Source organism: Lepidochelys kempii, chromosome 5, assembly GCF_965140265.1.
Source record: "Lepidochelys kempii isolate rLepKem1 chromosome 5, rLepKem1.hap2, whole genome shotgun sequence".
Lineage (NCBI taxonomy): Eukaryota > Metazoa > Chordata > Testudines > Cheloniidae > Lepidochelys > Lepidochelys kempii.
In genome coordinates this window covers 90,397,512-90,685,869 of record NC_133260.1, presented here as the reverse complement: position 1 = coordinate 90,685,869, position 288,358 = coordinate 90,397,512, and the positions used below count along the sequence as shown (strand labels likewise).

At 40.8% G+C, this 288,358-nt stretch overlaps 1 protein-coding gene across 9 annotated transcripts; it reads left to right on the top strand.

Moving 5' to 3' along the window:
* Positions 1-149,542: 149,542 nt before the first annotated feature.
* On the top strand, positions 149,543-273,083 carry DAPK1 (death associated protein kinase 1). Of its 9 annotated transcripts, none has more exons than XM_073344991.1 (26): positions 149,543-149,799; positions 150,624-150,794; positions 203,760-203,981; positions 217,847-217,985; positions 219,517-219,646; positions 219,948-219,996; positions 220,094-220,120; positions 220,620-220,772; positions 220,922-220,967; positions 225,124-225,213; positions 226,938-227,030; positions 230,933-231,052; positions 236,097-236,195; positions 236,951-237,049; positions 238,980-239,078; positions 240,800-240,997; positions 242,045-242,242; positions 245,798-245,896; positions 251,888-251,965; positions 255,228-255,450; positions 258,617-258,805; positions 260,881-261,078; positions 263,512-263,650; positions 264,876-264,996; positions 268,130-268,318; positions 270,130-273,083. In XM_073344991.1, exons 2-26 carry the CDS (start codon positions 150,733-150,735, stop codon positions 271,360-271,362), a joined length of 4,293 nt encoding a protein of 1,430 aa, XP_073201092.1. In that variant the 5' UTR covers positions 149,543-149,799; positions 150,624-150,732; the 3' UTR covers positions 271,363-273,083. The 9 variants fall into 9 exon arrangements, 8 of the variants coding, with proteins under 8 accessions (XP_073201092.1, XP_073201093.1, XP_073201094.1 ...); XM_073344992.1 differs by lacking the exon at positions 149,543-149,799 and adding an exon at positions 149,808-150,016; XM_073344993.1 differs by lacking the exon at positions 149,543-149,799 and adding an exon at positions 150,038-150,152.
* Positions 273,084-288,358: the final 15,275 nt, after the last annotated feature.

Genomic DNA, 288,358 nt, shown 5'->3' with positions numbered 1-288,358 from the left:
GTGAAGATGCTCCTGCACTAACAGGAGAGCTTCTCCCATCAGGGGAGTTGATCCCCTCCCCGAGAAGTGATAGCTCTCCCATTGACATAGTGCTGTCTATATGAGTGGTTAGGTTGGTATAACTAAGTTGCTCAGGTCGGGTGACCAGATGTCCTGATTTTATAGGGACAGTCCTGATTTTTGGGTCTTTTTCTTATATGGGCTCCTATTATCCCCCCACCCCCGTCCCGATTTTTCACACTTGCTGTCGGGTCACCCTATGCTCGGGGTGTGGATATTTCACACCCCATGAGCCACGTAGTTATATCGATTTAGATCTGTAGTGCAGACCTGGCTTAAGAGTGTGTCTATCCTAGAAATATGTGTGCCCATATTCCAGCAATGACCAACAACAACACAGCTGCATTGGTCCTAAGCCACTAGTATAGACAGGGACCAGATGTTTATTAACCACTCTCCTGAAAACCTGCTCTAAGCGAACTGTAAAAACACTTATACTCTTGCTACCACAGGTGCTGTTGTACCATTGCTACCAATTTCTGGAATACAGGTATTTTTTTGGTTTTCTTATGGAGATAAGGCCTATATATAAAACTCATCTGAATCTAGCCCAAGTTTCAGCCTGATTTCTGGTTGCAACTGGGCAAAACTGCTGAGTTTCCTATGATTTCCTCCTGAAACCATAACTTCCTCTGGTTCACACAAAACTTACCCCATGTTTGCCTCAAATTCACCACAAGTTTACAGAAGGATTCATGACTCTCAGCTGAGTTTTGGGTTCATAATTAAAATAAAACCCTGCAAGTTTAATGTGGTTTTGGATTTTCTAAAAAAAGCTTCCCATGTCTCTCTACAGTTTGCTTAGCATATTGGTTCAAAACTTCACTATACACCTTTTTTCCCAGTGAAGCTGATCCTGTTCTTGTGTCTTGATGTGGAATTGCATTCTACTGAATGGTAATTCTTGGTAGGGGTGAGTGAGTTGATGCAGAAGAAAATAGGAACCAAAGCAAATCCAACCCCAAGTCAAACTGACTTAAAAAAAAAATTGAGGTTGGACACAGTTCAATTAACTTATTTTTTTATTTCTATTTTCTCTGTACTACAGTAGTTGGGTTTGGACAGAAGTCAAAATATCTAAATACCACAAGGAAGGCCAAAGAGATTTGGATAACTTCAGATGAAGTTATTAGCAGATTATCTGCATCCAATTTACAGTTCACAAAACCCATCCTTGATTCCTAGCAGAATTCTTGCATAGGCTTAAGACCTTCAAGTGAATGCTGCTGGATAATATAAATCAGAGACCAAAGGAGTAGCAATTAGCACTTTTTAAATGTGACTTACCATTTAGTTCCTGTGCCCCTGTGTTATGCCAACATGCATGTTATAAAAAGTTTTGTGACAAAAAATGCCCATATACATGGAGTCACAATGTCGGCAAAGATAACAGCACCTGGCATTGATACTGTTTTTTCTGATGACTCAAATGTTGGCAAAAAGCCTAATGGGCCTGATTCTCATTTACACTAAAGAGGCCTCTGTACACTGCTAATCATGTAAAGGAGCCTAAAAGTATAAATTAGTCAGATCCTAATACATCTAAGGCCTAACTTTGGAGCTTTGACTCATATGGTAGCTTTATGTTGGCAAATTGTCTGGGGCCATGCAATGCAAATATCAGGTCACTTTGGGATTTCTCAATATGAAGAGTCAATACAATAATACAGACAATCAATTCTTCTGGGAAAATAAAACTAACTGGGTCCATAGCCTGGGTTTTACTCATATCTGATGTCCATAAGTGAAACTATGAGTGATAACAGAAATACAGGCTAGAGTCTTAAGTAGACATAACTGCTTGTCTCAGAAGCACTCTATCCCAGGTTAGCTAGTCCCTGGGGACAGACTAAGCCTAGTGCCCTGGGACCAGAGTAGATGAGCCTAATCCAGCCACTTAAAGAGGGCTGGGCTACACCTGGGCCTATAAAGGGCTGCTAATGGGCCGTTGGGAGAGGGAGTGAGATAGGCTGTGACCTGGGGATGGAAAGTTTATAATGGAGTAGAGCTAGCCCCTGAGGTCGATCACTGGAACAAGGGGCTTAGGGAAGCAGTTCTGAAGCTGTTGCTCCAAGAAGGGAATAGAAATGACTGAGACTGGAAAGCTTTTAGGAGCTGGACTCTAGAGAGCCCTGGGAGGGGTGGTTCTGAAGCCTGGGGCCAAGGATTGAGTTTAAAGACTGTTTTCTGTTTATTAGATAGTCTCTATTAATGAAATAAACCTCTGTTCAAAAGATTGGGCATGGCAGCATGTGCTTTGGAGCTGGGGAGAAGCTTTGATGGGTAACACTCTCAGAAGACACTTTGACCGTTGGCTAATATAAACACAGATGTAAGCAAATGGGCTAGGAGGCTATTATGAGAGACTAAAAAAAATGCTTTTGTATGTTTATCACAGAAGAGAAGTTTTCCTGCTCTCTTGCAGATATTGATGATTGTGATGTGGTGTGGGTTATGCAGAGGTTGAATGGTCACAAACTCTATCATAGAATCATAGAATATCAGGGTTGGAAGGGACCCCAGAAGGTCATCTAGTCCAACCCCCTGCTCGAAGCAGGACCAATTCCCAGTTAAATCATCCCAGCCAGGGCTTTGTCAAGCCTGACCTTAAAAACCTCTAAGGAAGGAGATTCTACCACCTCCCTAGGTAACGCATTCCAGTGTTTCACCACCCTCATAGTGAAAAAGTTTTTCCTAATATCCAATCTAAACCTCCCCCACTGCAACTTGAGACCATTACTCCTCGTTCTGTCATCTGCTACCATTGAGAACAGTTTAGAGCCATCCTCTTTGGAACCCCCTTTCAGGTAGTTGAAAGCAGCTATCAAATCCCCCCTCATTCTTCTCTTCTGCAGGCTAAACAATCCCAGCTCCCTCAGCCTCTCCTCATAAGTCATGTGTTCCAGACCCCTAATCATTTTTGTTGCCCTTCGCTGGACTCTCTCCAATTTATCCACATCCTTCTTGAAGTGTGGGGCCCAAAACTGGACACAGTACTCCAGATGAGGCCTCACCAATGTCGAATAGAGGGGAACGATCACGTCCCTCGATCTGCTCGCTATGCCCCTACTTATACATCCCAAAATGCCATTGGCCTTCTTGGCAACAAGGGCACACTGCTGACTGATATCCAGCTTCTCGTCCACTGTCACCCCTAGGTCCTTTTCCGCAGAACTGCTGCCTAGCCATTCGGCCCCTAGTCTGTAGCGGTGCATTGGATTCTTCCGTCCTAAGTGCAGGACCCTGCACTTATCCTTATTGAACCTCATCAGATTTCTTTTGGCCCAATCCTCCAATTTGTCTAGGTCCTTCTGTATCCTATCCCTCCCCTCCAGCATATCTACCACTCCTCCCAGTTTAGTATCATCCGCAAATTTGCTGAGACTGCAATCTACACCATCCTCCAGATCATTTATGAAGATATTGAACAAAACCGGCCCCAGGACCGACCCCTGGGGCACTCCACTTGACACCGGCTGCCAACTAGACATGGAGCCATTGATCACTACCCATTGAGCCCGACAATCTAGCCAGCTTTCTACCCACCTTATAGTGCATTCATCCAGCCCATACTTCTTTAACTGGCTGACAAGAATACTGTGGGAGACCGTGTCAAAAGCTTTGCTAAAGTCAAGAAACAATACATCCACTGCTTTCCCTTCATCCACAGAACCAGTAATCTCATCATAAAAGGCGATTAGATTAGTCAGGCATGACCTTCCCTTGGTGAATCCATGCTGGCTGTTCCTGATCACTTTCCTCTCATGCAAGTCATGAGAGTGTTAGTGACTGTCTCTGTTTTTTTAGGCCATAGCAGGCCTGAATTTTAAAATGAAGGGAAGTGAAATATTCACCTATACCCCTTGCTTTCCCATATATTTAAGAAGACTTTATACAATGGGAAAAACAGGTCTCCTGTGAATTTGCAAATAAATGATTACTTTTGTCATTAACATTCCAAAAGGCTGATAGATAGAACATGTGAGCACGTCAGCCTCAGCCAACTTGCTATGGTTCAGCTGGAAGGTACTTTCTTATGTTGAAAGACAGAATGTAAAAGGGCACTGCTTTAAAAACAAAGTATCACTCTCTGAGTATATCCTAGTTTGGAAAATGCCCATGATTTAAACTATGTGGTATCCCAGATTTCTTTAAAGCCTTGGTCTTTACACTTCAGTTATAGAATCCTGTAGTAAGCATTTGTCTGTTTAATACACCATCTGAGCCACAACCTCTGACATCTTTAACTAATAATAGCAAAGATCTGGGAATGGATCATGCTGGAGTATTAGCAGCCACAAGAGAGCTGAGTTGGAATGCCTGCAAAGGCCACAAATTGGTACACAGAACTTGTGTTTTTCATTATGGTCTCAGCAGGTCTCTAGCATTCCAGTGGAGATTCAGACCTATATTAAATTAAACACAAAAAACAACAACATTTAAATAACTTTAAGGGTCAGAGTGAAACCAACAAAAGCTGGGAAATATAAAGTTAAAGCTGATACACACTGTTCTTCAGTCATACTATTGGAAAAGATACCAAATTAGGATGAAGTGCAAGTTAAAGATGGACTGCTAGCCTCAGTTCTGAAGTCTGACACTGCTGCTTTATGTCAAACCCTTGACTTCACTACAGGGTAGTGTGCTTGTTTGTCCGTTGTTTTTATTGGGTATTTTAGATAACTATTGAGTATGATTTTAAAAGTTATTTTTACTTATTTTTATTTTAACTTCAGTGCCATAACTAGGAAGGCTTCTCCATGGAAAAAAACATGGTGCTTCTGCCAGGGTTAGTTCACCTTCCCAGTTGAAGGGAATGAATCCAGGGAGGTCATATGGGAGCATGTGATGTAGACCCAGGCCTGCTGGGAGACCTGAGTTCAGGTAAAGACTCAAAAGGGTTTATGGGTTGTGGTTTTTCCAGAGATATTCTCTTCAGCGCCCAGACAGAGGGCCTGAGGGATGCAAGCCAGCAGGGCTAGCTAGGAAGGCAGGAGCGTAGGGACCGAGCCTGTTGGAGGAAAGCCTCGACAGAGCTGGAACTAAGAACTCTGCACCAAGGGTTTTGAGCTGGGTGGAAGTTTGAGTAGTTTTGAACTTTACATTAATGTACTAGGTCCCTAAAAGGGGAGAGTTAGTGAAAAACTACCTCCGTTGTGAAGTTTTATTAACTAAGAAAGAAGGAAAAAATGAGGTAGCTGTTTGGAGCCTGATTGAATAATCCTGCTATGTGCCCACTAATTTCTTCCCCCTGCAAGGCTGAGTCTTACCCATTCTACTTCTCTGACCTTCTAAGGTCTTCTCTGGCTCATAATAACAGAACTCCGCATTGAGAAATTCTATTTCAAGACAAAGTGTGAAATGAGTTATAGGAGAAATTCAGGACGGCAGAATGTATAGCAATTATCCGTTTTGTAATTGTCACTCAGGAAGTCAGTGCTGATACTGCCAATGCAGCTGTATATAACCCTCCTAGTGACATTTTTTTAGTACTGGCACTTATCTGGTATATTAATATTTCGATCGAAAGAATATAAACTGAATTTCAAAACAAAGAAGTCATTGCTGAAGTCACACTGCTAGAAAACTCAGCTGTCTTCTGACTCCAGAAACCATGCGATTCTTGAAAGGGAAGAGTAAGAGTTGGAAACCTCATTTGATCCATGTCTCATTTCTATGATTTACACTAGACTTACTCCTGATGCTGAAGGTTTCTGGAAAGATTATTTCCATGACCAGCATTCAAAACATCACATTAAAATAATTATCTCCATATTTCATGTGCAGGCTAAGTATGAGTCAGGGAACTGAATGTCCTCTAAGATAAGAGAGTGGAAAAGGAAACTCAGAGTGGATGGACTGATACATCTGATGCTATTATAGACAAGCAATGCACCTTTACCATCTCTGAGTGCTGTAGAACATGCAGTTATAATTTGGGCCTTGTCTCATCAGCCCACAATGTGGCAGGAATATTCAGTCAAAATCAATGCATGAAAGAATATTTAAAATGATGAAAGATCTATACTAATAGTGAGGGAAAAAATTGCAATGTAATTGGAACTAAAATGTTAGCTTAATGCAGCATGCACAGAAACTATAATTGCCTAACTAAGAAGCTATGTACTACCACACTGGCAGAACACTTCTAGGCTGCTACTGGAATTGGATCATATTAAAGAAGTTCTGTATTAAAATCACAAATGACTTTGATTCCCCATAGTTTAAATTCCAGGGTATTACTAATTAAGAGGTCTCTTGGTTTTTGGTACTGTTTCTCTCCCTCTCTGTGTGAAACTTGCAAGCTACTAATTGTGTTAGTACATGCTAAGACAGAGTCTGTTCTCAAAGCAATTCTTTGTAACAACAACTACTCACACAGAGAGAGACTCAAAGCAATACTCTGTAACAACAGAAACAGCACCCAGAGACTCCCTGCCCTTTTGTTGTATTCATCTCGCTTTGTTAACAATTGTGATTAAAATAGAGATAGAGGATGTATGTGGATGGATGCTTGGTGTGGATAACAACTGAATGATCAGGGAGGTGCCAGCCTAAGAATCCAGTGTCCATCGGCTGAAGAAGGCGTCAAGTGGAAATGACCAGAGGACGCCCAGAGGGCAGACTAGAATCCACCCAACAGCCTCAAGGATGAGAGAACCAAAGAACAAGATAACATCTGGCAGCATGGAGCCGTCAGGAATGTGCTATCTACTGATTGATTCAGCAATAGCATGATGAAAAGGAGTACTTGTGGCACCTTAGAGACTAACCAATTTATTTGAGCATGAGCTTTCGTGAGCTACAGCTCACTTCATCGGATGCATACCGTGGAAACTGCAGCAGACATTATATACACACACAGAGATCATGAAACAATACCTCCTCCCATCCCACTGTCCTGCTGGTAATAGCTTATCTAAAGTGATCATCAAGTTGGGCCATTTCCAGCAGCATGATGAAGCAATTCCCATAGATTGGCATAGGAAGAAATTCCTATAAAAATGGATTCTAGAAAGTGAGAACTTTGGGGTCTGATTCTGCAAACCAACTTCCAGGAGCATCAGATGAGCATCTGACAAAGCCCTGCTCTCTCCTCGTGTCCAGGCCACCTGGCCAGTGGCTTGGCATGAGCAACTCTAAGGCTGGTAACTATGATAACAACCTTGCAGAACTTGTGTGTGTATGAATGAATGTGTGAATAAATATGAAATTGAATGGAATGTTATAGCTATAACTAACTGCTTACTATGATTCTTTCTGTATTCACAATAAATGTGGCATTTTGCCTTTTCCCCTTTAATAAGATCCTGCTGGTTTTTATTTTATTGGTATAACACTGGCATTAAGGGTTAAAGGACCTGCTTAATGTAGCCATTACCAAGTGCCTTACATTTCTAAACAGAAAGCTTGAAAACTTCTCAGTGTATTTCTCTCTATATATGTCAGAGGATGAGAGTGATGAAGGAGGCAGTGCAGAAGGATACATTCACTCAGAGCAAAGATGCTAATTTCACACTTTTTTTGAAACATATGTGTGCCAGATATTCACTGCTGTATGTGAGCCACTGCAGAACATAGCAAATGCCTACGGCTTCACTTGGGGCGCTTCAGAATGGTAATCTAGCATAGGCTAAAACTTGTGTGAGCTGACTTGGACTTGTGGGGCTTGGGTTAAGGGACTGTTTAATTATGGTGCAGACATTCAGGCTTAGGCTGCAGCCCAAGCTCTGGAATCCTCCCACCTCTCAGGGTCGGAGAGCCCAGGCTGCAGCCCGAGCCTGATCATCTATATTGCAATTAAATAGCCCCTTAGCCAGAGCCCCGCAAGCGCAGGTCAGCTGGCATGGGCCAGACTCAGGTTTTTAATTGCAAGTGTAAATATAACCTCAGAGTCAAATACTGCGCCCACTGAAGTCAATGGGAGTTTTGCCATGAACTTCACTGGGATCAGGATTTGGCTCTTTTTGAGTATTAATGTATATAATTGTACATTTCAGCAGGCATTCATACACTTGACCTAAATCAAAATATCTTACTTTCCACAAAAGAACACAGCTTTTCACAATGGCTGAATGGTGAATTTTCACAACTTTAGCCTAAGTGAACATGTTTTGGCAGTGACAGTTTGCCATTTTGTGACTCCATCTTAGCTAACAGAAGGGGACTGATGGATAATTATATGTGACAGAGGTGCGGAACTCAAAGTCGACATTACATTGTTTGGTCATGTCCAACAATTCAGTTACATCATATACATCATATAATAAATCATATACATAGTAAATTATGTAAAAAAGTAATCTATGTTAAAATAAACTGCAAACACTGCCTTTTTTCACAAAATATTAACTACTAGAAAGTGGAAGAGTCAGTGAGTCCCAGCAATAGAAGACTTGGAAATAGAACTGCTTGAAATAAGTCCCTATGAAAACTTTGTTTATAAAGTTAATCAGAAAATGCAGGGTTACAATTCTCTATTTAGTAATTGTACCTCTTTAAAAGTAAATGCAGATAAACACATGAGTAATGCAGTATCAGAAAGGCAGAGAGTACAGAGCACTGGGGATGTAGAGTAGGTTTTTCGGTGGGGAGGGGTTTATATCTCACTCCTGTCTTCTTCCTCTTCCTCCTCCTCCTCCTCTTGTATTTTGTGATTTATGTTGGAACATACCTGGCATCCAGGCTTACTATGGTAGAGTTTTGTATTTGCTTTCTCCTTTTGAAACATTGTCCATGCTGTAGTAAGACACTGAATTGTGTTTCATCAAGACTGTCTGTTTTATTATTTTCATTTGTGGAGCGTAATGTGGATGTGGGTATCTGTATAAGGAAGTACAGAGGGGAGTTGATGCCCTTTTATCAGTCTGAGAATCTTAATGAGCGCTGGTGAGGTAATACTTGGTCCAGATCTCAGTGGTAATTTTGGATAATTTATTTGGGTATCAAAGAATCATCTAAAAATTATTCAGTTCATTAATTCTCTCAAATGATAGTAAAGAACCTGAACTGCTCACTGAAAAAGACTTTGGCATTATGCTTTACCATGCTGAGCTTCTCCAGAAGTGCATAGGGGAAGCAATCCCTGCATTCATTTCTGATCGGACCTTCTACTGGCTCTCTGCATGCTGTTTCCCACTTCCCTGTGTCAGGGTCTGTCACAATCTTGCCCACAATGCTTAATGGCAAATAACACACACAGCAATCACCAGTCCTGGATGTGTTACCAGATTGTGTTGCCCAGTGGATGGAATGCTAGACTGAGACCCAGGTTCTGTTCCTGTTTTTTCCATTGGCCTGCCGGGTGACCTGGGCAAGTCACTTCCCCTTTCTGTGCCTCAGTTTCCCCATCCATAAAATGGGGATAATGATACTTCTCACTTGTAAAGTTCTTAGAGAGAGTGTGCTTTTCACCAGTAGATATCTATATATTTTCATTACCACCAAATGAAAGTCTCTTGATCTCATGAGAATTTGACATTTTGATTATTTTTTCCAGATTAATATTGATTGTCTGATATAATAAACAATGTTTAGCAATGTGCTTATTAATGCTAACATTACCGAACACACATGCCATAGTCCACGTGGAAAGTTATACATCTGTGTTTTGGGTATATGTACGTCATGTTTGTGTGGTACATATATTATGACAAATACATGTCACAATATCTATAACAGAGACTAGATAACTAATGAAATATTTTTCACATCTAGACAACTAGTTCAGATTGTAATATTCTATATTTATTTTACATGTGGTCAGGTGTATATGTGAGACACATACGTATTATAGTATTGTATAGTGTATTCTGGAATTCTGACACAAAATGGGCTTCTTAGCAGGTTGTTACACCAGTCTTCTGGCTCATAGATATGGCCTAATAATGCTATGAGCTTTAAGAACAAACTGAAAAGCCTGGGGATACACTCAGTAATTTTCAAAAAAATCTGCTTGGTAGAGCTGGGAGGAAGGAGTATGGTTGCAGGAAATTCTTGTTAATTTGTCCAATTTATGGCATTTGGAGTCCAACCCCAAAACTGTGTGATTTCTACTACTATGAATTTCAGCCCAAACTCAAACATTTAGAAATGTATCTATCACTGATCCTCACTGCTGCCATTAACTTTTACATGAAATCCACCTTCATGACTGACTTCACAAAAACCACGGCTCAGCTGATGACAGAATGCAGGAGCTGGGTTTTCTGTTCTGGGAGAATAAAACAAGCAGTAAAAACAATATAGATACTTTCAGACAGAAAATTCCAAGTGCCTACCTGAGCAAAAACAGAAGGCAATCCAGCCCACTGGGCCTATGGAAATGCTTTAGCATTAATAATACCTGGCTTTTATAGAGTGCATTTCATTAGCAGATTTCAAATAATTTCATAAGGGAGGTCAGTATCATTAGAGATCAAGGGATTTTAGGAGGAATAGAACTTAACATGGGTCTTCTGCACTGTGGTGCACCCACATATATATGTGGAAAGTCTGTGATTAATATCTATTTTCCATCTGAGTCACATTGTAATTGGTCTACTGGTAGTTTCCCATTTATATCTGATGAGCCAACAGGACTTGGGGCTCAATCCTGCAAGGGGATGAGTAACCTTGCCTTGATCTAGCAACTTGCAGACATTGTTCAGATGAAGCCTGGTGAGCATCTGATGCAGGTTATCTTGCACACTTTTAAATTAAAAAAAAAATTGACATCACATAAACTTGAGCACACGTGGCTTCTTTTTTAAGTGTTGCAGGCTTGGTGCTTTTTTTGTTTTAATTACATGAATGTATATAAAGAGTGGTCCAAAAATACAGGGCTTCTCCAAGTTTCAGAGTAGAAGCCGTGTTAGTCTGTATTCACAAAAAGAAAAGGAGTACTTGTGGCACCTTAGAGACTAACCAATTTATTTGAGCATGAGCTTTCGTGAGCTACACCTCACTTCATCGGATGCATCCGATGAAGTGAGGTGTAGCTCACGAAAGCTCATGCTCAAATAAATTGGTTAGTCTCTAAAGTGCCACAAGTACTCCTTTTCTTTAGGGCTTCTCCAAGGGTTTCTGACCCAGTTGCTAAGACTGAGAGAGAGGATATAGCTTTTTATAGCTCGATCATCCACAGCTGGATCTAACTAGTGAAACTAGGAAAGGAGCAGCCTTCACCAGTGACTCCCCTCTCCTCCCAGATAGAGAAGTTATTTGGAGGACCAACAAGAGGAAGGTGGAGGGGAAGTGCATACAGCATGTCTTCTCACAGTCACTTAGCCAGCTTCCAGAGCCTCTTTTCCATCTTTTCCTCACTCTATCAAGTCTCTTGGGCTGCTATCCAGTATGTGTCTGCCTGCCACTTAACAAACTCAAGCTGCGGTTTTCAGGCTGATAAATAATTATGCTAATTAACAGGTTGGGGGAAAATGTGATGTTATTTCTGTGGAATGTTCTGAGACGCTGGAAACACTTAACTGCAAAAACTACATGTGGTGAAATAACCAATAATTTGCTTAAGAAACCTACATCTGGTTTGCCTGCTAGAAACAGGGGTTAATAGTCTGTCAGGGGCAGGCAGTGGCAGTGAGTAGCCCTAGGATAAACAAAAAAGCCTTAACAGCAGGAAATGGGCTTGTTCTCGTAGCATAAGCATTTACATTGGCTGCTAACCAGAAAGAGATGCAAAAGGAGTTGTTTAGTTTGCATTTTAAAAAAAATGATGGAAACAAACAGACTTTTGCATTATGTATATTTGTGTGTGTGGCGGCCGGGGGCGGGGAATAAAACCCATCAAGTGTAACTAAAAATGGTAATAAAATCCATGCTGCATACTCTGGGAAGAATAAGCAGACACAACATGAGATTACAGTGATAAAAAGGAGAAAGGATTACTTAACCATATTCATGTATTATTGCAATAACTGTGAGACAATTATATGCATGACTTGTCCACTCATTACCCATGCAGAAGACATGCAGGCACGGCCAAAGGCAGACAGTAGAGGAACCTTGAGTAATGGGTTAGGATAGACATACAGTCTCTCCGCTAAGTATATAAAGCTAGATTCTGATCTCCACTACGCTGGTGAAAATCAGAATGACTCCTCAGAAGTTGACAGAATTACTCCAAATTTATACTGGTGTAACCAAAAGCGGGAGGGGGGGGGGCTGGGGTTGGAAGGCTTTCATCCTAGTACATTATTACTGAAAAAGCTATTGGAGAAAAAGGCACACGCCACATTTAAGATGGATGCAATGTAAATAATGTATTCATCTGATGAGAGTCAGATGAAGTGCTCTGTGTGTGGCAAGAAGAATCCTGTATTTATAGCAGTTAAAGAAACACCCAAGACGCTCTGGATACACTAAAGAACATGAATGATACATTGTTAGTTTCTAATTTTCATTTTAAATAAACTGAAGATGATCTACTGATGGTATTATTTTGAACTAGAGTGATGCTAGCCTTACAAAACTTGCTGCAAAATCTGGTTCATATTTTTCATATGAGGCAACAAGACACCTCAGCAAATGGTGGGACCACTAGCTTTCTATTCCACACTAGAATATTTGACATTGCACTTCTAAACAGACTACACTTTCTCTCATACTCACTGTCACAAATGTATATTATTTCCTGTCAAATAAAGAGTTGCGGTCTTTCTCCAGCTCAGAAATACAGTAAGTGCATATTATTACCATAATATGTTAGCTATTCTCTCTGTCCTTCCAATATGTAAGTGCATATTATAGCCTTATAAACTACCCTTTCACAGCCTTGTGTTTTAGTGTCATGTCTCAGTTTATGATTCAGTATATTCAATATATACTGAGCACAGCACCCTTGTGGCCTTGTTGCTTTCTGAGATTTTTCATGGTGCAGAGAGCACCGGGGGATGCCTTTAAGCAATGAAATTTCTTGGGGAGCAGGTGCTGGTATCTAAGACAGGGAGCAGCAGCAAAATATGCTAGATATTCACTTATCAGCAAATTGGGGATGGTAGTATTTAAGGAAGAGGAGAGTCAATAACAGGTGCTCAAATAGTGATGACTGCCATTATACCTACACTATTGAATTTGTTCAGGTCCAGGCTGCACTCCCACCCGCTGTGAACCCACAACACACTTATACATGGTGAAGTTCTGTTATCATCCATCCTCCCTTGCCTTGTGAGGTACTAGCAAAAAGGGCAAGTGCCTTCAGAACACATGAAATGCCAAGTGGATTCCATCTCTACCTTCTGTGGGCCTGTTATTCTTCACCTTGTGAATATGACGCTGTGTAATCACACATGCTGGACTTTATTAATATATTCATGTTTTCTTTGATATTAGATGGTTCTCATGTGAGCAGGATGACACTAGAAGGACTACAAGGTTCCAGGTAGGACCAGAAATGTAAATCCTGAAATATAATGAGGAAGCCCACATCTCTATGTTTAAATGTTCTCTTTTTTCTTGGTTCAGCTGTGTGAACAGAAGAGTTTATCCTGTTTCCAATTAGATAGAGTGGATAGGTTTTTTATCATGAGATTTCAGGGGACAGATGCTCAGTTGGTATACATTTTTGTTCTGTATTTCCTACAGCCCCTACATAGTGGGTTCATGGTCCACAACTGGACTCCTAAGTGCTACAACAATACTAATTGTTAATAACAATAGCTCCAGTGAAGTCAAGGGTGCTATGAAATCTACACCTGCTGAAGTACTGCACTCAGACTTCATTTCCAGCCAGTAACTGTAACAAGGAAAATAGAAGACAGCAATAATTAACTACAATTACACAAAAGTTAACTGAAGTCTTGGAACCTCAATAACGATTTGTTTTGGATTTAGTTTGAGTTGTAGATGAAGGCTCAAGTCAGACTTTCTTTTATCTGTACATGTATGCACATTTCTAGTCAAGGTATATTGTACCATTTCCTTCTCTAAAAATAATTCCTGACTCTAGACAGGGTACATAAGAACGTAAGAACATAAGAATGGCCATACTGGGTCAGACCAAAGGTCCATCAAGCCCAGTATCCTGTCCTCTGACAGTGGCCAATGGCAGATGCCCCAAAGGGAATGAACAGACAGGTTATGATCAAGTGATCCATGCCCTGTCACCCAATCCCAGCTTACGGCAAACAGAGGCTAGGGACACCATTCCTGCCCATCCTGGCTAATAGCCATTGATGGACCTATCTTCCATGAATCTATCTAGCTCCCATTTGAACCCCATTATAGTATTGGCCTTCACAACACCTTCTGGCAAGGAGTTCCAGAGGTTGACAGTGCATTGCGTGAAAAAATACTTTCTTGTGTTTGTTTTAAACCTGCTGCCTATTAATTTCATTTGGTGGCCCCTTGTTCTTGTATTATGAGAATGAGTAAATAACACTTCCTGATTTACTTTCTCTATACCACTCATGATTTTATAGACCTCTATCGTATCCCCCCTTAGACACCTCTTTTCCAAACTGAAAAGTCCCAGTCTTATTAATATCTCCTCATATGGAAGCCATTCTATACCCCTAATCATTTTTGTTGCCCTTTTCTGAACCTTTTCCAATTCCAATATATCTTTTTTGAGATGGGGCGATCACATCTGCACACAGTATTCAAGGTGTGGGAGTACCATGGATTTATACAGAGGCAATATGATATTTTCTGTCTTATCTATCCCTTTCTTGATGGTTCCCAACATTCTGTTCACATTTTTGACTGCCACTGCACATTGAGTGGATGATTTCAGAGAACTATCGACAATGACTCCAAGATCTCTTTCTTGAGTGGTAACAGCTAATTTAGACCCCATCATTGTATATGTAAGTTAGGATTATGTTTTCCAATGTGCATTACTTTGCATTTATCCAGGGCTGGCCCACAACATTTTGGCACCTGGGGCAGGGAGCTCAAATGACGCCTCCATGCTCCCTCGCTTGGGCCAAAACTTTGAAAGGTCTCAGTTCTGCTCTGCTACCTACCCCAGTAAAGGAGAACTGACAACTTAAAATGCCTTGTTCAAAAATGTTAAGTGACACTTAATTTTCAAATGCCTGAACAGCAAATGTAACTTTTTTTGTCTGCATAGTAAACACTGGCATTTTTATCTGTTTGAATAATCAAAGTGGTGCTTTCCATGCCGCCTTGGTTGCAAAGATTTGAACTGCTTCCTGCTGAAGGTCCACAGTCTGGGCCAGCTCATCCTCTATTGAGATGGTTGCAAGGCTGACCAGCCTCTCCTGTGTCATTGTGGAGCATAGATGTGTTTTTATTAACTTCAGCTTGGAGAAGCTGCGTTCTCCACTGGCAACTGTTACAGGAAGTGTTAGAAGTATGCGCAGAGCAACAAAAGCATTTGGAAAGAGGGTGATCATCTTATTTGTGCACATATATTCTAGAACAGCCTTTGGAGTTGATCCTGCTGAAATGTATCTTGAAAGGGCTTTCAGTTCATCACCTAAATCCCTTGCATCAATATCGCTCATGTCATCATGTGTCAACACTGTCTCTAGTGCCCTGCATTGCTGATGTAGGTCTTCTTCAGGTATAGTGAGGAGTTTTGGAATATCAAACAACATCCCAAATATACTGGTGTGTTCCTTGAGCTGCGTGTAACGTTCTTCAACTGACTGTATTGCACAATCTAGCACCTGGTTAAAGAATTCAACTTTGAATTGTTGTTTGGAGTCTCTTATGGGATTATCCCATGCCTCGTAATCAAAATGTCTTCTTCTTCGGTGACTCTTGTAGTCTTGAATGGGTGGGAAAATAGCTTTAGTGTGAAGTTCCTCTGCCAACTTCTGTGCACTGTTCAGAACGTTTTGAAATCCCTCATCTGACCGGTAAGACTGTAGGTATGACTTTGCTTTGTCCAGTTGTTCCATTGCTCCAGATACATCAAGGTCAACACCTTGGAGTCTCTTACTTACAACATTTATTTCAAACAGTATGTCATGCCACAACACTAAGCCACACAGAAATGTGAAGTTATGTATGTTTCTGGTGATTCCATTTCCCTCTGCCACTGTTCTCCCACAAACAGTTCCTGTCATGGCATTATCCTCCATAATGGCAACAATGGCATCATCTGTCTTCCCAATTTGGTGTTTGATAGGCTTTATTGCCTCCACTCGACTTTCCCATCATGTGGCACTCAGTGGTTTCAGTGTCAGAGAGGATGTTCCCAGATGTTGTTTCAAAATTTGCCATCGATGAGTTGATGCCCAGAGAAAAATACATAGATGCTTTGAATTACATTAAAAAATTCAGCAGCCTCACTAGAACTTAATGCTGCATCACTGACCACCAAGTTCAATGAATGAGAACTGCATGGGACAAATAAAGCTCGAGGGTTCAACTCTTGGATCTGTGTCTGTTCTTTCCTCTCATGTTTGCATCATTATCATAGCCCTGACCTCTCGCGTCAGCTATTGCAATTCCCATATCTTCCAGCTTTTTAGGAAGCACATTTGTCATACCAGCTCCTGTAGTATCATCAATATCAATACATTCTAGAAAATGCTCTCTGACAGTCACCATTGCAGGGACATTTTCACTAGGTTCTGTTGTTGTTACAAAACGCACCATTAAAGTCATTTGTTCCGTATGGCTGATGTCAAGTGTGCTGTCCAGAATAACAGAGTAATATCTTGCTGACTTCAGATCTGCCACAATCTTCTGTTTGACTTTTGTTGCCAATAACTGTATGATCTCATTTTGAATTGTTTTTCCAAGGTAGTGGTGTGTGTACATTTCTTGGGTGGTGACTATTCTTGAGTAAGCATCAAACTCAGCCATCAGCTCTACAATTTTAAGGAAGTTTCCATTGTTTGGCACATACAGCTGATCTGAAGTGCCACGCAGTGCTAGGTTTTGGGTAGCAAGGATTCTCACAATGGCAATGAGCCTTTTCAGAACATTTTGCCAGTAAAGAGACTCTGATGCAATCTTTTCTTGATGCTGATCATCTATGGCGGCCTTTAACCTGAGTCTGATCTCAAGCTTTTTCCACCTATGGAATGCTCTTTGGTGATTTGCTGCCTCCTCATGGCATGCCAGATTTCTAGCCAGATTTTTCCAGTCCTTTGTTCCTGTAGAACCCAGTGTGGCTGGAGCATTAGACTGGAAGAGTTTGCAACAAAAACAGTATGCAGCTTTCTGGGTTTTTGAGTACATAAGCCATGGCCTCTCCACTTTGTCACCACTGGTGATTTCACGCCAGTAATGTTTTGGATGGAAACTTCTATTTTCATCGTCTTTGGGGAACATGAACTTTTTCACTTACTGTGGCCCATACAGAAAGTCCCTCAGGCTACTGCTCAAGTGGGTCCACAGTCCTGGATCATCTAGACTTAAGGAACTAAACTCAGCAGCAGCTCTTTCTTGCGCCTCCACCACACTCTTCTCTGATCTACACTTTTCTTCAGAAATGTGCATGGTTACATCCAATTGAGATGGAGATATGGATGCTGCAGTAGCTGCCAGGTCACCTGCACTCTGACTAACTGGAAGTTCAGGCATCTCCTCACCATTCACATCCTCACTGGGGCCAGAAGGCTCACTGTGAACTACGTATCTCAGGAGAGCTTCTTCCTGCTTAGATAGAAAAGCTTCCGTTGCTTTCTTTCTTTTTCTGAATGCTGCCCCAGAGGGGCATTTTCTTCTTTCACTCAGGACTGCTGTTCTGTGCCAGCTATAGTGGCTCTCAACACTCAATTGAAGGGGACAAAGAAGCAGGCTGGTAGCAGGGCCTGAGTGAGGGAAGATATCAGCGTCTTAAGGGTCTAACTGGCTCCTACTACTTCAGTTGACTGCCTGTTCTCCTCAAGTGGGTTCAGGGAAGCAGCAGGAAACAGAAAGCTCCCTGAGAAGTTGGTGTCAATCAGTCCAAGCTCCTGGGGGTGCTAGAGAGGTACATAAGAGGCTCCTCCTGCTCTCTCTCCCTGCAGCTCCTGCTGCTTTCTGTTATCCCCTCTCACCTTTTCGCCTGCCTGCCTGTTATGTCTCTTGTGCCCTCCTTCCTCCAGCCCAGCACTCCACCATCTCTGTGCATCTAGAGCAGAGAGAATACATATGCACCAGCAGCAGACACAATTTTCTACACTCTGGGTCCTAGTAGCGCCCCCCCACAGTCTGGCACCTGAGATGGCCGCTTCAGTTCACCTCATGGTAAGGCTAGCCCTGCATTTATCAACATTAAATTTCATCTGCCATTTTGTTGCCCAGTCACCCAGTTTTCTGAGATCCTTTTGTAGCTCTTCGCTGTCTGCCTGGGACTTAACTATCTTGAGTAGTTTTGTATCATCTGCAAATTTTGCCACTTCACTCTTTACCCTTTTTTCCAGAATAAAACAAGGTAACATAGTCTTCAATATGACAGCACAGATCAGGATGAAAAGATATTTAAAAACTGTAGGGCTAGCTGAATGTTGTTTATTGAACACATTATTCAAGGAATGCTGCTGAACAATTCATTCACCAAATAGCTGTATATCTGTCCCCATCTATAGTACATTTATTTTCATAATGCTTCCATCAACATAGCAAATCACATTTCAGCCCCACACAAGGTTCACATAAGTATTCAAACTTTGGGTGATCTGAAGGAAATCTACAAACCTGTTGAGAATCTCCCATCATTTATCTTGACCCTATAAAATGGAAAACAGGATCAAATCCTGTGTTTCTTATTTAGGCTAAACTCCGATTGAAGTCATTAGGGGTTATGACTTAAGAAGGACTCCTGGATCAGGCCTAGAGAATGAACTGTAAAAGTATTTCATAGTCTTTTATTTCTTTATCCTGAATTAAATAGAAATATATTTTTACTTAGCCTTGTATGCAAAATATACCACAGATGTGTTGAGGTTAATAAATATGCTGGTATTTGTTCAGCCAAAGGAAAGTTCTACAAGAATCTACCTGGACTGTAACAGATATTTATATCTGACTCCAAACACAGATTGTCTCTATCTAGGATGGCTCACCCAGAATTTTGAAGACATTTAAAGATTCCCCAAATGAATGGAGAAGCTTACCCCCTGGTGATTTCTAGACTTCTTAACAGTTTCATTCCCCTTGTTATTAAATAAACAGAAACCGTACTTTAGTTAAGCCTTCAATAGATTACTCTAAGTAGGTTTTATCTTTTATGATAACCATTATACTAAAAGATTGTGCTTATAAAATATTCTTTACATTTCCCCCATAGGCATTCTGTTTCCCTCAGCATGAGAACTTCCATTTAGACAGGAAAAACAACAGGAAAAACATCACAATGGGAACAGCCAGAGGCAGCTATTTTCATATAAGAACAGCTATATCGTCTATGGAGACAATGTGGAAAACAAGGTCAAAATGGGATTGACTACATAGGGGTTTATATGAAGTTTGTCTTCATAGTCCCTGACTTTACAGTTGGATTCATGCACTTCCCCACTGACATCTGCCTGGGCACAAGAGCTTGCCCATGTGGATCTGACAGCAGGATCAGGGCTTCAAAGTCCAGTGAAGCCAGTGGGAGGCTTTCCTTTGATTTCAGTGAGGTTTGGATCAGGCCCTAAGAGAACAAGCAAAGACAAGAACATACATTTTTTTAAAATATTCACTTTTCTAAGTTTTGGGGTATCTTGAACTGAGTCTATCAAGCTGCATATGGGCAGCAAGAACTGCTTAGAAGGTTTGCTTTTGTTCATATTTCCTTAAGCTTTCATCAGTGGTTTCTATTAAATCAGATCCTTTTTAGACATGTACCCAGTTCCCTTAGGGCAACCATTCCTAGCAGAGGTGGGAGTCTCTGAGGAACAATGACAGACATTCCTTCTCTCCCTGCAAATGAATTATAGTCACACAACACCTTTTATTGTTCAATTTTTTTTTCTATGCATTTTATAAATGGGTTGTTGGGAACATGACTGATAAGAAGGAAGAACAACGGGATATAGACAATTTCGAAGAATAACTTAAGAAGATAGGAGTAGTCAGACTGGATCAGATTCAGACCCAGAATCCAGTAGCCTGACTCTGACAGTGGCCAGATGCTTCAGAGAAAGTTTTAGGAGCCCTGCAGTAAGAAGATCTGAGATTATCTGACCTTACATAGCTCACCCTGATCTCTAATAGTAGGAGATTGACTGAAGCCCTGAAAAATGAGTTTTAATACCCCTTCCAATATTTTTATTATCATTAACCATTGAAAACTCTGGATACTATTATCCATCTAACTGCCCAATCCCTTTTTAAATCTTGCTAAATTCTTGGCCGCAGCGTCTTCTTGTGGCACCTTTCAATATCATTGAATGTCCCTTTGTTCTTAAACTGGTCAATTACACCAATAGCAGTCCATGTGTACCTATGTGAGGACATACACATGGGGATGCATGAGGGGGGAGTGATTGGGTATATAAACATGTGAGTACACGAATGCACCTACATGTGGCTCAGTGAGTGCTAGTGTGTGCAGGTGAGTACTAGGTGTGCAGGAAAGTATTTGTGTATGAGTGCACCTGTGAAGATATGTGCAAAAGTATCTCCTAGTTCGGGTATGAGTGCCTATGTGTGTGTGAAAATGAGGGCATGTAAGTGTGTGGAAGCAAGCACATGTATGAATGAACACATACTTCCAGGAGTACTTAGAGTACCTGAATTGGTCTATTTGTTAGTGAGTGCCTGTCTGAGCAAACGTGTTTGTGTTTGTTTAACAAGAGACACCATTGTTACCTTAAAAGTTATGCTGTGTATGCCTGAGTATTTTACATTTTGTAGACAGAACTTTATACTGGCATTTTAATTATTATTATGATTATATAATATTTGCATTTCAGTAGATCTCAGAGTTCCCATTCAGGATAAGAGCCTGAATGTGCTATACCCTATGCACATCAGACACTACATTTCTTCCCGTGCTGTTCAATTTCAATATTACTGTGGACAGGTAGTTTAATCTAGTGCTTTCTTTTTTCTCATTTTCAAGCCAAAATTTAAAACATACATTATTAACATTAATGTGAGTTGCACCCATGCATTGTTGGGTATAAAAGACTCTGTTAACTGTATTTGCAGTTTAAACATTTTACAAAATGCACATTGTGCGATTGCATATTTAAATGTCTAATGTTTTAACTACTTCGTTTTCAAAGGGCTAATTTCATTAATATCAGGTCATGTAATACAACACATTCCAAACTGGGTATTAATATGAATTTCTTCAGACATGCAAATTGTGGGAACAGTTCTAAAAACACTTGGTCTAGCACATTTATCTCAGTAAGTCTGTTTATAAAGGTTAAATGGTGGCATTCTGTTATATTTTTGTGCATGTTTCCATTAATGCAGTTCCGGTGAAAGGGACCAGACAGCTAATCTTGCAAAGTGAAGCTTTTTATTCACCGATCCAACAGATTCAGCACAGACATAATAATAATAATCGTAATAATAGCTTGGCTTCATCATGCGTCCCTGACAATGTGACTCAACACTGTTCAGAAGGGGGCACCTCTGTGGTAGAGCGGGGTTTAATATCCTGCCCATTCAGTCCCTAGTCTTTTTGCACTGCAACTACCAACAACAATGCCAATTAGCAAAAGCATGATGGGAACAATTTTGTTCTGTTCTTGGAAGTGGACTGAGTCACAAACCTCTTTCACACAGACCACTAATGAGCCATCATATCATTTCTCAAGCTGGAAAATATATGCTGGCATGCTCTCTGCTGCCTGTGTTCCACACAATTTCCTGAACCTCAGAAAGTTTCTCCCTTTCTCTACCTTTCCAACTTAGGTTCAGCCTTTTATGGGAGCATTACCTATTTTGCTCTGGTGGTGGCTGGCTCTTTAAATCTGGAACAGAAAACTGGCACCAACCCAAAGGGGAACATTGGCATTTGACTACTGCAGGCTGTACTTCCCTCCTTTCTGGGTGGTAAATGATTTTAGCTCCAGTTATGTTTGCTCCTGTTTTTCATCTCATTCCTTATCAGGGGTACAACTTCACAATCTTCAAGTCTTACCTAGCAACCTTCGCCATTCCTTGAAAGATACTGGGTCTTGCATAACTTTCCTGTCTTTACTGCAATGTAAGTCCTGTCAATGCCCAGTAAAGTTTTCAACCAAACAGGGAGAGTGTTTTCTCCCCCTGGAATTCCTAAATTTGTAAAAAATGCTGAATTTTGGGGTGCAATTCTCATACAGCCCTAATCTCTTTCTTAGCCCCTTGAAGCCCAGAATTGGAGCAGCTGTTGAAAAGTGCTTTTTTCTGATTCAATTAAGTGTTGTCAAATACCAACTCCTATCATCAAGATGTCAATTAAATGTAATTTCTTTCTGCATGCATGCACAGAGGGAGCTTAAGCTCTCTCTCATTTCGTTTCTTCATCCTTAAAAGAAACAAACAAACAAAAAATACTGTACAGTATTTTTTAATTTGATAGTATCTTTATAGGATTTTAATATCCTCCAATTTGCCAGCTATAAGCTAGTCCAGGAGCAACTGGAGATAGTGTTATGAGCTGCTCAGGGCCTGTGAAGCTCAACCTACAGTAGGAAATGTTTTGAAATATTTCCCATCATTGCTAACACTGGTCCAGTTCCCCTGGCATGAGCAAAAGTGGGAGCCTTAATGTAAACAGCCTTATGCAGTGGGTAAATTATACCTGCTCTGAGCAAGGTTTAGTTGAAATATAGTTTAAAACAGTGATGGCAGTTGGTAGCCAGTCTTTATACTAAGGCTCTCAATTCTGCAAACCCCAGTGGAGCCTAACCAGTGCAAGCAACAGAAGAAAATTCCAAGTGTAGAATTCAGTCCAAAAAGTATTTGTTGTTGTTTAAATGAGAGACCAGGCAGGCATGGGTAACGGAGTTTTTTTCAGGGTCTTTTTAGTGAACAAGTTTCGAGCCTGTTCCTGCCTTCTCTGAAGTCAATGAGAGTTTCGCCACTAATTTCAGTGGGATCAGGACTGAGCCTATAGAGCAGAAGTTAGAGGATTTAGCCAAGTCTTTTTCTGTATCATTTGCAATTTATTTACTTACATTTCCTGACAGTATTGAACTATAGACACTTTATATAGCATACAAAATAAGTTAACACAAACATACCTTCTCAGGTTGACCCTCCTGTTATGACATTATCACAAGCCTGCTAAATCATTTGGTAACCGCTCTATTCCAGCTCATGAACAGACCATCCTTCCTGAAAAAAAGGTGAGTATTACAGCATCCTCAAAAGGACGTAGATGTAGAAAGGTGATATGTGCAGAAAGACCTCTATAAAGACCTGGATTTAAAAATATTGCAATCAGTGTGAAGCTTGGAGTTATCTTGTGGATGGTTTTCCTCTTGACTACAGGTATTAAGCTTCCGTAGAACACGGTCACCCTGTATTCATGTGAAGTCTATACCAAACTTATCCAGCTAGTTAGGAATGCTAGCGGAGGGGTAGCAACTGTGGCTGGAACATATATGTAGATGTGAGGAGATACACAGGTTTCAGCTGCTTACCTGAATAGATAAAAAGTTTAGCAACATTTGAGGGTTATATATAACTATTTAGAGGATTTGGTCATATAGTGACCCTTTGTACTAGGATCAGGGTATCTGGCAGCTATTTTTCCTGCCCACCTGCAGTAGCTATAGTGCTGCTGTATTTACAAGGTACACCAAAATCAGTGGAAAGTGCCATTCTGAGCAACTCAGAGCACAGCGTCACCAGGACAGCTCTCTGTTATGTTCATGGCATACAAAACGAGACGCTAGATAAAAATATAAATTACTTTCTGGAAGGTTGCAGCCTAACGCTATTTTATAAAATCCAGAACCTTAACACACAAGAACTAAAAACAGAGCAAGTGGAACAGGAAGAAGGTACAGAGGCATCACATCACTCTAGGCTGGCTCTCTGTGGGCTGATTGCTGAAAGACCCACATTGCATGTTTCCCTGTAGAGCCCTCTAGGCTGCAAGCAGGACCAGGAAAACCTCTGCAGATGTAAAGTGATAGCTTAAAATTTTAACATAGTTTTCAATACACCACAATCTCCCTCCACTTCTTGATACTATCCAGTAGTCCTGACTCTCAAAATCCTTGTCTTCTGATGATGGCTTTCTCATCAAGATGGAGTAAGTAAAAAGGATTCAGATAACAGGTAACAAAGAGCAATTTTCAGTGTGAGGATGAAGATGCATCAGAATGCATAACACTTCCTTAAAACTACAATGTTTTCTTTAGAACATAATCTCTTACTGCCCAAAGGGCGTTCAGAGAAATTTGCTTCCTTCATACTAAAACTGAAATTTGTGAATTAATTTTAATTCCATAATAGAACTCTGTGGTTGCTGTCAGACTTGAAGGAGAGGATTATAGAAGCAAAAATATGTCATTCTGTAAACCAAACCTCTCCATCAGTACTATTCTGACACTAAATCTTTGTTTATTCAATGAATTAGATGTAATGTGTTTGTCTAACTAGCTCTTTCTGCCTAGAGCTTCAGAATTAAACCTCATTTAATTCTCTTTTAAACTTATTTGGCTCACTACCTTCATTCACAATAGCTTTACTAAAGGCTTGGTTTCACACTACAAACTATTCCTTTTTTCTGTCTTTAAATATTCTTTCATGAGCCACTGCTATACACATTAGACAGAGCAAATAAGCATAGGAAAACAGGGTGGAAGACAGCTGCATGAAAATGTATTGAGAAAGCTGCTGAATTTTAAGGGCCTCTCTGTAGTAGGCAAAAAGGTGTTGGAACAAATGCTTGGATACGTATACGTTGAGTTTGCAATGCTTGTACAATGCACACCATAGTCATCCCATTTATTTTGCAAATATTAGTGTTATCAGTTGCTCGAAATGTTTAGGATGAATCTTCAGCTCAGGTACAACTGAACTTATATAATCTACAACGATTTCTCCATGGTGTGGATGGAAAGCAACAAGTATCTCAGTTGCACTGGTTGACACAGTGTCCTGAATCAGGCAAACATATCTCCTTTTTGCACAACTCTACCATGTGCCTCGGAAACAGGCTGTGGTTCTACCTTCTCAGTGCCCTTCACCTCAGAATTTCAGCTTCTTTTCATGTGTCTACACCTTAGGGCCTCAAGCCACATATCACAAATCCAACCATTGCACAGTGGTTTGGCATCTGTCCAAGGCTTTCAGCCTTCTGTCCCTCTCTGTGCTTATCCTGCTGGCTCTTGTTGCATCATCACAGCTAGGCAGAGTAGTGATTATGTGCTTATACATAGAGTTCAATGTTTTTTCATCAAAAATTAAACTTTTTATGGAAAAAATATTAACAGATCAATATTTTCAATTTTTGCTAAATTTTCTGCAATTTTTAATACATTTTTATCAAAATCTGCCTCCCAAACCAATTTTGAAAATATTAGGGACATTTTTTACTTACCAAAAATCACTTTTTTTTTTGGCAAACATGATTTATGGTCAACAATATTCTTCAACATGCCTGTAAAAAACCTCTCAGAAAATGTCATGAATGAATGGAAAATGGGTCCATTTGGAGCTCTATGAAATGAAAACAACTTAAATAATTCAACATTTTGAAATATTTTGTTTCCCCTATTCCAGCCAGCTCTACTTCAACCCTTCGCTGAAGTCTTCCACATACCTCTAATTTTGCATCAGATTCACATGTGGAGAGACTTTTCCTTCATCACTGAAGTCCTATTCTACCCCACTCAGGGCTTATGCTGTCAGCCCACACCACTACCACCAAAGCAGCATCTCAGTCACTGTGCTGAGAATGCCTAGGACCTGCCTGAGCAGCTGTAGTGGGAACAAAAGTTATAGGGGTTGAGAGCTAGGCTGGTCTCCCCCAATGGCCTCCCAGACAAACACGTGGCCCCAACAGCCCAACCCTCCCTCTGGGCACACCACATGCACCAGGAACTCCCTCCATCTACTGCAGAGGAAGACAGTAGGGTTGCCAACCCTCCAGGATTGGTCTGGAGTCTCCAGGAATTAAAGATTATTATGTCATGCAAAGACATCTCCAGGAATAGATCCAGCCAACATTGGCAACCCTAGAAGAGAGAAAGCTGGGTCAGGCTTTTGCCCTGACTAACCCAGCAGACCAAGCAACTGGCCCCATGAGCCTATTTTCTTCCTTCTGAGCTAAAAGCCTTCTCCTGATGCCTGCTAATGTGTTGCTGAGTCCTTCACTAAGATAGTAGATATCTATGCTGCAGTGTGGAAGGTTCAGGATTTCACCTGAACCGCTGATGCTGTGTGATGGAGCAGTTGTTCATGGCAGAATTTGTTTTTACCTTTTTCCTTAACCCTCAAAAAAACCTCTAGGCAATTACATTTTTTAAAAGAGCCTACTTTAAAAGAATGGTTTCAGAGTGTTACTGTATCAGCAAAAAGAACAAGGAGTACGAAAGCTTATGCCCAAATAAATGTGTTAGTCTCTAAAGTGCCACAAGTACTCCTCGTTCTTTTTATATTAAAAGAATGTAATTTAGATTGCAAAGTCAAGCACTCAAAAATTAGAAAACGTTGGATTTAAAGATGCCGGTGCAGCCTGCTTTCATCCCCCCTGCACCTATACATTATGGTACAGTCTTTAACTGCATGATCACATACCATGTTTTCCACACGACCACTGCCTCATTCAGTGCACTAGTTGGATGCACTAGGGTCGCATGACCAACTGGACATTTCCTAACTTTCAGGTACTTGACTTTGTAAACTAAGTAATGTTCTTTTAATGTACATTTTAAAAAAAATCTATACAAGAGATCTCTTTAATAGTCAGTAGCCAGTTGTAGTACATTAGTGATGATTCCTTATACAGAGGTTGCGCTACTGATTTATTTAATGCTGGTCTAATACTACGGGTATGTCTACACTGCACTCACAGTGCAACTGGAGCTCATGTAGCTCTATCTGAGCTAGCTTTATTCTAGTTAGCAGGAGTACCAACAGCAGTGACTGCATGGGTTTAGACACAGGCTGTACAAGCCCACCTGGGACCTTCGGTACCTACTTGAACGACTAGCCTGTGCTGAAGTCCATGCTCCCACATCTTCGCTGCTATTGGTACTTGCGCTAGCTCAGTGGTGGGCAACTTGCGGCCGCTGGGCCGCGTGCGGCCCATCAGGGTAATCCACTGGTGGACCACAAGAGTATGTTTACATCACACACACGGCTGCCCACAGCTCCGGGTCGCTGCAGTTCGCAGTTTCTGGCCAATGGGAGCTGAAGGTGGCCATGGCTGTGGACGGGAACTGCAGAGTAGACATAATTTTAGGGCTTGTCTACACAGAGGGGTAATGCACACTACAGGGGTATGATTTGTAAAGCTCATTAATGTGTTGCACATTAATTGGTCCATATGGACCCTGCTGGTGTGCACTAAAGGCTCCCTAGAGCACTTTAACGTAATGCTGTGTACTACCTTAAAACGTACTAGGGAATCGTTAGTGAGCACCAGCAGGACCAATTAATGTACAGCACAGTGCTCTTTTGAAACCATACCCCAGTAGTGCGCATTACCTCACTGTGTAGACAAGCCTTTATATTAGAAACATGGTTGCTTATTAGTTGTAATTATGGCAGTAGCAATCATCCATGCTCCATTTTCTTTTTGAGTTCCCCTTCCTTTCTCCCTGTTTGATTCCTTCATGCTGATCTCCTTGCTGATTCCAAATCTTATGAAATACCACAGAATCCATCTGTTCTGATTGTCTCCCCAGTAATCACTCCCCACTTCACATGCACAAGCCTGGAAGTCAGAGCATTTGAACTCAGAACAGTAGGGGAACTAAAGTCACTACATCCAAAGAACTAAATAGTAGAGATTGTTTGGATTTGGCTTATTTACAAACAAATCTTCCAGGATTCAAGGTTTAAAGAGCTTGCTCCATCATCCAATTGGAGTCCTTTGATTGAGTTTAATAGGAGTTGGAGTGGGCCCTAAATAAAAATGACCCTATATTTCAGTCTCTTGAATAGCTGTAATAACATTATAGCAAGATGTACTGTTTTGACCTATGCATGAAGAATTCTGTAGTATTAGATACATTAGGCAGATAAGAATCATTTTCCCATCCCTATTGCCAATTAACAGAATTTATATGACATTTAAAGTATTTCTGTTAATAATTATTATCTGTTATTAATCTTGCACACTCTGGAAAGTTATGCACATTTCATGCCAGGATGTTTTTTGGAGGGAGACCGTTTTTCTATTATTTATGTATAATGTAAGTTGAGAAGAAATAGAACATAATGAATCTGGACTATGGGTCTTCTTAATGCCTGATAAAGCAGAGTTAGAAAATCTTTCGATCTAAGACCAGCAGTTACATTTTTCCCTGGGTCAGAAGTAAAGTAACTGATGCTAAAACTCAAAGGCAGGGAGATATTTACAGCAGATACATAGAGTACTCTCAGATTAGCCTTTTATGCACAAACACACTTACACTTTTATATTTCTGATCACAGAGACAACCTCACATCACTAGTTATAATCTGCACTATTGTCTGCAAAAAATCAGGAAATTGTTCATCAAAAGAAATCATCAAATTGCCACAAATATTCATACTGTGTTTTCTAAAGCCAATGTAGCACAAACATTCTGTTTCAGAGAAACTGGGATATTAATTTTTAAATATGCCAAAATAAGAACTGTAAAGAAAACAAATTCTGCCTTCTATCCTCAATGACTTCAATGGCTGTAATTGAGGAAAGAATTTTGCCAATGAAATCCAATTGTGTCTCCAGGGTTCTGTTGCACCCTGTGAAGCCAAGGGCAAATTTGCCTGATTTTTAAAAGTACTGAGCATCAACAATTCAATTGGAAATCAGTGGGTGCTGTGAGTGTTCAACATTTCTAGAGTGAGAGGAAGGATTGTCCAACAAATAGGGCACTAGCCTCGGACTTGGGAGACCCAGCTTCAGTTCCCTGCTCATCCACAGACTTCCTATGTGTCCTTGGGCAAATTGTTTTGTCTCTCTGTGCCCAGTCCTACAACTGGGATAAGAGCTTGCAAAGCTATTGTGAGAATTAATGCATTAAAGGTTATGTGGTGTTCAGATACTATGGTAATAGGGGGAATGTATGTATGTAAGAGAGAGAAAAATTGGGCCCACCGTGACTAAACCTTAAAGCACTGTATTACAACAACCATAACTTCATTCTGTCTTGTAGGTAATTACCACTACAGCCCTCAAGACTAGTCACTATCAAGTGATGTCATATAAAGGCATCTACCAAGTTTCTCCCTTTCCCGGAGGAATTGCTATAGAAACGTTTCCCCTGTTGTTGTTTCGGAGGTCTATAGTTTGCTCGTTATGCAGTTCTGCAGGATATGCAGCAGGACTCCAGCCGTCACTGCCTGCAGTGGTCATTGTTTTAGTCAATGGGAGGGGCAAAGCGAGGGAAACCCAGATATTTGTCTAAACCTTGACAGTGAGTTACGATGATGTGTGGATTTTAAATCGGTGTAATGATTCACGCTGTTCAGAGCGTTAACTCAGGAGATGCTGCTCTTATTCAAAACGTTACTAAAAAAAAAAAAAAAAAAGCTGTAGCTTGCCCAGTGGTATTTGCCAACACACTTTATTCTTTTAAACACGTTCTAGGTTAAAGTTGACTCCCTAGCAGGTAGTTACGATATGCACTAATGAAAACAGATAAAGCTTTGCTGCTACAGAGCAGGGAGAAAAGGAGGTCACAATTTCCTGCTGTTGAACTCTAGAAAGGAAATTATTATCACATTCCCCGACCACTCAGAGCACTCCCCGTCTTCTGTTACATCACTGCTTCATCATCACAACATCTCCTCTTACTGTCTGCCAGAACATACTGTATAAATTAGAAATCCACCACAAAAAAGGACATACCTGTGGTCGCATAAACACTTTCACTCATAGCTGTGCTCTCATTATCTGGCCATCTGAGACAGCTAACAGTGAGACAGGAGAGACATTACTGAATCCTGTCTGCCTATTATGTTGATGGTCCACTCTAGCAGGGAATGCATTCCAGATGTTGGAGTGCTGTAAATATGCCTCCAGCCTGTAGCCTGACCCTCTAGCAATTACACTGGACAATGCTGGCATGGAGTGGGGGGAAATTACACTAATGCAGCCTTGTGACTTTCACTGATTTCAGCAGAAAAAGAACCTGGCTCTCCTGGGATGACTGATTTTGGAAATGCCCTATTTCTGTTAGAGAAAAAATATTTCATATAATAAAAATAAATAACCAGAAACCTACACCAAGATTAAAATAGCATCCTTAAATCCATGACATGAAATCCATCATAAATCAGTGGCATGTAGAATGAGCCTGTTGTTCGATTACCTGTGAAGGAAAATAAATGTGTTTGGGTCCCTTTTTGGTTGCTTGCTTCTTTATGATTTAATGTTATAAAGAACATCTGAAAGCAGCAAAAGGCTGTTTGTTTAAACCAGGCATATTTCAGGTCAGCTTCAGGCCTGGTCTACAATAAAAAGTTATATCAACATAGCTATATCCATTAAGAGTGTGAATAAACCACACCCCTGACCGACGTAGCTATGCCAACATAACCCCCAGTGCAGACACAGCTAGGTCAATGGAAGAGAGCTTCCATCAGCATAGCTAACTTCATTCAGGGATGTGGTGTTCCTACACTGACAGAAGAATCCCTTCTTTGGGGTAGGTTGCAGCTACACTATGGGGCTTTGCGGGTATAGTCTCTGTCATGTAGACATACCCTAAGTCCATTAGGAACAAGTTTAAGCTAAACCAGAATAAAACACTGTTAAACTTAAATAAGAGTGTCCACACTGCCTTCAAACCTATTTCAGTAAGCCAGTGCAGATCTGTGTATCGATAACCCCCATTTAAAACTTTTTGGATTTTGTTTGTTTTTGTTAATACCTGTTTAGCACAAACTCCTAGCAAACAAGACTTGAGAGAAAGGTTTTCTTTGTGAAAGATTCCACCCTTTCAGCTGAATGGTCAGACTTTGGTCACACACAAACGTTGTGGTTTTCTTATTTCAGTTTAAGGGCTTGTCTTCACCTACAGGGCAGCAGCAGTGCAGCTGCGGCCCATAGCGCTTCAGTGAAGGCATTCCTATGCTGATGGGAGAGTTTCTCCCATCAGCCCAGTTAAGCCACCTCCTCAAGAGGCAGAAGCTTCTCCAGCCGACATAGCACTGTCCACATGGGGAGTTAGGTGGGTATAACTACATCACTGAGGGGTGTGGATTTTTCATATCCCTAAGTGACATAGTCAGGGACATAACCAGAACAAGGTGATTGGGGCAGCCACCGAGGGCACAAAGCCATGAAGGCAGAAAAATGGGGTGGAAAAATGATGAAAAAAATGCCAGGGGTGCAAATATAAATATGCTTGCTTGCCCCAAACACTAAAATGTATAGTTACGTCTGTGAACAAAAAGTTATACTGATATAGGTCTGTAATGTAGACCTGGCCTAAGAGTTGCCTTATATCAGTTTAACTGAAGGATTTCCATACATGAAGGTTGCATCTATTCAACTACATCAATTTCTATACACATTTAGTTAAATTTGTGCAATTTTCTCACATAGGCAAGGCCTCAGAAAGCATCCACCTCTGTTACCTTGCTCTTTAAATTGTCCTCCAGTAAAAACAGGAAGACAAGACTTGCCTTTACCCATATTTTTAAATAAAAATCCTTTTCCCTTAAAAACTAAAACAAAAGACCAAAGACATCTTCCAGGCCTTAAAAAGAATACAACTTGCTTTATCCCCATCCGCACTGACAGGTTACTCTTAATTCATCCTCATTGTGTCTCTGTAATTGCAGACCTATGAGCGTAGGCTATGATACATCACACATGCTGCAATACCCAGGTTATACAAAAGGGTATGTGTTAAGGATGGCGTATGAGCCAGAGATGCCTAGACTCTGAATTTCCTGAGGTTTATGGGTTTAATCAGACCCTTAATATTACTTTTGCAGCTTTTGTATAATAGTTTAATTTCCTTTTTCTTTATAAAAAAAAAACTTTTTAAAAAAAATATTTCCTGGCTTTTTAAAATGAACAGAAACTTAGATTCTGAGATGTACCAGAATAGAAAATGAGATGTGAAAAGTGAGATGCCTCCAAGCATTTCTGTAAGGATGGAGAGAATTAAAGTATTTATTGTAATGAGTTTTGTTGAGTTGTCCAGATCCACACAATGGAAACTCAAGAAGATCTGACAACCATTGGGTGACAATGGAGTGCACTGCTCCCTTTCCAACAAACTATAAAATCAGATATGGAGTAACATTTTCAAAAGTGCCTATGTGACTTAGATGCTTAAGTTCCATTGACCTTCTGCGGGACTTAAGCACCTGAGTCACTTGGATGCTTTTGAAAATGTTACCCCCATAATATCAGTTTAAAATTGGATATACTCTCTCTCTCAGGGAACTCTACCCTGCCTTTGCAGGAGATGGATTTGATGATCTCGTGGTTCTTTTTAATCTACTTTGTCTCTCTGGTCTTTATGGGCTCCCTGTAATGAGATGGAGAAGAAATGAGATGAGGACGTAGCAGCACTGCAATATTTTAACAAACACACTTAACATGGAACTCTTGCTGCAGTAACTAAGTAATGGAGATTTTAGAGTAGTCATGGCAATTTTTAAACAGCTAGGAAACTTGTTTTGGTTTTGGTTTACTTTTATTGATATATGAGTACAAAATCTTCAGTTTTCCTTGTTAACATTCAGAATGCTGGCGCTTTTTTTTTTTAAATTGCAAGCCAGTGCTGTGATTCAGCAAGGTGCTTGATCACACACCCACCTTAAATGCATCTCAGTGACACCACTCTCAGGCTTAAAATCAGACCAATGCTCCCTGAACTAGAGCCCAAATGAATGTGAAGGAAGACGTGTGTGTGTGTGTGCATGCATGTATACTCTCAAAGGAGTCAAACTCCTCATTAGAAATTAGATTAATAAGACCTACATTTTAAAAAGTATTTAGGTGTCTAAAGATACGGATAGGTGTTGAGTGAGATTTTCAAAAATGCCTAAATTCCTAGCTCACCACTAGACGCCTAGCTGCATCTTTAAACACTGAAATACATTTAAAAATCTGGCCCTTAGCCTCTCTTGTGGTTAGCAAGCCACTCACAAACCAGTCCTGTTTTTCTCTGACTTTGTTACTTGTTAGTATGCACTAAATAATGTGAAGGAATCATTTTCATGCTGTGGGCTATTTGCAAAATGTTTGTTTCATCTGTTCACTGTTGTTCATGTGTGTGGTTAGTCACCTTAGTTACATGGCATTGTTTCTGTTTCCTGATTGGATGACTGAAACCTTTTAAACAGGGGAGCTATAAACAGAAAACAGCAAACAACAAGTAACAGAATCAGAGAAGATTAGAATTGGAAGAGACCTCAGGAGGTCATCTAGTCCAACCCCCTGCTCAAAGCAGGGCCAATCCCCAAGCCTCTCTCAGAAGTCGTATGCCCCAGCCACCTAATCATTTTCATTGCCCTCCGCTGGACTCTCTCCAATTTGTCCACATTCTTTCCATAGTGGAGGGCCCAAAATTGGACACAATAGTCCAGATGTGTCCTCACCAGTGCTGAATAGAGGGGAATAATCACTTCCCTCGATCTGCTGGCAATGCTCCTACTAATGCAGCCCAATATGCCGTTAGCCTTCTTGGCAACAAGGGCACACTGTTGACTCATATCCAGCTTCTCGTCCACTGTAATCCTCAGGTCCTTTTCTACAGAACTGCTGCTTAGCCAGTCAGTTCACAGCCTGTAGCAGTTCACAGGATTCCTCCATCCTAAGTGCAGGACTCTGCACTTGTCCTTGCTGAACCTTATCAGATTTTTTTTGGCCCAATCCTCCAATTTGTCTAGGTCATTCTGCACTCTAACACTACCCTCCAGCGTATCTCCCTCTCTCTCCAGTTTAGTGTCATCCATGAACTTGCTGGGGGTACAATCCATCCCATCATCCAGATCATTAATGAAGATGTTGAACAAAACTGGCCCCAGGACAGACCCCGGGGCACTCCGCTTGATCCGGCTGCCAACTAGACATCGAGCCGTTGGTCACTACCCATTGAGCCCAACGATCTGGCCAGCTTTCTATCTGCCTTATAGTCCATTCACCCAATCCATACTTTTTTAACTTGCTGGCAAGAATACTGTGGGAGACCATATCAAAAGCTTTGCTAAAGTCAAGGTATATCACATCCACTGTTTTCCACATATCCACAGAGCCAGTTATTTCATCATAGAAGGCAATCGGGTTGGTCAGGCATGACTTGCCCTTGGTGAATCCATGTTAACTGTTCCTGATCACCTTCCTCTCCTCCAAGTGATTCAGAATGGATTCCTTGAGGACCTGCTCCATGATTTTTCAGGGAACTGAGGTGAAGGTGACTGGTCTGTAGTTCCCTGGATTCTCCCTCTTCCCTTTTTTCAAGATGGGCACTATATTTGCCTTTTTCCAGTTGTCCCAGACCCAGTGCAGCAGTCTGGGTGCTGACCTTGTCTGTGAAGACTGAGGCAAAAAAAGTATGAATTTTAGGACAAATAATTATTCCTGTTAAAGTTCATTAAACTTCTGGAATTCACAAACACTTTCACAAATACCCAGCAGTTGTCCAAATCGACTAATGAACACTGAGCCCCTACAAATCATAATGAACCAATCTCATTTTATTCACAAAGGTACTTCCAAGTTTTTGCTGTTGTTTTGTTATTTGTACATTTATACTATAGCTGGTCAAAGAGCTCTATTTACTAACATGGAAGCCTAAGACTAGGTGCCTTAACATGTATTAAGGAATCTAAAATGACTATTTATATTTCTATGTGCCTATTTGGGGATCTAATTACAGATTTAGGTGCTGATCCATAGTAGAACTTTGAAAATATGGCTCTGTGTGTGTGTTTGTGTGTGTGTGTGTGTACATGCAGAATCCAAATGCTAAAGATTTATTTATTCTTTATTACCTGGCTCCCAATCTTCACGTCTGTTGACTTTCATAATAAAAAGTGACCAAGCTAATAAAAAACGAACATCCTGGTAGAAACCATGCCTAAACCACTATTGATCCTTTGTGGCAAGAAAGGTAAATATTTGACCCACAAAACACCTGTCAGACAGTGACAATTATTGTACATATATGTGATTTCAGTAAAATCTGAGTGAGCCTGTAAGTAACTCATTGAAATACAGAGCAACAGACTCTTTCTTCCCAAAAGGATGTCAAAAACAGCATTCAAACAAATTCCAAAGCAGCAAGACTTGGCATACATGTGAGGTTTTCATCAGTACAGTAGCATTTTATTTTACAGAATACAAATTGTACATAAGAGCTTAAAATGCATTGTCTCAGTCTACCTAATTGGGATGATTAGAGTATATATTTTTGGCTGTTCTGTGGTTTTCAGAAGACTAGATCTCTTTTTATAAAATGTTCCAGGCTTAATGCACCATTAGGATAATGCATTGTGTCCAGATTCCCCTGCCTCCTACAACATGATGTATCACTGCAAAACAACACAACCTCTCATCCCTTTGGCAGTTCAAGTGGACTGCACCTGGAAAAAGAAGCAGTGGGATGCTCTTGTGACACTAGGTCTCTTTTAAACCCTGGAAAGGATTTCAGGTCCTTCTGTTTTGTTTACTCTTCCTGGCTACCCACAGTTCTCTCTTTATCTCCTCCTGCAGGGATGCCTGGGGAGCCCAGTGGGGTCTCTCCTGGGAAGGAATTCCTATATTTGAGCGAATGGGTTTCACAAGATGAAGCAAACATAGATTATTCTTTACACATGCATTTACAATTGCACAGGGGAAATAACACTTTCATTGTGACTGGCCATAAAATCACCTACAGCAAAAGATAAGGACATCAATGTGGAGATATAGGCTGTCAAGGTTCCTCCCCCACTCTGAACTCTAGGGTACAGATGTGGGGACCTGCATGAAAACCTCCTAAGCTTACTTTTACCAGCTTAGGTTAAAACTTCCCCAAGATACAAATTAATTTTATCCTTTGCCCTTGGAATATCCACTGCCACCACCAAACTCTAACTGGGTTTACTGGGAAAGGTAGTTTGGACACGTCTTTCCCCCCAAAATCCTCCCAACCCTTGCACCCCACTTTCTGGGAAAGGTTTGGTAAAAATCCTCACCAATTTGCATAGGTGACCACAGATCCAAACCCTTGGATCTGAGAACAATGAAAAAGCATTCACTTTTCTTACAAGAAGACTTTTAATAGAAGTAAAGAATTCACCTCTGTAAAATCAGGATGGTAGATACCTTACAGGGTAATTAGATTCAAAACATAGAGAATCCCTCTAGGCAAAACCTTAAGTTACAAAAAAGACACACAGACAGAAATAGCCATTCTATTCAGCACATTTCTTTTCTCAGCCATTTAAAGAAATCATAATCTAACACATACCTAGCTAGATTACTTACTAAAATTCTAAGACTCCATTCCTGTTCTATCCCTGACAAAAGCTGCATACAGACAGACACAGACCCTTTGTTTCTCTCCCTCCTCCCAGCTTTTGAAAGTATCTTGTCTCCTCATTGGTCATTTTGATCAGGTGCCGGCGAGGTTACCTTTAGCTTCTTAACCTTTTACAGGTGAGAGGATTTTTCCTCTGGCCAGGAGGAATTTTAAAGGGGTTTACCCTTCCTTTTATATTTATGACATAGGCAAATCCCTTAGAGGAACTGGAAGTTCAGGGGAATTTCACCTCTTCATGCCCTTGTTTCATGTTTAATTTTTTTATCCTAAATTACTAGGCAAAGTGGCTCAGCAGATTGTCAGCTCAGGAACTCGGTGCGGACTGGATTCTTGCTGACCACAGTGAGGAAACCTCACCTCAATCCTAGCTCAACAGCTGAAGGTTTGGCAAGTGCCGTCTCAGCCCATTTGCCAAGAAACTGTGGTCCTCATCAAATAAAGCACCACCACTTTGGCAGCACATGCACATCCCTGCTTACTCAAGAGGTACAGGTGAAGAGACCAGCGACTCGGATATATTTTAAAACCAACTGAGAATGGCCAGGCAAGAAGTAGAGAGGTGGAGGAGTATGGATCTCCTTTCATTGCAGCTGCTCCTGCTGTGGCTTGTGGACTAAAACAGGACTTCAGGCTCTCATTCTCTCCAGCTCTAATGTTACCACTAGATAAGTGTGGGAAACATTTTAATGGCACTATAGTGCTTTTGAAGTTACAGCAGAAAGAAAAAAAAAATCAAAATCCTCCTAATATGTGCGTCAGCAAAACTCAGCATCTCTTTGTACTGTTAAAAGCTATCACTCTACTGGCTCTTTCCCCCCCATAACGCAACCACTTTTTGTCCCACCACAGCCCAGCTCAGGGCAGGTGATTCCAGAGGTGCCAGGTCCAGGAAGGGAGTGGGTGCCATGAGGGGGAGGGCCCTTTCTGAACACTGTGGCAAGAGCCAATGGCCTGGAGCAGAGAGCTATGCCAGCCCCATGAGATAGGAGCAGCTGTGGGGTGAGTATAGGGTCTAGGGCACTTTAAATGGCACTCTTCACCCCCGTCTGGTAACATTATACAGCCACTTTGCACAGGTGTAAATGATATCACAAAAAGCAAGGCAGTGGAGAATCAGGCCCACAGTGTATGTGTAAAAAGAGTAGGCAGTATGGTTTGCTTTCCCATGCATTTCCTTTACCTGTTTCAGTTCCAGTGTTATGGTCTCTAAGTACAGCTTTGGCTGCATTCCATCAGTGCTGCCACTGAGTTCCTTCCTGAGTACCTTCACAGAGGTATTTGTTCAGAAACACCAATTTATTTCCCTTAAATTTCATCTAAACTGACATGGGAGAAGAGAAGAGGAGTAAGGGGGCAGGGGGCGCTTCATAAAAAGTTCTTCACTTTCCAAATTCTCCAAGAGGTGGGTTTTTTTTTTTAATTAAAATGTGGTGTTACTGGGGGAGGTGGAAGTCAATAAGAAAGTCTTTCCCCAGGCCACCAATGATTGTCTCTTTCTTTTCCCTTTTCTTGGGCAGGTCTACACTACGGGGCTAAGTCTACTTAAGTTATGCAATTCCAACTACGTGAATAACATAGCTGGAGTCAACATAGCTTCTGTCAACCTATTGTTGTGTCTACACCGTGCTGGGTCGACAGGAGAAACTTATGTTTCTCATTCCAGTGAAGTACCAAAGTCGATGGGAGAGCAATCGGCAGTCGATTTACCAGGTCTTCACTAGACCCACTAAATCGACTCCCAATGGATCAATCACTGCCCTGGTAAGTGGAGACAAGCCCCTTGTCTGTGTAAATGGAGATTCTGAAGGAGCTTCAGTTGGGTAGTGGGTGAGGTGAAGAGAAGTCAGCAGTTTTCCCCCCAAAGCAGGGCTTTGGGGGTGGGGTAACTGGGGCAACTATATAAGGTCAGAGCAACCTAGAGGAGTGGTTTCAGAGGAAACTTGGCATGAGGTAGTATGATTTTGTGAAATTACTCACAAATTAGACACAGCATGGAATGGAGGAAAGCAAGCCAGCTAGCTCCTTTCAGACCTGAGCAATGGGAGCAGTGGGCTCCTAGGGGTTTTCTTCCCCTTTCTCTAACCATTTGGGACAAGAGCTCTTGGAAATGGTCAATAAAAAGCCTCAGCTCCCCTTCCAAAAACAGATTCAATCAGGGCACGAGCAGGAGAGGCAGGCTAAGATCAAGCTCACTAGCGCCTGCCTTCCATTACCTTCCAGTGATAGCCTATAGATTCATTCTGTTTATGTGAACAAAGAGAAGGTTCAGAAGTTATTTGATTACAGTCAAAAAGTGCCTACATGGGAACGGAAATTTGATAACAAATGCCTCTTTAAGCTGGCAGATAAAGGCATAACAAAACCTAATGGCTGGAAGTTGAAACTAGATAAATCCAGACTAGAAATAAGGTGCAGATTTTTAACAGTGAGGTTAATTAACCACTGGAACAATTTACCAAGAGTTGTGGTGGATTCTCCATCACTGGATACTTTTAAATCAAGATTGAATATTTTTCCAAAGGATATGCTCTAGCGGAAACAGGAATTAATTCAGGGAAGTTCTATGGCCTGTGTTATATGGAAGGTCAAATAAGATGATCACAATGATCTCTTCTGGCCTTATAGCCAATGAATCTATTTGAAGTCCCAACTCCTGAAGGAAGGAAGGGGCAAAGTGAGCAAATATACACTTCTTCTCACTCTGCCATTTTTATACTACCAATAAGACAAGCCCAGAAGGGTAGCCCTAGAAGAAGACTTAGAAATCACTTGAATATTTATAATGCCCTTGCACTATGATCATCTGAACATCTTTCCTTCCTGTTTCACATACATTCATATTGTACCCATCTATGAAATACAATCCTTATTTGCACATTGCTTTATCTCCACTCTGCCGAGAGAACACATGCAATGTCAATGTCTTCAAACCCATTTCCCAATGTGCACAGTAAAAATATCCCCCCAAAATGTTCTAAGTCACTTTCATCAATACAAACACTGATATTCATTATATTAAGCATCAGAGCTTCTAACTGATGACAGCCAAGAAACCATAAGCTGCTTTGAGGCTTGTCTTCCGATCAGTTCATGCAGCTGGATGGTGTTGGGTTGAAACTATTAGGTTGCTGTAGTTTATTTGGTTTCAGTTTGCCATAATTGCTGCCATTTTCACGAATGATTTGGGCTATGTTTGAAACTGATGTACAATATGAAGTGTGCTGCATGTGTTGCTTCTCGGTATGTGTCAAGAAATTAGAGAGGGAGAGTGTATGTATATTTGCATGTGTATATATAAACATCTGCCATGAAACTGTCTTCTACTTACTCGGGGCTCGGAGCGTTTACTCTACCAAAAGCAACTGGATGTCTTAAATACTTCCTCAGTGATAATCATTCAGGTTGCTGCTACTGGGCAAATTAATTTTTGTCAGATAAGGGCAAGGAACTCGGCAGGAAAAATATAGATGAATGGCATAGAGAATATTTCATAGTTTCTTATGCTCCAATAGGTCCGTTAGTCTATAAGGTGCCACAGGACTCTTTGCTGCTTTTACAGATCCAGAATAACACGGCTATCCCTCTGATGCTTAACAAATAATACTTACAGGCTGTTGGCCATGAGGTGCTTGAAGCAGGCAGCCACATGGAAAATCAAGGCTGTTGGGGCTCATCATTTATAGGCCCCAAGCTCTGATCCCTCTGAGGTATTATCATCTTATCCAAGGACAGTGGAATCAGGAGTGTGAGGGCAAGTGGGATGGGGTGGAGGGGTAGTGCCCTTGCAATGGATATACTGGGGAGGGCAGACTTACGTTTCTGCCTCCCTCTCCAATATTTTCCACTCTAACCACTCTCACAGAGGTGAGACTGGGACCCAGCTATATTCCTACCCGTCACGTGCACGGGGTGGGGATGGGGGCATAGGGCAGAGACAAGAGCAGGATCCGAAGGAGGGGCTAGAGCAACCCACCACGGTGCTTGACATCAGCTCAGCAGCCTTCCAGCCACCATGAGTCCCAATGGAGACACTCAGTCCAGGGGAGGGGCCAAAGCATGTGTGCTGGCCATCGGGGCAATGGGGGATGGAACAGGGCACCAGTACCTGGGGGCTGAGATGTGTTGGCACACAGGACACCAGCCACTGGGGGGGTGGGAGAGAGGGCACAGGGCACCAGCTGCCCAGAAACTGCCATAGGAACAGCAGGAGATCTACCAGAACACACCTTCCCAGCCTGAAGCCAGCTGCCCCTCAAGTCTCAATAGTTCTCCTTGCTCTCTCTCCTATCCCTCCACTCCCCCATTCACAGTGAGAGTCATTCCCCCCTTCCCCCAGCCCTGACATCTTATCTCAGCTACAGCATCAGAAGTGCTTAGACCTACACACATTGATACTTAACTGATTTGACAGAAACCCTGGGACTGGAAAAGAAACAAGAGATGATCATACAGTGAAAGGAAGGGTGCTCTTGTGGTGAAGGCACTTGCCTGGGACTCAGGACAGCTGAGTTAAATTCCTTTCCTCTGCCACAGACTTCTTGTGTAGCCTCAGGCAAGTCACTTAATCTCTCTGTGCTTCAGTTCTCCAACTGTAAAGGAGGGATAATAATGGTTCCTTTCTCCCCTTTGTGCCTGTCTTGCCTATTTCTATTGTAAGCCCTTTAGGGCAGGGACTGTCTCATGCTATGTGTAAATACAGTGCCTAGCATGATGGGGCCTTGGTCTTGGTTGGGACTTTGGGAGCAAGTGTAATATAAATAATAATAATGATAATGAGTACCATGTGTATGGGGTATGTTTTGATCCATAAAAGTATAGGATAAAAGGAATGGAATAATAATAAATGATTGCAGATTCTTAAATTTTTCTTTAATAATATGTTTAGGGTGTCTTTCTCTGGGTCTGCATTCCTTACATTGGCTTAAGGGAGATGAGAATTGGGCCCTTCAAATCTTCAGGGATGTTACTGAGTTCAGGGAGGGAGAGTAGGATGGTTGTGGTTCCTTTTTAAAATTCATCATTAGCATGTGGAAGGAGTGGTGGGAAATGGGAGTATCCCTCTATTTCCTGTTTCCATATCCCATCCTGTTTCATATCCCGTATTCTTGTTTGTGTATTCCAGCCAGCAGCTGTTACACTACTGGCAGACACAGTGTCATGTCATTCCAGCTGGGATAAATGTAAACGCAAGAAGGTGATGAGGGGAGAGAAAGGAGCTTGAAATGTATATTAAATATGATGTCTAGGGACTTCTTTAGCCAGATGGGTACAGAGTAACATTGTTCCACACACACACCTGAAGGTTCTGTCCAGTATAGTAAAGGGATATAGATTACAGTTAATGTTATGCTGTCCTGTTCCAAGTTGTATTAATATTTTATGGCATTGGTGGAAAGTAACTTAACAAGCAAAAGGTATAACACTTAAAGAAGATGTCTAAATGTCACTGCCAATATACTCAGTGTTAAACAACAGGGGCCCAAACATCCCCTCTTTCTTATTGAAGCCAATGTAAATTGTATATGCACAACTGAGGGGTGAACTTAGCTCTGAAGACAGAGATTTGGTGAGTGTTATGTCTTCCATGCTCCAATGGCAACCTCATACTTTTAGTCTACATGACTTTGGATTTTACAAAATGATAAAGAACCAAACAAGAATGAACAATTAAGGAGCACAGTGTGTGTTTCCTCTATAGCAAACTTGCCTCAGCTCTGCCTCACAAAATGGCAGCTGCTTCTGCAGATAGTAGATTCCTAGAAATATAAAGGTAGAGCACACAGAATATAGGATCATAATGGTTATCTATAGCCGTGGTTCTCAACCAGGGGTACATGTACCCCTGGGGGTATCATAGAATCATAGAATCATAGAATCATAGAATATCAGGGTTGGAAGGGACCCCAGAAGGTCATCTAGTCCAACCCCCTGCTCGAAGCAGGACCAATTCCCAGTTAAATCATCCCAGCCAGGGCTTTGTCAAGCCTGACCTTAAAAACCTCTAAGGAAGGAGATTCTACCACCTCCCTAGGTAACGCATTCCAGTGTTTCACCACCCTCTTAGTGAAAAAGTTTTTCCTAATATCCAATCTAAACCTCCCCCACTGCAACTTGAGACCATTACTCCTCGTTCTGTCATCTGCTACCATTGAGAACAGTCTAGAGCCATCCTCTTTGGAACCCCCTTTCAGGTAGTTGAAAGCAGCTATCAAATCCCCCCTCATTCTTCTCTTCTGCAGGCTAAACAATCCCAGCTCCCTCAGCCTCTCCTCATAACTCATGTGTTCCAGTCCCCTAATCATTTTTGTTGCCCTTCGCTGGACTCTCTCCAATTTATCCACATCCTTCTTGAAGTGTGGGGCCCAAAACTGGACACAATACTCCAGATGAGGCCTCACCAATGTCGAATAGAGGGGAACGATCACGTCCCTCGATCTGCTCGCTATGCCCCTACTTATACATCCCAAAATGCCATTGGCCTTCTTGGCAACAAGGGCACACTGCTGACTCATATCCAGCTTCTCGTCCACTGTCACCCCTAGGTCCTTTTCTGCAGAAGTACACAGAGGTCTTCCAGGGGGGACATCAATCCATCCAGCTATTTGCCTAGTTTTACAATAGGCTACATAAAAAGCACGAGCAAAGTCAGTACAAACTAAAATTTCATATAGACAAAATGAGAAAGTCAGCAATTGTTCAGTAATAGTGTGTCTGTGACACTTTCGTATTCTTATGTCTGATTTTGTAAGCAAGTCGTTTTTAAGTGAGGTGAAACTTGGTGGTACACAGGACAAATCCAACTCCTGAAAGGGGTACAGGAGTCTGGAAAGGTTGAGAACTACGTACTGATCTATAGCTACATACACAGTCATGAGCATTGCAGAAGGATTAGTGGGTAAGCAAGATCAAACTGAACAAAGTACTGTACACACCACCCTAATCTACAGTTGGAGCATTGCTTGGCTGTGTATTATTGTATACAACAATTGTAAGCATATGCACAGAATTCCTACTCCTCTGATCATTGTTTTTTATTATTTAGTTTTTATATTGTGGTAACTAATAATGCAATCAGAGTAATACTCCCATTGTGGGAGACTTGATATGAAAACCGAAACAGACATGATTTCTACCCAAAGAGCTTACAATATAAGACACATGCAACATTTGAAGAGTGGAGTGGTGTTGTTTCAAGAGGGGTCTAGATACTCGCACCTCTATTTTCCATTCCCCCCCTCCCCTGCCATAGAAAAGCCATTTTGTGATTCCAAGAAGGGCTGGGCACAATTTTTTCCAGAGCCTGTTAACACTGACCCTTAGTCAACCAGAAGGATTGCTTGCAAGGAACACAGTACACTGACTACCCCTGCCTAGAATGAGCCTGGTGAGCCAAGAGCGGAGCTTTGATCCCAAAATAACATTATACTGTGCTTCAATTGGGGCTGGTCCTTGTGAGGAAATTTTGCAGCAGCTGGGCCTTTGTGCTACTCCTGCTGCAAGGCATTACCTTGTTCAGACCAGAGTGGCAGGAGACCTGAGGCAAGTCACTTCACTTCCCCTGGTCTATCTCCCTATTGTAAAATGGGGATAATGATACTTATCTTCATCTGCAAAGTGCTTTGAGATCTATGGATGAAGTATGGTATAGGAACTGCATATTATTATATATATTAATTAATTAATCAAAAATTCAGGGCCTGGAGCATAAGCAGTTCAATTTTCCAAGGAGACAGCAAATGCCATGTTGTCCATGGGAGAAGGCTAAATAAACTCTAAGGTGTGCTGAGATATGAAACACACACACACAGACACCAAGCCCCTTTGATCAACTCTAAATGCTACAGTCACCTTCCTGGACCATGGCTCCTGGAATCCCTTCACTAAGTCTCCATCTTCCATTGCACCAGATACACATTTCTTCTTCTTCTCACCTTCAATGCCCTCTGTTCACAGCCCTGTCTCTCCATGATTGCCTGCTCTTATACCACACTCTGTCTCCTTTTCTCCACCACTGACTACTATCTTAAACACCCAAGTGTCTGTTTCTCCCACAAAGGTCTCTACACTTTCTTCCATGCTTCCCCTTATGCATAGAATACTTGGAAATTATCCATAAGGCAGTTACCCTCTCCTTGTTCAAATCCTTCAAGACCCAATGCTGCTGTGATGCCTACAAGATCAGGCAATCAGTGATGCCTTATGGCAGTTGGGGATAGCTGAGCTTAATTTTCTTATTTTTAAAATCCCTACTGATGATTAGGAATTATCAGGTTTTGCAATAGCTATTTAACAATGTAAGTTTATTTTTGTTACCCCCTTTTGTTACCTTCTTCCCATTGTTTATTGCCATCCTGGATCAGCTCAGTGTCCTGTCAATATCAGACAAAGAGAGTCTGTAGTAGAGCTGGGAATAGAAATGGAGTCTCCTGACCACCAGTCATGTGATTTAGCCACAAGAACAACTTTTCTCCATGAGTTACGCTCACTTGTCATGTCTTTGGTTAGACTGTAAACTCTTCAGGGCAGGGACTGTGGGCAAGTCTACACTACAAAATTAAGTTGACCTAAGTTGCATAATTAAACTGCTTTTACATGTCCACACTATGCTCCTTGTGTCAGCGGTGTGCATCCTCACCAGGAGTGCTTGCACCAATTTAACTCCCAGTGTGGGGCATATGTAAGCAACACAGTGTCTACACAGACACTGCGTGGACCTTGCCAGCAAGTTAAAGAAGTATGGATTGGACGAATGGACCATAAGGTGGAAAGAAAGCTAGCTAAATTGTTGGGCTCAGTAGGTAGTCTCAAAGTCTAGTTGGCAGCCGGTATCAAGCAGAGTGCCCCAGGGATTGGTCCTGGGGCCGGTTTTGTTCAACAGCTTCATCAATGATCTGGATGATGGAATGGATTGCACCCTCAGCAAACTCAGAGATGACACTAAGCTGCGGGGAGAGGTAGATATGCTGGAGGGTAGGGATAGGGTCCAGAGTAACCTAGACAAATTGGAGGATTGGGCCAAAAGAAATCTGATGAAGTTCAACAAAGACAAGTGCAGAGTCCTGCACTTAGGACAGAAGAATGCCATGCACTGCTACAGGCTGGGGATTGACTGGCTAAGCGGCAGTTCTTATGAAAAGAACCTGGGGATTACAGTGGATGAGAAGTTGAATATGAGTCAACAGTGTGCCCTTGTTGCCACGAAGGCTAACAGCATATTGGGCTGCATTAGTAGGAGCATTGCCAGCAGATCAAGGGAAGTGATTATTCCCCTCTATTCGGCATTGGTGAGGCCACATCTGGAGTATTGCGTCCAGTTTTGGGCCCCCCCACTATAGAAAGAATGTGGACAAACTGGAGAGAGTCCAGCGGAGGGCAACTGAAATTATTAGGGGGCTGGGGCACATGACTTATGAGGAGAGGCTGAGGAAACTGGGCTTATTTAGTCTGCAGAAGAGTGAGGGGGGATTTGATAGCAGCCTTCAAATACCTGAAAGGGGGTTCCAAAAAGGATAGATCTAGGCTGTTCTCAGTGGTAGCAGATGACAGAACAAGGAGCAATGGTCTCAAATTGCAGTGGGGTAGGTCTAGGTTAGATATAAGGAAAAACTATTTCACTAGGAGGGTGGTGAAGCACTGGAATGGGTTACCTAGGGAGGTGGTGGAATCTCCATCCTTAGAGGTTTTTAATACCTGGCTTGACAAAGCTCTGGCTGGGATGATTTAGTTGGGGATCAGTCCTGAAAGAAAGGGCTGAGAAGGTGCAAGGGCCAAAGGGGAAGTGGCCCAGGGAGTGTGAGCAATAGAGGGGAGAGAAGGAGGGCAGGACATGGCTGCTGCCAGAGGGTCCCTGGGCTGGGACCCAGAGTAGTTGGCGGGCCTGGATCCCTTCCACCCCCACTTACAGTGTACCTGGCCGTGGAGGAGCATGGCCAGATACAGACTGTGACTTCCCCCTGAGGCAAGGGGCTAGACTTTGGAGCTGAAGTTGGCCACGAGGCAGGGGCAGACAGAGGACTATGGATACCTCCTGAAAGGGGAGAAAACCGAGTGGAGCACAGTCGGAGGGCTGTGTCCAGAAAAGGACACTTCAAGCCAGGGAGCAATGTGGGTCCCAAATAGACAAACAACAGAGCAGACAGTGGCGGGACACCACCCACAGAGGGCACTCCACAGCTAGGACAGAGCTAGTTCCCGGAGCAACCAGAGGGAGGTGCCATGGTGGTGAGTCAGCAACCCGTTACAGCATGTCATGCCCTCTTTCGTTACCATTCATAGAACTGATAGCTACAGCATCTAGTGATGCACCAGTGGAAACCCTTACTGTAGTTTAGTCGATTCACACAGTCTTTTTTATCCCTTATTAATAAAAGACATATTTGAAAGTGAAATATATCATACACAGTGAAAGGAAGGGATTCAATGCCTTGCTGCTAACAGCCTTTGTGGCGCTGAATGAAATAGCAGGTTGCAACAGTCTTCTGTTTTTCAGACCAGTATTCAGACCCTGAATTTTTGACCCATTAGTCCTCCACTCATGCTAACACATTTTTGGAAATGCTACACAGACACTGCAAACAGTGTATTTGCTGACGCCAGCTGTAATCAGAAGCATTTCACAGGGACGATTGCTGGCAACAGCAGTGCTGACTGTTGGAAAAAACAGTGAATGAAAAGGAGTTACAGTAACAAAAGCCAAACTAAAACAAAGCAAAATCTCTCACATTCACAATAGTTTTATCGCTTATATAGACAATTCTACTATCTACACCCCTCCTATTCCTGGTCATCTTGTTGATCCTATTTCTGGTCCCTCATAGCTCTATGAAACCTCACTGCTCGGGGCCAGATTCTCAACTGGAGGGTAGGCCGCACAATAATGGATGTACAGACAAACAGAACCTGAACTGAAATTAAAGAAGATGGGGGAATGCTGCCAGTTTAGGATTCAAAAAACATTCTCCAAGCCATGGAGAAAGAGAGCCTGCCCCAGCTGGCAGGCTGTGGAGCTGTACTCTTGAGGTTTCTAGTGGCTGTTATTCTAATAATACCTAGATTTTATAGAGAACTTTTTATTTTCAGTATGTCTGAAAGTGCAGCAATTTATCCCCATTTTGCAGCTGGAAAACGGAGGTACAGAGATTAAGTGATTTGCCCAAGGCCATCCAACAGGCCAGAGGCAATGCTAGGAAGAGAACCCAGGTCTCCTAAGTCTCTATTTGGTGCTCTATACTCTCGGCCAGGGGTAGGCAACCTATGGCACGCGTGCCAAAGGCGGCACCCTAGCTGATTTTCAGTGGCACTCACGCTGCCCGGGTCCTGGCCAACTGTCCAGGGGGCTCTGCATTTTAATTTAATTTTAAATGAAGCTTCTTAAACATTTTAAAAACCTTATTTACTTTACATACAACAATAGTTTAGTTAGATATTAAAGACTTATAGAAAGAGACCTTCTAAAAATGTTAAAATGTATTACTGGCATGCAAAACCTTAAGTTAGAGTGAATAAATGAAGACTCGGCACGCCACTTCTGAAAGGTTGCCGACGCCTGCTCTAGGCCAAACTATATGCTGTCCGCCATCATCACCAAATAGCGTGAACAGCTTCTTACTCAATCTACAGCACAGCAGATGGTTTATGATAGCCATAACAGGAGCATGCCTAGCACACCAGCTAGACTGTAAGGAGCACAGTTCTCCTGTTTTCTTGCAAAAATTCAAAGCTTTTCTTTTACTAAGGGAGCAAAAAGATCTATCTCCCTTCACAGATAGTGATTGCACAAAGAAAATGAAGAAAAATACGACTAAACCTGGGAGGACTGATTCCTTCAAACCACAAATGCTGGACTAATTCAGAAAGCACCAGGACCATTTTGTTCTATGAGTACAGAGAACGAGGAAGGCAACTCCTGAAATGAAATTATTTCACCTTTCTATGTCAAATTTGATGTTTTTCAAAAATCCCTATCATCTGTGGAAGAACAGGTGAAATCAATATCAAGAAAATTGACCGTTTCTGATTTTTAAATGACTGGGGCTAAACTTGTGGAGAATAAGATTCAAACTCTGAAAGACTGCAGGACAAACCTTTAACCTTGTACAGTTCCTTGTCCAGAATACACCAACTTGAGTATCACTGCCAAAAAAGGATGTGTTTTTATTGCAAATGGAGACAAGGCGCAGATAGTTTTTACTTTGATGTAGCCAGTTGAGGGCAATGCTACACTCACTGCCTGGGGATTACCTCAACCAGCTACACTGAGGTAAAAATTACCTGTGATAAAAACTATATTGAGGTTAGAGACTAGCTGTGTCTTGTCTCCCCTAGCATTTTACAGTGAGTTAGGTATCTCACTGTAAAAACACACCTTTCTGGGCAGTGAAGACTCATAGCCTAAGACTTCTTTACACTCACACATTGATAAAAGAGTATATGTAGGCCATAAATAAAGGTAAAGCAGTCTGAAGCTGCACCTTAGCAATTAGGAGGGAGCCTAGGTTTACCTCAACATGTTAAAATTATAACTGTCTTGTCTCTGCTATGAATTGACTTTGCATTTGTTATTATGTGTTAGCTAGTGCATTGTAAAAACACCCTTTTTAGTGCATTGAAGACACAGTTGGAGTGTGAGGAAGCCTAAATTAGTATAATGGTATTTAACTTACACCATCTTACACATCATCTACCAATTTGACCCAAAGAGTACATAGACACTCCAAAAGAAAAAGATCACAAATTTACCTGTGGTAACATGAAAGCAATCTGTAAAAATTTCTAATGAATTCCCATATAGCAGCATAAAAAGTAGTTCCTTACAAATGTTGTAGCGATAAGCACCAGAAACTATATGATTATATTCAACCAATGGTTAAAAATGAATATATTAAAATACGTTGATCTAAGATTCCACTAACAGCTCACCTTCCAACTCAAGTAGGGACAAATCACTTGCATTTACATCAGATTTCATGTTCTGTCTGCAATAAAGTCCACCAGTCAGACTGGATTGTAAAACAAATATGTATTTTTATTTTGAACAACCTGACATGAGTATGGCTAAGGGAGTCTGAATTCTGCATGAATCCACTGAAGACTGAGAACTAATGATAAATCCTCCTTCTTCAATGTCAGGTGGATTGAGTAATGTCTGGAAAAACTAAAATTTTAAAAACATCTGGACATGTCAGGACAGTTTACATTTCCAGTCTGTGGCAAAAATGAAATTAACAATGAGATTGATTTGAAATATAGTTTCATATCCCGATGGAGATGTTAATTAAATCACCATCACCCTTTCCTTTTTTAAAAAATAAGTTCTCTCCACTGTTGCAAATGGAAAGATTTGTTTAGTAAAACAATACCTTGTGAGAGGAGATACAGAATGAATATGCACCAACTTAGTCACCTGTTTTTCTGGTGGAATGTAACTTCTGATTTTAAGATCACAAAGTCAGAATGCCTTCCTTCTTGTTTTGCATTAGCCATACACCTGTGGGAGCAGCAGTACTCAACGTTACGTGGCTTAGTAGATGCTGAACAGCTAATATGATTTTCTTTCCAGTGAGAACCCATCTTTGGAACACATCTAAGATATCTTTGATCAAAGCACAGCCCATATGGGATTAGAAACAGTAGAAAAAATAAAAATAAATGCTGAGCTTCGTTGACACATGAGTACAAATGGCAATGGGAAAAGCACCAATTACAGGCCTCTAGGAGCATAATCATTACGTACCTTGATTTCAGATTTCTTTGTTTGGCCATAATCTGATTCCAGCAGCTGTAAAGGACTAACGTAGTCTCTTCCATCATAATAGCAAAACACAAGTATTGGCATATGTATGGTGGCCTCAGAGTCTACCAAAATATATACATTTTGGAACAGAAGTACTGTTAGACTGGTCTCATTATAAGCAGAACAAGTAGAATTATTAATATAAATGACTAATAAGAATATTGATTGTTGTGAATAGTATTTGTTGCACACTTAACCTTTTATTCCATTTGTGAATCCTGTGTTAACAGCCTGACTTTAATTGGTCTTTTTGCATAATTATTCAAAGAACTGTTTATGTACAATACTTATAACCGTGGCTATTTATAATTATTAGCTGTTCATGCATAGCTCAAATTGACTATTTTAATCATATCCCTAACCAGGGTCTGTGTTTCATTGCACTCGGCCCAGTACACAGTTGGAGGCAGTCCCTGTCCCAAAGAGCTTACAATGTAAATAAACATGGCAGGCAAACAATAATAGACAGATAACATAAAATCAAACTGTTAAAAGGTAAAATACTTGGTAGTTACTGAGTAGCTATGTGGTTGCTGAGTTTTGTTTAGTAATTTCCCCAAACCATTCCTCTACTCCCTGCTGTACAGGTGCCTGGCCAACCTGCCCCATCATTGCTGTCTAAAAGAGACCTCCTTTCAGCGTTAGAAGTTTTTAAAGTTTATTGTTGTTTCTGCTCCCTGGTTGGATGTGTGAAACATTTTTAAACAAGAGAATAGCAAATATGCTTTAGACACATTAATACCTTTGCTCATGTGTGAGTATAGGCATTGACCGAAAACCAGCCATCTCCAAATACGAGAATGTACAAAAATACATTAAAATGAACGTTTATAAATAGAGAATAAGCAAAGAGCATAAACATGGTTGAAGTATGTAGCTGTTCAGAAATCAAACAAAGGTTTGCGTTTTGCAGTTTTTGCACAAAATTAATTTAAAGTATGTTCTTTAGTTTCTGGTCCATTGTCTATTTTGGTCCCAACTAAGCTATTTGCTGTAAGAAATCAAACCCAAAGAAATCTATTTTCAACCCAAGAGAGAAATAAGTATTAAAGTTTAACTACATGTGACTTTGACTAATTCACAAAGAGCCCAGTTTTAGACTTCTATGCCCTGCAGTGGTAATCTTACACAAGTGGTACTTGACCATATCTGTTGGACCAAACCTGATAAAAGTCAGGTGTAATTCCATTGATTTCAATGGAAACAAAAATGAGTTAGGACCCATTCCAGGAAAGCACTTTCTGCACAGCTCTCTCATCTGCAGATTTTTAAAAAATATTGCAGATTTTTAAAAACACAAGCTCAAACAGGAGGTTCAATGCTACCATTTCATTCACATATCGTCCTCTTTTCAGTTATGTTTTAAATTAAGATTCCCAAATAAGGAATAATTGTTAAAAATCTATAAGTATTTATCAAGGTTTATTCACCATGATATTGTTAAAATGAACAGAAAAAATACATATATTTTATATACTAACTAGTAAATAATTCTATTTTTTCTAATAAAGGTTTTTAAACTATTTACAGTAACACTCTTTTTAAATTTAACATTTTAGAGATTTCATAAGACAAATCTCTGTCCAATACTAATTATTAAAAAAATAGAGACCTATCTTCATCTGGTATATCCTGACATGCTCCATTGACTTCAAAGGAGTTATGCTGATTTACACCAGCTGAGGGTTATTGGAGATATAATAAATATTTAACTGTTTAAGATAAGATTAGATATTTTTTATAAAAATATAATTTTAGTAACAACACACTTACATGTACTTTAATAACTGCTTGTAACAATCAAATATTTGATTACCATACTGTAGCTGCCTTGTTTAATTTAATTTAAATATACATTTCGGAACCTTAATCACAAGTAATCTCTTCCCTAGTAACATATGGTATCTGGCTGTTCCAAAAGGAAAAGTTTATATGTCTCCCTGTATAGCAATATTCGAAGGCCTCCAGATAAGGCAAAGGTATTGGACTACTTTAGTTATGATGTCTTTCCCTGAAACCAACCATGAAGCAATGTTACAAATTATTAAAATGCCAGATTAGCCAGTGTTGTGACCTTCTCAGAGTACAGAGTAACAGCCGTGTTAGTCTGTATTCGCAAAAAGAAAAGGAGTACTTGTGGCACCTTAGAGACTAACCAAGAAAGCTCATGCTCAAATAAATTGGTTAGTCTCTAAGGTGCCACAAGTACTCCTTTTCTTCTCAGAGTACTGCATTTGTGGATGCTACTTCCTGAAATACCATTCAAGTGAGATACCCATAACAAGTTAGCAGTTAATTGACCATTCCTTTATTCTGTTTAAGTTATCAGCTCCTTAGAGCATTGATTGTCTTTTTATTTAATGTATTTACAGCACCTAAAACAATGGTGTCCTGACGGGGCCTTTAAGTGCTATCACAACATAAATTATTATCATTGATTACGATGATAGGATATCCCAAACTATATTTCAATAACTGATTTACTAGTAATAATAAAATAATAAAATTCAGTGCTTATTTACTATCATCTTTTTAAAACACTCACACTTTTTCACTTCATTATTTTGAAATGTAAATGACACATGTATTTATGTGTAAAAGAAATAAACACATTTCATGTGCTAAAAGTTCAATGAGATTCTTCAGCAATCCTACAGATCAACAGTAAAACATTCCTTAGGACAATTGCTAAAACCATCAATTATTTTAAATGGAAAATAAAGTTGTTCCATATTGTCCCTCTGACATACAGTAAAGAGATGATTAACATTATGTGGTCAAAGAGGCAAAAGGTGAGATGTGAGATGCCTGGGAGCCCAAGAGATCATACAGCAATGTTGGGAATCTAAAAAATGTCCTCAGAGATATGATGTGAGCTGCATATGTACAAAACCAAACAGTTAAAATGTAATGACAATGCTTAACAACAGTGTGCAATCCGCAAAAGCTAGAAAAGCTGGACATAGATTGTTATTTAATGAATGCTGTGAATTTATAAGGGAATGGGTGGCTTGGACGATTAGTAAGGAGATATGGATCTTTTCACCTCTAGGTTACTGGTTCGGTTCCATCAATTCCAGGCAAGTTTGGTAGTGACTGAAAGCTGTTACCTGTTGTCAGCCAGTCAGTGCACTATTTGAAAATAATCAACGGTCTCAATGGCTAGAGAGAGAGAGAGAGAGAGAGAGAGGACAGGCATCCATCCCATAAAACCCTCCACCACTAGTGGCACTTATTAGCACCTTTTTTGGCAGACTCTGTGGAGAAGCCAAAGACTGAAAGGGCCATGAAATATTTATGTCACCTAGATGTGGCCACATCTGAACTGGCACATTGGTAGGTCTGCCCAGGGAAGCTTGCACTGCTGCCTAGGCTGTCTCTGTGGTTAAAGAGAGAGCTTCAAGCCTCAAGGACATCAATTTGGCACCTTTCATGAGCATTTCATTCAAGAAAGAAAAATACAACTTTTAAAAAATGTTTTTACCTGTGTGACCAGTAACAGTTTTGATTATTTAAATACACAGGTTATTTTAAAGTGCCTTTACTTTTAATAATGTATATTGTATCTTTGGGTTCTGTATTTCACACTCTTTAGACAAAGAAATAGAACAATTTCACTTTTGTTTTTCATCAGTTTTGTTTTGTAATTTTCATGCAAAACTACAATATTGTCGATTTGGTTTTCCAACACTGCAGGGGAGTATTTAAATTTAAAGAAACTGTGGTCAGCTAAAAGTGTTAATGAAAACATATGGTCATTTTATCATATTTTTCTTTTCTTTTGCAGAGGTGTGTATTCTATTTCAAAAAGAACAACTTTGTACTGGGCAAAACAACTAGTTGATGATGTCTCTTTAAGACATCCTGCTTTGCAGGGTTCACTATACTTGAGACAAAGAACATACATATCCTTGACACAAGAATCATTTATAGTCTAGTGTTTTTTCCTGCCTCCTAAAACATGGGCTACAGGACACGTATCTTGTTACTCAGTGTTACATGAGGGTAAACTGTGTATTTCCTCTCCAAGCACATGGAAGCTGGCCAGCCCAGCAGAGTTCCACTGAAATCAACTGGGGAAATGCCAAACAAACCAATTAGGACAGGAAATAATAACGAGGAAGCCCATGTCCATCATTATTAATTTTGTTTTCAGAGGAGGAAATGTTGTGAGTTGTACAAAGAGAAACAAGGCACCACAGGCAGTTGGCAAGGCCCAATCCTCATCCGACTCCTGCAGAGAGGAGAGCAGCAGAACAGGGTAGCAGAGGACATACAATGTGGGGAAGTACAGCCTGCGTCTCACATGAAGTAGGTGTAGTGAGTGAACGTTAGTAGTGTTATTATTTCATATGTCTAGTACCATAGCACCCGTTGCAGTAGGTGTTATACAGGCACGGAGGTATCTGTCTCCGAGACCTTACAATCTAACATGACAAGCAACATACCATGAGGGAGAGAAAGAGGGAGAGACAGGGTTTATATACATACATATTATGTGCTTTCTATTATATTTTTGTCATTTTGCAATTAAAGAAATAAATACAAAGCGAGACATTGTAACTTGCACTCTGTGCACAGACAAAGAAGTAAGGCACCCCTTTGCTCCTTGTATGAGCTGCCGGTGTCCTGGGTAGTTAAATGAGGGTTGGGTAGGGAGCAGACTCCACAGGGCTGCTTCTTGCACAGATAGTCAGAAAGTGGGTGGGGAGATGGGAATCCAGCACTCCACGGCTCCCTCTGCCCTCCCCCAGTGTTCTGGGATGATCCAGCTCAGTCAGTGCAGCGGGGAAAGGAATTTGCACTAGGTACCAGGCTGACACATTTACTAGCAAGGGGGGAAATATGGACCATATGGTGATTCCTTGAGTCACAGTCTGGTACCTCATCTGCTTCTGTGTCAGGGCAAGTACACTCTGCCCCCTCCTCAGGGCTTGCGGGGCTGCCCAGGACAGGGCAGTTTGCCTCAGGCCCCCTGTTTGAGAGGGCCCCCAACCTGAGGGGCACTACAACCCAGACCAAGCTGAGTGGTATTACAAGCTTGTGCACTGGGTCTCCATGCCCAGAGAGGGGAGTCGGATCCAGGAGTCACTGCTATTGTGTGAGTGTGGGTCGGGCTTGCTCTCCAACATCTCCCCCCCTCCCCCCCCGAAGGTCCTTCCCTCCATGTTTTGCATCCTTAATTATTTTGGATGACTAGGGGGAACTCAGTTTCAGAGTTTGCCCCTGGCCCCCCAAATCCTCTGTGCGGCCCTGAGGGCTTGTGGCACTATTGTGCCCACAATGAGAATGATTTTCCTCTGCTTTACTGTAACTGTGTTTCTAGGGGGAGGGGTGTCTTTCTTTTTTACTAGAAGCAACATTTCCTGCTTTAAAAATTCATGAAATGATCTTGTTACCTTGGCAGCCGCATTTTAAGGAAACCCCATACTTTAGTTCTCTCAAGCTGCCCTGTCATTACCTTGAAATGTCCAATAATCCCTGCTTAAAGATCTCCTTTCCTTTCTCCCCTGAGCCCTGACCTAAAGTGAAGTCAACACAAAATAAACTTTAGGGTACTTTTTAAAAAAGGTGTTCATTACATATGCTGGGGATCAGCTTCACTAGGCTTTTTTACTTCCCTTACTTCTCTCTCTTCCTTTTCAAGAGACATTTTTAAAACAGTAAATGGCAGGATTCCAGGTGTTATATTACTGTCAAAAATTAATTTAATAAACAAAAAGAGAAAAAGTCTGTGAGCTGAAAAGAGTAGAAATGGGAAGCATGTTGGTAAGCAGCTTTCCTTCCGCATTTGAGAGCTTAGACTTTTGGAAGAGTAACTGGTTCCATTTACCTTGAAAATGGAGGCCTCAACAAGACCCAGAACTGCCATGCTTCTGTGTTGCAATGGGGTATGTTTGTAAAAGGCCTGTAAGGCCTTGTACACTGAACGCCTTACCATTTGCTATGGGAGAAGAGATGGACACTTCACCCAGTTCAACTTCAGATCACCAGTTTTAGGGAAGGTCTATAATACAGTATAAAAGCTGGTGCCTTTTAGACTCAAAATGTCATTGTTTTACCATAGTAGGACTAAGGTTGAGGAAGAAGGTTAGAAAGTGCCTGCTCACTTAAGAAGACCCTAGGAAGAAAGTGGATGTGTTTACAAGAGGGAGGGCTGTGCTGCTCTGTAATGGAGTGGATGTTTTCAACAAAGATACTTGTTTGTTTGTTTAGACTCACCCACACATCCACTGAAAAAGGAGAATCTAGATCTTCCCCTAGGCACTCCATGACCAATCTTATATTGACAGAAATTAAACCACTCCTGTAGCCTCACTTCCATTTCAACCAATAATAACATAGCGGCAAAATTAATAATAATAATAATTATAATTATTATTATTATTATTATTAAGATCTCCTTCTAGAACCTTCCACTTCCTCACAGTTAAGCTAAACAAATGGGCCTTCCAGCATGCCCTTAATATCAATAAATTAGGGTTTTTGCAAGCAAAGGGTGGGAATCCGTTCCGAAGCTGAGGAGAGCCTTACAGAGAGTTCCCTTCCAGCTGCCCCCTCTCTCTTATCCAGATGAGGCTCCAGTTCAGGAATAGCCTCTCATCTCTGCTCCGTCATTATGACACAGAGATGTAGTCTTTTTTCAGAGAAATAGGTCACAGGTCTACTTTGGGGCTTTACAGTTCAAAACCAACCACTCAGGTTCTTCCCAGTAATTAATAAGTAGCCAGAGCAGATCCAAAAGTACTGATTTTATCAGTTCCTGGCAAGATGTGCCCTTTAGAAAAGCAAGCTGCAACATTCTGCACCAGCATCAGTTTCCAGATAAATCCAAGATGTAGCCCCACAAAGTATGTACTGCAGTAGTCTAATCTGCTGCTGATAGTTGCAATGTCTGCAACAGAAAGGATTAGTTGCAACCCCCTTAGCCATAAGTAGATGAAAAACAGCTGTCCTGGCCATAACTACTACCTGATTTTCTGGGAGTCCAGCCAGATGCCTCTTTTGTCAACATACAGCAGGTAAACCCCCTCAATCAGAGTTTACATGAGTAAGGAATGCAGACTCAGGTCCTGGGAGTTTGAATTTATTAGTATTTTTATTTACTGATAGCATTATGGTAGCATCTATGGACTGGAGATCAGGGTCCCAGTGTGCTAAGTGATGTGCAAACAGACTAAAAGACAGTCCTTGCCCTGAAGAGTTTGGGTGTTTGTTTTTCGTTATTATGGAAATGAAGCAACCCTGCATGTCTGAGATTAGTTTGTATAACAGGTTTTTTGTATTTCTTCTTGATTTGCCACAAGCCTCTTCCCTGTGATAATATTTCAGTTTTCAGTTTTCTTTCAAGATATTACAATTCAAAACCTTTTAAATGTGTTTTGATTTTTGTGACCATTTAGTGTTTTCATGTTCAAATTAAATCCACATTATTAATAAAATCCCTTCACATCAATTACATTTCTTTAGGTCAAGGCATACAACACAACGATTTAACTCTTCAATAATATACTCATTTATTTAAGCAATGCCGTAGTGTATTCACATTCAACTGTAATGTGCAATAGCCCAACTTTCTAAGGACTATTTAGTCAAATAACAATAAGTCCAACATGTAAGTAGTTTGCCCCCTATATGGTGAAAGCCTGGCACCATTGAAAACAAATAGATTCTTATAGCTGCAGTCATCACCATAGTGTCTGACTGCCTTCCAAGGTTAATAACCCAAATTGCAGTAGGCCAATGGTAGAAGGTCCAGATTTTCAAAAATGTGTACCCCAGGTTAAGCTTTGAGTATTAACGTCATTCAGATAGGCAAGATGCTCATCACTTTTGAAAAGCAGACCACTTATTTAAGTGCCTAAATACAAACTAGGAACATAAATTTAGGTATTCTTTTTCTAAATCTTGGCATAATTGTCCAACTTTTTTCCTTACTTCTCTGAGGTAATCGTCACTTTAATTTTAAATTTCCTTCCTTCCTCCTCTCTCTCTCTCCTCTTTTGTTTCTACCTCTTTGACTTCCTCTTCCTCCTCTTCCCTCCATCTTCACTGTTTTGAGTTGTGTCTGTGAGAATACTAGGTTGAAGTCATGAATTTCAAGCCTAGTTCCAAAGGCTGTGAGTGGTGTGACCATTCTAGTGTGCTCTGTAAGGAGTCCCAGAATCCTGACCCTGTAGTCAAGAAAGCCCTGTCTCTCACTGTTCCTGTATGAACTTCACCTCTGAGATTGACAACTTCATCATTCCTGAGGAAAGCAGCTGTCATAGGAGGTCACTGTCACAATAAGAGACACTCTCTGTGGTATCTTGGACCAAGTCCATTGAGGGCCTTGAAGATAAACCTTGAGACCTTGATTTTGACTTAGTATTTCATGGGGAGTTGGTGTAGTGAGTTGCACTCCAGGTTGATGTGCTTTTGACAAGTGGTGTTGCTGAGGAGGAGAGCAGTAGCATCCTTGACTAATAGAAGCATTTTGCATGCCAAACTGCTCATTTCTAGGGATAATGCATTGCACTAGGCCAGCCTGCAGACATGCGTCATGGTGGCCAGGTCTGTGTTGGATAAGATGGGGCATAGTCTTTTGATAAGTCATAAATGGAGGAAAGTTTGGAGAGATTTTTTCCCTCTGCTTATTGTAATCTGTGAGTCCAGCAGCAGTGAGGAGACTGCAGATCATTCTGACAATCTGGGGGTAAAAGGAGGGCCAGGTGATAGTCATTGCTAGGTCTTCCAGATGGTTCCCTCTTTCCACCAGTTTCTTGACCAGGTTCAGCCATCTGCCTTTCACCCAGGTGCTGCTGATTTTGACTGGGATAGTTGGGAAATGGTGCATTTGCTATGACCCTGATCAGCAGGTCTTGTCAAGACATTTTCTATATGTAATTTGAATAGGGAACACTGTTATTTTAGCTGTTCCTCTGAATCTTAAGGTATAGTTTGGGCTCCATTCTCCCCTATGGGTCAAATCCTGGTTACCACAGAAGCCATTTCTGACAGACATTTATTGTACACAGCTCCAATTTCACAAAGCAGTGACTACCAGAAGGGATTTTTCCCCTGTGAATTCTTTGTGATTCCTCCCTCCAAGAAGCAACAGGCCTGATTCTCCATAGTCACGCTGGCGTAACAGGGGGGAAATCAAGCCCAGTGTGGAGTAAATGCAGTTTTCTGCTTGACATTTATTTCTGTGGTGTCCACTCTACATAAACATAACACTGAACACTGCAAGGTATAAAGGGGAGGGACTCACAGGACCCAAAACTAGATCTCATAAATCTGTATGAGTCTCCATTGAAACAGAGGTCTAGGACTCTTCTGTAATCTGCTGTGTTCCCACAAAACTCCCTGCTACTGATCAACCAGTGGCCCTTTATAAATTCACAAAGTAGGAGGACAGGTAGATATGTACACAAAGAAGCAAGGTAGGTCTTATACAATTACTAATACCACCCATATCTAGGGAATAGCAAAATGGATGGAAATAACTCCAAAGAGAAAATCCAATCCAATTTTGTTTTCCAAACTGTAGTGGCATGTACAGTATCCTCAGGAGTAAGTAAGAGGGAAACTAAAACAGGAGTTAAGGGCACTGACTACCAGCTGGAGGAGAGAAACATACATTAGGCAGTTCAAAATAGCCATGCCAGCGCTGTTCTGCTTGGGGGAAGAGTTCCTGTAAGAGGGCAGGGAGAGTTAGTTAGGGAGCAGGCAGTCACAGGCACCTACCTGGGGAAGGGACAGCTGCTCTGTGTTTCATATTGGACTTTTATTCACACTGTATCCCTAAAAGCTTTACAGATTATGGGCTGGATTCACCACAGGGATGAAGTCGCACTTAAAACGGAGGGCTGAGGAGATGGGGACTAGTGGTTCTAAGCCACCTTCCTGCTGCCCCAAACCTAAAATGACAGGGGGCTGAATCTACCCACAGCATAAATTAGAGCAGCATGGGGGCTGTCATGGCTCTGCTGGCCCAGAATCAGCAGCGTGTTGTATATGCCATGCTAGCCCTGACACACCCCATTTTCAGATGAGAGTTAAAAGAGAGGCGAGCGAGTGACAAAGGCCGTTCCAGATGGCAGGATCTGCGGGGGATAAGGTTTCCTTGCACCAACAGTGGGCAGGCTGAGGAGGGACAGAGAGGTGAGCAGTGATCGATAAGCTGGGATTGGAGTAGAGAGAGAAAAGTACAAGGTTTGATTCCCATACTGTGCTCTGCTACACATTCCAGACTTCTCTGCAAAGGTTACTATCAGCACAATGTACTTTAATTCAATCAGCAACTAGTTTATTCTGACAACTGTTTGCTCTCACTGCACATGAAAAATTATATGAATTCTACACTCAGGGTTTCCTCCTGTTAGTTTTCTGACTGATGCAGCCAGTGTCTCCTGCTTGTCTTTAGTATAAGTGGGTAGGAATAGCACTGAGGTACAATATAGCTGTTAAAAAGTTTTCTGGTTACATGGTGGTTTATTTTCCTGTAGTACTGCCAAGCAAGTGTCAAAAAAGGTGGATAAAAAACTGTGTTCTTGGAATAAATGGCACATTCCTCCCTGCCTTATTACAAATACTGTTGAAGGGCATGATAAAGCTCAGCTGCCCTGCCCTGCCATCTTTCTTCAGCAAAGGCAGACTTGAAAACAAAACCTGGAGTAATTTCAGCACTTTCACTGAGTGCAAGTAGAAAAGGAGTACTTGTGGCACCTTAGAGACTAACCAATTTATTTGAGCATGAGCTTTCATGAGCTACAGCTCACTTCATCGGATGCATACTGTGGAAAGTATAGAAGATGTTTTTATACACACAAAGCATGAAAAAATGGGTGTTTACCACTACAAAAGGTTTTCTCTCCCCCAACCCCACTCTCCTGCTGAGTGCAAGTGTAACCTAAACATGGGCAGGAGGCAAAACACAAAGACATCCCTATTGGTGTTCGTGGGAAACAGCCTTTGCATATCTATTTGGTCCTCCTCCTAAGACCTGTACTTAGTTACCAAACATTGCATTCCGCAGCATGCTAGAAGTCAGACTGCCTGCGTAGTCACTGTATCATGCACTCATATTGCTGTGTCTGTGGAAAAGTTACTTTCGTCTCAGTCGCTATTGCTGGGCAACAGGTTTGAAAGATGGGCTGGATCATCAGCTGGTGTAAATCAGTGTAACTTCACTGAGGTCAATGGCACGATGGGGCTTTATACCCACAGAGGATCTGGACTACAATAACAACATGAGTGGGATGTCAATGCTTGCTCTCTCACACACACACGCACGCACACACACACACACAAAATCCATGCAGAGGGAAAGGATAGGCCAGGAGAGCAGGGTCAGGCCACTGGGTACATGTGATACCCCCATAGTGCTGTGCTGTGGAATAAAAGCAAAAACACAACCCAGCCTGTGGCAGTGCTATATTTTTGCTGGACCTGTCTGCCATATGAATCTCTCTTTAAGAAGACCTCCAATGCATCTGCTGGCTGCGGGAGCCCTGGCACTGTACCTCCATTACACCCACACTGCCACGAATTGGGGGATGGAGGGGTTACCACTGGCACAGAGCTGGTGTGTAGGCCTGTTCCATCATGCAGATGATCATGGCCTCCCACTGATACCTTGTAATTCACAGGGGCGGTGGGTCAGCCTTGCAGCCTGTTCCAAGGTTACAGAGGGAGTAACACCATTCATATCTTCACCTCTGATGGAACAACTAGGCAGAAATCTCCAGGAAGGAAAACCTCCCCTGTGTTCCCCACCCACAGGTTTTCCCAGTACCAGAGGAACTTAGGTCTGAGTAAGGACCGCAGGATTTAGCTCTATGTTAATATGCTTGGCTCTGTGGAAGGTACGATACCATGAAAGCCAAGTCATGCTGAGAATATAATAGAGTAAGGTTTGGTTCTTATATTTCATGCCATTTTCAAAACAAACAAACTGCAATTTTGACCTTGTCACAGAGCAAAAACTACTCAGGCTTTCAGGGGATATATTTTTAAGGGGGCCAAAAAATTGGCTCTTGCGTATGTGCAGTTGCTCCCGTTTATTTCACATCTCGATGTGCCCACAGACATCAGCGGATTGCATACATAAATACTGGGTACACAATTGCCCATCTATGCATGTCTGTGTGGATTTTGCACTTGCAAATGGCTACTGGTGTAAAAGTAGCTTTTGAAATTCTGCCCTCCACCCATCCCAATGTCTAGTGTTACGAGACTGTCTTCCTCCCCTCAAACAACAAACAAAAATCAGGCCAGGTCATCTCTATCTGCATAAAACCACTTAAAAGGTTGCAGTAGTTCATTATAAAGGTAATAGAGTAGTCCCTTTGGGGAGCCCAGGGATGGTTGGTTAAAGAGAAATGACCTTCCTTAAGCAATACATTTATCTCAGGTTTGTTGGGTTTTCTTTTGTATACTTGTATGCGCTAAGTATATGTCCTCACTCCAGGTTATATTAATCATCCTCCAGTTTAATATGCCAAAGACGAATGATCATCTTTATCAAGCTGTTCTTACGAGTAAACTCTTCATGCATGTTAACTCTTCCCTTTGAAGCTGGTCAGTCAGCATGAGTACAGTACAAATAATACCTAGGTTTTGGATCTAGCAATGTGCCTCTGTAAGCAAAGTGTACTCCAGTGTAATGTTGTTTTTACCATTTCAGATCTGTAGGCTTATTAGCAAAAATATTTGACGCTTTTCAGTGAATGACTCATTACAATAGATTACCACACAAAGCGAGAGATTCTGTGCCTTAGATCCCTGTTCAGCAAAGTGCTTAAGCTGATACTTCACATTGACTTCAAGTGCCTAACCACTTTGCTGAATAGAGATGGGCTTATGCATATGCTCCATTGCTAGTTTGTTAAATATAATGTAGGAAACCAGACAGGAGGTGTTCTGGGGAGGTTCTATACAGAAACTGTACAATGTCTACAGTGAGACAGAGAAAGAGAGAAGCTTTAGGGACGATGATCATTGGAGTTACGTACACCACCAGGCCACACTATGTTCAAGCCAGCCACACTTGCAGACTCATCATGACTGAGTTCTTCTTTACTGTTGAGTTCTCAATATACTTATTACAGCTGACATTACCATTTTGAATTTTGTAACAAAATTAAAAACAAAGTTGTTTCCTTTTTGCAGAGTTCAAAATGGACCCATTTTCATCGATCTTCAGCAACATTTTTATTGAAAATATTATCAAACTGTTATTAAAGTGGTTCTCCAACTTGTCATTTACCAAAAGGGGTTTTAGTAACTGGAATATTTCTATAATCATTTCACTAACATTTGTGATTTTAAATGTTGTTTAAAATGTTATGAGAAAACAAAAAAAATGAGGCAATAGTTTTTTTAAATTGTTTGTTCAAAAAAAGATGTTTTTTAAAAAAATGAAAATGTTATGTTTGAAAAATGTTGATCAATTCTAATACTTTATCCATCCCATAATGGTAGTGGGGAGTTAGCCTTGTATGAGAAGGAGCCATTTGGTGGCACTGTTCAGTGGAATGATGTATTTGTGGGGTTTTATAGTATTTGTCTCTTTTTTGCATTGGCTTATCTTATCCTCTTTTTTCCACCATTTCCCATTTCGAGTTTTCCTACCCTTGTTAGTATAAATGGAGAAGTTCAGCATGGGCTGCATATCTTCTGTGTTCTTGCTATCCAATTGTGGATGTTTTATTGTCTTGGATTGTGAGCATTCCTCTCATAGCACAAGTAAGTTGTCCTGAGGGAACTGAAGCTTTCACTCTGGGTGTGAAGTCTGTTTCCCCAAGTGGAGACATCATGCATACTCTAGCATGGCACTGGATTCATGCTCCTGGAGAGCCTCCTCAAATAGACCCAGGTCTCTGCTGCCTAGAAAAATTGCACCTTTGCTCAGAGGAAGTGGCAGGAGTTTCTGTGAGAGAGGCATGACATTGATAAACTGCCTTTTGTAACTAAATAAAATTAAGTTCTTGCTTTTGTTTGTTGAGAAAAGTTCACATGACTAAACTGCTATGAGGTATTTGGTTGATTGGCCAATGGACTGTATACAGAACAAATGAGTGATAAATCTGATACTATAGGAGATTCTATATTAGTGTATGAATAAGGGAGGAGGAGGATGGAGTTCTGTAATGATTCTAAAGAACCAGATTTTAAGAGCAATGACCCATCATGGGACCAGACATAAAATACTTATAGAATAAGATTGAGGCCCAGATCCTCAGCTAATATAAATTAACATAGCCCCATTGACCTCAAGTGATGCGAGTTTATGAGGCTGAGGATCTGGCAGGAGTGATATTTTTAAAATCAACTCCAATCAGTTATATATCTGCTTACATCTTACAAACAGTGTATGTGAAAATTAATTAGGCAGGGAAGTTGAGTAGTTTTCATTTGCTGGAAAATGCCAATTCATGGAGTTTTCAGGGCCAAACACAGGCTTTTCATGACCTTGTCCTAAGTCTGTTGTGCAGGGCTCTGGGCAGATTTCCAAACCACATACATCTGGAGGGCAAAGAGAAGGTTTCTCAGATGGCTCAGATTGGGGCAACTGCAAGTAGAAACTATAAAGATATTCTACTGGCAACTGTAGCTAAACTATTGAATGGCATCTATTCTGTTTAACCTATATATATAAACCAGCACGCAAACACAGAGAAACCAAATGTAAATGTTAAGTGGTGCATTTCAAAGATTTCCTACTCCAGTTCCCTGCATAGTCAAGTGTAACCAGACACTGACTATTGCATTTGTTAAACAAAATGGACCACAAGTGATAAATGGGGAGAGAGCTATAATTTTATTGAATTGCACTCAACAATACTCAGAGTATGTAACAGTAATTCTATACCTTTTAATTCCGATAGCCATGTTTTATTCATTAGGGGCACTGAGCACAGACGCAAATGGAAGGCTCTGTTATGTCAAATTATTCCTGACTTTGGTGATATAATGAACTATAACTATTACACTAACATTACAACCACTTGCATGTGAATTCTGCTGCTTCATCTCCTAATTCCAGGGGTGAGGGGGAGCTTAGACCAGTGTACACATTCTTGTAAACTGCACACCCAAAACAAATTACACAGTAAAGATTGCAGAGGGGCATAATTTGTTTCACAAATAAACAAACAAACAACATGTGGTTCTTTCTGTGGCTACTGCAGTTATAATGAAAGTCTAAAAACAACAGTAATGCTTTTGACCATAAAATTAGAAGGGAAGAAAATGGATTTAGATAACTGCAAGAGCCGTAATTGCCTGTTTGTAAACTTACAGACAAGACTTTTATTCAAATATAGCTTTGACTCAAATACCATGGCACATGCAAAGCCCACATTCCCTCCCCCACCCATCTCCTTCCATTTGTGCGTAAGCAACATCCCATCAGACAATCCATACTTGCCAAGAGGGATTAAACAAATGGTGAATTTTTGCAAAGTCATCGTTGCACCGTGGAGCTGAAAAAGAACTAATACTTTATTAAGGATGCAGCTCAATTAAAGTATGGGGTTTTCATTCCTAAATTATTCTTATTACCATATCCAGATTCCAACTAACAAGTCATTTGGGAGCTTTCCTCAAGGTGTGCTCCTTACCAGACAATGCTGGGTATGTTTTAGACCAAAAATAACTGATGCTGGAGAAATAAAGGATCTGATTCATGTGTCTAATAAGATTGTGTTTTAAATTTAACTGGTTTAACAAAGCTGATCAAAGTATTTAGAAATAGTTTACTACGTTTCAAACAGTGGCAAGAGCAATCACCATAGCAGAGCCCTGTAATTTAACTGAAGCAGGAGAAAACTCTCTATATTGATCTTATCTGCTAGGGAATGTGTTGTCAGTGTCTCAGTGCTTTTAAAGGTATCTTGATCTCTGTCTGAGCCAGAAGACAAACATCCTGTCAGTTCTATCGGTATATTTTTCAAATGGTCTGTAATGTCCTGGTTTGAAACACAGGGGTAATTTTTGTTTTATACCTCATGTTCTGGGGGAATGAGGTTGCTGTTAGAGGGACTTTTTTCTAGCACAGCCTATAGGCAGTATAGTTGGACTGATGTATCTCCATTTGTGTCCACACACTAGTTTAAAAATAGACCTCTCTGACAGAAATGAGAGTTTGTTCCAAAGCAATGCGAACAGATCTAATGATAGAAAACTGTGTCAACTGGCAGATGCTATAGGCCTAAACAACCTTCAGTATTTTCTGTTCCCTGCAGATGAGCTGAAGAGAGCCTTAATTTCCTCCCATAATTCAAAGAAAAAATTGGGCCAAACCCTGCTGTCAGTGAAATCAATGGTAATACTCCCATAAATTACAGTGGAACCAGGAGTTGGCTTTAATGTTTAAGACCTTTGGCTAGGTGGCACTTTTATTCATTTACTTACTTACGAGTACTTACATCTTGGTGCCTAGATAGTAGTAACGTGATGAGAATTTTTTACCCCTAAAGATTTGTATTTATATTTTCATAGTCAGACTACAAATTTACAGAAAAAGCAGCATGGATACAGTCTAAAGAAGTTTCACTCAATACGAGCAAACAATTGGTAGAAAACGTTAACAGGAAACATTTCAAGGTTTAGATTGGTTCAAGATGTTTGTCATTATTTCGACAAAAATAGAAAGTATTGAAAGAGAAATAAGAGAAAGTAGGGGCAACCAGCAGGTTAACAATATTCAATGAGCACCTTATCTATCTATATGGAAGGAAAACTGAGGAGAAGGAAGAAGATAATGAGTCACAGAAAGGAAAGCAAAGAAAAGAGGGGGAGACAGAGCTGAGGAAGGAATACCACAAGAGAACCTATCCGCTTGTGCAGAGCACTTATAATAATATGCAATCATAAAGAGTCTTGAAACATCCCCCAGGGCTGTGAGGGTGGCTTTTTCCATTAGGAAGGTAGATACTAACTCTAATTTCTTCTTTGAGACTGGGGAACGATGTGGATCTTTCCAATGTCTCATAAAACTCTTGCATATAAGGTGAGAGTTGGTACAGTAGGACAGACATCAAAGCTAAGCTGGCAGAGGGGGGTAAGTTTAGTGCTTCTGACATGTGATTGCAAATGATTGCTCATGTAGAAGCACTCATCTTCCAGGACCATAGGATCTGTGATAGTGAGGCATGTGAAAGGCTGCATCTCCAGCAGTTAGCAGATTCTGTGAAGTTTGCAACCTGTAATCTGGGTCACATTCAGTAGAATCTGTTCAATGTTTTGTTTTTGAGTTAGGTTTGTATGAAGGCTAAATGCATTTTACATTGCATCAGATTCATTTCCAAGTTTCATCCCCTAGAAAGATTATGAGCTATTCCCTCATTTTGTCCTGGATTAGGGGGAAGGATAAACGTCACCAGTTCATACACATTTGGCCACCTGTAACATGGGCCAGCAGAGTGTGGAAGTCCACCACATGCTTATGGCAATTGAAAAAGGATCAATCTGATGACTGCTCAAGGTTTTTACCTTTCTAATAGCTGATAATAATAATAATAATAATAATAATGGTCAAACTTCCAAAGATCAGAAATTTAGTTAGATCGGCTAAGCACCCAAATCTCTGCATGTTTATTCAGAATATATTAACTAATTGAACCTGTAGGGTCTGCAAAACTGAAATGGAAATCTCATAAGGCTCTTTCACAATATTCTGAATGTTTCCTGCTTTGCAATTTAACCACATTACTTGACCCTCAAAAACAGTTCATGTCATAAATATAAAGGGAAGGGTAAACCCCTTTGAAATCCCTCCTGGCCAGGGGAAAGCTCCTCTCACCTGTAAAGGGTTAAGAAGCTAAAGGTAACCTCGCTGGCACCTGACCAAAATGACCAATGAGGAGACAAGATACTTTCAAAAGCTGGGAGGAGGGAGAGAAACAAAGGGTCTGTGTGTCTGTCTATATGCTTGTTTCTGCCGGGGATAGACCAGGAATGGAGTCTTAGAACTTTTAGTAAGTAATCTAGCTAGGTATGTGTTAGATTATGATTTCTTTAAATGGCTGAGAAAAGAATTGTGCTGAATAGAATAACTATTTCTGTCTGTGTATCTTTTTTGTAACTTAAGGTTTTGCCTAGAGGGGTTCTCTATGTTTTTGAATCTAATTACCCTGTAAGATATCTACCATCCTGATTTTACAGGGGGGATTTCAAAGGGGTTTACCCTTCCCTTTATATTTATGACAGTTCATTTTGGGTCTGCTTTGAGTTTCGGCAAAGTCTGGGTCACACATCCCTAATTCTAAAGCACTAAGGGCTATCCCACTATTCAAAGGACTCATCTGACTGAACATTGTTCCTAAGAAGAGATGACTCTGAGCTGCAAAATCCTGATCCAGATCCAGCTTCAAAGTTCCCCAAAGTTTGGAAGTGTTCGGATGAAGCACTTTGGTTCAGGTTTTTAGGCAGAAAGGGGCAGCTATGAAATATAAATCTGGATCCAAGCTTCTTTTCTTACTTGCACAGACACCTCGGTCATTTGTAGTCGCCCCCTTCCCCACCTACACACATGTGTAAGGGAAATCACCATGGCACAGTTGTGCAAAGGATCCCTGCAGCACACTCACAGTCCAATTCCAGCATTTTCAATACAATCTGAAACTTCTGAACTGACCATTGAAGTTTTGGATCCTTATTTCCCCCAAAGAGGGGGCACTTTAACAGGGAGGATGAGGCATGAAAATAGTTAGCCACAAGGACAGGGTTTTGCTCTTTAAAAAACAAACAATTAGACCTCCCTGAATGTATGTTTCATTGCCCAATCAGTGACAACCTCTGGCATAGTGATGGAAAGGTGATGGATGGGGTGGGACTGAACCATGAGAGAGAAGCTGAGGGTACCTGCCTAAACACTACAGCCAGCAGTCATTACAGGCAAGGTCCCCTCAGAGGGATGTACAAATTATTTCAAATAAAGAAAAATAAACACCAGAAGAATCAGCTGCACTGAGCAGCTTGTGTAAAATATGAATGTGGGCAAGTTTTGTGAGTCCAGGGGGAATCCAGCTTTGTGAGCTTACCACACAAAAATGCAAGCCCTAGCTCGGAGCTCCTATAAAAGTACTGAAACGAAAGAGCAAAGACCTTTCTGAACATACCAAGAGAATGTATAAATGATTGCAGCTCACAGCTTGTCAGGCAACCCTCCCATACCAGTGCAATTTATTAATGGTTACCTAGGTTGTGATGCCCTCTTTATGTGTCTAGCACAGGCAGAAGAGAAGACAGGATAACTAAAATATGTTCCCTATCAAATGCTGAGGTGAGACTGGTACAAGGAAAATAAATCTCTCCTGATGTTTTGTTTGGCAGAGATTATTTCAGCAGACTCAGTTACAATCTCATACATTTGCAAAGCTCAGACTCCAGCTCCATATATTATTAAAACTTAATGGCTAATCACTTTCCACATTGCAGTTTTCCACACTGCAGCATTGCCAGAGCTGGGAGAACATAAGCAAAACCATCTGGTCAGCAAGATCTTTTCTATTTTTTAAAAAAAGAGTCCAGAATATTTCTCTGAATACACCAGACTTATTGGCCTGAATTGAGCTAACATCAATGGGAAGAAAACAAGGCTCTTCTGGATGATATCATGGGGAATCCAAACTCAAGACAAAAGAGTTTTAAATGTTTGGGTTTTGCTATGAGAACAAGAAATTGAGTACCCAAAACAAGAACATTGCCTCTCCTACATGGTTTCTCCCCAGCTTCCCTGCAGTACTTCCCTTCAGCTGCAGATTCTACCCAAGAGCTTCCAACTGCCATGACAGGCCTGACTTGGGATCCACATTGAAGATAATTTTTAAATGCTATGAAATTTGGACATATTGTATCCTCACACAGCAAAACCAATGGAAAAAGAGGACGGTCTGAGCCTTTAACTTCACTGACTTGTCCCCTAATTCTCCCCTGAGAGGAAGTAGCTTTGTGTGGAATGCAGGAAGCCTGGACCTATAAAATCCTTATATCCATGAGGAATGCTGCTTCCAACTCTGTGGATTCTGGAGACTCCACGGGGAGCCTTACTCCTTCATGGTGAGCTATAAGCCTTCCTCCAACCAGTAGCACAATTCCTGGAAGAACTGTTATAAAGTGTCACCATGGCCAGGGTTAACAAGGTTACCCAGAGTATATGGGAATGGAGCCAAGCTCCAACCTTCCTACTTCCTATTTAATAGGAGTTCCCTCCCTTTGCCCCTATGCTCAGTTTGTTGTAATGCAGTTGAATAAAGCATCAAGTTCCCCGGCCTGCAGGCTTAAGAGTAAAATGTTGGTTTTGCTGCACTGAGCAGTCCCTTACAAAAAGGTTACATTTCCTCATTGCCAGGAAAGGGGCTCCGTGAGATTCAGTGCTGTCTGGAGTAGTACTATCTCTCTGTAACAGGGTGGCATTGACCCAAGCTGTTCGCAAATGGCAGAATCCTGAGGAGAAATGCTGCTGGATTCCTATTGACTCATTGCAGCAGGTGAGGCTCCTTAACTTTAGCCTAGGCGTGATGGCAGAATGGCTGTTGGAGTACGGTGGGGTTTAGGTAAAAAAATGTGTGTTCGTACTCGCACTTGGATAGCCCTGGGCTTTGGAGGGCTCCTACTAGATCAAGCAACTGCTCTTCAGCTCCTTCCCTTCCTCCCTAACGTCAAAATTTCCTGACTCACAGATTGCAGACAAACTGTGAGGTGGGGCCTCCATGGAATCAAAGGCAGGGGAAAGTATGTTGCAGAACTACTGCTTCCCACTACCATTCCTGCACAGATCTACCTGACCTAGCTCTCCTCTACTCACTTTGCTGAAGATCACCACCACTGTTATATATTATGTATTGGCACTTTAACCTTTTGACAGCACTAAAATAAAACCCTTGAGAGATCAAGTATCCCACAGAAAGGGTGCTCTTGCTCTTACTTGCTCTTATGTGGCAAGTGACATGACCTTTCACTTCTGGCATCTTGCATCACAATTTTGTCCAGGTAACAAATAAGAATGAGTTTAGTGATCTCAGTCTAGCTCCACCTTGTGGGTATCTTTCCATGTCAAAAAAGCAGTGACAGTCTTGCCCAACTCAGTACGCTTGTCATTTGCTTCAGAAGAAGCCAAATACATAGATAATAGGCATGTTAACAATGCAGGCCAGAGGCGTAGATTTTGGAGGTAGGGTATGCACCCTAGGCAATGCCATTGTTTCTCTGATGCACCTTAATTTGAAAAAAGAAGTAAAAGCCAAGAGTGACCAATCACCTCTATAAAAATAGTATATGAAAAGTTATTAGACCTCATGAAAATACCTGCCCTATATTTCTTCTATATTTTAGTGCAATAACAGAGTTTCCACATAAATCCAGCAATAACATTATTTCTATGTATCCATATTCAAAAAAGCAGAAAAACTTTTCCTAAAGAGTACAGTAATATTAAATATAAAACCAGACAGCTTCTTAGCAGGTGCACAGGAATTGGTTTATACTTGTACAGCTCTCCTGAATGTAAACAAAAATACAAAAGTATTTATAAAGCGCTATGAATCATTTTCATTTTCTAATGTGTCTCCTCTACTCCTCTTATCTCAGAAAAAATAGTTCTCGTTGGAAAGACAAAAGGTGATCTCTTCTTTCTCATCTACCTCTTTATTAGGAAATTTCATATAAATTATCTTGCAATTACATTTGCACCAACTCATATTGTTTCAATTGAGCATTACATGAATATTTGCAAAGGGTTATAAGCCCTGCAGATGTGCTCTGGTCTCTGGTGTGGCATATGGGGTTTTTACAAATTTAAAATAAAAACAGTTTCATGGTTTTAAAATTACAAGAGAGCAAAAGAAAGTAAATGTGAAGCTTTTCATTCTCATACTTATTTTTTTGCAAGTATTTTAAACAGCTCTCGTATTTTACAGTGAAATTGTTCAGGACAAAATATGGCTGAACATGTTGGGTTATTTCCATATTTAATTGAATAACCAGGTTGGAGGAATGTGAAGTTTTCTGTGTCTTAAAATTAAACTGGGTCAAGTCCAAGTTTTTTGTGTGTGTTGGTTTTGGGGAGTTTTTTGCACAGAAGAAGCAAACTGAAAAAGCTTGGCCACTAATCTGTCTTTTCAGGTAGTTGTTGATTGTTGTAAGTACCTAAGTTTCAGAACTGCAAATGTAGGAAACAAGTTACATGAGTTTAATAACAAGCCCTGTGGTTATATGGCACTTTAATAGTGGGATAGCCTATGCCACTATGAATTAGAAGTGTGAATAAAATCACAAGGGCAAAATGTTTCCCTCTAAGCCACACAGCTCATTCTGATTGATATTTTGCTCTTTTTAGAGTCCCACTGATATGTGCCTATGTCTGCTGTGCAGGTCTGAAAGCAGAATTGTGTCCTAAATGTTTACATTCGTTCCAGGAGTTACCGCTGGGGTGGTGTAAGGAAGGGCCACCCCCACAGTGTTTCCGACTGGGGCCCGAAAATTCCTAGCAAGGACTCTGATAAACTATCTTATTAAAAGTGGCTAGATGGCAGGGTGGGCCAGGAGATAGGGCATAAGACTGATAATGAGAAAGCATGGATTCTTCCATTCCCAGCTCTCTCACTGACCTCTGTGTGACTTAGGGTAGGTTATTTCACGTCTTTGTGTCTCAATTTCCTCCCTCTTTTTGAATAGTAAAGATAATGGGCCTGATCCTCAAAGATACTTAGGCACCTAACTCATATTGATTTCAGCGCAAGTTAGAAGCCCAAATACCACTGAGGATCTGGGCCAATGACTTTTATCTTTCTTTGTAAAACACAGCTAAATCACACTATATCGGATCTTAGTATTTTAGCCATGCTGTGTGCCTATGGAATTTGAGATAATATTACACTCAGACTGTATGAATGAAATCGTGGCCCCATTGAAACCAATGGCAAAACTCCCAATAATTTCAATGAGGCCAGGATTTCACCATCTATCTAGGTATTTATATGTAGAGCTGGGCAAAATCGGGAGGGAGTTGAATAGCAAATTCACTGAAAAGTGAAGTTTTGGGATGATCTAAACTATTCATGAATACCGGTTGAATTTGACAAACAGATTTGGCTGAAAAGAAAGCATTTTGGTTTCAAAAAAGTTAACTTCATTTGAACCAATTAAAAACGAAATGTTTTGACTTTCCATTTGAACTGCTTTATTTGGAAATTTAGCTATATTTAGTTTTTAAAAAATAAAAAAAGGTGAAAAACACCCAAAGTAACTCCCCTATGCCAAAAAAATATTTCCTTTCTCCCCACGTCCACCCCATTTTGGATGGGTTTTGGTCTGAAACAAATCCTTCTTTTTTCATTATTTTGCATTTTGGCAAGAAAAAACGAAAAATTCAGTTTCGATTGAAACAAAAATAATTTTTTGTGGTTCAGCCATCCAAACAAAAAATATCAATTATTCACTCATCTCTACTTCAATGGCTCTCAATACTGAAGTATCTGAGTGCTTAAACTTCTGTGTACACAGTGATTTTCATATGACAGTATCTGGCTAATTGAGTGAAATCTGTGCTGTCTGTGGAAGGGGACATGCCTCTGAAACGTCCATCTTTTCATGTCAGGTCCCTCATTTTAGTCCCAAAGTTCCTGAATTTCCATAAAAAATTTGTTTCCCTTCACTTTTACTGCTGAAAATAACTAACATCACAACTAAAGAATCATGAAACTGAGGTTATAGAAAGTGTAATTACACTGAAGGGAGGAATCCCACAGCATCTTAACTCCCCTGTGGGAATATTTCTTGTCCCTTATTTTGAGTCTTTGTCACAAATTGCAACATCATTTGGGCATTGGCAGTTTGAACTGCATAGCCAGGGGTTGCCTTTTTTTTAAGTTGAATAATAATTTTTATTGCTATTGTGTCGTCAGCTCTATGACTGCTTTGATTTAACACATTTCTGTCCTCCATTAAACTGCAGCTCTGTCATTTACGATCTCCAATCAAAGGAAATAATATACTTTGTAGAAAACAAAAATAGGTCACATTTTATATTAAAGTTCCCGTTATGAATGGTTTATTATCAATGGTTTAATAAATGATTAATCATGTTACAGACGTGAATAATATGTGTTCCTGAGGGTTATAAAAACATCAGTAGAAAGTAATATATATGCTTTTTATCATGGCTTTTAACTCACTTATTGACCTGTTGAAGTGACTCTATGACAATGTAAAACAATCAATTAACTATTTATTGAAATACCTATCAATCATCTATTGACCCTTTACCAACTATTTAAATACTGTAGTACATTCACCTAAAGTATGACCCCAAAAGAGCTAAGTTGCCTCACTCAGAAAAGCAGTTATTGTTCACTCACAATAACTGCTTCTATTCAAAATCCACAGAGCTGCTTTCCATGCAATGATGGGCTGATTCCAGGTTAATGAAGTATGCACTAGCAGCTTGTACTGTCGGCTATCCCCCCACATTCCCCATCTGTCTATGCAGGAAGGCATCAAGGTACATCACTGAAATAACCACAGACAGTTGCAGCTGCTGTGTTAGATACATCAGCTAACATAACAGCTCCTCTCAGTGGATGTATTCTCGCCATCCCAACCGGTACTATTAGTTTGGGTGCACAGGCACTTGAGATTTGCTATCACATTGTGGAGAAACATGCATTTAACCTTGTTTGCAGAAATCCATAGACTGCACTGAAACACAACAACTTTGCACACCCTGCTGTGCCCTGCACTAAGACTTGCTGGACCAAGCCCTGCATGCACTACTAATAGCCAGGCCCAGCATGAGATAAGGCTGAAATCAGCAGAAGCCCTAATTCTGAATTTCACTGCTTGTGTTAGTCTAAATTAAGCCTTAATATTACTTAAATGTATTTTCCCCTTGTGAGCTAATTGTTTAAAACTCAAGACTTCTGCAACTGGAAAAGAGAAAAAAAATCCCTGCCTTCTTATCTGTCATTAGTAACAAGAATAGACTTCCTTTCAAAACAGATTTCTTCACACTACAAAGCCCTGTGCATTTCACCTGATTAATCATATCGGAAATCAGCATGTGAAGTCTCCCAAAGTATAATCCCTGCTGCAGAACTGGAGCTCCCTGCTGGTTCTGTCTCCTTATTGATAGTCATGCTGACCAGAACTTTTTCATTTGGAGGAAATAATGAACCGCAAGAAAAAAGTAAAAGGAGCTGATCCTAGTTAGTCGTCTGGTTGCCATCTGAGGTCTAAAATATGTCTGGAAGGGGAAGAAAACTTAAAAAATAAAAAGGTAAAGGATGAAGATGTGGAGAAAGAGTTTAAAAGGTTTATTCTATTTTATTACACCTTGTAAGAATCTTTCCTACAGGATGATTTCGATGAAATTCACAGGGAAAGAGGCACCCTATTAAGAAGAGCAAGAAAATTCAACCAAACAACTATATCTAGATATATTTCTTTTGCGTCTTCTGTGCAAAGTAAAATATAAAATTCTACAATAAATAAAAATATATATAATAAATGGAAGAAAGGGGAAGTTGATAGCAATTAATACAAATTAGAAGGTAGGAAATGTAGAAAATTGATAAGGGAAACAAAAGGATGCAAGAAGAACTCTATGGCCAACAGAGTTAAGAACAATAAGAAGAGGGGGTTTTCAACTATATTCAGAACAAAAGAAATCCTAACAATGGTGTTGGTCCACTACTAGATAGAAATAAATAAATATTATAAATTATTATAATAAATAAATATTTCTGTTCTATATTTAGGGGGAAAGGCAGCTAATGTATTCATATCAAATGATGATAATGAAATACTTCCCTTTCCAACAGGGATTCAGGAGCATACTCAGCTACTAAAGATAGACATTTTTAAGTCAGCAGGTCCAGATAACTTGCAGCAGAAAGTTTTAAAAGAGCTGGCAGAGAAGCTCTCTAGACAGTTAATGATGATTTTTAATAAGTCTTGAAACACAGGGGAAGTTTCAGAAGACTGGAAGAAAGCTAATGTTGTGACAATATTTTTAAAAGGGTAAATGGCATGACCTGGGTAATTATAGTCTTGTCAGATTGACATCAATCCTGGGCAAAATATTGGAACAGGCTAATATGGGACTCAATTAATAAAAAATTAAAGAAGGGTAAATATAATTAATGCCCATTGCCATGAGTTTATGAAAAATAGATCTTGTCAAACTAACTTTTTTTTTATAAGATTACAAGTTTGGTTGATAAAAGTAATATGGTTGATGCAATAGACTTTTGGAAGGTATTTGACTTTGCACTCTACAACATTTGAATTAAGAAATTATAGTGATACAAAACCAACATGGAACACATTAAATGGATTAAGAACTGGCTACCAAATAAGGTCTCAAAATGTAAATGGGGAATAGTCATTGAGATCTCATGTTTCCAGCGGGGTCCTGCAGGGATCAGGTCTTGGCCCTATGCTGTTTAACGGTTGTATCAATGACCCAGAAGAAAGCATGAAATAATTACTAATCAAATTTGCTGATGACACAAAGTCTGGGGGAGTGGTCAATAATGAAGAGGGAAGTCAGTGATACAGAGCCATCTGGCTTGCTTGGTAAACTGGAGGCAAGCAAACAATATGTGCTTCAATATGACCAAATGTAAAGAACAAAGAAGGTAGGTTATGCTTACAGGAGGGAAGCAGTGGCTCTGAAAAAAGATTTGGGAGTTGTGGTGCATAATCAGCTTAACGTGAGTTCTCAGTGAGGCAAGAGGCCTAGTACTATTTAGTACTATCCTGAGGCCTGGTCTACACTGTGGGGGATTGATCTAAGTTACGCAACTTCAGCTACGTGAATAACGTAGCTGAAGTTGATGTACTTAAATCTACTCACCGTGGTGTCTTCACTGCGGTGAGTTGACTGCTGATGCTCCCCTGTCGACTCTGCCTGCGCCTCTCGCTCCAGTGGAGTACAGAAGTTGATGGGAGAGTACTCGGGGGTCAATTTATCATGTCTAGACTAGACACAATAAATCGACCCCCACTGGATCCATCACTGCCCACCGATCCAGCTGGTAGTATAGACATACCCTTAGATGCATAAACAGAGGAATATCAAGTAGGTGTATAGAGCTTACATTACCTCAGTATTTGGGACTGGTGCAACCAATATTGCAATACTATGTCCAGTTCTGGTGTCCATAGTTTAAGAAGGCTGAAATTAGGGTTCAGAGAAGAGCCACAAGAATGTTTAAAGCATTAGAAAACATACCTTACAGTGAAAGACTCAAGGAGCTCAAGCTATTTAGCTTATCAAAGAAGGTTAAGATCACAGTCTATAATACCTTCATATGGAACAGAAAGCTGATAATAGAGGGCTATCATCAGTCTAGCAGACAAAAATATAACAAGATGTAGTCGCTGGAAGTTGAAGCTATGCAAATTCAGAACTGAAATAAGACTCAAATTTTTAAGAGTGAAGTAATTAACCATTGGAACCATTTACCAAGGATGGAGTCTCTAGCACTAGAGATTGTTAAATCAAGAGAGGATGGATGGTTTTCTAAAAGATATGCTGTAGTTCAAACAGGCATTCATTCAGGGAAATCCTGTGGCCTATGTTATACAGGAGGTCAGACTAGATTGTTACAATGGTCCCTTCTGGTCTAATAATTTATGAATCTGCAGTGTCCATACCCAGTGCCCAGACCTTCTTTCTCTGCACACTCTAAAGCCCCATTGAACTCAACAGGCGTTTTGGGTACATAAGGAATGTAGGCTCACGTTCCTATTTTTTAAGAATATTCAAAACATAGGTCAACATTTGCAGCGTCTGTTTGGCATAGCTCCATCAGTGCAGTTGTTTTTTGTACCATTTTGCATCAGATGAAGTTCTGGCCTCTGTTTTCCAGCGTAGCAGTCTTTCCATATGCCAGAATATTATTCACTAATTGGTGGGAGCTCAGCAAAGACCAAAACAAAAGGTCAGGATGAAAGGGTTGACTTAGAAGGGAAGTATAAAAGAGTTAAATATGAATCGCTTGGCTAAGAGATGACAGGGAGATAGCAATCTATAAACATTTGATGAGTGTAAACACCAGTAATGCAGAGGAATTAGTTTGTGTGATGCATGGCAGAGTAATGAGATGAAATTTACAAAAGTGAAAAATTAGGCTAAATATCAGAAAAAACTTCCAGACAGTGAAATGCATTAGAAATACTCTTATCAAGTGAAGTGGTGGAAGTACTTCAGATTTCAACCACTAGAAAATATATCATAAGAACAATACAACACTGGAAACGAGATAAACAGGATACTCAAATAGATCTTTTCTATCTCTAATTTATATGATCCTATGAATAATTTGCCTGATCGTAAATGGGAATTCTATGTACAGAGGGAATAGGAACACAAAGATAGGACCATCTTCTTTACAGGAAACATATGTTTGTTATAATTACAAACATGTACTTTCCTGGGGAGAATGGGATACTGTACAGAATATAACCTAGGACTGAACAAGACAACATGAACTGGAAAAGCCTATACTAAGCAAAATTTAGAAATTAAGCTGTAGTTATCAGCTAAAGAGAACATGAAGAGCCAGTAGAGAGGTCAAATACATAACGTGTGCCATGCACATCCAAGATAAGGAAGTAAAATAATAAGTGAGGAGATAAGAAGAGTATGTAAATATCACATGATAATCAGTTTTGCTGACTCCAGCCTTCTAGATAGACATTATGCAACCTGCAAGTCAGGGTACAGTAGAAAAGAAGAGAGAGATTTAATTAATGATTACAGATCTCAGAGAAAAGAGATAATCCGCTGTCAGGAGCACCAAACCCTCCACCTGCCCTAAGAGCAGCCCCTGGCCTGTGTCCCTGCCCCCTGGGGCACACCATCCAGGGCAGGTGGAAGGTCTGGGGCTCACCACAGCAGCCTGTGCCCCCGGAAGGCTCTTACCAGCGCCCGGCTCTGGCTTCCAGCCTGGCTAGGAAGCAGGGCCTCAGAGGGGAAGAGGAGGAGCAGGGAGTGGGGCCAATGGCGAGCAGGGCTAAGGCCCACTTCACCCCTCCCCCCCCCCACTGGAAAGAGGCTGGTGCCACTAGCAGGGCCTGGCCCCCGCAATACTCCACCCCGGGTTCCAGGGCCCCAGGCCTCCAGAGTGTGGGTGACCCAAATGTTCTTTGGATAAATCTTAATCCACTTCTGACCAGAGGCTAGGTCAGATTAACTACAGAGTTCATGGTGTGAATTTTTCAGATAGCTAAATTTTAAGTGCCCCAAATCTCCATAGCTCTGCATGCCTGGCCCTGCCCCCACACACCCTTTCCACATCCCACACATTCCATACTCATGGGCTTGTGAGGAGGACCTCAGGAGGCAGCCTTACGGTGCCAACACCAAAAGAATTCTCCTCTGGCTGGATACAAGGTTCTTTGGGTCCTTTTATATTGTTCACAGTAAAGGGGCAAGAGCAGGGGTGACAATCTCACCCATAAAGGCAAGGTCGAGGTTGTCTCCACAAAGGAGAGGGGAAGGGCTGGAGTTCTCATTGCTCTGTGAAATCTAGCCCTAAAAATGTTAATTCCTCCATAGTGTCACGTTTCCTAGGCCCATTGAAGTTTATGGGAGTTTTTCCATTCAATAGATCCAGATTTTCACCCTGCAGTTTTAAAATGCTCTGCTTTAATTTTCACTAGTAGAAAATGACTAGCAAAGAACAACCAGCTCCCTGCCACAGATACTTAAAGGGTAAAAGGAAGCAAAACTCAAGCAGTACAGAGCTGCCTGCAGTTAAACCAGCACAAAACGCTACAAGCTGAAGCTGCTTTGTATCATCTAGTTCTGGTTTAAGTCAGCGAATATATACTCTGCTTTGAGGACTTTTTGTTTGTTTTTTTCTCTCTGTCTCTTACTTTGAACTTTGAATTTAGCTTTGCTGAGTATCTTCTAGAGGACACAGATATACTTTTTAAATAACTTCCAAATCTTGGTACTCTGAATTTTGAGAATATTGGCCAAATTCTCTGCTCATGTAACTAATTGAAACCCCATTGCAATTAATGCAGCTGCATCCATTTATGGCAGCAAAGAATTGGGGTCAATGTCTTCTGAATAGGTATTGCAGCATACTTATAAACTAGCACTGTCCAATCATGCAAATATTTGCAAAAATCATTTTAAGGGTGGGAGGTTCAGAAGCAGATCTAACTTTGCTCCCATTGAAGTCAATAGCCATTCTTCTATTTTACAGATCTCAAAGATCCACTTCCTTATAATTTTTTTAAATATATCTATTTATAAATTAGTAGGTAATGTAAAGAAAGAGAATGTATTCTGCGCAAAGAATGGTGTTGGCACTGCTGACAAATGCTGTGAGCAGGTCAAATCAGGTCCAAATATCCTCCCACAAAACACACAGTGGTCCCATTTCTCCACTTCAGACTGTGTAGCCATCTACATCTGTGCAAAATGGGTGTAAAATTGTACCATTCATAGAGGTTAAGGCCAGAAGGTACCATTATGATCATCTGACTGGATCTCCTGCATAATAAAGGAAAAAGAACCTCACCCAATAATTCCTGCATCTATCATTTTGATTTTGACAAAAGGCAGGAAGAATCTGTGCCCAGCAGATTAGACTGATTCCTGATACCCACCCAGGACAGGAACACCTAGTTTTTAATGGTAAATATGCAAGGATAATGTAAAATAGGTGATAAATAAGCAAGGATAATGTGACCATAATATAAATGTTTGTGGCATGACCTTGAAACTGCGCTACTTAATGTCAAACAAAAATGTACAAGTTCGTGAAGGCTACCTGAAAGAAACTGATGACAGACTATATATAGCTAGCATATTCCGTAACAATGAAGGGTGACCTACTTACAGGGAAATCCAAGATGTTTAAAAAACTATGCTGAATGTGCAGAACAAATAGTATTCCAAAATAATATCCAGAGTAATACAGATCCCCCACAAAATGGTCAGAATTGGCTAACAAATTAATGGTTTTATATAAAGCTTGCAAAGAAACAGGAAGCAATATACACTGGGACTAAAACAGAAAAGCTAAAACAGAATGACAAACAAGGACTTTGTGAAAGCTGAAGGGTGGAAAAAATGTCCATGACTATCAGAGCCAAAAATCAATGATGAAGGAAATTAGAATACTGGGACGGAATGAAGTGAAATGTCAGAGAAAACAGAACATCCAAAGCATTGTATAGAGAGTACCTCAAGATACTTACAAGGCAAAATAGCGTTAGTCCTCGTCATAAAAGGTATTATGTCCAGAATCCCAGATAAATTCAAGATCAAGCTGCAGGAGCAGACATCCTTATAAGAATACTTTTACCATAATACAGAATATTGTGGAGTAGATCATCAACTGATGTGAATTTTCATAGCTTCAAATGGAGTTATGACAATTTACCCAGCTGACAGTCTGACCCTACGCATTTCGTGAAAGTTTGCTCCCCACTCCAAAAAAATAATTTTCCACAGATTTAATGTTATTCGGTGAAGCAGAAGCATCTCTCATAAATGTTAAACAGCTGTTTACCATAGATTTTTAATAGAGAGCAAGTCAGAAACTGGCAGAGCAAAATAAATACCAGTGTAGAACTTATGACATTAATTCTGGACAGCTGAAGAGTTATACATACCATAGTTCTCCACATCTCTTTAGACTAGCATTCACAGAAGGACAAAAGAAAGAGACATGTCAGCTGTTCAACATCAGGTGAAAAACTTGTATTTACAAAGTAACAAATGTTACCCAAAGGGATAGTTAAAAGCACAAGGGAGGAGTTTACCCTCCAATGGTCCTCCAAAGCAAAATATACTGGAAATCTTTACTGCCTTGTCTCACACAGACACACACAAATGATTCTTTTAGCTGATTTGTTCCTGGAGCACACATTAATTTAAAAGGGCCTCATTGTTTTACTTCATTTTGGAACACAGAAGATGTATCTCTTAAACAGATCTGTTCTTCTTTTATTCAAACCTTGATGGAATTTTGGCACTGAAAAGCTACTGATCAGACTGTTACGGAGAGACATTAGCCTCTCCATAGTTAAGGCAGTGATTCTAACTATTCTTTATAAGCTCCATTTTTGACAAATATAATTCTGGTCTCAGCCAATAAGTCTGAAATTTCTCATGTGTGCTCACTATGCCAGAGAAGAACCCTTTGTGTGTGTATAGAAAGTTTAGGGGAAATTGGATTCTTTGGGAGAGGCACAGTTCTGTTATTTCACTGTGCTGCTCTGTGTTCTTTAACTTTGTGAGCTGCTGTGGAAAGGCAGGAGAGGATCAAGTCACAACCATAGAGTCAGCCTCACTGGTCACCACCATAATCTTTGTTGAAATTCTGAGGAAGTGGTCACAAGTAAGGATAGGAAACGCCCTGTATTTCTCACTCCCATTGACAAGAGGGTGCGTGACAGGAGTTTGGGGTTGCGGAGATTGAAGAGAAGAGAAAATACAATAATCCCAGTCATCTCCACCAAAAAAACAGTCGCCATTTGGGACAACCAGAGTCCTAATATTAAGCTGGACTTAATTGCCTCCATCACTTATTCTCAGGTTTCCTCTTGAGGCTTTTATGAACTTTTAGTTACTTTTTTTTTCAACGTGTCAGGCATACCCAAAAAGACTCCATCACAGAGATTTTTCTTTCTGTCTCAGGTAAGCACTTGAATATATTCTCCTAAATTAATGGAACATATCCTTGCAAGTAATCTAGCAGCCTTTTATCAATCAGCTCTTTGCCATAAGCAATCCTATCATAAACTTTCTCTAGGTTGTAATCCCATGTAAATTCCAACCAACAAGAGTACAGGAAAAGAGAGAGGGCTGGCCCAGAGTTCAGTGAGGCACCTTAAGAAAAGAAAGTTCTTCTTTCAGCTTCAATTCCTGACTGTGACTCTAGCTTGCCTCTGGCTCTGGTAATTGGCAATTGACTCTGGTGCTGACCATTGGCTTCATTCCCCAACCTGGATGTCTTCTCTGCCCTCTAGACCTGACTCCGGCTCTGACTACTAGCCAAGACTGTCTACATCCCACTCCACAACAGATACCAGGTGTGAATTACTACAGCCCAAGGCTAAGGTAGAGTAATACTGATTCTCCTGCAGACAGTATGAAGGCTAGTTATGTTCGCTCACATCACTGATGGAGTGAATCCTAACCCTGAATCCCAGGGATCTCCACAACTCAAGTTTCTTCTCCCTAAAGCTCCAGCCTAGTGCCTAATTAATCTTCCTGATGGTTTTGAGCCTGGAAATGTGGTAATATAGTCAAGCCTACGAGACTATTCATATTGATTTTCAAGGAAATCTGTTTTGATGACCATCTGTGGCATAGGACCATGCTGAAAATATTATCCACATCAGTCAGACTACAAAGTTGTCATTAAAACTAGAAATAGCATATTCAAAGCAGTCCAATTTGCTGATGATACAGAATTGTGTTGTGTGCGGTAGGGAAGCTAACACAGGCAGCAGCAATTAAAAACAAAGGGATTTAGGTTTTTTTTGTAAATGGGGCTTGGCATATAGCACATCATAGTTCCATGCTGACAAATGGGAAACAGTTTGCATTGAGCTCACAGATAGAACAGACCTGTCTGCCTCCTACCAACACCTTCCTCAAGACTCTCTAGCCAGCCAAGATTACCCATTTCTACTGACAAGCCCATCTGAATATAAGTAACTCTGGAATGCTCTGTGAGAAGGTTGGCAATGGCACACATACAGCTCTACACATCTGGCACATATGTGAGTTGTTGATTTTTTGGCAACTATCTACAGAAAGATTTGCGGAAGGGATGGATTCCCATACAGTTCCCTAGTGCTACCTATCCTCCACAAAAGAATGACTTGGAGACACACTGCTCAAGCCCACATGCCTTCAATTCTGAGCCATTATCAGGTTTGTTACCCTTTTCCCCAAGAAGATGACAGATTCTTTTGGCTAGAAATGGATGAGCAATATACACTAAATAGACTTGTACAAAATGTTTTGTGCCAGATCTTCTGAGCCCTAAATATTGTCATAAACAGAAAAGCAACTTTAACAATAGCACTTTCTTGTGCATGAACTCTGTGTATCCTTGTCATATCTGCTGTTCTGTTCATATACACATACATTTTTACTCCGTCACTGTTGCAACCCCATTACAATGATGGGAGAGTGAGTTGGATTCCATTCTGTATCACCTATCAACAACAGAATTCTCCTCTAATTTCCAATTCCTGAATTTTTATGACTGGCAATGATGCTAGAAGCAGAAAGAATATAGCATGATTTCTGGCCCTGGAGCTGAGTTTTCAGGACTGCCAGTTACAAAAAAATACCTTTTGACTCATATACTGAGCAGATTCAGTACCCAATCATTGCTAGAGAATTATAATATTGACCCCAACAATGTATCTAAGATTCTTAGGGTAAGTCTACACAGCAGTTAGACACCTGTGGCTGGCCCATGCCAGCTGACTTGGGCTTATGGGGGTCGGGCTGTGGGGATGTTTGATTGCTGTGTGGACTTCCAGGCTGGGCCTGGAGCCCAGACCCTAGAACTCTGCAAGGTGGAAAAGTTCCAGATCTCAGACTCCAGCCTGAGCTCAGAAGTCCACACAGCAATGAAACAGTCCCGCAGCCTGGTCCCCGTGAGCTCAAGTTGGCTGGCACAGTACAGCCACGGGTGTCTAGTTGCTGTGTAGACATCCACTTTCAAAAATGCTCTGATTGACTACAACAACAACAATCTTCTCTATACCACCAATACAGAAATAAACCTGAGCTTCAAAGTTCTGATCCAGGTTCACTGGGCATGTTCATATTCAGGGTTCTGGGTTGAGCCCATCTGTACTTGGATACAATATTGTCTGACTCACAGAGAGACAAACAAACTAAAATAGATGACAAGATGACAAGGAGAAAGAAAGTAGCAATAGAGTTTGGCAGAAGAAAAACTCATCTACTTAGTTCCCCACTGTGATAAATCTTGTCTCTGGCTCAGTTACACACACAGTAGCCCACAGGATTTAGCATGGGATGATTAAAAACCAGTTTTCCATACTTTATATAAAAACTTCTAAACTCCCCCTTCACAGCAGATGAAAACATTTGCTTGATTAATCTCAATATTAAGGTGTATATTTTCCAGAGGGCCTGACCCAAGCCTTCTTTGTGTGTACACAAAATTGCATGTATACATTCATGTATCCACTCTTGGTAGATGTAAACTTTTATGTGCACACTCCAACCATTCTAAAATCCGCACACACATTATCAACAGGATGCACAGAATTGACTCCTGCCAGGCATCATGCAATTGCAAGTGCATGCACAGGTCTTAGCACATGTATAGAGGCAGACTTTGTGGGCTTATTCCTACATGTAACCTTACAAAAAAGAAAACTGGTTTCACACTTGATGAAAGAAGGGGTTTCTTTTTATAAAAATCATAAAAGCCTGGGACAGATTCTGAGATCAGACTGACAAGACTTCGGGACCAGTCCTTAGCCCTAAGTTCATTTGTGGTGTGGAGCCCCTGGGAGATATGCAGCCCAGCCAAATTCTACAGCCACAAAAATCTACCCATAGCCTACTTATAAACCTTCCACCAGTATGGATAATGTAATATATACATATATCGCCTGATCCTGCCCAGGGTGTAGTACTTGACTCCAGCTCACCTGGATATTGGGGGATGATGTTGCATGTACAATGGATCTATCACCCAAAGGTGAAATCTGGGTCCCCTTGCACCAAAGATCCCTCTCCACCATGGCAACTAGGGAAAGGACACAACTTCTCTAGTGAGCTTCCTCCTACCCCACCATACACACACATACACACCACTAAAATACACTTTTTTTCTAACCTCACAGATTGCCTTGCATTTAACCCCAGTTACTCTCTGACCCCTTTCCTTACCAGACTGAGTATTCCTTAGGTTTGGTGGGCAGCTTAAGAGTCAGTTTATGCAGCATTAAGTGAGGATATGAGCTGTGACATAATCTGATTAAAATAGGACCGTATAGATCATTGTTGCAATCACTGTTATATATTTGCAACAAATATTGTACAAAGGTTGTTAAGTGAGGTGTCTGTGGAAAGGTTATGATTTGCTGGTTATGATTATGCTATCTGTATGTGTCTATCTTTTTTGTATGTGAGGTTATGAGTATTGGCTCTATAGTTGGATTTCAAATGTTTGCTCCCGGGGTACCACCCACAAAGTAATTAGCCAGCACATCTTGGAGGGACTATTAAAATTGAGTGGCCCATCAAAAGAACATTTAACTGACAATGGACCATGGGAGATGCCATCTACACTTAATGGAATGTCCTGCTCTGACTAGGCGTAATGCATGGGCATGGGACTTGCCCATGTGACTCCAAACTCCATCTTGTTGCTCTAATTTTCCACAGTAAGAACAATGGGATGCCCTCCACATGGCAAAAACTATAAAACGACCTCCATTTTGTCTTCAATCCTGCTTCTTACCTCTGGAGGAACTTTGCTACAAACTGAAGCTCTGAACAATGGACTGAATGACCCATCCAAGCTGTGGATGTACTCCAGAGACTTGACTTAAGCCAGCAGTTTATTCCATCACTGCTTCAAGCTTAAACCAAGAACTTTGGCATTCCTATATCTAATTGATTCCTTTAACCAATTTTAACTCCCAACTTTCTTTCTTTCTTTCTTTCTTTCTTTCTTTCTTTCTTTCTTTCTTTCTTTCTTTCTTTCTTTCTTTTTATGAATAAACCTTTACATTTTAGATATTAAAGGATTGGCACCAGCATGATTTTTGGGTAAGATCTAAGTTATATATTGACCTGGGTGTGCGGCTGGTCCTTTGGCATCAGAAGAAACTATTATTTGATGAGATTGGTTGTAAAGAACCACTCATCTTTGAATACAGTGTTTTTGGTGGTGATCTAAGAATTGGAATGCCTGAGGAAACTCCCTTTATGTTTTCTTGATAGCCAATGTGGTGAAACAGGAGTTTAATTTTGTGGCTGGTTTGGTATATCTTATAAAAGAATAACCACCAGTTTTGGGTGGTGTTTGCCCTATTTCTCAGCAGTTCATCCTGAATTTGGCATTCTCAGTTATGACCCACTAAGACATGGTTACAGGTTTGGTGGGACAGTTTAAGAGTCAGTTTATGCAGCATTAAGTGAGGATATGAGCCCCTTATGCCTGAGTAAATAGGACTCAGTATGTGTCCCTTAAATAGTCTGGGTTATTCAACTAACAAGTAGCTCACATCCTGAAGGCACTGACATTCTTACACACACACACACACACACACACACACACACACACACACAGAGAGAGAGTTAAGAGCCTTGGTGTAGGCATACAGTATTTTCAAGACTCCAGGATGTCTTCTCTTTGCTTAGAGTTTGGTTTAGTCCGGTAAGATTTCACTTTTGGATTTTTGCGTGTGTGGGATAAAGAGATAAATGCTTCACCAGACATCATTTCTGTCATCAATCCACTGTTAGTCAGAGGCTGAAACCCAAACATCATCTGAACTGAAAGCATGTGATTGCATGTCCATTTGGTTACACGTTCTTAACTTTTGCTATCCAGAGTATAGCAACTGAAGTAATAATTGATTGTGAAGTGCAACTGCTGCAATAATTACAAGAGGTATTCTTTTAGCTCATCTTTTAGGCCTTTGGCTGTTGGACAAGAAATTCACAAACATGAATATCTGTAACTCTTCTATCTGCACTGACAAATTTGTAATAATATTTGTCACGAATACAGTGCTTTTTGTTTTGTTAGTCTCACTAAAAATCATTTACATAGTACCATCAATTTACATGGTGCTTCACAAACATGGAATAAGACACGTTCCCTGCCCTTGAAATCTTAGATTTGAAGTTGCACAAGAAAAACACACACAAAACAAGACAGTGGCCATTAATGGCTGCATTTGCAGAGTGCTCCACAAATGTTAACTAAATAGTCCTTTTAACACCTCTCTAAAATAGCTGCCCAAGGCTACAGAGGGAATTCATTTCTGAAGGTGGATTAGAAATCAAAAGTTCTTGTATTCCAGGCTTGTGTTCAGACCCATAGGCCACACCTTTCCCTACAGCTAAATGATGCTGTATTTTAGGCCAGGAATATTAAGGGTTATTTCTCAAAGTGGGTTTGAGATGGACAAAAAAACAAACTTCAATCAGATTAATTAAGAATAACATTTGAGTCTTTATTTTATATGCATATTTGGAACAGACAGCTTTACCCAACATGGAAGCTAGAAGCACTGTTTTATGTATTAGCTTAGTTGCCATTTCAGTACATCAGTCAATAACCACCTATGCTTCAATAACTATGGCCTTGATTATTCATTTTCCCTTTGTCATAAAATAAAACCCTCTGTCTCACTTGAGGACATTCTCTCCTATGCATGGACCTACCAAATTCATCCTTAAACTTTCCTTCAGATTTTGTTTAAGATGCTATTTGTCTTACACTCTACCAGCTAGTATTACAAAATAAACTTTAAGCCAAAGGACAATACTCAAGTTTTCAGTGGTTTTAGTGCTTTACTGGTAACCTTGATGATTTAAGATTTGACTGATTTTGATTTAGAACATATATTCTGCAGGGCTATGAAATGCTAGCCAAATCTAAGCAGTATGAATGGTATTTAATTGGCAAAGAATTCACTACTGACAAACGCACAACACACTGGGTATATTGTAATTGTACCAGCTGGGAGACCAAACAGCGCAAGGAAATAAGCACAAACAGGTGTTAATGTTAGTCCCTTAAGGGTCATTAATGAAGTATAGCAACTGACAAACACTGAAAGAACCCACACACAAATCCTGGCAATGAGGTGGTGAGAGTCCAGTGACCAGAAGAACATATTTATTTACACTACACAAAACTCTATGCTACACAAAACTCTACACAACCCTGCTGCTGATTGCATCTTCCTCTGCATTCATTCTTCTCTCTTCACTATAACGAGCCCTTCACCCTAACTGCCCTTCAGAGCACTTCTCCTGCTCTTGTCTTAGTCTCTTTTCCTATGCCACTCTTCATGCACTGAACTCCCTACCAGTATGCCAGGCATACATTCTCAAAACCCAATTCTTCTACAAAGCCTATCAGTTTTAACCAAGAATTGTTTCCCCATATATTCTTCTAAAAAGAAATCCTGCATCAATGTGGGATGAGTCTATAGTCAGGTTACCCAGTGCATTATGGGTGAGAATGATATCTGTTTGTTTAGCCTCTAAGCTCCTTGGGGCAGGATCCACTTCTCCCTATGCCAACAGTAAATGACATTGACCTGGACAAGTGTATGATCAGAAGATCTCTTAAATCAGTGTATCCCTCATCCTCCACTAGCAGGTGCCTATGGAGCTCCCTTTGAAACTCAAACCTGCTTCCCCTGTCCCAGAAGGAAACTTTGCAGAAAGGCTGGTGATAGCAGTACCACCTGCCTTTTCATGTGGTTAACCCTCCATCCCCCACCTCCACGCCCAGAGCACAGAGGGTCCAGGCAGACACAGAGAGGTGCAGTATACACTGCCCTGCAGTATCAAAGCTGAATCTAGCCTGACACGTAACAAGTCAAGTTCTCTTTATCTGATGAGTGCTGAACATAATCTAGATTGCTTGTTTCTTGACAGAAGGTCACTGAACATGTAGACTCCGTTACAATAGAAATGTGTTGATATTTAATCAGCTAATGTACTCCAAGAGAAAATAACAAATTGTGACAAATCGCTAAACTACAGTATTTACTTGACTGATTTCTGCCCCTGTCCTTCCCAGGAAGGTTTGTCTTGGCGGGCAGTCTAAAACTCTCTGGGATCCTGTTTTCAAAAGAAAAGTACCTATCACACTCATGTGCCACAGTGACAGGGACCTCAGAGAAACCTGAGAGAGAAAGAGAGACCCTGGGGTCCTTTTCCCCCAGAAAGGGGATGCTGAGTTCTAAGTCATGCACCCCAGGGATGCAGACTCTCTCTAATTTAGGCCATTGTATGAATAACAGAAATGGCACAAATATAAATGTAGCAGTTCACTAATCACAAAATCTAATTGCTGAATGGGTTCAAAGATACTCTGAGAATTAGGGATTGGAAGGTAAGAGCATTTTTAAAAGGCCAGAATAAGGTCCTTTTCCAGTGCTGCGTGCCTTAGTTAAAATCCTGCACTTAATGTAATCCATGACATTTGGCCTAAGGGTGACCCTAATAATAATAATAATGAATCATTAATAATTAATTACCATTTCCATAGAACACTCCATCCTGTTCATCACTTTTTACTTTGCACATTTACACACAGCACTCCTCATCTCCACTGTGCAGGGCTCACCCCAGAATGTTTCAGAGCTTCACAGCAATGCCAAATTCCATTTGTAAAAGGCAAGCAGGAAAAGAAAAAAAGTTGGATATATTTGGCTATTTGACTTATTCTCTGAAGTTAATAGAGTGGTGCCAGCAGAGAAGTTGGTCCCATGTGTCTGTGTCTTGGTCAGTGCCAAGCTCCCTCTTGGCACTTAAACAACAGCCATATACTTTTTTGCACTTGGAATCGTATAAGTAATTAACTTACAGCAAAATCTTTGCAGTTCACTTTTAAGTACCTCAAGTAAACCAGAACTGAAAGAAAAATATACAAGCAATCAAAGAAAAATCACAGGCAGGAACTGTATCTTAACCCCGAGCAGGAAGCTCTGAGGCCTGGTTGATTTATGCTACTGGGTGCATGTGATTTTTCTCCTGTTTGTATTTTTTCTTCATATGAGGCCTATGACCTATTCCATCCAAACACCTATGTTAAAAAGACACGGTTAAGATTGCAAAGTCCAGCACTCAAAGGCAAGGAAATGCAAGAATTAAGGCTTCCTGTGCACGTTCAGTTCAGCCCATTTGTGCATAGGCATTATGACACCATCTTTCATTACACAATCACAGACTATTTTTGCCACAAACTGAGAAAACAGAAATTCAGTCATGTGGAACCATATTGACCCCCCCAACCTGGCTCATCACCAGGGTTCAGACTTTCAGATCCACAGCACGGACCTCTGCCACTTGAACTAAATGAATAACTGGTAGCAGTAGTAGGTTGTGAACTTCTATATGGACCAGCCACTAGAGGGGGGTGAAAGACACACTTTGCCAATAGGGTTCACAGCTATTTGCTGACCGCAGAGGAATGTAGAGACTCAAGACTTCTAAGTTCAACTCCAGTTTCTGGAGAGGCATGTACTGTAATGGTTATAGTTCATTCTGCCCCTGTGCCCACAGCCTGTCTTTGTCCCCGCTCTGTTCTATCCACACACCACTCCCTTTCCTCATATCTATCTTCAACCTCCTAGCTCTGCATTCTCCCCCTCTGCTCCTATCCTACCTAGTCCTCTGCTTCTGTCCCCCTCCTGCTTTGCTTTTCCCTGCTCTCTGGCTCCTGCAACACCCTCTCCCACCCCCTCCATGGCTCATGCCTTTGCTCCTCCTCTCTGGTGTTTGTCCCCTTCACCCCTCTGCATTCCATAGAATCATAGAATCATAGAATATCAGGGTTGGAAGGGACCCCAGAAGGTCATCTAGTCCAACCCGCTGCTCGAAGCAGGACCAATTCCCAGTTAAATCATCCCAGCCAGGGCTTTGTCAAGCCTGACCTTAAAAACCTCTAAGGAAGGAGATTCTACCACCTCCCTAGGTAACGCATTCCAGTGTTTCACCACCCTCATAGTGAAAAAGTTTTTCCTAATATCCAATCTAAACCTCCCCCACTGCAACTTGAGACCATTACTCCTCGTTTTGTCATCTGCTACCATTGAGAACAGTTTAGAGCCATCCTCTTTGGAACCCCCTTTCAGGTAGTTGAAAACAGCTATCAAATCCCCCCTCATTCTTCTCTTCTGCAGACTAAACAATCCCAGCTCCCTCAGCCTCTCCTCATAAGTCATGTGTTCCAGACCCCTAATCATTTTTGTTGCCCTTCGCTGGACTCTCTCCAATTTATCCACATCCTTCTTGTAGTGTGGGGCCCAAAACTGGACACAGTACTCCAGATGAGGCCTCACCAATGTCGAATAGAGGGGAACGATCACGTCCCTCGATCTGCTCGCTATGCCCCTACTTATACATCCCAAAATGCCATTGGCCTTCTTGGCAACAAGGGCACACTGCTGACTGATATCCAGCTTCTCGTCCACTGTCACCCCTAGGTCCTTTTCCGCAGAACTGCTGCCTAGCCATTCGGCCCCTAGTCTGTAGCGGTGCATTGGATTCTTCCGTCCTAAGTGCAGGACCCTGCACTTATCCTTATTGAACCTCATCAGATTTCTTTTGGCCCAATCCTCCAATTTGTCTAGGTCCTTCTGTATCCTATCCCTCCCCTCCAGTGTATCTACCACTCCTCCCAGTTTAGTATCATCCGCAAATTTGCTGAGACTGCAATCTACACCATCCTCCAGATCATTTATGAAGATATTGAACAAAACCGGCCCCAGGACCGACCCCTGGGGCACTCCACTTGACACCGGCTGCCAACTAGACATGGAGCCATTGATCACTACCCGTTGAGCCCGACAATCTAGCCAGCTTTCTACCCACCTTATAGTGCATTCATCCAGCCCATACTTCTTTAACTGGCTGACAAGAATACTGTGGGAGACCGTGTCAAAAGCTTTGCTAAAGTCAAGAAACAATACATCCACTGCTTTCCCTTCATCCACAGAACCAGTAATCTCATCATAAAAGGCGATTAGATTAGTCAGGCATGACCTTCCCTTGGTGAATCCATGCTGGCTGTTCCTGATCACTTTCCTCTCATGCAAGTGCTTCAGGATTGATTCTTTGAGGACCTGCTCCATGATTTTTCCAGGGACTGAGGTGAGGCTGACTGGCCTGTAGTTCCCAGGATCCTCCTTCTTCCCTTTTTTAAAGATTGGCACTACATTAGCCTTTTTCCAGTCATCCGGGACTTCCCCGGTTCGCCACGAGTTTTCAAAGATAATGGCCAATGGCTCTGCAATCACAGCTGCCAATTCCTTCAGCACTCTCGGATGCAACTCGTCCGGCCCCATGGACTTGTGCACGTCCAGCTTTTCTAAATAGTCCCTAACCACCTCTATCTCCACAGAGGGCTGGCCATCTCTTCCCAATTTTGTGATGCCCAGCGCAGCAGTCTGGGAGCTGACCTTGTTAGTGAAGACAGAAGCAAAAAAAGCATTGAGTACATTAGCTTTTTCCACATCCTCTGTCACTAGGTTGCCTCCCTCATTCAGTAAGGGGCCCACACTTTCCTTGGCTTTCTTCTTGTTGCCAACATACCTGAAGAAACCCTTCTTGTTACTCTTGACATCTCTTGCTAGCTGCAGCTCCAGGTGCGATTTGGCCCTCCTGATATCATTCCTACATGCCCGAGCAATATTTTTATACTCTTCCCTGGACATATGTCCCACCTTCCACTTCTTGTAAGCTTCTTTTTTATGTTTAATATCCGCTAGGATTTCACCATTAAGCCAAGCTGGTCGCCTGCCATATTTACTATTCTTTCGACTCATTCCAGTCACACTGCTCCTCCTCCTCCAGGCTGCCTGCCCTCTAGCAGAAGGAGCACTGAGAGACAGTCTCCCAGCTCTCAGTTCTGGTGCTTTGCACAACAGTGGCCCAAGACCAACAGGAGCAATTGCAAAGAAAATTCTGCTTAGCCTCTGCCTTCCAGGGATGGAGCATTCTCAATTGCTGTGGGGGATTGGTGCATGTGTAGTCCAGTCAACACAGAAAAGCCATTAGGACTAGACAATGCTCAGTACAGACAGGCTCTTCGAAGAATTTAGCTGCCAAACTCTAAGTCAATATTCAAATTGAGATATCTCAGAGTCTTATAACTTAGCTAAATTTTGGGAAATTTTCATGGGGTCAGGAAAACCACATCCCTGACACCAGGGCAATTGTCTTGCCAGATTATAAACCCTTGAGTCCAAGCATGCAGACATTATATCTTCTCATCAAAATGGTAGTAAGAATGTTTGTAACATGGTTAAAAAAACCTTATTTTCCCTAAATTCATTCTCAGAAATGGCACAACCAGCTCCACCACTTTGTACATTCACTTCCGTTTATATTTTATAGTGTTATATTTCAGTTTGTTAACCATTATAAACCTAAGAGTGTTAGAAGAGCAATGGTTGGAATACTAAGATTCAGGAGTCTCATGAAATTACATATAGGATTGATCATACCAGCTGAAACCTCTATTCCATCCTGTCTGGAATCCTGCCTTACATGTTCATGATCGAGATTTGATCACTGTATTTTAGAATGCTCCAGTAACCCATGTTTGGGGAGATGAAAATTTTTTCTTCATCTTGGCATGTCACTCAAAGAACCAGAGTTGACTAATCAGAGAGAGTTCAGAGAAGAGCAACTGAAGCCAGAAGGGACTGACTTATTAGGAAAGTTTAAAAAAGCTTGACTTTTGCAACCGTAGCTGGCTAAGTAATGTTCAAGGGTATGATAACAGTCAACAAATCTATGACTGAAGAGGAACTAATCAGGCTCTATAAAGAGTCCTTGAAGTGAGCGTAAATGTAACTTGTAAAATGGGCTCAGTGTAAATGAGAATCCATCCCTTTAAAACTGGACTACACATTTAAAACTGGGCAAAATTGAGAAGCTGTTTTTCACAGGGTAATTATGAAAGGGAGTTTTTTTCCTTCTCTGATCCACACCACAAACGTCACCATTGCATTTGGCAATCCCTTGTTGGCAGCATCAGCAGGAAGGTCAAGGATTTCTGGGCACAGAAACTGAACTACTTTTTTGTCCCTAAAGCGTTAGGCTTGAAGCACTGCATAAGACAAGACAGCGTGGGGCTGGGGAAGCTTGACCTGCTATTGCCCGTGCTGTTCGTGCTCAGTGGCCAAAGAGAGGCCATCAGTCTCCAGGAAAACACTAAAATTTATGTAAAAACAGCAACACCAAAACAACCAGTTCAGTTGACAAACCTATCTTGATACACAGAAAACCAAGCACAGATACATAAACACACAACCACAAATGAGCCCTTATTGTTCAGAGGCACTGAGTGGTTACAAAAGAAGCTTGTGTTAAATGGTTTTGGTTTTGTTTTTTTTAAAGTGGTGTCCTTAGTCACAATGCCACCTGGACAATAGTTCAGCTAAGTTAAACAGACTGAAGAAACATCTGCATCCTACTGTGACACACCCAGAATATGCTAGTAGCACCACTCTGTGGATCTATGGAGCGTGATTGCTTTGCAATATTAGCCCGCTCGGCAGCAAAGAGAACTCAGTAAAGGGCTGCTTGCCCAAGTCCAGATCAACGGTGCTGAAGTTAAAGGAAGGATGTGAATAAGCAACCATACTTCACATTATTAAATCAGAGGAAATGGGTTGCATCCAATTCTCAGTTATGCTAGTGTAAATCCAGAGACACCTGAAGTTAATGGAGTACCCCAGATTTACACCAGTATAACTGAAACTATAATTTGGGTCACTCCGTTCACATGTGTGGGCTATTTGCCACTTAGTGCATGTACATAATTCACACAAAGGTCTGAAGAAAAACACGGAATTTCAAATGCTTGTTTCAAACCTTTATTGAACTTCTTGTGTCTGCAAAACAGGACTAGAAAGAACAGGCTTTCTACCAAGATTTTCTGTGTCTGGTTAGGCCAGAAATCAGGGCTTAAAGTTGGATATGAAACTGTGGGAAGTGAGCAGCTTTAAAGTCTTCCCTGCTGATTGACTGTTGCTCAGGTAGGACGCTTCTTCCTGGCAGCCAGCTGACTGGACTGAGTTTTGATTGGGGGCTTCAGTACTTAGCCTGCAGGAACTCTGTGTGATGTGAACAGCAAGTCCTGCTTCCCACTCTCCTACTACCTTAAGTCCAAGTGGCAATTCCACATGAAAGGAGTGTGGTGTTGTGTACTGCCATACTTTGCGGATACCCACAGAAGGACTAGGCCACCTTGACTGTGTATCTTAACAATAAGGAATGTCAGTAGCATAAGTTTGTATCCCTGCAGGGAAAAAAACTGAATAAAATGTGTGTCATTTGTTTATAAAAAAGGCTAGTTCCAAATCTGGGGCTCAGTTGTGCCTCTTAGGCCCACAGCTGCACATGGGGCAGTGTAAAGCAATATGTCTTTAGGGGGAAACACTGTGAGATATCTTGCCTCAGGCGGTCCCAGGCACACAGGAGCAGCATACCTGCTGCTACACCTCTTTGGGTGGTGTTGCTATGTCCCCACTACAAGGCCAGTCAACATAGGGGAGTGATGGAGCAATGGCCCCATCCGCTTCCCCTTTTACAGATACTGTGCATCCCTTGTTGGGATGGAGCTAACAGAGAGCATTCTGTTCAATCCCCTGAATAGGCTGCTCTTCCTGGTCCTTATGTGTATTGTGAAAAGGTAGGGAAGGTGCCCTATGCTATTCCCTCTCAGTCCTCACTGGCAGACAAAGACTAGGTAGAATCTAGCCCTGAATCGGGGGAGTTACCGTGTGAGTGTGACACTCTCTTCCTCCTTCCAAGAAAGAGATGACTTCAGAGCTCTCCTCCCGCCACCTCGTCCTGACACAATCTGCAGGAAGAGAGAGAATTATTGTGCAGCTGGTTATCAGAGGGCAGAGAGCAGCTTGGACCAACATCCTCCCCAGTGTTGTCACAGAAAGGCCAGCTAATACCTGCATTTGAGAAGACACCAATAGGGAATAGAGGGCAGGTAATACTCACAAAGTGAGAGAAGAGGAACATTAGGAAGAGGAAATAGAGAATGTACAAGGAGAGCAACAATGGTGTTCGGGGGCACTTGCCATAGCCAGATGTCCCTGAAAACCAGAAACATCTCCATTTTCAAAACTTCCCCAGCATCCAGTCTTTTAGACAAAGATCATTGTTCTGATTTTTAGTAATATACAGCAGGCTCTTTTGTAAACCCACACTGGCCAGCTGAGCAGGTAAAACTGACAATAGGCTGGTTGAGCACAAAGACCACAACTCATTGGACAAGGCAGAGAACATGCAAAGAAAGGGAGCTAAGAGGGAGACAGCACTTGGGCATGGGGAGAAGAAAGGAGAGGGAACAACATGGGGAGGGAGAGCTGAGAACAGACAAAAGGAGCTGAGACCAATAAAACCAGAGGAGAGATTAGGGGAGAGAGATACAGAGAAAAGAAAAACAGAAACAAATAGCAATTTAGTTTGGGAAACAGACATATTGAGATGACAGATGGTCTTAAGATTAAGGCACAGCGTGGGAATCAAGAGACCTATGTTCAATTCCCATATCTTCCACAGACTTCCTGTGTGACCTTGGGCAAGTCACTTTATCTCTCTATGCCTCAAGGGGGATATTTCCTTTCTCCCATCCTGTGTCTGTCTTGCCTATTTTGACTGTAAGTTCTTTGGGGCAGGGTTTATCTCTTACTATGCGTAATACAATGCCTAGCACATTGGGCCTTTAGGTCCTAGTATGAGACAACTAATACTAATAGAACCTCTTCCTAAAAATTGTTGAGGCCCCTTAATTTGAAACCTCATCTGAGAGGAAATTTATACACATCCACTGAGACAAAAATGGAGCTATTGCCGTGGAAATACCATGAGAACATTCGATAATATTTTGGCTCTTTAGCTTTCACTTCCAAGAAGATCAGAGGTGTGAGAAAATGGCAGGGGAAGTGAGGAGGTAACCAAAAAAAGCTGGTTCTCGATTCATTCAAATTCTGGGTGAAGGTTCAGGTCGTTTCCTATTTTATCCCAACTAGTTCATCATCCCTTGATAGCATAACAAAATGTACATGATTCAGCCTGTCCTATAAGCCCATCTTCTGAGCAAAGCAATATGCAAGGTTTGATAGCCAAAAAAATCCCTGCTTTGGACGTGAATCAGCTTCTTTGTTGTGGAAGAACTATACATTGTTTCAGAGTAGCAGCCGTGTTAGTCTGTATCTGCAAAAAGAAAAGGAGTACTTGTGGCACCTTAGAGACTAACAAATTTACTTGAGCATAAGCTTTCGTGAGCTACAGCTCACTTCATCGGATGCATCTCCCCACTGTATTTTCCACTGCATGCATCCTATGAAGTGAGCTGTAGCTCATGAAAGCTTATGCTCAAATAAATTTGTTAGTCTCTAAGGTGCCACAAGTACTCCTTTTCTTTTTATATATAGCTTGGAGAGCTTTCACCAAGGTTCCTATTTGATCTAATTCTTACACAAATAATATATTCAGTATGAGTGGGCAAATTTTGCCAACCTTCTTTTTGCACACAACCAAAAAGGAAAACAAAAGCAATGGAAAATAAACCTCTTTGGAAAGATATGAAATACAGTATAATTACAAAAGAACTCAAAAATACCACCTTTTTTCCATCAGGAAGGTTGGGATGTTTAATGAATGTATTGATCAATTTAAGTTCTAATAATGTACCTGAAACAAATTATTAATAAAACAAAGAAACTGGTTACAAATGTTGCTTAAGTTTCACAATTCCTCGCTGCCCAGGGCCTGATCCAAAGCGCAGTGAAATCAATAGATGTCACTGACTTGAGTGAGCTCTGGACCAGGTCCAGGTTTATGACTAGCACTTGCCCCACTGCCTATTTATTTAGTTTTGCATTCAGCTAAATTGTAAAGCTTATCCTGATGCTGTTGGGTTGTGGAATGAAAGGAAAACCACAGAGTGTCATGTCCTAACTAGATTAGATTGGACCTCTCTTGGCTTGGACAGGATGCATTACTGATCAGAGGAACTTTATATCCTTGACTGAGATGCATGTGAAACTAGAATCTATAATTTGGTTGTGGTTGAGGGGAAGATAATGTTAGAACATAATAGAACAAAGATCACCGTGCAGGCAGTTATCACAGTGACGGGGCTAGGTCAATTAAATACATATTAGTGGCACCTGGTACAATTTGATTTACATTTCAGCAAGATAATGGCCTTTCAATCATACTTACTTTAGTAATAAAAATGCCTATCACAAATCTTTGAGGCTCTAAAAGTGTTTCTGGCATCAGGGCCATCCCTAGCTATTCTAGGGCCCTACGCAGCCCCCCCCCCCCCCCCGTGGGGGGGAGTGTGGGGCCCTACACAGAGTGTGGGACCCTAGGCGTCCACGGAGGGTGGGGAGGAGCTGGCTTGGGGGGTAGGGAGGAACTGCCCCCTAGCACTCACCAGCGGCGCAGCGGGGGCCAAGTCGCTGCACATCCCGCAGCCAGTGAGTGCAGGCCCAGCCCTGCTGCAGTCCTCAGAGGAGTGGGGGTGGGGCTGGGGCAGAGCAGGGGCGGAAAGAGGCAGGGCTGGGGCGGAGCAGGGGCAGGGGGCATGGGGAAGAGGCGGATCAGGGGTTGGAGCAGCATGCAGCTGCGCAGGGCACCAGGAAATGTGGTGCCCCAAATTTCCTGGTGCCCTACGCAGCTGCATACTTTGCATATGGGTAGGGAGGGCTCTGTCTGGCATTGTGTGGAACCCATGATTGCTACAACAGGAGGCTCTATGGGCTAATGGTTTAGAGCAGAGGATTTCTGGGCTCAAATCCCAGCTGTGTCACTGGTTCACTGTGTTACCTTGTGTAAATCAAAATGTCCTTATCAAAGTTTTAGATTTTATGCTGCCGTGGCAGGAGTTGTCCTTATCCATTTGTCTTATACAATGCCGAACATCTTGGTGCAAAATATTAATTAATTAAGCAATAACAAATATAAAACTGAATATAAAGCAGGACCTTTCTAAAAATCAGGTGCTGCATTTGAGTTGGTTAAATATAATAATAATAATAATAATAAATTAATAAACATTTTGCATTTGTGATTATATAACTCCTTTCATACCAAAGGATCCCAAACTATGGGCCTAATCCTGCAGCACTTATTCCTTGTGTAGTCTTTATCCATGTAAGTGGTCTCAGTGACTTCAACGGGGCTAGTCTTATGGTAGATCGAGATCTACCTGGTAAGTGAAGACTATAGATTTTGTACCCTCATACCCACGGCTTTACCACTGAAACACACCTGCCTCTGGGGTAAAAGCAATAGTTAAATGGACTACTGGTACAAAGCACACTGACAGTCCAGAGAGGCGAAAATGTGGCAAGACATTGGAACGACCATTTCCAAAAAATGTCATACAATCATTAGTGTCCATATTAAGCAGACAGGAGCTCATATATTAAGGTTTTATCCAATAAAAGCCCACACATTAAACTATGGAGTACTCAAAATATCTATCTAAATTATATGAATGAAGGATTAAACTGACTCTCCCGGGGTTTGAATCTGCAGTTCTAGGGAGTCCAGATATTGCAAATCAGATGCTTAGACAGCTAAGTGATGCCCTATGAAATACTGTAAAATACAGAAAAACTTCAGAAAGTGCTAGAGTGCACTAGTTGTACATAGGATCATATATACTATGCAACTAGGTTTGCAGTATTACTGCCAGCAACTCGATTACATTTAACTGGGGATAGAGAAGTATAACACTGCCATCTGGAGGTCCTTAGATGCGTGGCATTAAGTATTCCATGCGGTTTTGTAGCCATGGGGGTCCCACGATATTAGAGGGAGAAGGCGAGTGAGGTGATGTCAGGTATTCAGTCCAGATTCTACAGCCTTATCCTGATTGTATTATCATAATGCTTGCATCCAGTACAGGTATCTTAGTAAAATAACAAACTAAGACCTAATTCTTCTTATTGAAATAGAATACTGAAGAATATTTATATGGTTAAGATTATGGTTTATTGTATAGAATCATAGGTCTTTTCTATACATACCTTCTATTAGGCCATCTAGTCTCCCTCTGCTAATGCAGGATTGTGCCCTACTGTACATGCTTTTACTATTTTGTCCAGACTGGTTTTAAATGTCACAAGTGATGGGGCTTCTAACACTGCCCTTGGGATGCTATTTCACAGCCTGATAGACCTCACTGTCAGAAATGTTTTTCTGTTAATCAGCTACAATATTCCCTTGTTTAATTACACCCTCTTAGTGCTAGTTAAAACTCTTAGTATGACTGAAAATAATTAGCACATAAGTACAGTCATACTGGATCAAACCATGGTCCATCTTGCTCAGTATCCTGTCTTGGACAGTGGTCCATACCAGAATTTCTGGGGGAGTGTTCAGAACAGGGCAATCAAGGAGTGATCCACCCCTGTCGTCCACTTCAAGCTTCTGGTAGTCAGAGTTTTAGGGTCTCCCCATGAATGGGGCTGCATTCCTGACCATCTTGGCATGTAGTCATTGATGGACCTATCTTCCATGAACTTATCCAGTTCTTTTTTGAACCCAGTTATACTTTTCGTCATCACAGCATCCCATGGCAACAAGTTCCACAGATTAGATGTGAATTGTGTGAAAAAGTACTACCTCTTGTTTATGTTAAACCTTCTATCTATTAATTTCATTGGCTGACCCCTGGTGTTTATATTGTGTGAAAGAGTAAACAACACTTCTCTATTCACTTTCTCTACACCACTCATGATTTTATAGACCTCAACCATATTCCCCTCTTAGTCGTCTCTTTTCCAGTCTGAACAGTCTCAGTCTTTTTAATCTCTCCTCATACGGAAACTGTTCCATACTTCTATTCATTTTTGTTGCCCTTCTCTGTACCTTTTTCATTTCTAATATATCCTTTTTGAGATGGGACAACCAGAATTGCATGCAGTATTCAAGGTGTGGGCATGCCATGGCTTTATGTAGTATCATTATGATATTTACTGTCTTATTATCTATAACTTTCCTAATGGTTCCTAACATTCTGTTAGCTTTTTTGACTGCAGCTGCACATTGAGGGGATGTTTTCAGAGAACTATTCGCAATGACTCCAAGATCTCTTTCTTGAGTGGCAACAGCTACTTTAGACCCCGTCATTTTGTATGTATAGTTGGGATTATGTTTTCCAATGTGCATAACTTTGCATTTATCAACATTGAATTTCATCTGTCATTTTCTTGCCCAGTCATCCAGGTAGTTAGAAGCCTTTTTTAACTCTTTGCAGTCTGCTTTGCACTTAAGTATCTTGAGTAGTTTTGTATCATCTGCAAACTTTGCCACCTCACTGTTTACCCCCATTTCCAGATCATTTATGAATTCAAAAGCCACTTGGTGATAAACCACCTAATGTACAAACATAATCATATACACCTATATTCTATACCCAATAGCAACACAGTTATAAGTACTGGCCAAAATACTCACAACAGGGTCAGGCCCGGGAGGTACCTTCCCATCACAGTGTGACTCCAGAGGGTTAAGGAAAAGGTCTAAGAAAGAACCCTGAGAAAACTTTGTTTTTTTTATACATTATAACAAGGAAGTGATGCCACTGCTGGTTATTGGACCTTGGCTCTAAAGCTAGGTGAGGAATTTTAGAGCTGAATCCTGACCCCTGGCTCGATTAAGACAAGATTCATGCCTGGGCCTCTTCCTTCTCAAGGTTTCCTTCTTATCTCATTTTGCTATATTTCTTTCTAATGACTGAACTATGCATTTCTTTATAATAAACTAAACAAACCAATTATTTACTGCACCTGGTGCCCAATTAACCATGTTTTCTTTATATCTATTATCTAAGCCCAAACCTTAAATGAGAAAACACTGGTATTTCCAGGGTCACTACAAGTTTAACACAAACAATTCCTCTTTCTCTTGATCTCATTCTTTTTGGTCACATGCTTTGGACCTTTCACTCATGTTAAGATCCAAATTCAATTTAAAACCATAGTTCATCCAGGTCTAACTGTATATACCTATAACATATACCTGCAGTGCCCTTGGCCGGTCATGAAAACAAGATGGTCATCTCATGAGATTACCCTGGAGATGCCATAGCTTCTCTGCTGAGCGCATATCCTGGCCATTTCTCAGAATTTTCCTGTACCTGAACTTACATCATCCTGCGTAGGCCTTGCTCCGTTGTTCACATCAGCTTATGTCCTAATATGGGATTCCTCTACTTATAACAATCATACAGAACTGCACCACTCATTGTTCACAAAGGCAATGAGAACAGTATTATCTTTCGGTAAAGCTCCAGGGATACATGGCTTTTTCAAAATTTGTACTGCCTGTCAAACAGCATCATTTTAGGCTTACTGTAATTGCATTTTATAATTATTTTACTCTCCTTAGCTGTAGCTGTAGGTTTGCGACTCAGACAGAAGTAGATATATTTCATCATTTGTTGATCTTTTGGTGCCAAATTCTGCTGCCTGTTACACCCATGTGAATGCTCCTTTGATTTCAATGGTTATTCTTGAGATATACTGGAGTAACAGAGCACAAACTGACCCAGACATTTGTTTTCATCTGCATATAAATGATCATACAAAGAAGAAACCTCATTTATATGCAGTGTAAATGTATATGGATTTCTAAGGAAATCCAACATTTCTATGGACTGCTGGTCCAACAAGCCCAGTGCAAGAAATTGCTCTATATAGGGATTTCATGGACCAGATGAATCAGAAAGATCGTCAGAGGGATGAATGGAGTCTAGTTAACTTTTTGAAATACATAAAAATGTCATTTATTTCTTATCTACTTTTAAATAGATATGAGCCCAAAATGCAAAATGCTGACCTGGTTCCTAACTTCTCCAAACTTCTCACATGCTAAGATCTGAGTTTTGTTTTGGGCCCATCTGTATTTTTAACGTTTTAATTTAAAAAGTTTTAAGGATAATTATGAAGTTAACTGTTTTAATTTTCAGAAAACTTCACAAATACCAAATTGGCTAATAGCTGATTTACATACATGTACTAAATAGTGAATTTCTATCATTTTCACTGGAGCTATTGGATAAAATTCAAAAAGGGATGAAAAAACAAACAAGAAACTAATGACTCTCGACAATAGATCTGTGTGAATAATGCAAAGTAATTAATCATTCACATTTTCATGTTAATTTGCATTGACTTTGCTCTCCTGCATTCGCTTTCCTCAAATCTAGTAAACAAAACTGCAGACAGAAACGATCATGGAGACAGTGAATTTTAGGTGAATATTTTAGAGAAGAATTTTAAATCCAGAAACACAATTATTCACACCTGACCTTGCCCATGATTCTACACCATTCAAGTCAATGGAGATTTTGTCATTGGATTCAATGGGAGCAAGAGCAGGCCCTTAAAGAATCAAAGAATCATGCTCATCTAATCTGGAAACAAAAACATGGCCTGTGTTTCAGAGTAACAGCCGTGTTAGTCTGTATTCGCAAAAAGAAAAGGAGTACTTGTGGCACCTTAGAGACTAACCAATTTATTTGAGCATAAGCTTTCATGAGCTACAGCTTATGGCCTGTGTGTCAATCAAAAGTAACCAACACACACAGTATTCCACATATTGAATAGTCACAACACACTGATTATGAACAATGTGATTCTCAAAAATGATCCTGAAAATAAATTTCCACAAGAAATAAATGAGAGAAGATCATGAGCCATTGACAGACAATTTGTGAACAGTAAAAGAGGTGAAATTCATCAGATAAATTATTCATTATACAGTATTCACCCCTCTCTACTCAGCATCCTACTCCCTGTTCTGCCTCTCTGCTGCTTCTGCATCTAACCGCAGTTCAGGCTAAGAGTGTGTAACTGGCACTAGAAACTATCTCCAGCTCGCTCTACTTGCTGCACTCTCAACATACCACCCAGTGTAACCATATCCCTGCAACTGTAGTGCTTACTTGGTGGCTGGGAAAGGAAGTGATTGTGAGAACATGGAGACTGGGGGAAGTCCTGGTGACAAGTGAGAACCAGATGGGGCCCTGAATATCTTACTTCACATAGAGCTTTGCAAAACCTCGAGCAAGATACAGTTGTCTTGCTTGCTCACGTAGGGTGACCAGATGTCCTGATTTTATAGGGACCGTCACAATTTTTGGGTCTTTTTCTTATATAGGCTCCTACTACCTCCCACCCCCTGTCCCAATGTTTCACATTTGCTGTTTGGTCATCCTATGCTCATGGTACCAGTTCAGCAAAGAATTTAAGCACATCCCAAACTTAAAGCACATGAGTTGTCCCATTGACTTCAAAGGGATACTCATGTGCTCAGAGTTATGCATATGCTTATGTACCTTGCTGAATTGGAACCTATTACTTTGAGGAATCCAGTACCAAGAAATCAAAGACCTTGGAAAGTCCTACACATGAGGAAAAATCCTGCACCCTGCTTTGCAGGTGCAAGAGCCCCTGCAGTGGAGGGAGTTCATAAAGTTTCCCTCTATGCCAATATACATGGGGGGGAGGGGGGCAGGGTGTCACAGTATGGGTAGACCAGGGTCAGATAATAGATAAAACTCCTGTCATGCTTCCCCAACACAAGAATGGTGTCTGAGGGCCAAGTGGCACCGTTGAGTAGTTTTGCTGTCATTCTATGGCCTGTGGGTGAAGATTCCTTCCTCTCCTGGCCCCCATGAAGCTATCAAGCTATCAAGCTTCAGCCTAATATTGAAGATGCATGTTGCTAGAGAGGTTGTGGCTTATAGCAAACCTGTTATGTGCAGTAGGAGAGATATCATTGTATACTCTAATTGAGGTAGCGTTAGAGCACTGTGTGCTGAACAAAAGCCTGCTTATAAGGCCTCCAGTAACACCAGGTGGATTTAAGCATACTGTAGGTTGATTTTGTGTCAAAGGACCTAAATCTTTTGAAAAGGATAGAAGTAGCAGCCATGAGGCAGGCCTAATGATCTTCTAAGACATGTCACACTTTCACAGAGCGATTTCTTGAACTATTCTCCTGTTTCCAAGCAACCTAGCTAGGGAGGAAGATAAATTAAACATTGTGTTAACAGATTGACATATCACTTCAACCCCTATTTTTAACAAATGTAAATCTAAATTACTGCACCCAACAGCTTCATTCAAATGCAGTGGTCTTGGCTAGCATAATATCTCTAGTGAATGTCTTCTCACTTTTCTATCAAACATTGCAGTCCCACCCAAAGCCATGTAATACTATTATTATTTACACAATGCTGTGGGCATGCATGGTACTTTACACACAGATAAAAGTGACAGTTCCTTCCACAATGAGCTGACAATTTGAAGTGTAAATATAAAAATTACTGTCCAAGTGCAGAGGGTAGAGGGAAACAGTGCATCCCAGCTTGAAGGGCATAGAAGTGCAGAGATCCAACTCCATGGCATTGTTCCTCCCTTCCCCGACAAACTCTGCAGATGGTCTCCACAGATTCTGTTCAGATTCTGTGCATGGCAAAGTGGCAGGCCTGGGCAGAGCCCGGGGCACAGGTGCCAGCTTCCTCTAGGCCCCAGGAGGTGACCTTACAGTGACTAATGCATTTATATCAGTCTAGAACAATTTCAGTCTATACAATTTCTTAAACCTATCAGTGTCTTTAAAGGCCTACTGAGCATACTTCAATTTTTTACTGAGTTCACATCAGTTTTCTTTCAGTGATGGGATTTCAAAACTGATCTGCAAGTGCACTTAACCACCTAAATGTTCCACATCAGTGAGTCTTGCTTGCTGCTTCTGTAAAGCTTCCCTATAATATTTTGCTGCTCTTTTTCAGTTGAGTAAGAAGACACTGGATTAGATGCTGCACTGCCCGGCACCTGGTGCAGTCATTTACACCACTACAAAATGAAGTCAGAATGCTCATTATGTAGCTGTGGGAAAGAAAGAAAGAAAGAAAGAAAGAAAGAAAGAAAGAAAGAAAGAAAGAAAGAAAGAAAGAAAGAAAGAAAGAAAGAAAGAAAGAAAGAAAGAAAGAAAATGTTTGAATGCATAAAGAACATGATGAAGAATAACAGGGGGAATATTATACTGCCTTTATCAATGGGGTAGCCTTATTGGGCATACTGTGTGAAATGCTAGTCACACCATCACAAAAAGGATATTGCAGAGTTAGAGGGGGTTCAGAGAAGAGCAACAGGAATAATGAAGGGCTGGAAAAACTCATGCAAAGAGAGATTGAAAAGATTGGGATTGTGAACCTTAGAAAAGAGACAAAGAGGAGACATAATAAAAGTCTATAAAATAATGAAAGGTCTAGAGAAGAAGGTATGCTTCAGGTCTTAAGCCAGTCTCCATTAGAGACAAGGATGAGATCCTATGTGCAGGGAAGATGATTCCATATCTGCCTGCTGTAGGGTTCTTACACCTTTCTCTGAAGCCTCTGGTACTGGCCACTGTCAGAGGCAAGATAGTAGATTAGATAGATCTTAGGTCTGATCCAGTCTGGCGGGTCTTATGTTTCTAGGGGTGTAAAATGTTACTAACTCAGTATGGTAACAATTCATACTCACTTTGCACTGGTGTAAATGACTACACAAGCTGCCAGGCAATGGAGAATTAGACCAACAGCTTTTTCTTACTTGCTGTTCTCTGTCTTGTGAGGATCATCTTCCTGAAGCAGTGGGAGGTCAGGCCTGATCCTGTACCATTAAAGCAATGGGATTTCACTGGGCATAGGATCAAGCCCTGAATGCAGAAGGAAGTCTGTCTTTTTTTTTTTTTTTTTTGAATGTATTTATTGTTGCTCCCAACTCCTGGTGCAGAACTTCTTGCACCTGGGGAATATCAGCTCCCTTTAATAATTAAAAATTAGATGGTGTGGAAAATCACTCAATGCACAGTAATGTCATGGGGTTCCTGAAGGAGCAGAGAAGCATGGACCCTCTTGTACTGTTAGAAAATGTCACCCCGCTGGAAGTTTAGAGATGATTTTGTTGAATAGTTGATCAAAAAAGGTCAGCAAATAAATTATATTGCACACCAGTGAGGTGTGTCTTCTCTCCGCAGCCATTTCCATGTAGACTATTGGTACTAAAAACGATGTGCCTGCTCCTGCTCCCTCAGAAAGCAGTGGCAAAACTCCTGTGGACTTCAAAAGAAGCAAGAATAGGCCCTAGGTGAGTTAATTAGCATTTGATAAAATTCACTCTCTGCTCCAGTCTGATTTGCATAACTTCCAACAGCAGCTAAGGAAGGGGAAAATAATTACTGAATGCAAATGAGTTTATAAGGATGCTGTTTGGGAGGGGAAGATACTAATGAAGCTAAGCCAATAAGTCTATACTTATCAGTTTATAATAAGGTCACAGTAGGGTATTGTTTTATTTGTTTGTGCCAGGAAAATCTCTGAGGATACTAAGGATTTGAGCTTCCAGATATTTACCAAAATTGAACGCAGTGGGTGACATATTACAGTTGTCATCCATAAAAGCTTATCAATTTTTTCCATATAATTTATGGCATTATTTAGCAGACATTATATGCAGTATTCCCTATAAATACCCTGTAGTAGACAATCCCACAAATACCAAGTTAACCATATTTCCCTAAGGGCTGGGTTGTGACCTGCCCTTATACAGCTGCAAAAGATTGTCGGAGGGTGTACAGCCTATCCTCCTCCCCCTTGTGTGGCCTATAGAAGAACAGGTCACAATCGCAGACCCTGCACTCTAGAGCTCGTGTCCCAAATGCTTTCCTCAGGGAACAACTCTATATACATCAAAACAGCTTCCATAAAATAGAAGGCAACAGATGAAAAGATGAAAGGGCCAGATCCTCAGATGGTGTAAATCAGCATAGCTCCATTGACTCCATCTATGTTCATTAGGTTCATAATGTTCGTTAACTGAGGACCTGCCCCAAATGTTTTTATAGGTCTTATTCTTGTAACCTTGCAAATAGCCCCTTGATAGTGTTAGATCTGTGACAGGATATTGACCTTTTTTATGTTTCCCCTTATCTTGTGGAGATTGCTTGAATTTGAACACTTCTAAGGAATATAATGAATGGGATGGAGTCTAATGTGACCCTCCTCAAAAGAAATATGCTATTCATTATTCAAAGAGAGAACCACAAAGACAACCATTAGCCTGGAGAATTTAAACCACTTAAAATAAGGGTCAATTGGGTGGCTATGGAAACTGTAATTATTTTACCCTCTGATAAAAAAAAGGTGCACCAAACTGCACAGTGCAGCCAGCTGAGTGGATACAAGCCACAGGTCATCACAGTCTTCTAATGAAATCAGAAGTGTACTGAATAAATTTGTGCGTAGATACTCTGTGGTAGTCTTTTAAAAGTGCAGCTTGACTAACAAGAGTGCTCTCTTACAGGATTCACTGTAATAATAAAATAATAGTGGCAATATTATTTGGCACTATTTTGTAGTAGCCTTCATGTAAGGATCAGAAAGTCTTTACACAGGAGTTTTTCAGAAATCAGAGAGATTGTTCGCTCAAGTGGTAGAGATCTATGCTATAGAGTAAAAGTTCAAATCCCGCTGCTGGTAAACAATGGACTTTTTTAGAGTTATACATAATAGAATTTGTTATGGATGCCCTGAAAGATGTGTTTTAATTTAAATATAGGAAGGAGGAGGAGGAGGTCAGGCTAGATAATCACAATGTTCTTTTCTGGCCTGAAGATTTGTAGATCTATGGATTCCTTTCAATTTTCTTTTCTCCAGTAAAGCATCTTTAAAGGAAGGATAATAATTATATGTGCTTTCCAAACAGTTATTAGAGCATAGGGCAAGGCAAACCCCAACTTCTTCTCATGATGGCCCTAACTACTGTATTCTCTTGCAATTTTCCCTAAACTCATCCCAAAATCTCATATTAATCCTGCAGAAAGATTGGGTACCTATATTTGAAAAAAAAATGTCCCAAGGTTAGATCTACTTAAATCTGTAGTTAGGCACCTAAATAAGTGGCCTAATTTTCGGAGACGCTGAGCATCGATAGCTCGCTTTAATGTCAATGATAAGCACAGATGCCAGCCCTCTTAGAGATCAAGCCACTCATTTAGGTGTCTAAATATGACCTCTGAAAATGTTGGCCCATATGTCTGACTAAGTGGACAGGCTGATGATGAAGAAAGGGTGACAGATGCTGTGGTAGTCATTGTAACAAGGATGCTAGTGTCCAGTGCTACATGATCACTGTATTACTTCCAACTGTTCCTCAGGTAAAATTTAGCTTTCCTCAAAGGTGTAGCTTAGGCAACCACCACCAGTCTGGGTGCTCCTCCCAGAATCTTGCATTTTATCTAAGAGATGGATATCATAAGATGATATAAATCTTGGCTTTTATTATCAGTATCTTGTCACTGTTTTACAGTCTGCTACTGCTAGGCATCACCTAGCAACATACTATAGTCCTGTGCTCTGCTGCTTTCCCTTTGCACTTCACATTTTCAGTTTTCAGATACTGTTTGAGGGGTCACGAATAAAACTATCTGAAGTGCCATGGAGCTCGGTGCCATTTTTGAATTTTACAGGCAGCGGAAGTTCACACTACTGGTTGTTTCAGATCCTGCAGACAGTGTCAGCTGTGGAATTCTGCAGTAAATCTAATACGAGGCCCGTACAAAATATAAGAATTGTGCTACTGGCACAGTTTCTTTCTCACAAAAGACAAAGCGTCAACTGCACAGGAAAGAAAGGACTCTTTACTGGTACTGTACTCACAATATTCTTATTTGAGCAACCTAGAGATTGTGTGGTTATTAATACTTAGGACCACTGATAAGCTTATAAATACTTTAGCCCTTATTGTCAGTTGAGCACATGCAAATTTAGCATTTTCATCTCATTCCTTTCCTTTTTTTAATCTACACACGGCATGCTAAAACCATGTTTAATTTGATAGCAATATACCTCGACTGCATCTTTTTCCATGTTACCATTTTTATTTACATAGAAAGACAATAGCTTTCCCAAATGATGCAATCTATAGGAAGTGTATATAAACTAATCAGAGATGACAGTGTAGCACACCAGAGTACACGAGTCAAAGGGAATACATGAGAACTGGAGTAAACAGTCATACCTTGGAGAAGTGTACAAGATATGGAGGTCATTGCAGATGTAAACAAAAATTAAAAGCAGGTTTTCCTCAGGGAAGAAGTAATCCCAAATTCATGTCTGCAGTTTAAGTAAGGCCTTGTTCAATACAGTTGTAATACCACAGAAACTTATGAAGGTCTGAACAGCTTCCATATCCAGCCCACTTTCTCATTGCAATATCATGCACCTGCCCTAATGTGGTTCTTTACCCTTTCTCTTTATTAACTATTGAAAAGAACCTAGGAAACTGGTACCAATATGCATTAAAAGCTAAATCCAGCTATCTGTACTGATGCAAGTAATCCCATTGATTTGAATGAGGCTACTTGTATGAGTCAGATAGGATTTTTGTCCCTGCCTGTACCCAAGAATATTTACTGGAAAGTGCTTTCCTCCTACAACATTACTTCCTGATGCATTTATGTGGTGTGGAAAAGCCTCTGCATTTTTTTAAATAACAGACAAAATAGATAGAATCATACTCAGGAAGGTTTAACTGGAGAGTGTTCTTTGAATGCACATAACAGCTTGAAGCACTGTACTGAGTAATGGGTTAGAGATACTTGTGCTGGTGGAAATGCACCCGGCAATACTAAAAATAAATATCAGGCACTTAAACTGGGAAGCAAGTTGTCATAAATATAAAGGGAAGGCTAACCACCTTTAAATCCCTCCTGGCCAGAGGAAAAACCCTTTCACCTGTAAAGGGTTAAGAAGCTAAAGATAAAAGGCACCTGACAAAAATGACCAATGAGGAGACAAGATATTTTCAAAGCTGGGGGGGGGGGGGGAACAAAGGGTTCTCTCTGTCTGTGTGTTGCTTTTTCCGGGACCAGAGCAGGAATGCAGGTCAGAACTCCTGTAAAAAGTCAGTAAGCAATCTAGTTAGAGATGCGTTAGATTCTGTTTTGTTTAAATGGTTGATAAAATAAGTTGTGCTGAATGGAATGTATATTCCTGGTTTTGTGTCTTTTTGTAACTTAAGGTTTTGCCTAGAGGGATTCTCTATATTTTGAATCTGATTACTCTGTAAGGTATTTACCATCCTGATTTTACAGAGGTGATTCTTTTACTTTTTCTTCAATTAAAATTCTTCTTTTAAGAACCTGATTGCTTTTTCCTTGTTCTTAAGATCCAAGGGTTTGGGTCTGTGTTCACCTATGCAAATTGGTGAGGATTTTTATCAAGCCTTCTCCAGGAAAGGGGGTGTAGGGCTTGGGGGGATTTTGGGGGGAAAAATGTTTCCAAGTGGGCTCTTTCCCTGTTATATTTGTTAGACACTTGGTGGTGACAGCAATAAAGTCCAGGGACAAAAGGTAAAATAGTTTGTACCTGGGGGAAGTTTTAACCTAAGCTGGTAAAAATAAGCTTAGGGGGTTTTTCATGCAGGTCCCCTCATCTGTACCCTAGAGTTCAGAGTGGGGAAGGAACCTTGACACAAGTCCTGTTAGGATGGAAAGGAGGTTATTTAGGCATGAAAGGTGGTAGAATACCATAAGACTTATTCCCCACTTCCTTGTTGCTAAAACCCAACCTGTCACAGCAGCATGACTGATCATACCCAATCCCTGGAAACTTGCCAGATCACAAGTGATGATCTGCTTAGATGTAAATAGACACTAGTTGCAATACTTAGATCCAGGACACTGATTATCCCCTACTCCTTTCCAAAAGCGTCTTGGGATCATTAACTTCTATCTGGAAAGCTACCAGAAATGGCAAAAGGGACTCTGCTTAATGTTTCATGAAAAAAATGACACCTTTACCCCTGCAGTGATTCCTATAGCATATGAGATACAGTAATGCCTATGGAAAGCATTCTCAAGCAACACTGCCCAAGTACAAGCAGAAGAAGGTACAGAAATTCCATTTGTCAAGATAAATCAGCAGATGGCTATTAAACGTGCCTTGCTAAGCAATTTCTGTAACCCTCATATAAATGGCTTTTATGCAAGGTTTGTATTTCAAGGTTACCAGAAGCTTTTCAGGCGAGACATTTCTTTCCTTATTGTAATTGCTGGACCATATTGGCTCGACAGTAAGCAATGCACAGAGAAATCCACTTACGATGGGATCATCAGAGGGTAAAATATTCACATGTTCTTAGAAAGCATCTGAGCTTTGGACATATCTGTGCAATATCTGTGCATTTACATCAGGCTATAGTGGGGATTTCCAGTCTCCTTGACTTGCTTCTCAAAAATTCAGATTTAGATTTAGATTTTTTTTCCTGAAAAGAAGCAGGCTCTCTCCAAGAAGCAAACAAGCATCATGTTTCAGAAAGAAACCAGTAAAAAAAAAATGTTTTTTAGTATTGTAGCCTAGAAATAAGAGACCTTCAAAAGAAGTTAACATGTCTGAGAGTATACTCTGGACCATGTGAACTTGTCAGATGCCAAGATCTAGAAAAGCAAATGACTCAGCTTAGTGATCATTCCTACAATGGTGTCTCCATGGGCGATCCTGAGCAATTAATTGCCAATTAAATGTTAAAGGAATAGTTTTAAAAAACGCTTTTTGATTCCTTTGCCTCAGTATCATTCTCTCTATGCCACTCTGAATAACAAATCAAATGCAGTAAGCCATAGCTGACTTGCTAAATAAGCCCAAGGGAAGGGTGCAGGATGGTAGATCCACAGCTGATTTTGTCTGTTTGTTTGTTTTTATAACAGCTGGGAATCCCAAGATCCTGCAGCACAGTAGAAAAGGGACAGCAGTTATCAAATGAGCTGAATATCATCAGCTGGAAGTGTCTATGGGGAATTGTACCTTCAAGAGGCTCTGGCTGAAGCAATGCTGATCAGTTAGAACTTAGACATGCGAATGAACCAGACCTCTGTCAGGCTTCTTGGCTTGGAGTGATCACTGAACACCACACGGTATCAGCTTTGGTGTTCAGTGATCACTCAATGCTTAAAGTGCTCTCCAGTGTAAGAACTCTGCTTTATCTGGTGTCTGGTTCCAACTGGCTGTGCACAACAGCAAGAGCTTCGCAGCGCCTCACCCAGACTCTGTCTCGGAAGCTTAAAGGCACATCACCTAGTACCACACCAAGAGTAAAAAGGAACTAAGAAATAGCTTGAGTGTAAGAATGGAGCAGATATTCAAAGTGACTGATTTATGGAGGAGAGCAGGCCTGCCAAGAAATATCTACCCATAGGACCCTAACGGATTAAAAAATTATTAACATAACATCAGCAACGATTACAAATAACCATAACAGTATGTTCTCTTGACATTTCAGGGGTCCATTCTCATTATGGTTCTGCCTTTTGGATGCACAATGGGGATTTAGTGTAAGATGAACCAAACGATAACACCACTTGGCACATGCACAGCAGTTCACATCTTCTGAGTGCTGTACAAATATTCATTAATTAACTCTTACCTCACTCTTTTGAGGTAAGTAATTGAGTTTTACTATTTCCATTTAAAGAACGGGTTGCCTAGGATAAAACTCTCTGCTAAAAAGCAGAGTGATTAGGGTCTGATTTTCAGAATGGCACATATGCATTTGTACACATAGTTTGCTCAGGCAATTGCTATGATTGCATGTAGAAACACAAAAACTGCACACGCTAATTGGCCATTGTGCTGAAAACTGCAATAACTGTGTATGCAAATCATCCTCGTAAATATGCAACTGTTGAAAATACAGCACTCTGTGACTTGCTGTAGGTCACAGTTATTCAATGGCAGAGTCAGGATTAGAACTAAGGCATTCCTGACTCTCAGTGCTATGCACATTCCTCTACATTCCTTTGTGCATTCCACAACCTTTCTGATACATTATACATTTTGACCTATATTTTGTGAACTGAAGAAAACCCCAGTATTTTTGTAGCAGAATGCACCAATGTATTCACACCCTACACAGTATTGTAATAACCTTTGTACAACATATGCCTTGTAAGCTATCATTTGAAAACTAATAACTTGCTGATCAATAATATTATGGTGAAATGTTTGTAGCAAAATTATATGTAAAGTTATGAACATAAGCTGAAATCATGATTGATGTGTGTTTATCAGACAAGTCTGCGGATGGGTTCTCAAAAAGAAAGGACAAGTTGATGCCTCTACTGAGGTGTCATCAAACCTGATGGGCCATGACCTATCAAGTGGCCATTCTTTGACAAGGAAAGAGGGCAGAACAAACAGATCTTCATCTTAACAAACAACAGCATGAAACCTTTCTCCTACCAGACTCCATGTCTCCTTGCTCTCAGTTGGAAAGAACTTTATCTAGGGATACTCTCAGGAAAATGAATTTCAAAGGATGACTGAACGATAAAAGTGAGGGGCAAAAATGCCCCAAGTTCTGTCGCCCTATCCATCTCTCTCTTTTCCACCTAAGAAGACAAAAGAAATGGTCAGATCCTGATCTGAAACCTGGTCAGCAATGTTACTGGAAACCTGTGGTAAGAACTTTACCTTATACCAAGTCTAGTTTGTTAAGTTTAGAAAGCTTTTTATTTTTATTTTTCTTGTGACCATTTCTGATTTTAATGCCTCATTACTTGTACTCAGTTAAAATTTCTTTAATTAAAACTAATCCAGTGTTGTGAATTGTTTGGGTGACTCCATTTAAGGTAGCAGACGGTTGTATGTTGATCCCTGTGGAGGGGCAACAGACCTAATATATCTGGACTGCCCAGGAGAGGGCTGGACAATGCAGAACACATGTGTGTGGGGGGGGTGGAAATCTGGGATTAGGATTGTGTCACCTTGCAAGTAGTAATGCTGGAAGCCAGTGTGTGGCTGGTGTTTGCTGACAGGCTGCTGGGGTTAGAGCTGCTGGAACAGAGCTGTAGCTATACACACCCAGGGTGTGACCGGCATGCTGTTTGTCAGTGGCCCAGGTGGGAGCTAAAGCAGCAAAGCATTGTGAGGCAGCCCCTCATTGGTCTGGATGCCACCCTGGAATATCATAATTTTCTAATGCAGAAAATGCCACAAATGAGTAGTTTAACATATCAATAAGGAAAAAAAATTCTGATGCAGATAAGTTAAAAATACCCTTTACTTTCAGATGTATTCCTGACTTTCCATTTCTAGCAGCAGTATACAAGTATGCTTTGAACCTTCTCTGTCCTCTAGTCTGACAAGCCAACATAATTTTAAATAAACAAAAGATCCTTTTATATTATGTTTCAGGAAATTTGCAGTAAGGTGCCCGAAGGCTTTTGGCAAGCCAGACTGGAATATTTCGTGTGTGTGTATGTATGAAATATTTTCAATATATATATATCAGAGTAACATGTAAAACAGCTTCAGTGCCTTTTGCCAGCTGCAAAAAATGGTTTGAGCAAAGCCTTAATGTTTAGCTGGCACAAATGACTGGTAGTACATAGAATCATAGAATCTCAGGGTTGGAAGGGACCTCAGGAGGTCATCTAGTCCAACCCTCTGCTCAAAGCAGGACCGATCCCCAATTAAATCATCCCAGCCAGGGCTTTGTCAAGCCTGACAGGTGTGGTTCTCCCTGGAAGCTTCCCTCACATTTGTATTTTTAAAATAAAACAGCTGTTCTACTGCATGTTCCTTACTTGCAAAACAAATTCACTGGAAGAGGGTAGGAGACCACAGAGCTAAAAAGGCTGCGAAATATAAATGCTTACGTTGGCTACGCATGAATGACAGTTTTCACTATATTACTGCTGCCTGACATATGAGGTGCAGGAGACAAAATGTTCTACAGTGGCTTCACCATGTGTCTGCTACCTACCAGTCATTTTAAAAGAGCCACCATAATCCACAGTGGTACAGCAACAGCAGCTGAACAGACCAACAGCAACCGGGTCAAAGCTTGACATAATTTATTTTCTGGTTTGCTCCAAAGTACCAAAACAAAGGTTACTCTATGCAGATCATGCCCACCATGAAGTGAAGAGACCTCCGGGATCAAAGTGAGTGGTGATGTAATTGTAGACAGTGATATAAACTACAACAGGCATGTAAGCCATCCAAGAAATGTACGTATGTTGGTTAAAGTCAGTCACTCTCTACTTGTGTTCCATGCCCACCAGCAATCTGTAGAGCCCTTCTTGGTGCTCCAAGCAGAGAAGGATCTGGTAAAATGGCCCTTGAGGGGATTTCTCTCCCAGTGGCCTCAATCGGGATGACAGCCCAGTTGTATAAAGTGACTTGAAGTCACGGCCTTGCCCTGAAGAGATTACACTGAGAAAGAAGTCTACAAAATGCAAAACATAGAAAGCTAAAGATGCACATTGCAAAATACACCAATTTGACATTCATTGGATATGAAAAATGAGTGTTACTTGGATGTTAAAGGTGTGAAAAGGTATGTTCAGCAGAAAAAGCAATGCCTTGGGGGTGTCAGATAGAGCAGGAAACTAAAGATGAAGGTAAATTAGCTTTTTTCTAGTCCTGGAATTTTTGCTATGTAAGAAGAAAATATGTTTGATCTTAAGCCTCTTGTTATAGCCACTCTGATGTAAACACCAGCCACCTCTGTGTCCTTGTCTCTACTTAGTAAACAATGAATTGCAACATGAATAGTGGCTTGTGGTTATAATGATATGCAAAATAAAACTTCTTAAAGAAAGTGAGTCAACAACATGTAAGCAAGTCGGCTTCAACTCCATAAATAGTAAGAAAAAGTAATCAAAACAACTATCTAGCCAAGAAATAGAGTAACAGGTACACTATACATACACCAATTTGTGATTTGGCCAAGCCATTATGGTACAAATGAAAGCAAGAATTTAAAAGTGTGCTGTGCCCACCAAGAACAGCCTCAGTTACTGTTGCTATTGATCCTGCTGAACTATTATGGGAGGTACTTCCCTTCAGGCCTGCATATCAAGAAGTTGTTGGGGACTGTTTCACTTCTTGAGATAAGGCCCAGCCTGGGGCCTTTGCCTTTGCCACCTCTGCTTCTGCCTTTTTGTCTTCCACTTGTGAGATGATGTATTTCCATAAGGGCCTACGGTATTGGTGTCAGAATTACTACAAATGTGTGAAATGCAAAGTGAGGGTTGGTAATGTGTTTCTCCTTCTCTATTACAGTTTTGATTTCTACTTTATGAAACAGACCCAAATAATTGGTACATCAGCATTCCTCTTTCGATTGGTAATGATCTGTGCCTACGTACAATAATATCAAGAGGAAAAGATGGGACTAGAACTCTGCAAGCCTTTCATGATGAAATTCTAGCCTAGCTGAAGGAGATCCAATTCATGGTTTCATTACAAGCTAAGAACTCAGCACAGCTTGTCAAAAGGGTCACTGAGTCTTCCCCAAACTTTTGGCAGAACCCGGGTCCAAGTTTGAGGCTGGGGTCAGTCCATCTTTCATCAGAATGTTTCCAGAAGAGAGGAGGTTCAAGAGAAATTTGGAACCATGGTACATCATGTTCACTTCCCCACCCCTTCACTTTATTTACCTTGATGTTAGAGATGTTTTGGTACAATTGAACCTCCCTGCCCCATCCCCATCAGAGTTGGCCTAGTGGACTGAAAACTCCCACAAACCCTCCAATATTTTTGGCGACTACCAGCTACCAACTCTTCCCCAGTTCTTTGGGAATTGAAAGCTGGTTTGTTCTCCCATCTTTGGGAGGACTGGCATGGTAAGTCCACACTCTTGCTCCCAGTCCCAGTACAAGACTGGCCCTGAACTAGGCTATTACCACGATCTGCTGATAAATATTGTGCATTCTGGAGAATATCTATTAAAGAATCAAATTATAGCAATGGAAGCAAATGAAGCCTTTAGGGTCTGGCTGCTACTAAAGGGCAGGGAATAGGAGGAAGAGAGTTTCTGTAAATGGATGAATGAGCTCTCCTTGCCAGACCTCTAAAGTCACTGAATCCTCAGAAACAGAGGGGAGGGCATTGCAAACCACCAATCTCTGCTACTCCAAACACTGCGAGAGTGTGTGTCTGTTGGCTTATGGGCTTGAGTAGAAACAATGCAAAACTACACCAATTTTTGGAAACAAACGGTATTTTCCCTATATACTACTTGTATGTAATTTTTTCAATCTGTATTTTTGCTCAGTATAAGTAAATGCCAGTTTGCAGATAAAATAAGCTTTACAGGCATTTTCTGGGTATGGAATTAATAGTACCACTGCAGATCCAGATATACCAAGGCCCTAAAAACATGGAAGGTGGTGTCCGTGCTAATTCTAATGCCAATTTCTTAATTGTCCCACAGGCCTTTTTTCCCAAAATGTTTGCCCCATTACTGAAAAGCTCCAACATCTCATATTATGAAGACAAGGACAGAGAGAGAAAACTCATTCAGTTAACATAAATTCACCCTAGGTAGAGCAGGCCATGAAATAACAATGGGTAAAATAAGGACTGTTATAAGGGAAAGAGGACAAGTGCCATGAATGTTCAATGTGTCAAGTGAAATAAAATCTAATGTTTATCAAAATGCAATGCTGAACAAGTGGTGTCTAACACAGCTGTTGGCATTTCTTTTTTCTTTTTAAACTTCCAAAGAAAAGACTTGGCTGCTGAATTGAATAACTTTTGTGAGAGGAAGAAACGGTAATCCCATCTCTGTGCACATTAATTTTGCACCTTAAAATTAATTGTTTTCCTTGGATTTTTGTACTGGAAATAGTTTTCAAGGGGAAGAAATTAAAATGTCATACATATTTTAAAAATGAAAAGCTGCAATAAGAGGGAACTACAAATAGCTCTAAATGAGCCCCAGTGCACTGATACATATTTAACAAACAAATGTCCTTCAGTTTAATTACGAAGAGTGTATTTTCCCTTACAGTACTTGCAGCATATTTGGTTATGGATCAGACCAGTACTAATATTATACTGATAAAGCATTCTCGCATCTTCAGTTATTCTAGTGTAATGATGCATCTCAAACACCTAACGTACTATCAAACAGTATTGCCAAATATCAGACAATGATATTTTGAACCTATTTAAAACATCCCTATCATTTGTTTTTGAAAAGCTATAACCTTTGTGGCACTCAGTAGAGAATTTAGGAGTCTATAGTCTCCTGTATGGATTACACATAGATTAAAGTTGTGCTTGAATAGTACTTCAGATACAGTACTATACTCTGTTACTATTGACATAATCAAAATGCCTAAATCAAAGCACTCAATTCATTTTAATGGAATATTGGCAGCTAGTTTACAGTCTGTAATACGAGTGCAGAAACAATGCCGGGGAAGTTCCTGCCTGTAGCATTCATTCTTATTCAAATGTTCCTCTTCAAAAGGATGAATAATTAACTCAGAAGAGGGAAGATCAATTATCTAAATGGGAATAAATTCTGAGTCCTAATCTTTAAAAAAACAGCTTTTACATGAAGTGAGCTGTAGCTCATGAAAGCTTATGCTCTAATAAATTGGTTAGTCTCTAAGGTGCCACAAGTACTCCTTAGCTTTTACACAGTTCATTTGGTGGTGATGCTCCGAACCGTGGGCCTATGAGGACGGTTTAGGGAATGAATATCACAAACACCATTTCTCAGATATAAATTGATGATCCCACAATGCACAATTGCAGGGTTGTGTATGGAAGTGTAATAGCACATCTAGTAAATTATGGTAACAGCCAAACTAAATTACATGGGGACAGATAATTTCCACCTGCAAAGAGATCAATGAATGGGGGCCAAAATACCAGGAAAATTGGCATGATTTTCCTCTGCTATGCATCCACTTAAGGAGAAGGGGACTGTGATGGGTGGTACAAATACTTTGATGCCCAAAAGAGGACTGTGACAGAACGCTAGCAGCAGCCCCCTGATCACTGGCGGGTAGTACAGCATAAAGAAGACTGCAAGCTCAGCTCTGAGCCATTAAATATGATCTCTTGGGGGATTATGAGCACATAGGTGGTAATTACTTGGCTAATGAGGTAACTGAGAGAATATAAGTTGAAGGAACAGGAAGCAAGAGGGTAGCTCCAAACATGAGCTGTGCTGAGGAGAGGGGTTGTATAGCAAGAGGCCAGCATTATGTTCCATGTGTAAAAGAGTGAAGGGATATAAAGTATGTGTGTCGGAAGAAAAACAGTGTGGGAGTGTTTATGACCATATGGTGACAAAAACAGGTGAGACAGTGTGGCATGCTAGGTAGCTGAGGGAGCACCCTGTGACAGGGCCCTTAAGGCTCAGAGTTCCCCCACATCTCTATTCCTTTATGTAAGTGGCCATTACCTGCCAAATGAGTGGGATGCTAGGACCTAAAGGAGTCATTCCTTCCAGTGGCCATGGGGATGGAAACGGGGCAGCTGGGCCTAGTCACTAGGAGTGGATATAAAGAGGCAAACTGAGCAGAAAGTTCCTGCAGCTCTGAAGATAGAGAGCTTTCCTCTGCCTAAGGAGAGGTCTAACACACAGGTTTTGTTTTACCTTGAGCTGAGTGGTGACTTGTCTTTTGGGGTAAGTGTTCCTGAGGGACTGAGTTTACTGGGCTCAAGCTCTGACAATAAACTGACCTCTCTTGCCAAAAGAGGCATCCCCTCCCATGTAGTCTGTCTCCTGCAGTTCTGAAACTCGGTCTAATCTCCTTGAGAGTTTGTAGGGGGTAAGGACTCCAAACCCATGGATGGCTTTGAGTGTTCTTTCCTCTGCTCCCATCCTCCGATTCATGGAGGTAAGAGCAGACTGCATTAACTCCTCTAGGAGCCCTGCTGCCACCATGGTAGTATCTGAGCACCTCAGAACTGTTAATGAGAGTTTATGTTTTTTAAAAAAAAGCCTCCATACCCCTTTGAGGATCAAGAGGGTTTTTTTTACAGGTGAGGACCTGTGGCACAGACACCCTTAGGTTGGTATCTATGAAGGGATGTCCATGTTGCAACACTGAGTGTTATGGCCCCTTACTTTTGAGTGCCTAGAAAATCACAGGAACAATGGTGCAATCCACAAAGCTGGGGTAGGTTCCCTATATGATGAAAGGGAAGAGAGGCACCTAAGAATGAGGTCCACAGAACCTGCCATACTAGGTGGGTAGCCATCCAAGTTAGTCACTGAGAGATCCAAGGACAGGGTGTATGCACTAAGCTCTGTCCATCTCTGAGATGAGCACCTAAGTCAGAGCTGCAGGGAGGTGCCTACCTCCATGAGTGATCCATAAATGGGAACTCATTTCCCAGAGTTGGGTAGCTTAGGTGCTTCTTGAGGCAATGAGTTAAAATGCTACTTTATTCCGCACAAAATAGCTGATGGAGGAGGAGGCAGCTGTGGCATTCTGGGGCGCAGACCAGACCACCCCTGCCCTGCAACCTGCAGTGCTCCACAATGCATTGCTTCTGTGGCTCCCAACCTGGGCTCAAACAACATGCAGGTCACACCTTGAGTGTCTGTGTATAGCCATAGCCCTGGTCCACAACTCTGACCCCAGCAGCCTCTTAGCAAACACCAGCTGCACTCTGGCTTCCAGCAGTCTCTGTTACTCCTTGCAGGGTGATCCCCAACACACTCCCAGTCCTGAATTTCCCCCCGCAGAATGTGTTCTGCTCTGTCCAGCCCTCTCCTGGACAGTCCAGATATAGTAGGTCAGTTTCCCCACTAAGGGGTGAATATACAATAATCTGCTACCTTAAACGGTGTAACCCAAACAATTCACAACACTGGATTACTTTTAATTGAGAAATAAAACAAGTTTATTTAACTACAAATAGATTTTATGTGAGTACAGGTATAAGTCACTAAAGTCAGAAATCTTTATAAGAAAACTAAAGATGAAAATGCTTTCTAAACTTAAAAAACTAGACTTGATTTAAGGTGAAATTCTTACCACAGGTTCCCAGTAACAATGCTGGCCAAGTTTCAGGTCAGCATCTGCCCCCCAAGTCCACTGGTTGTGTTCTTTTGTCATCCTAAGTGGAAAACAGAGAGATGGATAAGGAGAGAGAGAACTTGGTGTGTTTGCCCCCTCGCTCTATAGTTCAGTCACCCTTTAGAATGAATTTTCCCGAGGTTTATCCCTAGTTAAAGTTCATTCCAACAGTAAAGAAGCCAGATTGGTGTTTGGTGAAGGAGGTTGCATGCTGTATCTTCTCACCTCTGTTTTCTGAAATGCACGTCTTCCTTGTCTCCTGTCTTCCCCCTCTCTCAGTCTGAGGACCCTGTTTACAACTTGCATGTAAATTGAGGTAAATACATTCCTTTTTTTAGGACAAACCTGCTTAACATTTCCCTAGGCAAGTCTCTGATTTTGAACATATGCAAATATCCTACAGGGGGATTTGATTACATTGCACCATATTGCTATGTACACTTCACCATGCTATAATGGACCAGCAAATTATTAGTTTTCAGATGATACTTCACAAGGCATATTTTGTACAAATATTACAATGGTTTGTGAAGTGTGAAGATGGGTGCATTTGGTCACACCCACCTTGTGACTTTTAGGTCACTTGTTAGAGCATTTGCCTGGGATCTGGGAGACCCAAGTTTAATTCCCCTGTCTCTGCTAATGGGAAGAAAGGAGAGTGCGTTACCCACTGAGCTATGGGATATTCTCATGCGGGGCTCCCTCAGTCTCTCCTGTTGAAGCTGTTCCATTGTGGATAAATAATGAAAGATTGAAGTACGGATCTGGATGCGGATCTACCACCTCCCAGTAGGATAGTCCATAGTGGAACAATCACTGGGTGCAAGAGAGAGCCTGTGCAGTCCAGAGGTTAGGGCACTCATAGTGGCGGGGGCGGGGAGGACCCTGTGTCCAGTCCCCTGCTCCAATCACTCATTATTTATATATAGTGCAAAGATTGAAGGAGCCTCCCGCCCCCTCAGAATGCCCCATAGCTTAATGGGTAAAGCTCTCTCAGAGAGGGCGCGGACCCCTATTCAAATTGTTTCTCCCCTTCTAGCACAGGGTTGAACCTGGGGTCTCCCACAACCCAGCTAAATACTCTAACCACTGGGCTAAAAGTTATAAGGTGGGCACTTCTTCCTCAAGCTGGGTTATGAATGGGCCCCAGTCTGGTAAGCCTGCTCGGAGGCTGCCTACTTTATTGGGCCCTGCATGCAAGACAGGTGGCCAAGCACCTGCCCTCCCCCAGTTCATGAATCCCTCTGGGATTTATATGGGAAATAGGTGTCCAGATGCCTGGGGGAGGCGCCAGTGTGCATGTCTGAAAACTTAGTCACTGAGTGAGTTTAGGCACCTATGGGGTTCAGTCGGAGTTTTGTGGATCACAGAGGAGCCAAAACTGGGACTTAGGTGCTTAAGTACCTTTTGTGGATCTCACCCTTAGTGACTTACCCAAAGTTATGTAAAAATTCTATGCAAGAGGGGACTTAACCTCAGATTTCCTTGGTGCTATGTCTGCACCCTAACCGCTGAACAGTGTTCCCTTTCATGTTATCTGCTGGATTGCTCCTCTATAGTGCTCCATATCAGCTATGGAAAGGGATCTAGCATAACTCTGAACTGTAGCAACTCTCTTCTTAATGGGAACACAAGAGCTGAACTAGTTTCAGTGCCACAGAAAGTAGCTGGTACCTGGGCTGGGTATCGGAAGAGTAGACCCTACACTGCCACTCCCCCTTCCCCACCCCTAAAAAGACCTTCTGAGGCACCAGGAGAGGGGTACCCAAAGCATTGGACTTGGGGAATAGACAATACTCCAGGGATGGCCCTTCCTGTTACTGTGCCAGCAAGGGAAAAATCTGAGGCTGGAAGATCTTCTATATACATAGCCTTTGAGTCAAGGTTTTCTACCAATGAAAGAATGGTCCAAGTTCAGCTGTCATCTACATTACAGATATTGTAAAGGAGGGGAAACATTGCATTAACCAACTGAGTTTGTAACACTTTGTGGTATTATATGAGGCAAGAGATACCATCCGTATCCTAAAACTGATGAAAACAGATGCAGTTTGCACCACTTCCTGCTCGAGCTAAAATCTTTGCTGCAAAGGTGACAAATGGATTCATGATGTTTTTCTCTGTTCACCACAAAAATATGACATCTTGTCTTAATATTGGTTACTTGTTCTATATCATGTTAAGAAAAATCACTCGCTTTTCAGTACAAAGTACTCAAGAATCTTGTATCTAGAGGTATTTGAACTCATAGGGAGGCACACAGATAATTGGATGTTAGTTTGGGGTGGGAGGGGCGAGGGTGTTTTTTTACTGGCTGCCCAGTCCATTACTTATAGGCAATGGAAAAAATTATTCTCCTTCCACACTGGAATGAGCTCAAGAGGCCTGGCATCTTGCATCATTCTACAAATCTTCAGTTATATTCACATAATATGGCATGTGTCTGAATGTGTACCGTTCCTTTTGTGGATTACTTGGGGGAAGGGGGAGACGAAATCATACCAACTTTGATCTTTGTTACAGAGAGATACAATGGTGACATTTGTTCTTCTCCTTTCGCACTTATTTTTCTTTTAGTTCCCCCTCCTATCTTCCCACCACCCCCGCCCATTTCCTTCTTGTCTAAATATTCTGTAACACTGAGTGGATTTGAAGTATTGATGTTCTATCTGTCTGTTTAAAAACAAATACGGTATTGCATATCAAATTTGTTTATGAAAACAAACCCTTTCACAGTGTATGTTGCACTTTACCATTGTGAGTCACCGTACCCATCTACAGCAATAAAAGTACAATAAACAGGAGGAGTCAAATATTCATCAGTTACAGAAGGTCCCAGATAAAACCCCTCTCCCAGCCTGGCAATGAGATCATCTCCATTATTTCAGCTGAGGTGAGACCCTCCCTTCATGTACATACTGGTGGATTTAGCCAGCTGCATTAAATCAATACCTCTCTCCAGACCTCATAGAGATTAGATGGGTCCTGGTCCTCTTTGGGAGACCGAACAGATAGGCTACATCATCTCCTCCTTCCCATGCCTTCTAGGGGCAGCCTTAACCACAGGTAGGCTTTAGTAGCATTGTTCCAATAGAAATGTCCGCTAATAGTTGAACTGCTGCAGAAACACAGGGCCTCTGTATAGATGGCCTATGCCTCCCTTGTGTAGCTAGGTATCAACCATATTTTGTTTGATTCCTGCCTCCTGTTCTTCCTGCCCCTCTATGTACTGATCAGGCAAAAGTTCTGCTGGGGCTCACCTCTGAGACTTCATCTCCCTTTACCTGGGGTTGCCATAGAAGGTGATCTACCCCCAATAAACTAATAAACCAAAGATGAAATCCTGAAGTCCATCTTCAAACAAAACTCCCAGTGATTTCAATGAGAACTTTAGTGAAGTAAAGACTGGATTTGGACCACATAGTTTAATCTGAGAAACTAAACGGGATTTGGATAAAGTTTTCAAATGTTGTAAGAGGTCTAGTAAAGACAAAACTCCTTTTATCAAAATGTGGCAACTGTATGGCAAAAATATAACATTTAGTAAAGAACAAACCTGTATGGATAAGGCTTTGAATGTCCAAATATTAATGTCTTCATTGCCTCTGTATAACAAATGAGTACTGTATTTCTTCCATATCTAATTTAGAATGGCCCCAATTCAGCAAAGAAATCAAGCATGTGCTTAACAATCTTAGGTCCCTTTGACTCCAAGTTAAGCATGTGTTTAAGTGCTTTTCTGAATCAGTGCCTCAGTGCTGAGTACTGAAGTATTTGTTAGAATACTGGAAATGCTTTACAACTAAAGGAGAACTAAACAATGTATAACAGCCTAATATTAATATACATATACAGAGCACCTTTCATCCACAGATCTCAAAGTGCTTCATCTATTAATCCTTCCCCTGTCACCTCTGGACCGAAGTATTGTTGTAACCATTTCAATTCAAAAGCCTTGATTTTAAGTAACTTCTAGAATTTATTTTGAACTCAAATTTCAATAGGATTCCCCTAAACTTGCTTTGGATAGTTCAGATATTCACTCTGGAATTATAGCAAACAGGAAATAGACAAAACAAATTCATTCTCTTGAAAAAGAGTGTAATGGTTAAAATGAAGCCTGCGGCGTCTCAGTCAAAGTTAACTAACAAAGATACTGTGTCTTAGAACACTGTAGCCATGAATAAGAAAATACACAAATTCTACTGTCAGGGAGTTGTCGTTTTTTTAATTTAACCTTTGATTTTCAGTGACTCTAGTGCTAGTAGGCCAATACAAACTCCACTTTCTCTCTCAAACATGCACAATCAGCTGGGGCAGAAGTTTAAATTTCTAAACTTCCAAATACATCATCATTCAAGATCATGTAGCACCCGTCTTGGGCTACATGTAAGTGTGTTTTGTTTATTCAAATTTCTTTGAATTGTATCTGCCAAACATTGAATGGGTGCCCTTATTTCATTACCTAACATTCGGATGATCATTTTCCTAACTTAGAACAGTATTTTCTGAAAATTTTTAAATTTGTTAAAAAAGACATAAGAATCTGGAAGATTATTCTACAAACCTGGACAATACTTCCCAGGCTCTCCCCTCCTGCAAAAGACCCATCATTTCATGATTTTCCCAAGACAACTATGACTCCTTTTTGACCTAACTACTACTTCGGGGCTGGGCTTCATCTGAAATATGGGAGCGCATGTTGGCAGTACAGTGGAAACACAAGGAGCAAACTTTACACAGTAGACCTCATTAACTCACTTTTTACTTAACAGTGTAGATCTACTGACAGAGTTTTGCCTTAAGTGATCGACTGTGTAGGAATTTGCAAAAAAACCAAACAGTCTACTTTCATCTATGCACCAAGCTGCCAAAAAAGAACCCATGCAGAGAGAATTTTTCTGAACAAATTTTTTTCATAAAAGTGCTGGTGTGTGTCAGAGGATCTTGGAAGATAAGTGAGCAGTTTATTTCTACCTGTCTACTTAAAAGAAACACATTTAGCATGGCATTTACATTTTTTCAAACTTATACAATTACAGTAGTGTTTTCTTAACAAAGGAAGTACAGATTTACTATCAGGTTTTATGATGTGAGCTCAGTCAATGAACAAAATTATGGAAATTCATCCGTGAAATGTGCTGCAATTGTAATGTAAAAAATGTCTAGGGAACAAAATGTGTTTTAATACTTGAGCTTTCTCCTACTGGAAACCAGAGTTCAAATCTTGCCTTATGCCACAAGTGAAAATGAGTTTGATGATCAGATCATAGTCCTCATTTAAATACATCAAACTCCTGTACACATCGTGAATTGCAGTCTGTGGGCTGGTCTACACTAATGCTTAAGTCAATCTAAGTTACGCTAGTTCAGTTACTTAGATCGACTTGCAGCGGTGTCTACACTGCACTATGTCAACAGGAGATGCTCTACCGTCAACATAGCTTCTGCCTCTCAGGGAGGTGGAGTACAGACGTCAATGGGACACCATTCCCCACATCGACTGAGCGTATCTTCACCAGAGCCACTAAATCAACACTGCTGTATTGATCACAGCAGTGCCAATTTAGCCAGTAGTGTAGATATGGCCTATGTTTAGGAGTGACCTGAGCTTGGAATAGAAAGGGTGTCTTTAAGGGAGAGGAAGGAGGTACAGTGGGGATGGAGGGAAGAGAGGAATGGATGGGAACTTACAAAATAATAGTTCACTTTCTGCCTAGTCCTAACACATGTTGTGTCCATTACCCTCATGAAGATCAACATTCATAGCACTTTTCTTTTTAATCCTTCAATCAACACATAAATCTGAACTATCTGTTCAAATGGAAAACACTGCAAAGTGTTTCAGACTATAGACACTACAGTGAATTTCCTTTCTAATTCTGCCTGGTAACACTTAGCTACTGCAAACATGTGATGTGATCTTTCTGCATCTGGACCTCTAAAACAGTCTTGTTAGGGATTTGCCTGAGAGCATCAGTGTTGTGCCTTCAGTCATGGAATATCCTAGAATTAGGATACATGTTCCAGCAGTGCAGAAGCCTCTCTGTGCAGCAAACTAATCAGCTCACCACCTCACACTTTCACAGTATAAATATTCACAGCCATGGAAAAGAGAACATAAGAAATACATCTGATAGTGCCTAGGATTCCCTCTTTTCTTTATTCCATGTTTTCCTTAATGTGAATCCAGTCATCTGGATTGAAAACACACTTTTTGCTCTTACTGTATGGAAAACATAGAACCAGGAAGCTCTGTAAGGCTATGGGAGGAAGTAATCAGGAAAGTGGCATTTGATAGGAAGATCTGGGGGAAGGAGGGAAAGAAAAACGTACCATGTGGAATATAAAATAATCATATAAAATTTCTAAAAAATTGTTAGCAGATGGCATTCCCACCCTACTGCTACCAACAAGACCGATTCTTATACTCTTACTCTTGTTGAATAGCACCTCATATACAAGCAACCCCATTGACTTCAATTACACATTTTGCAGATTAAGGTGCCACTCAGTGTAAATAAGTGAACTGGAACTTGGTCAAAAGTCTATCAACATACAGTTCATTTTACCCACCTCCCTGGAGTTTCCTTTATTGCTAAATAAATAGCAGGAAAATATGAATCTCAGCTACAGCTTTCTCTGGATCTTAGTAATTCCTAAGTGTGATGGGGTATATCCCCACATAGGTAATGAAAGAGTTAACAGGAGCTGGAGAACTCCGTTAAGGTAGCTGAAGGTGGACCAGGCCCCACTAAAGATTAGTCCCAGCTGGGGGAAGAGCTGGGTGGTTAGTATAAAAAGAGGAAGCCCAGCATAGAAGGGGGGTTGCTGCAGGGAGAGAGGAAAAGATTATTGCAATTTCTCTGTTGATAGAGTGGAGAGAGCAGCAGGGGCAAGGAGGAAGCCCAGCTCTAAAGCTGATCCTGGGATTCTTTCCTGAAAAGCTGGCAAGTGGCCTGGAGAGACATGGAGCAGCCACTGGGGTGGAGCAAGCTCTGAGGGTAAGCCCTGATAAAAGGGCAGGATCTGAACTTCTGTGGGTGTTCAGTGGAGGAACAGGGCAGGGAAAACTGAACAGGAATGAAAGGTCCTGCCCAAGAAGGGCAGAAGCGGGTTTACCTTTGTGTTTTTGGCTGGAGATTTACTGAAGGATTTTATGGAAGAGCCCTGTGACTCCTCACCCCCAACACAAGGGTGACCTTAGACTCTGAGTCTGTAGGCAGAAGGCTTTAAAAGCCTCCAGCAGGAAAAAGTCCAGGAAGTTAGCAGCAAGAAGCCTGACAGAACTGGCATCGTCTGCTGGTCATAGAGTCCCTGAACTGGAACCCAGTGTAGTGGGAGGGCTTGGGTTCCCCTACCAGTTATTAGGAAAGGTGGTATGAGGCCCCTGAGAAGGAAATAAGGATGACTGAAAGCTCTGAGTGAAGAGGCATAGGGATGGTGGGGCCAGAGCAGGGTCTGAGGACCAGATGTAAGGACACTGGACTACTGTTTGTTGGACTTTGTTACGCCAGAAGGGGTGAAACTAAAATGTGACCTGGCTGAAGTGACAACTCACAGAAGAAAGTCACTCAGGCACGGTATTGCTCCATCATCAGAGGGTACTAGAGAACCATAGCCTGCTATGCCATGCCCAGCAACCCAGGGAGTCCGTAATGAGTCCACTTGGCTACATAGGGTTTTTCTCTGAAAGCCCTCTCTGTCTTTGTCTCCTGTATGCCTCAGACTGTTTTACACACCTGATTTAAAGCATAAATACCTTTCATAGAAATGGAAGAGTTCACACGATTGACATCAAGATGACTCTGCTGAGGAGTCATACATTTTTATGCAAGGCCCTAGAAACAATAACCTGTCAACCATACCCCTTTCTTTAAAGAGGAAAAAACCTACCACACATCTAATGACCCGTCCCCAAGCCACGTGGGCCAACTGCAAAGGGTATACCGGACAGACTGATCACATGGTGTCAGCAAGAGTTGATGGAAAGCTCAAGAATTTATAGGAAGCCTTATTCACCAGTTTCTAAGAACCCACATGTTAGCAGAATTTCAATAACAAGACAACATGGTGGCACTGAAAATAACACCCACAGTGTGAAAAATCCTTCTGCTCTTGCAATGAACAAAGCCTCTTGGCTATTTATAATCCTTGTTATGTAAGAACTTTGGGACACCCAAAGTATGACAGTCTATAAACTCAAAGTCTATTTTGCTCTCATCATTTCCTGTTTTTATCAAAAACCTCTTTATATATATTGTTAGAGATTTACTGGAGGATTTATATATATATATATATATATATATATATATATATATATATATATATATAAAGAGAGAAAGAACACGCAAGAATTTTAGCAGTAGGGAGGGAAAGAGTTTTTCTGTTTTGAGGGAGGATGTTTGGTTAGGTCCAGATTCTGCCCTGCCCAGGCCACCCCTCCTATGGAGTAATACCTTACTCCGCCAACAGTGCCATTTTCTTCTGTTGGAAAATGCCACTAATATAAATTTGGCAGAGATGAACAATAAAGCGGTCATTTCAGCCACCACCACTGTCACAATATAGGAACTTAAAAACTCTACATCGCGACAGGCAACATTCAGCAAGTTGTCCATCACCAATGCTCTAGCTCAAAGGTTCTCAGACTGATCTGTGAACAACTGGCTGGGAGTATGTTGCTGGCTTTTGTCCTTGTTTCCAACCAGTAAGTTGCATTAATAGATAGCTAAAAAATATATTTAATTCTTTCCTATTTAAATTTCCAGGTAAATAATCACTGTAGTTTCCACAGATGTTATGCAATTGTGAAGACAGGGGAGGTGGTCTGCAGGATCATGAAGTATATTATCTCTAGTAAGATACGATCTATAACATGAAATAGCTTGAGAGCTCCTGCTCTACTTTCTTCCCCTGCTACTTCACCTGCTGTCAGTCATCTGTATACGAACTTGGACTGCAAGAACAATATAGACAGAGGGCACATCTTGTGTAGATGGCAGGTGGTGAAGATAGAAAATGATCATGGTGTCCAGCAGCTGAACAGAATTTTGCTTCAAAGAGTTCTGACACACTGGGATCCACCACTCTGAAGATGTGCCAATGCAATAGGTTCCTATTTCTACAGGAGATAGGGTCAGCGTTGAAGAATGACCATGATATAAATAAAATTGCCACACTTTTTATGTTCAGTGGTCCCATGACAAAGACAGAGTATGTTCTAGTGATGATCCAGTCAACAGCTGCTTGGGATAGCCCTGTGGTTGTAATGGATACCAAGCCAATACTCAAGAATGATTGTCAGCATGGAATTTCATGTCACACGGTACATTTTCAGTTTGAAACTCTTCTTTAGCTGATAAGAAATACTTCTGAATTTATTGTCTTACTGAACTTTACCTGAAAAACATATATAATACCTTAGTCAGATACAGAGAAGCAGCATCCAATAATACTCTGATATAAAGAGGAAACGAATAAACCTCTCAAATAAATAAAGCAGACATTTTCCATTACCACCTAGTTTCTCATAAGGTTATTTTTATTTTATGAGCCCCCTCCATTGCACGCAATTATCTGTTACACACCCCCAGCCAATACATAGCTGCTATCGGGCTCCCCATCCCATGCTAACTACATATATAGGAGGCAGCATACTAATTAGGAGAGATTCAGAAACAGCCACTCTGTGACACACATTCCCATCAGAAAATAGCTTATAATATGTTACATAGTCATGAACGTTAATATCAGCATTCCCTTAAGATGATTGTCTCTTGAGATTTCCCTTATCTAGAGCTATGTTGAAGCTCTGGTGCATAAGAGGTCTTCTAACATGCTTGTTCTTGGTACCTGTTATAGATATTTGGGTCTAGTATAGGGCACACTGCAATGTTTTTGGTTACGTAGGGATATTGGACCAACATCCAGTTTGTCAACATACTTTACAACCATATTGGAGACAGCAAATTTTTGCAAGACACAGCCATTGTCAGCAATCCATGCCCTACACAGTTGATTTGCCTTCTTCGGTACATTATTTTTTTTCTTACCATCTTTCCTGATGTCACATACTTTTTCCATATTGAAACATTGCATAGCTTTCCAAAACTGTCCACTTAGCAAATGATGCACATGAATGGAGAACTTGATATCTTCAACATCATCATCTTCATGTTGTTGGTTTATATAACAGTCAACATGGATTCACCAAGGGCAAATTATTCCTGACCAACCTGATTGCCTTCTATGATGAAATAACTGGCTCTGTGAATATGGGGAAAGTGGTGGATGTGATGTACCTTGACTTTAGCAAAGCTTTTGATATGGTCTCCAACAGTATTCTTGCCAGCAAGTTAAAGAAGTATGGATTGGATGAATGGACTATAAGGTGGATAGAAAGCTGGCTTGATCATCAGGCTCAACGAGTAGTGATTGATGGCTTGATGTCTAGTTGGCAGCCGGTATCAAGCAGAGTGTCCCAGGGGTTGGTCCTGGGGCAGATTTTGTTCAACATTTTCACTAATGATCTGGATGATGGGATGGATTACACCCTCTGCAAGTTTGCAGATGACACTAAGCTAGGGGGAAAGGTAGATACACTGGGTGGGTAGGGATAGGGTCCAGAGTGACCTACACAAATTGGAGGATTAGGCCAAAAGAAATCTGATAATGTTCAACAAGGACAAATGCAGAGTCCTGCGCTTAGGACTGAAGAATCCCATGTACTGCTACAGGCTGGGGACCAACTGGCTAAGCAGCAGTCCTGCAGAAAAGGACCTGGGGATTACAGTGGATGATAAGCTGGATATGAGTCGAGTGTGCCCTTGTTGCCAAGAAGGCTAACGGCATATTGGGCTGCATTAGTAGGAGCAGATCGAGGGACGTGAATATTCCCCTCTATTCAGCACTGGTGAGGCCACATCTGGAGTATTGGGTCCAGTTCCTCCCCGCCCCCTGTGCTACAGAAAGGATGTGGACAAACTGGAGAGAGTCCAGTGGAGGGCAATGAAAATGATTAGGGGGCTGGAGCACATGATTTATGCAGAGAGGCTGAGGGAACTGGGCTTATTTAATCTGCGGAAGAGAAGAGTGAGGGGGGATTTGATGGCAGCCTTCAAATACCTGAAGGGGGGGTTCCAAAGAGTATGCAACTAAGCAGTTCTCAGTGGTGGCAGATGACAGAACAAGGAGCAATCGTCTCAAGTTGCAAGTGGGAAAGGTCTAGGTTGGATATTAGGAAAAATAATTTCACTAGGAGGGTGGTGAAGCACTGGAATGGGTTACCTAGGAAGGTGATGGAATCTCCATCCTTAGAGGTTTTTAAGGCCAGGCTTGACAAAGCCCTGGCTGGGATGATTCAGTTGGGGTTGGTCCTGCTTTGAGCAGGGGGCTGGACTAGATGGTCTCCTGAGGTCTCTTCCAACCCTAATCTTCTATGATTCTATGACTTTGTTATCTGTTGACAATGGTGTTCTTGTGTCCGCAATAGGGACATCTTTGGTTCAAAATGAAACAGCTGTTACAATATGCCCTCAAGGACACAGGTCTCACAAAAGATAAATAGTTTGTCAGAGCTGTAAACTGATTACATCTTCAGAATAACTGTTAAATGCCCAGCGAAAAGGGAAGGTCAGGTGGTTGCTGCTGCCAAGGAGAATGAGATCACTCTAATGGGCACTGTGAATAGAGGAAACAGAAGATCAGGAATTCATCACTGTCTTCTGGAAATAATGACTGGAATAGCAGAAGAGAAATAGCAAAATGCACTTAACACTCTCTCATGCAGAGGAATCAGACTGAGCAGCAGTCTCAGACCGTGACTCTGATGCCTGCTGAAAAAATGATTAGCCTTCTGTCAATTTGACCACTCAGAATCCCAAGCCATTGCAGCCATTATGGGCTAGATTCTGATAGCCTTGATTTTGCTGGTTTCAGTAGAGTTATGCTAATTGATCCAAACTGAGGATCTGGCCCAATGAAGGCAAACACTGGCATGGCGTCCAGATGCAGTGCTGCCTTCTCCACTGCAGATGGCACTACAGCTAACCAAGCCACGTAAGGCCGGAAGGCACCTGTATGGACTGAACTAGCAGAGGGGAAAGAGACTGGGAACAGGAGGGGATAGAAGACAGTACACATTGAATGGGAATGGGGGGAGGGGGAGAGAAAGAGAAGAATGTAGAAGGGAGAGGGAAGAAACAGAAGAGGAAAAGAATAAAGCCGAGTTGGAAGTACCACTCCTAAAACAGAGGAAATAGTTTGATCTGTGTGCCATTCAATCCTTTGCCTCTCTGACACTACTACACAGGAATGTGTCAACTTTTGAGGGTGGTTTTTATTCTAAATCGGGCACGGTGCTAATGTTTACCTGCTCAATGGGAATTAAGCAGCCTCAAAGATCTGTCAGGCTACTACACCCTCGCGCACACATTGAGTGTATATATGCCATGATACCAGAATATATAGGGGATTCATTCTCAGAGCTCCAATGGGATCTATTTACATTTCTTTTCAGAATGTTGTACTTTTTATCTGCTTTTTTTCACCTAAAACCTTCATTTGTCTGATCTTAATCTCTATACTCAGTTCTGACTATTCATGCTTTAGCTCTATATTCTGCTTTACCAAATTTAAATGATTGTCAAGAAGCTACATCTTGTATCAAGGTTGCAAATGTTCAGGTTACCAGCTATCCCAAAATACTCCTCTTATGGGGGTTGGCTGTAAATATGTGAGGATATTTGTCAGCTAGCTACAGTACCTCTTGTCTAGTCAGATTATAAACTGTGAAGTTAGCACCAACCTTGTATCTTTTCTGAATAGCAAGAGTATCTGCATTGTCATATTAGATTAGATTCAATAACTTAAGTAAAAAATGCTCCATTGGCTTATAAAATTATATTAGATGTTAAATATAAAATTCAGGATAGTCATTCATCCACATTATTTTATAAAAACAAAAAAAGTGTTCGACAGTCATTCATAGGACCTTCAGAGGCTTCATGGATGCTCTTTCCTTCCAGGCTGGTATAATCTAGCTACAGTGGCTGTCAAGCTTTACTACTTATTTCCTTTTTTTGTTTTTGTTTTGTTTTAGCGAATGGGGGAGTCCATGCCAATGACAAGAGAGAAAATAAGATTAGCAGAAATTTGACTAGCTAATCTTGTTCAGTCTAGTCACAGTGATGACTCATTCTTGTACTCCCTTGTTTATCTTTTTCAGACCTTCTGTTGAGCACCTGACAGTGTACTAGATTATCTTTCTTTTAGGAAAACCATTACTGAGAACCGTTTCCCTGATACAGAAGTTCCAGAGGCCAAACGGAGCAATAACTCTAAACTGCAAATATAACTACTTAATTTCTTGGACATTGTGGGTGATTTATTTTATTTTTTTATTCTGCATTGACTTTTTTTAGTTTTTGTTTAGGGCCAAATTCTGTCATCCTCACTCACAATGGGCTACACTGTGTTTTTTTCTTATTCATCTGATCTGGGTTGTAATAACCGCTTCCCAATCCCTTTGTTCAGCTATCTGGATCTTGGGTCTGCTATGGAGTCCAGATTCTGACCTCCAGATACTTCGGTTGCAAACAGTGGGGTGGGCAGGAAGCAGAGATGGGCAGGGAATGGATGGAGCCTTGGTTTCTTCCCTCTACTTATGGGCTAAAGTAGCTGGCGCCATACAAAGGCAAAAGTAAATTGCACTCAGTCAAGGACTCTAGTAATTTACTTTCTCCTGAGCACAAATACCAATCTAACAATAAATTAATCTGTCAGCTTCTTAACTGTAAATAATATTGCAGCAATGTTATGCCATACACTATGATGCCGGTGTTAATTAGTTTGCAGAATGTTTCTTTCAGTCAAATAAAGAGGATTTTTTTTTACAGAAAATATTAAAAATGCAGAGCCACATTCTCTTCTCATTTTTACCTGTGTAAAACTGGAGTAACTCCATTAAATTAAGTGGAGTTACTCTATTTACACTAGTATAGCTGAGAGCAGATTTTGGCCTGAACTGGGTGCCTCAAAGGAATGACAGGTATGTAAGGCTGATAAAGTTTAATAGATCAACAAATGGATTGTAAATACCTAAAAGGCCTTTGAGCCTGCTTCTTCAAGTGCTAATACAGTAGTTTAAAAGCAACCCTTATTTTAAAAACCTATAGACCTTAATACAGAATGATTATCTTTCCCTGGAATGTTTAAAACAACCTACAGAATGTTATAGTGGGCATATAATTCTCTATACAACCTATAGGTTTTTAAAATTATTTTTATGGTTTCCTCACTATTAAATTCTAAAACGATTTTTCATAAGAGAAAACTGTGAAAGTGATGGGTTGCTTTGCCCCCTTTACTGTGACCTACATGGACACAGTACAGGGAAAGATTTGCACTGGATGATAGGATATTAAATTACTATTTCACCTTTCCTTTTTGCTATGTACAACGGAATTGTAGGTCACCCTTTTGTACCTTGAATAGCCTTTGATATGATTTGTTTATACTGTCATACAGCAAAAATCCAATCACAGTAAACATAGCATATTTTACATAAAGTATCCTTTCTTGTATATATATTTGCATTGGAAGTTAAGAAAATGCAACTGGGCTAGCAGCAACCCTGGGGAATACTCCAAAATTTTCTCACAGCCATATAGAATGGGTATTTTCAGTAAATACCCATCTTTTAGAATGGGATTTTTATAGACCATCAAGTGCTACATTAATCACTAGTATAACATCATTGTTTTCAGTAGAGTTATACCAAGGAGGAATGTGGGCCCTAGTGACTGCTTCAAAAAAATTCTAAGAAAAAATAATCAATGTGAAATTATTGGCCAACCAAACAGAAAGCCATTTTCCTTTCAAGCTCCATTAGCAATGCAAGGAGGGTGAAGGGAGAACAGAGTGATATCCTGGCCCCACTAAATGACAAAGCTCTAACTTCAGGAGGGCCAGGATTTCATCCTGAGTGTCTGCCCTACAGAAATTAGAAAACTTTTCGGGGGGGGAGGAATTAGAAATAAAAAAGTATCTAAGACACTTCAGGTTGCCTTAATAGAGAATTGTATCGCTCCTACAAAACCCATTAGATGATTGAAGAACCTCCAGAAAATATACGCTCTTTAGATAATTTCTGCAAAACCCTATGATACTCATATGGAATCCTATTGGTTTCATGCCTATTAAATCCTGTAGGACTTTTCCATAAGGGAAGAGTTTGACAAGAGCTTTATTTTAGTGACATTTTGACATCCAAAAAAGTAAGGGACATATACTAAAGAGTGCAAAAGAATGAGGGCAAAAAAGCATTTGCAAAGGTACACCTACCTTTGCATGTGCATTCACGACAGCTGCCCACAGAAATTGCTAATCAGGTGCCATTTACATGGGCAATAACCCAATTTTCACACAGTCCCAGTAATTGTACATAGATTTTAGCCTTCATTTTGAAAAAAAATTGGCCCTTCTGTAAATTATTTATTTACAATCTAAGGATTTTGTCCAGAAGACCATTACCTGCAACAGCCCTTGAGGGACCATTCTGCCAACTCACGGATGCTGTAGCTCAGAGTATTCCAGGTATGGCTCCCTCTGACACAGTCCTTCTCATCCCCAGAGCACCCACTACATGCAAAGTTAGGCCTCAAGATTGTTTATCAGCCATACTAATATGGAGTGGGTGGCATAGAGCTGTCTGCACCAGTCTTATGCCACCCAGAGATTCCCCTGGGCAAGGGAATGCCCTAGCTAGCTGTTGAACCCAGCAAGGGAGTTTTCCATCTCTTTTACACCCACAGAATAGCGCAAAGAGAACAGAGTGGGGTTGAGAATCTGTCACTCCAATTCCACATGCATGAAAACTAATGGCAGCTCAGTGGAAAAAATGTAATTATCATCTCTTCTTCAGCCATAGGATGACTCATTAGGCTTCCAAGATGCCCTCTCTCCAGAGTGGTGTGTAACTGTAAGTGATCCCTTACAGTTGTGTGGCCGTGGCTGAAGTAGAGATGCTTTTGGAATTCCCTCTTCCTGGATCATCATCCCTACCATTCCTTTAAGCAAGACTACAGGTCTCTCCTGGCTGTCACTGTTTATTTGTCATTTTAGTTTGTTAGTTTGTGTTTTTATGGCTATGTGAATTGTAGATATGAGGGCAGGAAGGGTGTTTTGTTTAATTCTCTGCTCCTTGCTCTGGGCGTTTTGGCTTTCTTTTCTAAATATATAAGTTGTTTATCAATGATATTGAAGTTCCCAGAAGCTTTTGGGCATGGAGCACACAAGTTCACACCAGCGAGAACAAGGATTCTCTCTAGCAAGATCTGTGTCTGGAACATGACAATATGTAACCTCCCATTTGTTAAAAATGATATATGTAAATGTAACCCAGGCAAAACAAAACAAAATTAGTCCCAAGAAATCTTGAAGTATAGTTAAGTAGGGAAAAAATGCCCAATTCATTGTGCCTGTGTGGAGTTGAAATATTAATGCTAATGCAAATATGTGATTGTAAAATGTAATAGTCTTTCTCCTCTACCTTTCTGCCTATAGTAGGTTCTCATGTGGTGCCCACCACCGTGGTATCTCAGAACCTCCCAACATTATAAAGTGTACACATATCTTTCTCTCTTTACCTCTTCCCTGCAGTAATCAGGGACTGACATTTATTTTGTGTGTGTTACTGTACCGTTGGTGTGGGAAAGTTGGTCAAAACCATGAGGTTTGCATTTTGCTCTGAAAGTACTGAAGTTTCAGCTGTTGTTATGGGAGTTAGTTCCAGATTTGAGGGCTAGTTGCTGATAAAGTTTTGCTTCCTGCATGCATGAAGTTTAATTAGACAGGAACCAACCCCACTCACTTTACTTATTTTTTACTGATTTTTAAAGACCTAGGGTAAAATCCTGGCTCTATTAAAGTCAATAGCAAAACACTCACAGGTTCCAATGGGGCCACGATTGCACCCTAAATGTTTTAAAAGCATGGTCCTTATGGCACATGTTGATGGCTAGTTAGCTGCCTAAACAATCATTTGCACAAAATCAAAAGAAGATGCTATCACCAATCCTTCCATCAGCCACATGCTCGGGCAGCTGGAAAAAATCTGTGCCAGCCACCATAAACTGATCTCTCCCCTTACACACCTAGGCCGCAGTGTACTGCAGTTAACAGCACTCAGGTGGAACAGTACCCGCACATGGAGCACTGCGGATGTCTCCATGGGCCTTCATGAAGGCAGATTACAGAATCAGGACGTTCCGTACCTAGTTTGGATAATTGTACTGAACATAGAGTATAGCATATTAATTATGACTATTTCACCTTTCCTATTAACGGTCAGTCTTCTTCATTTATGTCTTTAAGCACATAAAAATGTTTTGGATTATCTTTATATTTTTTAAAACATCTACACTTTCCCCTAGTCATGTCTTATGATCCCTTATCCGCCTCAGTGACCCTATTTTAATTTTAAATTGCTCTCTCCAAGCCTCTTCTCTCCTCCCACTAAATGGAATTTGTCATTTAATTACCCTGATGTGACCCTAAAGAAATTATAACTTGAAGAAATTCTGGGACTAAATGAGTTTGGGAGTATGTGAATATGTTAGTGCTATTGGGAATAGCATGTGCATCGTATTTAGCTTTGTGTTCATTACCCACATGGGGGAAGGTTAAACAGCAAAATAATAATTAATTATTTGGAAGGTGGAAGAAATAACACTAGAACATATGGTCTAAAACAATTGACTAACGGAGTGTGTATCACGTAAACTGTATTTATTTATGTACTTTAATGTGGTTCTGCCTTTGTTTCTGGCTCTCTGAGGAAAGGCATTTTCTTCTCCTACTGGCTCTTGGGGCTGCCTCTTCCCCTCTCTGGTTCTCTGGAACAGGTCCTCACTGAAGCTATGGCAATTAACAACAGCTGAAGATCTGCCCTTGTGTGTTTCTTTCTCTCTCGTTTTGCACCATTTTCCATATGAGGGACCTCAAGATGTATGGAATGTGTGCATTATTTCAGTATTTGCCACTCACCTGTTATTGTTTTGTTTAAATCTCACCTTTTTCTGGCTGCTTTCTACTCCTAGAGGCAACCATTGATTTTTTTTTCTAATTTTTCACCACATATTAAATCCTGAAATCTTTACCATCCCTCACCACCCATCACACAAATCAGCAAGACGTGGTAACTTCATGATTTGAGCAATGAAAATATTACCACACTGAAAACTTCTATAAGGAAGAGTCTTGGGAGAAGAAGGGAAGTACAGAAAGGGTGAAATTTGGAAAAATCAAAGGGCTGGAGCTAAGAACTGATTGATCTGGTCTGTAATCCATTCAACTGGTAACTCTATACTTACAGTTCACAACTTTGGGTTATAGAGGACTTTTTATGTAATAAGCCTTCATTCCTTCTGTAACTGAAATACCATTGAAACTAGTGAGCGAGCGAGGTGCACAACAAAGGCAAGATCTGGTCCTAATTTTTGTATGTATAGATGGCCACTGACAGAATCGGACTCATGATGCAAAAGGCTAGTTGTTTAGAATAGGCCACACATTTATTTGGCCTCTGGATTTCTATTTGACCTTCTGTCAAAAAGCCTCATTTCCCTGTGGGAGGGGATGATTATTGTTTCTTCATTCGATTTTACTGCAGATCTTAAATCCTTCCTCCTCTTCCTCCTCCTTGTGAAGAAAATGTAGGTGACTGCTCCCTCCCCTATACCCTCCCCATTATCCCCACAGCTCTACCCACTATAGTGATAATGAAATGTTGCAAGCACAACAAGTCTCTTAATGGTATATACATACTGCTTTGTTCTCTTTGAAGAACAGAAGTGTTAGACATTTGTTCATTATTTCATATTAACTGGCACATAGATATATATTGGCCAAATTCTGCTCTCCATTACATCAGTGTAAATCTGGAGTAACTCTATAGTAATGTAACTCCAATTAGAATGTGTTGTCTTATAGTACATACACTGAGGATATCAGAAGCATTTTCTTGCTGTTTCATCACACCAAATAAAAAGAGCTTTTATTTTTTTAGATATGTACTTTAGCACCAATTTCTTATTTTTGATAATGTGGGTCAGTAAACATTTCAAGTAAATATTTAAATAAATAAAGTATAAGCTAAATGAGGAAAGGCTGTTTTTTATATAACCATCTCTCTGCTTTTATGATACTTTTATATTGAACCTTATTTTTCAAAAAATCTGTTCTTTGTTGCCATAGCAATAGATTCCCAGGGTGAAATTATATCATACTGGCTTTCTTTCAGGTTTCTGCAATGTGCAATCACCACCCACTCCTCCTTCATACTGTCAATAACCCACCACCTCCCTCCCCATAGCTTCTTATACCTTAGCATCCTTAAATTGTTTTGGGAGAGGTAAGATGTAGAATGCTGGTGGGGGGGGGAGGAAGGAAGGAAAAAGTAAATTCTTGAATTGTTTAGAGATAGACTGGTACACTGTGCAAAACGTCTCCTGTCCAATTGGCCTCAAATAATATCCATGAATGTACCTCCATCCAGAGTCCTATAATTGTATCTCTTCTGAGTATACACTAACTGCCAATGTCAGTTGTGCCAGAATGTGTAGTGATTTGGTGATGGGGGAGGGAGCAAACATCTATATTAGATTGACACTGCCAAAGCAATTTCAGATTTAAAGTTGAACCTTGGTCCCCTGAGGTGAAATGCTATTACATGAACACAGTGTGCCACCTCACCCTTGCACCACAGCAACTTGATATATGTTGTAATTTTGAAATCTACAGGCTGAGCAGAACATCTCCCACACATGGCATGTCAGAACAGAATATAGTTTAATTCAAAATAATTGCATTAGCAAAAAAATTACAGGCCTCTATTTTATTTTGAAATGATATATAAAGCTACCATAGCAGCATGAATTATGAGCCTCTATAGCTAGCTGTAGTGATATTTCTTTAGGGCTCTGTTCTGACAGCTTTTCTCACATTGAGTAGTACCTTACTCCATGCTTGATCCCATTGATTCTAAGGGGACTAGTTTTGGAGTAAGGTGCTACTCAGTGTGAGTGAGGGGGAGCAGAATGGGGCCTTGAGTGATCATATGAATTCTGGTGAGAGTCACAGCAAACTGAGCACATTTCTCTCCTCTGAGAATCAAACCAAGTGCTTAAGTTAAACTGTTGATTTGTGTTTTATTTATATAGATATATAAAACATAAAGGGTCAGATCCTCAGCCATTTCAATGCAGGCACACTGATTTACATGAGCTGAAGATCTGGTTCAAAATATATTTCAAATGTGTATTATTGAAAGTTTCCGTTTCTTATATTTTCATTAATTGGCCAAAGCATTATGTACTATTTAATTAATAAGTTGTTTATATAATATATATTCTTTGGTAGATCATTATTGTTGCTTTTTTACATGCCCTGACCAACTTTGAATAGATCTTGTACTACCTCTAAACCTTTTATTTATATTATGCTTTTGTTTTGTGTAAAAGAAATTGCTCATCTAATGAAAAATAAATGTCTGTACTTGAATAAACTATTTCATTGCATGCTTGTCCTGGCAATACAATATTATCTATTAGCTCTTTTTGCAACCACACAAAATCCTAAAGTCAAGAGATATAAGAGCCATAGCACAGACCTGCTTTTCATTGCTTGTCAGTTTAAATTAGCTATTAAACAGAGTTCCAGGTACAAGACAATCAATGTTAATGTACTGTATGTATTTTTAAATTTAGGAATATTTAAAGCTAACAAGCTTTTTGATCTTTCCAATGTCCATTTAGATTCCATTACATTCATAAAACATTACATTATTTACATGAATATTGTTTAGATAGTATCATGGATATAATTATCAGAAAATGTGTTTATACATTTATGTTGAGAATAGCAAAAAGGCACTCATTTTCTATTTTAATACGCTGAAGGGAAACAAAAAATATTGAGAATTAGTGTATCCAGACCCTCCAAGCCTATTCTTTCAGCTAGAATACAATTATGTTAAGAAAAAGATCAACAAAGATCAACTTGCTACCCTCAGTGCAACTAGTCAGTCCAAATGTTAATAGGTGGCCATAACTGTGCCTACTCCCCAGGAACTGAAGTCTGTAAGAGCTACTGGGTGCTCAGCAGTTTTGAAAATCATCCCACTTATTTAAGAATCTAAGTAAGAATTTAGGGGCTGAATCCTGCAAGGTGCTGAGCACTCTGGTCCCACTCCAGCAAAGCACATAAGCACGTGCTTAAATTAATTATGAGGCTAGTGCTTTACTAAGATGGGTTCAGAGGGCTCAGTCCATTGCAGGATCAAGCCCTAGAAGCCTAACTTAAGGAATGTCAAGGCTAGGTCAGGGTGACCTGTGGGCATGGGGTGAGCTGCTCAGTATCAGGGCTGAAGAGTCAAAGATCACTTCAGGGCCAGGCCAAGTCAAAACCAAAAGTCAGAGTCCTTTGCCATATTGAGTGTGAGGTGACAATGAGGATTAGGTCAGGCCAGGGTCTTGAACTAGGGTCAGCAACAGTCCTAAGACAAAGACACAAATGAAGATAAAGGTCGAGAGCTGGGCTGAGGTTGAGAGCCAGGCAAGTCACAGTGAGGGCAGCAAGGCAGGGTCTAGGGAAAAAGCACACCAACAAGCCATGTTGCTCAGACAATGCCCAGAGATGGCCGCCTGGTTTATAGGAAGAGTGTCAGCCAATGAAGGACTCAGGGCTGTCACTTATGTCCCTCAGGTTGGGACTTCCTGCAGGGCTTAGCCTCTCCATACTTCTTGGTGGCAACCCTGCCTGGGGCACCACTGGCAATGAGGAAGTAGTGCTTATCTCAGACCCACACTCCCCAGCTCTTAGACGGATCTATTTTTTTAAATCTTGGTCAAAATTTTGTGTAGGTATTTTCCATTCCAGTGAGCAACTTTAGACAACCACTGACTAAGAGAACTTGTTTTTCTTGTGACAATAAATGACAGGGGAATGCCACTTGTCTCACATGTTATATCTGCAGCTGACAAACCTCTAGGGTGTTTGGAGAAGGAAAGCCCTTACAAGGCTCAGGATTTAAAATCCTACACAGTCAGCTGGATGCATACGTACACAGCAGCTATTATGTTGTACAGCACATAGGTACACAACAGCTATTCTGTTTCAGAAATTTCACAGGAACAAAACAACTATTTAAATCTCGGAAACATAATAATAGATCATCTATTAGTCCTTGTAGATGAATCTATAAGGTACCTGCTCAGCCTCACATATGACCCCACCCAATGATAAATCAAGTGAAGATATGTTTGGAAATGGATATATTGGCCCAGATTCTCTGCTGTACCATTTCCTTTTGGCACAGCAGGGAGGAGCCATCAGGGAACCTCTTGTGGCTCCCTGATTCTGATGGCAATCTAAGCCCACCCTAGGTTGGCCTGCCTCCCAAGATCTGTGAAAGTGAAGGATTGTTTTCCAGGATAGGTTGTAGATCGTTGATAATGTGCTTAAGAAGTTTTAGCTGGAGGTTGTACGTGATGGCCAGTGGTGTTCTGTTATTTTCCTTTTTTGGCCTGTTCTGTAGTAGGTGATTTCTGGGTACCCGTCTTGCTCTGCCAATCTGTTTCCTCACTTCCCCAGGTGGGCATTGTAGTTTTAAGAATGCTTGATAAAGATCTTGTAGGTGTTTGTCTCTGTCTGAGGAATTGGAAGCAAATTCGGTTGTATCTTAGGGTTTGGCTGTAGACAATGGATCGTGTGATGTGTCCTGGATGGAAGTTGGAGGCATGTAGGTAAGTATAGTGGTCAGTAGGTTTCCAGTATAGGGTGGTGTTTATGTGACCATCACTTATTTGCACAGTAGTGTCCAGGAAGTGGATCTCTTGTGGTGACTGGTCCAGGCTGAGGTTGCTGGTGGGGTGGAAATTGTTGAAATCCAGGTGGAATTCTTCAAGAGCCTCCTTCCCTTGGGTCCATATGATGAAGATGCCATCAATGTAGCGCAAGTAGAGGAAGCGTGCTAGGGGACAAGAGGGGAAGCGTTGTTCTAAGTCAGCCATAAAAATGTTGGCATACTGTGGGGCTATGCGGGTACCCATAGCAGTACCACTGATTTGAAGATATAAGTTGTCCCCAAATGTGACTACATCCACCCTGATCGAATTGGCCCTGTCAACACTGGTTCTCCACTTGTGAGGTAACTCCCTTCTCTTCATATGTCAGTATATAATGCAAAAAGAAAAGGAGTACTTGTGGCACCTTAGAGACTAACCAATTTATTTGAACATGAGCTTTTGTGAGCTAGCTAGCATGTTCAAATAAATTGGTTAGTCTCTAAGGTGCCACAAGTACTCCTTTTCTTTTTGCAACTACAGACTAACACGGCTGTTACTCTGAAACCTGTCAGTATATAATGCCTGCATCTGTAATTTTCACTCCATGCATCTGAAGAAGTATTTTTTTACCCACGAAAGCTTATGCCCAAATAGATCTGTTAGTCTTTAAGGTGCCACCTTGTTGTTTTTGTGGATACAGACTAACACAGCTACCCCGATATTTGGGATGAAGGGCACTATTATAAAGGTATTATTGTTTGTATCAATTCATTTATTGTTCTATGCTACTCTTTTCTAGGCCTGGGTAGCTGTAGAAATTAAACTTTTGTTGCCAAATTACCATAAAAGACTGGGCCAACAGCAGAACTCTTTGGTCAAATCAATCTTACTGCCTGGACCTTCTGACTTATCTGGTTTTTTTAAGTAATTCTGAAGCTTCCACCTGTAAACAAAGCTGATCCCTCCAAACACCATAATAATTCCTCATCTGGCAATCCATTAAAAATACTTAGCAGGACACAATCAACTTAAAAACCACACTTCTCTCTCCAAATCTTTTACCTACCATTGTTACAATAAACAGCTAAGGTTACCATAACTGAGAGATTATGGTGGGGGACAGGGTGTTTTCTTTTTTTGTTTGTTTGCTTTGAGTATTTGACTACATTTTGCATATAGTCAATGTCACTGATTCCTAAGGCCCTGATTCAGCAAAGTACTTAAGCACACTGAATAGCAAAGGAACTACTCATGTACTTAAATGTTTTGCTGAATCAGGGCCTTATTCCATTTCTGTTTTTGGTGTACGCCTTTCACATAGCAAAAACGAGAAAAAATAAAAAGAAAATGAGATTATAAATCACATTGACAGGAGTATTATGCGACAAGTGTAATACCCCAAACTACTTTTAAATGTTTGTCATTTAACTGACTAAATTTCAAGTTGATGTTGTCTCTTTATATCAAATACATTCCAAACAAGTAAAAATGGGGTTTTATAATTAAAAAAAAAAGGCCAACATTAACATTTGCAATAATTCACACAAAATACCTTTTTTACTTTTTGTATGTATCTTTCTATTAGCTCAGGACCACATTTGTCTGCTGTGGAAAAAAATGAAGGAGCAGAAACATGTTTAATTATTTTTTCAAATAATTTAAAAGTACATTCCAGTTCTAGAGATATTGCTGGTTCTAATGGTATTCTCCATTTTAAGGGTCGAGAATATCTCTAAAACTGTAATGAACTTTTTAAAAGTTTATTGACTGTCTGTACTAAACCATGGGATACATGGGGGAGGGGAGGGGAGGGAAAGGTGCAGCAAACCATAGAAATCATGAGTTTGAACATTCATTACAGAGAGATGAAAGCCATAGATGATGTGCTGGAGATTAAGTGCAGCACTGTGTTCCTTCACAGTTGGTTACAAATATATTAGGAATCCTCAGTATACATTTCTGAGCTCTTTTCTGTCTGAAAAGTCCACACCCTTCCACTCTTTGGCAAGGGCCCTGTAAGATTTGAAACTGAGGGATCCATTCAATTATATTATCTCCATCTGGCAAATGAGGTCGGTTGTGGCACAGAGAGTTTAAATACTTGCCCAAAGTCACATAGTAACTCAGTGGTAAAGTCAAAATCCAGGTCTCCTACTCTCAGCACCCATTTATAGTACAAGTAGGCCAGGTTGCCTCAGGTGCTAAATTAAGTATGTGTACAGGCACATGACTGCGTTGAACTTCTCTTCACCTTTGATGAGCACTTCATTTTCTAAAAGTTCTGATAGTTCAGAGGGAAGTTATAAACTGTTTTGTTACTCAGGGTCATATGTTCCCTGGGGGTTGTACACCAGGGGTTGTGCAGGAAATGGTAGCAACTTGTACTGAAGAATTTGACTCAAAAATTTCAGCCGTAGGTAAACTTCTTGCCCGGCATGATGCCATGCCAATTTACTACTGAAAAACAGACACCAAATTTTCGAAAAAAGAAAACTTGGCAATGGTGAGTGCAAATAAGGGGACAATTGAGGAAAATCAAATATAATATGTGATGCCCTGAAAACCCAATTAAATCTATTTCAGGGAAAAAATGCTAGTTACTACTGCATGATGGTCACATACTTTCAGACATCCAGACCTCACGGAGCCAAAATAATACTTACCCATCTTTGAAATTAGTGGATGCAGTAGAGGCATCGTAGGGTGCATACTGTGTGTTCCACTTTGTGCCAGATGCTGTATGATTTTTACCACTGATGCATTGGCTCTCAGCATACATTTAAAGCTGGATTGTGTATTTTGGATGCAGCCCTGCAGAAAGGGTGCTGTAGAGTCACACCACTAGTGCAGGTACAATTTACAAAGAGAGATTGTGCCTCAGGAACTGTAATCTCTTCTGTGGCTGCTCTTTCTGTGTATGGGGTGTGTGCGCTAATGTACAACACAGATTGCCCTTAGTTGGGTGTACCAGCCCCATTCTGTGGGGTGGCGTGGGAGAGAGTCCTGCAGGGCTTTGCCTCATCACCATCTCCTTTGGGGTGAGAGACAACAGATGGTGAGCAATCCTTGTGGATGGGCTGCTGTTTTGACTAGCCATTGTATGGCCCATGCAAAAGGGGGGGGGGGGGAACTAGGAGAAGAAGACTCCTTAGGTGCCCAATCTCTCACTGTGCCCACGCAAGGGCTGCTCATAACCTGGCTCTTAGGAAGGTCAACAACTTGCCTGCCATCACGGTCACTCCACAATGGGCAGTCCCATACCACCCCGTGGGTCGGGCCACAGGGTGAAATGCTTTGAGGACTAAGGGGGGTAAGGGGTTTCTGGGGTTGTGAGGAAGGCAGGTGGATCCGCGAGAGGCTTTCTCTTCCAGGGGGCCAGCGAAGGCAGGAGCCAGGGAGAACTTCTCTTTGGGGTTTCTGCACCTGCCCCCAGAAGCTGATCCCGACGGGCAGCCCCGCCCCTGAATTAGAGGGGAGGGTTAACAGCCACCCCCGAGCACCGGGAGCCGGTTCTCGCTTCAACCGCCCCGAGATTTCACAGTCCTCTCCGGGGGTCCTTGCCGCTCCACAGTCCCACCCGTACCACATCCCAGCGGGCTCCGCCGCAAGGAACCTGCTCGACCGTGCTGGTGCCTCCCCCGCGCCCGGCTCCCGCCCAGGGCTAAGCCTCCGGGAGTCAGGGCCCCAGAGCCGGCGCCTCCCGCACCTTGGCCGGGCACCTGTGAGCGAGCGGCGGTCCCACCCCACGGCCGGGGCAGGCCGCGGCCAGAAGGGGAGGAGAAGGCGGCGGAAGGGGGGCGGCGGCGGGCGGTTTCTCATTGGCCGCGCTGCGGAGCCCCGCTCCCCAGCCCTGCGCGGCTCCCTTGCGCGCTGCTCCAGCGAACGCCGGGCCGCGGGGAGGTTGGCGCCGCGTCCCAGTTCCTGCCTGCCGCGGCCGAGCCCCCGGCAGCTGCAGTGAGTGGCGCCGGAGGGAGGGGAGCGGGCGGGCGGGTTCTCCCGGCGCTGCGGCCGCGTCCCCGTCCCCTCGCCCTGCCGCAGCACGATTGGGGTGGGAGGGGGGCTCCCCCCCCCCCGCCTCGGGCAGCTCTGCCGGCAGGGGAAAGGCCGAGGCTCCTGCCACTAGACGCAAGAGGCGTCGTCCCCCGTCTCCCCCCCCGCGCCCGGGAATCAGGTGCGTTGGAGGCTCGCGGGGATGCCCGGAGTCCCTGCCGCCTGGGCGGGTTCGCCCCTCGCCTTTGCTAGCTTGGCGTGTGTGGAGGCGCGGTAGCCCCGGCGGCTCCGCCTGGCAGCACGTCTTCGTTGGCCGGGTAACGGGGAGGAGGAGGGGGGTCACTGAGGAATGTGGCGTCCGTGCGGCGGGGAAGTGCCTGCCCGGGAGCGGCTGGGTGCCGCGGCGGGAGAAGGCGCAGGGGAGGAAGCCGCGGGGAGAAGCGGAGGCTCTGAGCCGAGAAGGCTGCCGGCCGCATTCCTGCTCCTGCCCATGTGTCCGCCGCAGAGCCGGGGCTTGGGAGGCGCGGTTCGCAGGTTTCCTTCTTCGGCTCCGCACTGGGGGAGTGCGGGAGTGGACGCGGGGCTCGGGCCCTTCTGCTCTGCGCGGAGCAGAGCGAGGGATTCAGGGCCACACGCGCTTTGTGATTAATCCCTTAAATCCCCGTGGGGATTTCTGTGTAACCTTAGCTGGGAGATTGGCTACTGTCAGTCTGCGTGTGTGATGTGCACCACCCCACGCAGCCCTCTTACAAACCCAGGCTCTCCCCTACCTCTTCCCCTCTCTCCAGGGCGCACAGTAGTGCATGAAGTGTCATTGGGTCCTACAGAGATGTGGTGATGAGCTGGAAGGGAAAAGTGCTGAAGTCGGCTGGGTTTTTCTGAAGGGTGACAGCTATCATGACTGTCTTCAGGCAGGAGAACCTGGATGATTACTATGAGACTGGAGAAGAACTCGGCAGGTACAGTAGGTCCTGAAAGATTGTACAGTGTGTTTGTGAATAGCTATCAAGCTGGCCAATAACCATCATAAATTGTGAAAGGAATCTAGTGATTAATATCCCTATTAATAGTATTATAATATTGGGGGGGGGACTTTTGTGTGATGCTTGGGCAAAGCTTTTTAGCTATGTCTCTTAGGCTGTGAAAAACATTGTGCCTTCTGCAGTGTAGTTAGGTCAGCCTATGGCACTTCAGTAGAAAATATTTTTTTAAGTTTTGTGAGAATCCTGTATAGACTTGACTAGATGAACAGAAGAATGTTTCCATTTACCTAGCTCGGGCTCTCGGAGAGGTGGTTTACCCACAATGACACAAAAAACCCTTCTATCAATGTGGGAAGTGTCTACACTATGGCGCTACAGTGGCACAGCTGCAGAGCCATAGGTGTGCCACTGTAGTGGCTGTAAGGTAGACATACCCTGAGTGTGAATACAGAAGAATGAGGTGATCATACAACACAGGTTAAGGGACTCCTAATGGTACTGGTAGTACTTCCATGTCATACAGAAATTCATTACTATGGACTGAAGCAAAATGTATTGACCTAGATCTAGAGAATGCATGCAGATTTAATTTCTTGTTCCTATACATAGTCATGTTGTCCCATCTTATTTTCTTTAAGATACCAGTGTGTTCTAGAAGGTATAATTCAAATAAGGATGTGACTTTAAACAATATATGTTGCTGTCTTAAATAATTCAAACTAATAGGAATTTAGAATTTGATAATTGCTAATTAATACCTTCTAACGTCATACTTATATGTCTAACAGTCTGCATGTATATGTGTCCGAGATTTTAAATAGGGATCTGAAATAATTTTGTGTTGTGCTTTGACGTATGTTATTCAAACAGGTAACTTAAATTGCAATATATTGTTTGTATACAGAGAGAAATCCACTTTACATTTTAGAAGCTCTGTATATCTGTCATATGATCTTTAATTATTTTACTAAAACCAAAATGGTACTCCCCATATAAAGATATGGGAGAATCCATCTAATTTTTTTAACTGTTCTCTGTTTAATGAAGATTCAAGGCATATGTGTTGAATTATTCTGTTCCAAGTGGGAAAAAAAAGTCAGATCAAGAGACTTATAGTAGTTAAGAGCTGTAGGTTTTACACTGTCTATATAAAGCCTATTTGTTGAATGCTATTAAATGCACAACTTCTGCCACAGCTTTTGGTAGTAAGCCCAAACTGTTGGCTAGTGTTTGTAGTGTTCTTTGGCTTTTAAGAGCCTTCAGCTTAATGTTAAATGAAGTCAATTGTGTGTGGGATCTGTTTGTGTTTTGTCTTTTGTGAACTGCAGGATTTTTTTTTTTTAAGTTTGTTGTTACTGGCCCAGTGAATCTGGAGTAAATATTGTATAATTTTAGTATCAAAATATTTGCAATTTAAATGTAAATTTTGCAAGGGGCATAACTTAACCTGGTTATGTCAATGTGAATACATATGTACTCTGTATGCACAAACAAAAATGTTCACAGGTAGTGCTAACAAATTTTGAAAAGTATATTGAATCTCTTGCTTCAGGGTTTACGCCATCTCTAACTATTAGGGACCAGGATGAAACCTAATCTGTGAGGGAAATGATCCCACAGCTGCTTACTGGGGGATACCCCTTCCTCAGAAGCATCTAATGCTGGCTACTAGATTAGACCTTGAGTCTGATCCAGGCTGGCAATTCTCGTGTTCCTAACATTAGCCTTTTTCTTATTGATAATATGGCACTTCAGTAGAAAATATTTTTTTAAGTTTTGTGAGAATCTCGCTTTCCTTTTTTTTAAATAAGCTTTCAGCCCTCATGGTTGCAAATAAAAGCTTGCAAATGTGAAACCTAAAGGCTCAAAAACCAGAAGGCAAATAGGAAGGACCCCATTTTTATTATTTTTAAACCAATATGTTTGGGGCGTGACTCATAGTTTTTTAACACTGGGGGTTGGCAGTGCTGGAGGCTGTAGTCTTGCAAAGCCACGCTGTTTCTCCCCTTACTTAGAGATAGTGTGTGTGTGGCAGTCACAAATAAGGTAGGTGAATGAATGCACTGATTTTAATAGTTCAGTGGAATATGGTGTGCTTATTTATAGGCATCATAAAGTACCTCGAACACCTTTTGAGAAGGCACTGTACAGGTGCCCTCAGGCTCATTGAATGAGTTTCAAATTAAGGACTCTTTCAGTGTTCTATTTTTAGTTGTAAAATACTTTGATTCTTCCTTTTTATCATATAGTTATTGTCAGAAGTATTACAAAATAAAAATTTGTTACTATTTTAATGAGGAAGATCCATTAAAAATGTATTGCTAAATGCACTGCAGAAGTTAAACCTCCTTTATTAGTTTCAATTTAAAACCATCTTGGCTTGTCATAAAATCCAGAGATGTTTTAAGCTAATGTAAGGAATAGCAATATGCCCTGGCTGAAGAAACACTTCTTAGTTTGTTTACTACTGACCACAGTGCCTTTACCCAAGAATAGTAAACTTTGCTTCATCATCCTACTGGTGTATTTTTATTCTGGGGGGTGGGAAATGCAAATAAAGGACCACAGAAGTATTGATACTATGGGATCCCCTGTAATTGTCTCAGCTGTACATGATTTATTCCTGTGCGTGTTGGCTAATCTGTCATTATCCTAAGCATGTGTGTATGTGTAGAACAATCTTGGGAGACGTCCAGATCAAATATTATTTTTATCAGAAATGTCTATTCAAAAAACTGCTCTCAATTGTTGCAAATGTTTCATTACATATACAAACGTTTTTTCTCTAATACAAATTTAAGCTTGCTTATGACATCTGTATAAGGAATAAACAACATAGTAATCAATCGTCTAACCATGAAATTTCATAATGCTGATGCAGATTCAGTTCTAGCCAGGATGCCGATTATTGTGAAAGAGCAACAAATTTACTGAAGCTTTTCTGTTCATTTAAATTCTGCCTGCAGTTGCAAGCTGTGTGACCGTGCATTTTAAATACTCTTCTGTAGTGTCTCTACTTTTATTCAGTTCCAATGCTTTTGTTGGTGTATGAGTTTGCCGAATTATTGCGTGCTTACTATGAGATTTTTTTTTTAGTACTGCTGATCAAACTTTAATATTCCAACTTAATGGACTTATCAAAATGTGTTTGCCTCCATAAAGATAGGCTTGTCTTTGCTGATGGAAGTTGTTTCAATACCGGAGGTATTGCTTAATTAATTATAGTGACAACTTACCAAAGCAAGAGTACAGTTATAGCTACATCCCTGTTTACCTAAGTTGGGTGTGATTTGGTCCATTGTCCTATAATGACTTTTTCTGCAGCTTGTTTTTATTATTTTTGTGAAATCCCCAAAAAAGCTACACTGTCTGCACGACAGCTTATGTTGGCATAATTTATGTCACTCAGGGGTGAATAAACCACGTGCGCCCCCACCCGAGCGACATAAATTACACCAACATAAGCACCAGTGTGGACAGCGCTATGTCAGTGGAAGAGCTTCTCCTCAAATATTTACTGCCTCTCTCAGAGGTGGTTTTATTACGTTAGTGGGAGAGCTCTCTCCCGTCATTATAGAGCATCTTCACCACATGCACTCTTCAGCGCTGTATGTGTAGACAAGCCCTTAGATTGTTACAATGTCACTTCTTTTTCTAGATTAGAGAGAGAAAATGCATTGGTATTGCAATATGTTAAAAAAAACTGACAAAATAACTTAAATAAAATTTATTTCATAAGACTTCATAGTTGTCAGACATGAATTTATGAATACTCCTTGTGCATGAAGGCTTTTTTATCCCAATCATTTTTAAAATAAAACAAATATTTTTTAAAAGTAGTAGGAATAAAGTTATAAAGTGACAGGTGCCTAATAAGCATCTACTAGGAAATGGGCCCACCCGTGAGGTAAATAAAAATATACTTTTAAATAAGGTAACTGCCTTGTGTTACACTTAGGGGAAAAAAGACTGGAGAAAAACAGTGTAACTGCCTTGTGTTACACTGTTTTTCTCTGGTCTTTTTTCCCCTATGTGTATCATTCTAATAATTAATATACAAACCAAAAATTCTTGTCTCGTCAGAAAAAAGAAATACTTTAGATTTAAAACTCCCAAGAAGGTATGGGTGTGATTCAGATATGTGCTGAGTGTCTGCCCGTCTCATTGATGTCAGTTAGAGTTGTCTGTGCTTGGTGTAGCTGAAAATCAGGCTATATGTGCTCATTGGTTCGTGAAATGAGGAGGAATCGCCACTGACAGTTGCTATTTTTAATTTACCCAAGGCGGCTGATAAACTTCACTATAGTCACTGATGAATTCTCTATATCCTTATCTTCAGTCTGCTACATGATGAAAGAGAGAACAAGTAGTTGTCTGTTTATCATGGTGTTTTGTTTGCACATCTGGACCTTGTCTAAACTAGAACTTACTTCAGTATAACCATACCCCCTGTGTGAATAATCCACACCCCTGAGCGATGTAAATTATACCAAGCTAAGCGATGGTGTAGACAGTACTCTCCCACCAACATAGCTACCGCCTCTCGTGTAGTAATTAAGCCGATGGCTTAGAGCGTTTTAGCCAGAAGTGCGACAATGGCGCAGCTGCATCAGTGCAGTGTGCCACTGTAGCACTATTAGTGTAGAAGTAGCCTAAGAAGACGCGATTTTATCTCTTTGTATTCAGTAGTGTGAGTAAATAGTCTGGAGACAGTGTGAAAACAAATTTTTGCTGTGATGTTAGTCTGCCTGTTGCAAGTAGGCAAATATCTCCTTAAGTGATACATGCTTTGTGCAAATCTTTAAAAGTATTCCACTCTTAAAAATGCAGAGAATGTCCATCTCCTGAGTATCAGCTTATAGTAACTATATTGCATTCTCTTATTAGGAACATGGTGAAAGGATATTTGAACAGATTAAGCTTTGCTAGCAAATAGAGTTTGACCTTCAGTGTTGGTTTTGAGAATTGGAAACTTAAACTCTTAACAGGTTGATGTACTGAAACCATGCGATGTCACTTCTTTTCCCTCTAGAAATTTGTAACATCTGATACTCCTTTGAGATATTTGCTTCTTCCATGTCAGGCTTATCTTAATTGCATAGTAATGGTACTAGCTCAAAATTGTTGTGCCAGAGGGATTTTTTTTTAATATGTAGTTATAATGTAATTGTGATCTAGATTAAAAAGCAGTTTGAAAAAACACTGTTAATTTAGACATAAAAAGGACAAATGTGAGAGATGATGTGTCAGAAATGTGAGAGATAACATTACATATAAAGTCTTAAATTTTTAGCTATGAGAAATTACCCTTCGGAGTTCTCCTGCGGTGTAATCTCTTTGTAGCCTCTCTCTGGTTACGTATTAAAAGTGACACAGAAGTATGTACCAACCTTAAAAATTTCTGTGTAGCCAAAATGGTTAAATTCAGAAGTCACAGAATATGTCTATATGTGCAAGTAATAGGGAAAAATGTCTTGTAAGCATATTAGTAGTACTTACATAACCTAAGCATCAGTAGCATGCTCTGTTTCTGTAGGATAATTCTTGTAGTAATACAACTCTGTCTGCTAGTACTGTTGTATTGCCATAAATTGAATGATATCTGGGAATGCTAAGAAGTCTATAAATACTTTAGCAATGAAGTAGGTGTTAATTATAGTAAGAGGTTTTAGCTTTTCTTTAGTGAGTTTGGAGGTTCTAAACTCAAGTTACAACCTAGAACTTTTCAGATGTTTTGTATACAAATACTGTTCACATAATCAGTCTTCTGAGGTGTCATCACTCAGAAGAAATGTTAAACTGCTCTATGTTGTGCCCATCTTTTGTGGCTGAGCAAGTGAAACACTCGCTCCTCCTGCCATCGATTGGACCCTGTAGTTTTGTGAGTGGGAGTGGGGAGGAAATCTCTGTATAATCTTGAAAGCATGGTGGCAAGGCAAAAGGGAATGGAAAAGAGTCCTTTGTGTGTTTCCTTCCCCATCCCTCTGAGCTGTGTCTTGAAATGCGGTCTTCAAAAGTGAATAATAAACTGTGTAGTGGATGTGAGCTGTTGATGTCTGAATGGGACTGTCAAAGTGGTACCACTGGTTGATAATCTGTTGCCTTATAAAATGTGTTGATGTGTAGCTATGTGAAAGGCACAAGAGGTACAGATCGTTTTCAGAAATAAACTAAACAGCACCACCAAGCAATTATTTCTCAAGGAAAAAAAATCTGCTTTATTGGTTTATGATGCAGTGTAATTAAAACTATAGCAGCCTACTGCTTATTCTACCCCTTAATTTTAAATGTGTGAACTTTTTTAAATTTAAACTTTTCAGGAAGTGGATAACAATGTCTTTTGAATTATTTTTCTTGGTTTGGCTCCATGAAGTACAATCAGTGCAGGAACTGGTGTGTTAGTAATGCACTGGCACTTTCATTAATTTGTATTTTTAAGGATCCATATCTCTTCTTGCAGATGCTCAAGGATGTAATTTCTTTTGCTTATACAGCACATACTGAACAGATTTTTTTTCTGGCTTGGTTAGGCATCCAAGCAAACTTGCAAAAACTGTGTACGCTATCAGGGCGGGATGTGAATTCAGGCAGTTCTTCTCTTATGGGGGAAGGAGAAACTGGAAATAGTTACACGGAAACTCTCTCAAATTGCAATCAGGATTAGATTATGGGTTTGCCATATGGTGCAATACGTTAGCTTTTTACTTAACCAACGCCTGTTTATAAGTGAGGGAGGGCTAAGAAGAGGGCGGCAGAAGAAATATAAATATTAGTCTTAAGGCCAGTCGTGTTCTTTGCTTATCTTCACTGTGCATGTAGATCCATTGATTTCCCTCGGGCTATTTATGTGAATAAGGCGAACAGAATTTAGTCCTTGCAGTGCAGGTTTTGTTGCTTGCTAGAACCTGCAGCCTCGCCCTGCATCCCACCACCAATAGGAACTCCATGGGAGGGAGGAGGATGCTGTTCTTCAGCAGAGAGCGCCTACAGTCCCATCGCAGCCAGATGGACTGGCTTTGTTTATGTTTTGTTGGCTGGTTGAATTAACTTGTTACCTGTGTATGGTTGTGTTTTTGTTTTTGTGTGGTTTTTTTCCCCCTTCTTCCCCCCCCTCTGTTGGTCAAAATTATGTGGTTGAACCTAATTAATTGTTAGGGTGCCTAGAGTTCTTGTGTGGATGTTTATTGTTTAAATCTAAATAAATATTTTCTCAAGTGTGCTAAACATGGTTCAAACATGTAGGAAGGTGCAGTCCTTACCCTGAAGATCTTACAGTCTAAAGGCTAGGACCTGAAACACTTAAGCCTGTGGGTAATATGACTTGTGTAGAGGCACTGAACTCAATGAAAAACGGTTTGCATGAGAAAGGTCTTAGAAGGAAAATGTTTGCTTCAGGCAATAGTATTCAATTTGCAAGAGCAACAAGAATTGATAATTTAGCCTTTAACTAAAAAATATACTGTAAATGACAGGATAAAACCCAGTTCTTAAATTCAGCACTGTCCTTGCTTTCATTTAATCAGTGCATAAGGTCTGGTTGTATACCTTCCCTGCTTAAACAAATAAGGTTTGTGACACAGGGATAGTTTCTTTTAAGGAACTTAATTTTGCCATTACCTCAATAGGATAATATCCCATTCTGTTTTGACGTCAGTTACAGCCATGTTATTTCACCCAATTTAGTGAAGTTATTGTGTCTGACTTTATACTGACTTCTTCTTTGGAGAGGAGTTCTTGGTTTTTGTTTTTTTTCCCCTAATTGCTATGGTGATGGATTCTAATACCAGATCTTAAGAGTGAAACAATTTTTTTGTTTAATAACTATTTTAATGCTTGTCAAAAGAACTGAATTGGAGCATCATGACACCTGCTGGAGGCCCAGGGATGTGTGGCTGCTAAATCACAACTGCACCATATCCCCGCCTCACTTTTTTTTTTTTTTTCACAAGCACACAAAGAGTGGACATGCTGGAATGGGGGTTAATACTGCTTCTTGGAGCCTTAACTCCCATAGTATGGCAGTATATTTCTGGACATGTCTTGCATTTCATTTCTTTCTGGGAGTTAGGCCATCCATACAGATTTGTAATGGGGATGGAATGGAGCTTCCTGCAGGCTCCCAGGAACGAGAGAGCATACCAAGGGAAGACAACTCTCTCTCTTGCTGCTTTCTGGGTTTTTCTCTGCTGTTCTTCCGTGTTTCTCTCCATTCATCACAGCAGATGGATGTACAGGGAGCTGGATCATTATATTTCTGTATGCATGTAGTGCACTAGTTGTTGTTGTGATAAGAGTAGCCAAACCATTCCAAAACAGCATGTATAAAGATGCTTTTCTTCCTCCTCATTCCTGTCCCTTTAGAAGTATAGTATTCACATCGTTTTCCGTGCCAAGGATGAGTAAGTTGGTGTTACCTCATGGCCAAAGCTACCATGTCTGCCTGCTGTCCTAAGTAAATTGTGTGAATGTTTTGGTGGTTGTGGCCAATTAGAGACCATATAAAAGAAATGCTCTGAAATGACAGATAAAATCTGAGTGTGGGGTTAGCTCTGGGTACTCAGAGCCATGACTGAACAGTCTGAGTATGTTTTCCGGGTCAAAGCAGCTGGAGAATAGCTAGACGAGGATTCCTTCATATGGGGATTGGGGAGTAATTAAGGATAAACAAACAAAAAAATCCCAAACTGGTCATATTCATCTGTCAGTGAGCATTCTGTAGATAAACACCTGATGAGTAGAACAGCCAGACAATTAGTTGGCTGTAATTAACAATAATTCCCTGTAATAAGTTATGCAGGGAAGTTGCTAATATAGCAGGCATTCAGTGTGGGATTTGTGACAAATTGACTATGCTTTGTTTGCAATTTTATTTTATATTCCATGAAGGTGATTTGTTTAAACCAAGAACAAAATATCTCTGAGAGCAAAACATTTCCTGTTTCTTGCAGTGGGTTTTTTTTTATGGGCCATTGTATTGTAAAATGTGTTGGTTGGTCAATTTGTTCTTGCATTTAGCATCTTAACTCAGTGTTTGGAAAAAATACACTTACCCACTGATTATTTAGCAAGAGAGAAGTTTTCCATGGAGGAAAAAATGGGCCCAAGCCATCATTTTCTGCTCAGTATAAAAAACTTTTACTATGGATCATAGTTTTCACTGCTGTCCCACAGGGTTGTGAATATTAGCTATGTCTTGGTAGTTCTGCAAGTAGTGCAAAACTACCTCATCCGTTTCGCTCTGCTGCTGTTTGGGAAAGCAATGAGCAGTAAGCACACAAACCCCTGCACACCTATCTTTCACGTCCACCTCTGGCTGGTGGGTCTAGTCCTCCTGGCTAATAAGTGACTGGTAAATTATTCAAGCTCTGTCATAAATATTCATTCATTTTCCAGAGTTACTGAAGACTGACATAAAAATTTCTTAGAGAGTAATCTTAGAGACTCATCTAACCAAATTATTGCAGCTTTCAATGGTGTCTCTTGACAGCATTAATGTGCAACAGAAATAAAATTAAAACCTGGTATAAACTGCACATGTGTTCTTGCTGTCTATCCCCATGAAATGTGGAAACCCCAAAAGTGCTGTATAATCCCATCACGTATATTTATTACCATCCAACCAACCGCTAGATCCCAAGCTATCTATCTTTTTTAAAGGTTGGGGGGGGTGTGATTTGGAGGGGGTGGAATAAGAGAAAAGCTGCTCATTGTCCTGAAGTAGTGGGCAGTGCGAGAGTTATATAATAAGTGACCTGGTGCCCTAAATAGAATCCGCCTCCACAGGTCATGGATCAAACAGTCATTCCAAAACCGATCCACTTCTGGACCCATTGTTATAAAAGTGACTTTTTGAGGGAGATTCTTCAAGTACTCTTTCTTTATGAAGTTAAAGACAACAATACTTACTGTGCCATTGCTTCCCTTTTCCAAAAACAAAACATCTTAAAAAGGGTGTAACAGATCTTCACCACAAGTTCCTGGTTGTGCCACTGTCTTCTGTTTTGAGTCAGATATGCTTCATATGCATTTCCCCCCATGTCATTCCCCCCCCCACCACCATTTTTGTTAACATGAAGGGTAATTTCTTTAAAATATGATATATAATACAGAATACACACTTACTAGACGGATGTGAACAAAGCACTCATTGAATAACAGTGCAAAGATTAAGGTTCAAATATGCCACCTTATCTTTCTCTTTGCATGGTACATTGCTTTCTTTTATTATGTGATGCTGTACTATAGCCTTGATCCTGTGCACGCGTGCACACACACACTTCATTTTACTACTTCGAGTAGTAGTAATAATAGTACCTAGCTGTTACATAGAGCTTTTAGTTTTGGGACTATTCATGGTAGTAAAATGGAGCATGTGTGTAAGTGTTTGCAGATTTGGGGCCCATTTCCCTAATGTACATTTTTTTTCTACACCCGCAACTTTGTAAGAATGACAAATATTACATACTTACATTAAATTCATTATCAGAATGTTATCTAGAAGACAGAACTTATCATACAAGGTTATAATACAGCATGTATTGCTTTTTAAATTTTTTGTCACATATTTACTAAGGACCAGATTGAAAGCTCTTTGAAATTAATGGAACAGCTAAGCAGGATGTTTTCTCTTTTTTTACACCAAGATGGTACATCTCTTAAAGACAACATATGGTACCTCAATATGTTAGAAACGTTCTTCGGGGAATAACTATGTATGTTAACAGTGGAGGTAGTCTGATATTTCATGTTATTTTTTGTTGTATGTGTATACCTTATTTCTGTTTCAAGTGAGCTATGCCGGAACTGTATTAATAAAGTTTAAACATTACTCTTACCAATTATTGGATATATTTACTTTACAGTATTTATTTTTAACTGAACAAGTTAAACCTCTTAAATTGCTTTTTTCAATATACTGACATGTAGCTTTTGGTCAGTTTTAATTGAATTGCATTATAATAACCTTATTGCAAAATAGTGGGAGTGAAAGTGGACCTGATGATAGTTATGTAAATTACTGAAACAGTTCACTTATGCAACAGTGTATCTTTAAACTGGATATGAAAGCTGTACATGAAGAAAGAATTGAAAACCACCGGGCTAAGTTATTTTCCCTCATGAGTTGCTACATAGCAATCGTGTACCCTATTCATCTGCCATGTTCAAGCAAGGAAGTTCTTTAGCTAGTGAAGAGCATAAACTAGAGATCCTTGCTAGAACGTTGCATCCATATTAACCTACCTTGTTTACTTTGGAGGGGGGGATGGCGCTGCCGTGTTTTGTTTTGGCTGAATAGAATATAGTTGCATTATTACACCCATGATACTAAAATCCTCAACATGGTTTGTTTCATAGATCTTAACAAGGACTAAACATCAAGCTAAGTTTGAAAAAATCAATCTGGTAGTTATAAAGTTATCAAGAGTAATAAAATGGCACGTTTATACCAAAAATGTCATTGCTAACTTAAACAAAGAGAAATTTTTCTACTGGGATGTTCACTGGCAAATATTTAAAGTCTTTTTAAGATTTAAAAAAAAGTCAAATAGCCTTCACTACTCATTAGTGACTGGCTAATTTTGATTGGAAGTTTAACCATTTTTAAATGATCCTCTCTCTTGGAGTGGGGTAAGAAACATAACCCTCGCATTATTAGTATTTGTGTTACTTTAGTGCCATGAGACCCTAGTCATAGACCAGGACTCCATTGTGCAAGGCACTGTACAAAAGCAGAACAAAAAGATGCTATTTGCCTGAAGGAGCTCACAGTATAAGTATAAAACAAGAGACAACAGACAGATGGAGAATTACAAGAAAACAATATTGGCCGACATGTAAGGCAATGGTATCAGCACGCTAATGGCTACTTGGGTTTTGCTCAAACATTTAAAAACAAAACAAAAATCTTATTAGGCGCAGAGCTAAAGAATGAAAAACTTGAGTTTGAAAAATGAGGTTAAAGTGTACCACCTCCTACATGGGGATTGGGGATTGACACACCTATTGGGAAGTTGTGTATGACTGCTAGATTGGGCATGTGAGTTTGTGAACATTTGGACCTCAGTGTTTTCAGAAAGAGGAGTGACCTGACAATGTTGTTGTAATAGAAATATCGTTGAATAGTTATTTAATTATAAGGGGTCATACATTTCTTTTAATTGCTTATGCAGCTAATAGAAGTAGTCAGTCTGGTTCAGTTTGTTTATTGTGGCCCAGAACCGTGTGTGTGTATAGACTTGTTCCACAGATGTGTCCTGTCTGCTCTGTCTTCTCCCTGACTCCATATACCATGTGTTTGACACATTCACTTATAAAATAGGGTTCTGATACATTCCTCTTCCTTTCTCTTTCCCTTCCCCCTGCTGTTAAAATTTCATAAGGCTTTGTTTTACATTAGTTGGATGCTTATTAAGTTCTATGGCACAGTGACTTTTGACACGCATGTATGAAGCAATAAAAGCAGTTAATAATTCAGGTTAGTTTTGAACACTATTTCACTTCGGAGGGTGGTGAAGCACTGGAATGGGTTACCTAGGGACGTGGTGGAATCTCCATCCTTAAAGGTTTTTAAGGCCTGGCTTGACAAACCCCTGGCTGGGATGATTTAGTTGGTGTGAGTCCTGCTTTGAACAGGGGTTGGACTAGATGACTTCCTGAGGTCTCTTCCAACCCTAATCTTCTATGATTCTATGAAAGGACAAGGAATAGGAAACCAGTGGCCCTATTCTCTTGCATATTGGTAGGTTTGAAAGAATAAATAATGCATCACAAATGAAGGGCTGTTAACTGCAGTTTTTTCTTGACCTCAGTGGGAAAGATTTGCTGGTCAATAATTGCGAAAATATTTAATCACACATTAATCACACTGTCTTAGATGAAAGTAGAAGAATGATTGCACAGCTAAATAAATCCCTTTTTAGTAACAATAGGGAAATTTAACAAAATTGGTTAATCCTTCCGGCAACAATATATTGTAAGTTCTTATATTTTGACTTTCCTAAGAAGTCATATTTATATGCTTTTAAAGAGACATGCCCCCACTTGAAAAATGTCTGAAAATGTTGTGCCTGTTGTTGCAGGTAACCACTAGATTATGAGAGTGGAGAGATGAGAGGGAGAAAAAACTGCTTCTGTTTACTCTGTGCATTTGACAGTCCTTTGTGTGTAGCTAGTTCCGCTATGATGCTGATGGTCACTTGCACTTCCCCTGTCATGTTGTGGTATGGTAACCGTACTCATGCCTAGAGTTCCCTGACCTCTGCAAGAGAGCATTATACTCATAGCTGCAGCAGCAGTTTTGAAACTGCAGGCAAGGCAGGCAGGTGTGTGGGGAGGAAGGAAAGGGTGGGCACCAGCATGTTTGGTGTTTCTCTTGGGGCCCACCAACTCTACCCTGATAGAAAGACATTTATAAGCCTCAGAAGGGGAACAGAAAACCTTATTTAAAAAAAATAAGATAGGCACACAAAGGATGCTCTATCAGACTAATTATTGTTTAATTTAATTCGTTTCAAAAAATCAAGTTGACCGTATCCCTTTGTTTTTGTCTTTCTGCTCTAACTGTGTATTACAGGAAAAAAAGCAAGTAGAAAATCTTCCATCAGAACTATATCCTTTCAGTGGGTCTCTGTTAAAAGGAGCTCTCTTTTGCATTATGTATATTTTTCTTTGGTTAACGGAATATACTGTATATTTATCAGAACTATTTATTATCTCTAATGCACTAAGCAATGCAATATACAGTAAAATTAAAACAGTGGCAGTGAATGTGAGAGCTCCATTCTTTCTGTAAAAATGTCTTATGCTTCAGTAAAATTTGTTCAGTTCATACATAAATCTTTCTTTTAAGCAATGTTAATTTTATATGGATGCCAGTTTCCTTGTGACACAAACATTCCTTTTTATTCAGAATGGTCTAGCAACAGTATAATTTTTCCTGATGGCAGAGGATTTTGGGTCTGAGAGTGAAAATAAATCCCCTCTGTTCCCCTTTCCCTCTATCCTGGTGCACACATCTTATTCCTGGGCCTTCATCTGTCTTCAGCTAATTTTAAAGAGCAAGATTTGTCCTAATTGTTTAGTAGAATGTGATCATGAAAAGATCCTTTATATTGTTAGCTAAGCTTCTGGTCATCATTTCTTTAACAAGTCATGTGATCTATTGAAAGATAGTATAGTCTATTGAAAGACTACATTTGATAGACAGTAGCTGCACATAGATCTCCTAAAGGTCCAGGAGCTGTTAGACCCCTCTCATTCTCTTGCACTTGCTGGGAATGTCATTGTCAACACTTACCTCTCTGGCCAGCATGTCTTTACACCACAGAACACTTTTTTTTTAAAAACCTTTGATCAGCAACTCAGTAAATGATTAACATCTACTTCAGTTTCCTTTGTGGTCACAATAAAATTCCTGGAGGAGTTTCAATTCAATATCCCTTAAAATACTTTAGTGTAAGGAGAGGAAAGATGGTGTCTGCTGTGAAATGCTCCACTGGACTTAAAATAAAAACAAGCAAACAGAAACCTAGTACAAGGCTCAAGTGTAATAGTAAATTGTTTCAAAAGGAGGGAGGTAAATGAAAAGCTGCATCTCTTGGTACTATGGACCCCTGCATCTTGTCTGACTATTCGATCTTGTCTGTAATACTGAACCTATAGGCACCCTGTACATATTAATGACCTGAAAGATTAAGGTGTGCTGATTTTTCAGCTCACATAAAACTAAGAGAATCAAACAAAAGAAAGAGGAGAGTGAGCCCAGAGTGAAGGGGAGATAATGGTAAGCATCGCTTGAAAAGTATTGGCCATGTTTAGAAAACCCTCCAATATGTGGGGAAGGGAAGAATTAATGGTCAATAATAAATATATAAGCAGGGTATTATTCTGTGTAAATGGAGAGGCTGGGGTGCATTTCTCCCTTTAAAGACTCTAGGTACACTGGCTGGTGTAGGATTTACGGATAAGGATTTTTTTCATACCTATCTTTAAAAATATATGTGAAGTCAAAGACTTATTTGGAGAAGATTCCACACATATTACAGCTTCCATTCTTTGTTGCAATGAATGAGGGGCCGAGCTATGGAAATTGCTGAGGATCTAATTACATTTTGAGCTGCATATTAGTAGCATCCATGTAAGTCAAATCAAGAATTATTTTTTCTGCTGTGGGAGGCAGATTGAAATAATCTGCTGTGTAAAGTTGTGTGTTTGGATACCTGTGCCAGGCACAAGCCTCAGTGAGTGAGGGTTTGGTTTTCAGTTGGTTTACAAAAGAGATTGGATTTGCATAGTGCCATTCATTACTGTAAGTGGCATTCTTCAAGTGTGACGCTTTTAAGGATTATTAAAATTGTGGAGATTAAATTGTAGCAAGAAAGATCATTAACTGTTACTAGCTGGTGGCAGACTTGTTAAATAAATAAATGGGAAGCCAATGATTTTTCCTGGAGTATTGATTAAATATCGACAGTGACAAGACTCTTTTTACCACCAAGCAGCCCCTGCTGAGTTTAAAGCTGTATTGTGGTGGCACCTGTTAGTACTGCTGTAGCTTTGGGGATTGGGCCCTGTTTGTCCTCCCCATTTTTTGTGGGGGTGGGGAAGAGAGAAGGGATGTTCTGACTGTCGTTTCAAATCTCGTCCCACAGAAAATTAATGCAAACTGCTAAACTAAATTATTATTTTCATATTAATGAACTATTTATATTACTACTTATGTTGGGTGGCAGTTATTTAATAGTTAGCTATAACTTCATTTAAATGGAGTTGATACTGCCATTTGGGGTCGAGTGTTTATTATCGATATTTCTGCATTTTAAACAAAATACATGCTATGCCTGTGCAGCAAGTAAATTTTTCTTCATGTGTTTCCTCCCTCCCAGGCACCTACATTTCATAGTGTGAATTAACAGGCACAACAGAAGGAAGTTGAGGCTAACTCTACACATCCTGATTCTTGGACTGTCCTTGCTTACGTTATGTGTGTATTGTAAAGCCCACCTCCCTTCTGACTTTTGGAAATGAATTCAATGGAATCTGTGAGTGCTCAGGCCATTAATGCTAGATTTACATAGTGTGTTTCTTGTTTAATTTTTGGGGAAAGGTTGAGACCTCCATCCCTGTCAGATTAAATAATGCAGAGTCCTCCTCCTCTTGTCGGATTTCCTTTTGGGAGCAACTCCTCAGCAGATCACTGAAATAAATGGTCAGTTATTCAGGCAGTTCAACTCCATAAACTCTTCTTTACTGAATTTTTAATTAATTTTTTAAGAGCTGTAGCAAAAAGAATGGGTGTGAAGGGAGCATTGGATAGGATTAAAGGCCTTGGCTGCTGCACAGCTCAGCCACCAAGGTATATTTTTTTTTTCCTTTTTACATCAAGGAAGAATAAAGGTAATTGGAGGGGGGTGGAGGATTAAACCAGTGTTAGTCTCTCCTTTCTCTTTTCAAAACACACACTACTCTGGCAGAGCCAAAATGTAGTGTTCAACAGAGGTTGCAGAGGTTAGACACAAATACCCCAAGAGCAGAGCATAAGGGACGCTGTCTATGTGAAATGTAGTTAATGGCCTTACAGACAAACGTACCTTTTCATCCGTCATACTCCTCCTTGAGACCCACTGTACTGAGATGCTTACAAGTAACTTAGCCAGCCATTAATGGCCAAGTAAAGGTGCAGCTGGGTGGTGAGTGTATATGTGCATGCGTACACATTTATATAAATACTGCAAAAAATGCAGCTAACGAGATGGCACAGGTGGGGAGGGAGCATGAGAAGGGAAAAGAACTAAAGCGGACCTTTATAAGATTCATGTTAATTGTCTGGATTACTCTGCTTGTTTATATCCTTCTCCCCCAACCATAGTTGGTTTATGTTTTATAGAGCACATTTTGGATTCTACTATAATAAGTCAGTTTCGTAGGATAAGTTAAATGTAGCTTCTGCCTCTGGGCCAACTACCAATTTTTATATAGTTAACAAGGACTAACTATAACCATATAGCACACTTTCAAACACAGCTGCCCTCAGTCTCTACGAGGTGTAAATTACATTTCACAGTGTGTGTTTCCACTTTCTCTAACACAAGGCATTGTTAGTATTGCACTGAATCCCACCTCACGCGTAGCATTTCTTATAACAGAAATGTAGCATCTCACAAGCAGCAAGGACTAAATCTTGCTTTTTTTTCGGGAGATTTGATCATAATCGTAATTCAGACTTGCTGAAATTTTCTGAATTTTCATACTTTTTAAAATAAGAATTTAATTTAACCATTTAGTGGGGGAGGAAGAAGCCATTTTCTAACCATCATGATGGAAGTAAAAGGAAGGGAGCTGTGAGTGACTGGTGCTGCCTGAAGTGGTGCTACTGGCCTTATCTAGAAGGGCTGCAGATCTTCTGTGTTCCATGTTTGCACAAGGAGCACTTATAGTCAGTGTAAATGCCAAACTCAATTTCTAAGCAAATTTGACATCTTTTGCTGATACACTTTACTGTATTAGATTTCCTGTTATCCTCCCCTGACACTGACCAACCCTGATTTGTTTCCCATGAATATAAGAAGCTGTCATAGTACACCCCAAAAACTGAACCAGTGATCAAATGATGTATGGCCTGGAGACTCCTAATGTGGGTGGACAGAGGGCTCTTGTCATCTTCCATTTTGAGACAACTATGATGACCTCTTAGGCTTCCTTGATATACACAGCACTCCTCTCCAATCCAGCCAAAGTGATCTTTCTTGACTGTTTCAGACCACATTACTCCACTGATTTCCCTTTTCCCAATGTATCAAGTTTAAACTGCTCGTATGTGCCTTGAAAAGTCGTGCACAATTCCTACATCTTTGATGTCTTTTCTCTGCACATTTGTCCTCTCCTTTTGTACTTTACCAGCTATATTAGTCTCAACATACCATTCATTTCGTACTCTCCATTACTTTCTTCTTTCCTTATCCATTTAGCCTCTTGTGTGAAAGTGCACCACCCTCCTCATTCACAACTTTCCTAAAGCCCCATTTGGTCTATGAGACTCACAAATTATAAAAGGTGGAGATGTACGGGAGGGGAGTGTCAAATATTTTTTAACCTTCCTCGCCGTCTTGTGATATGTCTTGTCTTTGTCCAGCACCTAGATTATAAGATCTCTTCGGGCAGGAACTGTCATGATATGTGCATTTTGTAGAGTGCCAAGCTCATTTTGGTGTTTAACAAATAGTTAGTAGTAGACTGTTCAATATTTTTAGTTTTAGGAAGCTGATGATGCCAGAGCTGTTTTCTCTGGAAGCTGATAGACTGCTGTTACCTCGCTACACAAGGTGATCACATTGCGACTATAAACTTTGGACCATTAGTGTAAAAGGACACATTACAGTGAATTACTGTATCAATATTTAAATTACTGTTTTCTAGTGATTTTAATTGTCTTAGATATGTAAATGAAACTGTGAAGGGCAAATTCACTTATCTTTACATAATTGTTAGTCATTTGGTTTTTTTTTTTACACTATTATGAAGGAACATTGTTGCATTTAACAGGTGAAATGAGATGCTGTTAAGACAATTACAGTGGATCTTTAATGGAGAAAAGAATAATAAGTAAAAGTAATACATATCTTTTTACTTCTGAGATGCCTCTAAAGATCAGTTCACTGTTCTCTTAGAGGTTTCACAATAATTGCATTGTTAAGAGGTTTTCTCTTAGGACTACAGGGCATGAAAGGATCTTTGCATATTTTTTGGGGGGAGGGAGGATATTTAATGGGGATTTTTGACCTGGGGCTGGAGGGGGGAGAGTCTAACTTCACAGAGATGAGAATGCAATCTGGCATCCTGTATCTCGATTTAATAAAGCAACAATTTTAATACAGTCTTTTTTACAAGATCCAGAAGGCTGGTTTCTAATGCAACCCCACCAGTAATATAAACCTTCCCAGCAGAAATACTTCTGTCGTAAAGTAGCACACCCTGTCCACATGCTACCCTTTTTTTAAAAATGCATGGGAACAACTAAATATAACAATTACAGGTAGTTATGTAATTAAAGACTATATAAAAATGCACAAGAGCAGAATTAGGATTACATGGGCAACCTTAATATTTGGTATTTCCTGTCTTTTGAGTGCTTGACTCTACATTCTTTTCAGTTTTCCTTCTTACACAGAATGCAGGAAGGAAGTAATCCTGACATGGATGAGACAAGAGAAAAAGTCTCTGAACTATTTTGCTTTTTATGACTCCATTAACTCAACCACAGAAGGATTATTTTTCATTTTAGATAATCTGTTTACTGCCATGGTCTCAAGTATAAAAATCAAATTCTAGGGCTTCATGTACAGTTCCCAAAATGACGATATGCATCCACTAGAGCTAATTCAGTTTAAATTAATGTCACTTTTGTATCTTAAAACATAAAAATAATCTGATTTTTCTGTACTTAGAAGTGCCTGGGCGTGGCACAAATAGAATAGAATTGTTGAGCAAGATATATTGTGTTCATGGTGAAAGACCTCTTCTTGGATACACCACAGATGTTATCTTCCTCTTTCATGTCCAGCTGGAGTGGCTTATGCTCAGAAAATTATTACACTGAATAATTGTACTAGATGCTGACAAGCAAAAACTAGTGATTTCCTTAAAGTAGCTTCCTGTTTGTTTTCCCCAAATAGTTTTTTAGTGATTAGCATGTGCTTGATTGGTCCTCAGAAAAATAAGAGATTTTTTTTCTAGCATTGATTGAATGCTAGAAAACGTGAGCAGCATTTTGATTCCCGATTAACTATTTTTTTCTTGTTGTCAAGTAGCTTGTACTCAAACAGCCACTTATTTATTCATGCCCTCTATCTCTGCCCTGTAGGAAAGTATTACTAACTTTAAAATGGATAAATACATACTGAAAATTTGACAAGTAGTGAAAGCATATCTGCATTGAGGTCTTCCTGCTTATGATCACTGTCTTCAGAATTCCATCCACCTTATACAGCTGTAGATGGCTATGCTGATCACATCCAGTTTGAGTATTGTGCATTTTGCCTGTTCTTTGTTGTATGTAATTGAATATTTACACTGGCTAATTGAGGCATGGAGGTGCTCAACAGTGTATAGTATATCAGGATCCCTGTCAAAGCATAGAAGATATTAGGAATGATGGGTAGCATTTCTTTCTTTACTATACAGACTTACTGCTGTAACATGATTCTTCTTCAGCAATTGCAGGTCTAAATTATACATCTTTAAGCAAACTTCCATATTAGCGTTAACTTGATGCATATGAAAGAAATAGTACTTGAGAAGGATTGTACAATGAGAAGCCACACATTAAAAACACATTGTATATAGAATAATGTTCCATTCTTTTTGCTACCACTATGTTTAATCATCTTTCTGTGTGTGCTTTCTCTTGATTCTGTTTTGCCCTTACTTAATATTCATGTACAGTCTGTGTGCCCCCCGCCTCCGCCAAGGTGCTGGATTCCACATGTAGGTTTTGAGCCCTTACCACTCTTCTTGGTTCAGGGGAATTCTGATTTTGAGTTCTAGTTTGGGCCGTTAAGCCTGGCTAAACTACTGAAATTTGGTACTTTACTTCCACAGGTCATATGGAGAAAAAAGGAGCTTAGATTCTATACTGGTAAACTCGATAGGTAGATCTGAAAAGGAAATACACTTAGAGAAAAGAGCCATGTTGTTTGGGGTTTTTTAAAGAGTCCTGTAGTATCTGCATGGATGCTTAAGATCTGGGTTTTTTTTAATAACTGCCTTTAGAGAAGCCTGTGTCTTTTTATTATGTTAATTGTAACTCTTATCCATTTTACTAAGGGTTTATCTACATTTGAAATGCTATAGCTGCAGCTGCGCGGATGTAGTGCTTCAATGTAGGCACTGCCTATGCCGACAGGAGGGGATTCTCCCATCGGCACAGATGCTTCACCTTCCCTAGAGGCAGTAGCTAGGTCAACAGAAGAATTCTTCCATTGACCTATGGGTGTCTACACCAGGGGCTAGGCTGGCTTAACCTATGGGGTTTTTCATACTCCTGAGCAATGTATCTGGGTCTACCTAACTTTTTAGTGTTGATAAGGCCTTAGTTGATCATAAGAGTTAATCTTTCAAGCATAATACACAATGAAGCAGTCTACTATAAGTTCAACTGACTCGCCCCTATCAGATTTCTGTACTGCCCTGAGAAGTCTTACATAGTTGTCATTTCACGTCACAATGAATCCATTTAATTTCAACTGTAGGTGTCCTTATAAGCACCTACGCTTTCTCTTTAGCACCATTGTGAAGTGCTGAAATAAACAGGATGGTTCAGTTGTACAGCTTTTTTTTTTTAACTTAAAACTGAACTGTATCAACTAACTACTACTTCCCCTTTCTTGCTTCTCCCTTTTGTGGTATTCTAGATATGGTTCTGTGGTGAGTTAGCAAGAAGAGTCTTGAATTAATAAAGGTGAACAGTCATAGCGTCAGACAGTCACTGAGCTATAAGCTAAATTATCAGTATTTCGACGTTAAAATTTGCTGTCAGTCAGGCACACTTTGCACTTCTGTTGTATGTGCTGTGGAGGGATACTAAAAGTTTGAAAAAGTGCCTGCTTTAGAACAACAAATCCTGTATAGTGACAAAAGATTATAGAAGTATCTATGATGGAGGGGTAACTGAAAACTCCAGAGCTGCTCTTGTAACAACCTAATATCCATAGTTGCTACCTAGTAGAGTTGTGAACCTGTATTTCTATCAGTATTTCTGCACAGAGCCCCATTGAAGTCAATGCAGAGTAATAGCAAAATTGGGGCTTTAGACTCTAAATGATTTGGGGCAGGGATTGTCATTAACGTCGTATAGATTCCAGTGCAATGGGGTCCCCAATCCTGATCTGGGCCTTCTGGTGCCATTGCCATACAACTAATAATAGTGACTGATAAGTCTACTTTGGAGACAGTCAATTCTCTCTCTTTGGGATATACATAGCACCTAATTCAAATTTTTATCTAAACAGCTTTTAAGGTAGTTTGTACATGGGCTCCCTGCTTGGAGTGCTGTTCAGTACCCAGTCTAGCTCCTCCTAGAACAGGAACATTCTAAATGGGTTATTGGACTGGTAGTTTGTGGTCTTTTGCCCAGCAAATGTTCTTCAGGGATTTTATCTTTTCCTGCCACCAAACACCAAAGCAGGCCATTTATACCTTTTGGAGGTAATTTCTGGTCTGGAGTGGGTAGACAGACACAAAAAAGGCTATGGGGGAATTTTGGGATGGCATTGAGTGATCTGTGAACTTTCAAATGGCCTGTAGCTGCGTCCAGACAGGAAGCAATAACTCGTGTCAGCAGCACTCGATCTTAAATCTATGTCCTCTGACTAGTCAGGTAGCTCAAGGTTAAAGCACCACTACGCTCAAGCTAGAGATATTGGTGTGTGAATGAGAGTCAGGTTGGGAGAAATGTTTTAGTTATGACTGTGCAGTGAAGACTTACCCTAAAGCAGTGTCTACTAGAGGAAGGAGCAAAGGGTTGAATGTAGGGAGGTGTGGAGAGTTGTTTTGTCTGTTTCCCCATGTAAAATGGGGATAAGAACTCTCCCCTCACAGTAGAGTTAATCTCATTAGTGTTTGAAGTTATGGTGATGAGCACCCTACGTAAGGAAATGTATAATTTCATGGTCAGTGGAGAGTTTTGATGATGTACACTAACAGCAGGGGCACACTCAGGTGAGGGTAAAAAAACTATTGAACTGTGGTTTTCTATACTATCGATCTTTTCTTAGGTAGTTATAGTCCCCATTACTGTAGTATGTGAACACTTCAAAATCTTAAATATATTTTGCTTTTCAACACCCCTGTGAGAGGTAGGGAAGTACCATTATCCCCATTTTTCAGATAGTCTCTCTCTGTTTCAGTTACCTAAATGACTTGCCCAGCATCACACAGGAAGTTTGTGATGGAGCAGGGAATTGAACCTGTCTCCCCCAAGCTACCACTTTAAACACTAAATCTTGAGGATTTCCTGAGGACCATCTGTTCTCTATGCTGAATGAGATAGTGTGTGATCAATACAATTAACGAATATCAAAATGCATACATACAAGGGGGATGAATTAAGGTTGCATGGACAACCTAAATTCTGGCAGAATTTTGCAGTTTTGACTGCACTTCTGACAACTGAATATCCATTGTTGGCTTTTTAGGGGTGAAAGGGACCCCAGGATATAAGTGCCCACAAGCAGAAAATATGTTAAAAGACATGCAAGAGGACATGAAGGTTGTTTTATGAGAGGTCTCTGCAAAGGAAAACAGATCTAGTAAAGCTCAGTTGAAAGGTTCAGGATTCAGACAGCCTCAACATCCAATGGGAAGGGAGATTGGGATTATTAAAGACACAATTCTGGGATAAAAAAATCAAGCTCTGCAAAAAGAAGCTAATGTATTTCTTGTCTTCAGCAATTAATCTTGACTTTTTTCAGGATTCACTAATGTTTTTCTTGCTATTTTTCGATTCAGCTAATGAGCTCCAAAAACCAGACCAATTGTTCCTTCACTTTAATCCCAAGGTAACCTTTCTTGGCAGTATGTCCAGTCACATCATTCTTGTTCTGTGCAGGCTGCTCCTTCATAATAATTCACTTTAGCCATGCCACACATGGTTATTCATCCAAGCCATACTCCCAGTATGACATCTCTGGCAATTCTGTGAAAGCAGCAGTACCACACTTTTTTAAATACTTAAAAAGGAATAAATACTATTTCTTTAATCAGGAAAAATAGCTTGCTCTGGCAGTGTAGGTTGGAATATGTGGCTTTTGCAGATACTAGTGTTTGTTACTGATAAAGTATTAGTACTAAACTCCAGGGTAAGCTAGATATTACTGTTGTCTGATGATAAGGATTAGTGAGCTTTCTGCTTCCTTATTCATTGCCTTCAATGAGAATCTTTGCCTCAGTAAAGACCACAGCATCAGGTGACTGAGTTCTGGTTGTAGAACTGTAGCTCCTTTATAACAGCACTCTGGTGTCTGTGGGTGACAGGCAGGTTTCATTGCCCTTAGTAGAGGAGAGAGAAGCTATTTCAAAAAATAAAATTGTAGATTGGCTTAGTAGTATCAAAGCTCGAACTAGTGCTATTGTGGGCTTCTGTGAAAATAGTTGGGTAGAATAAGGGATTTATGTGGATGAAAGAGGGAGCAGGTCCAGTCAGTTTGTAAAGCATGCCAGAAATCCATGTCATTCTTTCCTTTCTCAGACAGTCAAACCTGCTCTGTTAGTTTTGGTGTGGCAGGAAAGAAGTCCATGACCTCTGTCTCTCTTCACATGTGCACTTCCAAAATGCTATAGATGTAAACCAGTGTTGAGTTTCACTGATCCATACTAAATTGAAAACCTGTGTTTCAGGATAGGTTATGCCCCAGGTCAGTTGGGGGCAAATGCTAGCTACTCTTACCAGCATTCTTAAAATAATAAAATCCAAAATTGTGTTAACATTTTTCTGGAGAACTGAAATGGAATTTAATTTAGAGAAACCTGGAGAGCCATATGTAGTTTCTTAAACACAGAATTCCTGGAAACTCCTTGGCAAATATATGAACTTGACAGTTGTATTTTGTCACTGTTTTAAATGGATGCAATTTCTTATTGCACTTAAAGAGGGCTGAACTTGGCACAGAGGCAGATGGATAACATAAAAGTTACAGAAGTGCTTGCCAAAATCCTGCTGCACAAAGAACAGAAAGCAGGAGGAGGATGTGAAAAGGAGAACAGAGAGTTTCTATCAACGTTAGCTATGCAGCAACCCCAATTGATTGATCCTTTTGTCAATGCCGCAGATTGATGGTGTATCATGTGGTCACCCTTCTGCCACTCAGCAGTTAGGTTAAATTATTTTTTTTTAAACGCATTTCAAGTCCTCTTCAACTATCTATATACAGGGCACACAACAGCATCTACAACAGTTGAATTGTGTATGTTTAACTCTTTGAGTAAGTATAGCTTTTGTCCTTTTTAATCGTAAAAACTAAATATTAATTTAGACTTTAACTACCCTTTTCCAGAACAAATGTTTTGTTTCAGTTCATGCTTTTAACCTGCACGTGCTAGGAACCAACCAGCTCATAACACAGCTCATAGTCACACGGGTAATTTTTCTGTTTAAGTGTGCTAGTCGCCTAACTTCTTTCTACACTTTTGGGGCTTTCTTGTTAAATAAAATATACTGTATAGGTATCTATGCCAATGCTCTGATTATCCAGGATCAAAATGTATGTTACTCAGTAATTAGGAACTTTGACCATGCTGTTCCTTTAAGTGAATTTGGTGCATGTTAAGGGAAGAAAACGCTGGCATCAGGAAGTTGAAATGCTGTTTAATTCCAGAATTGATACATCACTGCCAAAGTTTTTTCCTTACACAGAACCTTGATGATGTGCCTGACCCTTTCACTGAAGGGAAAATCTTGGAAAGTGAGAGAATAATTTAGTTCCAGTCCAGGCGTTAATATCTATGGCGCTGCATATAATGGGAAAAGAGGATTTGGAGACAGGTGTCAAAGGTTCAGAAGAGATCCAATTGAGAATGTACGTTCATGATTCAGATCCTGTGTTAGTAATGTACTTAAGAACATCCCTAACTTGAAGACTTTAATGGGATAACTTAAGTGCTTAAAGTTGAACATGTGTTCATCAGTCAGGGAGGAGTAAAAAGGAACAGAGCAGAGCTGGTAGAGGGAAGAATGAATATGTAGTGGTGTGGATTCTGGAATTTCTCTAAGGAGATTCTGTGGCCTAGATGCAAGGTTCAAAGAAGCAGATGTGAAGGTAAGCCAAAGGATTCTTGAGAAAAGGGTGAAGTTGAAGACCACGGAGCCCTCAGAGAGGGCAGCGATTAGTGAGAGAAGTGGTCAAAAGTGAATAGTCATTGATTTCAGTAGATCAGAAATTACTAAAATAATTCAAGATAAGACCTTTTGCCTTTATTGAAGACTACAGAAAGAAGAGGGCAGTGGAGGGAGAGAATGAGCATGATACAGTAGAACAGAGGTCGGCAACCTTTTAGAAGTGGTGTGCGGAGTCTCCATTTATTCACTTTAATTTAAGGTTTCGCATGCCAATAATACATTTTAACATTTTTTAGACAGTCTCTCTCTATAAGTCTATACGTTATATAACTAAACTCTTGTTGTATGTAAACAAGGTTTTCAAAATGTTTAAGAAGCTTCATTTAAAATTAAATTAAAATGCTGATCTTACGCCGCCGGCCCACTCAGCCCATTGCCAGCCTGAGCAGGGCCTGCGGCCGGGACCCTTGCTGGCAAGGGGCCAGCAGCCAGAACCCCAGACCGGCAGTGGGCTGAGTAGGACCAGCGGCTGGGACCCCAGAAGGGCAGTGGGCTGAACGGCTCAGCCCGCTGCCACTCAGCCCGCTGTCGGTCTGGGGTTCCGTCCGCCGGCTCCTGCCAGCCAGGGTCACAGCTGCCAGCCCTGCTCAACCCGCTGCCGGTCTGGAGTCCCGCCCTGTCCACACAGAGTAGGGTACCTATCTTCTCCCTGGTTCTAGCCATTCTCTTCTTCTCTCTGCACTGAAATGAGGATGGGAGTTGTGTTGAGAACAGGGCTGGGGTGAAGGAGCAGCCTGGGGGTTGGGATGCAGGGTCTGGCCAGGAGCTAGAATGAGGGAGGGGGCTCAGGGTTGGAGCAGGAGGTTTGGGTGTGGAGCACTTACCTGGGAAGCTCCTATTTGGTACAAGGGGTGCAGGTGGGAATGGGGTGTGTGTGTGTGTGTGTGTGTGTGTGTGCAGGAGCTCCCATCTGGTGTGAGGGGTGGGGATGTGTGGGGGGGTGCAAGAGTCAGGGCATTGGGTGGGGGGGCTGGGTATGTATGGGGGGTGCAGGAGTCAGGGCAGGGGGCTAGGGGTGTGTGAGGAGGATGCAGGAGTCAGGGCACGGGGTCGGGGGGGGGCTGGGTATGTGGGGGGTACTGGGATCAGGGCTGGAGTTAGGGGGGGGGTTCTGGGGTGTGGGGCGAGGTGCAGGGGTGAGGGCAGAGGGCTGGGGGTGTGGGCTGGGGTTATGGGGGTGCTCCCAGGCCCCTGCCCTGAGCGGCTCATGGCAGGGGGCTGGAGGGGATGTGCCCTGATTCCACCCACTTCCCCAAGGTCCCTGGAGCAGAGAGTGCGCTGTGGCTCCGCTTTTACCTCTCCCCCTCCATAGCAAGGGCTATCAGATGATTGGCCCCAGGGAGGGAGAGAAGGAGGGGCAGAAACCCAGCATGCTGGGAGAAGAGGCAGGGGAGGGGGAAGCTTGCCTGCCCTGCAAAGAGAGAGCAGGGGACGGAAAAGAGCGGGCCAGGCTGGGCAGGATTTTTAGTGGCACGCTGCTGTCTGCCTGGGTCCGGCAGACATCAGCGTGCCATTAAAAATTGTCTCGCGTGCCATAGGTTGCTGACCCCTGCAGTAGAACTTCAGTGTTACGAACACCTCGGGAATGGAGGTTGTTTGTAACTCTGAAATGTTCGTAACTCTGAACAAAACGTTATGGTTGTTCTTAAAGTTTACAACTGAACATTGACTTAATACAGCTTCAAAACTTTACTGTACAGAAAAAAATGCTTTTAACCATCTTAATTTAAAAGAAACAAGCACAGAAACAGTTTCCTTACGTTGTCGAATCTTTTTTTAAACTTTCCCTAAATTTTTTTGGTTATTTTCATTTAACATAGTATTGTATTGTATTTCCTTTTCTTTTTGTCTCTGCTGCTGCCTGACTGCATACAGTACGGAATGATCTGTTTATCCATAGGAATGCCACAGGCAAAGAGAAAAGGGTTATAAGTAACAAAAACCTAAACGTGTGTCTTACCAAACCATTATCTGTTCCTTGTCTGTTTAGGTGGGATCCATTTATACAGTAATCACTTCTGAGTCTGAGGTTCAGCCTGCATCTCTGCAGACAGTGCTTCTGTCTGTCTGAGATTATGAGCAAAGTTCCTTTGTCTGCTCTGGGACCCTCAACCTGGTCTTAACTGGTTAAGATTGGAAACAGTCTTCCAGCAGTGGATTCCTTGTGTTGTCTATTTTAGCACCAGGCAGCTAAGGTTGTCTACAGTCATCAACTTGGTTCCTGAAACCCAAAGATAATAAAGTATCAGAAGGGTAGCCATGTTAGTCTGGATCTGTAAAAGCGGCAAAGAGTCCTGTGGCACCTTATAGACTAACAGACGTATTGAAGCATAAGCATGCATCCGACGAAGTGGGTATTCACCCACGAAAGCTTATGCTCCAATACGTCTGTTAGTCTATAAGGTTTCACAGGAGTGTCACTTTTAAAGATAACTAAGACTGACTTAACCCTTAATAAGGACAAAATCCATCAAATTCACAGAGAGAGATCCTAAAATATATGTAAATTTATAAAATTAATACAGAAGTTTCCCATGTTCTTCACACTTACTATCTAAATGAACATGCATTTAAGACAACAGCTATTAATATGACACTTTTAGGGGGCTGAAGACTCTTGTCTTGACTTAAAACCAGTCCAAAATCTGCTTCATTCCAGTTGGCTTTTTTAGTTTCTCCTTTTTCTTTTCTTAGTTGTTCATTGGTATTCTAGTAGCCCAACAGGCCCTAAGCAAGACTGGGGTCCCAATTACCCACACAGGAGGAGATGGTACCTGCCCAGAACAGCTTACGGTCTAAATAGACCAACCAGGAAATTGGTGGGAGGGGAAACGGAGACAGAGATGTGAAGTGACTGACCTGAGGTCATACAGCAAATTAGTGTCAGAGCTGAATGGTCTCACTTTCCTATCTTGTATTTAGCTGGTTCCTGATAGTTCTCTCCTCCCACCCTGTCCTCTCAGTTGTGGAAAAGCATCTCCTGTGCCTCATTTGCAGAGTGTGGGACAGAAAGAGGAGAAAAAACAAGAGGTGCGGGAAGTGTAAAAGAGTTTGAGGCATAACAAATTTCTGTTGGTCTTGTTGGCCTCTGCCATCCCCTTGAGCAAGGAGGTGGGATAACCCATCAGTCTGATGCAGCTGAATTATTTTTCTTGAATCAGTTCTTTAGCAATAAATCATTTTACAGAATGTAGTACTGTTATTAATATGATCACTTGTACTGCTGTGTTTTGCCACAGGTGACTGGTGTCTATAATTCCCAGCATATTTCAAATGTGCCATGGAGCAAACACATTAAATCAGTGTCTAAAAAAGAAAAATATTCCCCAGAGAATTAGCTGAAGGAGTTTAGTATGAATGTCTTCATCTTTTAAAGTAATTAGATCAGTATTACATGCTATAATTGTATATAACTTATGTAAGATTCTAAAGTTTTGTGCCGCTTTCTGAATGTGAGGTAATCCATGATTTTTTATTTATTTTTATTTTTTAAACCATGCAGCTGTTTTTTCTGTTAAATTTTGTCTGAAATACATAGGTACCTTAAACAAATTTAGCTTGGCAGATCACAGGAGAGGTTGATGTTTAGGTAATGGGTCCCTTAAATTAAATATAAGTATATGAAGTGGTTGCCTCGCTTATAGAAGAAAAATTGGGTAAAATGTAGATAAGACTAACTGTAGAACTAGAGAACAAAATATATAAATGCACAGGTTCCAATTTTAGTCCTGAGGAAATCTTATTCACAGAGGATGAGCAAAGCTACTCAAGTTGTGGGTAGAGAAGTCCAGCAAGAACACATCACATCCATACTCCACCATCTGTCTGGTTTACAGATCTGATCCCGGAACTGTCTGTTTCAAGGTCGTTAGCATTAAATTGGGACCGACAATCTCAGTAACTGTCTCTGCACCCTACCACATCAGTACCTTTCAGGGATACACTGGCTTGTGTAGTCCAGTTTTGAAATCATGTGGACAAGACATACTCTCTGAGGGACCTAGGTTTCAGGATTTACTACTGTTGGATATCAGGTTGAGCCTGAACCAAGCTAACTTGGGAGCTGAATGTGATTTCTTTTTGTGCAAATCTTTGCCTCACAACTGAGGCATGGTGCTTCCTTTGCCTCATTGTTGTAGAGAGCCTACATTAGCTTTGATCCCTCTGAACTAAACCTCTATAGTAGGGAGGAGTGGACAGGTTTATTTCTTTACAAAACTGTTTTTTCCCTTTAGTTATGTGATGGGTACCTGGATACCATGCCGATGAGCTCATGAGAAATGCTTACCTATTTGCACTTGTACTCAGTAGTCTGCACTGGGTTTCAAGTTTCCAAATGCAATTCAAGGTGTCTATATTGATCAGTAAAGACTGATTTGTATGTTTTGGGTCTTGTCTACTTTAGAAATTAACTCTCTGTCCTCATTTCTTATCCTGAAAATTGAGGTCAGCTGCAGTGCTTGACGTAACAAAGTGTCTGGATTCAAATGTCTGAGGGCTGGCTATAAGATGTTCTAGGATGAGGGGCCTAGGGCTCTAGAACTTGCTTCCACTGTTGATCCAAAAGGCCGAATGCATTGATTTCATGCCATTCTGCAAGGTGCTTAAAAAAACAAAACAAAAACACCTTTGCCAAAGGAGGTGGCTTTGGGAGCGGGGTGTATATGGAACTCCATATACACCACTTGAGCTGGAATCATTCAGTTGGTATTGTTATTTTGTACTGGTTTAGATTTGTGTAGGTGCATCCATTTAAAATCCTCGAGGTGCATTTCATAATCTAAACTTGTTAATTTAATATTGAAATGATGAGTGGCCTTGTAAGCCTTACATGTGGATCACTGAGATGCTATCTGAAATATTCATGTTAAACAACAACAATCCTTGCTGAACTAAGAACTTGTGTCTACTATACTTGCTGTGTGCAAATTGCCTTACTAGGTTATAATCCAGTATTTTTTTTTCTGCATTATCCTCAGACTAACCCCTGGCCCTCCAAATATTTGAATAAAATAAACTTATGTTTAGTGTTGTCTATTCAGTCCATTTACTTTTTCATTAAATTGTTTACATTAAGCCAAAAGCATGAAAAGCATATTAAATATTTGCTTGTATAATCTCTTAAATTTTTTCCTTTACTCTGGGAAATACAACTTTTCTTGATTACTTTTTCTTATATAGAAGATAAATGTTGTTAAACAATTGTTCAAATATTTAAAATGCACAAAAATAACATCCACTCAAAGTTGTGAAGTAAATTTTTAGTAGGGTTGCCAGGTGTCTGGTTTTTGACTGGAATGCCGGGTCAAAAAGGGGCCCTGGCAGCTCTGGTCAGCACTGCTGACAGGACCGTTAAAATCTGGTGAGTGGCACAGGGGGCCTAAGGCATGCTTTCTGCCTGCTGTGGCTACACACGGCTCAGAGGCAGCGGCATGTCCCCCCTCTGGCTCCTACTTGTAGGGGCAGCCAGGGGGCTCTGCATGCTGTCCCCGCCGCAAGTTCCTGTTGGCTGGGAACCGTGGCCAATGGGAACTGAAGGGGCAGCTCCTGTAGAAGGGGCACTGCGCAGAGCTGTCTGGCCACACCTCCGTGAAGGAGCCGGAAGGGGGACATGCCGCTGCTTCCGGGAGTTGCCTGAGGTAAGCGCTACCTGGCGCCTGCACCCCTGACACCCTCCCGCACCCCTGCCCCATGCCTGATCCCCCTTTTCACCCTCCAAACCCCTTGGTCCCAGCCCGGAGCACCCTCCTGCATCCCAAATTCCTCATCCCCTGCCCCAGCCCGGAGCCCCCTCCTGCATGCTGAACCCCTCATTTCTGGCTCCACCCCAGAACCCACACCCACAGCCTGTACCCCCCCACATACCTCAACCTCCTGCTTCAGCTCGGAGCCCCCTCCTGCACCCCAAAACCCTCAGCTCCACTCCCCAGCCTGGAGCCCGGTCCTTTACCCCAAACGCCTCATCCCTGGCCCAACCCCAGAGCCCTCACCCCCTCTCACATCCCAATCCACTGCTTCAGCCTGGAGCCGCCTCCCACACCATGAACTTCTCACTTCTGGCTCCACCCCGGAGCCCGCACCCCCAGTTGGAGCCCACACCCATACCCCCTGAGCCAGCCCGGTGAAAATAAGCAAGTGAGTGAGGGGGCGAGCGAGCAACGGGGGGTGGAGGGAGGGATGGAGTAAGCAGGGCGGGGCCTCAGAGAAGAGTTGTGGCAGGGGCAGGGCCTTGGAGGACGGGTGGGGCAGGAAGGGGGAAAGGGTGTTTGGTTTTGTGTGAGTAGAAAGTTGGCTACTCTATTTTTAGTCACATTTACCAGAAAATCAAATAGGTGAACAACATAAGGAAGTTATAAATAGTCTCCATCTTAAACAAAATCCTGCTAAGAACTATTTTACCCAACTTTTTCCTCTTTCAGATTTGTTTTCATGACAACTTTCCTGTTTTTGTACAGTGAATTTTCTGTAGATCAGCTTAAAGCACCATACACTGAGGCCGAATAACGTTTCAGCATTAAATAGACATACTTGTAACTTTACCAGGAGAGATCTTGTCTTATCCATGCTGAACACATTAGTATGCTGAACTCTGCAGTATTCAGTCTTGAGCTGTGATCTGGAACAAAGCTTTCCTCAAAGGGAAACATTACAGGCTACCGCCTTAGATAAAACAAAGAGGGCTGCACTCTTAATTTTGTTACATAGCAGCCATGGTTGGCAAGTGCTGTGTGTTAACCTTCAGGCAAAGAACACCAGCGAGGTGCAATTGTTACAGGTTTTTCCACTTGAGTTTTGTTTCTTTATATGCTGCACTTTTTATGCGAAATAAGCTTTTAAAAGAAAAGGTAATCTGGTTCTTGTTTATAAAAACTACAATATACCATATATATATAGCATATATATATAGAGAGAGAGAGCTTGTGGGTGTGAGCATGTGTGTAGTATACATATTTTGCCTATAAATAGGAGTAAGAAAGGGGTTTGCTCAGATCTGTTAATTTCTTAAACTCATTATTCTCACATTCCATAAAATAAGGCATGTTCACCTAAAACTTCAGTTTCTTAGGAATTTAATGTTTTTGAATAAGAACATTTTCTTTAGTCATCGCATATATGCAATTGAAATTTGCAGTCACATTATTGGTGCCAAGAATCAGTTATTTTCCTTTTGCATAATGGGCAACACTAGTTAATGAATGTTGTTCAGACTGGCAAAAGTATGTGTAGGTGTGTGCGTGCATGCATTCTTCAACAACATTAAACTTGTAGGAACTATACTGGGGAACCTTTATGTATAGTCCTGTGGGTAGAATAAGTAAACGCACTTGAAAGTGATCAGGCTCTTTTCTTTGCGTTGTAAAGACCGAGAAATAATTCCAGTTTTCCTTTAATATGTGGCCACAGTATACTAAACATAAAGTGCAGGTTTAGCTTTATTTTTGGATCCCATTACTAATTCACTGAGCTGGCCAGTCCCCTGAACTGAATCTACTCGTGTATATTATTCCATTGGAGTGAGTTCAATGTTTTTTTGTTGTTGTTGTTCAATGAAATATGATCTTGATTTGAATCTGTAAATGCATAACACTTTGATACATTGGAATTTGGCAGCACCAGTCACCTCCTTGGTACCAATTCTAAACGTTAATGTGCCAGGAAAGTTGGCTTTGTTATGCAGCCAGCATACTTGATAAAATACATTTGTGATACTCTCCTCAAGGCATCCAGAAACATAAGCCACTGTTTCTCCCTTGCTGAGACAGTGGAGTGCTTTGCTGGGGCTTAAACTGTGTGTCCGCTTCCTGCCACACCAGTCTGTCTGCCTCCCCTACAAACTCCTTGAGACTCTGCCAGTCTGAACCTAGCCTTGCAGGTAACAGTGAACCCCGGTTTGCAAGTTCCCCAGAAACATTACTCTGCAGTATCCAGTCCCTCTCACTGTACACTCCCAGAAATTGTTTGATGCCTCCAAAGAGAAAGTACATGCACCAGACTGTTAAGTCAGTTGAGGACTCCCATTTTAATTCAGTGTAATAGCACTGAAATGGCTTCTGGTAAAACTAAGAATAAGTTTATTAACAAAGAACAGAGATATAAATGGTTACAAACAAAATAAAAACATACTTTCTAGTGTCTAAAACTTAATTCTAACACATTATGTCTTTGCCTAAACAGCTTTCTCAGAGTATCTTCAGCCCTTCCTGTTAGGAGGATCCAGTGTTCACAGAATCAGAGGATGCTGTGCCCTTTGTTTCTTAAGTAATGGATAACTAAAATATCTTTTTGGTCCCCTTATATTTCCCATTGTCTTTGTCTCGAGCCAGGAAGACTTCCTGGGGATGGAAACTCTGTCCCCCAGTGTAATCACGAAGTTGCTACTTATTAGCTTGATTGCTTTATTTACATTGTGGGTAAATGTACTTTCATTGTCTTCTGCCTATAATCAAGCCAGTCATACAGGTAAACCACGTTTCTTTGTCTAGTGCTGACTTGATTTATACACTGCCTCCAAAACACATTAATAACATATTTCCAGCACACATACATAACTCTTTATATAGAGCTCGTACATACATCATGCAATAATGTTCGTGACCAGCATGTCACCAGTTTTTATATTGTACTTTACATGACACACTTTTATAGTACAATAATATTGTATACAGTCAGTTGATTCAGTTGCTTGTTCTTTGGGATTCGGACCCTGATGGTCACAACATTAAAAACAAAAAACATTACTTATAGATTTACATATAAGAAAGGAAAGAATAGAAAATATTCGGTGGGGGAGAGTGACTGGAAAGCATCTATTACATTCCTGTTTCTCTTTCCTTCAGAATCCCATGTGTCTGTTCCTCTTGAAATGTTTTCATATACAGTAAAACCCAATTTAAAGACTTTTTTGGAAGGCTCCACATAATACCACTTCTATCTTAATTACTAGCCCCTGAAAACTGTTATATATTCTCTTCCTGTCTCGCTCTAACAAAGAATTTTATATGCTATCTATCCTCACCTAGGCTTCTCTGGGTTTTTGAGGAAAATATGAAAATAAGAGATTTGGGGAAAAAAAACACTTTTTGAGCAAGCTTAATAAACATCTACTGAGATTCTGTAGTAGCCGAATTAAATCACAGAAAGTAGCACCACAGGCCTTCTGCCCAGCTTGATATGCACAAGGAGTACTGCTCTAAAGTTACTCCTGGGAAAGTTTTGTATGAGGGATTATAAGTATTTAATTGAAACACACAATATAATGCTCTTATAACTATTTAAACAAAGAAACCCTGACCTCATTAGGTATAGGAGAAAATCACAGTCTAAGAAAAATCTCACAATTTTGAGTCTCGGCAACTTCTATTGCATTCTGCAATCTTGACTTCAAATGGAATTGCATCTGCTTATACCAGCAGGCAGTTTAGCCTGTAGATGCTCTTACAGTATTCTCAGTCACTCTGCCTGTTGTCTTCTCTTCTCTTCTTTCTTATATGTAAATATATATTAGGAATAGTTTTTGTTCTTAATGTATTCTATCAAATATATTGGTTGTGTAACAAAATCAAATTAACTGGCTGTGAACTTCGCTGGAACATGAGCATGTGGAATTGAGAGTCTTGGAAACTAGGACTGATTTTGTTTTCATATTAAAACATTTAAGTACTTTCAGTAGGAGCAAGATGGAGAATTCTAGATAACTTTGGTTTAAAATGAGAAGGAGGTGAAGGATGAACATCTCTCAAAGAGAATCTGGGAAATAGAACAAAACCAAAAATACTTATTTGGTAAAACCTTTTAGTTTGAGAGTCATAAATTCTTTGTCTAAACTTTAGCTATTTTTAAGATATTAGCCGGTCATTTAAAATGAAATATTGGGTAAATTTCTATCACAAAATAACAGAAATATTTTAGATAGTCTGATACATTGGAGTTTGTTCAGATCATTCCTGAAAACACAAAGTACTTGAGGGGGAAAAAATTCTATTTTGCCTCATACTGTAGAAAGAAGGTGAAAGTTATTGGCTCAGGGCTCTCTTCTTTCAGTAACTAATCCTGCACACAAACCAATATACTCAAAATAAAGTACCTGAAAAGTTTATAAGCCCAGTTTAAGATGCTGTCAAATTGTTACCGCTGCATGCAACCCTAAATTGCATCTTTGTGTTTTGATTTGTATTGTTACCGTCTTGCACTGAAAGCTCTAATGTTCCTTTCCACCTGCCCTTAGGTTTTTCTTGGCCTTGCTGCTTTTCCAAGAAACTATTTCCTGCTGATATCTGCTTTTCTGACTAGTTTTTTTCCCCAAAAAATGTATTGGATTGCATTTTTCAGATTAAGTCTAATTGTATTTCCTGTATGTATTTCTAAAATCTCAAGATAATTTCTCTGGCTTTACTGGTGCTTGCCACTCCTTCTAATTTAGTATGGTGTTCAGATTTAATTAAATCTTTGATTACTTGCTCTTTTAGATTATTAATGAAGAGATTGACTAAGTCTAGTCCTAATCGTGTCTGTGGCCCCTTCACTGCCACCTGCCCCACATCCCCACTCAGAATCATACATTAGCATTTATTATTGCTTTTTTGTGAATACCCCTTCACACAGTTTTCACTACTTGTGACATATCAAAGTCAATTTCTATTTCTCTGGGTTTCGTGATGCCACCCATCACTGTAGTATTGGAGTATTATTTTTAAAAAATGGTCAAGAAATATCATGAAACATCCTATCCTAAAAAAATTCAGTATCATGTGTAAGCCTAATTTTTCTTTGTACTCCTCTGCACTGCCTCTCCCTCACTTACTTCTGTCATGCTATGGAGGGAGGCTTTGTTAGCCATTGTGCTCCTATGGGTGGGTGTGTTGCTGAAGCAAGTGTATACGTGCAACCCTGATTTTTTTTTCTCCCTGTGTTCAGATGCTTGCAGCTCTTTTCCTACCCTTACCTTTCCTGTGAATAGGCACTGTTGCTGTAGTTCATAGAGTAGTCAACTGAATGTTTTGCAACTATTCTGATCACTGCTGCTTAGAGTGGCTGCAGATTGTTAAAATATAAACTCCCTAACCATGGATACAGAATGAAACTATATCATCCACCTGATATGCTCCATAAAGAAAAGGAGTACTTGTGGCACCTTAGAGACTAACCAATTTATTAGAGCATAAGCTTTCGTGAGCTACAGCTCACTTCATCAGATGCATATCGTGGAAACTGCAGCAGACTTTATATATACACAGAGAATATGAACCAATACCTCCTCCCACCCCACTGTCCTGCTGGTAATAGCTTATCTAAAGTGATCATCAGGTGGGCCATTTCCAGCACAAATCCAGGTTTTCTCACCCTCCACCCCCCCCACACAAATTCACTCTCCTGCTGGTGATAGCCCATCTAAAGTGACAACTCTTTGGATGGGCTATCACCAGCAGGAGAGTGAATTTGTGTGGGGGGGTGGAGGGTGAGAAAACCTGGATTTGTGCTGGAAATGGCCCACCTGATGATCACTTTAGATAAGCTATTACCAGCAGGACAGTGGGATGGGAGGAGGTATTGGTTCATATTCTCTGTGTATATATAAAGTCTGCTGCAGTTTCCACGATATGCATCTGATGAAGTGAGCTGTAGCTCACGAAAGCTTATGCTCTAATAAATTGGTTAGTCTCTAAGGTGCCACAAGTACTCCTTTTCTTTTTGCGAATACAGACTAACACGGCTGTTACTCTGAAACCTGATATGCTCCATCTATTTCAGCACTTGAAGTGTGAACCCAGTTTTTGCACTGATGACTGTTTTTTGTTTTGGCTGTACCATCAGTAATTACAAATTTTAAAAAATTGGTCCTTACTACCCAAGATACAATCCAACATCTTTCAGATTCTGGTGCCCAAAAACATTGCTTTTCAGTTTCTTTACCCTCTCCTTTCAAAATTCTCTGATACACTGAGAACTTGAAATTAAAAAAGGCCTATTGACATTCTCTTAATGACTGTGTCATTGAATCAAACAGTAGAGAAAGAGAGCATGAAAGCTCAAAAATGTTAAGGATTGTTGCCAGTACTTCTTGCAACTGCCTCATAGAGACTGAACAAATGTGTTGGGTTAATTCCATGTCCAGTCATATATTTTATTTGGTTACAGAGTTTAAAATAGAATGGAACAGGAGTACTTGTGGCACCTTAGAGACTAACAAATTTATTTGACAATAAGCTTTCGTGGGCTACAGTTTGTAGCTTATGCTCAAATAAATTTGTTAGTCTTTAAGGTGCCACAAGTACTCCTGTTCTTTTTGCGGATACAGATGAACACGGCTGCTACTCTGAAACGTGTCCTTAAAACAGAATGGGTTTTCATTTAATAATGTCTGTTTTTCCCCTGAAATGTCCTCTGGAAAAGGATTTATTTGCATATGCAGATAGTGGTCTTCTGACAACATAGCAAGTCCTGCTATCTTGCCACTTGTTTCCCCTTCTGTCAAGGTTTGCATAGGTATGGTTGTTTTTTTTCCTTCACAGGCAAATGCTAGCATTATTAAAGCTGCTTCTCAGTTAGAAGGGACTAACTTAGTTTAAATATATTATTTATTTATTTATTTATTTTATTTTGGGACAGAGATGTGATTGTAGTCTTTTGAATATGGTACTGAGTGTCTGAAACTCCATTGGCACCAGTTAATGCTCAAATAGCATGGCAAGATAGTACACTATTCATTATAGTTTACCAGCTCTAACCATATTGATAGTGGCTCATCCTGTTTCCAACTAAATGGGGTGACGGTGGGAATTTGTGTAAATGATTCCACAACTATTTTAATGCAAATGACATATGTCACACTTCAGGGCAACTGCACCTGTATTTCCCCTTCAGAGTCCAGTAAGGGCACCCACTCTTGGCTTCCATCTTCTCAGCAGTCACTTTTTGGCTTGAGATTCACATCTTTCTCCCTCGCAAATGGGGTTTTTCCAGGCTGCTCAATTCCCTTCCTACACTGCAAGTTCCCCAGCAAGTCAGACTGCTTAAGCTTTGCTTTCTCCTCAGAGGCTATAAACAGTGTAATTGCCACAGTTAGAAGTTATCACATAGTCCTTTCTAAGCAAGCACATATATTAAGGTGAAAGCATTACAGAAAACAACATTAAAAACAATAAAAGAACCTACGCACATGCTAATGAGCTTACCAAAGATCATCCCCAACTCCAACTAGGCTTCTGGCAGGTGATCAGTCTTTCAGGCCCCACCAAGGGGCTTGTCTGTGGTTACAAATTCATAACAGTTGTGAACTCAGAACAAGCACGCCTATGAACCTGTGAGTTCCTCCTTTATACAGTTTGGACCTTTGATCTAGGGACCCTAAGAACCAGTAATCAGGAGACAATCATCTTCTCCTCAGGGTATAGCTACAAAGGCCTCGGTTTTTGCCTGATTAGAGGCAAGAGGTGCACAGATTTGCATTCACCTTCCCCTAGATATTTCCCAGAAATATTGTATTGTCCCAAAAGTTCATTCTTGTCTGCCACATTGTTCAATATAGTCCTTTGATCATCCAGGCCCACATAATAATAACTTTTGTGTATAATATGGTGGACTCCAAAGATACTTGACTTAATTTAATAAGATCTCCCAAAGATATTTCAGGAAATGGCTCTCTGTCACAACATATGCACGAGAGGGTTTCTCTTGTGTTCCTCACATGGTATACTGTATATTTTGCAAGACCTGTGAATGCATGTGATAGCCCAACAGTGTGCGCAAAGCACAACCCTAAAAAGAACAGTGCACGAGCCTTACTGTAAAGCAGGAGAAGGAGGTCATTGTTATATCCATGTTGACACTATTGCTAGCACTGTAAATGAAGGATGGGGAGGGTAGGGATGAATGCGTACTGAGCCCACAGTCCTTTACAGTTTCTGCAGAAACCTTGTCTGTCTTTTGGACATGTTTTCCCAAATTCTGACTGTATGCTGACCCCAAACCATAACTTTATGGTTCTAAATGTCTGAGGAAGCCCTGACATCTTTCATGCCAAGAAGTCAGAATGGATGATGATAGTGGTAATTGACGGAGGTAACTGACAGTGAGATTTTTATAAGAGCTGGAGGTGGCTTTGGTTCCTTTACCTTTCATAGAAAGATAGTACTAAATTCTTTATCCCCGGGCTTTTTCCATCCATCCTCTTGCTCTTTCACCTCCACCACATATCTCCTTTCCTACAAGAGACCAGGGAATTTTCAAGTTGATAGAGCATACACAATTACAAATGTCAGATATATTTGAAGAAAAGTGTCTTGGAGCTTGTGCTCAAGAGAGTGACGATATGTTTAAATTCTGAGGAAGAGACTTGGGTTTCTGTATGTTGTAGATGAGGGGTTCCCAAACTGTGTACACATACCCCTGAGGGTATTAATGTGAGACATTTCTGAGGTGGTACATGGGAGAAATGATGTAATGGTGGATTTTATTTATTTATTGCATTTTAATAATGGGCTACTCAGATGAAGCTTTAAAAGTCTGTGGGAAAATTTGTTTTATAAAATATAGTAGTTAATTTACTTCAAGATGCACCAATGAGAACACAGATACACAGAGATACTGATGAACAGAGCCCTTGCCTCCAATCACTGTACAGTTTGGGTTCAGTTGCCTAGCAACTGTTCAGTCTAACTGAGCTCAGAACTTCGGGTGTTTTTGGAGGGGTTGTATATGTCGCACTATAACTATATCCGTATGTAACAATTAAATATGGACAGATGGCTAAAGACTGGTAGTGTTAAGAAGAACACACACTGTATCAGTGATGAGAAGGGTAGGGATTACATGGGCAGCTAGTAGATCTGGAAGGGGGTACACAATAAGTAACGTTTTTGAGAGCCTTTGTTTTAGACCAAACAGATTCATTCAGAGATGGAAGTATGAAATAAAGAAGGCTATTTTAACAGCAAACATGTTTGTTTTGCTGGATGATGGGCAGATAACTGCTTTAATTTAATTACATTCTGAAGTAGTAAACCATTTTTTGCATAGATCTGCTATCTAATATTTTAAAAACCCACATCCTCTCAGTATGGAAACTTTCTTCATAGGGAACAGTATGCTCTAAAACTATTCGAGTGTGTGGTGCTAATTGCACAGCACTTACATTCCTCAAGCCTGAGAAGTTATGTGCTTGCACTTCATAAAAGGTCTCAAATTATACATAGCCAATTGAAAACCCAGAGAAACTTCTGTGAAGTTACTATGGATTATAAAAGCATAATTAAATACAGATTCTGGCCCTAAGTGTTTTGTCGTCTTGAGAAACTGAAGTTAAAATAATCCGTGTAGTTTGAGAGCATCCTTACAAAATCAGTCTCTCAAGAAGAAATGCACTATGGATTATTTGGTATTGTTTGAATTTTTTTAATGTTGCAGCAATTTTATTTTAAAGAAAAGGAATAGTTAGAAGATGAGCAGACAGACATTTACAAAAAACAAATATTGGAAAAACATTCTTCATGGTACATTCTACAGATCCATTATGAGAGTGCTTGCAGCTTGGGGACAGAACCAGACCTAACAGCAGGGGAATGCCCTGTCCTCTGTAGTTCTCTTTAGGGTTGTTTTTTTTTTTTTTTTTTTACCTGCACCCATAGCACTAGGAGGCTCCACAAATCCTCCCTACTGCAGAGTTTTTTTGAGGGAAATTCCAAACTTAATTTTAAATTCTTCGAGTGCTTGCTCACATCCATTCCATGCTAGGGGGATGTGTGTGGCTCCAAAGGGCACTGGAGCCGGTCCTATGGATGCCTCTTGGGGGGGGGGGGAAGAAATCTCTGGCAACTGTGCATGCTGCATGCACACATCTAGCATGGAATGAACATGAGCAACGCATCTCAAAGAACAGCAGTTACGAAAGATAAGTAACTTTTTTTTTAGACTAATAATTTGACTCCATAATGTGTCAGTCTAATTCCCAACCAGGTTCCCAGGGCTATATTTAGTTTTGTGGGAGTTTGTCCCCTTTACTTCACTTTTTCCCTTCTGAGGCATTTGCAGTGGCTGGTGCCTCTATAGGCTTGAAGGAGAGAGCTAGGCTGAGAAAAGCCAGAGGCAAAAGGAAAGGTATGTGTTCCCCCTCCCCATTCCTCCAACCTCAGCCTTATTGAGTGATTTGTTGGAAAGCTTGCATGGCTCTGTGGGCAGAATGCAGTTTCCCTCATAGTCCAACCAGGTGGACTCACCTCAGCCCCCTTTTCTTTTGCTGGGAAAAATGAAATTCAGGAATGTAAGACAAAATATCAGTAAAAGTTCTTGACAGCAAAATAAGAATGGCCATGCTGAGTCCGACCGCTGGTCTGTCTAGCCCAGTATCCTGTCTTGTGACAGTGGCCAATGCCAGATGCTTCAGAGGGAATAAACAGAACAGGCAATTATCAAGTGATTCATCTGTCGTCCAGGCCCAGCTGCTGCCCGTCAGAAGCTAGGGATAACCAGAGCAGTTACATTCCTGGCTATCTTGGCTAATAGCCATTGATGGACCTATTCTCCAGGAACTTATCTAATTCTTCTTTAAACCCAGTTCTACTTTTGGTCTTCATAACATCCACTGGGAACTATTTCCACAGGTTGACCGTATATAGTATGAAGAACTACTTCCTTGTGTTTGTTTTAAACCTGTTGCCTATTAATTTCATTGGGTTATCCCTGGTTCTTGTGTTATGTGAAGGAGTAAATAACGCTTCCTTTTTCAGTTTCTCCACACCATTCATGATTTTATGGACCTCTATCATATCCTCCCTTTAGTTGTCTCTTTTCCAAGCTGAAAAATCTGTTCCATACCCCTAATCATTTTTGCTGCCCTTCTCTGTACCTTTTCTAATTCTAATATATCTTTTTTGAGTTGGGATGAGCAAAACTGCATGCAGTATTCAAGGTGTAGGTGTACATTATTAAATCTTATTAGATCTCGTCTTTCAAGTGAAAGAGTGAAGCACTACCCCTTGAGACATCTTAAAACTAATCTGGAAAAAGTATTTGAAAATATATTGTAGAAAATAATCCTGCCCTGGGAGGGGGGATAGATTTAACATAGCTAATAAGTCTCTCCCATCTTTAATTACTATGATTCTGATAGTCCTTTTTTAAAAGGACTATCTTCAGCTGGGGTACCTTCTTGTAAGGAAATTGGATTTTGTGGTTATGGTTCTAAAATGTCTGTGACTGCCGTTGCAACTGTCCGTATTTCTGCTAATTAGTAGTTGTGTTGTGAGCATGCTAAAGAAGAATTGAAGCCAAAAAACGAGCACTGGGATTTAGAGTGCTTTAGTGTCAATTGTCTGTCACTGGATCATATCATTTTTGCACACTGCATTATGAGAGGCAGCTTATAACTTTTTAAGGGATGAAAATTCTGAAACACAAACATTGGTTTTCAGTTAATAAGATAACTGGTCAAAAACAGGTTGTTGGTGGTTTTGGTTTTGGTTTTTTTTAAATCATTGTACTGTATATAGAGGCATTGGAGGCATGATGCCAAGTGCCCTGAAAGGAGCGGATTTAGAGTAATAATTAACTACTGGTTTCAATAGGAATTATGAGATCACAAAACAAATTACTGTTATTAAGGAAAGTATTTGTTCTCACACCAACCAGTCATCGTATTTCACTGTCTAACTTGATCTAGCCCTGTGTGTTTAAAAAAAAAAAAAAGCTGATATAAACGAGTTATATTTTCCATAGAATATTGTGTGTGCATGTTTCTGTGATTTACCTCTTATTTCAGTTTAGCTGTCCCTAAAATGACACGAATTCATGTGATTCCTGCAGTAAACAACCAAAACTACATAACATCTGTGTGTCTTGCTACTTTATAAAAGGTAGTGAATGTATGCTGCACTCAGAACGAAGGTGAGCAATGAGAGAAAATCACTGGAAGGAACTGAGCCAGTCAATATATAGCTGACTACAGTTTGCATGCAGCAGTCCTAATAGTTCTTATTTAGTAAAATGGCATTTGTTTGTTTTTCCTACACTTTGAAAAGGAAAAGGGAGGAAAAAAACAAAATGGCTTGGCTTTGAGGTCACAGCCATGAAGTAGCCATTTGAGTACGGCGTAAAGGTGATCTGTAGATACAGTACTTAATCCCACAGCTAGTTGTTTCTTATTATGTACTGAATACCACAAATAGGAAGACTAAGAAGGCTATTCAGCATGTAAGAAAAAAAATGTTTTACCTTATTCATTTCAGACACTGCACAATTCTCTAAAGTAGTTCTCAATCATAGAACCCCACTAGAGCATGGTTGCAACCAGTCCATATAAGGAGTCAAGTGAATGGCATTTGTTTTTAAATGATGTGGTGTAGTTTTGGAACACCTTTCAGTAGATTTAGGTAATATAACCTTTGGGGTATAGAGAAATAAAATTTTTGCAAAAACTGTGCCATATGTTTAAAAAAACTACTTCTCTTACCTGGACTCCCATCCTTTGTCCCCAATAGGTCAGCTTCGTGCTCTAACAGGTTGGCTGGGAAATCACCCTAGAGGGTACCCAAAATGTGGAGCAGGTGTGGGAAAAGGCATGGTTTTTAATACTACTTAGGCCATGTCTACACAACAAACTTTGGATGACGCAAATTACTTCAGCGTAAAGGTTCCACAGTTAGTATATCACTCATGAGCATTCATACTTGTCTCCTTGCATCAGTGCTGCACGTACTTATCAGGAGTGCTTGTGTGGATGCTCAGTGCGGTGCACCATACGTAGGTATCCCAGTGTACAAATAACCACCGTCTGGCGCACTGTTTTGTGGCAATGCATGGTGGGGCAGAAATGAGTTGTGCGGGGGTGACTGGGAGCCTGGGGTCAAGTTCCCATCATGCAGTTTTCTCCATCCCATAGTGCCATCCATATCCCATAATTTTCACACTTCTTTTTAAAATCCCACAAGCCCGTATGGCACTTCACGCTGTCTATCTCTGACAGAAGTATGGAGTCCACACAGCTCTGTGCTACTGTCATGAGCATTGCAAACACAGGACAAACAATTCTCTGGTATTTGTAGAGTGGCAGGAAGAACTGCAGCAGAAGGGGACATGACCGTTTCATGCAAGCCAGATTTCTTCTGGACCATAGAAATGAGCACTAACTGGTGGGGTCACATCTTAATGCAGTTCAGGGAAAACGAGAAATAGCTGCAGAACTTTCAGACGCACAAGGCCACGTTCCTGGATCTGTATGCCAAGTTTGCCCAGCCATCTAATGCAGGACCACCAGAATGAGAACTGAGCAGACAGTTGAGAAGTGAGTGCTGCTCATTCTGTGGAACTTGCAACTCTGGGTTGCAAATGGTCAGTGGGAAATCATTGTGGAGTTGGAAAATCCACCCTGGCGGCAATTGTCATGCAAAATATGGAGGGCCATTAATGGTCTTCTGCTATGTAGGACTGTGACTCTCGGTAATGTGCAGGATATAGTGGATGGATTTGCAGCAATGGGGTTCCCGAACTGCGGTAGGGTGATAGACAGCATGCATGTTCCTATTTTGGCACCAGCCCATTTTCCCACAGAGCACTTCCACTGAAAGGGCTACTTTTCTGTGATTATGAAAGTGTTGCTGGATCTCTGGTGACACTTCACCCACAGCTTTGAGAACACAGGACTGTTCAGGAAGCTACAAGAGGGGACCTTCTTTCCTGAACAGTGGATTACCATTAGCAACGTTGAAATGCCAATAGTGATCTTGGGGGACCCAGCCTACTCCTGTCTCATAAAGCTGAACACCAGCCACCTCTCCAGCATCAAGGAAAGATTTAAGTACTAGCTCAGGAGGTTCTAAATGACAGTTGAATGTGCTTTTGATCATTTGCAGAGATGCTGGTAATAGCGCTGTTTACTCAAAGACTGGATCTCAGTGAGAAAAATATCCCAGTGGTTATAGCAGCTTGTTGTGCCCTGCATAATAGCTCTGGGGCAAAGGGAGAGAAGTTGCTGCTGGGGTGGAGGGCATGGAGGAGGAGTGGCTGCCAGTTGACTTTGAACATCCAGACACAAGTGCAATTAGAAGAGCTCAATGCAGAGCTATGCTACTGAGGGAGGTCTTAAAAGAGCAATTTAACAGTCAACCTCAGTAATATGTTTTGTTGGAATGTGCTCTACCTGGCCCTGAAGTTTTGGGGTCTGTTAAGGATTGTATGGTGCTTGGTGTACTTTTTATGAATATAACACTGTTAATACCCCTATTAATTTTGTGGTGCTTGCTGTGCATTTATAATTATTACACTCTCACAGATCCTATGAGTTCTCTCGCCTTGTACAATAACAGGTGGTGGATGCTTTCAGTAGTGCTAGGCATTCTGCAGCATATGTTGCAAAGTAATAAAGATGAATTATTTAGGAAAAAAAGTGCTATAAAAATGACAAAACTTCTGAAATACATTAACAAAATACCACTTAAAGGGAAAGAACATTCATGTCCATTTCAGTTCATTTTGGCTATATATACAGCAGCCAAGGCTCTCCTAGGTCTGTGTAAGTGAATCTGTGGTTCTCCTTACTGTCACCCAGCATGGAGTGCAAGGCTATGGATGTGGCTTCTGATGCCATGTGGAATGTCAGGAGTATAGGGAGCTGCTGAAATGTAGTTCTCCATCCGCTGCAAATGGAGGCGAGCCTGTGATTGTTGAACTTGTAGGTCAGTGAGAATCTTCAGCATTTGTTTGACAGAGAAGCCCCATTGTGTCCTGGTGCATCTCCCTCTCTGAATCCTGCACCTTTCTCCTGTCTGTTCTTTCCCTCTCCATATTGTCTGCAGTATTCAACCGCCCAGCCTTCTCTTCATGGTCTGATACAGCAAGACAATGCTGCATCTCACCGAACGTATTCCCCCATGTCCTCTTCTTTCTCCTCCTTATCAGAATCGGGTGTTCCAAGGGTGGTGAGGGGGACCCTCAAGGCTGCAATGGCAGCCGCTACAGAAAACAGCATCATTGTCAATGTAGTCACAATGGAAAGCAAAAGTTAAGTTTCAGATCTCCCTTCCTGTGCTCCTCTGAAATTTTAAACAAATAACATGCTTATTGACACTTGTGCCTTATTGACACTCGGCCCACCAGGGACGAGTGGCTGGGGAGAGTGAGGAGGGAATTGTTTGGTTACATGAAATAATAAAATTTCAGACCCTGATTCCATGGACATCACAATGACACTGAGCACTGGAACTGTTTTGCACAGGCAGTGGTAATTGTAGCTGATACCTTGCTCCTGAGAGTAACAAAGCTGCTGCTGGCATCCCAGGGCTGTGTCACTAGCCTCTTTACTGCCATGGTGCCTGCCAAAGTTGTTGCAGGCAGGCGTGGGCAAAAGTCCTGCTGCAGAGGAAGAAATAAGGCTGCCATCCCTAGAAACCTTCGGGAGAGGATTGTAGAGCATCTCCATGAAAGTTTCATTTGAGGCCTTTTGGGAGGAGTCAGTGGACATCCCTGTGTACGTAAACTGCTCAGCATGGCCTCTTTCAGCTAATTCTACAGGGAATGAAAAGCGGATAACAACACTTCCTCTTTCTGTTGTACTGCTACCTCTTCTAGTATGAGTAAAGTAATGAAAAGTCAGTACCTCTGTCATCCTGTTGGGCTGGACATCATCTGTACACTTAAACATGGTAATACAAAATGCAATCACACACTTACGTGAGGACTCTTCCCCTACATTGAGCTCGCCCATGCTCGCCTGCTGGAATTGACTGGACTGTGGTGGAGTCTCAAACAGGTCCTGGCTCACAGCATAGCTGGACCTCCTGCTCGCATATCCCCTATCCTTCTCCCTCCTGATCCTTGCTTTTCATGACAGAGGCACGTGACTTGGGCTCCTCAGAGGTATCCACAGTGGTGTGTGGGGTAGTGGCAGGATCTTCACCAAGTATAATATGCAGCCCTTTGTAGAAGAGGCAGGACTGCAGCTTGGCGCCAGATCAAGTATTGGCCTCCCTGGCCTCCTGGTATGCCAGCCTCCATTCCTTTGCTTTCGCATGGCACAGCTTCTGATCCCTGTCATACCCCTTCTCCTGCTTTCCCCATGCAATCTGCTGGTAGATTTCCATGTTTCTACAGGTAGTCTGTAGCTGTGCCTGCACAGTACAGTGTCTTCTCCCCACAGGCCCAGGAGATCCAATAACTTCTGTCTACTCCAGGTGGGAGTATGTCTGGAGCATGCAGCTGGCATGGTTGGTTGGGCAGGTGCACACAACAAGAGAGAGCTACAAAGTGTACTTGCTAAGCTAGGCAATCGGGAAAAGGCTTTTCAAAGTATGCTGGATTTTTAAAGCGGTGGGGAGAACCCCTTCCCGTGTCCGTGAACCCTGGGCAATGGACGTCACAACTGTGAGCAGAGCTGTCAGTGTCGGGCATTATGGGACAGCCGCTGGAGGATTGTTAGGGTCATCATAGGTCACGTGGAGTTTGCAGTTGCACTGCATCGCCCACAGTACATCAGCAATGGTTCAGAATTGTTCAGGAGGTGTTACTGTGTCACTGTAACAGGATGCTTTCGTTGGTGGGAGACAAATTTCAGTGCCTTAGGTTGTAAAGCGCCTATGGGTGGTGGGGATGCGGCAGCACCCCCGGCTTGAAATGGTTTCCATCATGTAAAGGGTTTACAGTTTTGTTCAATGGCTTTCAGTATCCTCACTATAAAAATTGTTCCAATGCCACTGTGGGTGCCTCCTTTCTTCAGCATAGAACTCTACACTTAATGCATTATTTGAAAATTCTTGCAAGTCATTTTTAGATTAAAAAGAAATAAACCAAAAATTAATTGTTGCTTTTTGCAGATAGAGGGGTTAAAGAGCAATTTCCTGCAAGGAGTGAAGATCAGAAATCAAAGAGCAAGGTTCTTCAGAAGATTAACTGCATATGTTGAACTGACAAAACAGTCATTAGTAAACCTACTGGATTTTGTACTCAAATCCCAGATTTGACTGGATTTCGGAATCCATTGTATATCCACATACTAAAACAATGTTGGTTTTTCAAGACTAGCCTCTAGTAAATTGCCAGGTTCATATTGGATCTGTTTTTGCTATCTAAATCAAGCAGTGGCTGGAGCAGGTATCTCGTGTGTGTGTGTGTGTGTGGTTAGCCCTTAGTAGTTTTTTGGTGGAAAATTGTGACTGATGCGTTTAGTTCTTTATACTGTGTAATGGTTGCTTAATTGTTCTTTGATGTAAGGGTGGCTTTCATATATCCCACAGAAGGGTGTACATTTGGAATAACAGGGTAGCTTTTTACATGTACACAAAGTGGATTGTGAGCTGCTGGGGGCACTGTAAAGCACTTAGAACATTAGAGTGCTGTAAATAATAATAAGTCTTTCAACTGTTTCACATTAATATTTCTGTAGTTCCAGCATCTCCTCTTTATTGCTGTGTCTTAGATCAGGGCTTCTCCTTTGGAAGGAGTGTGTGACGAGGTCAGTGGTTTCCATTCCCCTCCTTCCCTCACTATCAGCCTTGCTCTTCTAGTTCAGCCTCAAGTCTCTTGTTCTCCTTCCATAGGGTGTTTTTCTCACCAACCTTTTTAAGTGCTGGGAAATTACATAGTGGTAAAATCTGTAGTAGAATGTTGTTAAATCCTCCATGTGTTTTAACATTGCATCAGCTGCTTGTGGTTAAACCAACAGTTTTTGTCCATTCTGATGGAAATCTTGTTTTATGCTGTGTGATCATACGTTTATGTTTATCATTGCAGACAGTGCCATAGGGTGCTGTGTATGATTCAGAACCCAGCCTCAGTGCTGTTACAGACCTAACCATAGAAAGGCAAATAGTTACCATTTACCAGATAACTTGCTTTCAACAGCGTAGACTTCCATCCTGCCAGACTTCACAAGATACTGTCTCACCACTTTAGTTGGGGAAATACAGTAGGGTTTCAGACTTGAAGGACTCAAGTTGGAGAAGCAGGAGGGAACCCTAGAGAAAAAGAAAATCCTGGATGAAGATTGGTTGTAATCTTGCCTGTCAGAGGAACATAGAAGTCTGTGCATTCTCAATCAAGTCATAGAATGCAAATCAGCTAAGAGAGTGTGAAGACCTCTTACCACTTGATCATTTTAGCTCATTCAGAAGTTTCCCTACTAAGCTGACATATCTCTGTTTTCTGACTACTGTTTTTGAGCTATGGTGATCCGCTGGCTCAATCATTTGATGGTGACGGTTTCCAAAGTAGCAGACTGCTTTTTCAAGTACAGCTGAGCCTGGGTTTTCTGTGTTTCATAGTCTCTGTGCAGATGTGTGGAGAACCCTACAGCTTCTCCAATCCCTTCCAACAGAAGGAGAAAAATGCCAGGAATTGAACTTGTTCTCTTGTGTATGGGAATACAGAGCACTATCATGCCAATTCAGGGCCCCGCTCCGGTCACTTATCACTAAGGCTGCGCATTTATCTTGGGGGTCACGGAAGTCATGGATTCCATGACTGCTGCAGCTGCTGGTGCTGGCTCAAGGGCTGCCCGAGCTGGCCAGCAGGAGCAGTTTGGGTGTTTGGGAGGGGGGCACTTACCTAGGGGTGGGGGGTTCCCCGGCTCCCACAGTCTTGCAGCTCCTAGGTGGCAAAGGGGCCAGGAGGGAGCTCCGTGCTGCATGCTGCTTGTGCCTGCAGGCCCCGCCCCCTCAGTTCCCATTGGCTGTGGTTCCCAGCCAGTGGGAGCTGCAGCAGAGCTGGCACTTGTGGTGGGAGCAGCCCACCGAGCCCTGCCAACCTTCCCCCCCAGCACCAGCAGGGGTCCTGGGCCATGCTGCTCCCCCTCCTCCCCCCCACCACCAGCAGGATCCCCTGGTCCACCTCCCTCAGAACTCACAGCAGCCCTGGACTGCCCCACGCCCAGCACTCGCAGCCCCCGGCCCAAGTTGTAGTCATGGGTATTTTTAGTAAAAGTCATGGACAGGTCACAGGCTGTGAATTTTTGTGTACTGCCCGTGACCTGTGACTAAAACATAGCCTTACTTATAACTTCTTCATCAGTGCAAAGTGGATCCTAAAGCTAGACAATCTGACCCTAGAGAATCTCTCCCCATGTTGGCTCTAAGCTACCCCCTCCCTGTGTAGTTAAAGTGACTTGGAAAAGAGGATCTGGCTAGGACACAGCCCCTTTGGTTCATTGTCAGCTAGCACAGATTAAAGCAGTCTTCAAGCTGCTCCAGTTTTTATTGGTAATGGGCCTGCTGGTGCAGAGTGGCCTCTATGTCGGAAAGCAAAAAGGGAATCTTTGTCCTTGTGTTCTTGTAGCTGTCCTGAATGCTCCTCAGTCAGAGCTAAGGATCTGGTCCATTGCCTACTGAGACTACAGAACTATCAAATGTTTCCCTTTTAAAAAATAAACTCTAAAGATTACATTGTCATCTGCATTTTAAAATGGCTAGTTAAGGCCAGACACTTTTTTAAAATCTTTTTTTTTTTTTAATACACCATGGTACAGTATTCTCAGAAGGGGATAAATATGTTGCATAATATTATGAAACTTCGTGGGACTTGGATGCAGATTATAAAGTAGACAAATATATAGATCCTTATCTAAACCTATTTTATTTTTTTAAACTACTTGTCAATAAATACTTTTGTTATGAATCACACGTTAATTTTTTCTGCAGGAACCTGCTCGGTTATGGCTGTGGAATCTTCAGCAACTCAGTTGTTAAAGATTTTATCGGACGTGATCCTTACTTTCACGCAAAAGCAATATATACATTTTAAGTTTGTTTTTCAGGTATCTTTATGTCCGAAAGATGGGTTCCTTAGTTTAAATTTGAAAAGTACATATATTTTAATTGAGGCAAAATGCCACAAGTGTTTTAAATGCTTTATACAGCTGTCTACAGTATGCCTTGATTTAGTTTAGGTTTACTAGAAAATATACTTTAGAGAACAAACCTGCTTTGGCCAAAGGAAGGGACTATCTGGCTTCAAACGATTTTCCTGGTTCTAATTTCTGTTGTCCTAATTCTGTAAATTCTCAATATAATAACATGAACAGTCGTCCTAGAGAATTCTCGTGTAGATAGTTTGCTGTTTTAAAAAAACATAATCAGAAAATCACACAATGTTACAAATGCTATTCATTTAAAGCAGCAAATACGTTCTTGAGATGTTTTGCTTTGAATCACTGTGTGTTTTAAGGTCCAACGAAAGCCTTGTAACCCAACAAGACAGTGGGTCAACAACTTTATTTGATTCAGACATCCTTTAAATCAGTGGTCTTTTTCATTTTTAAGGGTGTCATGGTCTTGTCTTCCTGAATAACAAGTTATTTTTTTTTCCTCTTGAAAACTTTTCTAGTGGGCTAGTTGATACAATATCAAGAAGTAGGCTTACATTTCTCTGTGTTCAAAAAAGAAATAAAGCCAAACTACCTGAAACCATTTAAAACAAAATATGCAGGGCAGAGATAAGTGAGTATTGATGGTATTGAATTCCACTTCAAAGAAATTAAAGGTAATTTGTCTGGGGGTAAATAATGAAACAAAGTTATTTTAGAGAACGGAGAAGCCTGGAAAGCAGTATTTTTTTTTTCAGTGACTATCCCAGAATTATGCAGTTATCTGTCACAGTTCCAGTTTTTTTGCCACTGTGGACAATAAATCTATTACCTGTAGATTTATTGCAGGCTGCAGGGGCATTCTGGACACTTCCAGGAGAAGCGTGGGGCTGGGGCAGGCAGGGCGCCTGCCTTATCCCTGCTGTGCCGCCGGACTTTTAGCAGCCAGAGATTACGATAGACTGTCAGAGATTCCAGGATCGACCAGTTGATCGTGATCTACCAGTTGGTGACCACTGGACTGGATGATCATGATGGTCCCTTCTGACCTTAGTCTGAGTCTGTATGTAAGAAACATTTTAACACCTCCTTCCTTACCACCTGTAGCTTTGTTTATGTGTTGTGCTGGATTGTGCAAAAAAGCAATGATGCATTTTTACTGACTTGTTAGTTCAAAGCAACAATAGTTTCCTCCAGCAGTAGTAAACATAAACTGTCCCTAATTTTACAGTTCCTAGAATCAGATTTTCCCCCCTTCTCTTCCTGCTTCTTTTAGTGGGCAGTTTGCTGTAGTGAAAAAATGTCGTGAGAAGAGTACTGGTCTACAGTATGCTGCAAAATTCATCAAGAAACGGAGAACAAAATCCAGCCGACGGGGAGTGAGTAGAGAAGACATTGAGCGAGAAGTTAACATACTGAAAGAGATTCAGCACCCCAATGTGATCACACTGCATGATGTTTATGAAAACAAAACAGATGTTATTCTTATTCTGGAACTGTAAGTAGCTCTTGAGGGGCTTGGGGCATGGTGGAGATTGTCTTTGTGTTTGGGAAGTAGGGGCTTTCCTTCAGAGTGGTAACGACTTAATGAACTTCCTGTATAAATGCAGGCGAGTCTTGGTGTTTTGAAAAAAGAAAAGGAGTACTTGTGGCACCTTAGAGACTAACCAATTTATTAGAGCATAAGCTTTCGTGAGCTACAGCTCACTTCCTCAGATGCATATCGTGGAAACTGCAGCAGGCTTTATATATACACAGAGAATATGAAACAATACCTACTCCCACCCCACTGTCCTGCTGGTAATAGCTTATCTAAAGTGATCATCAGGTGGGCCATTTCCAGCACAAATCCAGGTTTTCTCACCCTCCAGAGCTCTTTATTCCAGGTTAGACTTGCAACTCATAGTAGTTCATTTTTGGTGAAATAGCTTGCCCAAAATCCAGAGGTAGAATCACAGTTCAATAGATCCAGTGTAGGTCTTTCTACTTGCTACTTTAGTCACTATGATTATGGTGATATCCAAAGGTAACATTCAGCTACATATCTCCAGTTAGATACATAGATTTTAAGAACCAAATTAGATGGTGATTTGATTCATAATTATTATAGTGGGCCAATTTTTTTCTGCGTTATATTGGTGTAAATTCAGAGTAACACTACTGGACACATTGTTACATCTGTATAACTAAACAGGATTTACCCAATGTATGTTGCCATTCTGCAATGTTGAAACTTAATCTGAGCTTTTATATTCCTGCATTTGTCTTTCATATGCTTCTTACTAATTCATATTAATACATGCAAGGCTAGTATTAATGGATGGGATAGGGGCAAAATACATTTGTAAGAAATGGTTTTGGATAGTTCCTTTCCGTTCTTAAAATTCCCTCGCAGGTTTTAAGAGGATAAACACAGAGACCACTTTTAAGGGAAGGCCCCAAAAGTGCTTTTCGGCAGCGGCAAGCACATTCTTTGTACACTTTTGATGGCCTGTGGTGCTGCAGTATTGGTCAGACTCAGTTTACCAGAATCACCATTTACTCAGAACAAGAAGCCAGAACTGGGACAAGTGAAGCTCTAGGTCACACCCATGAAGCACAGCATAGCACTAGTATTTATTTGTGTGTGTGTTTTGAGCACTTCTTGCTTTACTGAAGCATTAGAGAATGGGGGGGTTCTAGCCAAAATTCAGTTTCATGCTGAGTATTATTAAAAACAAGGCTATGGCATTATTTAACGTTGATCAGTATGACAAACAGGTTTAATTGCAGGCCTGTACACCAATGCTCCACTTACGTTTCAAAGGCGTAAAGGCTGAAATTTAGGTTATCCCAGGAGAAATAGTCGTGAAAACTCTAGCAACCACTCACAATTGGAAACTGGCACCAGAATCTTGGCCGGGGTTCTGTTTTGTCACTATGTTGGTTTTTTCTTTTCCTTTTGTGCTGATTGTGTTTCTCTGTTTACTAGTTTGTACACTTAAAACTGTCCCCTTCCCTTCTTTTATAGTTTTATACTTTAGGACACTGTATGTATACCAGGGATCTCAAACTCAAATGACCACGAGGGCCACATGAGGACTAGTACATTGGCCCGAAGGCCGCACCACTGACCACCCCACTGCCCTGGCCCCGCCCCCACTCCACCCCTTCTGTGAGGCCCTGCCTCTTCCCACCCCTCCCTGCCCCCAGGGGGTTCAGGAGAGGTGCGGGGTGCGTCAGGGGGCTCAGGGCAGGGGGTTGGGGCGCAGGAGGGGTGCGTCAGGGGGTCAGGGTGCAGGAGGGGTGTGGGGTGCAGCAGGGGGCTCAGGGCAGGGGGTTTGGCTGCAGGAGGGGTTCAGGGGGCGGGTCCAGCCCGGTGCGCACCGGGGGCAGGGCAGGCTCCCCCCTTCCTGCCCTGCCCCTGTGCTGCTCTGGGAAGCTGCCGGGACCTGGGGGTGGGGGCACAGGGGTCTGTGTGTTGCCCTGGCCGCTCCTCCAGGTACCTCCCCCGAAGCTCCCATTGGCCAGTACCTCTCCCGAAGCTCCCAATGGCTGCAGTTCCCTGTTCCCGGCCAATGGGAGCTTTGCGGGAGGTACCTGGAGGAGTGGCCAGGGCAACACACAGACCCCTGTTCCCCCGCTCCCCAGGTCCCGACCGCTTCCCGGAACGGCGGGGTCAGGGCAGGCAGGCAGGGAGCCTGCCCTGCCCCCCGGTGTGCGCTGGGCCGGAGCCGCTCTTGGTAAATGCTGGGGGGGCCGTGGGGAGCTGGTGGGCCACAGAAAATAACCCTGCAGGCCGCATGCGGCCTACGCACCATGTGTTTGAGACCCCTGGTGTATACAATGCTTTTTTTCCCCCCTATTAACCAACACACAAATTAACAATAGGGATTTAGGAAGGAAGCAAAGTTAGAGAAGAGGAGAATTCCCACGGATATTTCTTGTGATTTTATACATACTATAAATCCTAGTAAACTTGTTGAAACGTTTCTACAGCTGTCCTACATATGATTGTTTACCATGCCTCTACTTATCTGTCTGGTATTTATCATCTTAGCTGCTTTAATTTGTGCTCCCTGTCTACACTGCATTGATAATAATTAAGGAGGAGAAGAGTGAAAAAATGTAAGCTCTTCGTTTCTACAAATATTTTGCATGATAAAACTTCTTGAAGATTTATAATTAGCATTGGAAGACCTACCAATCCGTCCCTTCTTCCAGACCCCTTAAATGCTGCATCAATGCAGAGTGAATGTACGGTGACTTATTTTTTCTGACTTGTTATTTCCAGGGATGTCATTTATCACGTCCTCTAGCTATTTTAACATCTGAGTTGTGACACAAAATTCAATCCCAAGGATGTTTCAAAGGGCGTCTCCTGCAGCTCTGGTCCCATGGGGCTGGCTGGGCTTGGCTCCCCGCTGTGGGCATTGGGACCTGCCTGGTGCATGGGCTCACAGCGCTGCTCAGATTTGGCCCAGCCACCCGTCCATGATAGTGGAGAGCCAGCCAGGCCAAATTTGAATGAGTGATTCTGCAACCTCATGCATCATGGTGCAACACCATTCTCATAAATTTGGCCCCCAATCTCTCATCAGGGGGCCTGGGCCAAAACTGAGCAGCACTGCAACCCTGTACACCAGGTCACCAAGTCAGCCCCGTGGAACAGGAGCCACCACTACAGGCTAAGTGCAGGATGGACTCTGTTACCTCCCCTCCAGGGTCTTCTCCTCTCTAGGTGCTCTCAACCCTCTCCCTAGCCCATTTATTGGGCCATGACAGGCCATCAATATGTACAAATGAGTCCTGAGCCCTGAAAGGTTGGGAACTAGTGCTTTGTGCATGGAAATAGTGCTACGTGGTGCCAAGGATAAAAGTCATACTGGAGTATAAATGTGTCCAGTATTCCATTGAGCAGTGTTAATTGATGCTAAAGTCCTCTTCTCACATGTCTGAGCAACATGTTTAACAAAAGGACTTTAGCATTAACTAAGGCCACTCACTTCCATATCATTATACTTTATACTCTTTGGAATTTATGACAACTTTGATTCCTCCCCTGAGTAATTGCTAAGCTCTACTCAACATAAATAGTTTGACAGACTCATTTGTTTACACTCGGAGTTTAAATGTCCAACCTGCTAGTGCAAGACCGAAGGCTTGCAAGTGTGTATGCAAAATCTAGTTTGTTTTGCTTCTCTCAATTCCTAGGATATTTTCAGTGTGGAGTCATTTGTTTTTTGTATGTAGTAGCTAGCCATTACAAGTCCTTATTTTATTAATAGGATTATAACAGACTGTATAAGGGCTCAAAATTCACTATTGCTTTTGTTTATAGTTTAATTTTTTATATTAATACACTTAAGTAATGTTTCAGAAAACTCATGTAATTACATAAAAATTTAACATCAGATCTAAAAAGATAATTTTTCTATCTATATAATATATATGTAATATAACCTTCATTATCCTTAAAATTACCTTCTTCCATATTTTGATCTCATTCAGCCTTGTCGTCTAAGCAGGGTGAGGTCAGATCAGTACTTGCATTGCAAGCCTGTGAGCAAAACCTCACAGGAGGAGGAGGAGATAATGGGGGTGGTGGGCTTGCTGGGAGCGCTCTTACTTCTTAGGAAAAAAACTATTGACCACGCAGAAGAATGTTATAAGACTGATAGTGTTGGACTCAGGGAACTAGCCAGCCCTCAACTTAGTTAATTATATTTTGCTTACATAGAAAGCCCCTTATTGTTTCAATTGAAAGTTTTTTCACTTCCCTCCTTAGAAATTACTATTTGGCCTTGCTGGTTCAGAAAGCTGTCTGACATTGAATTCATTTTAATATCACAAAGTACATATAATTGTGTAATTACAGGAATAAAACAGAGAAGATAAAGTGATAGTAATCCCTTTAATAATTGAATATAGCAATTGCTGTGAGAGCAAGCTTTAGTAATTAGCCATAACACGAAGATATTGTGAAAAACAATTTATAATGTAAATAGATGGAATTTTTTAATGTCATGCTGGAAAGACTTTTAAATACAGCATAATTCCAGTTAGTCGAAAATCCTAGTTATCAAAATCCATATTGTGTACCTGTGATGGGATGAACCCCCATCACCTGCAGAAGAAGGGGGGGAACCCAATTAGAGAGACGCTCTACCTGTGGGGTGATTGACTGCTTCATTCCTGGCCAGAAAGGGGAGAGGTAGATGATGAGCCATTAGACACCCTGGGTTTGTAAAGCTCCTGAGGGAACTCCATTGTGGGTAGAGACTGCAGAGAAGGCAGTACTCTCCTGCAAAGAGAAAATGACAGGGAGCAAGACAGGCTTTTGTGAGGGAAGTTCTGGAGAAGGAGATAAGCTCTTGTGGGAGAAGTCCTGCGGTAGAACTGACGGCAAAGTTGGTATTTCATTGGATACTTGGTACCCTGGAAAGGGACAAGACTGGAGAAGTGTCCTGGGCAGAGGACTAAGTCACAGAAGACAAAGGTTAAGTCAGTGCAGTATAACGGAAGCAGCTAAAGGGAGCGCTGGAGGTGCGGATCAGTTTAGTGCCAACTCTAAAAGCGCTCTGACTGTGAGTAGAGGCAGTTTATAGTCCCACATGTAGCCCTATATTAATAACGTGACTGTTTATCTGAACACCCGGTTGTCTGAAAGATTTGGATAAACGGGAGTGTACTCTTGTATGTAAGTGCATCTTTAATGTTTTGATATTCCTATTCTTAGGGACATACTCCTTTAACATTGTTTATGCTTAAACAACTAGTCCAGTAACAAAACTGAAACTTGCCTTCTGTCCTGTGTCTATCCATCCTGAGGTAGCTTTTACCCATTATTAGGCAGTTTGACTATGTTTTCTCTCTGCATATAAATTCACCTTCCAGAAATCATTGAGTCAACAGTGTGCCCTTGTTGCCAAGAAGGCCAGTTGGCATTTTGGGTTGTATAAGTAGGGGCATTGCCAGCAGATCGAGGGACGTGATCATTCCCCTCTATTTGACATTGGTGAGGCCTCATCTGGAGTACTGTGTCCAATTTTGGGCCCCACACTACAAGAAGGATGTGAAAAAATTGGAAAGCGTCCAGCAGAGGGCAACAAAAATGATTAGAGGACTGGAACGTGTACATGACTTATGAGGAGAGGCTGAGGGAACTGGGATTGTTTAGTCTGCGGAAGAGAAGACTGAGGGGGGGATTTGAAAGCTGCTTTCAACTACCTGAAAGGGGGTTCCAAAGAGGATGGATCTAGACTGTTCTCAGGGGTAGCAGATGACAGAACAAGGAGTAATGGTCTAAAGTTGAAGTGGGGGAGGTTTAGGTTGGATATTCGAAAAAACTTTTTCACTAGGAGGGTAGTGAAGCACTGGAATGCGTTACCTAGGGAGGTGGTGGAATCTCCTTCTTTAGAGGTTTTTAAGGTCAGGCTTGACAAAGGTCAGGCCTGGGATGACAGTTGGGGATTGTCCTGCTTTGGGCAGGGGTTTGGACTAGATGACCTCCTGAGGTCCCTTCCAACCCTGATATTCTATGATTCTTTTCATTTTACACCAATATTCAGCTATTGCTGTGGGATGAGCCAGAATACTGTATATCCGGTGTAATCTTACAAAAACTATTTAATGTCTGTATTGACACCGTAAAGTTATGTCTAATGCCAACATTTTTTAAAGTGATCTTCTGTTTTTACTTTTCACACAGATAACTCCTTAATCAAAAAAGAAGCCACAAAACACTGCCCATAACTTCTGCAGAGTTTTTTGTTTAGCTGCAATCTCTTAGTAGCTGAAACACTAATTCAAATTAGTCAGCAAATATTGCCTCGTCACTGCACTTCAGCAAATCAGTATTTCTGATTTGTATTCTTTATGTAACGTGAGTATCCACTGGAGGCATGTCAGTACAGACATCTTTTTAGTTGCTGTCAATAACTGTTAACATGCATTCTCAAGGAGGCCTTTCTGATGCCTGTTAACTTTGATTTTCACCTCTTGGTTCACCAAATGGATTGCAATATTGCATGCAAACTCCTTTAGAAATAGGATGTACCCTTTTAAAATAATTCTTGTGCACTGTTCATCAGCTATTTCTTTACCATGTCCAATAGACTACAGAGGGGCTAATTCCAGCATTCCATCCTCTCATTACAGTTGTATGTTAGCTAAAGATTAAATAAAATCTATATATTCATGATAGTGCTATATTTTCTCGAGAGAAATATATGGGCATTGTCCTCCCAAAACCTTGTTTTGAACATACATTTCTGTCAGCCTTGGATAGACTATTCTTGATTTTCATATCATGAAGCTGACCTGGATAAAAATTCCAAGATAGTATTGCAGAAACCTTCTGAAGCAAATGTTTTTCAGTACCAGATTTAGTTCTTATTCACTAATAGGGGTGCTGGAACAATTTTTATAGTGTGGGTGCTGAGAGCCATTGAACCAAACTGTAAATCATGTATATAATGGAAACCACTTCAAGCCCAGGGGTGCTGCAGTTCCAGCACCTATGTTCACCAACATCGGAAATCTCTTCGAGGATCTTCCAATCTGCGATATTTCATTTCATTCTGTCATCCTGTTCAATTTTTTTAACCTTTTGGATCAGTTTTCATGATTGACTGCAAACGTTTTCTCAAGAGTATTACAATTTCTGGTCTCTGGCCCGTCATCCATTAATCTTACAAGAAATACCTGTGTTTGACTCATGAACTGAAACTATCCTCCTCCTCTTCTAATCTAATGTTAACTGCCTGCCGTTCTTTCCCTGTCACTCTGGTAGCTAAGCCAGTTTCTGCTCACAGTTTTGTGTCCAGTTCTCTTCCTCCCCAGCCGCTGCACCTCACTTGCTAGTTTCTGTTGTTCCTTAGTAGAACTTGGCTACTTCCAGCAACTCTGGATGTTAAGAGGATAGGATAGCTCCAGGCTCTGCAAAATGCAGAAAACACAGCAGAAGAATGGTTCTGCTCTGTCACAAGCACATTCTGCTGCTACTGCTACCTGGACACCTCTCCACTGACCTTGGATCCATCACTTTGTTTGTCGGTGCCTCTGTTTTCCTTCCCACACTATCTGATTTCTCCATTCAGATTGGAAGCTCTTTGGGGGCAAGGACTCTTTCACTGCAATGTTAGGGATAAAATAATGCATTCCTACCTCTTTTTCTGCAGAAATGTTTTGCCCTCTGATGTTGGGGAGAACATCTCTTAGGTGGTTTCCAAGTAAAAAATATTAAGTTAGCCCCAAGATGTTTTTATAGCAAATTTCAAACTTGAATAGGATGAAACGAAAAATCTGAAGTATGAACATTTATTTTAAAGATGAGAGAGAGAAATAATTTCTTATGGTGGGGAATAAGATGACTTCAGACATTTTAGCGACAGCTACTTTTTTACATATACGTGCACTTCTGATTTCATATAAAACTCTTCCTCTTGAACAGAGAGAAAGTTGTCACCTTCTTACCATTATTTCAGTTACTTATCCTAAAAAGTGGAGGATCAAAAATGCAATGTTCAGGAATGCTGATGATTTCAGTAACTGCTTACTTGAGTTAGCAGTCTCAACTAGTAGTGGACCCGTTATATTCCTGTTTCATCTTACTAATCATGAGAGGTAAGGAATTAGCTTACAGCCAGCAGCCTGAAGTTCACCTAGCTCATCCAGTTCTTCAGACTCTCTGAAACTTCATGGTACTGGTCTTGTCTTGGCCTTAGATGAAGCTTAAAAAAAAAGTCATGGTGGCTGTAACTGTCGGCTGCCTTTAATTGTTTCACCATGAGGTTTTTATTAAGGCAGAGAGTGCTCTTGAGTGGCTTTGTATCTAATTTTGAAAGAATGAAAATGGTAGTGATGAACTCTCCCCTTAGAACTCTTGCATACCTATTATGAGTTAATGTTTGTAGGTTATGGAAGCATCTGGAGTTTTTGACCAGCATTTACGTTCGCACACCTGGTACGAGGGAGTGTGACGACAGCCATTGGTAACACCAATGTGCAGTTTAGGTGTGTTTTTTGGGACCTGGGCTGTTTGGTGGTGTAAGTAGTTGCTGTTAAGTAACAACCTTATTAGTTGGAGTGTGTGTATGTGTGTAAATAAATATTTGTAGGACACAAATAGTCAAGCTCGCTTAATCGCTTTTGGAAGCTGAACACAAGAATAGGGACCAGTTCTACTTTATAATGGAATTGCTGTGTTACTTAACAAAAACAATGAATTCCCATGTTTCTTCAAAATGTTGTTTAAACTGTAACCTTTTTACTTTCTGTCCATCATTAATCTCTTTTTCATCAAAGGAAGGGGCTTTTTGTCTTGACAACAGCACAGCGCAAGAAGGTTGCTCTGAAATAGTCAGTGTAGGAATCTAGAAGGTACAATAAAGCAGAGGTCGAGATATTTTGTCATAGTGTTGGGATGAAGATTTCCATTCTAAAATGAAACAAGGAGTTACCTGAGACTTCTCCAACTGTGGACAGCCTAGAAGAAACATTTTTGCTATCAGACAGGCCGACGGAACAAGCTAAGGAAATCTGTTGGGTCAGAACTCTTTTTCTAACACTGGCGTATCCCCAGATTGGTACGATTCCAGAAAAATTATGAAATTGAGTCTCCTGAAAAAATGCCCCAAACAGCTTAAGAATTTTTTCTAACTTTCCTGATTCACTCCCCATTTCCAATTCTAAGCAGCTTTGATTGTTTTTAAACCTATTGGGCTTAAAATTAAAGTTTCTTCAAATACGTTTATTTTTCATCATACCATAAATCCTCAGATGATCCTTTTAATTATAAGAAAAGGAGTACTTGTGGCACCTTAGAGACGAGCACATTTATTAGAGCATAAGCTTTCGTGAGCTACAGCTCACTTCATCGGATATCCAGTGAAGTGAGCTGTAGCTCATGAAAGCTTATGCTCTAATAAATTTGTTTGTCTCTAAGGTGCCACAAGTACTCCTTTTCTTTTTGCAAATACAGACTAACACGGCTGCTACTCTGAAACCTTTTAATTATGTAATTCATTTTGGAGTATGAGCAGCATGGCACATGGCTTAGACATTAGGAGTTGATGCCACTAGTTTTGAAAGTTAATTGGTTCCAAGCTCCATGTTTAGGATCCATAATGATATCCTGTGGGAGCTGGTGATTAGTCCCATATCATAGTTAAGGAGGCCTGATAACTTGTAAAAACATTATCCATAGTTATTTGTTCTCCAGAGATGCAATACAATTCCTTTCCCACAGGGAGAACCTGCCTGATGTAAACACATCTGTACAATTCACTTTTAATATTCTGTTGGAAGGTCAGGCAATGCTTGTACCAATAAATGTTTATAGAAATATCTTTTGTAATAGCCCAGTTATTGTTAACTAATTTTATTCACACAAATTGTGGGAAAACCCAAAGGAAGAAGTAGATGTTGACTTTGCTATGAACATGTGAAAATGGTTGCACAAAACATTCTAGAATGCAGGGTTAATATAAAAATGGTTTGGTGCTTGGATATAATATAATACAAAACACTGCATTACAGGAATTCATAGAAATATATAACTGCACCTAATGTGTTCTGCTTTCATAATATGCTCTGCATATTCTTGTATTATGTGTAAACTAAAAGGTTTTATGTAGGAATGAAGAAAAGTATAGTGCTTCAAGGAAAGTCATTGTGTTAGGGTGACTATAAAGGTGAGAAGATTTTGAAGTTTATTTTAACAGTAATGGAAATTAGATGTGACTTGAATTTAATTTAGTTACCCTGTTAATCTGAATTGTCATTGTGTAGAGTCTGTGGATAGCAGTCACACACATTCTGCTAATCGGAGTTGTTAGCGTACAAATGAGCAACTCTGAATTTATCCAGTAACTTCAATCAGCAGCTAGGAAAAAAGAGAAAATGAGCAGAGAATATATTGCAGGCATTATGTAAATACTGTATACAGAACTCTGAGAGTCTGTATAAAAAGACCAAAATACAGTGCCTGATAAATTATCTGTACTACCTTCAGGAAGCAATTTTTATCCAGTCACTGGTTACTGTCACGCTGCTGAGCTCTAGCTTCATGAACCTCTGTGGATACTTACAGCAATTCTTCTTACTTACAGGTGAACTAAAAATAAAATCTTAAAATTCCATCTGCTTGAGTAAAATGTGCTGAACGGTCCAGGTTAGTGAGGCTAATAGGGACATTAATCACATTGCAACGTCAAAGCAAACCCTTTTTATTTACCTTTCAGTTCTCCTAAATCACGTCAACTGGCTTCAGCTCAACATGGTGCATGCTAGGGCATCGTAATGAAGCTAAAACTAACCAGCTTGATTTGTAAGGAATCTGAAAGAGGAAGTGGGGAGGTCAGTTTTAGGTGATGGTGTGCTGTGTTGCCCTCCGCCTCCTGACTTCATTGTGACTACTCACGTGCTTGAAGTTAAGCACGTACATAAGTGCTTTACTGGGTTGGGGCCGCGTGCTGAAGAATTGCCATGGGAATTGACGCTGTTTAGTTTCACCTTTTAAAGATGAGACTGTAGAGGAGACCAAGTGGCACTCCAATGCAAGCAAACATTGGTGGAAGTTGTTAGTGTGTTCCTAAATATTTCCCTCGTGTTTATGATAGAAGCCTATGGGTACATCTCCACTACAGCTGGGAGGGCACTTCTTAGCGTGAGTAGACAGACACATGCTAGCTGTGCTTAAGCTAGCACGCTAAAAATAGCAGTGTGGCTGCAGTGGCCCAGGCTAGCCACCTGACTCTATACCCAGGGGCTTGGAACGGGATTGTACTCAGGTGGCTAGGCCCAAGCCCGTGCTATTGCAGACGTGCCACTGATTTAGCTTGCTAGCTCAAAGTGCATGTCTGTCTGCCCATACTGGAAGGCTCCTTCCCGCCTCTCCCACCCCTGCTCCCTCCCCAAGGCCTATCCGCCCATGACTCCCTTCTCTCCGCCCCCTCCGCCAAGTGCCTCCCAGCAGCCCTCCGCCAAACAGCTGATTGGGCCGTAAGCCCTGGAGAGGAACCACTGTGGCTGGTGGGTGCTGAGCACCTCCTGGTTTTTTTTCCATGGATGCTTGAGCTCCAGAGCACCCACCGGTGCCTATTACTCAAGGAAGGTATGTGAAAATAGCCCAGGGGTCCTTAAACACTCTCTCTAAAGATATGGTCTAGCCTAGCGGTTCTCAAACTGTGGGTTGGGACCCTGTTTTAATGAGGTCACCAGGGCTGGCTTAGACTTGCTGAGGCCCAAACCCTACCACCTGTGGTCAAAGCTGAAGCCTGAGGCTTCAGTACTGGGTGGTGGGGTTCAGGTTACCAGCCCCCTGCCTGGGGCTGAAGCCTTTAGGCCTCAGCTTTGGCCCCCCCAGCTCAGCGTGGTGCAGCTCAGGCTTTGGCCCCTCCTCCTGGGGTCATGTAGTAATTTTTGTTGTCAGAAGGGGATCGCGGTGCAATGAAGTTTGAGAACCCCTGATCTAGCCTGTAAGAGAGATTGTCTCGTGAATGTCTCCCTTTCCATTCCTCATTACTCTCTTATCCCTGTGGCAACTACAAGAAACACTCACATTGACAAATATTATTAGGAAATTAGCTTATATATTTTTAGCGATCTCTTAGTACAAATCAGTAACGCTAGATGAGGAGGAAAGCCAGCAGCATGTGATCAGCCACCTTTCCCTGGACCACCAGAAAGAGCTGTGGGCTGTAGATTATGGACCATATCTTAGGGGAATCTCTGAAATATTCAATAAATAGCTGACAGAGAGTGAGTGTGTGTTCGTGTATCTGTGTGCACGCATGCTTGTAAGGTCTTCTCAACTGACGGGCAAAATAATGAGCCGTGTTTAATTTGTAGGTATTTCATTTTTATACTACTGTACTAACAAAGGGAGTTAAACCTGATCACCTTCCCTTATAGTCTTTAATTTTTTATTTAATTATTATAGTTTCCTTTATTCTTTATTATCATCATTATTATTGGGAAGAAAATGTCACTTAAAAAAAGACTTGTTTTCCACCCATCTTGATCCAAGCAGTAAGAACTCATTAAGATACACTTTATATGAAATTTCCATTACAATGCTGAAAGTTGTCTCATAAAAATAGACCTAGTAGAAAGAAAAGGAGTACTTGTGGCACCTTAGAGACCTCGTAGAGCAAGTCAAATGTATTTTCAAAAACTTACACTGATTATAAAGCTATTGTTGTATATGAATCCTATTTTTAATTATCAAAACTTCAAATCTTGATCAAATTTTAAGATCACGCTAGTGGACAGAATTAATACCAATGCTTCTGTGCATCTCAAATATTGTCCTTAAGCTGTAATTTTGAATTTCAGACTGTTGAAAATCACTATGCAAAGAAGTGAAAAATAAAAGAACTTTTGAGGGTTCCAGTATATTTCTAATGACATGATTTTTAAGATTCAAGAGGTGACCAAATCAACCAATGGTCTCAGTTTGAATCCCCCAACTGAGAGAAATTTGGAGACTTTTTTAATATGGTGTTCAGATACATTAATAGGTTAAAAAAAAAAACAGAATTCAAGACCTTATCTTGCCTCCCCCTTCTCAGTCACTGAGCACATCACCATCAATCCATGTTGATCAGGCTCCTACCTCAAATGACAAGAGGATTATCTTCAACTCCTTACTTTCCCTCTTCTCTCATATCCAAGCTGTGTCCAAATCTTGCTGCGGTTTCCTACACATCCTTTCTGACCTTTGTCGTCTTTCTGTTGACATACCTAAAACTCTCACTTCAGATGGTATGCCCTTGAGGACAGGAACTCTGTCTTCCTCTGTAGAAAGTACTTGGCACGTTTTGAGTTCAGTTTTAGTATGAATGATTAAGGCACTAGATTAAATCAAGGATTGGAATGTGTTTTGGAATGCTCTGAGCACAAATAAAGCATGTTGGGGCTGCTGCTAACTGCAGATTGAATAAACCCTGATCTTGATTCCTTCTAATCCTAAAAACCATCTATTATTGTCCATAGCATTTTGCTGCTAGTGTATGTTAAAACATAGTTTAGTTTTCTATCTATTCCAGCAGTTACATGTGTTCAGATATATTTCCTTAACTTAACATTGAATTTTGACTTCTGTGAAGATGGGTACACATGTATGGAGTATTCTAATTTAAGCTACATAAGCCAGCACAAATTCTTGTTAAAATCTCTCCACTGTATTCTCAAGAGGAGGGGAAAAAAGTCTTACTGATTTTGTAGGTATTAAATTATGTAAATTGTCGTGTTCTGTTTTGATATGAATGTCATTAAGAGCTGCTGGATGCTTTATAAGATGGCTGTGAGAACAGTTAAACTACAAAAATCAATAAGTTAAAATGTTCTTGCCAATAACCCCCGCACCTCTTCTCTCAGCGTTGCAGGTGGAGAGCTCTTTGATTTTTTAGCTGAAAAGGAATCTCTGACTGAGGAGGAGGCCACAGAATTTCTCAAACAAATCCTTAATGGTGTTTACTATCTCCACTCTCTGCAAATTGCCCATTTTGATCTCAAGGTATGTTGGACAGATAATTTGGGGTACTGTAAGCAACCCCCTTAAAGTCCCAATTACGCTACCAAAAAAAATCTCCAGTTGTAATACAGATCACATCTTGAAAATGTGGTTGCCAGCCTATGTAGATAAGGGAGAGAACTCAGCTGAAAAGTAATGGTTTCCAACCGTCTTTAATTTAAAAATCAAAAAATGCTTTTCCCGCATTTACACAGACTGGGACTTACCAACAAAACAATATCCTGGAAACGGTTTTCAAGAATGATCTTGAAACCTATGTCAGGTTAGGAATTGTATGTAGTGTGGATGTGGCCTTGATTAGAGCTGTGTAAATAATCAATTTTTCAGTTCACTGGCAATTTTGAAAAATCAGAAGAACAAATAATTTGAGGTCAAAGAAAACATCTCATTTAAATTTCAAGCAATTTTTTACTATTTTAAAATAAAATTTAAGGAAATTTCAAAATAGGTCATTTCAAATAAAAAAACGTTGACACGAAATGCTTTGACTTTTTTTTCCCAAAAATTGTGTTTTTTCTACATGAACAATTTGGCAAAACCAACACACATTTGCAAAAATTTTTATGTCAAATTTGTATTTTTGCCCCCTCCCCCCCAAAAAAAGTTTCCGACAAAAATTTTTACCCTACTCTAATTTTGATGCAACATTCTGAACTGGAAAATTCTTCTGTCTGTTTGCATTCCATGCATCTAATGCTCACTCAGAAGATCTGCATTTCCTTAAACTGAAACAAGACAACAAAATTATTTACTGTCAGGGATGGTTGTGAAGCAAGTAGCAATTTCCAAAAAGTGAAAAGACTGTTTCAGATCAATCTGTCAGTGAAAAGAGAAAAGCAATATTATGTGAGAAATGACTATGTATTTTTGCATATGTGAACTCCATTAATATGTTGAATTCTTTTTAATATCATTTTACTAGCTTTTTCTTTTCGTAGTCATCAATATTTTCAAGTGTTGAGCATTTTGATATTTCTTCTTGATTTTGGATTGTGGAGGTATATAGGCCCCAAATCAGGAAGGCATCTCAATTCAAGGAAGGTATTTAAAGAGGTGCTGAAGTCCTCCTGAAGATAATGGCCATGTCTACACTATGGAAACAAAGGTGAATTTTTAACATGTGCTAGCTAACACATGTTAAAATACTAGTATATCAGAGGAAGTTGTAGTTTTAACATGTTAGCTGTCCCAGGTAGAGGAGAGCCAAGGGTTTACCTCAGCCAGCTAACACTTGTTTAACCTACAACTGCAGTGTCTACACTAAAGGTAAAATCCTGTCACCACAGAAATCAATGAGCATTTTGCCATTGACTTTAATGGAGCCAGGGTTTCACTTTAGGATTTTAACTTGGATTAGCATGTTTTAACTAATGTGGCTTCTCTAGGGAACACGTATATTTTTAAGACAAGGCCAAGAGACTGAAACACATATTTAACTAACGAGCACATTAGTAGCCTTGTAGCCTGTGCATATTATGAAATCTTTTTTGTTTGTTGGTTTTTGTTTTGAAAGCCTGAAAACATAATGCTGCTGGATAGAAATGTACCAAAGCCCCGCATCAAGATTATTGACTTTGGCTTATCACACAAAATTGACTTTGGAAATGAGTTTAAAAATATCTTTGGAACACCAGAGTTTGTTGGTGAGTACAGATTATGCCTTATATATTGTTTTCTTTTCCTTAAGCCTATGAAATCGTGCATATGGCATGTCTCAACTTAGCTATGATTTACAGAATTTGTGTGCAGTAAATGACATTTTGAGATTTTGTAAAGTACACCATATTTCTTAGCAGTAACTTGGTTGTATCATTGTAAAAGATTTTCTGTTATAATGACATTGCAGGTTATAAATCAGTGTTTTTAAGGTGTCAGAATTAAATAAAACTGCTGTTTGCATCTTTGTTTGCTTATGTACTTCACATACTATTCATTCTCTCTTAGCTCCTGAAATAGTAAACTACGAACCCCTTGGTCTTGAGGCAGATATGTGGTAAGTTAATGAACCATTCTGAGATGGTAGTTGTCATTATTATATATTATATTATTGTTCTGACTCTTTCCCTCTCTCTCTCTCTCTCTCTCCCCAGGAGCATCGGTGTAATAACTTACATTCTGTAAGTATCAAAATCCATAAATCATTCTTTGGGAACATTTAATTTTTTTGTTCTAACATTATGTTCTGATTCTGTCCTCTTGGCTTTCAATTGTTTGGTGTATTTTTGATGTCAATAAGACATATACATAGCATATGGCCACTTAACTAAACTGCATTGATTCTACATGATTTTTACCTAATTGAAGTTGAATAATAAAAAAAGCTATAGCATAATTGTTAAAAGAATAGCTAAGAGTCAATGCTGAGACAGTGGGATGGAAGCCTTGTTTAGATGATTAGGCAGTGTTCCAAAGTGACATTAATTTTAATTTCTCTGAAGTTAAATCACAGCTTTTGTCTTTGTAAGATTATCATCTTTAAGATACGTCTGAACTCTAAAAGCAGAAAGCCTCTTTTTTTTCTTTTTTTTTTTTTTTTGCACTTCCTTGTCAGATCTTGCAGGGATGAAATGGCATGTAGCATATAATATATACTGTGTCCAATCTTACTTTTAACAGCCTAAGTGGTGCATCACCATTTCTTGGAGAAACAAAACAAGAAACATTAGCAAACGTATCTGCTGTGAATTATGACTTTGAGGAAGAATTCTTCAGTAATACCAGTGCCCTAGCTAAAGATTTTATAAGAAGACTTCTAGTTAAGGATCCAAAGTGAGTTACTTCTGTTCCTGTGTTTCTGCTGTGGTATCCTGAATTACATATCCTGGTTCAATTTGTATTCTGTATCTGTGCTCATTAGTTAAATATGATCTGCTAGAGTCAACAAAGTAATAGGAGTATTTTTTTTCTCCCATTTAAAGGAAAAGAATGACAATTCTGGATAGCTTGCAGCATCCCTGGATCAAGGTTAGTGTATAAGGAAATCACTTTATATTCTCTTTTGTTTATCATTCTCTGGTATGCATACCTATGCTTATTCAACTACTTCATGAAAACTGGAAAGCATAAAGTGGTGTTCCCACTTAATAAATATTGCTGTTTGCAAAGCTAAATGGAAGGATGCTGCGTATTGGCTATAGACTTAATTAAGTTATGTTCAGTACATGGTAGTTATGGGCAAGTACTGTAGCCCATTATTCAGATGGTAGTTTTGTTTGGTCAGGGAGAGACAAATGTTCAGGAAAGAGTGTACCAACAAAGATACATTTTCTGAATCAAATCCAGTTTCTCCCTCTTCCTAACCTTTTCAAATCTCTATTTAAGTGTGGCTAAATGATGACTGAGCTAAGGAGAGCCATGTCTCTTCCTCACTCCCTAATTGGTCTGAGAAGAGAACTGCTGGGACTGATCCACTTCTTTCCCAATTAATACTTGGCTTGAGTAGGGTTTTCTAAGATATAGTGTCATCTTTTCCACAGGAGAGAGAGAGATCTAGGTTACAAGGGGGAGAATAGGGCATCTGGCCTTTTTTGATCATACAGGCCACTTGGTGCAATCTGGCCCATTTCTAAGAGTGTGGTTTTGAAAAATTAAAATAAAATTGTTCCTTCCCCTGCCACTTGTCATCTCTGGAAGACTTGATTTAGCAGTATCCAGAGAGGACCTAACTTCATCAATCATCCCAACATTCACTGGTGACATAATTTCAACAAGGAACTCCTGGGAGCCTCATCCAGCACACTGCTGTATAATAATCTGTTAGATCTTATTAAAATGCAGTTGTGCTCTGAAGTTTGAGTAAAAATTGCACTTTGTTCACTAGATCTGTTCCCTGCATAAATTCCGTCCTGTCTACTTCCCTTTGTGAATTAAATGAAGAGGGACAAAATAAGTGCATACTGCTATTAGCCCTGCAGAGCCAGCACTCCTAACTGGAAGTCAGCTGGATTCTGTTCCTTTTTATGCACAATCAATAATAATGCATTAAGTTCCAGTCAGTTTATACCTATGCAAAGCCAGTAAAAGCAGTGGAGTGATGGAAATGTCACTAAGAACATATTCTGGCTTGCAGAACTTTTATGGTGGGTCATGATGATGTACAAGAAGCAGCTTGGTTCTCAAGGTACTTGGTTGAGTTTGCAAGGCTGACAGGGGAGGGGAAAAAAATCTCTGCTTGTTAACTATATGCATTTCATCTGCAAATCATTGAACCAGAATCATGGAACTTCTCTGAGATGTTCTTACAAAGTCTCTTCACAGTATAACTACCCTTCAATAGTTGGTTTAGTACTGATTTTTTTGCTCTAGAGTTAGAGCTGTGCTAATAACCATTTTTTTTCCGGTCCCTGGCAGTTTCAAAACAAAATAGTTTGGGATTGAACAAAATGTTTTGTTCAACCTGAAACTAAACATTTTGTTTCCATTTTGGGCATTTGACCCCTTTTATTTAATAAAGCAAAGGAATGTTGGCAGTAAAGGGCTAGATTCACAAAAGGACATTCACAAAAGCAAGGTGGTGGTGTTGCCTCCTTTATACCTAGGATGTGGAAGATGCGGGTTTGAATCCCCACTCTGGTGCAGGGACTTGAGCTCAGGTCTCACCCATCCCAGGTGAGTGCCCTAATCACTAAAGTATTAACTGTTGGGGGGAGGGTGTCTCTCAGTATCTCCTATTAAAAGATATTCCACTTTGTATAAATTATTACGTATTCATTGGACCAGGAACTGGAATATGGGTGTCTCCCAGCTGAGGGCCCTAACTACCAGACTACAGAGTCATTCTCTCCCCCTGCCCCAAAGAAACACTTAATTGTTTATTTAATGTGAAACAGCTTCACCAGGAGAGATTGTGAGACAGACAACCCAGAATACACTATAGTTCAGGTGTTAGTGCACTCACCTGGGAGTAGGGAGTCCTTGGTTCAAATCCCTGCTTCAGAGTGGGGATTCAAACCTCCAAAAGAGCCGGTGAGTGCTCCAACCACTGGGATATTGGGTATAAGGTGGCCACCTCCATACCACCACAGTTCTGTGAGTGGCAGTTAAGTCTCTTTGGGGACTATAACCCAAAAAACTGAAACATTTCAGTTTGAGATTTCTGAAAAAGTTTTGACCAAAACAGCCAAAATCAATATGAATTTGCAAAATGGCTTTGTCAACCCAAATCTGCATTATGTGGCAAAAAACTGCTGAAAAATGTCACCCTGTTTGAGATAGAGTAACTAAATCAGTTTAGTTACACTAATAGGAACTCTAAATGTACACACACTTAAGCTGATTGAAATTGTACTTAAGCAGTTTTATATTAATGTAGTTACTCTGGTTCACGTTTTCCAGCTCCTGGCACAAGAGAAGAAGTTAGTCTGATAGCCTGAACACCCTGATTTTTCTAGATATCTCGTCCTCCTGCCACCATTTGCCCCCTATTTAAAAATATAACAATCTAGTACCCCTGTTCCATATGAGCTCCAGCCACATCTTCCTGTTAAGCTAAATCGTACACTGGTATTTGGGGCCTTCCTAATCACAGAGCATGCAAGATCACTTAATGCAGGGGTGGCCAACCTGTGGCTCCGGAGCCGCATGTGGGTTTTCAGAGGTTAATATGCGGCTCCTTACCTAGGCACGGATTCTGGGGTTGGAACTATAGATGCTAACTTTCTAATGTGCTGGGGGGTGCTCACTGCTCATCCCCTTGCTCTGCCCCAAGCCCTGCCCCCACTCCACCCCTTCCCCCAAGGCCCTTGCCCCTTCCCCTGAACCTGCCATGCCCTCGCTCCTCCCCCCATAGCCTTCTGCACATGTGAAACAGCTGATTGCAGGGGGAGGGGAGAGTAGGTGCTGATTGGTGGGGGCTGCCAGCGGGCAGGAGGTGTTGGGGAGTGGATCGGGGGCTTCTGACCTGTTACTGCAGCTCTGTGGCAATGTACATTGATAAATGCTGGCTCCTTCTCAGGCTCAGGTTGGCCACCCCTGACTTAATACAAGGATGCACTCATCTGAGGGTTGGTGCTCAGTGTTCGCTCTGAGAGCTTGTCTGTATTGAGTGCCTACTCAAGTGTAAATCTACAGCGCATTAGCCTGCTGTGCACTAAGTGGCCAGTGGACCCCGCTGCCACACACTAAAAGTTCGATAGTACACGTTGACCTAAAGCACACTATGAAACTTTTAGTTCATGGCAGCAGGGTCTACACTGCCACTTAGTGTGCTCCCAGCAAGAGGGCTGTAGATTCACACACCAGCTTGCCGCACATTAACTCGTCATATAGGAGCCCATTGCAGTTGTAGCTGGGTTTTGACTTGTAAACTAGTGAAATGAAATGGGAGATGTTGGATACCAAATTGATTATCTTGAAAGCAGAACAAAACCTGGGCTGCATTTATAATCAACCAGGAAATCCTTACAGAAAACAGGTCTTTGCTGGTACACCAGGATCGGGGAGGGGTCTCTGCCCGAGAGATAGAAGTCCTAGGTTAAAGATTAAAAAAAATCAAATGGTTTACAAAACAGTTAACTTTCTTTTGAAACTTGCTACCTTGTTACTCTGGAAAGATCTTTCAAATTAATAGAGCAGTCAGCTACTCTGACTAAACTCATTAGCTGGATGTTTCTGCTAAGGCAGTCAGCAGCAAAATAGTTAACTATACTGATACTTGTAATTAATGTTTAGAGGTGACAATTTAATGCCTCTCTGGTATGAATAAGATTGTACAACTGTTTGTGTATGCCTCTAGCCAGCACTGTATTCATAAACTGTCTTTACAACACAATGAGGTGGAACTTCGGGTTTTGGGAGTTTTTTAAACTACAACTTAAAGAAAAAAGAGGGATGATTAGAGACCCTAACTCTTTGGAACACATGAAATTTGTACAGGTGTGGCTTCCTGGAGTGCCTACTGCTTTCTTCAAGTATACTAACTGCACACTCTGCTAGGTCTTGCATATTAGAATGGTGCCTTTTTGTATACTTTACTACAATACTGTGGACTTTACTGTCTTTGCAACCTCAGATAATTGTTTAGTTGGAGTTAAAATTGTACAGCAGAAAGATGATTTTGTGAAAGCAGTAGCATAATTGGGGGATATTTAAAAATATGCTTTTGTGCTTCTCTTCCTCATAGCCTAAGGATACCCAACAAGCCCTTAGCAGAAAAGCATCTGCAGTAAATATGGAGAAATTCAAAAAGTTTGCAGCACGAAGAAAATGGAAAGTAAGTTATTTAGCAAGTCTTCATAAAGCTGGTGATGAATGTAATGTCATTCTCTTCTCAGGATAAACACAAGTGAAATATTGTTAATTGTATTGCTTTTTTGCTCAGATGAAGTTTACAATCTGAAACTTCATTAAAAACAGAAAATACATTTTCGTACCAATCAAAGTATTTGCAGTATGGGAGAAGAGGAAGGAGAACCCGCTTCTTGTGTTGACTTGGAGTACATTTGTAGGCACTTAGATGCTGTGGTTGTGGGGATGTAGTATAAAAAGCTAAAGAGAAATTCTATTCATTACTGAACTGAGTATAAATACTTAAATTATTGTGCATTGAGCTGTATTCATTTTATATAAACTGTTTTTATATAAGCGGCAAAGAGTCCTGTGGCACCTTATAGACTAACAGACATATTGGAGCATAAGCTTTCGTGGGTGAATACATGTATCCGACGAAGTGGGAATTCACCCACGAAAGCTTATGCTCCAATACGTCTGTTAGTCTATAAGGTGCCACAGGACTCTTCGCCGCTTTTACAGATCCAGACTAACATGGCTATCCCTCTGTTTTTATATATTATCAAGACAGTCAAATAACAAGAGTGCATATTTACAATTTGAAAAGCATTTATATTTTATTGTATTTATTTGTATGACTCTAATGTCATGGAAAATGTTATAGGTGTGCATGGCAGTGTAAATATGCAAAGAGGCTAGTCTTTTTAAAAAAAAAAAAAAAAAAGGAACAGGAAACAACTGGAGTTGGTCAAAAGTGGGAGGGGGGAGCAAAAATTTAGTTCCTGCCCCACAAAGATTACAGTCTAAGGCTCTACACCTTGAAAGACTTACATGAGCCTCGCTTCTGAACCGAAACTGGGTGTGGAATTGACAGAGTATGGGTAGGTGTAAGGAGTAGAATCAGCAAAGGAGAGAACTTCATTTCTTCACCACACATTCTGAGAGACCTGCACTTGAAGCAAGGAAAGGAAGGGATGTAGCAGAAGAAATCTATGTACCATGATACCAGAGTTAAGCGAGAGTCAGCAATGGGATGCATGAATTATAAAAGAGAAGTTCCTTCTTTGGGATAGAGGTCAAGAAATAGGATTTTTCTCTCTAGCTTAAGCAATAGAAAAAAATACTAAATATCTGGCCTCAGAATCTGTTTGCCAAGATTCAATGTCTGGTTTAGGTGGGATCAAGTGTGCTTGTAAAGCTTAAATTGCATGAGAAATGTCAGTCTTCTCTGGTGTCTAAGAAGAAGCAGTGTGTAGACATCTTCATCCTTTTGTATAATGTAATATTTAAAGGAACACTATCAGGTAATTTAGGTCCAAATTAAATTGTGTATGTGTGCACATTTTAAAATGAGAAAATCCATTCGTAGAAGTATTTTCATGAAATGTATGGCCTGAGCAAGGGGAATTTAGTACAAGTAACTTTTTTTGTTTGCATAGAAAAATGTTTAAATCCAATGTTTGCTACCCATTGGTGTTCTACTGAAACAGACAGTCTGTTTTATTACCAGTACAGATGAAACCCAATGAGTAAACAGTATACACAGTGAAAAACCTGATATATCAAAAATTCTTTCCACTTTTATGTGTTTAAAACACAATTTTCCTTTTCTGTGATGATAAAGTTTGTTTTAAAAGAAGTATCTTCCTATCACAAATGTTCTATTTGATATTTTAAGTAAAAATAGCTCTTCTTCTTTTTAAAAAGCAATCAGTACGCTTAATTTCGTTGTGCCAAAGATTATCAAGATCCTTCTTATCCAGAAGTAACATGAGTGTTGCTAGGAGTGATGATACTCTGGTAAGCATATATTTTTATTGGTTTACTGCTTTAAATACTTTCTGACATATAACATGAATACTGAAATATTTTAAAATGTGTACATAGGATATTATTTCTGATATAGCAAGAGATAGATTCATGAAGTTTTAGGCCAGAAGGGTCCATTATGATCATTTATTCTGACCTCCTGCATAACAGACTATAGAATGATCTTCACTAACTTCTGCATTGAGTCCAATAACTTGAGGTTCAAATTTATTTATCATGTTGTTGTAGTTTGATTCATGAGACACTTTCACACCATAGTAATTATAAAACAGATGTATTGAGCATTTGCAGGTTGAGTTGCTCAGGGTACTGTACGCTATAAACCATTTTTTTTTATTTTTTTTTAGTAAAAAAGCTTAGAATATTTAAAAGGAATTTTTTAAAAAGTAGGTGCTTCTACAATGTAAATGTTTCAGGAAAACATGTGAGGGAAAGGAAATAATTACGAGCAAGCAGTAGCCAAATTTGAATAAGTAAAGCAGTCAGATGTAAAGGTGGGGGATGGGTGTTAAGGAGCACCTGAGGGCTCACCACAGTAAAGGCACAATTGCTTAGCATGCCTTACAGTTAGGAGATCTGTAGGTCTCAGTCAGGACACTACAGAAATCTGTAGGGTTCCTTAGTTTTCAAGGTGTAAGAAGAATTGTCCCTTGTACTAATAGAGTTATGGAATGCCCTTTGTGTTAAGGCAGATAGAATGGAAAAATGAATGAAATACATACTCTAGAGCAGGCATGGGCAAACTTTTTGGCCCGAGGGCCACATCTGGATATGGAAATTGTATGGCGGGCCATGAATGCTCATGAAATTGGGGTTGGAGTGCAGGAAGGACGTGAGGGCTCTGGCTGGGGGTGCAGGCTCTGGGGGGGTGGGTGCCAGAAATGACGAGTTCAGGTGCTCTGGGCAGGAGATTGGTGTGCGGGGGGGGGAAAGAGAGCTGGAGGTGCGGGCACTGGGGTGGGGCTGGAGATGAGGGATTTGGGATGTAGGAGGGTGCTCGAGGCTGGGACCAAGGGGTTCACAGGGCAGGAGGGGGATCAAGGCTAGGGCAGGGGGTTGGGGCACATGGTGGGGGGTGAGGGTTCGGAGTGGGGGTGGGGCCAGAAATGAGGAGTTCAAGGTGCAGGAGGAGGCTCTGGGCAGGGGGTTGGGGTGAGAGCTCCAGTTGGGGGTGCAGGCTCTGGGGTGGGGCTGGGGATGAGGGGTTGGGGGTGCAGGAGGGGGCTCTGGGCTGGGACTCGGGGGGTGGGGGGGAGGGAAGGAAGGAAGGGGCTCTGGGCTAGGGCAGGGGATTGGGGCTCAGAAGGGGCTCAGGGGTGCAGGATCCGGGCAGCACGTACCTCAAGCAGCTCCCGGAAGCAGCAGCATGTCGTCGGCCTTTTCCCCCCTCTTCCCCCCCCCCCCCCCCGGCTCCTATGTGGAGGCATGGCCAGGCGGTTCCGCACGCTGGCCTGTCCACAGGCACCGCCCCTGCAGCTTCCTGCAGTTCCCAGCACGTGAATCCCGCTGGCTACCTCTAAATGGAGCACGGCGCGACCCCCAACCCCATTGCTGGCTGGAGTGTGGGAAGGCAAGCCCCAGACCCTGCTCCCCAGTGGGAGCTCGAGGGCTGGATTAAATCAGCTGGAGGGCCAGATGTGGCACGCGGGCCATAGTTTGCCCACCCCGCTCTAGAGCTTCAAGTCATAGCACAGCTGTTCACTGGTGGGGTTGGGGGGGGGAACTTCTGTGCACCTGTTTGTGCATTATTAATTAGTGATAGTGGTAGGGCCAAGTGGCTCCAATTGGAGTTAGCATAATGGGGCTAGGCAGGGTGTAACTGCGCAGTAAGATAGCAAAAGCAACCAGTAGAAATATTCCCCTTCATTCATCCGAGCTAGATGTGTTGAGTTCTACTCTTGTCAGTACATTTTTTTTGAATGACACATTGTGTTTGCTGTGTGTCGTGTCTATTATCTTGCTATGACTGAAGACACTGGAGGGCAATTCTGAGTACTCTGGAATGGCATAGAGGGTAGGCTTGCCCTAGAGTCCTTTCACAAAATTACCCTTCTTACTTACTATCATGTGTTTAGTTGTGCTACCTGATTCCTGCATTCCAACTTCAGGTGTAGCTAGCAGCTGCATATCAGCAGTGTGTCTGTATAACTTGTGAGGAAGTTAAAGATGAAGAATGTTATAGAAATGCGAACAAATGTGCTTATGATTCTCTAATGTGGTGTTTGCAACACCCTGATTTATTACCATAGCAATTGTTCCTCCCGTTCTCCACTGGACTGGTCTGCTTGACCTTCTGAATTAGTCAAGAATAACAGGATGATTCAGAAAGGGCAAACTTCTAATTACACACAAGTTCTATGGTTGACAGCAATATCAATAAGTGAAATGCAGACAGGAGGCCATTTTTAATTAATCAATTTTTTTTATACTCTTGACTATAACAGGGATTTTTAAAGACATAAAGGTCAATCTGCAAGTGTAAGTCTGGATATGTCTACATTGAAATCAGGAGATGTGACTGCAGCATGGGTGGACATACCTGAGCTAGCTTTGATCTAGTTAGATCGAAGGAGCTTGGATGACAATAGCAGTGTAGCTGTGGGGGCATGGGCTAGCTACTTGAGTATGTACCCAGGCTTCTACTCAGGAAGCTAGCCCATGCCACCACCGCTGTTGCTGCAGTTATAGTGCTATATTGGTACTTGAACTAGCTAGCTAGATCAAAGCTAGCTCTGGAATGTCTACACAAGCTGCAATCGCACCTCCCAATTTCAATGTTTACGTACCTTGAGAGATGTTGAGCACCCTCCTCTCCCATTGACCTTGCAGGATGGGCCCAGAGAGTACATTAGACCCTATGCCAAACAAGCTTCCTTTCAGTTTATGCAGCTGTATGCCTTTTAGGTTTAAGCCCTTGGGAGCTATAGTTAAAAGCTTGTAAATCCAGAAGCTTTCTCTTTTTAGCTTGCTCTTCAGGTTTTAATGCAGTCCTTAGGAAATATCCTGTGATCAGTAAAGCTTAAACATTTAATGCATTAGAACGTAAACATCCTTTTTTCTGTGCATAAATAGTCTTAAAAATCAAAAATTCTGCAGAGACTTCTTTCTTACCCATTTTATCCTCCCAGTTTCCCTCCTGTGCAAGTCATGTTCTCACTTCCACTTTCCTTTTCTTATCGTTCTACTTTTGTGCTATTTGTTCTCTGACCCATACTACTCCTGCTCCTATTGCTATACTTTAACACTGAATCACCATTTAAGATATGTCACACCAACTCTTTAGCAGGGAGGAGGGTTGCAGGCAAGTGCTAGTGTTTAAGACACTAATAAACTTAGGATAAGGAAAATTAGAGTGATTCAAAAATCAGGCTACATGATTTTTTCTGTGACTTTTTGCTGACTTACTCATGGAGAACACAGATCGTCCCTGGGAAGTACAAGGTTTGTACCTGTATCTTATATTGTTGTTGTAGATGCATTTTTTTAACAAGTTCCTATCACAACTTGCATCTTCAGCTTTACTTTATACAGCTCTCCATTTAGATGATACATAGAAAATTCCAGTAAGGAAACAATGTGGTAGAGAAAGACATCTCTGGAATCTCACTCAGTAAATAATGTGTATAGATGTGGAAAAAATGCACATCTTATTAGGGTAAATTTTCCAAGTAGTGTTCCTACATTTTAGCAGCGTGACTCTTGTGAATAAGTTTTCCAGTCTTGCAGCTAAATGGCTGTATGGTGCTTTGAAAATGTAATTTTCTTTCCTTTTCCTGACAGGTTCTGGGGGATTTTTTGTTTTTGTTTTTTTACTATTATTATTTTGAAAGCTAATGATGATTTTTTTTTTCTATCTCCTTGTTAACTATGAGGATGAGGAGGATTCATTTGTGATGAAAGCTATCATTCATGCCATCAATGATGACAACGTTCCTGGTCTACAGCATCTCCTGGGATCTCTGACTAATTATGATGTCAATCAACCCAACAAGGTATGGTGTTAGGTCTGTGCTGCAACAAGTTGGGGGGCCAGATATCTGTTTGTTCTTGTATGGAGTGATGTGGCTATAAAATAGAAATGTAATATTTGAAATAAGACTAATGGTTAAATGGCTTGTAAGCCATGTAAATGGCTGTCCTACGAAAAGTTATGTTAGGAGTTCATTGTTCATTCCTCTGAAACTGTCTGGATATGGATGCCATAATATTTTTCCTAGGCCTCTGAAATGTAAAGAGTACTGTTGCTTGAAAATCAGCACAAAATTTAAGTTTTGGTAATAAAAAGGAAAATATCTGAAACTTGCAATTAAATATAACCACAAATATTTTAAATCATGATGGAAATTGGTGGGGTGGGGGTGGATTCAGGGAAAGGAGTGTTATTTACTTCATTTTCCAATCAAAACCTTCCCCCTTTCCATACCAACATCACAGGAGAACATGCAGGTGTGCATGAACCTGTGTGCAGGACATTGGCAGGTGCCTGCCCTTTGTGAGTGCAATGGGCTACAGGATGAGAGAAGAGCTCCTGCTGTACCTTTTTCAATGGGTATGTGTGTGTTTGCAGCACTTGCTGTAGCTGTGCATTGGAAATATAATAAGAGGCCACACTGGCTTAACCAGGAGATCTTCAATGACCTGAAACTGGGGGGAAAAAAGTGTCCTACAAAAAGTGATAACTAGATCAAATTACAAGGAATGAATATAAAAATACCACAAGCATGTAGGGACAAAATTAGAAAGGCCAAGGCACAAAATGGGATTAAACTAGCTAGGGACATAAGGGGTAACAAGAAAACATTTTACAAATACATGCGAAGCAAGAGAAAGACCAAGGACAGGCTGATTACTCAATGAGGAGGGAAAGACAATAACAGAAAACATAGCAAAGGCCAAAGTGTTAAATGCCTTTATTTGTTTTCACCAAAAAAGTTAGCAATGATTTAGATGACTAACATAGTGAACATCAGTGTAAATAGGGTAAGATCTGATGCTAAAACAGGAAAAGAATAAGTTCAGAATTACTTAGACAAGTTAGATATTTTAAAGTCAGCAGGCCCTGATGAAATACATCCTAGAATTCTTAAGGAACTGGCTGGAGAGCAATCTGAGCCATTAGTGATTATCTTTAAGAATTTGTAGAGGACAGGAGAAATATCAGAGGACTGAAAAAAGGTACTGTATTTGCCCATCTATGAAAAGAGGAATAAGGACAACCACCCAGGGAATTACAGACTAGTCAGCTTAACTTCAATATCCAGAAAGATAATGGAGCAAATAATCAATCAGTGTGTAAGCACCTAGAAGATAATAAGCTGATAAGTAACAGCAGGGATTTGTCAGGAACAAACCATGTCAAACTAACCTAATATCCTTCTTTGACAGGGTAGAAAGCCATGTGGATATGGGGAAAACATATGTGGTATATCTTGACTTTAATGAGGCTTTTGATATGGTCTCACATGACTTTCGCATAAACAAACTAGAGAAATATAGCCTAAACGAACTTACTATAAGGTGGGTGCACAACTGGTTGGAGTACCGTACTTAGAGTAGTTATCAGTGGTTCACAGTTGAGCCGGAAGGGCAATATCGAGTGAGGTCCTACAGGGATCTGTCCTGGGTCTGGTTCTGTTCAATATATTCATAAATCATAGAATCATAGAATATCAGGGTTGGAAGGGACCTCAGGAGGTCATCTAGTCCAACCCCCTGCTCAAAGCAGGACCAATCCCCAATTTTTGCCCCAGATCCCTCAATGGCCCCCTCAAGGATTGAACGCACAACCTTGGTTTAGCAGGCCAATTCTCAAACCACTGAGCTATCCCTCCCCCTAAATGATTTGGATAATGGCATGGAGAGTACACTTATAAAGTTTGCAAACTGGAAGGAGTTGAAAGTGCTTTGGAGGACAGGATTAGAATTCAAAATGATCTTGACAAACTGGTGAAATGGTCTGAATTAAATAAGATGAAAGTCTGTGAGGACAAATGCAAAATACTATACTTAGGAAGGAATAGAAATACAAAATGGAAATGAATGCCTAAGAAGCAGTGCTGCAGAAAAGGAACTGGAGCTATAGTGGATCACATTAAATATGAGTCAACAATGTAATACTGTTGCAAAAAAGTGAACATCGTTCAGGGATCTATTATAGGAGTGTTGCCAGAAAGACACAAGAAGTAATTCTCCTACTCTATTGAGCACTGATAGAAGCTTAAATGAGGGTACTGTGTCCAGTTTTGGGCACCATGCTTCGGGAAAGATGTGGACAAATTTGAAAGTCGAAAGAAGAGCAACAAAAATGATTAAAGGTCTAGAAAACACGACCTATGAGAAAAGATTGAAAAAATTAGGTTTGTTTAGTGTGGAGAAGAGAAGTCTGAGGATGGACATAAGTCTTCAAGTATGTAAAAGGTTGTTATAAAGAGGAGGGTGATAAATTGTTCTCCTTAATCACTGAGGACAGGACAAGAAGTAATGAGCTTAAATTGCAGCAAGGGAGGTTTAGGTTGGACATTAGGAAAAACTTTGTAACTGTCAGGGTAGTTAAGCACTGGCGTAGATTACTTAGGGAGAGGTACTGGAGTCTCCATTTTAAGAACAGGTTAGACACACCTCTGTCAGGGATGGTCTGTATGATACACAGCCCTACCTCAATGCTAGGGGACTGGACTAGATGACCTATTGAGGTCCCTTCCAGTCTTACATTTCAGTGATTTGATAAAGAGGACGCAGGGTGGGGTGGGACGGATATCATGTGTCCTTGGTGTGGTGTGGGTGGGAAAGGAGACAGCCTGGATACCACTGGCTTTAAGGTATGTGTTGGTGTGAAGGAGATGTGTTTGAACGGAAAGGGAGTGAATATTGGGTCGGAGCAAGCAAGAGGATTTGCAGGGGCTGTGAAAACCAACTATTCATTTGATAACTTTATTTATTTAAGACTGCGGTAGAGGATTGCAGGATTGAGAGCAAGATTAAAGATGGTTTAGTGCATATCCGAATAAATTACACAAGAAAACTTTTGTAACACTATTTTTAACAGCCATATAATGATAATGTAATATATTTACTCACATTCATGTTTCCAGTGCACACCTTGGAGCTGTTCATCTCCTAGCATGTGTTGTTCTTGGAATCAACCTTCGCTTTTGCTAGGAACTGTTTCTTCGTGTAGGTCAAGATACCTGCATTTAAAATGTTCCCTTTGAATCCCAGATTCAGGGCATCAGTTCTTCCTCTTTGAACGGACTTTTTAAAATTGAGTATGTTTGGATAGTTCACTTGCCAAAATTGGGTTTGTAAGACTATTTAAAAAAAAAAAAAAAAAAAAGGAAATAGCCCAGGCTACAGAAAGAGGAAACAGAAAATATGATATAGGTAGTAGGGTAGTCACGCGATTAAAATTAATCCTGATTAATCACACTGTTAAACAATAATAGAATACCATTTATTTAAATATTTTGGATGTTTTCTACATTTTCAAATATATTGATTTCAATTATAATGCAGAATACCAAGTGTACGGTGCTCACTTTATATTTTTTATTACAAATATTTGCACTGTAAAAAAACAAAAGAAATAGTATTTTTCAGTTCACCTAATACAAGTAATGTTGTGCAATCAATTTATCATGAAAGTTGAACTTACAAATGTAGAATTATGTACTAAAATAACTGCATTCAAAAATAAAATAATGTAAAACTTTAGAGCCTACAAGTCCACTTGTCGCAAGATATTTACATGCTAGATGCTCTAAAGATTCATATGTCCCATCATGCTTCAACCACTGTTCCAGAGGACATGCGTCCATGCTGATGACGGGTTCTGCTCGATAACAATCCAAAGCAGTGAGTTCACACCTCATCCCCCTCAGATTTTGGAAGGCACTTCAGATTCTTAAACCTTGGGTCGAGTGCTGTAGCTATCTTTAGAAATCTCACATTGGTATCTTCTTTGCATTTTTTCATATCTGCAGCAAAATTGTTCTTAAAATGAACATGTGCTGAGTCATCGTCTGAGACTGTTATAACATGAAATATATGGCAGAATGCAGGTAAAACAGAGCCGGAGACATACCATTCTATGAACTGCCCGAGGAGTTCAGTCACAAATTTAATTAATGCATTATTTTTTAACAAGCATCGTCAGCATGGAAGCATGTCTTCTGGAATGGTGGCTGAAGCATGAAGGAACATACGAATGTTTAACATATCTGGCATGTAAATACCTTGCAACGTAAGGTACAAAAGTGTCATACAAACACCTGTTCTCACTTTCTGGTGATATTGTAAATAAGAAGTGGGCAGCATTATCTCCTGTAAATGTAAACAAACTTGTTTTTCTTAGCAATTGTCTGAACAAGAAGTAGGACTGAGTGGACTTGTAGGCTCTAAAGTTTTGCATTGTTTTGGTTTTGAGAGCAGTTATGTAACAAAATTAATTATGATTTTGTAAATTTTTTTTAGTTAATGGTGTCAGTTAACTGCGATTAACCGACAGCTCTAATAGGTAGTGTTGTATGATGTGTATTGTTCAGCTGTTTTCTGAGATGGGTTGATTTTTTTACATGATTTCATTACCAAAAAAATCTTGAGGATCATTTGTTATCTCTCTGGTCTGTTTTCTTGGTGCAGTCACATGAAATTGCCAGATAAGGTAGGAAGGAAGATGGCACGCATCTCTAAAATAGTGTGCCCCCTGCTTATATTCAGACTTCTAAAACCTTATTTAGGAGCCTAAATAGAAGAGAACTTCAGGTGCCCAACTCATTTGAAAATGAGGCTGTGTTTATTTAGGTCATAAATATAGATTTAGAGCCTAATTTTAGGCACCCTAATTTGAAAACGCTGGCCCATGTTCGTAAATTATTCCCTGTAGACCATTTATCTAAACGTGACTTTCTCTCAAGAATATGGAAAATCAGTCGTTCCTTTGTACATTTGTAAGTCCAGTTGCTATTTCAGCATTCTTCCCCTCCACATCCAAATCTCTCAAAAGACAATATTTTTCCCTTTTTTATTCTTTGTTTTCAGCATGGAACACCTCCACTGCTAATTGCTGCTGGCTGTGGAAACATTCAGATGCTTCAGTTACTCATAAAGCGAGGATCCCGTATTGATATTCAGGATAAGGTCAGGATTCTATTTTGTATAACAATTTTAGTTGGTACTACTGAGTTTCCTGTCATATTAGTGGGTTTATTGCAGCTAATGTAGTAAATTATTTCAAGTTATTAATCGTAAAAGGTTGTTTAGAAAGTGTCTTCATCGAATTAGTTTCATATTTCTCTTACACCAAATTAGCTAGAGCGCTTTTCACAAACCTCTACAGAATGATAAATGTACTGCTTAATTACTTGAGCTGTCATTCCTATTAAAACACAAAAGCTATAATGGGGATCCTTTGTGAAAAACATTTATACTTCTTGAAAAAGTGTTATGTGGTGGCTTTGGCTCAAGTTGCCTGAGCCACTAACTTGTTAAATCACTATTTGACTTAAAGTATTTGGGAAAGTATTTATTTTCTCCATGAAGTGTTGTTCGGTGATTCTTCCTCCCACCCCCAGCAGCTTGGCAAACTATCTTTTAAGAGAATACGGGGATGTTAAGATAATTTGATATTAACTCTTGTTCAACTGACATGAAGTCCCAAAATCTCAAGGTTTTGATGAAAGCTCTAGTCCTGGCTCGTCTGGAAAACTTTTGTAGGTTTTCTTGGTCTTATTGTTTCTTTGGCTTACTTTGGCTGTGGATGAGCCTCCTGTTGTTCAGCACATTCGTGTGTGTGTGTGTGTGTGTGTTCGCGCGCGCACAAAGTTATAGCCTAGTGAATATCCTGAAGTGCAATGTTTTTGTTCATTATTTTTATAATACAATATTTTGAACAGGCTGGGTCTAATGCAGTCTACTGGGCTTCTCGACATGGTCATGTACAAACTCTGAAATTTCTCTGTGAGAGCAAATGCCCTTTGGATGTTAAGGATAAGGTAAGGAAAAAACTCTTTTCATTGTCAACTTAAATGCTGAGAGTATATTTTTATGAACAATTAACTGTATTTTAGGGTATGACAGGCAGTTTACTGTTACTTTTCGCCATGCTAGCTCGATTACGTCCTACAATCCTAATCCTAGCAGTGGGAGACCTAACTCATAGGAACTTCCCTTAGCCCAGGAAGTCTACCTCCCGCAACACTTGTCTGGGGAGGCACACCCTCTGCACCCCTAGCCCTAGCCTGGTAACATCTGCTTCCTGGAAATAAATCCTACCAAGCACTTAGTGCTAGAGCCCTAACCCTAACCCTAGCCTGGGCCCGCCTGCCTTTTAGATCCCTAACCCTAGCTTGGGCAGGCTTACCTCCTGCAACCCTAATCCTGGGAGACCTTAGTACTAGAACCCTAAGTCTAGCCTAAATGAGGCCTACCCTGGAACCATAATCCTAACCCAGGGAGGCCTACTCCTAGAAACCTAACCCTTGCCTGGGGAAGACTACCTCCTAGAACCTTAACCCTGACTTGCGGACACTTATCTCCCAGAAGCCCGACCTTCAAGTCGGGAGACCCATCTCCCAGAACATTAACCCTATGGCAGGGAAACTAACCTCCTTCAACCCTAACCCTAGCCCGGGCTGGCCTACTTCCTAGATCCCTAGGTTCCTGAGCTGCAGTCACACCTTTGATTGCAGTGTAGATAAATCCTTCATCAGTGAGACAGATCTAGTTGTTGAGGAAGAAGTCCTCAGCTTTGCCTTGTATCAAAGACTGTCTTTGTAAGTCAAGTGACAATAATAATATAGTCTTGTAGTCTTGTAGTGATGGTGTTTTTATTGGGAAAATAAACCCATGCATATGAGTGTGATAAGGAGAGTGCAAAGTGCACTTATATACTTAATGAAAATGCTTCAGTTTCTCATAAAGAGGATCTCCCACAGATGTCCAGGATAAGGTCAGAACTGTGTTTTCATTTATCCTGCATGAAAAGAATTTTGACTTGAAATTGAATGTAGCAAAGGTTAGTGCAGTTCAGAGCTAATGAAAAATTACCTTATTTCCACTAATGTTACTAAGGCCAGGTCAACACTAAAAAATTTTGCCATGATAATAAGGTCAGTTAGGGATGTAATTTTTTTTTAAGCATTTTTATGCCAAGAAGAGTCCTCGTGCAGTTGCACCAGCATAAAAGTGCTTTTGCCAGGTTATTTTATTTTGCTCAGCGCACTGGTACAAACTGTATTGGCAAAAACATTACTTTGGCTGGATAAGCTGTACGATGTTTGTATGGGCCAGCCTTTTTCTAGTGTAGGCCTGGCCTAAATAAACTATTTATTTTGCTTTATGGAAGATGTTAATCCCTGAATAAAAGTTCTATTCTATGCTCTAGGAGCCATTACAACATTTAAAAACCATATATTATCTTTTTAGTATCATATGACAACATAATAACTTCTCATCAAACTTCAAATAATTACAGCACCTTAGCCGCCAGCAGCCCAGGAAAAAAATCTATCCCCTCAGACACACGTCCCTTCCCAAGTACCGGGGAGAAAAGATGAACCAGAGAGCATGCCCCAAATGTTGACGAATCAGGTCTCTGGCAAACAGTGAGGAAATAAATTCCAGAAAAGGAAGGCCTTCACAGATAACACACTCTGCCAGTTGCTCCCCCCATTTATAACAAGGGAGCTGTAGCTTGAATGTCTACACTGACTGTATTTGTGGCAGTATGGCATGGGAAGAGGTGGTATCTGAGGTAATTGGGCCCAAAACCATCTAGCTAGAGCATTAAATGTTGAAACCTACACTTAGTATTCCACCCAGAAACTCCCAGGCCGCCAGTGGAACTCGCAGAGAACTGATGTTCCATTCATGGGAGTGTGACACATGAAATAACACTTGAATGTGCTTGCTCTGTCATTGCAGTCTGGAGAGACAGCGCTCCATGTGGCAGCTCGGTATGGTCATGTAGATGTGGTTCAATATCTCTGCAGCATTGGATCCAATCCCAATTTTCAAGACAAGGTAGGTAGGCTCAGCTCTTCTTCCTCCTACAGAAATATGAGTTCGTTCAGCATAAGTAACCATAACTTCTGGTCTTGCCTTATAGCCCCTTGCCATGTTTCAAATAGAAACTACTCTGGTGTTTTACCTCCTAGTAAATGGAGACTGTTCATAAACTGTGTGCATGAGAAAGCTACCGTTTTTCCTTGTAGAACACCAAGGTATCTTGAAATGATTTACAGAAGTTTAAGGATGGAGAGAGCTGCACCTCTGTTTACACAGCAGAAGTGCAAGTTGTGTGCAACCTTCATGGGTTCAGCTAGCACCTGGACTGGCTATTGACTCTGCTATGAAGCAGATCCTTCCAAAATTCTCTGTGACTGATAAAAATGATGAGCCAAAGTGATAAACAACTTATTTTTTATATATATAAAATTAAGGAATCAAATTATATAGCTATAATTTTGATAACTTATTGAATTCAGAGAAGAAACATGCATTTCTTTAAAGAAGACATGTTTAACATATTTCAGCTATTAATTGGTGTCCATTGTGGGGAGGTGAAAAGGGAAATATATCATCCAAAAAACCCAAACAGTTTCCAAGCTCAAGTGTCTCTCAGTCCTTGGGAGCTCCTTCTCGCTACAGACAGTCTCAAGTCTTTCAAAATATTGTCTGCAATGGGAGAATCTGGAACTGACTCAGGCAGTCACAGAAGCAGGGCAACGGGCAAAAGTTGCAAACCCAACCCTTTCTCAGTCTGTCAGCTGAAGCCATCCCCGTACACACATGTCTAAAGGCTTCACATGACTGTTACTCCTTCAGTTACCATGGAAAGCTTGAGTCCTCTCTACTAAGTAAGATCGCCTGTAGTATGAGCTTCGAGTATCTGCTTCCCTTATGCCCAAATAAATCTGTTAGTCTTTAAGGTGTCACCGGACTCCTTGTTGTTTTTGCTTCCCTTATAGCTCAGTGGAGGGGTGAGGAGGTTACATCTGCAATCCCATTGCCCTTGTCGTTTGGCAGGACCCTTCTTCCCTTTTAATCTTAACTGGTTATAACCTGTTGTACTTACAACTGCATCTTTTGTAGAACATTTGTGTGTCTCTTATTAAACGTTAAATTAGAGCTTAAAGATTAAATATTTTAACACGTCTTAGGGTCCTTAGTCACTTTTGAAAATGGGGCTTATGCTTCTAAGTTACTTAGGTATTCTTTAAAATCTTTAACCTTAACTGACTTGTGGAAGGCAGATCACACTCAGAGCTGGAAATTGAATACTGGAGTTCTCACTCCAAATTTTTTGTTTCAACCACTTGACTAATCCCTAAATAAGTGAAATAATTCCATATGAATGAGGACATGTTTTAAAATGAGAGAACCTAGATAAATAATTAGCTTCAGTTGCATGGAAACAGCAAGACAGGGGTGCCAGTATTTGCAGGCAAGTCAGGTATCACTATTATGTTTTGTACTAAGAAATCTGCATTCCTGGAATCCAGATGGTTAAGAGAAGCTACTGAGTTATCATAATCATTGTGTGTGTCAGGGTGAAGTACACCCACATTGAGAAAGTTATCTTAATAAATTATAGTGATGCTAAATCATTTTATCGGATTTAACTTGAATAGACAGATTTCTTTCCTTTCCCCTTCTTCCGGTTTTACAGGACAAGCTGGGGAATTGGCACTGCTAGCACATAGTTTCAGCTGTTTTTTGTTTTGATTTGTCAATATTGATAGGAAGAAGAAACTCCTTTGCACTGTGCTGCTTGGCATGGCTACTACTCTGTTGCCAAAGCACTTTGTGAGGCAGGTTGTAATGTGAACATTAAAAACAAAGAAGGGGAAACTCCACTCCTGACAGCATCAGCTAGAGGTTACCATGATATTGTGGAATGCTTGGCAGAACACGGAGCTGACCTTGATGCAACAGACAAGGTTAGTTATGGGTGAATGAGTCACATTTAGTCAGGAATTATATGCAGAGGACATAAGTGATACAGGACTATTTATACCTCTAAATTACTTTCCTTAAAGTACTTCATTTGACTGCTTCAGGCCATCATTCTTTTTTAAAATATAAGCTCTCTAATGGATTATAAAGAGAAAATTGATGGCTGCTTCTAAAAGTTGCTGACTGATTTGTTCATTCATACTGGAAATAACCATTCCATTATTATGTCTGTATTCATGTAAATACCACCTTATTAAATCTGTTTATCTGTCCATCACACTTTATGGCTGACACACATTCTTTATACAGAAAATAACTGAAATACTGACTCTTGTAATTGCAATAAGCTATTCATTTTTAAAGGACAAAAGGCAATGAATTTATCACTTGCCTTCAATACCTGTGTGTCAGATAAAGAGAATAAATAATCTGTTTTCCAATAGTCTAAACTACAGCTTTTTAAAAATTGCACTAATTCAGAATTACTTTTTTTCCTCTCATGACTGGTATTGAAGAAACCTTGAGTTTCGTTGTTTATATTAGCATACTGATGATGGTTGTTATTTCTGGAGTTTCTATTGCATTTAAACAGTGCTTATGTCAAAGGTCTGCTGTGTGCTGCTGATGAAACATTTTGCTTATAAGAGAATTAAATGGAATGACTTTTGAGTCTTGCTACCTTCCCACTCCCAAGTTGCTTCAAATACAGAAGGAGCTGCACCACTCAGAAGCTGCCATTCTCTACGCAGATTGTGTGACTTTTGCATTGGCCACCTTCTGGCAATAAAGACTTGCGCTAGTATGTCTTAGCCTCTGTACCGCTTTCAGGGAAAACTGTTGATTTGTTCTGAGATAGACTTGTGCTGGGAAAATAAAATTGTTATGGCTTGTGATCCAAAAGGCAGGACAATATACACAACCACCATTAAATTACCACACATCTATGGAAAAATACTTGAATTTGTATAACTCACTTCATAATGGTGGGATTTTTTTTTAAATGTGACTGACCAGTTGTCTTGTGATTTCAGGATGGACACATAGCCCTGCATCTTGCAGTGAGAAGATGTCAAATGGAAGTAGTTAAAACTCTCATCGGTCAGGGATGTTTTGTAGATTTCCAAGACAGACATGGTAACACCCCTATGCATGTGGCCTGCAAAGATGGGAATGTCCCTATTGTGATGGCACTCTGTGAAGCAAGTTGTAATTTGGATGTTACAAATAAGGTAAACAAAAAACAATAGTGCTGGTACAGAACTTCTCTGTTAAATATCTTACCTTCTTGGGTGCCTGAACTTCTCTTAATTTATAAAAAAAAAAAAATTGTGTAAAAATCCTTTTATTTTTCAGAGTGCAAATAGAAAACATTTTCAAGAACTTAAAAAGGTAGAGCTATGGTAAACTTTAGAGCGGTTGAGTTGTTAATTGAAAATCCATGCGGAAAGAGACAAACTGAATTAGTTGCATCAGTAAACTTTTCTGTTCTGTCCTAATGTTAATATAGATGCCGACACATTTGTCTGGTAGTATGGCTTTACTTCTTGCAGATGATGTTTAGGCAACAGGGGTTGGGTGGAATGCTGTATACTTCATATTTTGTTGGTAGTCTAAAGAAGTATTAAATTAAGTAATAAAGATTATTAATAATAATTATGATTTACTTATAGAACTGATAACAAGTACTTCTGTATATTAAAAAAGCTCTCCTTTTGAATTATGAGGAAAGATTCTCATATACAGCTATTAAGTGATTTAAATCAACTTCAGATTCCACCACCAATTAAAGACAAGTGTTGTGTTAGTGCAGGGGTAGGCAACCTTTGGCACGTGGCCCATCAGGGTAATCCGCTGGTGGGCCATGAGACATTTTGTTTATATTGACTGTACACAGGCACAGTTCCCCGTGGCCACGGTTCACTGTTCCCAGCCAGTGGGAGCTGCGGGAAGCGGCAGGCCACAGGGACGTGCTGGCCACCGCTTCCCGCAGCTCCCATTAGCCAGGAACGGGAAACCGTGGTCACTGGGGGCGGGGGCTGTGCCTGTGGACAGTCAATGTAAACAAAATGTCTCACGGCCCGCCAGCAGATTACCCCGATGGGCCGCATGCCGAAGGTTGCTGACCCCAGTGTTAGTGGATTCATGTGACATTCATGTTTTAAGCCAATTTTTAGAAAGTTAAACATCAATGATACTTTAAATCAGTTAACAAAAATGTTATTGACCATATTAGTGCTTTCCAGAGTTGAGGACACTAGACCAAATGCTGTACCCTTTCACCAACTTTTTTGTTTCATGTAGGAACTACACTTAATCACAGAATTGGTTAGTAAATTATACCCCTCTAAAACAACATTTATTCCACTGTTTGTTACAGGATGATTGCTAATTAAAGGTGGAAAATGTTCATCAAGTTGTAGAAAACCCTTTCCGGTGTGACATTTAGTAGCCTGTGTCTCAGATAGTCAAGTTATTAGTGCTTTGTTGGCCTCTCTTGTTGTAATAGAGCTGAATAGGGTGTATGAAAACCAAATATAATACTTAACGGGTTTAACATTTTAGCTTTCTGCCTAGGATTGTTAAATAACAGTAAACCGCTTCAGGAATGTTTCCTGTAGCTAGTTTGTATAGCTTTAATGTCAGCCATTAGACTTTACTGACATATTGTGTGGATATTTGATATTTTGCTTGATATTTTGCTTTGAATGTCTAATTATGCAAAAGTGGGAGAATACTGCAATATCATGCAATTTTTATATCCCACTACATTTAAAACAATTAATTGTAGTGGTCTTTGTGCTGTTCTTTGGGATTCATTTATTTTAAAATGTTACAGTTCTTAGAAAAACATAAAAGTATTCTTGTAATACAATATTACTAATTGTTTCCATTCATTACAAAAGCCCTGTGATCTTCTGTGCTACAGAAAGCTATGGAAGATTGTGGATTTTTGGCTTAAAAGTCTGGCCCAGTACAATCAATATTTTTTTTTAAATCTAAAGGTCAGCAGCTGCCAAGTGGAAAGCTTATTATAATGAGCTCTCCACCCCCTGTTGTTAGCTTAATTGTGACTGATCAGGCAATTAAATGCAGATCCATGGTTGAGAACGCATTTTTGGAAAGGTGGGTTAATGCAGCCAAGGGCTGGATTAGCACCTCTTTTCATGACTGAGAATCTTTGGCTGGCCTCAGTGGCCTGGGCTCAAAGAAGTAGGGTAGAAAAAAATAAACACCTAAAACTAAATGGACCAGCAAGCCTTCCACATATGGTTAAGGATTTTTGTCTTGTTACTCTTTAAGGCTGTAGTAGACTGTGCAAATGGAATGGACTTTGAATTCCAGGTCTCTGGAAGAGAAGAGCTCTCTTCACATAGCATATGGAGATAGTGCCATTATCTTGAAAGCAAGCCCTGCCATGTGAACCAGTTAACTTAATGAAGCATTTATCTTGTGTCCACAAGTGATATCTACCAGTATAAATGCAAGATGCTGGCTTGCTGACATGTGCCCTATAGCTTTCATGTCCATATATTTGGGGGGGAGAGGGGATCTTTCCAGTTAATATTTTTTACAATGTTAGAGACTTTAAAAGTCATAATCCTAGAATCCTATTACTACACTAAAAGAGAATCTGAAAATGTTTACTTCTGAGAAGGAAGCATTTAGGGTTACAGCAGAGAAATTATAGGAGAAAGCAGATGACACGCAAGTAGATGTAGAGAGGAGTTACAAACAGAAAATGTTGCGAAGACAGGTCTATTGATATGAACAGAAAAGAGGTAGGAAGTGGACGTTACGAGGACCATTGGATTAGTGGGAGAGAATCAGGAACAACTAAGACATGGGAGTGTGAGAATCTTACAAAATAATAATTTAATACCGTAGAAGGTAAAGATGAGAGAGGACAAGCTAGCAGACTGTTGTGGTCAGGATGACAATGATTTCATTCAGCAGTCATTGCCCTCCTGACAACAGACAAAATGGTACAACTCTTATTAGTAAATCCCATATTTCATATTTTCCATATTCTTAAACATCGTCCCTGTATATTCTGGATCCTGATTTACTATCTAGACTCTTTTGCTTCCATTCATTTACCTCGTCCATTCATTTTCTAATTTTCAAACTCTCTACTGTCTTCCACTTCCACAACCCATCTGCCCTAGTCTTTTTAGTGTTTTCAGAAAAGTTTTGGTTCACAGTGCTCCTCAGCATACTCTGCTCTCTTGCGGGTTTACAAGTATTGTGTTACCCTATTCCTTGATATTCTTGCCTGTAAACATTTTCTGTCACTGGCATTCTCAGGGAGCAGTGACCTTTTGGGCTTGCAGAGCCCTTCCTTTTCTGTTTACTTCCATCAATACGTGACTGGGGAGGAGAAGCCACAGCTGCCAAGCTTATGGAGCCAGTGTTGCGGGCACAAGCGATATTTATTTTCAAACTCCCATTTAATGTTTCTGGGAGTCAGAGAAATTCTCTCTCACCAGTGGAAATTTTTAGGGCATTTCACATAAATTTGTAGATCTGACTTATTTAATTAAGTGTCCCATATTCAAATCTTCTTTTTGATTAAATCAGACTTTAAATTAGTTGTGTTCAATTTTGAAACTTAGAGTGTAAAATTAATCAAATTATCCTAATTTTTTTCCAGTCCTTAATTGTGTAGCTACATGTATATAGTAGCCAGGTGGTGTCTCTTGAGCATAGAATAAACATGTACCTGAAAGTCAGACTCTCTGCGCATCATCCACAGAAAGTTAACCTATTTTTTATCCCCCTCTTAGTATGGACGAACACCTTTACATCTGGCAGCAAATAATGGAATCCTTGATGTTGTCAGGTACCTCTGTCTCACTGGTGCCAACGTAGAAGCTTTAACCTCTGTAAGTATAACAAATGTTATATTGCTTACTTGGTTTTCTACATAAAAGGAAACAATTTAAAACAAAAGTGATGGTCTATTACAATTGTATTTTGGAACAGTAAAAATTTTGTTACACTACAGTATATAACTCTGGCTTGATAAATATTCTCAGTTGCCCATGCACAGATGCAGCCTACCCCGATAAATAATAAATTTAAAACAAATTAAGGTACAGAATCCTATACGCTTATCCACAGGACCTTAACTGAGAGTTATTTGTGCTGCTCTGTTTTCATTGAAGCACAATTTAGCCATTTTCCCTGCAAGTCATATACCTGTATAAACGCATTTTAAAATCTTTTTAGGAGATTTTTTTCAAAAGGTTTTCGTCTTATTGCAGTGAAAAGAATATTTCATGGCATACATGCATGGGTGAGTGAATGGGTGAGCTAGCATTAGGATATACTTGTAAAGCAATTACTATCTGTCATGTTGATCTGCACCACTGCTTCCATCACACCACCTAAGGTATTTTTCATTATCAGAAGAGTTGACACGTGTTCCCTTGATTAGCATATCCAGGTTGATTAAGAACAACAAGCTATCACACACAACATTGCCCATATATTTAACAAACAAATACTATTTGTTTGCAAAAGAAATACAGCTGGATCATCCTAAAATAAAAAAACAAAAAATTCAGCACATCTTATTCAGGCTAAACTGCTGAAGTCCATATTGGTGAAAGTCAAATCATAATTTATGTGTAGCCAGGAGCCCAAAAATTTTCAAAGCTCCCCTCTACAGAAATTACACCTGAGATTGTGATAAATGAAATTAAAGAAAAAAATGTATCTACTTGTTTGTTTTGTGAATTTGACAGCACTTGGTGTAGTAGTCCAGTTTCACTGTTTCCCTCTATATTCAGCTAGCTTGTTGGTATCACCAGGTTGTGTGGGTCTTTCACAAAGTGACATAGGAGAGAGAGAGTGAATGCAGTTGTGCCAATTTTTATGGTTTTGCAGGGCCTCAAACATACTTAGTACCTGAAGATACATTTTTTTTATATTGACTATATTTTAAGTTTCCAGTTTCCTTTGTTTTTTCCTGGTTTCATCATTTCTAATTACCAAAATAAATGCATAAACTGAAGCTGTTTCAGCTTATCCTCATTCTCCTATTTTATGGAGTACTTGATTCAGTATTTATAACATCAGCATTAAACACTGTGGCAGTGATTGTGATTTAACAAAGTTTATCTACATATAGAAAATTACCAGTGGAACTATACCATTATAGTTATATTGGTTTAACTATCTGTGTGGACGGGACTGTGCTCCTTCCAGAAGCGGGGTTCCTTTTACCAGTGAGCTTAGATCTCTTTGAAAGTGATGACAAAGTGAATTGTGATGACACTAAGGTATGTCTATGCTTAAAACACTATAGCAGTGCTGTTGTCACACTTCCGCGTACACACTATCTACTCTGATTGTAGGTAGTGCACCTCCCAAAGAGGTAGTAGCGAGGTCAACAGAAGAATTCTTCCATCGACCTTGTGCCATGTACTCTAGGGGTTAGGTCGGTCTAGCTACATCTCTCAGGGGCGTAGATGTAAAAACCTAATGTAGACCAGGCCGAAGTCTGGCAGGAGAAGCCGGCTGATTAAACAGGAGAAACTCCTGTTTATGCACAAATATCAGGGCAATGAGCATGTTGGTGGAAAGAGGAAATTGGAGAAAGTGAGTATGTGGTGATTTACTGAGGTTTCCCTTTTTTTTTTTTTTAAAGTTTACTGGAGTCTGATGTTAAACTTATGTGGAAGGTCCAAATGGTGGTTCTCGGTGAACCTTTTTGTTAAATTATTTTCCGAGCACCATTTTTCACAGTTCAGTAATGCCTAAAACATTAAGTTTGGGCTGGAGCTTGGTAATTTTTGGAGACTTTTATTTAATTTTGAGTGTATAAATGTTTTTAGTGGTTTGAGAAAATCACTCAAACATTTAACAATGTTCATGCTCCTGGAACATGCAAGCTGTTCAAATGTTTAAAAACAATAATAATAAAAAAAAGTGTGCTGTATGCACACATGCAGTTTGGCATCTCATTGTTCCATCACATTATCCAGTATCTTCTGGAATTTTAAATGCCCAAACTGTTTAATTTGAATAACGGTATGTGCAAACATGTAACTAGCTGTTTTCACGTACAGCTACCGAGTTTGCATCAAAGTTTCCAGTAATTGTGCCGAAGGGTATGTCTAAGCTGGCAAGTTTCTGTGCCACAAATTATACCACTTTTAATAAAATGCTGGAATTAAACCCCTATTGCATGTCCACACTGTGCTCCTTGCATCCACATGAGCAGCTCTTGCAATGGCAAAGACAGTAGTGCATTGTGGTAGCTGTCCCACTGTGCAACTGGCCACAACGTGCTTTGGGAAGGGTCTGCAATGCCTCATGGGGCAGGCACCGTCTCAGATGATGCAGGTTTCCCAATCCCATTGTTCAGTGGGTATCCTACTACATTGCCAGCTGTTTTTCAACTGAAGTTGCGGAGGGGGAGGTGAGTGATGGGGAGTATGTGTGTCTGAAGTGGGGGAGAGTGTGTCAGCATGCTGTCTTGTAAATTCAGAGAGCGACAGGAAGAAACCAGTCCTGAGACAGGGGAGGGGGAAACACGAACATCAGCCCCTGCTTCCCTTCCTGGACTTTCTGCGCACACCTTCCTCTGTGATCAACATCGGGACATTCCACATTAATAGTTTGCTTTGTGTCCCGGAGCAGATCAGCACAACAGCTGTCAGAAATGGTGCTTTGAAAGGGGAGGGACGCCTGTCTCCAGGGCAGCTGAGTTCAAAACAATGAGCAGAGGCATTATGGGACAGCTCCGGAAGCCAGTTACAGCGCAGAAAGCAATCAAGTGTTTTCACTGACAATAGAGCACTGGAGCCTCTGCACAAATAGCCTTGCGACTCTCACTGAGAGAGGTTTTTTGCAGCGCTGCAGTGGAGGAGTTTCTGCGCACAAAGTGGCTTGGCAGCGTGTACATATCTGCAGTTTGAGTGCAAAAAGCTGCTTTACTGCGCAGAAACTTGCCAGTGTAGACAAGCCCTAATCTGCATGCACATATTAAATACTTGTTCACGCTTGGGAAAATTAGGCCCTTTTTGGATGCCAAGTTTGCTTAGCCACTGCTCTTCCAGTAACTAGCTCCCTACTTTGTAAAGCATTTGTAAAGTTAGCTTGAGTAGGAAAGCCATTTATCAAAAAACATTCTATTTCGGCTGCATGTGTATATTTTCAAATACATGTTGTAATATACAAATACATGCTGTACTTTGCAGCCAGAAAATTTTGCAGCCTCTTTGTATTCGTAATGATTGACATAAGAGAAGGGTAATATTGTTCCTTATATTTTTCCCTCCATGGGATAAGATGCCTCCTTCAGGCAGTAATACCTAACCCACTAATGCCATGTTCTCTGCTAATTAAACCTCAATTGCTCATAATAATCCTTCCTGCTGACGTGACCCTCTTCACAGTTCACAGTGGTTTAAGCTGTAGTTTTGAAGTGAGGTGACCAGAATTTAAGACCATTTATCATCATCACTGGGTTAAAAGTCACAAATCCCCCCACTCCCCTCTCCAAAGGCTCTCGAGGATTCTTTACACAAGGTTTCATTTCTGCTTTTCCTTTTTTATGGTTACTGTATTATTTTCTATGGGTTTTAATAAATTACAATACAGCTTTATATTTTACATAGCATTCCGGGACAGTTTGTTTAGAGATTCTGTATAGGACTAAATTGTGAGTGTCCAACTCCAGTTATTAGGGCTGGGTGTGGTTTTGTCACCCTGATAATGTGGCTTAGAGAAGCCACCTCTCCACTGTCAGAGATGTGACTAATGTGGGCTTCACAGATTCAGCCCCATGACCACTCACACCTAGGTTGTGAATGCTGATTCACAGCTTGGCTCTGTGGAGCAAAAATCTTGTTGGGGCCCTGTGCAGGCTCCCTGAGTCCCAATCACACTGATTTCACAGCATTATGGGCCTTCCATGACTCCTAGGTTTTCAGTCCACATTCATAAGTCTTTTCCAGAGCAAAGGGGAAGCTGGATCGGATGCTGGTTTGCTTCTGCATCCCTTCCATACATACATCACTTGTGCAAATCACTTGACCTTCCTCCCTCAGTTTGCCCATGTGTAAAAGCAGGATAATTACTCACAGAGGTGGTGTGAGGATTGGCTAATGGATTAATTATCTATCTAAGCTACTTATATGGCCCCCATTACCACAGTATCAGAGCACCTCTCAATCCTTAATGCTGTTATCCTCACAGCATCCATGTGAAGTTGGGCAGTGCTATTTTCCCCATTATATAGATGGGGAGCAGAGACACAGAAAAAGTGACTTGCCCAAGGTCAAGAAATCTGTGGTAGAGCCAGAAGTTGAACTCAGGTCTCCTGAATCCGGGAGCCCCCTAACCACTAGACCTGCTTTTTTCCCCTCATACAACAAGAACAGAAGACCAAAACAGCAGATGGTGTAGGATGGTCGGAGAGAAAGTAGGTTTCCCTAGAGGAAAAAAGCTGACAGTGAGAGGAAAAGGAAAGTATTAGACATTCAAATATTTGTTTGGGTAAAGCAGCAGCTAACTATGCAACTGAGGAAGAGATTTACAGAGAAAATGGTAATTTTAAATTTACCCACTTGTTGTCAATTTCAATTCCTGCTTTTTCCTGATAGTGATACATTGCTGTTCCTGAATCTCTAACAACCTTGTCTGAAGTTATTAAAGTTGTGGTATTCAAATTGAATGTTATGGGGGCCTGAAAATGTCTCCTGTAAGTAGACCTTGACTTTTCATAGACAAGGACATTTTATTTCAACAAAGAAAATGCACATATACAATGAAGTTTATTTTATTTTAGATTTAAGGATGTGAAAGCCATAATTTGTCAATCATCTTATGTGCTACTTATGACAATGCAGATTTGTCATGAAGGACTGGATGTGATGGGAATAAAGAGTGAAACCCCAAAAGACTTAATTTACCAACAATTTTTTGTAAACACAGCAAAGTAGAAAAAGGACAAGTTTAAATCGAATCATAAATAAAGTTGTTTTGCCATCAAACACAGCACAAAAGCAGTACCATTAATATAGTCTTAAGAGAGTAAAGGAAGTAAGCAATTTTTCTTACAACTCATTTCATATTAAACTGCTGACCTATGAAACACAGGTAATTAAATGTCAAGAGCAGAATGCTGAAGACAGCTTTGCTTCTCCTTTAAAACTTGCTGAAGCTATTTAAATCACAAGCCATAAACTGGTTTCAGAGTAGCAGCCATGTTAGTCTGTATTCGCAAAAAGAAAAGGAGTACTTGTGGCACCTTAGAGACTAACAAATTTATTTGAGCATACGCTTTTGTGAGCTACAGCTCACTTCATCGGATGCATCCGATGAAGTAAGCCATACACTGTTTGTTTTTTTGAAAACCTAGATCCAGTAGCTAATTCACCACTGTCAATGCTTACATGTTAATAAACATAATTTACCTGCTTTACGTAGTAATAAATATTCTGATGCATGTCCTTCTGGTGGCCTTTTAAAACTGTATGTGGTATGTAATATGTATATAGATATTTCTACCATCCACTAACATACTGTATATTTAAACGGGAGAGTGAAGAATGATCATTCAAGAGGGGAGTACTGGCATTGCTCTAAGCCTCTGAATCCAAAGCATCCTGTTACTGTTATGTCATGATACCGCTTTGCAAAAGAGTGGCTGTTTTTCTGAATTTTCTTATCTTTTTTTGGATGATTAAACAAACTAGAGGGACTACAGTTTAGGGGGTAATTCTGGCTGTTTTTTCTAATCCATTTGCTTCTGACAGCAATTTTATTCCATTACTGCCATTAGCAGAACTGAGCTACACTGCACGTGTTTTTCTGTTGCAGACAAAAGGAAGCGATTACACTTAATAACTTGTCTTTAACAGGATGGGAAAACAGCAGAAGACCTCGCTAGAACAGAGCAGCATGAACATGTAGCCAGTCTTCTTTCAAGGCTCAAAAAGGTGGGAATGCCTGGCTATCTATTTGGATGTATGAGGGTGGGGGTTTTTTGTAGGTGAGGGGAGCGTTGGGTGATGTTGTTGGTATTTTAAAGTTTGGGGTAGCATTTTGAACACAAATGATGAGAAAATAAAACCTGCATCAAAAGCATTAGTCAAAAAGCATTACAAAACCACTCAGTGACATAATTAGGTAAAAAAAATCTTATTAATTTGGCTGATGTGTGACATAGCTATGATGTAATAGAGTGAGTGTGTAAGTTTTTATTTTTTGTTTTTCTCATAGATTCCACACAAAAATAAAGGGATCATATCTCATGATTGTCCAAGGGCCCTATCTGCCAGAGATTTCCCATGGGAAAATGTGGGTGCTCAGAATCTCATGACATAGGACCCTAAATCTGCAGTCTAGCAATACTATTTAATGAATAGTTGCCAGACTGAGAGGAGCAAAATTAGATGTAATACTTCTGTTGAGGTTGTCAGCTGAGACGCTGCTTCTAGTATTAATTTATTTTTTTCTTAAAGATATAGACATCTCTTTTTAATTGCTGAGCCTACATATTCACTGAAGCATGGGTGTCACTGTGAGGATGTGTCCCCCTCACTTCCAGTGGGGGTAGGAGAGGGAGGAAAACAGTTCCTTTCTCACTCCACCTTTCTGCATTTCTCTTTCCACTCCCCTAAATGGCCTTTTTTGGATGGGGAAGGCTCAGCTGCTCCCTGTTCACTCCCCTGTGCTCAGCTGTTAAGTGGGAGCAATGCAAGGGCAAGAGCTGCACTCAGACTGTTGGAAAAGCTGCCCAGCAGCTTTATCTGAGTTGCTCCTTGCTGCCAGCTGGGAAGAAGAGAACAGATTAGTTGGCCCCAGCTCCTGTAGCTAGCCAGAGGGAGAAGGAAAAAGGTTATGGTGGTTCTCTCTCCTCCCCCACCAGCATGGATCTTTAACAGCCTAGGAATGGAGATACATCAGGCAATGGGTGAGTTAGGCCATGTCTGCGTTACAGGGACTATTGCGGCAGAGCTCCATAGTATAGATGAAGCGTACAGTGATGGAAGGGGTTTTTTCTATCACTGTAGCAACACCGCCTCCCCGAGTGATGGTAGCTAGGTCTCTGGAAGCTGTTGGGTGTATGAGTGGGAGGAGGCAGCGAGCACTGTAGGTGATTGCTGAGAGTGAGCTCCCAGTTGGGGAGGAGGAACTGGATGCACTGGTCAGAGCTTGCACAGGGAGGAAGACCCCATGTCTTCCAGGGAGGAGAAGCAGATACTGGAATGTGTGCAGGGGTGAGAGGAGAGAGGGAGGCAAGAATGAAGGCTTTCTAGGGAGGAAGGGGAAGAAAAGAATCAGCATAAGTGGGATTCGAGACGTTTTGAATGTGGGGGAGGAAGGAAAACCAGAAGAAATGAGGGTACTGAAAGAAAAAAGAAGAATGCAAAATGAGAGAGAAAAGAACAGTCTTGGGGAAATACTCCTAAATTAATAGCAAAGGTTTTGGGAGGCAACAAACAGAGCATTATATAAGAAAGGGTTCTCCAAGGCACACAATAGAATCACAGGAAAAGTTGATTGAAGATGAGAAAAGGGAAACAAAAAACAAGCTTAGAATTACGATGGAGAAATATTGTACTAAAATAACTACGATGGCTGTAACCACAAAATGTTTCAATATTGTGTGTGTGTCTGTTTCATCTATAACTTATACCCACTATTGTATTGCAAATATATATATATACACACACATACATACACTTAAAGGGTCTATGCAAGTCACAGTACTATTACCAAGCCTTGTGGGTGAAGGATCCAGGACGCTGGCTCTACACTGCAAAAAAGAAAAATAGTAATAATAAAAGACCTGTGGCACCAAGTCTGAACCCTGTTCTGCAGACTCAGGCTTGTGCTACAGCACTAAAAATAGCAGTGTAGATGTTCCCTCTCAGGCTGGAGTTCAGGCTCTGAGACCCATTCCCCTCTCCAGGTTTCAGAGTGTGAGCTCCAGCCCAACTGGGAACGTCTACACTACTAGTTTTAGTGCCCTAGTGTGAGCCCAGATCTGTAGATCCAGGCTCTGAATCTCACTGTTGTGGGAGATTTTTTTTGCTGTGTCGATGTACCCACTGAGGCCTGACCTACATGTAAAATGTAGGTGAACGTAACTCTGGCACTCACGGATGTGAAAAATCCACACTCTTGAGTGCCACAGCTCTGCCAGCCTAAACCCTAGTGTAGAGGGGGCTAGATCACTGGAAGAATGCTCCATCGCTTGGGGAGGCGGTGTTCTTACAGCGATGGCTATAGGCTGTCTGCACCATGGGATTATGCCAGCATAGCTGCAGCGCTGTAGCTGTGCCGCTATAGTCCCCGCAGTGTAGATGTGGCCTGTGGTTCTTGGTTCCCCCTCCACCCTTCCTCTCAATCTTTGGGGCAAAATGTTTCCACTGCAGTGATGGTGCATCAAAAACTGTAGATATAATCAGGGCTTATTGGAATCTGTTCTCTTCTGAACAGTTCTAGGGCTATTAATTGGAAAAATTCCCATATTTTCTGTATTTCAACCTTGACTTCTAAATTCTGGTTGATGGACTCATTTTTTTTAGTTTCCTCTCTTCATGTTAGAGCTAAGCCACATTTTACTGCCGGTTCCTGGGATTTATTTTGATACAATAGGAACAAAGTGCAGTGTTTCACCTACCTGCCTTTCTTTGCCTCCTACTGCCCCCAACTTTATAACAAAATAACAGAGTGAATATCTGTTTTATACCTCCCTTTGCAGAAAAAGAAAGAATGGGGGTATTGAAATTTCAAGAGAATGAGGTACTTTAAAACTTGCTTCTGTCCCCAGAAAGTAGCACAGTACTTTACACTGCTGTTCCATAGTAACAATGCTATCTGAATTATGTGACTTAAATAAAAACTTACAAGTGCCTTTCACCTAGTTTTATTTGAATTAAATTGTTGCAAGTTTATATTTTTCAGTAATGCTCAAAAATAATTCTGCTTGTTCTGGAACAGCTGAAGTTAGTGCTGATCAAGCATTCTGGGTCTCTTCTATTCATGTCCGTTTTAAAGATACCAAATAAATTGATCCAGAACGTAAGGAGGCACATTGCTAAATCCCTCCAATACACTTTATTCAGGACAGTGTATCCCAGAGTATTTTCAAACTGTGCTTAAGCTGAAAACGCAGCTTTTAGGCTTCTTATTGAGATTTTTTTTGCATGGTAATTAATGGATCTAATTTCTGCATTTTGTTTGATTTAGGATACACATAGAGGACTTTTTATCCAACAGCTTAGACCTACTCAAAACCCACAGCCAAGAATAAAACTTAAGCTGTTTGGACACTCAGGATCTGGGAAAACTACTCTTGTGGAATCTCTCAAGTGTGGTCTAATAAGGAGCTTTTTTAGAAGACGAAGACCAAGGCTTTCCTCCACAAATTCAACCAGATTTCCACCTTCACCCTTGTCTACCAAACCATCAGGTATCACTTTAAGGCTTCTGGTTTTATAGCATTTAAAGTAAGAGAATAATTATTTCTATCTTAGTGCTTATAACTATATGTTTCAGAGTCGCAGCCATGTTAGTCTGTATTCACAGAAAGAAAAGGAGTACTTATGGCACTTTAGAGACTAACAAATTTATTTGAGCGTAAGCTTTCATGAGCTACAGCTCACTCCATCGGATGCATCCGATGAAGTGAGCTGTAGCTCACGAAAGCTTATGCTCAAATAAATTTGTTAATAACTATATGTGAAGCACTGTTGGCTTGATCTCTAAAAGTAAAGATTAGGAGAATGGATTTTAGGAAACCAATGCAGAGAAATGGCTTTTATTGTTGGTTCCTGGCCAGCAGGATGAAACAGTCAGTGTGAAAGATACAAGATTAGCCAGAGAAACTTTTATTGCATCAGATGAGATGGAAAGTAGAGGACCTGACCACTTGTCGCAAGTATTCTGGAACTTTTTTGCAAATGTAAAGGTGTTAAATCTGTGTCCTGACCAAATTCTAATTTTTGGCAAAATGTAATTGGTCGTCTCTGGCCAACGAACATTTTCAGTAGACTATGATATTATCTACTTCCAGTCCTAAACTGTTTGTGTGATATTCAACAACTACTGCATTCTACCCTAGAAGTGGTTGTACTAAAGTAATAAGTGAATTCATCCCTGTTAATACCTCTTTGTTAGATAGGAGATAGTGTGTGGGAGGTTGTTGGGGGTTAAAAGCTTTTTGAGGTCCTTGGATGAAAGGATGCTGTAGAAGTGTTGTTTTATCTATTAGATAAGCTTTGTTTTTAAGTTGGTTCATAATTAATGAAGTAATCATAAATAATTACGTGTTTATCACTTACCATAATTTTTAGGTAATACCTGACCATGTTAGGAAAAAGTATATAGTAACAGCTTTCATCTTTGCTCAACCTTCAGTCAGTTTATTCCAAGGATAGGAACTCTGGTGAAAGAACAGGCCCAAAAGGTTTCTGGCACAAAGATATAATATATGAATGATCAATGAATCACTGAAAGAGGCTTTCACATATTACACAGGAATTACTTAATGAGAGTAGAGCGGAAATAGATAAGAAATGCTCTGTTCCATTAATCTCAATTTATAGGTCTTTGCACAAGGAGATTAAACTATCTATCAAGAAATGCAGGCATATTATCTACTGGAGTTAGCACAGGAAGGAGGGGGGTGGGGTTTTTTCTCTTTTTTTTTAAAATGTTAGAAACCAGTGGGAATAGGTTTTCAAAATCAAACACAGCCATATGAACAAGAGAGATACGGGCCTGGGATTTTTTGCACATATCACCACAGGCTACTGCATACAAAAACTCAGTCCCATGTAACCATATGAAGCAACGAAAAATCGTTTTACTTTATTTATTTAATTACCCCTGTTCTGGAAGAAATTGCTTCGTTATATATATGGTATTATGTACACAGTATTGCTTTAGGTAAAAAACTAAGAATGACCTTACTTAATATATACACACGCACATGCTGTATGAGGCATCAGATGAGCACAACTTAAAGCAATACATAATACTGTATGCAAAAAGAAGTAAGCATATAATTACTGTAAAACCCACAAATACGAATTTCCTAACATTATACACACAAAATATAAAACCATAATGTTGTGCTAACATTGTTTCATTTTAATCTATGTTCAGTCTTTTAAGCACTTTTAGAGTCCTGGGCTTTTTTTGGTTTCGTTTGGTTTTTTTGGTTGAAAAGTATTAAATAAATGTACATTGTTGTTACTGCTAATATTTGAGATAAGAAAAAAGCCTCCTGAGCTGATGGACGCTTACAGTAGTTACACTATAATGTGCATCTGATTATGTGTTTGTTATATAGCTCATTAAAAGTTTGTGTTTATCAAGTATTTACATGAATACTCTGAAAATCATATATATAAGTGGCAAATGTATAGTGATACTGTACTTATACTGCTGAGTTATCTCACGCACAACTTGTTTCCATATTAAAATCTGTATATCATAATGGTAACTTCAATATCTGGTGAAGGGTGAAGAATTCTTTGATTTGTCTAATAGAGGGGGCTGACTGATAATAAAGACTACTCTGTGGTTGTCTTTCTCTTTTTGGGCTGATCTTTCAGAATCTAACTTGATTTACACAGAGATTTTGTACCCCTGTAACTAGGGGAGGGGGTTGATTTTTTTTTTAAATCAAAATAGTTATGCCACACAATCCCTACTGTAGATGCAGTTATATCAGTATAAAGTTATACGGGTATACCTTATAGCTGCACAGGAATAGCTATACCAATATAAAGCACCTTTATACAGCTATAAATATGTCCACACGAGGGAGTTGTAGTGCTTTAATAATGGCAAATTAAAGCAATACAACTTCTGTGTATAGAAAAGCTCTAACGGATGAACCCTCATTTTCACAAACTGTGTTCTGTCACTTCCATTATTTTGACCCCACCTGTGTGTGTTTTACAGGCTAACAGTGCTATAAGGGGAACCTAGAATTTGCCCTTTCACACCACTAAAACTTACTTCTAGTACATCATTACTTTATCATTGGATAATATAGAAACTAAAGTACCTGCCCAACCTGTGGGTGTTCTTGAGTTACACATTAGAAATTGGAAATTGTCTAACAGTTATTGAAAACCTGAACATGTCTCTAACTTGGGGGAAATCTCAGCACAGAGAGAAACTGGAGAAGGTCTGTTGAACGATGTTAATCAAACACATTGTACTTCACCTCTATTCTTCTTTCTGTTTTCCTTATTCCCACCTCCTTGTGTGCTTTCTTTCTTACACTTCCATGGTTCTCAGTATCTTCCGCTTCCTTTTCTCTCCTCTCTCTGCCTCTTTCATCCCCTTCTTTCAAAGCCTATTATGTATAATTCGATCTCTCAGAACCATTTTGCCAAGACAGGGTATTCTAAGGTACCGAATCAGCCCTAGTGAGAGGTATTTTCTGGTTCTGAATCTTGAGCACAAACATTGTTCACAGCTACTGATGCTCCAGCTACTGATACTGGGTGTCTGTTTGAAGAACAGATCTTTTTAAATCAAATTTTATGCCCAGCACATGATTTTGAAATGATCTTTTTCTAAACTCTTCATGGTTTGTAATCTTCTTTTTCATGACTCAGTTTCAGTGAGCATTACAAATCTTTACCCCGGCTGTGAAAATGTTAGCGTGAGAAGTCGAAGCATGATGTTTGAGCCAGGCCTTACCAAAGGGATGCTAGAAGCATTCGTTTCACCATCTCACCATTCTCACTGCTCTGCAGATGACCAGTCTACAAAGGCCATCGACATTCAAAATGCCTACTTGAATGGTAATGAATTAATTGAATTTATGTGTGTTAATTCTATATGACTGACAGTGGCTTTACTTGTTTTAAATATTTGAATTTGAAATCTACTTTAAGCATTACCCTGAACACATCCACTAGTGCGTATCTTTTTAAAGCAGAGATTAAACCAGAGGTGGGCGAACTACAGCCCACGGGCCACATCTGGCCCACAGGACCGTCCTGCCCGGCCGCTGAGCTCCCGGCTGGGGAGGCTAGCCCCCGGCCCATCCCCCACTGTCCGTCCTTCCCCACAGCCTCAACTCGCCACGCTGCCAGTGCTCTGGCCCGCCACTCCTGCCAGGCAGTGTGGCAGCATGGCTGGCTCCAGCCAGGCGGTGGGGCTGCAAGCTCCTGGTGCTCTGAGCAGCATGGTAAGGGGGCGAGGGGTGGGGGTTGGATAAGGGGCAGGAGGTCCCGGGGGGCAGTCAGGGGACAGGGAGCAGGGGGCAGTTGGATGGGGTGGAGGTTCTGGGGTGGGGGGGAGTGGTCAGGGGACGGGGAACATGGGGGGTTGGATAGGCATGGGAGTCCTGGGGGGCCTGTCAGGGGGAGGGGGTGTGGATAGGAGTCGGGACAGTCAGGGGATAGGGAGTGGGGTGGGGGGTTGGATAGGGGGTGGGTTCCTGGGGGTGTGGTTAGGGACAGGGGTGTCCCGGAAGGGGGTGGTCAGGGGACAAGGAGCAGGGGGGGTTAGATGGGTTGAGGGTTCTGAGGGGGGCAGTCGGGGGCGGGATGTGGGAGGCGGTGGATAGGGTGCGAGGGCCAGGCTGTTTGGGGAGGCACAGCCTTCCCTACCCGGCCTGCCATACAGTTTTGCAACCCCGATGTGGCCCTCAGGCCAAAAAGTTTGCCCACCTCTGGATTAAACCTACATAAAGCCTTGTGAAGTTAAGCACATTATAAAGGCACCACATACATTGACGGGTTTATGTATCAATTATAGGTACTTTTTTTTTTTTAAACCACTCAGCACAAAAGGTCTTGGACCAGAAGTGAATCTTCATTACTTGTATGTCATCGCAGGTGTGCATAATTCTTTGTGGGTGCATAGTCATTAGACTTTGTCCTTGCCACGAAGACCTTACACGTGAAACTCTTTTTGTTCATCATCTTGTCCTATTGTAGATGACCTGATCTTCCCTCAAGTGAAACTCAAAACAGGGCTAATGTTTTACCTACCATATCAATTGTTCCAGGGTCAAATGGGACTTAAGCTTTTAATCTTGGTTCAGGGAATATATTTGTAAATGCAACATACTGTAAAACATTTCCCATGTGTGATGAGCAACTTGACACGTAGTCAACACTTGTTATTAGTCCAGTTATTCTCTTTCAGCACAATCATGTAATAGATTTAGTTTCTAAAATGTATTAAAGCTGTACTGCAGACTGTCAGTAGAAACTATTCAATTGTAAAGAATCATAGCATAGATGATTATTCCAATTTTTTATTTTTTCTATAATATTTATAAAATTATCTTATTACTCTATAAAATCATTACTAAGTGAAGACGGTACAAGTGCATATGCTTTCAGCCAGATTAAGAGAGAGACTGTGAGAAGCTAACACATCTTTCATCTACAGCAAAAATAGATGCCAGAAAACAGCACACCAGGGCTAGTGTTTTTAAGTGGTAATTAGCAGTAAGAGGTGATTCTTAAAGCCCACTCTGATTTGGCAGTAGTTTCAATTTTATAAACCAAAATGGGCTGTCTTCTGAATAACCCTTTTATCTTCTCTTTTTGACACCAGATATCGTACATCACAAAGAAGTAATTGGAGAAATGTTTAGTTGCATTTTCAGGGGCAAGAGAAGGAATGGCAGCTGTTGTTTCTCTAATGTCTAGTGCTCTGTTTTGTTTTCTGAAGGATTTAATATCCATAATTTCTGTACAAAGCCGGGGCTCATTTAATCTATAATGCACAGTGTCTGTGACTCCTGGAACTTATATTTGGCTTCCAGATGTCAGCCCTGGAAAAACTTTGCCTCCAATATTAAAAGAACAGAGCTCCTTAAAGAAGTTTGACCTGTTTATCAATCTGTCCCCTTTTACAGGAATTGGTGATTTCAGCGTGTGGGAATTCTCTGGGAACCCTGTATATTTCTGCTGTTACGATTATTTTGCTGCAAATGATCCCACTGCAATTCACATCGTGCTTTTCAGTCTTGAAGAACCTTATGAAATCCAGTTAAACCAAGTGACCTTTTGGCTTAATTTCCTGAAATCACTCGTCCCAGTTGAGGAACCCATAGGTATGACATGCTGTGTGTCTATATGGCTTCTATGGAGGAAAGAAAAAAGTTTGTGTTTCCCTGTAACTTTGTTGAGTCCTGTCGTATGTTCATCTTCCTGCATCCTACTGAAATCAACTTTAAACAAAGTTCAGTATAGAGGTGAACTTCTCCCTCACACCAGAGCGTCTAAACAGGGCCATAGGCACGTAACCCTACTAAAATTGTTTAGGTTGCGCTTAAATATTGTGGAGAGCCTTGCATGGCTCCTGAATTTCTCCCTAACCCCTTAAACTGAAGTTCTTGTATCAAAGAACTACTTTGACATTCTTGTGTACTGTCTATCTACATACAGGCTCCAAGTGCACTGGGTCTTTAAACCAAGTTTGGAAACATTGTTTAAATTCTGTTTAAACCCAACCTCAGTTAAATTGCTTTCCAGCACTAGCTGGGTTGGCCAATGTGGATGGGTCTAAATCATGTTAGAATTGTGTTTTAAAACTCTGCTGACTTTCTGCGTGTGCTGCTCAGACCTGTTTAGCTGGAACTATATTTAGACTTTAAATGAACTTAACTCCTTTTAAGTGTTGGTGTGGATGGAGCCCAATATTTGTAGTGAATTTTGCTTGACATCTGCTAAAGGTTTGTTCAGTTTTTAAATGAGATGTCTAGTTTAATACTCTAGCTGGTTGTGCTGTTTGGAATTGCTTGTATGTCAAACAAATTGACTTGATCACTATATCTTAAAGAAGATTAAGGTCACCTATTCTTGGTTTATACCAATTTATTTAGCTTTTATTGCAGTGGAGCATTCATCCACACACGCTGACAGTTTGATGGAAGAACCAAGCCCAGGGATCTGTCTTGGCTTCATCAACCAAAACTCTGTTCAGGCCAATGGATACGATTAGACATGTATGGAAAAAGAAAACCCATGAAGTGATAAAATCACTGTGTAATTGCCTGGCAGGCATATCAAAATATTTATCAAGAGCTGAATGTTCCCTATGTCCTATTGATATTTTGGTTAATATTAAATGCACTCTCTCAGAGCCCAGGCGATATTCTATATTCCTTATTTATTAACTTACTACAGGTCAATGTTAGTTTGCCTTCCTCCAGTTCAGACACACACATGCCTTTCAGTTTCATTTTGAGTTTTAAAAAAAAAGCTAGTATGCAAGTAGTTGTGTAACAGAGATAATAGACTCAGAAGTTTGCCAAAAATTAATATTGAAGCTTTTAAGTTATTGATTGAATATTCCTGCAGTTGCTAGAATCCAAATTTGATTCAGCCAAATATAGAACTAAACTTCGTCAGTTCTTCTTGCAAAATGATTAGCAATATTTAAATAGTTATGTCAGTTTAACTATAGTACAGTAATTAACAAAGTTGTTCAACTTGACCTTGCTGCTAATAGTTTATAAGAAATCCTTCAACTATCCTAACAAAGTGTAGTAGTAGCGTATATTAACAGAAATCTTAAAGCTTTGGAATACTTTCCTCGCCCATTCCACTAGGTCCGTCATAAAAAGCCAGAAAACAGGGTGCTGGCTGCAGTATAATATATTGCTTCACAGGCCACAGAACACTAATTTTGAATCACTAGACATATAAAAGGGTATTTTTGTGTGGCTTAAGCAAAATGGATCAAATTCTGCAGACTTTATTCAGTCTTCACTCAGGCAAAACTGTTGAAGTTAATTGAGGCTTTGCCAGGATGAGGATGAAGTAAAGACCACAGAATATGACCCATGTTTTGTAAAACTTGACCAACGGTCTATTCTTTTCTGGGTAGTATATTAGAGAACAGGCTGTATAAATGTGTGTTACGTACTATCACCTCATTCATATGCCATTTGTATCTTTCTCTTTTTTTCTCATTCTTTTCATGGTATCTCCCAGGCTTTCCTTCTTAACTCTCACCTAAGTGAGAGTTCATTGTTTGTGTAAGTACTGTACAGTTGCATTCATACCACAGTATGAATGTTGTAGATCATTTGTGTTCTGCTTATAATCCTCTCTAACTCACATCCTGTAGTACTAAAGAGCATCCAAAGAATTACCAAGAATCTTTGCAAGTAGTTGCTATTACTGACTTAAATGTCATTCCCAAAATGGTTTCATAGTTTATAGCTGATTTGTTAGTGTTGTTAGTGATATTTATCATGTTTTAAAAGAAGAAAGAAAGAGAGCCATATAGTATCAGTATTTCTAATATTATTTGAAAGGGCAAGCCATCCATATTTATGGGCTATAGACAAATCACATCAACCAAACAGTCTTTAAATTACACACACAAGTGTGTAGATTATGTTTTTAAGATGGCAAGTGTACTCTCAAAAATGACCAGTATGTCAGGAACATAAAATTCATCTCTGTCTTATGGTACAGTAAGAGCACTTTTCCTGAAATTATTGTACTCCGGGTGTGTATTTTTCTTTCTCATGAAGCATTTGGTGGAAGGCTGAAAAATCCATTGTATGTTGTGCTGGTGGCCACCCATGCTGACATTGTGAACCTTCCTCGCCCTGTTGGAGGAGAATTTGGATATGACAAAGACATGTCATTGCTGAAAGAAATCAGAAACAGGTGAGAAGAGGAGCAGTGCATTTTTTTTTTTAATTTAAATCCAGGATTAAAGCGTGGAAATGCCAAAGCTGGTTGTTGATTTGGGGTGTTACATATTATTTACAAAATAACATTCATTGATCTGTATGGGAGCAAAGAAAATGCAGTACTTTGTTTTAGTTGCTGCTTTATATTGAAAATGGTCTCGGAGTGTAATGTGCAAAAATGGAAAACACTTGATGGTTTTAAATGAAGTAGGTTGCTTCACACCTTTAAGTATTGTAGCAGTCTGAGAAAAATAGGTGACTTTATTTATCAATGCTCCAATACCCAGACACAATGGAGTTTCATCCTTTAAATTAAGATTAAGATATCTAGTATACAAAAATAAATCTCATAGATGTATTGTATATTACAACTTTCTAAAGAGCTGCATGGCAATATGGACGAAAAAGAAAACGAACCAAGATGTTGGAAAGTCCTAATGCCAACCACTATGAATTGCAGGGAGAATAGCGCTGGTTTTCAGAATTCGCTATTTTCACAGACTAGTCTTCCAACACAAACTATACACAATTCACAGCAATACCATAATATGAGGAACCCTGCAGGCCTTCTGAGTAGGGTCTGTTGTTAGGAAGAGGATGTAAAGAGAAAGTCTAGGGCTATATCCCCCAGATTTCTAGTATTACTGTGTTAGGGCAATTTCCTGGTCTACTGAAATTGAACAATAGATACCTGTGTATAATCCTTAGAGTTTCAGTCAATAAATATATCTCATTGCTATGCTTCTAAAAGCAAATATAAATGTGGAACTGTTTCAGATAAGAACCACCAAGTGAGCTGAACTCATTAAAAACAAATCATAGCTATAACTTTTATAGCAGTACATATAGCTAGTATGTCTACTTGCTATCCCTTGACTCTGCTGTAATTCTCTTTTTATAATATATGTGGAGACCTCTTTTCCAGTGCTTACATGAAAGAGTAACTTTTACTTTCAACAATTCTGTTATCTTGAATAAAATATTAGTTACTAATATACTATGTTTTGCTTTTAGTATTGTGCATCATATCCAGTATTTAACTTCTTACTATTCTTGTTCATTCCATTTTTCATGAGTCCCTTAAAGCTAAAGAAAGAGTTATTACACAATTTATAACAAATTTACAGTTGGGTAAATTAAAATAAAATTTGGTTTGGGACTAGAAATTAATAAATAAGTACTGTCTGTTTCTCTCTTAGGTTTGGAAATGATCTTCAAATTTTGGACAAGTTATTTGTTCTGGATGCTGGAGCATCTGGCTCTAAAGATATGAAGCTTCTTCGAAATCACCTACAAGAATTAAGAAGCCAGATAATTTCTGTGAGTAGTTAACTGAAGGCCTAGGCCTAGAACTCCATGTGAAATTCTGGTTTTGAAGGAAACTTGCATGGGGAAGTTATTACAGGCCTCTTGCTTCAGGGGCGTCAAAGGCTGGGCACATACACCATAGAGTTCAGGAAGAATAGATGCAGTTTCTTTATTTGAACGCTCTCTGGTGGTTAATTCAGAGACCCTTTCAGTTGATAATGAGCCTACAGACACTCGGGTTTGAAGGAAATAGGAAGAAAGCAGTTTTTCCTCTCTTCAAAGGGACACTGTTAGGTCAAACTCAGCTGAAAATTGAGTTTGTAAAAATCAGTTTTTATAAAAACTATCTCCATGATTTTTTTTAAATTCCAATGGAAAAGCTTTTTCTTTTTTTTTAAACATGCCCCTGTCGTGTAGCAACCCAAACATTGTAGTGTCATATCAGCCCATGTGAATCAGACAATCTAATTGGCTAGAAATTATTGATTCTATTCTTATTGTCCAGTGTGAGAGAAATGCAGAAAGTCACCAAGCAATATAAATAGCCAAGAGTAAATTACATCTCTTTTGTTTTTTATCATCAGAGGTGAGGTTTGTAAGTTCGAAGGATATTTTGTTTTTTAAATATTTTAATTTATGTGTGGCTTTAAAAGGTACTTTGGACTCAATCCTGCATTGAGTAGCACAAGGGCTTATTATAATCATTAAAGTTCTTTAACCCTCTGAGTTACTGGCTCTTTAATAAAAGAAAAGGAGGACTTGTGGCACCTTAGAGACCAACAAATTTATTTGAGCATAAGCTTTCATGAGCTACAACTCACTTTAACCACAGGTTTCTGATATGTTTCACAGTCTTTACATTACCTCAGTCCTAACAGCTCAGTCCCAGGTTTTCTTATTTGATAATTTCTTTAAAGCTTACAATTCAATTACAAAACAGTTTCACAGCCTCTTGTCCATGGAATAAGTCGGTCTTTGTCTACACAGAGGATTTTTCTAAAGAATTCCCGTTGTTGCTAACACCAGTTCAGTTGAATTAGTGTTCGCTTTAGTGGGAGCTAAAGAGTAGGCAAGTCTCTGAAGGCTGGAGCTATTTTACCAGTGTGTCAATTAGATTTGCGTCGTACAGCAGGTTTAACAGACGTGGTGATGAAAAAAGGTCCAGTTACCAGATTCCCAGTTGTGTTAGCACCAGTTCAGTTTAACCAAAGGGAAAATAATCCTACATATCCCCAGTATAGATATGGATTCTCAGCTCCTGCTGCTACTCATGTGTGTTCCATGGGAGCCAAGAGACCCTGACCCACCAATTCCCAGTAATGAACCATGGAGTAGTAAGCTGTACATTTCCTCAGATAATGATTGATGATTTGTAGTGACTTTAATACGTTATTTTATGTGAGATATCACAGCTGGGACAGCTGCACCAATTTTAATGATAATGGGCCAACAATTCCTTATGAAAAGCTTGTGTCTTGAATGAAGACCCTAGAGAGGTGTCATAGGAGTCAGAGGATGATCTACCATAAACCTTCTCCCACATTTAAAATGGTCAGTCAGTGAATCTGAGACTGTATTAGTGCTTTTTTGGTGGGGGAGTAAAATGGAAAAGTTGTGACTGTCAGTTTAAAGCTGTGATTTCAGTTCATAATTGACCCAGCTTTTACTTCAGTGACTCCATTTCTCTTAAAATAAATTACAGAGTAATGTTATGGACACTTCCAATATTTTGCTATTCAAGTAGATTGTCTTTTACTTAAAGAACACCACGGCAGAGCTAACTGTTATCTGAACCAATGGAAATGTAATTTCAGAAATATGCTAATCAGATATATATTGATAATTTTCCTAGAGTCATACTCTGAAAAATATATTTGCAGTTTCTAGCTAGGTAAAAGGGCAGTAGCCAAGGGATCACGTACCCAGTGGTAAACTGACCTAACTTCTGCAGCAGTGTTCCCTTAGGCCTGATCTGCACTTAAAATTTAGGTCAACATAACTACAGCACTCAGGGATATGAAAACCCCACAACCCTGAGCGCTAGAGCTATGCCGACCTAGCTCTTGGGGTAGACACAGCTGGGTTGACACAAGAATGCTGGAGGACGTGGTGTTGCTACAGCAATGGAAAACCCCTTCTGTTGGTGTGGGCTGCATCTACACTCCAGGGTTATGCTGGCATAGCTATGGCACCGTATCTGTGCTGTTTTTAATCTCTGTAGTGTAGACGTGGCCTTAGTTTCTGATGCAACAGGCTTTTAATTCTTCAACCACTTCATTTGCATTTAAAAAATGAGTTTTATTATTAATTAAATATGAACCTGTAAAATGCAGTCGGCATTGTAACACAGGTGTTATTTATTTTGATATTAAATTCATTCTATGTTATGCTTGCCCCAAAGTTTCTTATTTTTCAATTAACTACCGTTTTTTGTACTTGCAACACACAACTGCATTGTAGAAGTTGTGGGGATGAGGAGCTGTTGGTACTTCTAGCACATGGGAGGTGGTTTGGGATTTCATGATAAACTCCTTAGTGGTGTGTTCCTGCTAAAAAGATCAGCAGTGAAATAATTAACTGTTGATATTTCAAACTATTTTTTGGTTTCGCAGTTAATCCCCAGGTGAGTGGGGCAGTTAATACCACACAAAACCATTGTTTCAAATTGTGCGCAGATTAGGCGAGAAAGCACTTAATTGGTTCACTTTCAGATTGTCTTTGTAGTCATGAAAACAACAAGGAGTCCGGTGGCACCTTAAAGACTAACAGATTTATTTGGGTATAAGCTTTCGTGGGTAAAAAAACCACTTCTTCAGATGCAAGTGGTTTTTTACCCATGAAAGCTTATACCCAAATAAATCGGTTAGCCTTTAAGGTACCACCGGACTCGTCGTTGTTTTTGTGGATACAGACTAACATGGCTGCCCCCTTATACTTTTGTAGTCATGGTGGCTAGAAATTGGTGTTTAATGAAAATTTAGATTCTAGAGTACAATTTTTCATCCGGGTGGATTCTGTGGCAAATTCTGCAGCTGTGGAATACACAAGTCTTTGGCAGTAGCTCTTTTTCTAAACAATTTAATTCAGTTTTTGTCAGCATAGTAGAGGTAGAACTACAAATTGACATCCATTGTACTTTTGTTAGATTTGTCCACCTATGACTCACCTGTGTGAGAAAATGATTTCCACCCTCCCTTCTTGGAGAAAAATTAATGGACCCAACCAGCTGATGTCATTGCAGCAGTTTGTATATGATGTACAGGATCAGCTTAATCCATTATCAAGTGAAGATGATCTACGGCATATAGCCCAGCAGTTGCACAGCATAGGAGAAGTAAGTAATTTTTTTTCAAACTGCATAACTGTGTAGTGACTTTACTTGCATTCTGTCTTTGACATAAACAAATTCAGATTGTTGATTCTACACAGTATCCAATTGAGTTTCACCCATCTGGAGCAAAGTGTATTCTCTGCACCTTTTTCATTACTTTTTTCTTTAATTCAGTGGAAAAAAAGAAGAAAATCCTAACCAGTTAGTGTGTGTGAACTGTGAGTGGTTTCCAGTATAAGGATACTGAATTGAAAATGTATCAAGCTTCTTGGAGGAACTGGTGGGTAGAGCATGAAAGGAAATCTTGTGGAAGAGAAAAAAAAATCATTTAACAGCACACCCAGTCTAGAAAGCCAAAGTGAATTCAGCTAAATCAGAAAAAGGCATTCTTATTATGGAATAAGAGTGTCCGCAAAGGGAGCTATTCCAGAATAGCTATTGCAGTTTGAATTCACACTATATCTAATTCTGGAATAACTTCCTTATGTGGACAAGCCCTTAGTTGTTCATCCACAGTGCAACTTCAATCTGAAATGTGAGTTAAAATGGCTGAATAAATTGTTTTCAGATTTGGTTAAAGAAAAGCATTCTCTGAAGCCATCTATGCCAAACATGTACAGACAGATACTCCTCGGATAAAAGGGGGTTGTAATAAGTGATGGACCAGCTTTCACAGCAGCGGAGTGAAGCAGTGACTGCACCATCCTGGTATCAGATTTTGTTTCTAAAATTAGAAATCTGAATCAGCAGATTATTTCTAGCTCACATTGTTTGTTTAAATGAATTAAACAGCAGAAAAATGTTGAACAACAAGATATTTAACTTATTAAAACCTGAGATTTCCAGGTAGTTCAGAATGTTCTGTTTTGACAGAATCTTGCTGTGTTCTCAGCAAAATTCCTTAATTATTCTTTCCTCAACTTCCCATTCCAAGACAACATACTCAATGCAAATCAACCCATACAGACTTCAGTTATCTTTTGTCTTATGGCTCCTGTGTATTTGTTTCATTGAACATTTTTCTTTAAAAGAGAAAGAGTTCTATGTTAGACTATACTCATTATAAAAGCAAATAAAATAAATATTCAGGAAAGGGGTGAAATAAAATGCTGAACTTCAAATGAGATAATAGCTAATACAATTACTCATAGGCTTACTTTGCTGTAGCTACATTATTGTAGTATGTAGTGACATGGCAAAGCATTCAATTGCTCGAAGTTGCATACCTGTTAAGGAGGCTTGTGATGCTTTCCTTGCTGGTCATATCATTTCCTGCTAATTTCAGCTATACCTCCAATCCTATATTTCTATTCTCTGTGGCTAGATTTTTGTTTTCTACCAACATTAAATTCTGTGTAAGCAAATGACTAATGCAGGTATGAACTTTGAATGTGACATCCTGACTCTTACATATCCGGTGGCTTAAGAGTTGAATGTGAGAAGCTCTGAAACTGTGCCAAAAATGCTGTTCCCTTTTCAGCTGCTATCAGGGCCAGGGCAAATGAGGAAAAACTGCATTTTAGGCCAGAATATTTTCTATGTCCATTGAAAATTGTTGGAAGTGCAGAAGAAGATTTCTGCTAAAATAGTTTGAAAAAAATCTTAGTGAGCCATGTGCTCTGATGGCTTTGTCAATAAAACAAGAGCTGGATCCTGATTTTGTTTTAAGAATATGAGAGGAAGGAAATGCACTATTATCTTGCTACAGCTGTAAATCAATGATGTGACTGGTGAGTCAGCAAGCCATAAGAGCAGCTCTACTGTAGACTTGTACTTTACAAGGTATAATTTGTAATTTTCCTCTTTCTGAGCAGATAAACATCATGCAGAGTGAAACTGTCCAAGATGTTGTGCTCCTGGATCCTCGCTGGCTCTGTTCTAATGTCCTGGGGAAAATCCTGTCAGTGGAGAATCCCAAAGCCCTACATCATTACAGAGGTCGGTATACCATAGAGGACATCCAGCGCCTGGTATCAGACAGTGATGTGGAAGAACTGATACAGATTTTGGATGCCATGGATATCTGTGCTAGAGATCTTAGCAGTGGAGCAATGGTGGATATTCCAGCGCTGATCAAGACTGACAGTCTTCACAGGTCTTGGACAGATGAGGAGGATGAGGTTCTGATTTATGGTGGTGTTAGAATTGTTCCTGTGGAACACCTTACCCCATTCCCTTGTGGAATTTTCCATAAAGTTCAAGTGAATCTGTGTCGGTGGATTCACCAACAGAATGCAGAGGGAGATGCAGATATACGTCTCTGGGTAAATGGATCAAAGATTGTGAATCGCGGGGCTGAGCTTTTAGTGTTGCTGGTCAACCATGGTCAGGGTATTGAAGTTCAAGTTAGAGGACTGGAAACAGAGAAGATCAAGTGCTGCTTGCTTCTGGATTCTGTTTGTAGCACCATTGATAACTTAATGGCCACAACATTACCAGGCCTGCTGACTGTGAAACATTATCTTAGTCCTCAGCAGCTGAGGGAACATCATGAACCAGTAATGGTCTACCAGCCTAGAGACTTCTTCCGGGCACAAAGCCAGAAGGAGACATCATTGACTAATACCATGGGTGGTTATAAAGAAAGCTTCAGCAGTTTATTGTGCTTTGGATGTCTGGACATCTACTCACAGGGAGGTCTAGGAATGGATATTCATGCTTCTGATCTGAATCTTCTTACAAGGAGGAAACTTAGTCGACTTTTGGATCCACCTGATCCTATGGGCAAGGACTGGTGCCTTCTGGCTATGAACCTGGGCCTTCCTGATCTTGTTGCAAAATACAATACAAACAATGGAACTCAAAATGATTTTCTCCCAAGCCCAGTCCATGCCCTTTTGCAGGAATGGAGCAATGGCCCTGAGAGCACTGTAGGTATCCTAATGTCTAAACTGAGGGAATTAGGCCGCAGAGATGCAGCAGACTTTTTATTGAAGGCATCATCTGTATTCAAAATGAATTTAGATGCTAATGGCCAAGAGGCCTATGCTTCAAGTTGTAACAGTGGGACATCTTACAATTCAATTAGCTCAGTAGTGTCACGGTAAGAACAGAAGTTTTGCATGGACAGTATCTTTTCAAACTGCAGAAAGTGTAAAAGGTACAATATGAGGTTCTAGACATAATAGACTAATTTATAAGCTTCTATATCGAAGGGTCTTTATCCCTCCCTATCACCACCTTTTATGTGAATAATCTTTCTACTTTTAACTGTGAACTGTTGCTTTTTATTTTAGCTGTTAAAGGCTGGTGTAATTCTGGTGTTTTACAATTCTATTCTGATATACAATGTGCTGCTTAATATTGCCATTTTAACTGGGAAGTCTAACTTTTGGATGATGTACTATAATCTTTTTTTAAAGAAATTCAGTTTTCCTAAAAGGAAGAAAGGTGCACAATCATCCAAAATGTGTGTGTTATGCCCTGTTTCATCTTTTCATCATATTCTTTGCTTAACTTTTTTACATTTGTGGGGGGGGGAACACCATTTATGGTCAATTTGCTGGAATTTAACACCATATTATTTATAAATGAAAAAAAAGTGAGTGCCTTTTGCAGAAGAGAGTGTGGTTGAATTGAGTGATTCTGCTGAAGTTATAAGAAAATGCTACCTCTGTTTCACTGTCTGCATGCTGATCATTGCAAGTGGTGCTTGCCTTTTTTGTTTCACCTGCAGCTTTAAGACATTTGGTAAAGATAAATTCATTATTTTACAAACAGGTCTCGTGTTGATACTATGTGTACAAATGCATAAGACTCAATCAGCTTTGATTTCAATCGAACCATAATGTGAAAAAATCTGTTAAGCCTACGGTCACGCTTCATTATGTCCACACATCTCAGGTAAAACTTCAGAGTTGTAGAATTCACCAAGACACGCATAAAATGTTGAGTACTGCAGAATAATAATTGTATAGCTGTCAGTTGTCATTTGTGCATAACAAATAGTTTTCCACTTTTAGATCCTGGTTTGTTTATTTCCTGTACTTGAAGATTTAAAAAAAGGAAGCATGGTTTATTGCAATCAGAAATTTAAAATTGATGTGAAGGAACATGACCCATTCTGTTCTGAAAAGCATGTAATTTTAATGGTACAATATATGTGTATATACATATACTGTATGTGTATATATATATTAATAGTATTATTTTTCCCTTAATCTTTAAGACGTAGTAAAATTTTAAAGGATTTTTTTTACACAAATAAACTGTTGCCTATTGCATCCTTTTCATTTTTTATTTCCTGGGTGCACGCATATTTTTTTAACCCACAAGTTGTCAAAAAATTTATTATTTAAGGGCTTAATCCTACAGGAGCTGTGCCCCTCCTATGAGAATCTGGGCACCTTCAACTTGATTGCAATGGGAGCTTTCAGCACCTTCCAAGATCATGTCTTAAAATACCAGAACTCTGGGAGGGGAAATTTTTTTTTTTAATGCCACTTCTGTGCAATAGATTAGATTCACTTTTCTTTTGAAAAACAACAAACGAAGCAATTTTCCCTTTAGTCTCCTTTTTGTTTGCACAGTGGAGACTAAAATAGAAAGTACAAGTCATCATAAAAAGAAGAATCCCAGTCTTATTTATTATTGTCCAGTTGGCAAGTAGGGGGAACAAACACTAGTTAACGTCCCTTTTTATTAACGATAGCAGTTTTTCTAAATCCACTCTGCATCACTGGGTGAATTAGAGAGCTCTAGTACTTTAAAAATATGTAAATGTTTGTATTTTGTCTCTGCCTTTGCAATATATAATTATTTTTGTGAAGTTCTGCATTATCCACAGAGTTTGGAAGCTGAATGTTATGTCTAAAGTAAGGTGTTTAACACAGTTATTTAATTTACTACCTAGGTGTATAACACTTCTGGGGCTAGGTGATACAGTGGGGTAGTGCACTAGTCTTCTGTCTGGAGACATGAGTGCAGCTATAGAATTGTGCCACAGGTAAATTATTGATGAACTCATCTTCAGCCTTGTCGCTGTCACTGAAAAGGCTTTGTAAGTATAGATACACCAGTAGAGCTATACCAGCAAACTCCACCATCCCCACCCCTGGAGAGACAGCTTATACTTGCAAAAGGACTTTTTTTGCCAATATAATTGCATCTACACTCGGGTTTTGCTGGCATAGCTATGTCAGTTAAGGCTGTGATATTTTTCCACATTCCTGACTGACCTATACCAGCAAAAAATTGAAATATAACTCAAGCCTTAGATGTTAGTATATCTCAAAACCACCGTTAACCTCAGCACAGCCATAAGCAACATTGCAAGTAAGCAGAGAGGTGCATTCATGTAGGAGAGCTGCCTGCATTATTATGCCTGATCCTTTGCCAGTGATATTAGTCCCTCATACTAATGATCTCTTGGTGTTTCCCTTGCAAACCCCTTCTTTTAGAAGTTTAATATTCAACCATACCAGTTTGTTGTACGCTGAAAATGAACTTAGATGGTGCCAGATTCAGAGGTGATGTAAGAGAGTCTACCCTGGGGTAACTTACACAGGCAGCCTAGCCTGAGCATGTATAGAGAGAGGTCCTCTAACTTATCGCTTTGTACAACTTCCTATTAGTTGCTTTTCCTCTGTATTGCCATTTCTTGGAGTCCTTCAACATATTTAAGTTGTATACCTGTTTAAACTCCCTTGCAGCCATGTAAATGTGTAACTTACACAGTCTTTACACACCACCTATGAGTATGGCTCAACATCTCAGGCTTTTTGGAATTTATTTGGAGAATCTGAAGAAAAAGAGTTAGCTCCCTTTTGCGTTAAAGTACAAAATCGAAACCAAAATTATTTCCCCTAAAATAATAGAGTTCTTGGGACTCAGAATTTGCTTGTTGCAAATTTCATTATGGCCATTAATATCCATTGTGTACTAGCTACTTTACCTCCTTAGGAAAAAATAAACTGAGTTAATTCATTAAGCAAAGTACATGCACTTGTGGCCACATTAGCGATACTATTTCCATTCATCTACAGAAAAAGAGAAATTTTGTACATAGAAGAAAACTACACCACCGCTCTCCAGCCTCACCACTACAAAATTTATGGTCAAGATTTTAAAAAAACAGTGCCCAGAGTTAGGCTCCTTAATCCATAAGTCTACACTTTCAAGTCACTTCCTACTTATCCTCCTTTACCAAGCTTCGTGTTGTCTCCTGTCTCCTTCGCTCCGCCAGTGCTCCCATTCTCATTCCTTCATTTATCAGAGTCTCATACAATTGCTTCCGTGCCCTCCATGCAATCCTTCTGCATGGTACAACCTCCCTGGCCTTGTTTGCAAGGCCTATCCTGTCTGCATCGGACCCACTTCTGCTGTGTTAGGAATCAAGTTGACTTGTATATAAATTGCCTGTTGTTATTCACCTAGCCTCACACTCTACATGTTTGTCCATAAATTGCTCCTTGAGGAAGGAATCCTTTTTTTTTTTTTTCCCCTCACATGTTTCGACAGTGTCTAGCACACAGGCACTACTCATAATAAATAATATTTAGGCTCCTAAAAGTTCTGATTTTCAGAAGTGCTGAACACACAAGGACTTCAATAGTTGCTGCTGGCTGTTCAATACTGACATTTATTGAAGTGCCTAAAAATAGATTTAGCAACCTAACTTGGAGCACAACACTTTAAAAAAAAATTTAACCTATATTTCTATGAGCACCATCATTCCTTGTCTTGTGTGTGTGTGTATATGTGTGTATATATATATATATATAGTCACACATGGGAGTTACGGCAGACTGAAGTAGCATATGGGAAATGTCCTCCCCGCTCTATTATTAGAGTTGATTATTTATATATTGTTATGCTTTCTGTTAATTTCATCCTCTAGTTTTCCTAGTATGACTTATTTATCTCCATCATTCAAGCCCTGATCCTGGAACTCCAGGAAGTCAATAGGCCTCCACATGGGAGCAGAAGTTTGCCTACTGAGTCAGTTGCAGGATTGGGGCTTGAGACTGTTTTTACCCTATGGAAACTATACTGGCATAGGTATGTTGGCATAACCCTGTAGTGTAGACAAAGCCTGTGACACAGATGGGCTTTTTTCTGTCAATGTTGGAACACCACCTCCCAGAATGGAGTTAACTACATTGATGGAAAAGGATTCTTCAGTCAACATAGCTGAGTCAATGCTTTTTTTGCCTCTGTTTTCACTAACAAGGTCAGCTCCCAGACTGCTGCGCTGGGCATCACAAAATGCGGAAGAGATGGCCAGCCCTCTGTGGAGATAGAGGCGGTTAGGGACTATTTAGAAAAGCTGGACGTGCACAAGTCCATGGGGCCGGACGAGTTGCATCCGAGAGTGCTGAAGGAATTGGCGGCTGTGATTGCAGAGCCACTGGCCATTATCTTTGAAAACTCGTGGCGAACCGGGGAAGTCCCGGATGACTGGAAAAAGGCTAATGTAGTGCCAATCTTTAAAAAAGGGAAGAAGGAAGATCCTGGGAACTACAGGCCAGTCAGCCTCACCTCAGTCCCTGGAAAAATCATGGAGCAGGTCCTCAAAGAATCAATCCTGAAGCACTTGCATGAGAGGAAAGTGATCAGGAACAGCCAGCATGGATTCACCAAGGGAAGGTCATGCCTGACTAATCTAATCGCCTTTTATGATGAGATTACTGGTTCTGTGGATGAAGGGAAAGCAGTGGATGTATTGTTTCTTGACTTTAGCAAAGCTTTTGACACGGTCTCCCATAGTATTCTTGTCAGCAAGTTAAGGAAGTATGGGCTGGATGAATGCACTATAAGGTGGGTAGAAAGCTGGCTAAATTGTCGGGCTCAACGGGTAGTGATCAATGGCTCCATGTCTAGTTGGCAGCCGGTATCAAGTGGAGTGCCCCAAGGGTCGGTCCTGGGGCCGGTTTTATTCAATATCTTCATAAATGATCTGGAGGATGGTGTGGATTGCACTCTCAGCAAATTTGCGGATGATACTAAACTGGGAGGAGTGGTAGATACGCTGGAGGGGAGGGATAGGATACAGAAGGACCTAGACCAATTGGAAGATTGGGCCAAAAGGAATCTGATGAGGTTCAATAAGGATAAGTGCAGGGTCCTGCACTTAGGACGGAAGAACCCAATGCACAGCTACAGACTAGGGACCGAATGGCTAGGCAGCAGTTCTGCAGAAAAGGACCTAGGGGTGACAGTGGACGAGAAGCTGGATATGAGTCAGCAGTGTGCCCTTGTTGCCAAGAAGGCCAATGGCATTTTGGGATGTATAAGTAGGGGCATAGCGAGCAGATCGAGGGACGTGATCGTTCCCCTCTATTCGACATTGGTGAGGCCTCATCTGGAGTACTGTGTCCAGTTTTGGGCCCCACACTTCAAGAAGGATGTGGATAAATTGGAGAGAGTCCAGCGAAGGGCAACAAAAATGATTAGGGGACTGGAACACATGAGTTATGAGGAGAGGCTGAGGGAGCTGGGATTGTTTAGCCTGCAGAAGAGAAGAATGAGGGGGGATTTGATAGCTGCTTTCAACTACCTGAAAGGGGGTTCCAAAGAGGATGGCTCTAGACTGTTCTCAATGGTAGCAGATGACAGAATGAGGAGTAATGGTCTCAAGTTGCAGTGGGGGAGGTTTAGATTGGATATTAGGAAAAACTTTTTCACTAAGAGGGTGGTGAAACACTGGAATGCGTTACCTAGGGAGGTGGTAGAATCTCCTTCCTTAGAGGTTTTTAAGGTCAGGCTTGACAAAGCCCTGGCTGGGATGATTTAACTGGGAATTGGTCCTGCTTTGAGCAGGGGGTTGGACTAGATGACCTTCTGGGGTCCCTTCCAACCCTGATATTCTATGATTCTATGAGTCTACACAGGGGTTAGTTTGGCATAGTTATTCTGGTGAGGGGTGTGTTTAAAACAAAAACACAATCCTGACCAATGTACATATGCCATAATTTTTAAGTGTGGCTCTCTGAAGGGGCAGGGAGTTGTCTGACTTGTTGTCATGGGCAGTGCCAAGCACAGATGTGGTGAACAGTTAATAATAGTATTAGTATTAGGCTTAACCTTACAAGATACTGAGCACCATCAACTCCAAATTCTTTGTTGGGAGATGGGGATGCGCATTCTGCACCTTGTAGAATCAGGTGCTTAGCGGGCTGCTAGTGATGTAGGGGGAGATTTTTTTGTGTATCTGTTGGCTAGCATGGGATAGAGTTTGGAGGAAAGCTAATCTTGGATAAAAGCATGGCTGGTTCCCTCAGTCGATTTCAGACTTTTTTAAAAAATGTTTTTATGGGCTTATACTTTATCTTGCTGAACCAGCCAGCTTTGTGCAGACAGGATATTTTCCTTTATTTCACCAAGCCCTTAGGCTCTGGCAATGGTGTGTTTCCATTTCCTGTGAACATAGCTCTGGGAGCATGCATCCATGGTCATTGTGATGAATCTCTGGAATTTGCTTATTGCATCATTCCTAGTGCAAAAGTTGGTAGTTAGGAAAGTAATAGAAGTGAATCACAGTCATCAGATAGCAGTGGTCCAAGTTACTTTCTGTAAATCATGTGCTGAATTAGTAATATTCAAAAAGGTATTGCTTCATAGTGCATTGTCCTGGAACTGCTTTTTTTGACAGACTTGCTTTATAAAGCAGTGCCAATGGATTGTATCTTCTTCACTTACTATTTTATTTCATTGCCATTGATTTTTCTTTTTCAAGTGAGCTCTGGTTTATAATACTAAAAAATTATCTTTAAATTTGCAGATCATAACAATTAATACGTGTTGGATTTCATTTAAACATTAAACCATTACTTTGTTCTAAGTCATGTTGCCAAAGTTACTGTAACTTGCAGCCATCTTCTTTATAAATATTTGATCAAATTGTTCCTTACAGGTTTCAGAGTAGCAGCCGTGTTCGTCTGTATCCGCAAAAAGAAAAGGAGTACTTGTGGCACCTTAGAGACTAACCGATTTATTTGAGCATAAGCTTTTGTGAGCTATAGCTCACTTCATCGGATGCATTCAGTGAAGTGAGCTGTAGCTCACGCTCAAATAAATTTGTTAGTCTCTAAGGTGCCACAGGTCCTCCTTTTCTTTTTGTTCCTTACAGTTAATTTTTATTACCTGAGCTCCTTGTTTTATATTTTTATAAGGGAGAAAGATTTCCCAAAGCAAAATCCATTTCTGTACAAGTCTGGCAAGTGTGCCTGCTCTGTTACTGACACATAATTTCAACTAATTTTGTGATTGTGCTTTATTAGCCAGATTCATATTTTGAATCATTGAAATCTAAAGCCTGGTATAATACATCTGTAGAATTGCAAAAAAGTGGCATTTTTATCCTTAATTTATATAGAGAGGAGAAGCTGGGTGGTCTTGCTCAGTTTTAAGGCATGAGAATAAAGAAGTGAAGATGTGAGGACACAATTTCACGAGTACACATGTCTAAACAAATAATTAATATGATGTGTAGTTTAGTCTCTAACTGTTCTGCAAATATTTTAAATCAAAAGAAAAAATGCTCCTATTAATAGAAACACTGCTTCATTCATACAGAGTGCAGTGCTGTCCTGCCTTCTGCTTTTTTTTATTTTACCAAGTTACCTCAATGGGTCTTTTAAGTTTACAAATCACTCAAAGATTTTCTCTTATTGGATTCAGAGGGTGCCTTGCTCATATTTTGGATAGTGAAAGGGAATTGGTTAGGTGGTTTCCAGATCTTGTAGCCCTATGTCAGAACTGCTGAAGAAAGATTCAAATTCCAGTAGAAGTAGCTTCAGAATAGTTTATAATCTTTCATAAGGAAAGTGCTTTGAAGGATTGTTTCTGAACTGCACTGAACTGGTCTGCATGCTGTATGGATGTGCAGTCAGAGAAAGATCAGAATTCTTCTCTTTCACTACACCACTAAAAATTCAGAGTACTCCATTGAACTCAGTGATTTTGCAACAGAGGACAGAACTTTGGCTCATAGTTTTTACAATGGAAAAACTGCACTGACTCTGAATCACTCATTTAGAATATTTAAAAGTGCAGCTTTAGTTTTAAGACTTGTATTGTATGATTCATAATAAATAACCCAACTCTATATAGTTGAATCCTGCTAATGAAATACCTGAAGATGGATATTGAGGGATCTCAAAAGAGTACTTTATACCTCATAATCCATTGTAATCAATGAACAAATATGTTGTGTTTGTAAAGCACAATATTAATGTAAGGTAGGCAAAGATCTTCATTCATCCACTAGCCCAATTTTCATTTAGCTTTCAAAATAAATAATCCAGGCAACAACCCGAATTTACAACACAGTTATTCAAGGCCAAGATATATTCCAGACATTCTTGCTGTTATAAATGTTCTTATTTAATGAATGCATGAGAATTTGGATACTGCAGTATCTCACTGAGCATGTAGATATGCAAGAAAGCAAGCATTTCAGGCATAACCATTTTCTCTATATAATCAACTTTTTGGAGATGTTGCTTTTGGGCCATGCAGCACTGCCCTGCACAGGGAGCTACAGGAAGCTCTGGTTAGTACTTCTGGTCACTTGCTAACCAAGCCAACCCACTGCCTTAAGGGTACAGTCTCCACTCTTGTAGTGCCTGATCTTACTCCCTATGGGAGTTTTGCTTAGTTTTGAAAGAAGTCCTATTAATCCTCTTTTAGTACCTGCAAATTATGCCCTCAAGTAATTGTGAGGACCGGATTAAAAACAGCAACGTCCAGAAGGTCACCAAAATGAGGTCACTTTGGATGGAGGTGAGAAAAGACTTTTCTTCTTGAGCTATGGCAGTTTTAAATAATCAGCTGATACAAACCCACAAACTGAAAGCAGCTACATGTTTTAGACTTCTTGTAACTCTGATGATTGAAAGAGAATTGTGAAATACTTTTTAAAAAGTGTATTTAACACATTTAAAATATGCCAGATTAGCAGCAAAGGTAATTACAGAACCAATTTACCCTAAATTCCAGTCCAGTGTGGGCAGTGACCATGTGAACTTCCACGCAGGAAAGTACCTCAAAGCCAACAGGGAGTCGGAAATGTCTTGCATACATTTGTGTAGAGCAATCTGGAATTGTGTGGTGGTGTAGGTAGGCATGGCAATGAGTTCTGACTGCTTCATGTTTAGAGGAATTCATGTAGGTATTTAGGCCTTCCACGTCCCTTGTCATGTTACATTTTGAGCATCTCAGTAAATACAGATTTTAAGAATAAATTGCATTTACTGTTTAAAACAGTTAACACACTTATCTCTGAGTCCTGTGCATGGGCTCTCCGGAGCTGGAAAACCCACGGGGGAAAATTGGTGGGTGCTCTGCACCCATCGGCACTTCCCTGCTCCAGCTCACCTCCACCTCCTCCCCTCAGGACGCCTTCCCCACTTCTCCCCCTAGCTCCCAGCACTTGCTGCCAGCGAAACAAGCTGTGGGAAGGAGGGGGGAGGAGCGGGAATGCGGCATGCTCACGGGAGGAGGCGGGGCTGGGGTGGGGATTTGGGGAAGGGGTCCAATAGGGGCAGGAAGGGGGCAGAGTTGGGACGGAGACTGGGGAAGGGGTTAGAATGGGGGCAGGGCAGGGGTGGAGTCAAGGGCGGGGGGGGGCATAACCACCCCCCAGCACCATGAGAAGTTGGTGCCTATGGCCCTGTGTGAGGCTGCACAGGTGAAACAGTCATGAAGGGGGTCTCGCCCTGCATTTTTGTGTGTGACAAAAGGAGTCTCTTTTCTGGCTCCAAATAGGCCCAATTGAGGGTCTTGCTGAGAAGAGCAATTAAGTCCCATGTCAGCATGGACCCACTGGCCCGAAGTCTCCACACAGGTGACATGAAAGTGCAGCAGTTACAATTGCAGGCATAGAAAAACTGAGTTCCACAGGCTGGGAGTGTGAATTCTATGGCTCCTACTCATCGGTTCCCCTCACACAGTCGAAGCAGAAAGGGGTGAATTACTCACCTGCTGCTATTAGGTTAGTTAATTTCTCTAAAGAGAACGTTTTCTGTTGTAAATATTAAAATCAACCTGTTAATCGACTGAGAGACTCAAAACGCAACATGTCTACACTATGAAAGTAAAACTGCATGTATTTCTAAGGATACTGTGATTACAAAGAACACGATACTTCCATGGTTAAACATCCAAACGGTACACTTGGTAATTATGACAATAGCTTTTAAATATTTTTCTATGTAAAAGTTCACACTGGGTGCTTAAAATGACTCTATGTTCAATAAATGTCTGACAAATACACCAAAAGAACCCACCATGTTCTGACCCTGTATATCAGGCGCCCAGGGCAAAACATACTTTGATACAAATGTCCATTCGGTCTCTGACTGAGTCATTCAGCAGCAGTTTAGAGCCACCACTGCAACACATGGTTGCGTTTATAATTAACAGGATTAAATACCGGAATGTTTTATGTCCTGCTACTTTGCCATTTGCTGCTGAGCAACGCGTAATGATAAAGTTTTTTAAATCGATCCATTGAACGGTTCATTACAGCTTAGCTTTGGTTAGGAACATTAAATATAAGCACATGTGAGAGGTGAGTGACATTTCAGAATGTCTGAAATATACTGTATAGACCAGCCTTGTGTGTTCTTTGTGTATAACTGTGAGATTCCCTGCTGAACTATACTTATGTACATTAGAAGTGCGAGAAGTGGGAACCAGAAGATCCGAGTTCTATTCCTTCCTCTGTCACAGACTTGTAACATGGCTTTTGGAAAGTCAGGTTTTTAAGAGAGACCCTGCACAGCTGCCTTTTCCTATGGGAGCAGTTAGTCAAATCTTCCCACTTGGATGGCTGTGTATCCAGTATGCAGGCGCTGCCATGTACTTACCCACCCAAACGTAGCATCTTTTTATGGGTTCACATTGTACCTGCAGAAAAGAGGCTGCCTTTTGAAAAGCTTGAGTGACATCCTAGCCTCGCTTTAGTCAATTAGAGTTTTGCCACTGATGTCAGTGTGGACAAGATTTTACTTCTGGGTCCTAATCCTTCTGGGTCTTGATCCCTTTGGGTTTCATTACTCCTTAGCTGTAAAATCCAGCTCACAATAATTTAGAGGTTTAAAACATCTTAATTCCTGGCTGTTTGTAAAGCCCTCTGAGATCCTGTGTTATAGAATTGCAAAGTATCTTTCCCAAGTCCCCGTCTCTCTCAGCTCTGAGAGGTTGTGTAGTGCTCTAGTACCACTTTTTAACCCCGAGGTGGAGATGTTTCCATAGTGGACGAAGTTGTTTGTAAAGTTCTTTGGGGCCTTTCACAAGGGTTCTCTAATCCGTTAACTGTAGTTGATTTGTCAGAGCTGCGCTTATGAGTTGGACAAGAGTTGGGAGGATATGAAAGGATAATGAATGGGCACAGATGTGAAAAGTGGTGTTTTTTAAGGGGTCTGAATTTCCTTTGATAACAAGGGGCAAATTTTCAAAGGGACCTCAACCCAGCCTCTAACTTTGCACCTGCAAGTGCTGGGGCAACCAAAAGTCGGATTTGCATGTGCATTAATTGATTTGCACCCACAAATGCCTTCCGCACTGGAAAGCAGTGTTGGGCTGTGCCCTAAATCTTAAACCTGCACATTTAAAGACCATTCTTCAAAATCTGACACTACAATTGAGCCAGTTAGAGTGTGTCTTAGAGCCACAGCCATGCACTGGAGTGGGCAGAGCTATGACACCCGAGTAAGAGCCCTGGGGAGTGCTACCACTGTATATTTCTCTCCAAACCCAATCAGTAGAGTTGGCAGGGCCCATGTTACTGTCGCCTCCTTAAATCTCATAATGTCATTTTGGGGTAGCTCAAGGCCTATCCAGGAGTAATCTTTGTACTGTGCCCACCCCACTGTAAAAGGGAATTAGGAGGAGAGCAGCCCAGTGAACCTGTTCACTAGCTACCCATGCACCACACAGCGCGCAGTGCAATCTGATCCAAATCGCAGTTTAGACCATATGGTTGGTTAGAATATTTTCCTATATTTTTTCTGCATATCCGTGATCTAGGTGGGTCAAGTTACTCTGCTAAAGTTACCTTCACAGGATTTGCAGTAGAGTAAATGATTAGAGTAAATGATGGCCTGCCACGAGACAGAGGCACATGACTGAAGTGAATGAGTTTAAATGTTTGCTTTGCAAAGCTGTTCTCCAAGAAATGTGGAACATCTCAAGTAATTCTGCTGATGCTGTTAAAGTGACATGTATGTGATGCCTTCTGAGTCGCAGTGTGTCACTTTTGACTGCTTGTTGCTAGGCATAGCATTGCAAAACAACCTCTATACTCTGATCACAGTGATGAATATTTCCATAATTATTATTTCTGTTGCAGTAGCCCCTGAGGACCCCAGAAAGGGATCAGGGCCCCATTGTGCTAGGCACTGGACAAACAAATAACATAAACAGTCCCTGCCCCAGATTGCTCACAAGCTAAAAATTAGAAAATGCATAATGAGGCATAAACTTACTAAAGGGCTGTGAAGAGAAGGTAACACGACAGGTGCATTTCTAGAAATTATTAGTCCATAGTGATGTATAATCAGGGAACTGGCAATTTTCACAGTTGAGAAACAAATTCACAGCTTCCTGGAGTATAAGGCCAGAAGGGTATATTAGGTCATCTAGTCTGATCTTCTGTATATAACAGGCCATTAAATTGCATCCAGCTCTTCCTCAAGAGGTGTTCCTGTGGCTCCTCCGCTGTAGGTGTCGGTGCGCCCCTGCGCCGTTGTTCGGAGATTTTTACAGCAGTACCCGTATCGGCCATGCATGTGCGGAGCCTGCCTCACATATCAGTCTTGTCTTAATAGTGCACATGCACTGCCGAACTCCTCAGTTCCTTCTCTACCATCCCCAGCCGGAGTCTACAGCAGACTCTTAAAACTTTTTCTCTTACCCATTCTACATCCTTTTTTCCCTTACTTTAGCACTCTAGTTACTAGATAAGTTAATGGTTTAAAAAAAAAAAATTTCGTTCCCGCTTGTTCCTCTCAGCCTCCAGCCGACGCTAATATGCCTGGCTCCCCAGGATTTAAGCGGTGCACTACGTGCAGGGACGCCATCCCTATCTTGGATGGTCATTTCAAGTGTATAAAATGTACTTCACTCCATGAAAGACTCAAGAACGACATTACTGTCTCCCAGTATCCCAACCCCTGCAAATAGGAAGAGACAATATAGATACCAACCTTATCAACTTCCATGCTACCCAATGTATACTCAACAAAGACCATATGAACAACAACGTCCGTGACCAAGATATCAATGTCACTGCACCAATTCATCAGCTCCACGTCAACCCCATTCCACTAATCAGCAAATTTGAAGATGTGACCGACTGATGGTATAGAAAACAGCATCCCTATTTCAGTGCCCATTTCCCCCCTATCCCTTTTCAGGGACCCCTCTCACAAACAACTGCTCCACCAAGAGGTGCATCACCCCCTCCAATTAGGAACAGTACAACCGGCGCCTGACCAACACAGAGGAAAAGGGTTCTACTCCCATTACTTTTTAACACAAAAGAAAACTGAGGGATGGTGACCCATTCTCAACCTCAGATGCCTCAATAAATTCTTTAAATAAAATTTTAAAAAAATACAAAATGCTGACTCTTGCGAGCATAATTCCAGCACTGGAGAGGGAGATTGAATTTTCAGCCCTCGACCTGCAGGATGCTTATTTCATGTGACCATACATCCTGCCCACAGATGTTTTATTCACTTTGTTCTGGGCTCACAACACTACCAGTACAGGGTCCTACCTTTCAGCCTCTCGACTGCCCCTCGTGTCTTTTTCCAAACTCCTCACAGTTATAACAGCTCATCTCAGGCAGCAAATCATAATTTTTACTTACCTCAACAACTGCCTTTTTAAAGCCAGGATGCTCCAATAAGCCATTCAATCCACACAACGGACAGTCCAATGTTTCCATGTTCTTCGCCTGCAAAATAACAAAGAAAATCTTCGCTCACTCCCACCCAACAACTGGAGTTCATAGCAGCACATTTTGACTCATGCAAAAGAATAGCATCTCTCCCACTCCACCTTTTTAGCACTATCAACCTTTTCGTTCCCAAGCTGTGCAACAGTTCACAAGTGGCTGCACGAGTTTGCCTACAACTCTGAGGCCACATGGCCTCTTGCACTTTGTAGTCAGGAACGCTCACCTCTTCATGAGGTGTTTCCAAAGCCGGATTCCACTGTCTACAGATCAAGTAAGTGTCCATGGTCTGAACAAACTTTTATATATACCTCCCAGAGTCTAGGACTCCCTCCATTGGTGGACATTGCCTCACAACCTTTGCTACGGGTCCCCTTTCTACAGGACGTCCCATCGGTTGTCTTACTACAGACGCATCCCTTACAATATAGGGAGTACACATGCCCCAATACACTAGCCAGGGTCTTTTGTCTCCTGCCGAGATGTCCCTTCACATCAACGTCTAGAACTCTGAACGAAACACAATGCCTGCCTCCAACTGCTCCTTTCATACAAAACCAACATGTCAGGATAATGACCGACAACACCATTGCCTACACCTTTTATGTAAACAGGCAATGTGAGGGGGGGCGTGATCCCACTCCCTTTGAACAGAAGCAATGAAACGATGGAATTGGTGTCTCGGACACAATGTCTGAATATCAGCTGCATACTTACCTGGCTCTCTCAATACCACTGTGACGACTTCAGCAGAAGATTTCCCATAGACCACGAATGGGAACTAAATGAGGAGATAGTACTAGACATATTCCACATGTGGGGATACCCAACCACAGACCTTTTTGCAACTGCAGCAAACAAGAAATGCCGAAGATTTTGTTCCAGAGTGGGACTAGGCAAACGCTCCTCGGTGGATGTGTTCATGTTCCCATGGAACACCGACCTAATGTATGCATTTCCCCGATACCACTCATACACAAATTATTAATAACAATACAAACACACCAAACCAGGGTCCTAATGATAGCCCCACATGGCCCAGACAGGCATGATACCCCTTCCTTACCAAGATGTCGCTTTCCGCACCCATCTCACTACCCTCCACCTGAATCTCTGGTCCCAACAACAGGGTGTACTACTCCACCCCAATTTAACCATGTTACACCTCAAAGTTTGGCTCCTTCATGGTTCTCTCATGCCGAGCGAATTTGCTCAGAACAGGTTAAAAATGTACTCCTTCTTAGCACAACAAATTCTACATGCACCACCTACCTTTATAACTGGACAAGATTTACACACTGGTGGGCTGTCACAAACACCGCTCCTTTTTTCTGTGCCTCTCCCACTAATCCTCGACTATCTATTAGAGATTAAATTCTCTGGACTCTCCCTGAGTCCCATCAAACTCCACTTGACCGCAATTACAGTGTTCTATGATGCCATCGACGATGGGACTATTTTTGCTCATCCCATTACTAAGTGATTGCTTAAGGGACCCCAAACCCTATACCCAAACATCAAACTGCCTAATCCATCTTGGGACCTCCTCTTAGTTTTAACATGCCTAACCCAAAACCATTTGAACCATTAGCCACATGTTCCCTCCTACATCTCTATGAAAACTGCATTTCTGGTAGTGATTGCCTGTGTGAGACGCACAAGAGAAATTGTAGCACTCATGGCACATCCGCCGTGCACCATATTTTTAAGGATAAAGTCACCCTATGCTTATTTCCTGAAATTCCCCGAAGGTGCACTCATCTTTCCATGCCAATGAGCCTATCCATCTCCCTATCTTTTCCAAAACCACATGCAAATTCCTTTGAATCTATGATGCACAGTTTGGACATGTGCAGAGCTTTGTCCTTCTACTTCGACAGAACTAAAACCTTTAGGCGTTCCGACAAGCTATTCATCCCCATTGCAGAACGCTCTAAGGGCTCATTTATCTCTAACAACCTACTTTCTAACTGGATCTAGAGTTGCATTTGTCTCTGTTATCAACTACAGAACGTGACTCCTCCTACCTTTATCAGGACTCACTCCACCAGATCTATGGTGGCCTCAGTGACCTTTCTACATAACGTCCCCCTTTAAGGACATGTCCAGAGCTGCCATTTGGGCTTTTGAAAACACGTTTGCAAAATATTATGCTTTTACACAGGGACCCATCATTGATATGCGTGTGGGCAGAGCTGTTCTATCTACTGCATTCCTTCCAGATCCGAAATCCCTACCTCCTTGAGAGATGCTGCTTTTCAGGCACCTACAGTGGAGCATCCACAGGGACACCTCTTGAAGAAGAAGAGGAGGTTACTCATCTGTGCAGTAACTGACGTTCTTCGAGATGAGTGTCCCTGTGGGTGCTCCACTCCATAACTTCCTCCCCTCTACTTCGGAGCTGGGCAGCCCACCTCCCAGGCTTTCCAATAAGCCTGTCCTGCCGCTCTGAACAGCATGGTAAGGATGTGAGGGGAGAGGTGGATAAGGGGCAGGAGGTCAGGGGACAGGAAGCAGGTGGGGCACCAGGAGGGTGGGGAGTCCTGGGGGGGGGACAGGGAGTGGGAGGGGGTCCTGGGAGGGGACAAGGAGCAGGGGGGTTGATGGGTCGGTGGTTTTGATTGGGGAGGCACAGACTTCCCGACCCAGCCCTCCATACCGTTTCGATGTGGCCCTCGGGCCAAAAAGTTTGCCAACCCCTGCTTTAAACAATTGTGGATGCTTGGCATGGTGGATGTTACACAGGCATCCCCATGAAATATCAGATTAGAGACAGGGTTCTGATCCTGGCCATCAAGGCTCTTAATGGGAAACTCCCATAGGAATAGCCTCTCCCACCCATGCAGTAACTTCCATAGCAGATAATTCCATCATTCCTGCAGCGTGTATCAAGTGCTCTTTGTCCTCTGACCACCCCTTCCCAGGACCTCCACCCCCATCTAACCCCCCTGCTCCTTGTCCCCTGACCGCCCTCTCCTGGGCCCGACGGCCCCTAACCACCACCCCAGGAACCCACCCCCTACCCAACCCCCCCGTTCCCTGTCCCCTGACCGCCCCCACACCAGAACCTCCGCCCCATCCAACTGCCTGCTGCTCCCTGTCCCCTGACTGCTCCCTCCTGGGACCTACCCCCTATC

Coding starts and splice junctions, on each gene's coding strand:
- DAPK1 (XM_073344990.1), top strand. CDS start 176,313: ATGGCGCTGCATATAATGGGAAAAGAGGATTTGGAGACAGGTGTCAAA. Junction 176,387..203,759: donor GAAGAGATCCAATTGAGAAT/GTACGTTCATGA, acceptor TGCTTCTTTTAG/TGGGCAGTTTGCTGTAGTGA. Junction 203,982..217,846: donor GTTATTCTTATTCTGGAACT/GTAAGTAGCTCT, acceptor CTCTTCTCTCAG/CGTTGCAGGTGGAGAGCTCT.